The sequence below is a fragment of the Aegilops tauschii genome, chromosome 7 (assembly GCF_002575655.3).
Source record: "Aegilops tauschii subsp. strangulata cultivar AL8/78 chromosome 7, Aet v6.0, whole genome shotgun sequence".
In the NCBI taxonomy this organism is placed as follows: domain Eukaryota; kingdom Viridiplantae; phylum Streptophyta; class Magnoliopsida; order Poales; family Poaceae; genus Aegilops; species Aegilops tauschii.
The window spans coordinates 167117146-167405503 of NC_053041.3; the positions used below are offsets into that span (position 1 = coordinate 167117146).

General features: G+C 45.8%; 1 protein-coding gene across 1 annotated transcript; it reads right to left on the reverse strand.

Annotated features, from left to right (window-relative positions):
• Nucleotides 1-152967: 152967 nt before the first annotated feature.
• LOC109735914 (pyrophosphate--fructose 6-phosphate 1-phosphotransferase subunit beta) lies at nucleotides 152968-158514 on the reverse strand. Its single transcript, XM_020295114.4, has 16 exons — nucleotides 158170-158514; nucleotides 157889-158044; nucleotides 157484-157605; nucleotides 157188-157241; nucleotides 156947-157053; nucleotides 156338-156443; nucleotides 155721-155784; nucleotides 155141-155229; nucleotides 154782-154913; nucleotides 154531-154701; nucleotides 154309-154424; nucleotides 154120-154231; nucleotides 153765-153849; nucleotides 153474-153518; nucleotides 153318-153386; nucleotides 152968-153239 (listed from the first exon to the last, which is right to left on the reverse strand). The coding sequence occupies exons 1-16, from the start codon at nucleotides 158345-158347 to the stop codon at nucleotides 153163-153165; spliced, it is 1683 nt and encodes a 560-aa protein (XP_020150703.1). The 5' UTR covers nucleotides 158348-158514; the 3' UTR covers nucleotides 152968-153162.
• Between the last annotated feature and the right edge of the window lie 129844 nt (nucleotides 158515-288358).

A 288358-nucleotide genomic window follows, 5' to 3' on the forward strand; every position in this document is an offset into this window, starting at 1 on the left:
AAATTAGTTGAAACTGGATACGAACGATCACGCGGGCGGCAAAATCTCCCGCCTCCTTCTAAAATTTCCGCCACCTAGTCTTTAGCATTCGAAATTCCCCTTTTGTCCTTGGTGCATGGAGAACAATAGTAACAATACCGCCCTCATCTACATAATTGGTCGGGGCTGCTTTGGTAACTCCCGGTTCCCCCCACCACATGGCACCCCCATTTCCTCTCCCCCTCCCGCAAAAACGACTAACTCCACAACACCGGAACATCTTACATCACGTCGTCCGTACTTCATCGGCCTTTCTTCCCCTCCCCTCTCAAAACCCTAGACTGCTCATCCACCGGCATACTAGAGCCCATTCACTGCCAACGGCGTCCACCTCGCCGGATCTGCTTCTGCGGCCGCATCTACCCCTCCCAACTCCACTAGAAAGAAGTAGTCTGCTCATCCACCATTGTACCACAGCCCATTAAGTGCCGGCCTTGTCCACGGCGCCGGATCTGCTTCGCCGGTACTCTCGTCAACTGCAGCGCATCTACAACGGCTTATTCGTACTCCCCACCGGAGACGCTTCGTCCACACCCCTCGGAGCCGCCCCACCGATGCCCCCGTCGACGGCCTCTGATCCTCTTCGTCGACACCTTCCTCAACCCTACCGGAGCCGCTTCACTAACACCATCGTCAACTCTACCAGAGTAGCTTCGCCTATACCATTCTCAACCCTACCAGGGACGCTTTGCCAACTCAAAAGTCCACGGCCACAGGTCCGCTTCGTCGCACCCTCATCCAACCTACCGGAGCAGCTTCTGACGCCCCGTCCACGGCCGCAAATCTGCATCATCGACACCATCCTTAACCCAACCACCGGAGCAGCTTCACCGACGCCCTCGTCCACGGCCAGATCCGCTTCGCCCACACCGTAGTCCACCCTACCGGAGCCGCTCCACAAACACCCTACTCGACAGTTCTAGATCTCCTTACCGGACCCCGACAGCCAGTGCAGCATCATCACCCTTGACGTTTCTAACCTGATTCCCACCGTCTGGCAAGATGCCAAGCACCCGCCACAGCCTGGGTACTTGACCTTTAAACCCGTCCAGCATCACCTGCCCGATGTACTTCAAATATACTAACATGTCGTTGTTACCTATTATGCAGCTGGCAAAAACTACAAGGACGATGTTTCTTCTGGATCTAACAGCTTGGCCAACCAAGATCCTGGATTGAGGCATTGCTATGATCTTGTAAGTGTGTCTCTCTCTCTCTCTCTTGTATTGTTGTGTGCCTGCCAGCGTGCTTTGCTAGGATTTTCGACCAGTAATCCCTTTGCGCAGACAATGATTTCTACTACTGCCTGCTAAATTAGATATGTAGAGGTCATACATGATACTACCTTGTACCTTTGTTCCTAAATATAAGTCTTTCTAGAGATTCCACTATAGGCTACATACGAAGCAAAATGAGTGAATCTACACTCAAAAATGCGTCTATATACATCTGTATGTGGTCCATACTGGAATCTCTACAAAGACATATATTTAGGAACAGAGGTAGTACATTACACAAAATCGTAGGTGGCATGAAGGAATTCCAGTGCACTACATTAGGCCCACTTAGAGTGCCTGCTAGTCCAGCACACAGAGTCATGGCTAGTTTATGCTACGCACACAATCATTAATTGGTGGTTTAAATATGCGCAAGGGATATGCAACGTATTATCATGTAGAGATGTCTGAAATTAGCCGTGTCAACTTGCAGATAGGGTTACACAATGAAAAAGTACAAGATGTATGTGGCAATTTCATGGAACATCGCAAAAAAAAGGAGAGGCGGTGATGAGCCTATACAGTGTGCTATGGTAGGTCACTCCTCCATTGCAATCATCGTGACATGTTATTTGTATGTCAGTTCTATTGGCCAAGTTTCTTAGGGACAGTTATTACGAGTTATCCTAAGAAAATAAGCACATGTGAATATAAGCTCCAGGTAATAAGCCAACCAGTTCTTTTCATTGCCTTCCTTTTCAGCTTATCTTTGGTATGATCAGTGAAAAGTCTAGATTGCATTATATTTTGTCATTTTTTCCCATATGAAAATTAATTTGACTTGCAAACATCACAAATTGAACCCACTGCAGTAATTAATATGATAGGAAAATAGACCATCACTATTTGTTCAAAAAGAAAATATAAAGATACCATCTACTTGGCACAATCTACTTTGGTCAATGTCTTCCATAGAGATCCCATTGCCTAATTTAAATGAAGAACGCATGACCCACATTTAAATGAAGAACAATTATTTATTGAAATTCGATGGTCCAAGTGGCTGGTTATTATCATATAGCAGCACCACCTGAAAGCATCATATAGCAGCAGCAGCAGCTCATAGCAACTCATCATACAGCAGCAGCAGTGTTCAATTCATCATATACCAGCAGCAGCTCATAGCAATTCATCATATAGCAGCAGCAGGAGCAGCTCATAGCAATTCATCATATAGCAGCAGCAGAAGCAGCTGATAGCAATTCATCATATAGCAACAGGAGCAGCTTATAGCAACTCATCATATAGAAGCAGCAGCAGCTCATCGCAATTCATCATATAGCAGCAGCAGCTCATAGCAATTCATCATTTAGCAGCAGCAGGAGCAGCTCATAGCAATGCATGATATAGCAGCATCAGAAGCAGCTCATAGCAATTCATCGTATAGTGGATCAGAATGAAAATTTGGCAAAAAATCAGAGGAGATCCTCACCTTGTTGGATGAGCTCATCCTTCAACAACACCTCGAGGCCACTGCCTGGGAGGAGGGGAGGGGGAATAAGGTGCCTTCTGCCATAGTGTGGCATCAGCCGTAGTTGTGCGGCGCCCGCCGGAGTAGTGCGTTGGACGGACCACAGTGGAGCAGCTGCTGGAGACCATGAGAATGAGGGTCGGCGCCAGAGGGAGGAGCAGCCGGGGAGATTTGGCCCTACCCGCTGGCCATGTAGCCTAGCTGGATAGAGCATCATCAAGGACCAGGCCAGATGGGACCAGTGGCGATGGCTCGCTGGAGGAACCCTATCGCTGCAGGCAGGGGATCGAGGTAGAAGGAAAGGGGAGAGGAGATGCAAGCGGGCAGGGCAATTGCATTTTGAGTGTAATATAGGCAGACAACAGAGTCATTTCACTATTCCCCTTCACTTCAATTTTTAGTGAGCTTCTACCTGAAACACCCCCCTCCAAAGCAAAATAAGTTAAGCCCAAGCCAATAACTCAAAAATGACTTATTTACATCTTTTATGGCTTATTTTGACAATAAGATCTGAAAAGGCAGAATAAAACTGGTCCTTAACCTACAATTCAATTGTGCGTGCAATAATGAATCACTCCTGCCTGCCATAGTGCACATTTAGGCATCATCATACATGGCATAACCTAATACATGTGCATTCCATTGTAGAATCTGGAATATGCAATGTTTATGTTAGTTCACACGTTGCACATGATGTTTAAATGCCCCTTAAATCTGGTCAGTCAAGCGATGGTCTTTAAGCCTCCTTCTTTGCTTCTTTTCTTGATACATCTGTTTAATTGCTTGTTTGCATCAGCCAGCTATAACAGAACTGTTTGCTTTGATTACTTGTTGTTCTTGACCTAACACTCTAACAGAGCTTGTCAACGATTTAAACACTAAGGGCTGCTGTAGTGGGGGCTTGTCTAACTCATAGGTGACATAAAGGTTTGGTTGTACACTAAAGTAGGCTCTCCAAGAGTACCTGGAGATCCAGTTCGAAGGTATGCCTAGTGTTTACATAGTGCACACATATTAAATGCTCATTTCATTGTGTGCAAGTGCAAGAGATGTGGCATGTTTCATTATGTGGTGTTGTTCTGTTATAATCTCATCCTTTTGTGTTGTTCATAGACTGGAAAGTATGCATATTTATCTTCCAAGGAGACGAGTAACTAGTTTGTGTCACCTTGCAGAGGGGGTGCAATGAAGATAAGATTGAGGATTTCCAAGTACAAGATGTTAGGAAGGAGCCTTGCAAGAGAAGTAGGAGCAGCGCTGAGCCTGTTCAACCAGTTAAGGTAAGTCACTGTATCCAACTCAACAGTTCAATTCCTTGTTTGTTTCAGGCATAGTTAATTTGCTCTTTTCAATTGCTTTATTTGTCCTCAGTTAATGAGATGCCCAAACAATGATGCCTGATGTTGGGTACTTGTATAACTATTAGTTGACATAATTAAAGGCCTTACCATTTAATTACTCTGGCGAAGTGTGCCTGAAGCTTAGAAGTCTATTAACCAACTATTACTGCATGAGGCTCACAATCTAGTTTATACTAGGCTAATGATTGCATAGCTTTGCTTGCTGTAGTAGGTTTGTATGAATCCCTCTGCTGTTCATTATGCTCCCTAAGACTTTAATTGAGCTACAGAATGGCCAACTACTTGCTTACTTATACGCAATGTGCTGTCTAAATTTGTAACCTATCTGTGTTTTGGATTTGGCCCCAACATCATGCTCCTCTGGTGAGCTAAGAGAGATTTATGTATGCAGGCTACACAGACTACCGTTTTTATAATTTTTAAAATATCACCTGCTTATGCTTCATGACGTGTAACATTATTCTTAGTCCTGTTTTGCCATGTATAAAATAGTCTGTCTTGCTCGCTTCACTGTTGTAACTATATTTTTGCCCTAGTCATGTGTACTTACAGAAACATTCCAGGATGAAGTGACATCAACACAAAGATCTGCGAGCAGTGCGGCATGGCCGTTACCGAATGATTATGGATTGGAATTGGAATGTGCTGATGTTCTCGAGCATCAACTAGAGGTGGCAAGACAACATGTACATGATTCTCAACGTACAATCAACAAGTTGAGACTAGACATGCAGGTATTAGATGCAGGAGTCAAAAAATGAAACAAGACACTGAGGTAACAACGAAGGAATTGGAGATTTTGCAGACTGAAATTTGTGCTATCTGAATCCGGCCAATCCTATTTTCTAAAGAGATTATAGTTCGAATGGTAAGTTCAGTTGATGCGTGTCCATGATGTAAGAGCTTTATTTGTTGTAGGATCGAAAGTATGTCTAGAGGGGGGTGATTAGACTACTTGACCAAATAAAAATCTAGCCTTTTCCCAATTTTAAGTCTTGGCAGATTTTTAGCAACTTAGCACAAATCAAGCAATCAACCTACACATGCAATTCTAAGAGTATAGTAGCAGAAAGTAAAACAATTGCACATGAAGGTAAAGGGAGGAGTTTGAGGGAGCAAACGCAATGTAGACACGGAGATTTTTTATCCGTGGTTCCGATCGGTGGTGCTATCGTACATCCACGTTGATGGAGACTTCAACCCACGAAGGGTAACGGTTGCGCGAGTCCACGGAGGGCACCACCCACGAAGGGTCCACGAAGAAGCAACCTTGTCTATCCCACCATGGCCATCGCCCACGAAGGACTTGCCTCACTAGGGTAGATCTTCATGAAGTAGGCGATCTCCTTGCCCATACAAGCTCCTTGGTTCAACTCCACAATCTTGACGGAGGCTCCCAAGTGACACCTAACCAATCTAGGAGACACCACTCTCCAAAAGGTAATAGATGGTGTGTTGATGATGAACTCCTTGCTCTTGTGCTTCAAATGATAGTCTCCCCAACACTCAACTCTCTCTCATAGGATTGGATTTGGTAGAAAGATGATTTGAGTGGAAAGCAACTTGGGGAAGGCTAGAGATCAAGATTTATGTGGTTGGAATGGAATATCTTGACCTCAACACAAGTGTAGGTGGTTCTCTCTTAGAAAATGTATGTCCGAAGTGTAGGCATGTTCTGATGGCTCTCTCCACGAATGAAGAGTGGGTGGAGGGGTATATATAGCCTCCACACAAAATCTAACCGTGACACACAAAACACCAAACTCGATGGGACCGAATTACAAAACTCGGTCAGACCGATTTAGTTCAAAATGTGAACGTTAGGATTTTCGGTGGGACCGACATGTCAACTCGGTGGGACCGATGTCGTTAGGGTTAGGGCATAACGTAATATCGGTGAGACCGATTACACAAACTCGGTGGGACCGATTTTGGTAATAGACAAACAGAGAGTTGGTCAGGCAAACTCGGTGGGACCGATTCGGTCATCTCGGTTAGACCAAAATGTTACGAAGGGGAAACAGAGAGTTTGCGTTGCAATCTCGGTGGGACCGATCGCTCATCTCGGTTGGACCAAAACGTTACAAAGGGAAACAGAGAGGTTGCAATCCCATCTCGGTGAGATCGAGATCCCTATCGGTGAGACCGAAGTGACTAGGGTTTGTGGCAGTGGCTATGACAAGTGAACTCGGTGGCGCCGGATAGAAAGTTTTGGTGGGGCCTAGTTTGACTTTTGGTTTGGGACATATGTCGATGTGAGAAAGTAGTTGAGGGTTTTTGGAGCATATCACTAAGAATTTTGAGCAAGAAACTCATTAAGCAACACCTCACCCCCTTTTAATAGTATTGGCTTTTCCTATGGACTCAATGTGATCTTGGATCAGTAAAAGTAAAATGTAGAGTCTTGTGCTTTGAGCTTGAGCCAATCTTTTGTCCTTAGCATTTTGAGGGGTCCACATTCCTAATCCATGCCATGCCAATCATTGAGCTTTCCTGAAATATTTATCTTAAAATAGCATTAGCTCAGTGAGATATATGTTGTTAGGAATTACCAAAACCACCCAGGGATAGTTGAACTTTCAATCTCCCCCTTTTTGGTAATTGATGACAACATATAGATCAAAGCTTCGACAAATGATAGTAAGATTGAAATACATCCTCGCTTTGAGAAGTATGTGATAAGGAAGAGCTCCCCCTAAATTTGTGCATTATTTAAAATTTGCTTTTGAATGCAAATGCACAATCGATTAGGATCATGGGTTACTCTTCTATGTCACATACATCTTGATGGAGAGCTCAAAATGATGGAAATTAAAAGCATGCACTCATCACCAAGCAAGTGAATGATCATATATGAGATATAAAAGATAGTATCATCCAAACAAGCATTAAGGTAGCAAATGATCAACCACACGATCATACAAGTATCTCACAGAAGCACACAATCAAAAAGTTCAACCAAAGGCAAAGAAGCAAAACACTCTCTCGAAGCCTATGATCTATACATATTTCTCCCCCTTTGGCAACAAGTTACCAAAAAGTTCAAATATGCATAGTGCTATGCGTCTCTCAGGCTTGGTCTTCGGGAGGTGGTGTAGAGAGAACTCCAAGGACGAAGGCATCTGTGGATGTAGTTGGAGCTGGTGGAGTGGCTGCTGGAGGTGGCACTGGAGCTGTAGCTGCTGGTGCTGATGTTGTAGCTCTAGAATCTCTCACTGTCACTACAGCAGACCTCTGTCCTCTAGGCACTCGCTCAAATGCATCAGTAGTTGCCTTGCCTCTCTTATCTTTTGCTTCCTCCTGAAGCTGCTCAACTGCTGTTTGAATCTCAGTTACCTTCAGATCAAGATCATAAAATTTGGTTTCTATGATCCTCTCCAAGCTCTCCTGGTTTTGAGTCAGGGTGGCCAAGCCCTTCTCAATCCTCAGTGTAGACTGGATCAGATATGCAAGTTGATCTTGCTTGCTCTTCAGGAAAACTTAAGATGCCTCTTCAACACTTGGCATCTTGGCTGCTTTCTCAGCCTTTGCTTTGGCTCTCTTCTCCTGTGCTTGAGCAGATGTGGGGTCTTCCTCATTCATCACAACAGTATTATCTTCAAAATCAGGATGTAAGGGTAGATGCTCCTTATCCAACAGATATGTTCCTGTGCCCATCTTGGAGTTGATGAGCTCCTGAATGTGTGGAGCATACCCACAGCTTCTCTTCTGGTCAGCAGCAGTCCTCTTGATTGTCTCTACAATCAAATTCATAACCTTGAACTACTGAGGGACATCAAAAAGCTAGAGCAGGTTGATAGAAGGCCCTCTGATCATCTTGTGATCTCCTGACTTGGGTAGCAGAGTGTGCCTTAGGATCCAGTTGATGGTAGGCAGACCAGACAACAGATAGTGTACAGATCCAAGCTTATGAGTCTCCAAAGCCTTATTTGGGATCTCCTTGTACATGTTTGCCATAGAGTTGTGGCCTTTCTTCTTGGTGGCATACACATCCAAGTCATCTTCATGTTCTTCAGGGGCATTTATCAGCTTGGCCCACTCCTCAATTGTGGATTGGTACCTTGTACCCTTAGACATCCATACTATCCTTCCATCTGGGTAAAAGTGAGCAGTGGAGTAAAACTGCATGATCAGCTCGTCATTCCATTTTGTGAGCTTCTGAGCAACAAATTTGTCAACTCCACATGCTTTGAAGCTATCATGTACTCCTGGATAGTGATCTTCATTTTCCTTGATGAATTCCCAATCAACCCATCTCATGTCACAAACAATGGGCTTCTTGCCAAGCAAAATAGTTTCATAGAAGTCTTGTTGTTCCTTTGTGTGAAACCTGTAGTCAACTGTTGTCCTTATCCTTACATCATAAGGATCAGACTATCTCCACAATCTCAGTCCAGCATCTTTTCTGATGTGCATGTCTTCAGCTACTGGATGAGCATCATTATGGTCAGGAATCTTGGGCTTCAACTTCCTCAAAACAAGTGAATCATCTTCTTCTTCTTCAGCATCAGGCACTGGGGCCTTGTTCTTTTCCTCAGCAGGTATACTTCTGGTGTTCCTCTTGGGTTTTGGGGGCTTCTGAGCTGGAGCTTTGGGAGCAGACTTGGGCTTTGATGGAGCAGCCCCTGCCTTTATAGCATCTCCCATAAGCTTCTGAGCTTTGGGTGCTGGTGCAGCATCCTCTTCCTCTTCCTCTTCTTCTTCAGATGGATCTCTCATCATGGAGGGCTTGCCAATGACTCTGGCAATGGTCTTCTTAACCCCTTCCTTCCTCTTCTTGCCCTCACCACCTTCTTTGGGTTCAAGAGTGAACTCCATTGTCTCTTGAGTAGAGGCTCTGGCCTTAGACATAGGAATTCTTCTTGCTGGTGCCTTCTTATTCAGCCCTGGCTTATTTGCAGCAACTGTGCCATACTCCTTTTTCAGCACCTTCTTCTTGGAGCTTACTTCCTCCTCAGTGGCAACATAATCCTCATCCTCAGATTCTGAGGTTCTCTTCTTCCTAGATCTGGTGGCTGCCTTTGGCAAGTTGCTTGGAGTGCTCCTGCTGCCATCATCAGAAGTGCCTGAGGGATCTGAACCCTCACTCATCTGCACCTATTGTTCAGACCTGTTTTGACTGTCACTTTGATCAGATATCTCTGCAAACTTACTGACAGCAGACCCTGTGAATAGATATAGATGAGGTAGAGTGGATGAGCATCATAAAATGCAGAGTTTTTGCAAACCAGATGACTTAAAAACTTAGTTTTAGTTCTTCACAGAAAGCATTTCGGATCTACCGATTTGTAAACTCGGTGATACCGAAGCAGCTTTTGGAACCTAAACTAGTGAACTTGGTTAGACTGAGTCATAGTTCGGTGGCACCGAGACTGCTAGGGTTTCACAGAGAATCGAACTCGGTCACACCGATGCGCGGTTTTCGGTCAGACCGAAAGTGCAAGTGCAATGGCCTAAGCCAAATCAGTGAGACCGATTTCTACAACTCGGTCAGTCCGAGATGAGTTCTGCGGAGACCTAACCCTAAATTTTCAAATCAAACCTAACCTAAGGGATGTTTTCAGTGGATAAAGTGTTTGCATACATGGTGATGATCATGGCAGAACAATGTGCTACGAATCAGAGGAAAAAGAATAGCACAAAGGATCGAACTCGTACCCTAGTTCGACGGAGTTCGCTACGGCGACAACGGAGGGGCAGAATTCCGTTGACGGTGATGGAAACCAGCGGCGGGAGGTCGCTGGCGGCGAGAAGACGATCCGGAGACCCGAGGCGGCAGAGCAGGATACGCGCGGGCTGAGTGGTTTCAAAGAAATTTCCAAAGTCTCACACGTGGGTTTATATATCCCGACCCTATCGGTGTGACCGAGTGGAACGACTTGGTGGCACCGAGATGCAGAATTGCAAGCGGTTACTACAACTCGGTGTGACAGAAAAGTTCAAATCGGTTGCACCGAGATTGAAAACCTAGATAAACTTAGTGGTCTCGGTGTGACCGAAATGGATGATTCGGACAGACCGAAATGCACAAAGAGGTTTTGGAAGTTTAAGTCTATGACGAATCGGGGACTCCGAGTGCTCCTCACACAGAGTGGTTCGAATCTGACTTGATCAAACTTTGTGATGTAGCATGAATAGAGTTTGAGACGAGAAAAGCATAGATAGCTAGAGGGAGTTCTTAGGCATTCTTGTCCATCCATTTGGCAAAAGAGAAAAAGCCAAACAATCAAAGCAACAAATGGATGTCCCCGAATGAGTAAAATATGCATCCAACCTGCTCACACAATAAAATGAAAAATGAAATATGTGACAAAGCATGCACAATCACTCTATCATCTATCAAGCAATTTGGCAATGACTAGGTCATCCATATATGAGTATATTGACTTAGGAGTCAAATGAGAACATTTGATCATAGGTCATACTCATCGTTTAAGCACAAGTGGGGTTGCCACTTTTACATAAAGAATTGTTGTGCTCACATCATTAGAGTTGCTTTAGCTCAATTGATTAGAGTAAAGCTCCCCCTAGATGTGATATCCCCCCTAAGAGGGATGAACTAACCTTGGGTTTTGTCGATGATTACTTCATGTAGATGTTGAAGATGTGGGTGCTCAATGTTGATGTAGATCATTCGGAGCAATCCTTTGGAGTGAGTTGCACTTTCAATACCTACACGGGTTAGTCCCACAAGGAACAAACAAGGATATCCATAGACATAGAGTGATGTTCACATAGGATGATGTCCGTGAGAGCATTAGGTTACCTTGTCCCTTGTCTTACCAACAAGAGGGTTTGTGACTCCTTGAACTAGTGCAAGATATGGGAGTTGTTTGCACTTGTCCTTGCCAAAATGATAAGAGTAAATAATGTTGGCGGAGTCACCCTCAAGAACTCTCTAGTTCTTCTTCTTCGGGATCCACACCATCTTGATGGGAATCCTTGGAGTTGTAGTCGTACTTGATGAAGTGGAACTTGATGTAGTCTTGGGAACCCACTTGACCAAGGCGTTAGGTGCTTCTTCAAATGCATCAATCTCCTCTTGAAGCTTGTCCTTGCCTTTTAGCTTGTGGTCTTGTGGTGGAAGATCATCTTGAGCTTGTGTTCCTTGGAAAGAAGTAGGATCATACTTCTCTTGTTGAGGAACAAACTTCGTCTTGGGGTATTGATCTTCTTCCCACTCAACTCCATCGGCATTGAACTTTTGTTCAAACCCAACACCTTGATTCTTCTGGTGTCTTCCTTGCTTGCGTACAATTTCCTCAAATTGCTTACTTCTGGCAAGACTCTTGTAAACACCTTTCTCTATAATTCCCTTCAATAAGCTATTTTCTTGCTCAAGTGTAACTTGGCTAAGAGAAACATTAGTGGAATCAAGAGAACTACTGGAAGCAACAACATTGGATTTAGCATGATTGTTGTTACTACTAGATGAAGAATCTTTCTTGTTCTTGTTGCTACATTTAACTTGTGGCATGTAAGTAGACAAGAGTAAACGCTTGGCAATGTAAGAAGAACTTTTCTTGCGAAGATCATCATTGATTGCTTTTAAGAACTCATGCTCTTGCTCAAGGTTGAGCTTTTCAAGGCGTAGCTTCTCATGAGTCTTTAAAAGTTCTCGATGATCTTCCAAGGTAGTTTCATGAGCTAACTTAAGAGTGTTTAGTTCTTTAGTTAGACGCTCAATCTCCTTCTTATCATCGTCATTCGTTTTATCTTGATTATCATGATTAATATCAAGTTCATCATAGTTTTCATAACTAGAGTTGTCAACAAGTAAATCATCATCTCCTAGCAAATCATCTTCATCACTATTGAAATCAACATACTCGGGGTGTATTACCTTTGGACCTATAGCCATGAAGCATCTCCCAATTCCTTCATTTGGTGAGTCCAATATGTCGTAGGAGTTGGTTGACACAAGTTCTAGACCGGCAACACCTTCATCTTGAGTATATTCGGAGTCGGAGTGATAACTTCTTTCGGAGTGATGGTCGGAGTCGGAGCCAGATACCCATTCACCAACATGAGCTTGATGTCTTCTTTTTGTGTAGCTCTTTGATGATTTGTCCTTCCTCTCTGAATCCTTGCTTCTCCGAGAGGGTCTTCATTCATAACGATCATCTCTACTCCTTCTCTCTCTTGGCGGTGATTCTTCTCTTCTACTTCTTCTTTTGGGAGAATCTTCTCGTCTTTTGTAGGGAGCCGTACACTCATTGGAGTAGTGTCCGGGTCTTCCACAATTGTAGCAATTTCGTCCACGACTTGAAGATCTCTTGTCATTGTAGGACCTCGACTTGGAGCTTCTTTCCTTGCTTCTACTCTTGTAGAATTTGTTGAAGTTCTTCACCATTAGGCTCAATTCTTCATTGAAGGTTTGTTTCTCACTTGATGATGTGGGAGCTTCACATGAGGCTTTGTAAGCACCACTTGACTTGTTGTGGAGCTCTTCCTTATCCTTAAGTGACATCTCGTGAGCGACAATTCTTCCAATGACTTCCATTGGCTTGAGATCTTTGTAATTGGGCATCATTTGGATCAATGTGCACACGGTATCATATTTTCCATCCAAGGCTCTTAGGATCTTCTTGATGATGAATCTATCGGTCATCTCTTCACTTCCTAAGCCGGAAATCTCATTTGTGACGAGAGCAAGCCTAGAGTACATTTCAGCGACACCTTCACCATCCATCATTTTGAACTTGTCAATTTGACTTTGAAGCACATCCAATTTGGATTCCTTGACGGAGTCGGTACCTTCGTGCATGTCAATCAAAGTATCCCAAATTTCCTTTGCATTCTCAAGACGGCTGATTTTGTTGAATTCTTCGGGGCACAATCCGTTGAAGAGAATATCATAAGCTTGAGCATTGTATTGCATCATCTTCAACTCTTCCGCGATAGCTTCATGGTTCGGTTCTCTCCCATCAAAGAATTCACCTTGTAAGCCAATACACACAATGGCCCAAACGGCGGGGTTATGTCCACGAATATGCATTTTCATCTTATGCTTCGAACTAGCAAAATTAGTACCATCAAAGTAAGGACCTCTACGATGGTAATTTCCCTCGCTAGATGCCATACTCTCCTAGGTTGTGAAACCAAGGCTATGATCACCAAAAGCTATGGAAATCAAAGCAAATGGAGACCAAAGCTCTGATACCACTTGTAGGATCGAAAGTATGTCTAGAGGGGGGTGATTAGATTACTTGACGAAATAAAAATCTAGCCTTTTCCCAATTTTAAGTCTTGGCAGATTTTTAGCAACTTAGCACAAATCAAGTAATCAACCAACACATGCAATTCTAAGAGTATAGCAGCGGAAAGTAAAACAATTGCACATGAAGGTAAAGGGAGGAGTTTGAGGGAGCAAATTCAATGTATACACGGAGATTTTTTATCCGTGGTTCCGATAGGTGGTGCTATCGTACATCCACGTTGATGGAGACTTCAACCCACGAAGGGTAACGGTTGCGCGAGTCCACGAAGGGTCCACGAAGAAGCAACCTTGTCTATCCCACCATGGCCATCGCCCATGAAGGACTTGCCTCACTAGGGTAGATCTTCACAAAGTAGGCGATCTCCTTGCCCATACAAACTCCTTGGTTCAACTCCACAATCTTGACGGAGGCTCCCAAGTGACACCTAACCAATCTAGGAGACACCACTCTCCAAAAGGTAATAGATGGTGTGTTGATGATGAACTCCTTGCTCTTGTGCTTCAAATGATAGTCTCCCCAACACTCAACTCTCTCTCTCATAGGATTGGATTTGGTAGAAAGATGATTCAAGTGGAAAGCAACTTGGGGAAGGCTAGAGATCAAGATTTATGTGGTTGTAATGGAATATCTTGACCTCAACACAAGTGTAGGTGGTTCTCTCTCAGAAAATGTATGTTGGAAGTGTAGGCATGTTCTGATGGCTCTCTCCATGAATGAAGAGTGGGTGGAGGGGTATATATAGCCTCCACACAAAATCTAACCGTTACACACAAATCACCAAACTCAGTGGGACCGAATTAGAAAACCCGATCAGACCGATTTTGTTCAAAATGTGAACGTTAGGATTTTCGGTGGGACCGACATGTCAACTCGGTGGGACCGATGTCGTTAGGGTTAGGGCATAACGTAATCTCGGTGAGACCGATTACACAAACTCAGTGGGACCGATTTTGGTAATAGACAAATAGAGAGTTGGTCAGGCAAACTCGGCGGGACCGATTCGCTCATCTCGGTTAGACCGAAACGTTACGAAGGGGAAACAGAGAGTCTGCATTGCAATCTCGGTGGGACCGATCACTCATCTCGATTGGACCGAAACGTTACGAAGGGAAACAGAGAGGTTGCAATCCCATCTCGGTGAGACCGAGATCCCTATCGGTGAGACCGAAGTGACTAGGGTTTGTGGCAGTGGCTATGACAAGTGAACTCGATGGCGCCGGATAGAAAGTTTCGGTGGGGCCGAGTTTGACTTTTGGTTTGGGACATATGTGGATGTGAGAAAGTAGTTGAGGGTTTTTGGAGCATATGACTAAGCATTTTGAGCAAGAAACTCATTAAGCAACACCTCAGCCCCTTTTAATAGTATTGGCTTTTCCTATGGACTCAATGTGATCTTGGATCACTAAAAGTAAAATGTAGAGTCTTGTGCTTTGAGCTTGAGCCAATCTTTTGTCCTTAGCATTTTGAGGGGTCCACATTCCTAATTCATGCCATGCCAATCATTGAGCTTTCCTGAAATATTTATCTTAAAATAGCATTAGCTCAATGAGCTATATGTTGTTAGAAATTACCAAAACCACCCAGGGATAGTTGCACTTTCATTTGTCCAGTGTATGTAATTTGATGTCTGTGTACGCTTTATTATCACTGGTGCCGAACTATAATGCCCAATGGGTATATTCGGCTATAAGTTCTTTATTGTATTGTGTAGGATTATTGTACGTTTCTATGCCTGAGTCTTTTTATTGTATAGTGTATGTTTTTTAGAGGCGATAGTATAGAGTAGGATAATTCTTGAATATGCTATGTCGTTGAAACGGGGGCCCACATGTGCAAACATTTCCTGGACGCCATACAAACAAACAAACATGTCTAGTCGAAGCGGTCCTTAATTGGGCTGGTCAAAATAATATTAAGTGGAACCCAAATGATGTGGCCCACCGTAACAACGGCTCTTAGCAGGTCGTTAACCGGCCAAAAGCTCGATAGGGCCGTATAAATGGAAATGGCCCGTGGGCCACTAGCAGGCCAAATAGATGTCAATTTTGTCTCGCCCTTTTACTTTATGGGCCAGTAAGAGGCCGAAAGTGTTATGGGGCAGAGGAGGCCCAATTTGCAAACTAGGCTTTTAACAGGCCAAAAGTCGCGCTGGGCTGGAATGATGCCTGATACGTCTCCAACGTATCTATAATTTTTGATTATTCCATGCTATTATATTATCCATCTAGGATGTTTTATATGCTATTTTATATGATTTTTGGGACTACCCTATTAACCTAGAGCCTAGTGCCAGTTTCTGTTTTTTCCTTGTTTTTGAGTTTTACAGAAAAGGAATACCAAACGGAGTCCAATTGACGTGCCAATTTTTGATGATTTTTTATGGACCAAAAGAAGCCCCCGGAATAAAAGAGTTGGGCCAGAAGATTCCCGGGCCGTCCACGAGGGTGGGGGCGCGCCCTACCCCATGGGCGCATCCCCCTATCTCGTGGACGACTCGGAGACCCCCCCCCTGACGTGAGACCTACGCCAAAATATCCTATAAATACAGGAACCTCCAGAAAATAACCTAGATCGGGAGTTCCGCCGCCGCAAGCCTCTGTAGCCACCAAAAACCAATCGGGGACCCTATTCCGGCACCCTGCCAGAGGGGGGATCCCTCACCGGTGGCCATCTTCATCATCCCGACGCTCTCCATGACGAGGAGGGAGTAGTTCACCCTCGGGGCTGAGGGTATGTACCAGTAGCTATGTGTTTGATCTATCTCTCTCTCTTGTGTTCTTGATTCGTCACGATCTTGATGTATCGCAAACTTTGCTATTATAGTTGGATCTTATGATGTTTCTCCCCCTCTACTCTCTTGTAATGGATTGAGTTTTCCCTTTGAAGTTATCTTATCGGATTGAGTCTTTAAGGACTTGATGTATGTCTTGCGTGGGATACCCGTGGTGACAATGGGGTATTCTATTGATTCACTTGATGTATGTTTTGGTGATCAACTTGCGGGTTCCATGACCTTGGGAATTTATGCATAGGGGTTGGCACACGTTTTCATCTTGAGTCTCCGGTAGAAACTTTGGGGCACTCTTTGAAGTTCTTTGTGTTGGTTGAATAGATGAATCTGAGATTGTGTGATGCATATCGTATAATCATACCCACGGATACTTGAGGTGACATTGGAGTATCTAGGTGACATTAGTGTTTTGGTTGATTTGTGTCTTAAGGTGTTATTCTAGTACGAACTCTATGATAGATCGAACGGAAAGAATAGCTTTGTGTTATTTTACTACGGACTCTTGAATAGATCGATCAGAAAGGATAACTTTGAGGTGGTTTCGTACCCTACAATAATCTCTTCGTTTGTTCTCCGCTATCAGTGACTTTGGAGTGACTCTTTGTTGCATGTTGAGGGATAGTTATATGATCCAATTATGTTATTATTGTTGACACTAGTGAAAGTATGGACCCTAGGCCTTGTTTCCTAGCATTGCAATACCATTTTCGCTCACTTTTATCATTAGTTACCTTGCTGTTTTTATATTTTCATATTACAAAAACCTATATCTACCATCCATATTGCACTTGTATCACCATCTCTTCGCCGAACTAGTGCACCTATACAATTTACCATTGTATTGGGTGTGTTGGGGACACAAGAGACTCTTCGTTATTTGGTTGTAGGGTTGTTTGAGAGGGACCATCTTCATCCTAGGCCTCCCACGGATTGATAAACCTTAGGTCATCCACTTGAGGGAAATTTGCTACTGTCCTACAAACCTCTGCACTTGGAGGCCCAACAACGTCTACAAGAAGAAGGTTGCGTAGTAGACATCAAGCTTTTTTCTGGCGCCGTTACCGGGAAGGTTAGTGCTTGAAAGTATATCTTTAGATCTTGCAATCAAATCTTTTTGTTTCTTGTTTTATCACTAGTTTAGTCTATAAAATAAAACTACAAAAAATGGAATTGAGGGTGCCTCATATGCTTCATCTTTTTAATGTCTTTCATGAAAATGATGGAAAGGAAAATTGTGCTCAAGTGTTACAAGAAGAATGCATTAAAATGTTTGGCACTAAATATTTGAATGATGAGTATGATTGCAATGTTGTTAGTATGAATTCCTTGAATATCCATGATGCTAATGATATGCAAAGCCACAAGCTTGGGGATGCTATGTTTGATGAAGATGATATTTTTAGTCCCCCAAGTTTTGGTGAGCAAATTTATTATGATGAAAGCATGGCTCCTATTTATGATGATTATTGTGATGACACGTATGCTATAAAGAATAAAGATAACCATGAAACTTGTCATCATGATTTTAATTTTCAATTGGATTATGCTTCACATGGTAGTTATTTTGTTGAGTTTGCTCCCACTACTATTGATGAGAATAAATTTGCTTATGTGGAGAGTAGTAAAATTTCTATGCAAGTAGATCATGAAAAGAATGCTTTATGTGCTGGTTATATGGTTTAATTCATTCATGATGCTACTGAAAATTATTATGAGAGAGGATCATATGCTTCTAAATATTGCAATAATATCAGGTTTCCTCTCTATGTGTTGAAAATCTTGAAGTTATGCTTGTTTTGCCTTCCTATGCTACTTGATTATTGTTCCCATAAGTTGTTTGCTCACAAATTCCCTATGCATAGGAAGTGGGTTAGACTTAAATTTGTTAGTCATATTCTTCATGATGCTCTCTTTATGTTTGAATTCTTATCTTTTATGTGAGCATCATTTAAATCATCATGCCTAGCTAGGGGCGTTAAACAATAGCGCTTGTTGGGAGGCAACCCAATTTGATTTTTGTTCTTTGCTTTTAGCTCCTGATTAGTAATAAATAATTCATCTAGCCTCTGTTTAGATGTGGTTTTATGTTTTAGTTAGTGTTTGTGCCAAGTAGAACCTTTGGGAAGACTTGGGTGAAGTCTATGCGATCTTGCTGTAAAAAAACAGAAACTTTTGCGCTCACGAGATTAGCTTCCATTTTTACTGGAGTGTGCTTTTAGGTTGATTCTTTTTGCATATGATTAATAGACAAATTCCTCAGGTCCACCAATTTATTTCAGAATTTTTTGATTTACAGAAGTATTCAAATGATACAAATTACTACAGACTGTTCTGTTTTCGACAGATTCTGTTCTCATTGTGTTGTTTGCTTATTTTGATGAATCTATGAGTAGTATCGGAGGGTATGAACCATAGAGAGGTTGGAATACAGTAGATATTACACCAATATGAATTTAGAATGAGTTCACAACAGTACCTAAGTGGTGATTTATTTTCTTAGACTAACGGAGCTTACGAGTTTTCTGTTAAGTTTTGTGTTGTGAAGTTTTCAAGTTTTGGGTAAAGATTCGATGGACTATGGAATAAGGAGTGGCAAGAGCTAATCTTGGGGATTCCCAAGGCACCCCAAGGTATTATTCAAGGACAACCAAGAGCCTAAGCTTGGGGATGCCCCGGAAGGCATCCCCTCTTTCGTCTTCGTCCATCGGTAACTTTACTTGGAGCTATATTTTATTCACCACATGAAATGTGTTTTGCTTGGAGCGTCATTTTGTTTTATATTGTTTTGGTTGCTGTTTTAATAATATCCCAAGATCTGAAATTCTTAAATGTTAGAGAGTCTTCACATAGTTGCACAATTATTCGACTACTCATTGATCTTCACTTATATCTTTTGGAGTAGTTTGTCATTTGCTCTAGTGCTTCACTTATATCTTTTTAGAGCACGGCGGTGGTTTTATTTTGAAGAAATGGATGAACTCTCATTCTTCACTTATATTATTTTGAGAGTCTTTTAGAACAGGATGGTAATTTGCTTTGGCTATAAAATCTATACCTATACTAATTCTTGACTTCCTAGAAATTCTCCCGATAATTAGATTTTATGAGCCGTTAATCTGGTGGGGCCGAATTATTACGGTGCGGATATATCCGTCTAATTTCTAGCAGAAAAAAAGTGAAGTCCAAATTTTTTAAACACAGTACCGTGAATAGGAGATTTTACGTCCTCAAGAAAACTCCCATCATGCAGCACTCCCAATATCTCATCTATCTCTCAAAAGAGAAAAACAAATCTCACCGACAAAAAAAACCACACGTATATCTCCCCCACAAAAAAATTCTCAAAGACTGTCATGTACACAACTCTCTCTCGTGACTATTTTGAGGGGAAAAGGAGCCAACGACCTGACCTAACACACATGTGCCAAAGACCTTTTCAAGGTTATCTAGAAAAAAAGACCATTCCAAGGAGCCACGTTAATCATTCACAAAAAATAGGATCCACGTTAATCCTAGGTCTAAGTTCGTTTTGTTGGGAAAAAAGGGCGTGTCGGGCGCCGGCTCCATCCTCCATATGTGAAGAAATGGCGCCATGCAGGCTCGATCTATACAACTTTATACACGTGCTCATGCTAAAGCTTGGAGGGTCGGCTATTATTTTGCATGCGTGCTTCTATTTTAGTTGCTGCTTTTCAACTTGCTATTTCTGTATGATGCATGGTACGGCGATTTTCTTTAGAGCATGGGTTTTGTCCGATTCGCTCTGCTGTCTGTCTCAAGTCTCAACTCTTATCCGTGCATGCACTGGAACCACATATATAACCCCTGACAGGCACAAAAAACTGTTTGTGCCTTGACAGGAAGATATAAGCCCTTTCCCACCACGTGATAATCAAATAGCATGGAGTCATGCTGGCCGCGGTACGACATCGTGGCATCATCTGATTATATTAAGGCTAGACTTACTAACCATTGTGATACCATCAATGGTACCACCGACCGTCAAACACAAGGACGCATCAGACGTGGCAAGCAGAACAAGATGTCCTTGGATAATCTAACCTTTTTCACGGGCTGATTGAGACCACAAGAAAACAACCATTTGTCGACATGAAAAGTATGCAAGGAAAGTTTACATGTGTGCCCTTCGTTGTTCCTGAACTTTCTGCGTGCTTCACCATCCCCTATGCCCAGCCATTTTTCATACTCAAAGTGAAAAGGCGGTACAATACGAACCTGCTACACTAAATAGTAAATTCACATGGACATAGGGTTATCAATGCCGGAGACCGTCATCATGTTGTGTTGTGGTGTCAAGGTGAGGTTCAAAGAAGTAAATGCGGGAAGACCAAGAGTGTATGCATGTGATACTGTACTAATTTCTCCTCTTAACAACCTGTACATGTTCATCTAATACCTGCTTTTTCTTCGAAAAAGGAGTCACATGCAGATTGAAATTGTAGATCGTCGCCGAGATATATTACAAAAAATCATAATAGACCACTTCCACAAAACTCTCTCACAGAGCTACAATCATGGTCTTTGATACTTCTTAGTTGATCTATCTAATGTAGTTCCAGATCTTGCAGCCAAATGGTGAGAAGGGGAATAATCCAATGCCGAAGGCTACAACAACAGGAGCAGCCACGACATCGGTGTCATGAATGTTGAGATGAGTCGGATGGGCTCATGCACTCCAAAACAGTACTTGATCAAGCAATTTCTGGCAGGATGCCCCAGGCAATGATATAGCTAGCAGTTTATCAGCCGACGAGTAATTCTTGCTTTGTTCATCATTGTGCCTACTCATTACCTTTACAGGTAATTCTCAATCCAGTGTGATCCATGGTGAATTTTATATAATGCATAACATATATTGTGTATGTTCAATAATGCCCCTATGCCAGATATTTTTTTAAGCTTGCATATATAACCAGTGATGCTTTTAATTATGTGTCGTGTGTTCTGCTATTTTTGTAGAACGTTCATGGTATATTTTGCACATGACATTTTGAACCTATTGGAAAGCAAAGATATTGACTTACTAATCCATATATTTTCTATCTTCACTATATTAATTTATTATTTGAGAACGATTCATGGGTATATGAGTATGTATCAAGTTAGTCCAGTAGAGCAAATTTCTGAAGCAAAATTAGGTGTAAAAGCCAGATCTGATTTCTTATAGACTTTTGAGCATTCTATAGACTCTGGAGCATTATTTTCTATACTAAATATGTCGAAGTATCTCCACATACCCCAGACACAAGTTACAATGCCCTGGGTTATATGTAAATTTTAGTTTGCCTATTTGTGTCTACATCATCAAGTATTAACCTTTGTTATAATCTAAAACGATAATGCAGGAATTAACTTCAGAGGTTATGATGGTCTTAACAAACATGGTCCTATTAAAGGTGAGCGGATTAGTTGTAGGGCTATTCAACATATTTACTGCACGAAAATTGTTCAGCTAAACCATTCCTAGATGTATGTTATCCGGCATATACTTCATTACATGCTGTACTGTACAGTCTACATGCTTATTAGTAGTAAACAAGCACTATCTTTGACATATATTCGATTTCACTAGGTTCGAAGGAAGTTTACCTTACATACCATGATTTTTTTCTGTTCACAGATTACTGCACACTCAAAGCCATTCTTTTTTTCCTGACAAAACACAACATCATTGCATTTTCATTCAGAACAATACAAAGTATGGAGTAGGGAAACCGAGCTAGGCACGAGTGGAATAAAACAGGATTAAATCCTCTGGACATCCGTTAGATGAACAAGGCACATGGTTAAATCTTTATACTGTACATAATGTTTTTGCTGGATAATAGCTGACAAATATAGTTTCATAGGCCAGAATATCCAAATTGCCGACTATTGATTTGATTTATTATTTTTTGCATTTGAACATAATGTTTTGCTATTAGGTTTTCTGAAGATACCAACAAAGGTTGATTTTCTGTATCTCGATTGACAATACCATTTTCTGTTACAGCACATGCCAACAAGACAGTACCTAAGAAGAAATTAAAGTTGTTTTTGCAAAAGTTCCACTTGGAGTTATCCTTCAAGTTAACCAATAATTGTTTCGAAGTAGTTATCTTTCATATTCAACTAATAGGATTTAATGCAAATATTCTTTTATTGAAAAGAAATTTCAAGGAAGCGTGCATGTTCATGGACTAGCAAAAGACAATTCTGTAATTCACCCTTCAATGCCACTGTAACCGTAAGATTCTGCTCTTATGTTATTATGTTAAAATTAGTTTCAGATGTACATAATGATTGATTGATGGTAATTCTACAAATCGTTTAACGGTTTAAGTATTGAATGTTTGTAGCCTATTGTTTTACTACATAAATATCAGGTACACATACCTTTTACTGCATGTACTATATTTAGAATACATGTCAAGTAAGTATTAGAATATATCCAGCTCTGGTATGACTCTGTTAATCTTGACCGACTCAATGCATTATCTTTTTGTCCATGAGAGATCTCTGTCTTAGTTTATGTGTAAAAAATTTCAAATTTTGGCGCAGAATTCATCTCAAGCTTTTATGAATTAGTGATAGTTCATGTGTGGTTTTCAAATATAATACCCAGAGCATTCATTCGCTTCGGCCAGGTAAAATTTTGAATATGGACATGTTTTGAGGAACCAGAACCATTCTATCGTCATTTATATACATGAAGCTTAGATTGCCCGTCAAAAAAGCAATCGATATAACGCTTCTATTCACATAGACAACATGAATGGTAGAGTACTATTATTAATATAGCTGTCAAGCAAGAAAATATATTAGATTTCACCTTACCACCAAGGAAAATTAAACCATCTAAATACAGGATCTCATATACATGTTCTATGTACATAAATGCACATATACTGTATATCCAATCAAGCAAAGACTAGAAAATACAGATGTACCAGTTGGTGAGATATGCATATATTAATCGACATTTTCAATATTTAATGTTTTTAATTGCTAGCCCGTGCAGGTGCACGGGTTGATGACTAGTTAGTCTTAATATGATAGGCATCCAAGATGGTATAATAAAAACTTCCATATAGAGTGCATTGAATACTATGAGAAGTTTGATACTTGATGATTGTTTTGAGATATGAAGATGGTAATGTTAGAGTCATGCTAGTTGAGTAATGGTGAATTTGAGAAATACTTGTGTTGAAGTTTGCAAGTCCCATAGCATGCACGTATGGTAAACGTTGTGTGACAAATTTGAAGCATGAGGTGTTTCTTTGATTGTCCTCCTTATGAGTGGCGGTCGGGGACGAGCGATGGTCTTTTCCTACCAATCTATCCCCCTAGGAGCATGCGCGTAGTGCTCAGTTTTGATGACTTGTAGATTTTTGCAATAAGTATGTGAGTTCTTTATGACTAATGTTGAGTCCATGGATTATACGCACTCTGACCTTTCCATCATTGCTATCCTCTTCGGTACCGTGTATTGCCCTTTCTCACCTCGAGAGTTGGTGCAAACTTCGCCGGTGCATCCAAACCCCGTGATATGATACGCTCTATCACACATAAAACCCCTTATATCTTCCTGAAAACAGCCACCATACCTACCTATTATGGCATTTCCATAGCCATTCCGAGATATATTGCCATGCAACTTTCCACCGTTCCGTTCATTATGACACGCTTCGTCATTGTCATATTGCCTTGCATGATCATGTAGTTGACATCGTATTTGTGGCAAGGCCACCATGCATAATTTTTCATACATGTCACTCTTGATTCATTGCCCATCTCGGTACACCGCCGGAGGCATTCATATAGAGTCATATTTTGTTCTCGTATCGAGTTGTAATCATTGAGTTGTAGATAAATAGAAGTGTGATGATCATCATTAATAGAGCATTGTCCCAAAAAAGGCCAAAAAAAGGGAAAGGCCAAATAAAAAAGACAAAAAAAGAGAAAGGCCAAATAAAAAAAAGGAAGGCCCAAAAAATAAAAAAATAAAATAAAAGAAGGGAAAATTCTACTATCCTTTTTCCACACTTGTGCTTCAAAGTAGCACCATGACCTTTATGATAGAGAGTCTCTTATTTTGTCACTTTCATATACTAGTGGGAATTTTTCATTATAGAACTTGGCTTGTATATTCCAACAATGGGCTTCCTCAAATGCCCTAGGTCTTCGTGAGCAAGCAAGTTGGATGCACACCCACTTAGTTTCTTTTGTTGAGCTTTCATACATTTATAGCTCTAGTGCATCCGTTGCATGGCAATCCCTACTCCTCGCATTGACATCAATTAATGGGCATCTCCATAGCCCGTTGATTAGCCGCGTCGATGTGAGACTTTCTCCTTTTTTGTCTTCTCCACACAACCTCCATCATCATATTCTATTCCACCCATAGTGCTATGTCCATGGCTCGCGCTCATGTATTGTGTGAAAGTTGAAAAAGTTTGAGAATACTAAAGTATAAAACAATTGCTTGGCTTGTCATCGGGGTTGTGCATGATTTGAGAATTTTGTGTGATGAAGATGGAGCATGGCCAAACTATATGATTTTGTAGGGATGAGCTTTCTTTGGCTATGTTATTTTGAGAAGACATAATTGCTTGGTTAGTATGCTTGAAGTATTATTGTTTTTATGTCAATATTAAACTTTTGTCTTGGATCTTTCGGATCTGAACATTCATGCCAAAATAAGGAAAATTACATTGATAATTATGTTAGGTAGCATTCCACATCAAAAATTCTGTTTTTATCATTTACCTACTCGAGGACGAGCAGGAATTAAGCTTGGGGATGCTTGATACGTCTCCAACGTATCTATAATTTTTTATTGTTCCATGCTATTATATTATCCATTTAGCATGTTTTATATGCATTTATATGCTATTTTATATGATTTTTGGGACTAACCTATTAACCTAGAGCCCAGTGCCCGTTTCTGTTTTTTCCTTGTTTTTGAGTTTTTATAGAAAAGGAATACCAAACGGAGTCCAATTGACGTGCCAATTTTTGATGATTTTTTATGGACCAAAAGAAGCCCCCGGAGTAAAAGAGTTGGGCCAAAAGAGTCCCGAGCCATCCACGAGGGCGGGGGGCGCGCCCTACCCCCTGGGCGTGTCCCCCTATCTCGTGGACGACTCGGAGACCCCCCTGACGTGAGACCTACGCCAAAAATTCCTATAAATACAGAAACCTCCAGAAATAACCTAGATCGGGAGTTCCGCCGCCGCAAGCCTCTGTAGCCACAAAAAACCAATCGGGACCCTGTTCCGGCACCCTACCGGAGGGGGGATCCTTCACCGGTGGCCATCTTCATCATCCCGGCGCTGTCCATGACAAGGAGGGAGTAGTTCACCCTCGGGCCTGAGGGTATGTACTAGTAGCTATGTGTTTGATCTCTCTCTCTCTCGTGTTGTTGATTCGGCACGATCTTGATGTATCGCGAGCTTTGCTATGATAGTTGGATCTTATGATGTTTCTCCCCCTCTACTCTCTTGTAATGGAGTGAGTTTTCCCTTTGAAGTTATCTTATTGGATTGAGTCTTTAAGGATTTGAGAACACTTGATGTATGTCTTGTGTGGGATACCCGTGGTGACAATGGGGTATTCTATTGATTCACTTGATGTATGTTTTGGTGATCAACTTGCGGGTTCCATGACCTTGGGAATCTATGCATAGGGGTTGACACACGTTTTCGTCTTGACTCTCTGGTAGAAACTTTGGGGCACTCTTTGAAGTTCTTTGTGTTGGTTGAATAGATGAATATGAGATTGTGTGATGCATATCATATAATCATACCCACGAATCCTTGAGGTGACATTGGAGTATCTAGGTGACATTAGGGTTTTGGTTGATTTGTGTCTTAAGGTGTTATTCTAGTACGAACTCTATTATAGATCGAACGGAAAGAATAGCTTTGTGTTATTTTACTACGGACTCTTGAATAGATCGATCAGAAAGGATAACTTTGAGGTGGTTTCGTACCCTACAATAATCTCATCGTTTGTTCTCCGCTATTAGTGACTTTGGAGTGACTCTTTGTTGCATGTTGAGGGATAGTTATATGATCCAATTATGTTATTATTGTTGAGAGAACTTGCACTAGTGAAAGTATGAACCCTAGGCCTTGTTTCCTAGCATTGCAATACCGTTTTCGCTCACTTTTAGTTACCTTGCTGTTTTTATATTTTCAGATTACAAAAACCTATATCTACCATCCATATTGCACTTGTATCACCATCTCTCCGCCGAACTAGTGCACCTATACAATTTACCATTGTATTGGGTGTGTTGGGAACACAAGAGACTCTTTGTTATTTGGTTGTACGGTTGTTTGAGAGGGACCATCTTCATCCTACGCCTCCCATGGAATGATAAACCATAGGTCATCCACTTGAGGGAAATTTGCTACTGTCCTACAAACCTCTGCACTTGGAGGCCTAACAACGTCTACAAGAAGAAGGTTGCATAGTAGACATGAATGCCCTGCGGAACATGGGCCCCTAATGGACCTAAAGTCAAAGGCCCAACTGTTGTGCGGTCCGTTAACAGGCCGAGAGACAAAATGGGCTAGGAGATGGCCCATTTACCGAATGGCCGATTACAGGCCTAATGTCATGGCGGGCTAGAATTGGCCCAACTGCAGAATGGGCCGAGAAAAGGTCGAAAGACGTTCCGGGCCGTTAATGGGCTGGAACTGACGATGGCTCGCTAACAGGCCGAAAGAAGCTCGGGACGCAATTGGGCCCAAAGATGTAGCGGGCCGTTAACGGGCTAAAACTGACGATGGGCTGGAAATTGTCAAATGTAGAATGGGCCGATTCTGTGTAACTTGTATGGGTCATGCTTGTAAATGGGCCTGACTCAAGTAGGCCGCCAATGGGCCGGCCCGCTTATTTTGACAGGCCCGGCCTTTTAACCTGAATGGGCCACTGTTGGGCCGGTCCACGTGTCGACATATCACATGCGCATCTCGCCCATTGGATGAGTGATACCTGTGCCAACGCGGAGCTGACACGTGGTTCCATCGGCCAATGAGAATTTTACACGTGGAAAATCGTCATTGGTCGTCGCTGTTAGCAGGTTATCGGATCCAAAACCGGACCGATAGCTTAACGGCGACCCGTTACGGTGGATGCCACGTGTCGGTCACCCTTGACGAAAGCACTTCCATGACATGGCATTTATCGTCATGGAAGTGAACACTTCTGTGATCATAATTTTGGTAATGTCATGGAACACTTCTACGACAGCACGGGTATGACTATCTTGATTCTGTCATAAAATCGTCATGGATGTACATGCATGACAGAAAACGTGACCTACTGTGACAAACACGTATCATCACGGAAGTGTATTTTTTTGTAGTGGGGCGTCTAACTTGTTTTTTACAGGGTATGCTATGTGATGTGATATGGCCAAAAGGATGTGATGAATTATATATGTGATGTATGAGATTGATCATGTTCTTGTAATAGGAATCACGACTTGCATGTCGATGAGTATGACAACCGGCAGGAGCCATAGGAGTTGTCTTAATTTATTGTATGACCTGTGAGTCAATATAAATGCCATGTAATTACTTTACTTTATTGCTAACCGTTAGCCAGTAGTAGAAGTAATAGTTGGCGAGACAACTTCATGAAGACACGATGATGGAGATCATGGTGTCATGCCGGTGACGATGGTGATCATGCCGCGCTTCAAAGATGGAGATCAAAAGCGCAAGATGATATTGGCCATATCATGTCACTTTATGATTTGCATGTGATGTTTATCATGTTTACATCTTATTTGCTTAGAACGATGGTAGCATAAGTAAGATGATCCCTCACTAAAATATCAAGAAATGTGTTCCCCTAAAGGGTGCACCATTGAGAAGGTTCCTTGTTTCGAAGCACCACGTGATGATCGAGTGTGATAGATTCTAATGTTTGCATACAACGGGTGTAAGCCAGATTTATACATGTGAAACACTTAGGTTGACTTGACGAGCCTAGCATGTACAGACATGGCCTCAGAACACAAGAGACCGAAAGGTCGAACACGAGTTGTATAGTAGATGCGATCAACATGGAGATGTTCACCGTTAATGACTAGTCTGTCTCACGTGATGATCGGACACGGCCTAGTCGATTCGGATCATGTATCACTTAGATGACTAGAGGATGTCTATGTGAGTGGGAGTTCATTAAATAATTTGATTAGATGAACTTAATTATCATGAACTTAGTTTAAAATTGTCTTTACAATCTATCTTGTAGACCCAATGGCCCACGCTAATGTTGCCCCCAACTTCAACGCGTTCCTAGAGAAAACCAAGCTGAAAGACGATGGAAGCAACTATACGGACTGGGTCCGTAACTTGAGGATCATTCTCATAGCTGCCAAGAAAGCATATGTCCTTGAAGCACCGCTAGGTAATGCACCCGGTTTCCCAGCAACTCAAGACATTATGAACGTCTGGCAGTCGCGTAGTGATGATTACACCCTGGTTCAGTGCGGCATGCTTTACAGCTTAGAACTAGGGCTCCAAAAGCATTTTGGGCAACATAGAGCATATGAGATGTTCCAAGAGCTGAGAATGGTTTACCAAGCTCATGCCCGGGCTGAGAGATATGAAGTCTCCGACAAGTTCTTCAGTTGTTAGATGGAGGAAAATGTTGGGGAATGTAGTAATAATTTTTTTTAAATCCTACGTCTCACCAAGATCAATCTAGGAGATGCTAGCAACGAGTGAGAGGGAGTGCATCTTCATACCCTTGAAGATCGCTAAGCGGAAGTGTTACAAGGAACGCGGATGATGGAGTCGTACTCGTGGCGATTCAAATCGTGGAAGATCTGATCTAGCGCCGAACGGATGGCGCCTCTGCGGTCAACACACGTACAGCCTGGGGACGTCTCCTCCTTCTTGATCCAGCAAGGGGAGAGGAGAAGTTGAGGGAGAGCTCCGGCAGCACGACGGCGTCGTGGTGGAGCTTGCAGTTCTCCGACAGGGCTTCGCCAAGCACTACGGAGGAGGAGGTGTTGGAGAGGGGGAGGGCTGCGCCAGGGAAGGGGTGCTGCTGCCTTCCCACCCCCCTCTATTTATAGGGTGAAGGGGGCCGCCCCCCTTAGATCCCATCTACAAGGGGGGCGGCGGCCAGGGGGGAACTTGCCCCCAAGTTAGGTGGGAGGCGAACCACCCCCTAGGGTTTCTAACCCTAGGTGCCTTGGGCCCTTGGGGGCGCACCAGCCCACTAGGGGGCTAGTTCCCACCCTTGTTCAGCCCACTTGGCACTACTAGGAAAAGGCTAATTAGTGGCGCACCTGTTTTTGCCATTAATGGCGCACTACAGGTGCGCCACTATTATCACGCCATTAGTAACAAAATAGTAATTACTATCCCAGATAGTAATGGCGCACTATAGGTGCGCCATTACTATGCCTATCTGGTGCGCCATTACTATCTGACTTAGTAATGGCGCACCACATAGAAGTGCGCCATTACTAACAAAAAAAATTCAATTTTTTCAGAATTTTTTTTTAAAAAAATTCCAAATTTTTTTTCGTTTTTTTCTTAATCTCGGGTCACTATGGCTTAATCTCAAGTCAAATCACACTCTGTGGTCAAACTTCCCAAAAGGTCACCCATCCTCACACTACTCCAGCCTAAGCACGCTTAACTTTGCAGTTCTATCCAACCCCAACACCAGCTCACTTCACAGGCACTTGTTGATATATCTATCATATCAATCCTATTAAACCTTGTTGATGTCTAGGACTTTGTTCATGTTCATGAGTGTGATGAAATTTTGAAAAAATATTTCAAACTTCCCAGTCATATTACGTATCATATTTTGAAAAAAATCCAATTTTTTTTTAAAACCAATTTTTTTCTGTTACTAGTGGCGCACCTAGCAAATGGTGCGCCACTAGTAAGTTTGAATTTTTTTTTTCATTTCCCCCCCCCCTCTAGATCTTAAAAGCCCCATATCTTTCGTTCTGTTAGGTTTTTAATCCGAGTTCGTATGCAAAAGTTATGCCCATTTTACTAAATTCCAGAGAGATTTTGCAAATAAAGTCGAAATTCATATTTGTAAATTTTCCCAACAACTAGACCACATATCACATAGGAAACTTATTTTCTTTTATTTTTTGACATTTCCATCATTTTCTTTTATTTTTTTAACTGAAAAGGCGGTCCACGGGGGGGGGGGGTGCATTTAGCACCAGGGTTACTAATGGCGCACCTAGTGTGTGGTGCGCCATTAGTAGTTTTGAAAAAAATAAAAAAAATTGTTAGTAGTGGCGCACCATGGGATAGTGCGCCATTACTAGTTAAAACTAGTAATGGCGCACTGTCCACTGGTGCGCCACTACTAACAATTTTTTTTATTTTTTTCAAAACTTCTATACTAGTAATGGCGCACTATCCCATGGTGCGCCACTACTAACAAATTTTTTTATTTTTTTTCAAAACTACTAATGGCGCACGGTGGGTGTGGTGCGCCATTACTATGTCAACTAGTAATGGCGCACTATCCCCTGGTGCGCCACTGCTAACAATTTTTTTTATTTATTTTTTTTCAAAACTACTAATGGCGCACCACACACCAGGTGCGCCGTTAGTAATATGTCAATAATGGCGCACTGCTATATAGCAGTGGTGCACCACATACATGGTGCACCATTAATGTCCATATCATCTATAGCCCTTTCCTAGTAGTGTGGCCCACCGGGACAGGTGGCCCCACCCGGTGGACCCCCGGACACCTTTCGATGGTCCCGGTACAATACCGATAACACCCGAAATTATTCCGGCGACTGAAACTGGACTTCCCATATATAATTCTTCACCTCCGAACCATTCCGAAACTCCTCGTGACGTCCAGGATCTCATCCGGGACTCCAAACAACCTTCAGTAACCACATACAATTTCCCATAACAACTCTAGCGTCACTGAACCTTAAGTGTGTAGACCCTACGGGTTCGGGAACCATGCAGACATGACCGAGACATCTCTCCAGCCAATAACCAACAGCGGGATCTGGATACCCATGTTGGCTCCCACATGTTCCATGATGATCTCATCGGATGAACCACGATGTCAGGGATTCAATCAATCCCGTATACAATTCCCTTTGTCCATCGGTATGTTACTTGCCCGAGATTCGATCATCGGTATCCTCATACCTCGTTCAATCTCATTACCGACAAGTCTCTTTACTCGTTCCGTAACGCATGATCCCGTGGCTAACTCCTTAGTCACATTGAGCTCATTATGATGATGCATTACCGAGTGGGCCCAGAGATACCTCTCCGTCATATGGAGTGACAAATACGAGTCTCGATTCGTGTCAACCCAACAAACACTTTCGGAGATACCTGTAGTGCACCTTTATAGCCACCCAGTTACGTTGTGACGTTTGGTACACCCAAAGTGAAAGCACAAGTGCTCCCAGGGTGGTTTTGATAATTAATGTCAACATATCTCTTGTTGGACTAATATGTTTTTATTTAGAATATTTCAGACAAGTTCAACAGATGGAGTGGCGTGGACAAGAGGATGTGGAACCCCTTCTAGATGCTAAGGACAAGGGATTGGCTCAAGCTCAAAAGCTCAAGACTCTATATTTTCATTTTAGTGATCCAAGATCACATTGAGTCCATAGGAAAAGCCAATACTATTAAAAGGGGATGAGGTGTTGCTTAATGGCTTGCTTGCTCAAAGTGCTTAGTGATATGCTCCAAAGCCCTCAACTACTTTCTCATATCCACATTTGTCCCAGACCAAAAGTCAAACTCGGACCCACCGAAATATTCTATTCGGCGTCACCGAGTTCACTTGACATAGCCACTGCCAGAAACCCTAGTCAATTCGGTCTCACCGATGGGATCCCGGTCTCACCGAGATGGGCTTGCAAATTCCCTGTTGCCTGTTGCAATTATTTCGGTCCCACCGAGATAAGCAATCGGTCCCATCGAGTCTGCCTTCCACTCTCTGTCTTGCTTATTACCAAAAGCGGTCTCACCGAGTTTGTGTAATCGGTCAAACTGAGATGAGGTTTTACCCTAACCCTAGCACATCGGTCCCACCAAGTTGATCATATCGGTCCCACCGAGATGCCTAACAGTCACATTTTGAACTGAATCGGTCCGACCGAGTTTTGTGATTCGGTCCCACCGAGTTTGGTGAATTGTGCGTAACGGTTAGATTTCGTGTGGAGGCTATATATACCCCTCCACCCTTCCTTCAGTCGGGAGGAGATCCATCAGAACATGCCTACACTTCCAGCATACATTTTCTGAGACAGAACCACCTACTCATGTGTTGAGGTCAAGATATTCCATTCCAACCACATAAATCTTGATCTCTAGCCTTCTCCAACTTGCTTTCCACTCAAATCATCTTTCCACCAAATCCAAATCCATGAGAGAGAGTTGAGTGTTGGGGAGACTATCATTTGAAGCACAAGAGCAAGGAGTTCATCATCAACACACCATCTATTACCTTTTGGAGAGTGGTGTCTCCTAGATTGGTTAGGTGTCACTTGAGAGCCTCCGTCAAGATTGTGGAGTTGAACCAAGGAGTTTGTATGGGCAAGGAGATCGCCTACTCCGTGAAGATCTACCCTAGTGAGGAAAGTCCTTCGTGGGCGATGGCCATGGTGGGATAGACAAGGTTGCTTCTTCGTGGACCCTTCATGGGTGGAGCCCTCCGTGGACTCACGCAACCGTTACCCTTCGTGGGTTTAAGTCTCCGTCAACGTGGGTGTATGATAGCACCACCTATCGGAACCACGCAAAAAATCTCCGTGTCCCCAATTGTGTTTGCACACTCCAATCCCATCCCTTTACATTCTCGCAAATTGCATGCTTTACTTTCCACTGCTCATATACTCTTGTCATGCTTGCTTGAATGTATTGTGATGTTTAAACTTGTGCTAAAACTCTTCCTTAACTTGAAGAAAATAAAAACTGCAACTTTTCCTTGTTAAGGATCTATTCACCCCCCTCTAGACACCTCTTCTCGATCCTTTCAATTGGTATCAGAGCATTGGTCTCCATTGCTTTGGTTTAAACACCTTTGGAGGAAGATGGATGAGTCTACATTGGGGAGTCTTAGACGTAGAGTGCCTATTCTTGATGGAGAGTACTTTCATGAGTGGAAAATGAGATGATTGTGATTTTCAATGAATATCATTTGAGCAAGTATATTACTAGCCCTTGTGCTCCTCATGTTGATCCTTTGCATCCTACCCTTGATGAGTCCATTGACATGATTCGCAACCATAGAACTGTTAATCTTATCACTAGAGGTTTGCCTAGAAACTTGATTGGTTGCTTGCCTACTCTTGATTGTGCCTACACTATATGGAGATTTCTTGAGGAACGTTTTCCAAACTATTCCTTGAAAAACTTAGATGAGATCCTTCATAAGTCTATTGCCTTGACTAAGATGAGTCCTAATGATCCCAAGTATATATGGTGAATGCTTGTTTGAGCTTCGTGACCTTATGCGTGCCAAATGAGATGTTGGAATCATTAGCAATATCATCTCCGAAGTCATTAGAATCCATAAAGATGCACATTGTCATGATCATAAATCTAATGAATCACTCTCTCTAGGAATTGATCCATCACAAGACGATGTTGAACACGGATACTATGATGAGGATGATCATACTGACTTCGATCACGATGAGTCTATGAGACACTTTGGTCTTATGGCTAATCTTCGCGGCTACATGGCTGGAGGAAAGGAATGGGTCCTTGATAGTGGATGTACCGATCATATGACCGGAGATAAGGATATGTTTTGTGAGCTTGCTGAAAACGACGGCCCTCGAAAGTATGTCACTTTTGGTGATAACTCAAAGGTGGTTGGCCTTGGTGGTTGGCCTTGGTAAGGTGGCCATCTCACATGATAACTCCATACAAAATGTTATGCTCATTGAATCTCTTGGCTATAATCTACTTTCCGTATCTAGACTTGCTGACTTTGGTTTCAATGTCCTATTCACTGAAGTAGATTGCCAAGTGTTTTGTAGAGATAATCATAATATGGTCTTTACCAGTATACGTAGAGGTGATCTTTACATTGTCGATTTCTCTAAAAAGGCTCAACCTAGAACTTGCTTTACTGCTAAATCTTCTAAAGGCTGGTTGTGGCATAGAAGGTTAGGTCATGTGGGCATGCGAAATCTTGATAAGCTTATTAAAGATAATCATATTCTTGGAGTGAAAGATGTTATATTTGACAAGCATAGATTGTGTAGTGCTTGTCAAGTAGGAAAACAAGTAGGAGGAAGTCACCCCGTGAAGAACATCATGACCATGAGAAGACCGCTCGAGCTTCTTCATATGGATCTCTTTGGTCCCAATGCCTACAAAAGTCTCGGTGGTAACTCATTTGGTCCAGTCATAGTCGATGATTTTTTAAGATTTACGTGGGTGTTCTTTCTTGATGATAAATCGCGGGTCCAAAAGATCTTCAAGAACTTCGCTAGTGTCGGTGGGAACGACACCAATGGGATCACAAGAATCCCTACTACGGTTGCCGGGGCGCGGGGTCGTGAGGAGAGCAGGATTAACAGTCAACACAAGGATCGTTTACCCAGGTTCGGGCCGCGAGGATGCGTAATACCCTAGTCCTGCTTTGGTGGGTGTATTGAGTGTTCTTGAGCTAGCTACGAGGTGCAACTTGCCCAAAAGAGCCGAATCCCCCTCCAGTATGCTATGGGCCTCCTTTTATAGTCGAAAGGGGCTGCCACACTGGCACACAGGAGGTGGAAAGGTATACAGTGTTGCGAGCTTATTGCCCGTGTTACAGGACAAGACACAATTAATGCGTAGCTTAGGTGTCCCTTAGCTTTATCAGGGACGGGAACGAGGCCCGTCCCGTCCGTTGCCGCCTCGCCTTGCTTCGACACGCGCCCAGGCCAGTGATGCATGCAGCGCCATGTAGGCAGGCAGGCAGCTGAGGTGGCGCGGTGGTAGGGTCTTCACGAAGATCTGCATGCCACCACGCAAGTGCTTGCTGAGCTGGCGTAGAGGCCGCCCATCACCACGCAGGTGCCTGCCCAGCTGGTTGAGCTAGCTGCTGCTTGGGGATGATGGTGGAGTCTTGGTCGATGCGGGCCTGGCTATGGCCCCGCTGTCGCCCTCGGCAAGGGCCTTGCCGGGGGCCCAGCAAGAGTCTTGCTGGGGGTCTTGTGGATCTCCTTGGCAAGGATCCCGCCGAGGGCCGCCGTCTTCTGGTTCTCATCTGATCTCACATATCTATGGTCTTGACAAAGAGCTGCATGCCACCACGGAGGTGCCTCCCGAGCCCTAGTTCCAATGTAGTTGGTTGGGTCGGAGTCCGCGGGCTAAGGGTGCCTCACTCCGTTGGTGTCGGGCGTGCCGCCCCGGCAAGGCTCTTGCCGGGGCAGTCTGTTTCGCCCTTCTGTCCTTTGTGTTCTTGGTCTTGGCGTTGCCTTGGCCGTCTTGTGCTTCGGCTTCTCTCCGGCTTCCCTCCTTTGCCCTGCCATGTGCGGCCGTGGCGCGCGGCTCTGACTGCCCGTGCACAAGTAAAGGGGTCAAAAGGAGAGCCCCTACTTTTGTACACCGACAGGAGCCCCCGGGCCTGGGCCACACATAAGCGCGATGCGTTGTTGGGCCAGGCCCAAAACGGTGCGCGGGCAGGCGGGGCGGATTCCCACTTCAGTAACTGTTCTGTCCGCTGTGCATCCCCACGACCCGCGTTGAACGCGCGACGTGGAGGGGCGTCATGCGTGACGTGGGTGGCATGCGTGGGGCGGTTCTCGCACGCATGCGTCACATCGTAGTTAATGGGAAAGGAGGCGGCACGTGCCTTCCCCGTAAGAAGGAATAACCGCGGGCGTGCTGCTCACTTTACCCCCTCCCCTGCGTCTTCTCCAATCTCAGAGCCGCCGCCCCCTTTCTTCCTCCTTCTCGAGCTCTCGCCTTCGCCCGCCGCCGCTGCGCCTCCGCCGTCTTCTGTCTCTTGCTCCCCCCAGCCACCATGGCGCCCAAATCCACCAAGGGCAAGGGAGTGGCCAAGGATGCCGGAGCGACGGAGCCGCCGGAGAGTGTGTTGGCGGCGCAGCGGACGCAGCTCGCCTACTTCCCATCGAAGGTCGACGGTTCGAGCTTCGGGAGGCCTTCAAACCCCTGTGGGGGGTTAAAATGGGGGGAAAGACGACAGGGCATCCAGCCACGCGCGTCATCCCCGCAAATTGCGCTGAGGCCGCTTCAAATCGGTACCCTTTCTTTGTCGACTACTTCTCCTGCGGGCTCTGTCCCCCCTTCTCTGATTTCTTCAACGACGTCATGCACACCTACGGCTTCCATCTTTTGGATTTTACTCTGAATGATGTGGCGTGAATGGCTCTTTTCACGCACCTCTGCGAGGGCTTCGCCGGGGTGCATCCCAACACGGCGCTCTTCCGCCACTACTTCTTCCCTTGAATCCAACCGGGGGGCGCCATTTCCGGTTGTGTCGACTCGATCACACGGGCCAAGGGGGCATACCCGGAGGGCGCCATGAAGGAGAGGTGGGAAGAATGGCGGGGCCGGTGGTGCTGGATTGAAGAGAAGGACCCGCCGAACTTTTGCCGGGTCCGCGACGTGCTGCCGGTTCGCCGGGGCGACTGGAGCGACGTTGACGCTAACGATGCGAAGCTCACGGTCGCCACCACCAGGATCCTTTGCCTTACCGAGGCCGGGCTCACCCTTGAGATGATCGGGGCGGATTTCATTCGTCGCCGGATCGCTCCGCCGCATAACAAGGGGAGGTCAGCCTGGCTCTTCACAAACGCCGCCGACATCATGCGGCTTCGCCCCGGCCTCGACCACAACTTCACGGTGATGGGGCATGCCCACTTCTGCCAGCGGCTCTTCCAGCTCGACGTGAACCGCGACGGCGAGGTCGAGCGGACCGGCAAGGCTGCAAGGGCCGCCGCAAAGGCCGGCAAGGTCGCCAAGGGGCCCTTGTTCAAGTTGCCGGTAGGAGTGGTCCCACTGAGCAACAACTCGCGCCGGACCGACATCATCGCCATGATGCCGGACTTCAACGCGCATGGCCTTGACCCGAGCTGGGTCGAGCCGGAGGAAATTCAAGTGCAGGAGTTCTTCAACACCTTGCATGAGGGGTACGTCACCGCCGAGCCGCGGCTCGTCCAGAACACCACCCAGGCGGAGCTGGACTACATCGCCGCCAGGGCGATGGAGGCGAAGCTTGCCGAGGAGGCCGGCAGCGCCGGTGGTGTGGAGGACAAGGTCGCGGCGGAAGCGGAGGAGAAGGAGCTCGCCCAGTGGGCGGAGGCCGCTGGGGAGGTCAGCAGCGCCGGCACCGGGGCTCCTCTCATCGAGGAGGCGGTCGACGTGTCGTCGGAGGAGGAGGCCGAGGCTGTTGACCCTCCGGTCACGGGGAGAGGGCGAGTCCTGCGGCGGGCCACTTCCGGCGAGCCGGTACGGCCTGTCAAGGCCGCGCAACGGCCAAAGTCTCCGGAGGAGTCCGCGCGTCAGACGAGGGCCGTGGCGGCAAAGAAGGTGGTGAAGGCCGCGGTGGCAAAGAAGAAAGCATCCGCCTCCTCTTCATCCAAGCGCGCGCAGACTCCACCCCCCTCCCCTCCTCCGGCAGACATTGACGCGGATGTCACCTTTGACTTCGGGTCCCTCAGCCCAAGGAGGAAGAGGAAGGCAACAGAGGAGGAGGTGTATGACGAGTAAGTATCTTGCTCCTTTCTGTCATCTTCGTCTCCTCAATCTGTGCTGCTTGTCTTGACTTGTTCTCATCTTTGCAGGGATGCGGAGACGCTGGCCCAGAGGGTGAAGAGGGCCAAAGCCTCGGCGGGCGGCCAGCCCCCGGCGGGTACTTCGAGGGCACCACTGGTGGTGTTGAGCAGCCCGGATAACAGCCCCCGGCACAGCCCCCAGCGTAAGTTCATCACTCACCCGTCATCAACATGTGTTGGGGGCATGATCTCTTGGCGCTGACCTTGCCGTGGTCGTAGGAGGAGGATAGCAGCAGGAGGGGCCACAGAGGGCCACCCCCAACACGCTGCCCCCATCGACCACGCCGCCCCGAGGGGCGTCCCCGGCAAGGGCGCCAAGCACCGAGCCCACACACATGGAGGAGGAGGAGGAGGAGAACTCGGGCGTCGGTGGCTTTGCCTCGGCGCCAAATGTTGGCGAGGAGGGCATCTCTGCTCCCCAGCCCGGCGCTGGTAAGTCGTTCGCCTTTTGTCCCTGTTCTTTTTCTTTCCTTGCTGGCACTTGGTCTTGGCTTTGTCTCATCCCCTTCTTGGTATCCAGATCATCCGTCGGCAGACCAGGAGGACGTAGACGCCATCATCGAGGATGTCGCCAAGGACGCTGCGGCAGAGGCCGAAAAGATCGCTACCGAGGAGACCGCCAAGGGTGCTGCCGAAGACGCCGCCAAGGGGCCTGCCGGGGAGCCCGGCAAGGCCGCCACCGAGGAGGAGGTGGTCAATGACCAGGCTTCCTCCTCCGCTGCCTCCGGCTCTGGCAGGTATCTGAGGGTGACCGACGACCTCTTTGTCCACCTCCCAGGAGCGTCCAGCTCCAGGGCGCCCATCAAGGGAGAGGTGTTCGACAAAGAGGTGCTTGCCGCCGCCGGGCTCAAGGTCGTCGACGAGCCGACCGCCAGTGGCGATGGCTCTCAGGAGGAGCGGCTTCTCCAGGCCATGGGCTCCAACTTCCGAAAGCTCCAGGCGCTCCACCGCGCCCCCCTGGACAAGGCTAAGTCCAGGATGGCAACGGTGGACAAGGCGGAGGCGGACCTTAAGGTGCGCGTCGCCGAGGCGCAGACTTGGTTCCGCCAAGCTAGCAAAGAGCTGAAGGCCGCCCAGGGCGAGCTGGCCAAGCGCGATGTGGAGCTCACCATGAAGCTGGCCGACATCGAGAATGTCCAGGAGACGGCGGAGAGCTTGGCCGCCGCAGCCGAGGCCGCTCGGACTCAGCACCAGGCCGCGCTGAACTCCCAGGAGGAGGATCTTCCAAACGTGAGGCGGATATGGACGCCAAACTCTGCGCCAAGGACGAGGAGGTGGATAAACTTGTCATGCTGCAGACCCAAGAGCTGGAGCAGAGGCACAGGGAGGCGCTCCATGCCCAGGCTCTGGTTCACTCCGGCAAGGTGAAGGAGCTGGAGGTGGAGCGGGACGAGCTGAAGGGCCAGGCCCTGAAGCTGTCCCAGGAGAAGGACACGCTCAACGGCGCCCTGACGGAGGTGCAGGGCACGGCCGTCAGTAGGGTCGGGGAGCTCTCCGAGGCCAACAACTCCATCAAAGACCTCAAGCTGAAGCTGGAGGGTCTCAAGGGGATGCTGTCAGAGAGCAAGGCCCGGGAGGAGATCCTGGCCAAGGATCTGGAGGCCGAGAAGCTGCAGTGGAAGAATGAAGCCGCCAGCCACAAGGATTTTGTGGAGGGCGAGAATCGCTGGATCAGCCGCCTCGAGGACGTCGCCGGTAGGATCACCATGCAGCTGGCTACCATGGGGATGCCAAATGTGAGGTACGCCCCAGAGTGCAGCGGGACTACCAACGCCAAGCTGACCCTATTCTTCGAGGGTGTTCTCGGGGCCCTGGAGCAGTTCCACTCCTACAGGGCGGCTTTACTGGCCGACGAGAACCGAAGGCTCTGCCGGGGTGCCATGACCAAGGTCCTCACCAAGGTGGCGTACTGGAACCCCACCCTTGACTTCGACGCCACGCTGGAGAGCTTGCCGGAGGGTACTGACCTCGCGCCGCTCAAGGAGCGTATCGAGCCCATCATCAGCCTCATCGACGGAATTCAAAGGGTGGAGGCCCAGCGCCAGGATTAGGCACCCCGTTTCTTATCACCGTTGCAGGTTCATGACCAAGATAATTTCTATCCTTAGTTAGAACCGCGGCAACAATTTGATGTAATATAACTCTGCAGTACTTTTGATACAATGCATGTTATTTTACTGTTCGATTTTCCTTTGTATGTCCACCCTACATTAACCAGGTAGGCTTGCCGGCGCGTAAACCCAGGGCGGCGTCTTGAGGACGGATCCCCATTGGCCTGCCGGGCGTGCTTGCTGCCGGGCAAACCACCTTACCGCCCTTAACGCGGCCGCTCGAACTGTCGAGCTTGACTCGAGTCAGAATCAAGAGCGTTGCCAAGTGCGGAAGGCTACCCTGCCACTCTCGACGCGGCCGCTTGAGCTGTTGAGCGGACTCGAAACAGAACAAGGGCGTTGCCAATTGCAGGAGGGCCCCTTTGCGTGCAGGTTTTCCATACATAGGCAGGATCTCCGAGGACAATAACCTTATGTATAAAAGGAAATTGCCCAAGGCTCTAGATGACTTAGCTTTTCTGTTGCCGCACTGGCGTCCTTCGCGCTTGCAGGCGGCGCCGTTTTCTCCTGGTCGTCTTCTTCTTTAGAAGCCATGGCGATGACGAACTGCTAGGCTAACTGCTAGACCAGATTCTCACAACTATGCCCCCTCCCTGGCGCGCCAAGGATGTCGGTGGGAACGACACCTATGGGATCACAAGAATCCCTACTACGGTTGCCGGGGCGCGGGGTCGTGAGGAGAGCAGGATTAACAGTCAACACAAGGATCGTTTACCCAGGTTTGGGCCGCGAGGATGCGTAACACCCTAGTCCTGCTTTGGTGGGTGTATTGAGTGTTCTTGAGCTAGCTACGGGGTGCAAATTGCCCAAAAGAGCCGAATCCCCCTCCAGTATGCTATGGGCCTCCTTTTATAGTCGAAAGGGGCTGCCACAGTGGCACACAGGAGGTGGAAAGGTATACAGTGCTACGAGCTTATCGCCCGTGTTACAGGACAAGACGCATTTAATGCGTAGCTTAGGTTCCCTTAGCTTTATCGGGGACGGGAACGAGGCCCATCCCATCCGTTGCCGCCTCGCCTTGCTTCGACACGTGCCCAGGCCAGCGATGCATGCGGCTCCATGTAGGTAGGCAGGCAGCTGAGGTGGCGCGGTGGTAGGGTCTTCACGAAGATCTGCATGCCACCACGCAGGTGCTTGCTAAGCTGGCGTAGAGGCCGCCCATCGCCATGCAGGTGCCTGCCCAGCTGGTTGAGCTAGCAGCTACTTGGAGACGGTGGTGGAGTCTTGGTCGACGCGGGCCTGGCTGTGGCCCCGCTGACGCCCTCGGCAAGGGCCTTGCCGGGGGCCTGGCAAGAGTCTTGCTGTGGCGTTGCAGTCATCCCCGGCAAGGCGCTTTCCAGGGGTCTTGTGGATCTCCTCGGCAAGGATCCCGCCGAGGGCCGCCGTCTTCTGGTTCTCATCTGATCTCACATCTCTATGGTCTTGACAAAGATCTGCATACCACCACGGAGGTGCCTCCCAAGCCCTAGTTCCAGTGTATTTGGTTGGGTCGGAGTCCGCGGGCTAAGGGTGGCTCACTCCGTTGGCGTCGGGCGTGCCGCCCCGGCAAGGCTCTTGCCGGGGCTGCCGAGGCTGCCCCGGCAAGGGCCTTGCCGGGGCTGCCGAGGCTGCCCCGGCAAGGGCCTTGCCGGGGGAGACTGTTTCGCCCTTCTGTCCTTTGTGTTCTTGGTCTTGGCGTTGCCTTCGCCGTCTTGTGCTTCGGCTTCTCCCCGGCTTCCCTCCTTTGCCCTGCCACGTGCGGCCGTGGCGCGCGGCTCTGACTGCCCGTGCACAAGTAAAGGGGTCAAAAGGAGAGCCCCTATGTCGGTGTCAAAACTGGCGGATCTCGGGTAGGGGTCCCGAACTGTGCGTCTAAGGCGGATGGTAAGAGGAGGCGGGGGACACAATGTTTACCCAGGTTCGGGCCCTCTCGATGGAGGTAATACCCTACTTCCTGATTGATTTATCTTGATGATATGAGTATTACAAGAGTTGATCTACCACGATATCGTAGTGGCTAAACCCTAGAAGCTAGCCTATGATTATGATTGTTGTTGTCCTACAGACTAAACCCTCCGGTTTATATAGACACCAGAGGGGGCTAGGGTTACATAGAGTCGGTTACAAGGGAGGAGATCTACATATCTGTATTGCCAAGCTTGCCTTCCATGCAAAGGAGAGTCCTATCCAGACACGGGACGAAGTCTTGAGTCTTGTATCTTCATAGTCCAACAGTCCGGCAGAAGTATATAGTCCGGCTGTCTAAGGACCCCCTAATCCAGGACTCCCTCAGTAGCCCCTGAACCAGGCTTCAGTGACGATGAGTCCGGCGCGCAGATTGTCTTCGGCATTGCAAGGCGGGTTCCTCCTCCGAATACTCCATAGAAGATTTCGAACACAAGGATCGTGTCCGGCTCTGTAAAATAAATTCCACATACCACCGTAGAGAGTATAATATTTTCACAAATCTTAATCTGCTGACAACTTTCATAGCGTGACATCACGCCACGGCCCGGTCATTATTCGAACCATTTCTCCTAACCAGCTATTGCACATATTGCGAGGCGGTTTTCCTGGCACGTCTTGTCGAAGCAGAGATCGTGTCCCCCTATCACAGGATTCTCATCAATACGGGTGTGGGTAACCCAACCGCGCCATCAATTACGGCGCTTGGGGAATAAGCGAGTTTACCAGGCAAGTGAGGAGGCGCATAGTTTCTTCCGCCCTTATAAAGGGACAAGGATTCATCTTTTTCACCCACGCCTTCTTCTTCCTTGCTCATCCATTCTTGCGCACTCCAGCTCCAGCGCCCAAGATCGCATTTTCTCCTCAAAACCGCTCCAAGCATGTCCGGAGCGGGAGGCAAGTGGATGGTCTCCTCCGTTACGGAGGAGGACACCACAAAGCTCCGGGGAGCCGGATACCTGGCCGCAGATATCACGCACCGGCTACCAGATGCGGGGAAGATCGTCCCTACTCCAGAACCCCATGAGAGGGTGGTATTTCTTACCCACTTCATCCGTGGACTGGGATTTCCCCTCCACCCGTTTGTCCGTGGGCTCATGTTCTACTACGGGCTGGACTTTCACGATCTGGCCCCCAATTTCATCCTCAACATCTCGGCGTTTATCGTCGTGTGCGAGGCCTTCCTCCGCATCAAGCCCCACTTCGGCCTGTGGCTGAAGACCTTCAACGTTAAACCGAAGGTGGTGGTCGGCCAGCAAGCGGAGTGCGGAGGTGCCATGGTGGGCAAAATGCCCAACGTCACCTGGCTCGAAGGCTCCTATGTGGAGACCGTAAAGGGGTGGCAATCGGGGTGGTTCTACATCACCGGGCCGCGCGACACCAACTGGGTGGCGGCCCCCGAATTTCGATCCGAAATCCCCATGCGGCTCACCTCCTGGAAAGAGAAGGGCCTATCCTGGGGTTCATCGGTGGAGCTGACCGGACTCCAAACCTGCGTCAAAAACATGATAAGCAAGAAAATCAAGCTTGTCAACGTGGTCCAAGTCATGCTCTTCCGCCGGGTCCTCCCGTGTCAAAGACGGGCATTCAATTTGTGGGAGTTCGACCCGGCTAAGCACCAGACGCTGCGAGAGCTCTTCGACACGACGCACAAGGATGTCTGGAAGGTGTTGTTCAAGGGCGCCGAGGTACCTCCTCCCCTTACCGAGGACCGCGGACTCAGCGCAAAGCGCCCTGCCAATCCAGTAAGTCTTTTATATCTCACAAGATGTTCTTTTCCCCAGTATAACCATGCGCGGGACCTAAGCCTCCACGCCATTTAACAGGACTGGGTAGCGACAGCGGAGCAGATTGATTGTCCAGCCCCCTGCCCGAAGATCCAGCAGATGCTCTCCTAACGGAGATGCTGGTTCCGGCGCCTTATGAGGTGTCGGGGAAGAAGGCCACGGGGACCACGAAGGGTCTCCGGCGCAAGGTTATATCGGACTCATCGTCCGAAAACACCGAGGCGCACTCCTCCCACGAAAACGAGGAGGAGGAAGAGGAAATTCCCCCCCCCCTTAGCCGGGGGGACAGGAAAAGGAAGGCCGCCCCATCAGGGGAGGCCGAAGGGTCCAAGAAGGGAAGGACCCTCCTCCCGGACTGCTCCACGACGGCCGCTTTCAGCGACGAGGAGTGGTTACCCAGGGACAAGCCCCTAGCGAAGTCGTGAGTATATGGATACCATAATAATTCTTGGTATGTCTTATTGTACTGTTTCTTATCACACCGCGCATGATTATGCAGCCCATCCCGAGCCCACATCAACGTATCTTCGTCGGATGATTCTTTGGGCCCGTCAGATATGAACAGCGATTCACTCCCGATCGCCTCCTCCCCCCGCCCTACGGACGACGCTGAGGTGTTGTCTCGAAGGGAACTGAACCAAGGGGAGACAGTTCCGGAGGCGCCCCAAGGCGACATTCCGGGAGCTGGGCGCAGGAGGGGCAAGACTCCCCTGGGCCCTAACGCCGGGGGCAGCAAGTCTAGCCCCAAGCCGAATACGGCGCCGGAACCTCCAGTGGTTCTGGATTGTGTCAGGCAACCCCTCGCTAAGGGGGGCAAGCCGTCTGTGCCGATGGCCTTTGTCCATCCAAAGGCATCGGACAACTTGCTGGAAGTGCTTCGCGGCGCTTGCATTGACGAAGAGCACCGCACTATTATGAGTGCGGTAGTCAAGAAGGTTCAGTCCGCTAAGAGCGGACTGACTGAAGCCTGTGCCAGCCTCCTAACAGGCTTTGAGGTAAGTAATCAAATTATGAGAAAATGTTACAGCATAGACAGTAGCCCCTGATGCTCTTTTGGCATTCGCGGAGAAAGGCCGAATAGAGGATCAAATAATAATCGCATGAGTCTAATCAGAGTATGTCTATGTGCATACGCAGGCTTCACTGCTGGCCGCTGCCGCATATACTGCGGAGGTCTCCGTACTGAAGCAGGACCTTGAGCGGTCCAAGGAAGAGCTCGGCCTTACCAAGAGGCAGCTCGAAGAGAACAAAGGTAAGTGACACCCCGTCTGAATATTGATAAAGAAAAATTTGGTTTTGGAATAATAGGATCCTCATGAATTTTGCTAGGGGCCACGACCGAAGTGGCGGCCCTGAAGGAGGCGCTGTCCGAGGCCGAAGACAAAGCGGCCTAGGAGCGCATTGAGCGAGAGAAGCAAGAGGCCCGAGTAGGCGAGGTGCAGCAAGAGCTCCAGGCTCTCGTCAAGAAACACGAGTCCTTGGAGCTTGACTCTAAGACGCAAGCGTCCGAGCTCGCGAAGGCCCTCGAAAACGCACAACATGCCAAGGCCGAAGCCCAAAAGGCCCTACAGGAAATTGAGGCGGTTAAGAAGATAGCGGCGGGTAAGGCATTCATTATGCAAAGCAAGCATGTGAAGGAAACTTTCTTTTTACTTACCCGAGTTCGGAGCTCTCCAGGAGCGTTCGCAGATCTACCCCGCAGTGTGTCGGATGCCGCGGAGTTCTACCGGGCCGAGGAGGGGAGCTCGACGGAGAAGTTGTTCTGGTCTCAGTATACTGGGACCGAACACCCAATGCCCTTGAGCGACCAGTTAAAGCAACTGGTCGAGCTTCACAAGGCGGCCGAACAGGCCATGAAGGGTCTTATAGTCCGGATGTGGCCTGGCGAGCCCCTGCCTGGTAGCTACTTCGGTCTGGTGAGGCGGCTTGTGAATGCCTGCCCCCGGTTTGAAGTCATAAAGCGGTCTGTCTGTATCGAGGGTGCGCGCAGGGCTTTTGCCCGGGCGAAGGTGCACTGGGCGAAGCTGGATGCCGAAAAGCTGGTGAAGGAGGGGCCGCCGGAGGGCAAGGAGCATCGCCACCCCGAAAAGTATTATGACAGTGTCCTGAAGGGTGCTCGCCTTGTGGCGGAGGAATGTGCTAAGGATGTAATATTTGAATGAATGTACTCATGTCATCCTGTAATATGAAACGAGTTCATCTGCGCTATGCAACGCTTGTTAATTTAAAATATTACCTTCTGTGCGGCCGTTTATAAAATCTGAGAGTTGGCCAGTCGTCGGCTTCTGCCCCCATGTAACTAGTACTGAGGTGTTCGGGATAAACCTGAGCACTCTTTATCCCAATTTTGGGTCCTTCGAGGGAGGTGTTCAGAGCAGCGAACCAGGCAATCGGACTATAAAGCTTTATCACTCTCACTTAGCCATAGAAGTCGATAATTTTAAATTTTGGCGAAGCCCCTAGTATTCGGAAGGCCGAATTTGGGGCGCTATATACACCTAAGTCGGGCAAGGCCGACTCCTCGCCCGAAGCGGAAAAAGTCTTTAAGGACTTGAGACCTCTCGAACAGCGACCAGCTCTCGCCTCATCATGACAGTTAGTTTTCGGCTTTCTCTACTGAGGTGCTCGTCCGGAAGAACCGGGACACAATCGCAGTAGTTCTCCCAGTGCTACCTTAGCCGATATAGCGGAACGTAAGGTACCAAAACATGGGAGCCGGGCAAACCCAACTATTGACCCAAGACATGATTCGGAGCTGATGCATATAATGCTATAAGTTCGGGGTGCCGCACTGTCGAAAGTGTTCGGACTTGTCACGCCGTGTTATGGGGTATATTGAAGCCCCTGGTGCACTGGTCGTACCAGAATGTACGGGTGCAATTTGTCATAAAATAAGCAGACAAGGAAAAAGGAAATGCAATAATAGACTAACGCTATGCATTGTTATTTAAATAATACGTCAAAGCGTACGGATACAAGTAGTGCAATAAGCAAAAAATAGGACTATTTGACATGTCCTATCCAAGGGCAGGCTGCGTATTGGTATGTAAAACAGGTATTCGATCGTTATCAGAGACCACCTGGGGATTCCCTTGTACGTCAGAGCGTCTTGCTTCCTTGGTATTTCCTTCCCGCAATGAGTCAACAATCAGACTGTCGGAGAGGTCTTCCAAAGAGTAAGGTCCTGAAATAAAGGTATACGTGCCCTGGGGCGGTTGACCGCATTGTGGGCCGTGCCATAGTCGTGCCTCCGCCTATGCCCATGGTATCTTGAGTGCGTAGTTATGTACGCGCGGCACAAATTTTGCCGCTTGACTGGGACTATGGCGGAAGCCAAATTGCTATCCGAGCTCTGAACGTGCCTGGAGATCCTGTTGCAGGTAACTCCGGACTCGCTTGGAGGTGTCCGAGGGCCTTTTCGCCGAATTGGCGGTTGGCCTCCGAAGGCTGCTTTGTGCTTCCGCTGCGAGGGCTGTAGTGTGCTCCTCCGTGCGGAGCGAGCGTTCTGTGTTTCCATTAACTGTTATAACTCCGTGAGGTCCTGGCATTTTCAGCTTGAGGTACGCATAGTGTGGTACCGCATTGAATCTAGCAAATGCGGTTCGTCCGAGTAGTGCATGATAGCCACTACGGAAGGGGACGATATCGAAGATTAGTTCCTCGCTTCGGAAGTTGTTCGGAGATCTGAAGACCACTTCCAGTGTGATTGAGCCCGTGCAACAGGCCTCTACACCTGGTATGACACCCTTGAAGGTGGTTTTTGTGGGTTTGACCCTCGAGGGGTCTATACCCATTTTGCGCACTGTATCCTGATAGAGCAGGTTCAGGCTGCTTCCACCGTCCATAAGGACTCGAGTGAAGTGAAATCCGTCGATGATGGGATCAAGAACCAATGCTGCAGAACCGCCATGACGGATACTAGTGGGGTGGTCCCTACGATCAAAAGTGATCGGACAAGAAGACCATGGGTTGAACTTTGGGGCGACTGGCTCCATCGCATAGACGTCCCTTAGTGCACGCTTTCGTTCCCTCTTAGGAATATGGGTTGCGTATATCATGTTCACCGTTTTCACTTGGGGAGGAAATTTCTTCTGTCCTCCTGTGTTCGGCAGCTGGGGCTCCTCCTCATTGTCGCTATGCAGCCCATTTTCCTTGTTTTCGGTACTCAACTTGCCGGCCTGCTTGAACACCCAGCATTCTCTGTTGGTGTGATTGGCTGGCTTATCGGGGGTGCCGTGAATTTGACACGAGCGATTGAGTATGCGGTCCAAACTGGACGGGCCCGGATTGCTTCTTTTGAACGGCTTCTTCCGCCGACCGGATTTAGAGCCACTGAATCCGGCATTGACTGTCGTGTCTTCGGCGTTGTCACCGTTGTTGCGGTGCTTGTGTCTGTTGCGACGTGGTCTGCCGTTACTATCTTTGGCATCTAAATTGCCATGATTTCTTGATGTGTTGTTGCTGCGAGCCAGCCAGCTGTCCTCGCCTGCGCAAAAGCGGGTCATGAGTGTCGTGAGGGCTGCCATAGACTTCGGCTTCTCTTGGCCGAGGTGCCGGGCGAGCCACTCATCACGGATGTTATGTTTAAATGCCGCTAAGGCCTCTGCATCCGGACAGTCGACAATTTGGTCCTTTTTAGTTAGGAATCGGGTCCAGAATTTCCTGGCCGATTCCCCTAGCTGCTGAGTTATATGGCTCAAGTCATCAGCATCCGGTGGTCGCACATAAGTGCCCTGGAAGTTGTCAAGGAATGCATCTTCCAAATCCTCCCAACTGCCAATGGAGTTTGCTGGCAAGCTATTCAGCCAATGCCGAGCTGGTCCTTTGAGTTTTAGTGGGAGGTACTTGATGGCATGTAGATCGTCACCGCGGGCCATGTGGATGTGGAGGAGGAAATCCTCGATCCATACCGCGGGGTCTGTTGTACCATCATATGACTCAATGTTCACGGGTTTAAATCCTTCTGGGAATTCGTGATCCATTACTTCATCAGTGAAGCATAGGGGGTGTGCGGCGCCTCTGTGTCGGGCTATGTCACGACGTAGTTCATACGAGTCTTGTCTGCTGTATTCGGCCCGACCGGATTTGCTTTTAGTGTATCCGGCGTGACCATCATCGTCACGCGTTGGGGCGCGCCCCCGTGATCCGTAGATCGATCTTGTATGTCCTGCTTTGTTTTCCAATACGTCTCGCAGGTCCTGCGTGTTGCCCCGGGCCTTGGTGTGTTTGTTTGTCTGGCGACGGGGTGCGGGCTGGACTTCGGGCTGATATGCCCCTCTGTCTCGGCCACGAGGTGGCCGATTAGCTGCATCATACGCTGGTAATGCAGGTTTTAATGCTTCCTCCTCGAGTTGGGGTAGCAACCTGCGCCTTGGGTAACTCTTGGTTGGGCGCTCGAGTTCGTATTCCTCGGCCACCAGGACCTCAGTCCATCTATCCGCTAGCAGATCTTGATCAGCTCGAAGTTGTTGTTGCTTTTTCTTCAGGCTATTTGTTGTGGCTATAAGCCGGCGCTTGAAGCACTCCTGCTCGACGGGATCCTCAGGCACGATAAATTCTTCGTCGCCGAGGCTCAGCTCGTCTTTGGAGAGAGGCATGTAATTGTCATCCTCTGATTCTCCGTCTGCTGCCTGTTCCTGAGGGCTAGCTTGTTCATCCTCCTGCTCGAGGCCCGACTGGAGGGGATTGTCTTCGTCTTCGGCACTATCCGGAGCGTTATTGTCTCTTGTGCCGGTATCGCTGCTTTTGCTATGGCGGGACTTAGAGCGGCGTCGCTGACGCCGGTGCTTGGATTGCTTCTTGGAGGGATTATCCTCCGTTGCCTTATCGCCATCACCTCCTTTGGGGGTGTCCACCATGTATATATCATATGATGAGGTGGCAGTCCAGCGCCCTATGGGCGGTGGCTCCTGTTCGTCTCCTGCATCGCCGTCCATACCATCGATGTCTTCGGAGCCGAAATCGAGCATGTCGGTTAAATCGTCGATAGTGGCTACTAAGTGGGTGGAGGGTGGGCCGTGAATTTCTTCGTCGTCCGCATCCCACTCTAGTCGGATATAGTTCGGCCAATGGTCTCCTGACAAGTAGAGAGACCTCAATGAGTTTAGCACATCGCCCAGTGGTGAGTGCTGAAAGATATCCGTGGAGGAAAACTCCATGATCGGTGCCCAATCAGATTCGATAGGCACGGACGCAGGCGGTTCGGAGCCCGTGGCCGGGGACGAATCCAAGTGTCCGGCAACACGGGTCTCATAGGAAGTGAAGTCAGCATTAGGCTCTATCGCCGCTGAGCGTGCGGCCTTCGTGGTGGGGTCCATCCACCCGTCCTCGGACGGCGCAATTTGTTCCGGATTGAGGGCCGGAGTAATTGCAGGCACGATCTCCCAAGCACAGTCCGACGGCAGAGCTAAGTCATGCTCGTCGTGATTGTGCGGCGCACCTGACACGGGCTCGAATCCGTCGAAGATCAAGTCTCCGCGGATGTCGGCGGTATAGTTCAAGTTTCCAAACCTGACCTGATGGCCACGGGCGTAGCTCTCGATCTGCTCCAGATGGCCAAGCGAGTTGGCCCGCAGTACGAAGCCGCTGAAAACGAAGATCTATCCGGGGAGGAAAGCCTCGCCCTGGACCGCGTCGTTGTCAACGATCGAGGGAGCCATCAAGTCTTTATCGCGACGGCACAGTGGAACTCTCAATGAAAGCACCAATGTCGGTGTCAAAACCGGCGGATCTCGGGTAGGGGGTCCCGAACTGTGCGTCTAAGGCGGATGGTAACAGGAGGCGGGGGACACAATGTTTACCCAGGTTTGGGCCCTCTCGATGGAGGTAATACCCTACTTCCTGCTTGATTGATCTTGATGATATGAGTATTACAAGAGTTGATCTACCACGAGATCGTAGAGGCTAAACCCTAGAAGCTAGCCTATGATTATGATTGTTGTTGTCCTACGGACTAAACCCTCCGGTTTATATAGACACCGGCGGGGGCTAGGGTTACACAGAGTCGGTTACAAGGGAGGAGATCTACATATCCGTATTGCCAAGCTTTCCTTCCACGCAAAGGAGAGTCCCATCCAAACACGGGACGAAGTCTTGAGTCTTGTATCTTCATAGTCCAACAGTCCGGCAGAAGTATATAGTCCGGTTGTCCGAGGACCCCCTAATCCAGGACTCCCTCACCCTACTTTTGTACACCGACAGCTAGGAAGGCCCAAAATCAATTTGAACTGAAGATCAAAAAGGTTCGCAGCGACAATGGAACGGAGTTCAAGAACGCAAATGTGGATACCTTTCTTGACGAAGAGGGGATTTCACATGAGTTCTCGGCTACGTACACACCTCAACAAAATGGAGTTGTTGAGAGGAAGAACCGGACTCTTATCGAGATGGCAAGAACGATGCTTGATGAGTACAAGACTCCAAAACACTTTTGGGCGGAAGCGGTTGAGACGGCTTGTCATGCAAAAAATCGCTTGTATCTTCACAAGCTACTCGGCAAGACGGCATACGAGCTCCTCACCGGTAACAAATCCCAAGTTGGATACGTTCGAGTATTCGGCTCCAAGTGTTACATTCTTGATAAGCATCGTCGGTCTAAATTTGCTCCTAAATCTTATGAGGGTTTCCTACTTGGTTATGGCTCAAAGTCTCACACTTACCGTGTCTACAACAATTTCACCCGAAAGGTTGAAGAGACGGTAGATGTGAAGTTTGATGAATCTAACGGCTCGCAAGTAGAGCAATTTCCAATTGATGTAGGAGACAAAGACCCTTTGGAAGCAATCCAAGACTTGTCTATTGGCAAGATTCATCCAACGGAGGTGAAGGAGAGTACCTCGTCCATCCAAGTGGAAGCTTCTACCTCATGACAAGGTGAACCAAGAGTTGACATGGAAGCATCCACAAGTGGGACACACCAAGATGAAGAAAACGAGGAAGTGCACCAAGATGAACCTCATCAAGCTCCTTCTCCACCATGACAAGAGGACGACAACGTCAACAATGAAGAAGGCCAAGAAGAAGGACAAGATGATGAAGAAGATGTTCCACCCCGACCCAAGCAAAAGCTCTCACGAGTTCGAGCACGAGTCTCAAGAGACCACCCCGTCGAGCAAATCTTCAATGATATCCAAACCGGGAGAATCACTCGCTCTAAAACTCGTTTGGCTAATTTTTGTGAACATTATTCATTCATCTCTAGCATTGAACTTATGAAGGTTGAAGAAGCATTGGAAGATCCGGATTGGATAAATGTCATGCATGAAGAGCTACACAAATTTTAGAGAAACCAAGTGTGGACATTGGTCGAGAAGCCCGACAACAACCACAACATCATCAGTACCAAATGGGTGTTTTGCAACAAGCAAGACGAAGATGGACAAGTCGTTCGCAACAAAGCATGTCTCGTCGCCCAAGGCTACACTCAAGTCAAAGGTATGGACTATGGTGATACATATGCCCCCGTTGCTAGACTTGAGTCCATCCGCATCTTACTTGCCTATGCTAATCACCATGATATCACCTTGTACCAAATGGACATTAAAAGTGCTTTTCTAAATGGTGAAATAGAGGAGGAAGTTTATGTTAAACAACCTCCTGATTTTGTCAATCCTAAGAAACCCGATCATGTTTAAAAACTTCACAAAGCTCTTTATGATCTTAAACAAGCTCCTAGAGCGTGGTATAAATGCTTGACCAAGTTCCTTATTGAAAAAGGCTTTGAGATTGGAAAGATAGATTCTACTCTTTTTACTAAAAGGGTTAATGGTGAATTATTTGTGTGCCAAATTTATGTTGATGATATCATATTTGGTTCGACTAACCCTCATTTTAGTGAAAAGTTTGGGAAGCTAATGTCGAAGAAGTTTGAGATGTCTATGATGAGTGAACTCAAGTTCTTTCTTCGTTTGCAAATCAAGCAAACTAAGGAAGGCACCTTTTTTTCTCAAACAAAGTACACCAAGGACTTATTCAAGAAGTTCAACATGCAAGAAAGCAAAGGTATGAAAACCCCCATGCCTACTAGTGGACATCTTGACTTGACCAAGGATGGAAAATCGGTTGACCAAAAGGTTTACCGATCTATGATTGGTTCATTGTTATATCTATGTGCCTCCCGTCCCGATATTATGCTAAGTGTGTGCATGTGTGCACGATATCAAGCGGCCCCCAAAGAATGTCATCTTAAGGCTATGAAAAGGATAGTGAGATACTTAATTCACACACCAAATTTTGGCATTTGGTATCCTAAGAGGTCCTCTTTTGATCTTGTTGGCTATTCCGACTCGGACTATGCCGGTGACAAGGTTGATAGAAAGTCCACTTCGGGTACTTGTCAATTTCTTGGTAGATCTCTTGTGTCTTGGTCCTCCAAGAAACAAAACTCGGTATCCTTATCCACCGCCGAAGCGGAATACATTGCCGCCGGTTCTTGTTGTGCTCAATTACTTTGGATGACCCAAACTCTTAAGGATTATGGGATCAATGTGAAACATGTTCCATTGCTTTGTGACAATGAGAGTGCTATTAAGATTGCTCATAATCCCATGGAACACTCTCGAACTAAGCATATTGAAGTTCGTCATCGTTTCATTCGAGATCATGTTGCTAAAGGGGATATTGATCTTAAGCATGTTCGTACTGGTAAGCAATTGGCGGATATATTCACCAAACCGCTCGATGAGAAAGTATTTTGCCGTTTGAGAGGTGAATTGAACATCATTAATGCTTCAAACTTGGAGTAGGAACTCCATTTGGATACATGCAAGGCATGAGCCTATGACTAATCCTTGACTATTCTCTTATGATCAAGTGTCTTGGATACATTTGTACCCTTGCATGCTATCTAACCCTTGTAGGTACTTGGGTGAATCTAAATCCATGGTATATCAACTCACTCACATATTGAGCAATCTCTACATCACCAAGTCTCTACACCATGGTGGTTGAAGACAAGGAAGCATGAAACCCTTCAACATATCCTTTGACAAATTCTATATATCAAATTTCATTTGGTATCAAATTTCATGATTGTCATATTGGATACACAAGTGCTCCTCCTTGCAAAGACTAACCCATGTAGGTAGATGAACTCCAGTTACAAGTGGTGCTCCCAACTCTTGATGAGCTACATCAACCTTGAGCAACCCACACAAGTTCAACTACATGATCAAGTTCAACACCACCACCCAAGGTATGTTATTCCATCTTAGAGAAGCTCTACCCCAAGCCATGGGTCAAAGCAACTCAACAAGATGCGAATACATCAAAATGCTAAAACGAAAAATGGCAACCCCATTTTGAGCTTAAACGATGAGTATGACCTATGATCAAGTGTTCTCACTTGACTCCTAAGTCAATATACTCTAACATAGGTGACTTTGTCGCCGCCCTATTCTAGATGAAGTTCTCTAGTGTTTCTCTGCGATCTTGCATTTGTCTCCTGCATATTCGTTTCCCCTTCTTTATCATAAAAAAACTTCATCTAGATCCTTTTTGTTTCTTTTCTTTTCTCTATTTTGTTCTGCATTCCCTGCATCCAATTCATTGCAAATCCTTCTGTTAATTCCTTGCAAATATTTGTGAGATCTTATTTGCCTAAGTGAGCTGCGGTAAAAAATTGTCCTTTCTCTGTGTTGAACTCGGTCACACCGGTCTGTCACTCTCGGTCAAACTAAACTATTTCGGTGCAACCGAAAAATACAAATCGGTATCACTGATTTCACTGCAAAGAAGACAATTGCCACTTGTTCCTGCACTTTTGTTCCAGCTCCACTCGATGATTCTTGTCCTCTACTAGCATCACTTTCTATATGCTGCTTTGCTCTGTGACTCAAGGACCAAACCTATTTTGACTCACACTCCAGAAGATCCCTTCTTGGAAATTGATGTCAAAGGGGGAGAGAGAGATCACATCAAAGCTTAATTACTTCAAAAGGGGGAGAGAGTACTTCAACAGGGGGAGAGAGGTAATCACATCAAAGGCCCCAGATGCTTGGTACTCTAGAGGAGAGAAGTTACATGTCTTTGAGAGGGGAAAGACATGTTTATGTTTGTTTCTGTGATTTGATCTGTTTTTGCTCTGATTTTGTTTCCCTATTTTGTCCCAGTACCCAATATAAGTTTCAGGGGGAGAAAGACTGCTAGGGAAGGAAATCTTCAAATTCATTGCATATCTTTTACCTTTGGGGACATGTCTATATCCAATAGAGTACCTAGTACTCACTCTCTACATGTCATCCCAGTCTTGGTACTCTTGTGGCTCTTTTGTTTGCTCTACTAGTAGATGTATCTGTGTTATCTAACCTTGTTTGCTCAGGTTCATCTCTTCCTAAGCTAGCTCAAGACCACAAGGTAAGTATATGCATCACACTCATGTACATGAAGATCTCTTGCTAATGTACATATTGTTTGCAAGAAGGATTCATGAACATGTAGTTACAATTCATATATTCATATCATTTGCTCTGATGCATATAGCCAAGATACATGTAACACATTGCTTGCTCTATCATGTCTATGCATTCACATGCTCTTACATTCCTTATTTACATTGTAGGGGGGGCCTATGCATGTTACATGTCTTTCCAAAGCTTTACGTGATATTCTCTATGTATTTACCTAAAGCTTTGACGTATGTTGTCATCAATTACCAAAAAGGGGGAGATTTAAAGCACAAGTGCTCCCTGGGTGGTTTTGATAATTAATGTCAACATATCTCTTGTTGGACTAATGTTTTTATTTAGAATATTTCAGACAAGTTCAACAGATGGAGTGGCGTGGACAAGAGGATGTGGAACCCCTTCTAGATGCTAAGGACAAGGGATTGGCTCAAGCTCAAAAGATCAAGAATCTACATTTTCATTTTAGTGATCCAAGATCACATTGAGTCCATAGGAAAAGTCAATACTATTAAAAGGGGATGAGGTGTTGCTTAATGGCTTGCTTGCTCAAAGTGCTTAGTGATATGCTCCAAAGCCCTCAACTACTTTCTCATATCCACATTTGTCCCAAACCAAAAGTCAAACCCGGCCCCACCGAAATATTCTATCTGTCGTCACCGAGTTCACTTGACATAGCCACTGCCAGAAACCATAGTCAATTCGGTCTCACCGATGGGATCCCGGTCTCACCGAGATGGGCTTGCAAACTCTTTGTTGCATGTTGCAATTATTTCGGTCCCACCGAGTTTGCCTGACCAACTCTCTGTCTTGCTTATTACCAAAATCGGTCTCACCGAGTTTGTGTAATCGGTCAAACTGAGATGAGGTTTTACACTAAACCTAGCACATCGGTCCCACCGAGTTGATCATATCGGTCCCACCGAGATGCCTAACGGTCACATTTTGAACTGAATCGGTCCGACCGAGTTTTCTGATTCGGTCCCACCGAGTTTGGTGAATTGTGTGTAATGGTTAGATTTCGTGTGGAGGCTATATATACCCCTCCACACTTGCTTCATTCGTGAGGAGAGCCATCAGAACATGCCAACACTTCCAGCATACATTTTCTGAGAGAGAACCACCTACTCATGTGTTGAGGTCAAGATATTCCATTCCAACCACATAAATATTGATCTCTAGCCTTCTCCAACTTGATTTCCACTCAAATCATCTTTCCACCAAATCCAAATCCATGAGATAGAGTTGAGTGTTGGGGAGACTATCATTTGAAGCACAAGAGCAAGGAGTTCGTCATCAACACACCATCTATTACCTTTTGGAGAGTGGTGTCTCCTAGATTGGTAAGGTGTCACTTGGGAGCCTCCGTCAAGATTGTGGAGTTGAACCAAGGAGTTTGTACGGGCAAGGAGATTGCCTACTTCGTGAAGATCTACCCTAGTGAGGGAAGTCCTTCGTGGGCGATGGCCATGGTGGGATAGACAAGGCTGCTTCTTCGTGGACCCTTCATGGGTGGAGCCCTCCGTGGACTCGCGCAACTGTTACCCTTCGTGGGTTGAAGTCTCCATCAACGTGGATGTACGATAGCACCACCTATCGGAACCACGCCAAAAATCTCTGTGTCTCCAATTATGTTTGCACACTCCAATCCCATCCCTTTACATTCTCGCAAATTGCATGCTTTACTTTCAACTGCTCATAGACTCTTGTCATGCTTGCTTGAATGTATTGTGAATGTTTAAACTTGTGCTAAAACTCTACCTTAACTTGAAGAAAATAAAAACTACAACTTTTCCTTGTTAAGAGTCTATTAACCCCCCCTCTAGACACCTCTTCTCGATCCTTTCACAAAGCATTCCTATGGTATCCGGGAGTTGCACAATCTCATGGTCTAAGGAAACGATACTTGACATTAGAAAAGCTCTAGCAAAACGAACTACACGATCTTGTGCTATGCTTAGGATTGAGTCTTGTCCATCACATCATTCTCCTAATGATGTGATCCCGTTATCAACGACATCCAATGTCCATGGTCAGGAAACCACAACCATCTATTGATCGACAAGCTAGTCAACTAGAGGCTTACAAGGGACATATTACAGTCTATGTATTCACACATGTATTACGGTTTCCGGTTAATACAATTATAGCATGAACAATAGACAATTATCATGAACAAGGAAATATAATAATAACCACTTTATTATTGCCTCTAGGGCATATTTCCAACAGTCTCCCACTTGCACTAGAGTCAATAATCTAGTTACATTGTGATGAATCGAACACCCATAGAGTTCTGGTGTTGATCATGTTTTGCTCGTGGAAGAGGTTTAGTCAACGGATCTGCGACATTCAGATCCGTATGCACTTTACAAATATATGTGTCTCCATCTTGAATATATTCATGAATGGAGTTGAAGCGACGCTTGATATGGCTGGTCTTCTTGTGAAACCTGGGCTCCTTGGCAACGGCAATAGCTCCAGTGTTGTCACAGAAGAGAGTCATCGGGCCCGACGCATTGGGAATAACTCCTAGGTCGGTGATGAACTCCTTCACCCAGACTGCTTCCTGTGCTGCCTCCGAGGCTGCTATGTACTCCGCTTCCCATGTAGATCCTGCCACGATGCTTTGCTTGCAATTGCACCAGCTGACTACCCCACCATTCAAAATGTACACGTATCTGGTTTGTGACTTGGAGTCATCCAGATCTGTGTCAAAGCTAGCATCGACGTAACCCTTTACGACGAGCTCTTCGTCACCTCCATAAACGAGAAACATATCCTTAGTCTTTTTCTAGTACTTCAGGATATTCTTGACCGCTGTCCATTGTTCCATATCGGGATTACTTTGGTACCTCCCTACCAAACTTACAGCAAGGTTCACATCAGGTCTGGTACACAGCATGGCATACATAATAGACCCTATGGCTGAGGCATAGGGGATGACACTCATCTTTTCTCTATCTTCTGTCGAGGTCGGGCATTGAGCCATGCTCAATCTCACACCTTGCAATACAGGCAAGAACCCCTTCTTGGACTGATCCATATTGAACTTCCTCAATATCTTGTCAAGGTATGTGCTTTGTGAAGGACCAATGAGGCATCTCGATCTATCTCTATAGATCTTGATGCCTAATATGCAAGCAGCTTATCCAAGGTCCTCCATTGAAAAACATTTATTAGAGTAGGCCTTTACTCTTTCCAAAAGTTCTATATCGTTTCCCATCAATAGTATGTCATCCACATATAATATGAGAAATGCTACAGAGCTCCCACTCACTTTCTTGTAGACACAGGCTTCTCCATAAGTCTAAATAAACCCAAACGCTTTGATCATTTCATTAAAGTGAATGTTCCAACTCCGAGATGCTTGCACCAGCCCATAGATGGAGCGCTGGAGCTTGCATACCTTGTCAGCATTCTTAGGATCGACAAAACCTTCCGGCCGCATCATATACAATTCTTCCTTGAAACCATGAAGGAATGCCGTTTTGACGTCCATTTGCCATATCTCATAATCATAGAATGCAGCAATTCCTAACATGATTCGAACGGACTTCGGCTTTGCTACAGGTGAGAAGGTCTCATCGTAGTCAACCCCTTGAACTTGTCGATAACCCTTAGCGACAAGTCGAGCCTTATAGACGATCACATTACCATCCGCGTCTGTCTTCTTCTTAAAGATCCACTTATTTTCTATGGCTTGCCGATCATCGGGCAAGTCTGTCAAAGTCCATACTTTGTTTTCATACATGGATCCTATTATGGATTTCATGGCTTTAAGCCATTTGTTGGAATCCGGGCCCGCCATCGCTTCTTCATAGTTCGAAGGTTCACCGTTGTCTAACAACATGATTTCCAGGACAGGGTTGCCGTACCACTCTGGTGCGGAACATGTCCTTGTGGACCTACGAAGTTCAGTAGCAACTTGATCCGAAGTTTCATGATCATCATCATTAACTTCCTCTCTAGTCGGTGCAGGCGCCACAGAAACATTTTCCTAAGTAGCGCTACTCTCCGGTTCAAGAGGTAGTCCTTCATCAAGTTCTACTTTCCTCCCACTTACTTCTTTCGAGAGAAACTCTTTCTACAGAAAGGATCCATTCTTGGCAACAAAGATCTTTCCTTCGGATCTGAGGTAGATACCCAATAGTTTCCTTAGGGTATCCTATGAAGACGCATTTTTCCGACTTGGGTTCGAGCTTTTCAGGTTGAAGTTTCTTCACATAAGCATCGCATCCCCAAACTTTTAGAAACGACAGCTTAGGTTTCTTCCCAAACGATAATTCATACAGTGTCGTCTCAACGGATTTCGGCGAAGCCCTATTTAAAGTGAATACGGCAGTCTCTAAGGCATAGCCCCAAAATGATAGCAGTAGATCGGTAAGAGACATCATAGATCGCACCATATCCAATAGAGTGCGATTATGACGTTCAGACACACCATTACGCTGAGGTGTTCCAGGCGGCGTGAGTTGTGAAACAATTCAACATTTCCTTAAATGCGTGCCAAACTCGTGACTCAAGTATTCTCCTCCATGATCTGATCGTAAGAACTTTATTTTCCTGTCACGTTGATTCTCTACCTCGCTCTGAAATTCCTTGAACTTTTCAAAGATCTCAGACTTGTGTTTCATTAAGTAGACATACCCATATCTACTTAAGTCATCTGTGAGGGTGAGAACATAACGATAGCCACCGCAAGCCTCAACGCTCATTGGATCGCACACATCAGTATGTATGATTTCCAACAAGTTGGTTGCTCGCTCCATAGTTCCGGAGAACGGAGTCTTGGTCATTTTGCCCATGACGCATGGTTCGTACGTGTCAAATGATTCATAATCAAGAGACTCCAAAAGTCCATCTGCATGGAGTTTCTTCATGCGTTTGACACCAATGTGACCAAGGCGGAAGTGCCACAAGTATGTGGGACTATCATTATCAACCTTACATCTTTTGGCATTCACACTATGAATATGTGTAAGATCACGTTCAAGATTCAATAAAAATAAACCATTGACCAGCGGGGCATGACCATAAAACATATCTCTCATATAAATAGAACAACCATTATTCTCGGATTTAAATGAGTTGCCATCTCGCATTAAACGAGATCCAGATACAATGTTCATGCTCAAAGCTGGCACTAAATAACAATTATTGAGGTTTAAAACTAATCCCGAAGGTAGATGTAGAGGTAGCGTGCTGACGATGATCACATCGACCTTGGAACCATTCCCGACGCGCATTGTCACCTCGTCCTTCGCCAGTCTCCGCTTATTCCGCAGCTCCTGTTTTGAGTTACAAATATGAGCAACCGCACCGGTATCAAATACCCAGGAGCTACTACGAGTGCTGGTAAGGTACACATCAATAACATGTATATCATATATACCTTTGGCGTTGTGGGCCTTCTTATCCGTTAAGTACTTGGGGCAGTTCCGCTTCTAGTGACCATTTCCCTTGCAATAAAAGCACTGAGTCTCAGGCTTGGGTCCATTCTTTGGCTTCTTCCCGGCAACTGACTTACCGGGCGCGGCAACTCCCTTGCCGTCCTTCTTGAAGTTCTTTTTACCCTTGCCTTTCTTGAAACTAGTGGTCTTATTCACCATCAACACTTGATGTTCCTTTTTGATCTCCACCTCAGCTGATTTCAGCATTGAATATAACTCAGGAATGGTCTTTTCCATCCCTTGCATATTGTAGTTCATCACAAAGCTCTTGTAGCTAGGTGGAAGCGACTGGAGGATCCTGTCAATGACCGAATCATCTCGAAGATTAACTCCCAGCTGAGACAAGCGGTTGTGCAACCCAGACATCTTGAGTATATGCTCGCTGACAGAACTGTTTTCCTCCATCTTACAACTGTAGAACTTGTCGGAAACTTCATATCTCTTGACCCAGGCATGAGCTTGGAGAACCATTTTCAGCTCTTGGAACATCTCATATGCTCCGTGTTGTTCAAAACGCTTTTGGAGCCCCTGTTCTAAGCTGTAAAGCATGTCGCACTGAACCAGGGAGTAATCATCACTACGCGACTGCCAGGCGTTCATAACGTCTTGAGTTGCTGGGAAAATGGGTGCGTCACCTAGAGGTGCTTCAAGGACATATGCTTTCTTGGTAGCTATGAGGATGATCCTCAAGTTACGGACCCAGTCCGTATAGTTGCTACCATGTTCTTTCAGCTTGGTTTTCTCTAGGAACGCGTTGAATTTGAGGGCAACATTAGCATGGGCCATTTGATCTACAAGACATATTGTAAAGATATCTTAGACTAAGTTCATGACAATTAAGTTCATATAAAAAAATATTTAATGAACTCCCACTCAGACAGACATTCCTCTGATCATCACGTGAGACGGACTAGTCATCAACGGTTAACATCTCCATGTTGATCGTATCTACTATACAACTCATGTTCAACCTTTCGGTCTCTCGTGTTCCGAGGCCATGTTTGTACATGCTAGGCTCGTCAAGTCAACCTAAGTGTTTTGCATGTGTAAATCTGTCTTACACCCGTTGTATGCGAATGTTAGAATCTATCACACCCGATCATCACGTGGTGCTTCGAAACAACGAACCTTCGCAATGGTGCACAATTAGGGGGAACACATTTCTTGAAATTTTAGTGAGGGATCATCTTATATATGCTACCCTCGTTCTAAGCAAATAAGATGTAAACATGATAAACATCACATGCAAATCATAAAGTGACATGATATGGCCAATATCATCTTGCGCCTTTGATCTCCATCTTCGAGGCGCGGCATGATCACCTTCGTCACCAGCATGACCCCATGATCTCCATCATCATGATCTCCATCACCGTGTCTTCATAAAGTTGTCCCACCAACTATTACTTCTACTACTATGGCTAATGGTTAGCAATGAAGTAAAGTAATTACATGGCGTTTTCATTGACTCAAAGGTCATACAATAAATTTAGACAACTCCTATGGCTCCTGCCGGTTGTCATACTCATCGACATGCAAGTCGTGATTCCTATTACAAGAACATGATCAATCTCATACATCACATATATAATTCATCACATCCTTTTGGCCATATCACATCACATAGCATACCCTGCAAAAACAAATTAGACATCCTCTAATTCTTGTTGCATGTTTTACGTGGCTGCTATGGGTTTCTAGCAAGAACGTTTCTTACCTACGCAAAAACCACAACGGTGATATGCCAATTGCTATTTACCCGTCATAAGGACCCTCTTCATCGAATCCGATCCGACTAAAGTGGGAGAGACAGACACCTGCTAGCCACCTTATGCATCAAGTGCATGTTAGTCGGTGGAACCAGTCTCACATAAGCGTACATGTAAGGTCGGTCCGGGCCGCTTCATCCCACAGTGCCGCTGAACCAAGATAGGACTAGTAACAGTAAGCAAATTGAACAAACCATCGCCCACAACTACTTGTGCTCTACTCATGCATAGAATCTACGCATAGACCTAGCTCTGATACCACTATTGGGGAACATAGTAATAATTTAAAAAAATTCCTACGTGTCACCAAGATAAATCTAGGAGATGCTAGCAACGAGAGAGAGGGAGTGCATCTTCATACCCTTGAAGATCGCTAAGCGGAAGCGTTACAAGGAACGCAGATGATGGAGTCGTACTCACGGCGATTCAAATCGCGAAAGATCCGATCTAGAGCCGAAAGGACGGCGCCTCCGCGTTCAACACACGTACAGCCCGGGGATGTTTCCTCCTTCTTGATCCAGCAAGGGGAGAGGAGAAGTTGAGGCAGAGCTCCGGCAGCACGACGGCGTGGTGGTGGAGCTTGCAGTTCTCCGACAGGGCTTCGCCAAGCACTACGGAGGAGGAGGAGGTGTTGGAGAGGGGGAGGGCTGCACCAGGGAAGGGGTGCTGCTGCCCTCCCCCCCCCCCCCTCTATTTATAGGGTGAAGGGGGAAGGGGCCGGCCCCCTTAGATCCCATCTACAAGGGGGGCGGCCAGGGGGGAACTTGCCCCCCAAGTTAGGTGGGAGGCGCCCCACTCCCTAGGGTTTCTAACCCTAGGCACCTTGGGGCCTTGGGGGGCACCAGCCCACTAGGGGGCTGGTTCCCACCCTTGTTAAGCCCACTTGGCCCACCGGGGAAGGTGGCCCCACCCGATGGACCCCCGAACACCTTTCGGTGGTCCCGGTACAATACCGATAACACCCAAAATTATTCCGGCGACTGAAACTGGACTTCCCATATATAATTCTTCACCTCTGGACCATTCCGGAACTCCTCGCGATGTCCGGGATCTAATCCAGGACTCTGAACAACCTTCGGTAACCACATACAATTTCCCATAACAACTCTAGCGTCACCGAACCTTAAGTGTGTAGACCCTACGGGTTCGGGAACTGTTGAGGATATAGACCTTAGAGTCACCCGCCAGGAGGGACTGGGTTACTCATAATGGTCATCGCCAGAAGCCCGGCGTCAAGCAAGAAGACGGTGGGCCAAAGATGGGCTTAAGACCCGGATATGGCTTAAGGCCCGTAGTTACAATCATCATTATGGTAGAACTTGTAGTGTAAGGAAAGAATAGTTGAGAGTCTGAGCCGGACACTCTTATGAGCCGGCCGGGACTCTGATAGCTGCTGGACGTCTGCCTCCCTATATAAGGGGACGACCCGGCAGCGGTTTAGGGGGAAGAAAGATCTGATCGAGAGCCAGGCATAGCAGTTAAGCTCCTGGTCATCGAAACCCTAATCAATACCATCTTAACTGGACGTAGGCTTTTACCTTCACCGTAAGGGGCCGAACCAGTATAAACCCCCGTGTTCCTTGTCCCGTTTAACCCTTTCAAGCTTCCTAGCAGCGATGGCTCCACGACTAAGTCCTAGCTTGAGGACATCTGCCGTGACAATTCCACGACAGTTGGCGCCCACCGTGGGGCCAGCGCACGGTGGATTTGAGTTCTTGAAGGGCAGCTTCGAAGGGCTCAAGGGATACGCGGTGGGCCGGATGACCAAGAGTCGTCGCGGCAAGCTCTACATCGACGACGCAAACTGGGGCCCCGACGCCGGCTCAATTGAGTACGGGTACTGGGTCCCCTTCGGCGGAATTCATGTTTTCATTGGCAAGATTGGTGAGCCGGGCCCTGAGCCGGATCTCTGCGCTGATCTCATCGAGACGGCTCAGCGTGCACGACCCGCCCGGGCCCTGCCTGCCTTAAAGCATGCTTTTGTGGGATGTATCCATGGAGGGCTCTCTGATAGATCTGGTGATGAGACGGCCGCCGGCTCTGACGGCGAGTCGTCTACCGATGAGTCAAACTCGTTGTATCAACTTCAAGATGGCAGGCTCATGGGTTGTTCCGATGGTGACAGTATTCCGGACCCGTTTGAGCCGCCAAGCCGGGTGGGAATCTTCATGGCCGGCGCGCAGCCTGTTCAGAACCCTGCTGCTGGAGCGAGAAACCCGGTGCCCTCGCCGGCTCAGGTGCTGATGGATCTCACGGACAAGATGACGGCCCTGTTGACCGCCGCGGTAGACCCGGCGGATCAAGCTTAGCATGATGCGGAGGTGGCGCAGTTAAAGTTGGATCTAGTGAAAGCTAAGGAGGATCTGGCAGCGGAAGGGATCAGGATGGCTGCAGAGAGGGCGGCTCTCGACGCCCAGACTCAGTTGATTCAGGCGCAGTCCTTCCGGCTCACGATGGATCAGAACGCGTCCAATGAGGTCATGAGAAGGAGGCATCAAAAAGCCCAATCTCGACTCCCTCCGGTTTACGATCCTCGGAATCTCTTCAACACGCCAGGTGCAGGGTCTAGTAACCCGCCAGGGGTCATAGTGCCCGGGTCTGGGACCCCTGTTCAGCCACAAGTGATGCGGCCTCCCCGGGTAAACCCTGCCCCGCCTCAGTATGTGCCAATACCACCGGGTCATTACGCTAACCCGCTGGAGAACATGGTCGCCGCAGCAGTGCGGCTGGCAGCCCTCCCAATTGATGGTGACTCTCCGACGGCTATTGAAACCCGCCGGGTCAGGGAGCTCCTTCAGAGAGCACTGGCGCAGCAAGAGGCGTACTCTTACAGCCGGGACAGGATCCACTCGACCCCTCGTCCAGGCCGGAGCCCAAGTTACAGCAGACACATGGTTTCAGCGACCGGCTCAAGTAATGTCCGACGCCATGACCCGCCCCCTGGCCATGGCCCGGCTCATAATGGAGCCTTTTACGCAGCAGACCAAGACAGAGCACGGCAAGAGGCGGAGCAGGTGCCTCAGTTGACGGCTTACCAGACTCCCCCGGCTTATCCGATGGCTTCCGCTGATGCGGGTATCCCTACCAGAACTGGAGGTGTCCCTTGCTTGGTGTCGGCTCTCCGCAATGAGCGTCTACCCAAGGACTTCAAAGGCCCTAGGAAGGTGCCTAATTACACAGCTGACTTACAACCTGCAGCCTGGATCGAGAGTTACGAGATGGCCATGGAACTGCTGGAGGTCAGTGAAGCGGCAATGGCCAAGTACTTCACTATGATGTTAGATGGGACTGCCCGCACTTGGTTGAAAGGGCTACCACCGAATTCCATCGGGTCTTGGGCTGAGCTGAAAGCCCGGTTCATCCAAAACTTCAAGGATACCTGTAGGCAGTCTATGTCAATTGTGGATTTGACTAACTGTAAGCAGCAGGAGGGTGAGTCTACGACGCATTGGGTTCGCCGGGTTAAGGAAATAATACATTCATCTGATAAGATGGATGCCGGCTCTGCAGTCTTAATGTTGGAACAGAATTGTCGTTTCGTGCCCCTGAACATGAAACTCGGGCGGCTTAAGCGCGACTGCAATGATATGGGTACACTGATGGCGGCTCTCGTCAAGTACGCTGATTCTGATGGTACCAAGGACCCCGCTTCAGATGATGAAAGGACAGGGAAGGGAAAGAAGAACGGCAATGGCAAGGGTCATCAGCATAACCCGGGGAACCAAGGAGGTGGCAAGCGCAAGGCCGATGGCAGCCTAGAGTTCGTGGCCAACGCCAGTTCACAGGGTAATAGCCAGAGACGCAAGGGGAGGCCCCCTCCCCGAGGCGCCGGGTCAGGACCGACGCTGGAGCAACTATTGAATGAGCCTTGTCCAAGGCATGGCTCTAGAGAGAAGCCAGCAACTCATCTATGGAAGGATTGTGCAATCATGAAGGCCTTTAAGAATTCCAACGCCTTTAACGGCAATAATGGCCCGGGCGGTGGCTCAGGCGCCGGCGGCTTTCATGGCCCGGGCAGCGGCTCAAATTCTAATCCTCAGAACAGTCAAGGAGGCTTCAATCAGCAGTCTGGCCAGGGTCATCAACAGCAGCAGGGGGGTTATCAGACCAATCCAAAGCAGCTTAGCGGTGGGCAGTATCATGTGTTTACCACCAGTCTGTGTAAGCGAGATCAGAAGCTTCATAAGAGGGCCGTGAACGCTGTTGAGCCGGCGGTTCCACGCTACTTGCGGTGGTCTGAGCAGCCTATAGTGTGGAGTAGGGAGGATCACCCTCCCCGGGTGGATAATCCGGGTCACTTGGCTTTGGTGGTGGCTCCTCAGGTGGGAGGATATAAGTTCACTAAAGTGTTCATGGATGGAGGCAGCAGCATCAACATCCTCTATTATGAGACGTTCCGTTGTATGGGGTTGATTGATAAGAACCTCAGCCAGTCAAACACTATTTTCCATGGTGTGGTACCTGGTAAGTCGGCTTACCCAGTCGGCAAGATTGAGTTGGAAGTGGCCTTTGGAGACGAGCACAACTACAGGGTGAAAAAATTGACCTTTGAGGTGGTCAAGATAAGAAGTCCGTACCATGCCATATTTGGGCGGCCGGCTTACGCCAAGTTCATGGCACGGCAGTGTTACGTGTATTTACAGCTCAAGATGCCGGGTCACAATGGGACCATTACGGTTCACGGCAGCCGGAAGGTAGCCTTGGAGTGTGAGGAAGGTGATGCAGCTTATGCAGAGTCTGTTTGCGCAACAGAGGAGTTGAAGTTTTACAAAGACAACGTTGACCCAACAGATATGACCTCTCTGAAAAAGCCGACTACGGAGCATGAGCCGGCAATGAAATTTAAGTCGGCTGATGAGACTAAACTTGTTGATTTCGTTCCAGGAGATTCATCTCAGCAATTTAGCATCAGTGTCAATCTGGATCCAAAATAGGAAAGCGCGCTCATCGAGTTCATCCGTGAGAATAGGGACATTTTCGCATGGAAGCCGTCCGACATGCCAGGTGTACCTAGAGAACTCGCTGAGCACACTCTCAATGTTGATCCGAAATTTAAGCCGGTCAGGCAATTCCTTCGGCGGTTTAATGAAGAGAGGCGGAAAGCCATTGGAGAAGAGGTGGCCCGGCTCTTGGCGGCCGGGTTTATTGTTGAAGTCTTTCACCCGGAGTGGTTAGCTAACCCGGTGCTCGTGCTCAAGAAGAACGGCACCTGGCGGATGTGTGTGGACTACACGGACTTGAACAAAGCGTGTCCGGGTGATCCTTTTGCCCTTCCCCGTATTGATCAAATCATTGATGCTACGGCGGGTTGTGAGCGTTTAAGTTTCTTGGATGCTTATTCTGGATATCATCAGATTAAGATGGCAGTTAAGGACTAGGAGAAGACGGCGTTCATCACTCCCTTTGGAGCCTTCTGCTATGTGTCTATGCCCTTTGGACTCAAGGCTGCGCAGGCGACTTATCAGCGCTGCGTGCAGAACTGTCTTCATAACCAGATTGGGCGCAACGTTCATGCTTATGTGGATGATATTGTGGTTAAATCCAGGAAAGAGGAAACCTTGATAGATGATCTAAGGGAAACTTTTGATAATCTCCGGGTTTACAAGATGATGCTTAACCCGGCCAAGTGCGTTTTTGGTGTTCCTGCAGGCAAGCTCTTGGGTTTCTTGGTTTCTAACAGGGGCATTGAAGCTAACCCGGAGAAGATCAAGGCCATCACCTCCCTGGCTAAGCCGGCGTGTATAAACGACGTCCAGCGCCTGGCGGGTCGTATCGCTGCTTTAAGCTGTTTTATAAGCCGTTTGGGGGAGAAGGCCATGCCATTATATCAGTTGATGAAGAAAACTGATAATTTTGTCTGGAATGATGCAGCCAATACTGCTTTTGAGGATTTGAAGAGGCAGCTGGCCGAGCCCCCAGTCCTTGCTGCTCCGGTTGACAAGGAGCCCTTATTACTGTATGTGGCTGCTAACACACGAGCCGTCAGTGTGGCCGTGGTGGTGGAGCGCAAGGAAGAGGGTAAGGAGCATCCGGTTCAACGGCCGGTTTATTATGTCAGTGAAGTACTCATTGAGTCGAAACAGCGGTATCCGCATTGGCAGAAGCTTGTTTATGGTGTATTCATGGCAAGCCGGAAGCTTAAGCATTATTTTCAGGGTCATCCCATCACTGTGGTCAGTTCTGCCCCCCTTGGAGATATCATTCAAAACAGAGAGGCCACGGGGAGAGTGGCTAAGTGGGCTATAGAGCTCGGACCTCATGGTCTGAAATATGTGCCACGCACTGCTGTTAAGTCTCAGGCTTTGGTGGATTTCATCAATGATTGGACAGAGTTACAAGTGCCCGAACAAAAGCCGGATAACACATATTGGACTATTCACTTCGATGGGTCTAGGCAGTTGGAGGGCTCGGGGGCTGGAGTCGTATTGGCTTCCCCTAAGGGTGACAAGTTCCATTATGTGCTACAATTGATGTTTCCTTGTACCAACAATGCAGCGGAGTACGAGGCCTTCCTTCACGGTCTTCGGATGGCTAAAGAGATGAGCTTGAGCCGGGTAAGGTGCTTCGGCGACTCGGACTTGGTGACTCAACAAGTATTAGGAAAATGGGACTCCAAGGATCCTCTCATGGCGGCTTATCGCCGCGAAGTTGATGCCATTGCGGGGCACTTTCAGGGTTACCAAGTAGAGCACATCGATCGCAGGAAGAACGAGGCGACTGATGCTTTAAGCCGGCTGGGCTCTCAGCGAAAGCCGGTGCCGCCTAATACTTTCTTGGATGTCTTGCATAACCCTTCTGTTAAGTTGCCTACAGAGGAAGATTTGGCTGTCCCTGACCCGGAGGCACAATTGGTGGCGGCTCTCCACATCATCCCGGACTGGACAGTGCCTTATCTGGCTTACATGACCCGGGGAGAGTTGCCTGAGGATGAAACTTTGGCCAGACAAATAACCCGGCGGTCTAAGTCAATGGTGGTTATCAATGGTGAGCTGCATCATCGCAGTGTTACGGGAGCGTTCCAGCATTGTGTCTCCCCTGGGGAAGGTCAAGAGATCTTGCGTGAGATTCACGAAGGGGATTGTGGTCATCATGCCGGCTCAAAGTCCCTTGTGGCCAAAGCTTTTCGTCATGGTTTTTATTGGCTGACGGCTCATGCTGATGCGGAGGACTTGGTCAGTAAATGTGATGGCTGCCAAAGGTTCTCGCGACGGGCTCATGTGCCGGCTCAAGAGCTGAGGATGATCCCAATTACTTGGCCCTTTGCGGTCTGGGGGCTTGATATGGTTGGGCCTTTTAAAAGGTCCAAGGATAAGAAGACCCACCTCTTGGTGGCAGTTGACAAATTTACCAAGTGGGTTGAAGCGGAGCCAGTTAGTAAGTGTGATGCAGCCACGGCAGTTCAGTTTATGAAAAAGGTGATCTTTCGCTTTGGCTTTCCACACAGCATTATAACTGACAATGGTACCAATCTATCCAAAGGCGCCATGGAGGAGTTCTGTCAACGAGAGCGTATTAGACTTGATGTTTCATCGGTGGCTCACCCTCAATCCAATGGTCAAGCTGAGAGAGCTAATCAGGAGATTCTGAAAGGCATCAAACCCCGGCTTTTGGTCCCTTTGCAACGGACGCCGGGTTGTTGGGTGGAGGAGTTACCCTCCGTACTGTGGAGCATCAACACTACTCCTAACAGGTCTACAGGTTTTACGCCTTTCTTCATGGTTTATGGAGCGGAAGCAGTCCTCCCCAGTGACATCCGTCATGACTCGCCTCGAGTAGCGGCTTATGTTGAGGTGGATAATGAACAGGCGCGCCAAGATGCTCTTGACTTGTTGGACGAGCAGCGTGATGTGGCAGCAGCTCGCTCAGCGATTTACCAACAAGACCTGCGCCGTTATCATAGTCGCCGGGTTAAATCCCGGGTCTTCCAGGAAGGTGATCTGGTGCTCCGGCTCATCCAAGATCAAACAGATGCGCACAAGCTATCCCCGCCTTGGGAAGGGCCCTTTGTGGTCAGCAAGAATTTGCACAACGGGTCATATTATCTCATTGACATTCGGGAGCACAAAGATTCACGTAAGTCGGAAGAAGAGACCTGTCGGCCGTGGAACATAGCTCAGCTTCGGCCTTATTACACTTGAGCCACCGGCTCTCATAATGTACATATATCCCTAAGCCATGTACATATTATGATAAGCAATAAAGCAGGACCTCTGTCCTTTTTTCTCCTCCAAAGATAAAACGTGTTGTTTTCATTATAAAATCATATGATAATTTGAAGGAGGGTCCGGCTTATGATCGTATCCGAATCTATCCATACACAATATAGTCACTTGGGGGCTTCCTGTTCAAACATAGGTCGTATTCGAACCAAAGAGAACATAGCTATTGATACCCATTTGATTGGCAAGGTGCCGAGCTCATTGGGGAGTTTTCTGTGATCATATTTGAATCATAGTTTAACCCCTTTGGGAACCGACGTGGATCGTATCCGAATCAGCGTCGTAAAACAATTCCTAAGTCATTTGGGGGCTTCCTGTTCAAACATGGGTCGTATTCGAACCAAAGAGAACATAGCTGTCGGTACCCTCTTGATTGGCATCGCCACACCTACTGGGGGCTATGTGATCGTATTCGAATCTTAGCGTAACCCCTTTGGGACGGGTCTCTGGTCGTATTCGAACCGGAGGCCTCTAAGTTTTTCTGATTTATAGCAAGTTCTTCTGATTATTTAAAGTATGCATGGCGGGTCTCACCTTGCCGGCTTAAACTTTGATCTACAGTACTAGTTGAATACAATCGGCGTTCTTAAGACTGGTAAACCGGAGTTGAGGTACCAACCTTATTACCCGGGTTATATAAGCCGGAGTGTGCTTGCAGGCCGGTAAGTGTGTTATTACGAGTATGTCAAGGACATGATTGAGGACCAGTCTTTTTCGATTCATCTTCCGGGTTATATGTCTAAAACTACGATTCTCTGTACGGTAAGCCGCCTAGAGACTTGTGATTCGTCTTTCTATGCAGAATAGTTAAAGACAATTATTTGAGACTAAGGAAAATGAATGACCCGGGGAAATTTAAAGGAGACAACTTCAATGGACTTTAGCATTCAACGCATGCACGATGGCACGGAAAGTTAAAGTATTGGTCCTACTCTATTACAAAGAACTCATTGAGTCCAAAAGGGTGGAGCATTGTTTAGTAAGCCGCTGGCAGAGTTACGATGCTTGCTGAGCTGAAGCCTCCGGCTCATCCCTCTCCTCTCCTCCGGCTGTTCCCAAGACCTGGAAGGTTGATGACTTCCAGTCAATGCCGCTCAGAGCTTCAAATTGATCTTCCTCGTCAATTAACCCGGCCGGGTCAACTTCCGGGGCAAATGTGTGCTTACGCGCCGGCGGGATTAAGTTGATGGCTTCGTAGCGCGGAGTGGGGATCCTTTGATTTTCTGCATCATAACCCGGCTGGTACTTGGTCAGATCCGTGTCATTTCCAATGAGGGTGGCCACTGGACGCACGATCTTCACGCAGGCGGCAAAGTCCTTCTGGTCGAAGGGCGTGCCGTCTTCCTTCAAACTAGGATAGCCGAGGGCAATGTCCGCCGGGTCTAACTCTGGAAGGAACGCCTTGGCCCGGCTCAGAGCGGCGATCGCTCCGGCTCTTGCGGAGGCTCGTCGCAGCTCCTGGACACGTTGAGGAAGAACGGCGAGCCGGCGAAGAACTTCCGCCAGGTGAGTCGGCACCTCATTGGATAGGGCCACCACAGCCAAAGCACGCTGTGACCCGGTGTAGAGCTGCTCCACCAGGGTGTACACGGCCTTCAGCTTGGTTACCACACTTTGGTTGAGGTTGGCGCTTCTGGGACCTGTTTCACAGAATAGGATAAGCCGCCGACAAGGGTGAGTTATGAGATATAAAGATTACAAACTTGATGAAAGCCGGTGAAATGACTTACCGAAGATTGCGGCAACCATCTGGGACACTTGGAGCTTTAAGCCGGAGAGTTCGGCGGTCTTCTCTGTCAAAGCCTTCTCCGCCTGTTCAGCCCGGTTCACCAGCGTGGCCTTTTCTTCGGCCCAAGCCTTCCGTTCAGCGTCAAACTCCGTCTTCAGCTTTTCTTGCGCAGCAATACTGGACACAAATTTGGCATTTGCTTTCCGGGTCTCCATTTCTTGCGTCCTCAGCTGGTTCTTCAGATCGGAGATGTCAGCTTCAAACTTTTTACAAGCAGCCTGCATAATTTCCGGGTTATAGGATGAACAGTTATTGCGCACTTTTAAAGTCCCAAGCACTTTCCAAGCAAAGACACTTGGCACTTGGGGGCTAATGCATATCGAACGTTTCTATCTACAAATTGCCGGTTCAAGTGAGTAAGCCGGAACTTAAAGTCTACAGCATATTCTATCATAAGTCGTAGACTTGGGGGCTAGAGCATGGTAAGAATGACAAGGTAACTATACAGTAAGCAAGAAGAAAGACGAGTGGTACCTCAGACTTCTGCTGAATCTGGTTTACCATGCCGATCTCTGCATCCCGGCTCTTGTGCACTTGGCTGACGAAGCCGGAGACGATCTCTCCGATGTTCAAATTGGCGTAGTCGGTGAGGTCCAGGTTAACCCGGCGGGACTGTAGCAGCTCCCCTTTGGCGGAGCACTTGGCCAGCGCCGTAGGTCTCCCCGGCTCAACAAATTCCGTCCGGGTGATTACCACGTCCGGGTCATCTGCTGGTTGAGCCGAGCTGGAGGCCTCCGGGTTAGCAGAAGCTTCCGCTATTGGCTTGTCGGTTGGAGCAGTGGCTTTAGGAGCAGAGGCAGCTGGCGGCTCTTGAGCGGCTACCTCTGGTTCAGGCAAGTCCGGCTCTTCGACCGGCTTGTTCTTCTTCGCCTTCTTGGTGAGTTTTGCCTGGGCACTGAAAACACAAAAAGATTAAGCACAAAAGTGTAAGTAAAGACAAGTATAACATGATATGGTCATCATTACCCGGGCACGGTCTTGAAAGCCGGCAGGTTCGACTGCATAGAGTCTCCAGAAGAGGGGGACGTTTCCTGATAATTTGAGTCAGAAGAATTGAGTGGTTGACGTATAACACCTGCCAAAGGATGAAAAGGGTACAAGTTGGAGATAACCTCAGTTCGGCGTTTCCTCGATGCGTCAGGTAACCCGGAGGAGAGGTCAGTGTCCTTGTTGGTCCGGGTGTGACGCCGGCTCTCATGAACCTGTCGCTTCAAAATAAATTGAGGGTCTTGATAAGCTAAAGGATGTGAAAAGCTTACTTTCCGGGTTACCCTTCGGATTTTCAGCCATGGCAAGGGCTCCGAGTCGGAGGAAAGTATCATTACCTCTTCAACCACCGAGTTACTGGCTCCAGTGTCATCCTGTTGATGAACAAGTATTGATAAGGCGGACAGAAATAAACAATAAACACAACAAAAGATTACAGGTTCAGGGGTTACCTCTGACTCGGAGCTGTCACTTAGTTGCATCAGCTCTAAAGCAGTAGGCCTACTTCCCTTCTTATGGGGAGCGGCTCTCTTGGCGGCTTTCTTCGCCTTCCTGGCCTTCTTGGCCGCCTCATGGTCATATTTGACCTTCCAGAATTTGTCATCAGCCTGAAAAATACAATGATGATTTCTTAAAGATTCAGATGAAAGTTATCTATAGAAGAAGATAAGATGTTCAGATCAGCGGCTTACTGCTGGGGCTGGATTGGTCTTGGAGAAGGGGGCTAACCCGGTCCTCCCGCGGTCTGCCAAGCTCTCGTTCAAGAGAGCCTTGGTCATGTCCTCGGCGACATCTTCGGGGAGGTCGCTGCGGCTGTGTCGCAGGGGGTCATCTTTCCGGCCTGTGTATTCACACATTAAGCCGGGGCGGCGGCTCAAGGGGATCACCCGCCACGAGATCCAGACCCGGACCAGATCAATTCCATTGAGACCATTGCCCAGGAGAGCCTTGATCATATTAATAGTGGGGAGGAGAGGTTGGCGCTCCGCTTGAGTCAGCTTGTCTGACAGTGGGTGTGTTGGTTCCAGACGCGAGGGGCGAAAGCCGGGCAGCGGACTCTCATCAGCCGGCAACGTGTCTTGGCAATAGAACCACATCTGGTTCCAGTCTTTGGGGTGGCTTGGCGGCTCTGCGTAAGGGAAAAGGCAGTCCCTCCGCCGCTGAATGGAGATGCCACCAAGCTCCAAACTTGGCCCATTGGCGCGCTCATTCTGATGGTTCAGGTAGAAGAGCTCTCTGAAGAGCAGCAGGCTGGGCTCCTCTCCAAGGTAGACCTCGCAGAACACTTGGAAGTTGCAGATATTGGACACTGAGTTGGGTCCTATGTCTTGAGGCCGCAGGTCGAAGAAATTCAGCACGTCTCTGAAGAACTTTGAGCCGGGCGGTGCGAAGCCCCAGCTCATGTGATCCGCAAAAATCACTACCTCCCTGTCCTTTGGCTGTGGTCTCTCCTCTGACGGGTCAGGGGCACGGTAGGACATGACATCCTTCTTGGGCAGATAACCCGACTTCATAAAGTCCGTTAAGGTCTCGTCGGTGACGTTGGACCTCATCCAGTTGCAAGTGATGGGTGCTTTGGGAGCTTTGGGAGGCATGGTGAATGTTGGAAGCCTATGACACAGGGAAAAATGTCCGGTTTAATAATGAGCCGGAGGAGACTTACAAGTCAAGGTTTAAGGTGGCGGCTCATGGAGGGGCCTAATGATATATATCTGAGTACATTGGGTTATTTAAGCCACTGAAAAGATGTCAAGAGTAATTCAATTCCTCTACAGCCTTGTTGTAAGTAAGCCAGAAATTTTTACGACGTGTGGCTTCTTTTGAGCCGGAAGATCCTGTGGCGCGTGGTTTCTTTAACCCGGAAATGTAAATCGCCATGGCTCAACGAGTGCAGTTTTTTACTAAGTGTGGTGAAAACAAGTTTCACACATTGCGGTAAATAATTTGGATCAAGTGGTCGGCTGAAAAAGAAAATTTCTAGACCTAAAAACAGACGCGAGGGAAGTTCTTGGACTCGAACGGGGCCTTTATGCAGTCAAAAAAGGTATACTTGCAATTGAAATGAGTGCCAAACAGCCGCCGCATTGATTCTATGCTATCTTAAGATCAAGGAGAGGCAGTAAAAATGAAACTACCGAAGAACTCGTGGGTGACGGCGAAGAACACGGAAGAACAACAGGAGCTGACGCAGATCTGTCCTACGGGGAGGAAGGAACTTACGGATGCAGGAGTTTCGCCGCGTTTCTCTGGACGGTTCAGGGTGATGCAGCGGCCAAGGACGACGACGACGCGAAGCTCTGTTGCGGCGGCGGCTGCGGCGGAGCTCGAGCAGCACGGGGGTAGTGACAGGAAGGAGACGACAGAAGAGGGAGAATGAGGAAGACCCGAGGGTTGGGCTATTTATAAGGCCAGTCTCATAAGTGGGCGCGAGAAACAAGGAGGTCACGGCGCGGTTATCTCGCTCGAGAGGCGCCTCGATTTTCGGGATGGCAGTAAAGATAAGATCCGTTGCGGATCTGGTGGAGTAAAAAACGGACTTAATGGAAGATGACGTCACGGCGGATCACCCGGAGTCCAGAGAATGACGTCACGCCGGGTTATGGCCTTCACATAATTGCAAGCCGGAGGTTTTCTGTCGAAAGAATTGAAGATTGACATGAGCCGGCTCAAATCAATCTGGGGCCTAATGTTGAGGATATAGACCTTAGAGTCACCCGCCAGGAGGGGCTGGGTTACTCATAATGGTCATCGCCAGAAGCCCGGCATCAAGCAAGAAGACGGTGGGCCAAAGATGGGCTTAAGACCCGGATATGGCTTAAGGCCCGTAGTTACAATCATCATTATGGTAGAACTTGTAGTGTAAGGAAAGAATAGTTGAGAGTCCGAGCCGGACACTCTTATGAGCCGGCCGGGACTCTGATAGCTGCTGGACGTCTGCCTCCCTATATAAGGGGATGACCCGGCAGCGGTTTAGGGGGAAGAAAGATCTGATCGAGAGCCAGGCATAGCAGTTAAGCTCCTGGTCATCGAAACCCTAATCAATACCATCTTAACTGGACGTAGGCTTTTACCTTCACCGTAAGGGGCCGAACCAGTATAAACCCCCGTGTTCCTTGTCCCGTTTAACCCTTTCAAGCTTCCTAGCGGCGATGGCTCCACGACTAAGTCCTAGCTTGAGGACATCTGCTGTGACAATTCCACGACAGGAACCATGCAGACATGACCGAGACATCTCTCCGGCCAATAACCAATAGCAGGATCTGATACCCATGTTGGCTCCCACATGTTCCACGATGATCTCATCGGATGAACCACGATGTCAGGGGTTCAATCAATCCCGTATACAATTCCCTTTGTCCATCGGTATGTTACTTGCCCGAGATTCGATCGTCAGTATCCTCATACCTCATTCAATCTCGTTACCGACAAGTCTCTTTACTCGTTCCATAACGCATGAGCCCGTGGCTAACTCCTTAGTCACATTGAGCTCATTATGATGATGCATTACCGAGTGGGCCCAGAGATACCTCTCCGTCATACGGAGTGACAAATCCCAGTCTCGATTTGTGCCAACCCAACAGACACTTTCGGAGATACCTGTAGTGCACCTTTATAGCCACCCAGTTACGTTGTGACGTTTGGTACGCCCAAAGCATTCCTACGGTATCCGGGAGTTGCACAATCTCATGGTCTAAGGAAATGATACTTGACATTAGAAAAGCTCTAGCAAAACGAACTGCACGATCTTGTGCTATGCTTAGGATTGGGTCTTGTCCATCACATCATTCTCCTAATGATGTGATCCCATTATCAACGACATCCAGTGTCCATGGTCAGGAAACCACAACCATCTATTGATCAACGAGCTAGTCAACTAGAGGCTTACTAGGGACATATTATGGTCTATGTATTCACACATGTATTACGGTTTCCGGTTAATACAATTATAGCATGAACAACAGACAATTATCATGAACAAGGAAATATAATAATAACCACTTTATTATTGCCTCTAGGGCATATTTCCAACAGAAAATAGCTCTGTCGGCGAGCATATACTCAAGATATCTGGGTTGCACAACCGCTTGTCTCAGTTGGGAGTTAATCTTCGAGATGACTTGGTCATTGACAGAATCCTCCAGTCGCTTCCACCTAGCTACAAGAGCTTTGTGATGAACTTCAATATGCAAGGGATGGAAAAGACCATTCTTGAGTTATATTTCGATGCTGAAATCAGCGGAGGTGGAGATCAAAAAGGAACATCAAGTGTTGATGGTGAATAAGACCACTAGTTTCAAGAAAGGCAAGCGTAAGAAGAGCTTAAAGAAGGACGGCAAGGGAGTTGCCGCGCCCGGTAAGTCAGTTGCCGGGAAGAAGCCAAAGAATGAACCCAAGCCTGAGACTGAGTGCTTTTATTGCAAGGGAAATGGACACTGGAAGCGGAACTGCCCCAAGTACTTAGCGGAAAAGAAGGTCGGCAACGTCAAAGGTATATATGATATACATGTTATTGATGTGTACCTTACCAGCGCTCGTAGTAGCTCCTGGGTATTTGATACCGGTGCGGTTGCTCATATTTGTAACTCAAAACAGGAGCTGCGGAATAAGCGGGACTGGCGAAGGACGAGGTGACGATGCGCGTCAGGAATGGTTCCAAGGTCGATGTGATCGCCGTCAGCACGCTACCTCTACATCTACCTTTAGGATTAGTTTTAAACCTCAATAATTGTTATTTAATACCAGCTTTGAGCATGAACATTGTATCAGGATCTCATTTGATGCGGATGGTTACTCATTGAAATCCGAGAATAATGGTTGTTCTATTTATGTGAGAGGTATGTTTTATGGTCATGCCACGCTGGTCAATGGTTTATTTTTATTTAATCTCGAACACGATGTTACACATATTCATAGTGTGAATGCCAAAAGATGTAAGGTTGATAATGATAGTCCCACATACTTGTGGCACTGCCGCCTTGGTCATATTGGTGTCAAACGCATGAAGAAACTTCATGTGGATGGACTTTTGGAGAATCTTGATTATGAATCATTTGGCACGTGCGAACCATGCCTCCTGGGCAAGATGACCAAGACTCTGTTCTCCGGAACAATGGAGCGAGCAACCAACTTGCTGGAAATAATACATACTGATGTATGCGGTCCAATGAGCGTTGAGGCTCGCGGAGGCTATCGTATGTTCTCACCCTCGCGGATGACTTAAGTAGATATGGGTATGTCTACTTAATGAAACACAAGTCTGAGACCTTTGAAAACTTCAAGGAATTTCAGAGCGAGGTACATAATCAACGTGACAGGAAAATAAAGTTCTTACGATCAGATCGTGGAGGAGAATATTTGATTCACGAGTTTGGCACGCACTTAAGGAAATGTGGAATTGTTTCACAACTCACGCCGCCTGGAACACCTCAGCGTAATGGTGTGTCTGAACGTCATAATCGCACTCTATTGGATATGGTGCGATCTATGATGTCTCTTCCCGATCTACCGCTATCATTTTGGGGTTATGCTTTAGAGACTGCCGCATTCACTTTAAATAGGGCATCGTCTAAATCCTTTGAGACGACACCGTATGAATTATGGTTTGGGAAGAAACCTAAGTTGTCGTTTCTGAAAGTTCGGGGATGCGATGCTTATGTCCAGAAACTTCAACCTGAAAAGCTCGAACCCAAATCGAAAAAGTGTGTCTTCATAGGATACCCTAAGGAAACTACTGGGTATACCTTCTACCTCAGATCCGAAGGCAAGATCTTTGTTGCCAAGAACGGTTCCTTTCTGGAGAAAGAGTTTCTCTCGAAAGAAGTAAGTGGGAGGAAAGTAGAACTTGATGAGGTACCACCTCTTGAACCGGAGTGTAGTGCAGCTCAGGAAGATGTTTCTGTGGTGCCTGCACCGACTAGGGAGGAAGATAATGATGATGATCATGAAACTTTGGATCAAGTTGGTACTGAACTTCGTAGGTCCATGAGGACACGTTCCGCACCAGAGTGGTACGGCAACCCTGTCCTGGAAATCATGTTGTTAGACAATGGTGAACCTTCGAACTATGAAGAAGCAATGGCGGGCCCGGATTCCAACAAATGGCTTGAAGCCATGAAAACCAAGATAGGATCCATGTATGAAACCAAAGTATGGACTTTCGTGGACTTTCCCGATGATCAGCAAGCCATAGAGAATAAGTGGATCTTTAAGAAGAAGACTGGCGCGGATGGTAATGTGATTGTCTATAAGGCTCGGCTTGTCGCTAAGGGTTATTAACAAGTTCAAGGGGTTGACTATGATGAGACGTTCACCCGTAGCGAAGCTGAAGTCCGTCCGAATCATGTTAGCAATTGCAGCATTCTATGATTATGAGATCTGGCAAATGGACGTCAAAACGGCATTCCTTAACGGTTTCCTTAAGGAAGAATTGTATATGATGCAGCCGGAAGGTTTTGTCGATCCTAAGAATGCTGACAAGGTATGCAAGCTCCAGCGCTCCATCTATGGGCTGGTGCAAGCATCTCGGAGTTGGAACATTCGCTTTGATCAAATTATCAAAGCGTTTGGGTTTATACAGACCTATGGAGAAGCCTGTATTTACAAGAAAGTGAGTGCGAGCTCTGTAGCATTTCTCATATTATATGTGGATGACATACTGTTGATGGGAAATGATATAGAACTTTTGGAAAGCATAAAGGCCTACTTGAATAAGTGTTTTTCAATGAAGGACCTTGGAGAAGCTGCTTACATATTAGGCATCAAGACCTATAGAGATAGATCGAGACGCCTCATTGGTCTTTCACAAAGCACATATCTTGACAAGATATTGAAGAAGTTCAATATGGATCAGTCCAAGAAGGGGTTCTTGCCTGTATTGCAAGGTGTGAGATTGAGCGCATCTCAATGCACGACCTCGGCAGAAGATAGAGAAAAGATGAGTGCCATCCCCTATGCCTCAGCCATAGGCTCTATTATGTATGCCATGCTGTGTACCAGACCTGATGTGAACCTTGCCATAAGTTTGGTAGGGAGGTACCAAAGTGATCCCGGTATGGAACACTGGACAGAGGTCAAGAATATCCTGAAGTACCTGAGGAGGACTAAGGATATGTTTCTCGTTTATGGAGGTGCCGAAAAGCTCATCGTAAAGGGTTACGTCGATGCTAGCTTCGACACAGATCCAGATGACTCCAAGTCACAAACCAGATACGTGTATATTTTGAATGGTAGGGCAGTCATCTTGTGCAGTTGTAAAGTGCATCTAAATGTCGTAGATCCGTTGACTAAACCTCTTCGACGAGCAAAACATGATAAGCACCAGAACTCTATGGGTGTTCGCTTCATCACAATGTAACTAGATTATTGACTCTAGTGCAAGTGGGACAATGTTGGAAATATGCCCTAGAGGCAATAATAAAATAGTTATTATTATAACTCCTTGTTCATGATAATTGTCTATTGTTCATGCTATAATTGTATTAACCGGAAACCGTAATACATGTGTGAATACATAGACCACAGCATGTCCCTAGTAAGCCTCTAGTTGACTAGCTCGTTGATCAATAGATGGTTGTGGTTTCCTGACCATGAACATTGGATGTCGTTGATAACGGGATCACATCATTAGGAGAATGATGTGATGGACAAGACCCAATCCTAAGCATAGCACAAGATCGTGTAATTCGTTTGCTAGAGCTTTTCTAATGTCAAGTATCATTTCCTTAGACCATGAGATTGTGCAACTCCCGGATACCGTAGGTATGCTTTGGGTGTATCAAATGTCACAACGTAACTGGGTGACTATAAAGGTGCACTACAGGTATCTTCGAAAGTGTCTGTTGGGTTGGCATGAATCGAGACTGGGATTTGTCACTCCGTATGACGGAGAGGTATCTCTGGGCCCACTCGGTAATGCATCATCATAATGAGCTCAGTGTGACTAAGGAGTTAGCCACGAGATCATGCATTACGGAATGAGTAAATAGACTTGCCGGTAACAAGATTGAACGAGGTATGGGGATACTGACGATCGAATCTCGGGCAAGTAACATACCGATGGACAAAGGGAATTGTATACGGGATTGATTGAATCCCTGACATCGTGGTTCATCCGATGAGATCATCGTGGAACATGTGGGAGCCAATATAGGTATCCAGATCCCGCTATTGGTTATTGGATGGAGAGGTGTCTTGGTCATGTCTGCATGGTTCCCGAACCCGTAGGGTCTACACACTTAAGGTTCGGTGAAGCTAGAGTTGTAATGGGAAATTGTATGTGGTTACCGAAGGTAGTTCGAAGTCCTGGATGAGATCCCAGACGTCACGAGGAGTTCCGGAATGGTCCGGAGGTGAAGATTGATATATTGGACGAAGGGTATTGGAGTCCGGAAGTGTTCCGGGGGTACCAGGCTATGGCCAGCATGACCGAAAGGTGTTTCGGGGGCCTCGGCAAGTGTTGCCGGGCTTCGTGGGCCAAGGGGAGGGACCAAACCAGCCCACTAAGGGGTTGTGCGCCCCCCCCCCCCACACACACACCCTTTCCCATGTTGCTTGGGGAGGTGGGGCGCCTCCACCTGACTTGGGAGGCAAGCCTCTACCTGACTTGGCTTGGGGGGCAAGTCTCCCTAGGGTTTCCCTTGGGAGATCCAATCTGCCTTGGCCGCCGCCCCTAGGGGAAACCCTAGGGCGCCTCCCCCTCTCCCCTTCCACCTATATATAGTGAGGGGGTGGGAGGGCAGCCGCACCCTTCCGTGGCGCAGCCCTTCCCCCCTCCAACACCTCCTCCTCCGTAGTACTTGGCGAAGCCCTGCCGGAGAACCGCAAGCTCCACCACCACGCCATCGTGCTGCCGGAGCTCTCCCTCAACTTCTCCTCTGCCCTTGCTGGATCAAGAAGGAGGAGACATCCCCGGGCTATATGTGTGTTGAACGTGGAGGTGCCCTCCGTTCGGCGCTTGGATCGGATCTTCCGCGATTTGAATCGCCGGGAGTACGACTCCATCAACCGCGTTCTTGTAACGCTTCCGCTTAGCGAACTTCAAGGGTATGAAGGTGCTCTACCTCTCTCTCGTTGCTAGCATCTTCTAGATTGATCTTGGTGACACGTAGGAAAATTTTCAAATTATTACTACGTTCCCCAACACAAACTGTGTTTGGCGTGTAGTTCATGCATAGAGGGGTCCAGGGAAATAAATGGCATACTGCCAGGCCGACCGAGACGAACATGGGAGAGGGAGCAAGTTTCTGGACAGAAACTTTGGAGCTTAATAGAGAAGAATCTAGAGAGAGTTAAGAGCTGATTTTTGGTGGTTAAGGGTTACTTAGGAGGGTAATGGAGCCCTAAAAATTTCAGCTCCATTGGATCAAGAAAAATTGCACTTCCTTCACAACATGCATTTTCTGCCCAGAATAGAAAAGATTTTCTGTAGCAAAAATATTTCGAATAACCATGAAATATTTTTGCACAGGGAGGTGTGCCAAGGGCTAAAGAATATTCAGGAATTTTCTCAGATTTTGGTGGGCAAGAAAAATGAGGAGACATCCCCGGGCACCAAAATGAGGGTGGACATCCCAGATTTTGGTGGGCAAGGAGCAGAAGTGTCTGAAGTGTGATTTCAGAGAGAAAATGAATATTTTTCTTTTAAGAAAAATATTCCCAAGGTTATATCTGGGTATATCAGAGGGTAAGGAAAGGGTTTAGGGGTGAGATGAGTCACTTGGGTGAAAATCAAAGAAATGCCCAAGTGATGAAGTCCAAATGAGTTGATTCAAAAACTCAAATTCAATTCAAAAAGTAATAAATCTCAGAAAAAGAAAAAGAGCAAAACCAGGGTGTCACACCCTACGAGTTAGCCGAAGAAAGAAAACATAGCACATCGCCACACTTGTTGTCCCGCCGGTGATCTTTCCGCAAGAAGACGAAGGCACTGAGGACCCGATGAGGTGATGTGCACGGGGCCGGCCGCGAGCGAGAGCTCGGTCTCTCAGGCTTATAAGCGCCGCAGGGACGGACCCGAGCACAGGTGTCGTGCCAGCAGCCCCCGTTGCGGGATGAGCAAGAGGCGGGTTAGCAACGTGCAGAGGCCGCGAGGGACGACTCCATAGGTAACGAGACAGCGGGGGTAACATGAATAACCATGATAACACAGGCATGCATACTGGTCCGGAATACATGAATCAAAATGGTGCGGCTGCGGGACTGGCCCCAACAGCTTGAGGATAATGCAACCCGAGGGGCGCCCTCAATTGAACAAACCAAAAAGTCACCTGGCACCCTCGTTGAAGAAGCATTGAGGCAGCTGAAGATGTGCGCCGAAGAAGTCGTTTTTCACGAGTCGTCTGACTCCTGAACCGCGGGGGCCCCCGGAGGTCCAGGAGGCTCGTGAGGGTTCGGGGCCTCCTCCGTCAGGACTGCCTGGCCCTGGCCTCGTGAGCCTCCAGGATGCCCTGCATGTGGCACTGGTGCATGGCAACCATGTTCAGCAGGCCGAACGGCATGCGGACATAGCTGCGGGGGCAGCCCCCACTCTGGCCGATGCAGGATGGCCAGAAGCGCTCCGGAGAAGCGGCCGTGTTGAGCCCTGGGATGTTGACGCAGACGCGCAGCTTGCCACCCATGTCTGGGGCTGCAGCCACACTGAGCGATGCAGGGCGGCGCTCGCCGCGCATGTCTAGCGCCTCCTGAAGTTCTCCGATCGCCTTTGTGATGAACTCCTGAGTGCCTGGCGCCTCGCACCCTGCTCGCGGAAGCGTGCATTGAAGCACGCCTCCACATGGTGCCCGAACGCCTCCCTCGTGACGCTGGCCAGGTCAGAGGCCCTCCAGAGGAGAGCCCCCGAGCCCAACTTGAGAGGGGTGCCAGGCGCGCCTTCCTATGCGAGAGGGAAGGGCGCCCCATCGGTGGGCGCGGGTCCTGAGGTACGGTCACTGGACGCCCCAGCCCCCTGAGGACCTCGAAGGATTACCTGCTTCTTCTTCTTGGGGACGGCCTCAAGAGGATGGATGGCACCCTCGTCATCTGAGTTCTCGACCGCTCCGGCCTGGTAGGCGCACTCGAGGGAGCACACTGCATCCTTCTCATCGCAGGCGTCCGTGATGATGTTGTAGCTTCCCGGCATCTTGGGGACGTTGTAGCCGTGGTGAGTCACCGCCATGAACTTGGTGAGGGCCGGGTACCCGAGGATGGCGTTGTACGGGAGGCGAATGTGGGCGACATCGAAGTTGATGAGCTCGGTGCGGTAGTTGTCGCGCTTGCCGAAGGTGACAGGGAGACGAACCTGCCCCAGGGGGCCATGGAGCCATCGGTCACTCCTGAGAAGGGTTTGGTGGGGAGGAGCTGGTCGTAGGGCACCTGGAGCCTTTTGAATGTCTTAGCAGAGAGGACATTCAGTCCGGCGCCACCGTCGATGAGTGTCTTGGTGACAAGGACGTTGCTGATGGTCGGCGAGCAGAGCATTGGGAGCGCACTAGTGGTGGCTGCGCACTTGAGCTGATCTGTAGAGTCGAAGGTGATGGTGTACTTTGACCACCTGAGGGGACGTGATGCCTCGAGCTTGGGGAGGATCGTGTTCACCTCAGGATCGAACTGCTTGAAGATGCGATGGGAGGCGGGGACCTGAGTGCCACCCAGGATACAGGCAATAATTCGAGGCTCTTGAAAGCCCCCGGCCCCATCGTCTTGGCGGTGGTCATCGTTCCTCCTTGCCGGCGGCAACAGAGGAAGGCCGGCGTTGCCCTAAGGATGGTCCTCACGAGGTTGGTCCCTCTAGGGGTCATCACGAGGCTGGCCCTACCAGCGGTCCTCACGAGGTTGATCACGCCAGTCCTGGTGGGGGTCGCGGTTGTCCCAGCGGCCTCCACCTCGGCCTCCTCTGCGGCCGTAGCCACGGTCGTTGCGCTCAGGGCAACGGCCAGGGCGCCCGTCGCGGATGGCCCTGAGCTCTTGGCAGTCGTTGGTGTTGTGGATGTGAACGTTGTGGAAGGCGCAGAACGGGGGGCTGCCCTTGGAGGATTCGGGGTGGTCGCAGCCGCGATTCATCTCAGGCTCGGCCGGGAGCATAGTCGGGCCCTTGCGCTCCACGTCCTTGGCCTTGGCCTTCTTGTCTTCAGGATCGGCCTTCGGGAGCTCAAGGAGGGAGAGGCGACCTTCCTCAGCCTTCGCGCATCTGGTTGCCATGTTGAACATCTCCAGAGCCGAGCACAGATCCTCGTGTATGGTGAGTTCTCCTTCATCTTGACATCCCGGACGCCATCAATGAATGCTGAAATGATGGCCTCGTCCGACACCTTGGGGATCTTGAGGCAAACGTTGGTGAAGCATTGTATGTATTTGTGCAAGGTCTCCCTGGCTGATGCTTGATGCGCCGCAGGTCGCCTGCAGCGGGGGCGCGGTCGCGAGTACCATGGAAGTTGGCGATGAAGCGCTCGCGCAGCTCATCCCAGGAGGAGATCGATCCCACCAGGAGGTTCAGGAGCCACGAGCACGCGCCGTCCTTGAGGGCCATGGGAAACCAGTTCGCCATGACCTTCTCGTCGCCGTTCGCCATCTCGATGCTTAGCTCGTAGATCTAGAGGAACTCAGCAGGGTCGGGCGTGCCGTCGTAGCGTGGAGGTTGATCCGGTTTGAACTTGTCGGGCCAGACGATGCGGCGCAGCTCCAGAGTGAACGCACGGCACCCTGCCGCGCTCGCAGGGGCCTGCCGCGGAGGGGGAGCCTGGTCTTGACATGGTGGTGCTCGGAGCGCACGTGCCTCTCCTTGAGGCCGCTGCACCACATGGCAGCTTTCTTCGTCACGCACCGACACCCTGCGCGGCAGGTCATGCTAGGGGGCTCACGCCTTGGCTCGGGGACGACATCGCGCCGAGGAGGAGGAGGAGGTGCGCCGTGGGCCATGTCGCCTGCCTGAGATGGCGGGGGGCAACGAGCGAGATGGTGCAGGGGCTTCTCCAGCGACGCTGACGAGCTCGGCGATGCAGCCCAGCCAATCCTCATAGAGGTCGTTGGTCAGACGATAGCGCAGAAGCTCGCGCGCCATGAGCAGCGTAAACTGCGCGTTCGCCAGCCCACGAAGAAGATGGGAAGATGACGTCGTGGCCGGAGTGGGAGAAGGGGTCGCGGTGCAGCCATCATGACGCGCGGATGGCGGCAGCGACGAGTCCTGCTGCTTGTGGGCAGCAGGGCGCTGGCGGCGTTAGCCACCGGGGAGGCAGAGCGGTGAGGTGGGCCATTGCCCATGGTGCCGTCTAAGCGACACGAGCAGCCCGTCGCTTGGAACGAACACGGCGAGCGTCAGCCATGGGAACGGTGGAACGGCGGCGGAACGATCGACGGAAGAGAGGCTTTGACAGGCCTCTACCTGGCGCGCCAAATATCGGGTTCAGGGCTCTGCAGACCCAAGAAAGGTTCGAACTCTGGGGCGTGTGCGAAGAACTCAACCTCTCCAGCCAACCAGTTCGTCGTCCCCATGGCCTAGCTCGATGAACAAGAAAGGAAAGGGACACGGCCGTTTACCCAGGTTCGGGCCACCTTGCGGTATAAGACCCTACTCCTGCTTTGGGGTGGATTAGCCTCGCGTGGGGCTGAGGATGAACTAGTACAAAGGAAGAAAAAACTCAGGAGATCTGTTCTTGTGTGAGTGTCAGCTAGTGAGGGTTTGGATCCCATCCCCTCTATAGTGGTGGCTGAGCTATATTTATAGTGGCCTTTGTCCTCTTTCTCCAATCGAAGGCGGGAAGGGATCCCACAGTGGCCAATTTTGAAGGGGGCAAATAGTACATCCTATCCTGACGAAAGGTGGTCTTCGCCTGCAAAGATTCTGGTCGTGATGCTGTGGTGGGCTCGGCGATGACATTCGTCCTGGCGGTCTTGGTCTCGTTGCACGGGAATGGAAACCTTTGGTTGATTCCTCGGGACCCCGCGCCTGCGCTTGCCTCCTTAGCACCAAAGAGGAAACCTGCTGCTCTGCGCCAGCTGGCGCCCGCCTGGCCTTGGTCGTCATGGCTTGCGTCACCTCAACCTCACGAGGTGTCCGCCTGCATAGGAATCTCCGTTCCTCGGGAGCCAGCCTGGGGAGGCCGCTCCTTCCGGAGGTCTTGGTGTCATCCGCCTCGCGAGGCTAGGCCCCTCGCGAGGATCTTGTCTTGCTGGTGCTGAAGATGGGTCGTACCAGGCCGTTGATGGAACCATGTCGTGGGCCGCAGGCAGGCAAGTCTGGGAACCCTGGTTCCTAGAACGCCGACAGGTTGCCATACTAACTACTAATATGATGATAAGCACTCTAGTAGAGTTGTCATGCCTCAGGATCATCGTATATTATGGAGCTCACTTGAAAAATCATGTGTACTTTTTAAATAGGTTGTGGAAGGGAAATTTTATCTTCTTCCTCGCTCCATGACCAGGACTTAAAGATTGATGCCACATCTATATGCACCATTGCGTATATTGATAATCACAGACGAGGTGCCGATGTGACTGCCAACCACCTGGCCATTAAATGGCACCCACTCCCTCGGATTCCCATGGCTTCCCATTGGATAGCTGCCACACCACATCACTGTCGTCGAGCCTTCCGGCGCTCTATCTATAAAAGCCCGACGACAACGTGTTCCCATTACCCTATACCTACCCCCCTCTAGTCGCCTCCTCAAAAACCTTATCCTTCCCTCGCCATGACAATACCACCGTGATATTTCAACACGTACTGACTAAACCTGCTCGTGGATGACAATATGCCGACGCGGACATCACACGTAGGCTCATAGATGCCAATCTACTGTGCCACACTAGCCGCACCAGCCGGAGTATCATCCTCCCGTTGCGGGTGCCGGGATGGCACCTCCCACGGCAGTGGTCGTGCGGGATATGGCGCCTTGGGTGCCATCGTCCCCTTCACTGACGCCATCCTGTCGAAGTTGTCCCTATGGCGACTGCTATCGATGGAGCCCCGCGTTCGTGTCTTGCCACTGGTATGACCCCAACACAGGCTCGGAGGAGGAGGAGCCCCCCTTGTCCCCGGCCCCTGCGAGGCAGCGGCCGAGCCTGATCCTGAGGACCTAGTCGATGCCGTGGTCGAGCTCTCCGCCCTCGAAGCGACCCACCACCGGAGTCTCCTCCACCACCATGGCTATCTCTCGGGTGAGCTCATGTCGCCATGGTCTTTCACCTCTGGGTCCTTAATTAGAGTGACAGTTCTTTCTGTGCATAGACGGGGTCCCTGACCCTCGAGTCCCTGGGCCTTTAAACCTGGGCCCATGGGGTTCCCTGGGTCCCAATGGTCACTTTGACTGTGAGGAGTACAAATACCCACCATTCTTCCTCCTCCAACCTCAATCTTTGACTTGAGCTTCTCCACCATTCTCAAACTCTAAAAGCTCAATTGCTCTTCATCCCTCAACTTAAACTCCACCAAACTCTTAGGATTGAAAGAGAATCACCTGATCTACACTTTGACTAAACCAATTTGTGATCCACATACTTTATCTTCACCAACACTTTATACCCACCATGTTTCTATGGTGCCTGCACCGACTAGAGAGGAAGTTAATGATGATGATCATGAATTTTCAGATCAAGTTGCTACTGAACTTCGTAGGTCCACGAGGACACGTTCCGCACCAGAGTGGGACGGCAACCCTATCCTGGAAATCATGTTGTTAGACAATGGTGAACCTTCGAACTATGAAGAAGCAATGGCGGGCCCGGATTCCAACAAATGGTTTGAAGCCATGAAATCCGAGATAGGATCCATGTATGAGAACAAAGTATGGACTCTGGTGGACTTGCCCGATGATCGGCAAGCCATAGAAAATAAGTGGATCTTTAAGAAGAAGACTGACGCGGATGGTAATGTGACCGTCTATAAGAGCCGGCTTGTCGCTAAGGGTTATCGACAAGTTCAAGGAGTTGACTATGATGAGACCTTCTCACCCGTAGCGATGCTGAAGTCTGTCCGAATCATGTTAGCGATTGCCGCATTCTATGATTATGAGATCTGGCAAATGGATGTCAAAACGGCATTCCTTAACATTTTCCTTAAGGAAGAATTGCATATGATGCAACTGAAAGGTTTTGTCGATCCTAAGAATGCTGACAAGGTATGCAAGATGCAGCGCTCCATCTATGGGCTGGTGCAAGTATCTCGGAGTTGGAACATTCGCTTTAATGAAGTGATCAAAGCGTTTGGGTTTATACAGACTTATGGAGAAGTCTGTATTTACAAGAAAGTGAGTGCAAGCTCTGTAGCATTTCTCATATTATATGTGGATGACATACTATTGATGGGAAATGATATAGAACTTTTGGAAAGCATAAAGGCCTACTTGAATAAGTGTTTTTCAATGAAGGACCTTGGAGAAGCTGCTTATATATTAGGCATCAAGATCTATAGAGATAGATCGAGACGCCTCATTGGTCTTTCACAAAGCACATACCTTGATAAGATATTGAAGAAGTTTAATATGGATCAGTCCGAGAAGGGGTTCTTGCCTGTATTGCAAGGTGTGAGATTGAGCACAGCTCAATGCCCAACCTCGGCAGAAGATAGAGAAAAGATGAGTGTCATCCCCTATGCCTCAGCCATAGGCTCTATTATGTATGCCATGCAGTGTACCAGACCTGATGTGAACCTTGCCATAAGTTTGGTAGGGAGGTACCAAAGTCATCCCGGAATGGAACACTAGACAGCGGTCAAGAATATCCTGAAGTACCTGAAAAGGACTAAGGATATGTTTCTCGTTTAAGGAGGTGCCGAAGAGCTCGTCGCAAAGGGTTACGTTGATGCTAGCTTTGACACAGATCCGGATGACTCCAAGTCACAAACCGGATACGTGTATATTTTGAATGGTAGGGCAGTCAGCTGGTGCAGTTGCAAGCAAAGCGTCATGGCGGGATCTACATGTGAAGCGGAGTACATAGCTGCTTCGGAAGCAGCACAGGAAGCAGTCTGGATGAAGGAGTTTATCACCGACCTAGGAGTGATTCCCAATGCGTCGGGCCCGATGACTCTCTTCTGTGACAACTCTGGAGCTATTGCCCTTGCCAAGGAGCCCAGGTTTCACAAGAAGACCAGGCACATCAAGCGCCGCTTCAACTCCATTCATGAATATATTTAAGATGGAGACATAGATATTTGTAAAGTACATATGGATCTGAATGTCGCAGATCCGTTGACTAAACCTCTTCCACGAGCAAAACATGATTATTGACTCTAGTGCAAGTGGGAGACTGTTGGAAATATGCCCTAGAGGCAATAATAAATTGGTTATTATTATATTTCCTTTTTCATGATAATTGTCTATTGTTCATGCTATAATTGTATTAACCGGAAACCGTAATACATGTGTGAATACATAGACCACAACATGTCCCTAGTAAGCCACTAGTTGACTAGCTCGTTGATCAATAGATGGTTGTGGTTTCCTGACCATGGACATTGGATGTCGTTGATAATGGGTTCACATCATTAGGAGGATGATGTGATGGACAAGACCCAATCCTAAGCATAGCACAAGATCATGTAGTTCGTTCGCTAGAGCTTTTCTAATGTCAAGTATCATTTCCTTAGACCATGAGATTGTGCAACTCCCAGATACCGTAGGAATGCTTTGGGTGTATCAAACGTCACAACGTAACTTGGTGACTATAAAGGTGCACTACAGGTATCTCCGAAGGTGTCTGTTGGGTTGGCACGAATCGAGACTGGGATTTGTCGCTCCGTATGACAGAGAGGTATCTCTGGGCCCACTCGATAATGTATCATCATAATGAGCTCAATGTGACTAAGGAATTAGCCAAGGGATCATGTGTTATGGAACGAGTAAAGAGACTTGCCGGTAACGAGATTGAACAAGGTATGGGGATACCGACGATCGAATCTCGGGCAAGTAACATACCGATAGACAAAGGGAATTGTATACGTGGTTGATTGAATCCCCGGCACCGTGGTTCATCCGATGAGATCATCATGGAACATGTGGGAGCCAATATGGGTATCCAGATCCCGCTATTGGTTATTGGCCGGAGAGGTGTCTCGATCATGTCTGCATGGTTCCCGAACCCGTAGGGTCTACACACTTGAGGTTCGATGACGCTAGAGTTGTAACGGGAAATTGTATGTGGTTACCGAAGGTTGTTCGCAGTCCCGGATGAGATCCCGGACGTCACGAGGAGTTCTGGAATGGTCCGGAGGTGAAGATGTATATATGGGAAGTCCAGTTTCAGTCACCGGAAAGTTTCGGGGGTTATCGGTATTGTACCGGGACCACCGAAAGGTGTCCGGTGGTCCACCGGGTGGGGCCACCTACCACGGGGGACCAAATGGACTGAACATGGGTGGGAACCAGCCCCCTAGTGGTCTGGTGCGCCCCCCCCCCCCACCCCAAGGGCCCAAGGCGCCTAGGGTTGGAAACCCTAGGGGTGGGGGCGCCTCCCACCTGCTTAGGGGGCAAGTCTCCCCCCTTGCCCCCCCCTCTAGATGCATCTAAGGGGGCCGGCCCCCTCTTCCCTTCACCCTATAAATAGAGAGGGGGTGGGAGGGCAGCCGCACCCTTCCCTGGCGCAGCCCTTTCCCCTCCAACACCTCCTCCTCCGTAGTGCTTGGCGAAGCCCTGCCGGAGAAGCACGAGCTCCACCACCACCATGCCGTCGTGCAGCCAGAGGTCTCCCTCAACTTCTCCTTCCCCCTTGCTGGATCAAGAAGGAGGAGACGTCCCCGGACTGTACGTGTGTTGAACGCGGAGGCGCCGTCCGTTCGACGCTTGGATCGGATCTTCCACGATTTGAATCGCCGCGAGTACGACTCCATCAACCGCGTTCTTGTAACGCTTCCGCTTAGTGTGACACCCAAATTTTTATTTGGATTTTTCAAGAGCTTTTATTTGACTTGAGGGGAGTGATTTAAAATTTTTCTTCAAGAGAACTCTCCCTCTCATATATTTTCTTTATGGCAAAAGTTTTGTTTGGATTCACCCAAGATCTGCCTTTGGCCTTGGGAGTTCTTGTTCTTCATTTGGGCTCAAGACAAAATGTTTTTCATTTGAGAGAATAACCTTTGAAAATCCTTTTGAGAATGCACTATGGCTTTTGGAAAGTCCTTTGCCACTTTCAACTATTCCTTCTTGCCATGGCATTAGTGCAAATCCTCTCTCCTAACCCTTCCCTCACCTTTGGATCATGATTTGCATCAAATCCAGCAAGTTGAACCTCCTCATGTGATCATCTCCATTCAAATTTTATTCAAATAAATTTCTGTCTTCTCTTATAGCACTTGGAGATTTACAAAGGAACTCCTTTTTCTGTTTTGATTTTTGCCACCAAACCTTTTCCCCTCCTAGTCCTTTGAACCCTCAACCTAGAACCATGAAGATCCACTGGTCTCCAGTTCAAAATTTTCAAACTACATCTGCTGCAAGTTTGGACCAGATTTGCCAAATTTGGTGAAATTCATTCAAAACCTTCTCCAAAAATTCCAAGTAAATTCATGCAGCCTCTGGGTGCATTGAGTGGTCATCTCACCAAGTTACAGCTCCAGAAAAATTTATCTCATAGCCAAAACCTTCTGTCGAACACCTGCAGTGCACTGTCTCTGTCAAGTTTCAGTAAGTTCAGAGAACACTGCAGTGCTCACTGTCGTTTTCTTCAGAGATGGGCATCGATCTCGCCAGTGCCACCGCGTCGCCTTGCTCCTCGTCCCCGCCCTCTTGTTCCTGCACCGCACGAGCGCCTGTCACCTTGCGGGAGTCGGCGACGAGCAGCAGAAGGTGCGCCGCCCCGTGACCGACGCCGGCGGCGGCTTTGCGGACGCCAGCGGGAGACACGGCGCCGACGACTCCACCCAGCGCCGCCCAAACCACCGGAGCCCGCCGCGTGGCCTTCCACTCCCCCGAATGCACTGCCGCTCTCGTCGTGAACCGCAGGGCGCGGAGCGCGCTCTCTGCCGCCGTTGAGCCCGTGCGGTCACCTCACCGTGGACAGACGCCATTACGCCGGGGCCAGCTCCGTTTAGAAGTGGAACAACTCCAGTAATCTCCACTGATGCTGCCCGACCGCTCAGACCACCTTCCAATCCACTGCTCCGCCGTAATCGCTCGCCGGAGATTCTCCGTTCACGGCCACCCCGTCGATCTGCCTATAAATAGAGACCCCGAGCTTCAACTCGAGCACCCACCAGCCCTGCACTTCCCCTAGAGCACGCCTAGCCACTGGAAGAGCCCCGAGGAGGTCTCCTTCCTCGGCTCCGGCCGCCGCGACCCGCCACGGGATCCAGCCCGATTCGCCCCCGTGTGTGCTCCTCCGCCTCCATTCTCTTGCCAGTAGCTTCACCATGCATCTCTCGTTCTGACCCGCACTTCAATTTGAAGCTTGCAGCCCTCCACCGGAGTTCCCCATCCTCACCCGAACCGCCGTCCGCCGGAGATAGTGTCGCCGTCAACGTGGTGCTCCCCGTTGGACGAGTCCACCACCCACCGACGCGGAAGAAGACACTGAAGCTCTTGGTACCCTCCGTTTCTCCTAACTCGCCGTGGTTCGACGCCGGCGTCCACCGCCGTCTTCGGGCGCCGGCGAGCCTTTTCAAACCTGACATGCGGACCCCGCGTGTCAGCCTCTGTTTTATTTTCCCCGAACCGTTTTCTGTTGGCGCCTTCGGGCGAAATACGCTTTCTCTCTTGCGCTTGCGCATTTCCAAACGAACCGTTTTCTGTTTTCTCAGTTAAAACCCTGGAACTTTTCTGTTTCATTACAGAAAGGTCCCTGGACAGAAACCTTTATAACTTTTTAATAAAAAGGTATTTTTTGAGTGATTCTTTTTCTAACATTCTTAAAATTTTGTCTAGTTTTTTATGGGATTTATTTGGAAAATATTTGGCAAAGTTTCTGTGCATGTGTTGGTTTTCACGTTAGTACCCGTTTCGTGATTGCCGTAGGTTCCGGGAGAGGTGACGGGGCCGCGAACTTCGCCGAGCTAGACTCCGACTTCTCCGAACCAGGCAAGCATGTTTTGAACATTTGATATGACAGGTGTTTTGCATGTTTGCGTGAAAGTTGGTGCGTGGCATATGAGTGTCGGTAAATACCCTGTTGCTTGTGAGGCAACTACCCGGTTGTTCCAAAGTTGTGATGATCTCTGATGAGAGATGGCCTAATCATGTGGTGACATGAAGGGCAGCAAGGTGGTACTGTTGTAGCATGCCAGCCTTGCGTCATCCGACTTTTTCCGACGTTAACGTGGTTGGAGCCACGTTATCGTTTCTTTTCCGCATGTTCCAAAGTTGTGATGATCTCTGATGAGAGATGGCCTAATCATGTGGTGACATGAAGGGCAGCAAGGTGGTACTGTTGTAGCATGCCAGCCTCGCGACATCCGACTTTTCCCCGACGTTAACGTGGTTGGAGCCGCGTTACCGTTCATTCCTCTTTCCGTGCTACCACATGTCTCATTGCCAGGGATGCGGTTTAGTAAGTTGGTAACCTCTTTCCGTGTACACACCAAACAGAGAGGCCGAGATGATGGTACCTTGGCCCAGGATTAAAGCCAGTCATCCGGTCAGGGGGCATGGGTGTTTCCGGTTGGGACCGAGAGGGGGGGCACCCCCTTATAGCGCGCGTATAGAAATTTGATCCCATGCTACGCGAGGTTGTAGCCTCCCCGTCTCAAGGTTTTTCTTGAACGATGCCGAGGGTGATCCCTGGCCTCGGATGGTTAAATTGGGTGTGTACTGGTTAGACGTGTTTCTTCCAAAACACCGCAGACGGAACTAGTCCCCGTGACTACTGAAATCCGTTGGCTGTGGTTAAGTACAAACTCTACAGAGTCAATTCCTTCCAAATCATCGTACCCTTAATCAAGTAGTGTAAACTTTGTATCCATATCTATCCGTGTGGAAGAACCCGTCCCCGGTGAGCAAGCTCAAGTGGTAATCCAGATTTATTGTTTTTCCTGTGGAAGGACTAACTTTATATTTGTTTCATGCTCGTGATAAATTACGTTCTCAAACTATTGTATTATTGAGCTGTGATATAAGCCCTTTATGTGACGTCGCGCAGACGTCCGACTGTGGCGTGTTTTTACTTCTTACATTATATATAAGCCCTTTATGCGATGTCACTCAGACGTCCGACTGTGGCAAGCACTATCTTTATTTTCTGTTATAAGCCCTTTATGTGGTGTCGCCTCGACGCCCGACTGTGGCATTATTATTCCGCATTTTCCGCTCGAGGAGTCTTTCAGACACTCGTTTGGTACCAGTATTATTATTCCGCATTTTCCGCTCGAGGAGTCTTTCAGACACTCGTTTGGCACCAGTATTATTATTCCGCATTTTCCGCTCGAGGAGTCATTCAGACCCTCGCTTGGCACCCAGTATTTATTACCTCTATGTCTGATCGTACTGGTTAACTTTTTCATGTATTTCATGTTCGCATTTGTTATACCTTATGTCCGAACTGTCTTGCGAGTACTTTTATAGTACTCACCTGGCTTGTTGATTTGGCCAGATGTTGACGAAGGCGATCTCTTGGAGGAAGAGTTCGATAGCGCGTCCGATGCCTAGAGGAGTCCCAGTCAGTCCTGCGCGATCCCGGATTTTGGTCACTTGCTTTGTTTACGCTTCCGCCACCTGCAATAAGTCTTCTCGAGCCTCACTCCGACGCTCGAAGAGCTGTAGTCTTCTGGAGTCATATCACTCGCCTCGCGGTGATATCTCCACCATCGTTATTATCGTGAGTTAGTAGTTTGCCACCCTATCCGCCGTATTGTTTTATCGGCGTGCATGTAATAAATTGTTGGGCAGTCTCTGCTCAACCTTGTATTATACTTAGTACTCCTGGTATTTTTCTTCTGTGACCAACATATTGTCTATCAGTGAGAAGGAATTCTTCCTCGCTGGTCCGTAACAGGGATTGGTTTCTCAATAATTATTTTATTGAAAAACCGGTCGTGGCACGTAGCGATCTTCAAAGGTATGAAGATGCACTCCCTCTCTCTCGTTGCTAGCATCTCCTAGATTGATCTTGGTGACACGTAGGAAATTTTTTAAATATCACTACGTTCCTCAACACAAGCCTCGTTGCATGTGGTATGCTCTTGAAAGTTAGGTCTGGTGGTCGCCTTCAATACCATGATCTCGTATGTAGTGACATAGTATTCAAACTACCATGATCATGGGCCATAGCGGGTGTTGTCGGCAAGCGTTGTCGTGTCGTTTAGGATTTTGCGATTCAAGTCCTTCACTGGGTGGCTACAATGACCCAGTTGATTTTGACGGGTGTGCATTTGGAGCCTATGATGGGGATGTTGGTGCACTCGTGTAAGATTAAATCTTTTCAAAAAGTCATGTTCGCGGTTATGGACGACTTGAAGCTTTGTAACAGTTCATAGAACAACTTCAACCTAATAATTAAAACTTTTCAATGTGTGAGTGCCTTGACTGCCTCTTCTTTGTGGGGTTATGCGAAAGGGAGGACAAGGCACGAAAATTAGCAATGGTGCCCGTTTAAAAAAAGCATTTTCTAGAACGTAAAAAAAGTTGATTTTTCTGTGAATACACACACACATATTTATGTTACCTATGTGCAAATTTTCATAATATTTTACTTTCACATGTGGCGTACCAAAAAAGGATAAATATCTATTTTTAAATGGGCCATTTTTTTTTGGGCCAGGTTTTTGTTTTGTACGGCTTACAAATTACATTTTTTTCAAAACAAAATTTCATGAATCCGTAGTGAACACACACAAGTTTTTTTTTTAAATAAACATGGTCTTTGTATTTTTCAAAAAAAACGAGCACCATAACTTCTTACTTGGACAAGGTAGTCTTATGTTTGCATAGGTGGGGGGAAAGGGCATTTAGGTCATGAGTTGCTTCTTCAGTCACACTTCTCATCTTTTTCTATTGGACATAAGTTATAGTGTGTTGCTTAGGTGCTTGCAGCTTCACCACTTATTCCTTCCATACCTATTTGTATTGTTAGTGCTAGTAGCCTTTGTAATGAAACTTGCGGTGTACACCATATGCACTCATCTTACTATAACAAACACTTACATGTGTGGTGATGGATGGCATTAGCTAGTTATACCACAGACAACGGACTGGGTGGGGATATGGACGTCATTTGCTTTATTTTGAGCCTTCTTGAGGCAATTTGTATTCTTAATTGTCTAAGCTTCATTCCTTTTCGTTATATGAGTTGGAATTTTGTCGTATGTCCCTGATTGTATGAGTTGTTGTCTATGTAATTATTGTAATTGTGGATTATTTCATTATTTGTGTCATGATATCAACTTTTCAACATGGAAGGCATGTTTTGACGTTATGTGAAGCTTTGGTGTCCTTGGGATTAATTCTATATGGAGCCCAGTGGAACATGGCTAAATCTGCATAGTGCCGATCCTGGAGTGCTACAGATGGTGACACAACCCGTCCTTCGTGATTAGAATCCTCTTGTACATCTCATAGCTCACGTAGGCGCCCTTTGCTTCATAAATCAGGTGCAACCATGCAAGGGAGTAATAAATGACTTCCACTCCCCGTAGTCCTAGAAATATTTGATTTTTCTGATATTTTTTACTACTAATTTATTGCATTGTTCATTCGGATGCATGTGTATCTAGGATTACAAACTCCATGTCGCTACTTTAGTTTCGAAACTTTAGACCTATGCCGATCGACGAGATCTACAACGTAGCATAACAAGTCTAGGGTCTTTTGCCTTCTGCCAGTTATCATGTGCGCACGTGTGATTTCGCTTTCTTCTATTAAGGGCAACTTCGACGCGGATCACCAAATCGCCCGCAAATGTTTGGATCGTACTGGACGGCCCGAACACCTTTGGTCATCCAAACGCAGCAATCAAATACTCGCTGACTCGTTTAGACGTACAAAATACCCTAAATTAAAACCAAATTCAAAATAGGTTTGGGGGCAGACCTCCTATTCCTCACGTTGTGCGGTGGAAAGCACGGAATCGCGCACCCTACTTTCGTCCTTTCGGACGGTCCAAGTGCAGAGAGTGTGCCCTTTTTTTCCTTTGTTACTTTGGTTTTGTTTTGTTTTTATTTTTTGCTTTTTAACTAAAATGTTCACGAATCGTAGATTCAAAAAAAAGTTTGGGATTTCAATTTGTTTCAAAAATTTAGAAAATGTATGCAGATACAAAAATATATTTGCCAATACAATTCTCTTTGCAAATTTAAAATTTGTTCATGATTTTGAAAAATGTTCTTGAAATCAAAAAATGTTCATGAATTCAAAAAGTGTTTGTGAATTCAAAAACGTTCCTGCATTCCTAAAAATCATGAAGTCATATAATATATTCATGAATTTAAAAAATGTTCGGGAATTCAAAACATCTTTGCGTTGAAATAATTATAATGTTTTCAAAAGTTTCGAATTTGAAAAATGTGCGTGAAATACAAAAAATATTCACGACTTCAAAAAATATTCACAAATTCAAAAATGTACATGAAGTTTCAGAAATGTTCTTGAATTTAAAAAAATGTTCATGTATTCAAAAATAAATCATGAATTGAAAAAAAATTAGCGAATTTTAAAATACATGCATGATTTTCAAAAAAGTTAATAAACTTGGAAAATATTTCTGAAACTCGGAACCAGTTCATCGCAAGCCCTCAGCTCTTGCCACTACGCCACCGCTATTAGATATGATTAGTTCCATCGTCTTCTCTTCTTATCTTATATTTCGTTTCCTGTTGTTTTCGTTTTCCTTTTTCCTGTTTTCTTTTTTCTTTTTTCTTTTTCCTGTTTTCGTTTTTTGCTTCCTGTTATCGCTTTTTTCTTTTATATTTTCCTCTTCTTCCTGGTTTGATGAACTTTTTTTCAAAATTGATGAACTTTTTTAAAATTCGACGATTTTTCTTTCATATTCGACGATATTTTCTCAAATCGGTGAACTATTATTTCAAATTTGTGAACTTTTTTCAATATCAATGAACTTTTTTTCAAATTCGATGAACTTTTTTCTAAATCAATTTATTTTTTTGTTCAATTCAGATGAACTTTTCTAAAATTTGGATGAACTTTTTTCAAATTGATGAACTTTTTCTCAAAATTGATGAACTTATTTTCAAAATTAATGAACTTTTTTCAAAATCAATGAACTCTTTTCCAAATTTGTGATTTTTTTTTAATCTGTCAACTTTTTTTCAAATTTGTGAACTTTTTCTGGAGACGACGATTTTTTTTCAAATTCGTGAATTTTTTTCTGAAACCGATGAACTCTTTCCATTTCCACGAACTCTTTTGAATTTCTATGAACCTGTTTTTTTAACTTTGTACCTGTTTTCAGTATATTTTAGAATTCTGTTTCGAATTTATACTTTCTTTTTAAAATACTTTACTGGATATATATAATATATGTTAACAAGAGGAAGGGTCAAATAGAGGTTTTTCCTATTTGTGGTCAACGGAATGAGCGTGACCTGGTGGTTACGAGCGACTGCTCTTGACCCTTGCGCTTGGAGTTCAAAACCCGGTATTTACGAATCTCTACAGGAATAAGCTTTTTTTTCTGCTGTATTTTAGAGCAGATTGTTAGCAATGTTGTAACTGGACCGCGGCCCACTGCTGGTCGCTGTAGGCGCCACTTGTCCAACGGGCGCCTACAGACCTCTCAAAAAAAAAGGAGTTCCCTGATCACCATGATTCTCAAAAAACAAAAATCTGCCCTAACCAAGTAGAGCCTGGACCGAAAATGTTTTTTTTTAGAGTACCGAAAAGGTTTGTTGCACAAAAAAAAAGGTTAACAATACCGAGTGGGTCTGGACTTGGGTCTCGCCTCTGGCTTTATAGATCGAGAGACGACACCCCCGCCGCCGGTATATATTACCACAACCCCTAAATCCATCGCACGACCAATCCACCAGGCGCGGGCGCAGGCAGGGGCGACGCGCAACCGACCCACGGCCCGGCTGGGAGGGTGATTTTTCGCTTCGGCGGGTGCACCACTACCAAACATATGTCGGCGGAGGCGGCGGCGACCGGCGAGGAGGTTCCACGGAAGGGCAAAAGGAAGCTGGCGGCGTTCGAGGAGAAGCCGCGCTGGCATTGGGCGGACCCACTCCCGATGCCCGGTACCACGACTGAAGACGCAGAGCTGCGGAGGAGGATCAAGGCGGCGCTGCTGGGCTTCCCGGGGTCTGGGGCGTTGAGCGCGGAGCAGATGGAGCTAGCCATTGACAGGATCATGAAGGAGTCCAAGCCCGAGACCAAGTCTGTGGCGGCCCCAGGCATGGTTCGGTTACGGAATGAACAGATCCGTCTCTGGTTGATGTTGAAGAACCCCACCACCGTCTTAAGTCGCAAAAAAAAAGAACCCCGCCGTCGACGATATCCTCGGAGTTGAAGCCGGCGGGGTGTTCCCGCCAGGTTGGATCCAGCAGAGAGCTCTCGTACTAGACGCGCAATGCCAGCGGAAGACGAAGGACGACGAACTAATCTTGGTGGACAAGATCCGCATCGATTTGATCACGAAGGGCTACGCTGAGTTCCGGGAGGAGTACGTGAGCCCTGACTCGGACCCGGACGATGATTGCTACGAATCTGAGGAGGAGGTGACTTCTGTCCTCCGGGAGGAGTAATAAATGAGAAGATGTTGTGCCGTTGTTCTGAGAAGATTTGGCTCGATGAGTCCAACCAAGGGGACCGTTGTGTCAACAAATCTGTTTTTATTCGTTGTTACCTCAAAGAACCATTTGTTTAAGCTTAATTCGTTTGCCCTAGTCTAAAAAAACTAGACAGAAGGACGAGAGGCCGCCAAGGTCTTCAATCATTAATGCGTCATACATGTCCAATCGTCATAACAACTACTACTATGACGATCAAAACATGGAAAGGCACTCTAGCAGAGTTGTTATACGCGTTGTGTTCGTCATATATTATGAAGATCACATCAAAAATGGCTTGTACTCTTCAAATAGATTGTGGAGGCTTCATTTGGAACTCGCTCCAAAGCAAAGCGCACACATGAAAATCCTCGCGCCATGACCAGGTCTTAAAGACTGATGCCACATCTACACGCACCACTGCGTATAGATAATCATATACGAGGTGACGATGTCACTATCAACCACCCGGCCATTAAATGGCACGCGCTCCCTCGTGGCTTCCCATCGAATAGCCGCCCCGCCACATCACTGTCGTCGAGCCTTCCGTCACCTTGGCTATAAAAGCCCAACGGCGAGGCTATCCCATTACCTTCTCCCTTCGTCACGATAATACCACCGCGACATTTCGGCGCGTACTAGCTAAACCTACTCGTGGATGCCAATCAACGCAGACATCACACAGAGGAGGTGCGATTTCTCCATATGGCGCACTAGTTGCACCAGCCGGAGCATCATCCTCCCATCGCGGCTGCGGGGGTGGCGCTGTCGGCGCCCTGGGAACGGGGGTGCCCAGGCTTGCCTGCCTGCGGCCTACAGCGTGGCTCCATCAATGGCCCGGTACGGCCCAGCTTAGGCAGCAACTACTCAAGACCCTCGCGAGGGGCACAGCCTCGCGAGGCGGATGATACCAAGACCTTCCTGGGGGTGGCCTCGCTAGGCTGGCTCCCGAGGAGCGGAGATATCTATGCAGGGGGCACCTCGCGAGGTTCACATGACGTGAGCCATGACGACCAAGGCCAGGCGGGCGCCAGCGGGCGCAGTGTACCAGTTTCCTCTTTGGTGTTAAGGAGGCAAGCGCACGCGAGGAGTCCTGAGGCATCACGCAAAGGTTTCCATATCGGTGCAACAAGACCAAGACCAGCAGGACGGCAGGACGGAGGTCATCGCGGAGCCAAGTGGCGGCGCCACGGTAGGGGCGACTATGGTCGGCCGCCCCGGGTCGCCGAAATCCCTGTATATGAAAAATTACGATTCGTTTGCTACATGGGCTGATACATGTGGGGACTTGCACTGAACTGCACGATGAAACACAAGCCCAGTAGAAGCCCATAGCCCCAATCTATTTGCGACCATGCCCCAATCCACCGAACACATACAGGCAATCCCAGTAAATCCCCAAATCGAGCCATGCAGCCAGCGCCCAGCGAGGCCAACCTAGCCGCCGTTGGCTCGCCGCCACAGAGCTCCGCCTCGCCGGACCGCCAGCCACCATCCGCCAGCCGCCGGGCACCTGATCTTGATCTGGGTCCGCGGATGGGGCGAACCAAAAGAAGATGTCCCGGGTCTGGGAGGAGGCAACGGCGGCAGAGCATCTAACTCGTGCAAACGCGCAGCTACATGTTGCAAAATCAGCAAGCGCAATCAGCAGGTAGTCCAACTCCAATCCATTTCCTTCTGATGTTGATCTTCAATATGTACCCAACTACAAATTGTTGCTTATTTTGGAACCAATTGCTACAATCCAGTGCTATACATGATTATGTTGTAATGTAGGATTTTGTAAGAAAATGAAACCAATTGCTGCTTATTTTGGAAATAACCTAACTACTGAATCTCAAGCTCCTGTTCCTGTTCATGAAACTGATGCAAACATGTCATCCAATGAAACCTCGGATGCAAACATTGTAGAAGATCTTGTTCATGAACCTGAAGTATCTTATCAGGGTTCTCATGATAACACTTTGCAAACTTCTATTCTAATTCAACCTGATCTGGGACTCCGAAAACAAATTTGTGATTATTCTGGTCCAGAATTCAAAGATGCAGTGAGGAGGGAATATTTGAAGAAAGGCCCATATCAGCAGTATGGTTACGATTTCCCTCGCAGCATGTTCATGTTAGATTTTGTGATTTTTGGTGGTTACATCACCTAGTTGTCGAGAATCTTGAACTGTTCTACATCATTGGTTATGTTAATTTTACGGTGCATCTAGCTTCATATTTGAATTTTATGAGATTTGGTTCAACGGACTTGCATTTGTCAATGAAAATTTGCACCTCAAATATTCCGCCCCGGCTATGTTCAATTAATGGATCCGCCACTGGCGGAGCCCACAGCAGCGTCACCACCAGAGCCTTTGGCAGGCGAATACCACTTTTGTCAGGATAGCTTGTACTAGTTGTCTCCCTGATACGTCTCCAACGTATCTATAATTTTTGATTGTTTCATGCTATATTATATTCTGTTTTGGACATTAATGGGCTTTATTATACACTTTTATATTATTTTTGGGACAAACCTATTAACCGGAGGCCCAGCCCAGAATTGTTGTTTTTTGCCTATTTCAGAGTTTCGCGGAAAAAGAATATCAAACGGAGTCCAAACGGAATGAAACCTTCGGGAATGTGATTTTCGAAACGAAGGTGATCCAAAGGACTTGGACCCTACGTCAAGACATCAACCAGGAGGGCACGAGGTAGGGGGGCGCGCCTACCCCCCTGGGCGCGCCCTCCACCCTCGTGGGCCCCACGTTGCTCCACCGACGTACTTCTTCCTCCTATATATACCTACGTACCCCCAAACTACCAGATACGGAGCCAAAAACCTAATTCCACCGCCGCAACGTTCTGTACCTGTGAGATCCCATCTTGGGGCCTTTCCCGGAGCTCCGCCGGAGGGGGCATCGATCACGGAGGGCTTCTACATCAACACCATAGCCTCTCCGATGATGTGTGAGTAGTTTACCTCAGACCTTCGGGTCCATAGTTATTATCTAGATGGCTTCTTCTCTCTTTTTGGATCTCAATACAATGTTCTCCCCCTCTCTTGTGGAGATCTATTCGATGTAATCTTTTTTTGCGGTGTGTTTGTTGAGACCGATGAATTGTGGGTTTATGATCAAGTTTATCTATGAACAATATTTGAATCTTCTCTGAATTCTTTTATGTATGATTGGTTATCTTTGAAAGTCTGTTCGAATTATCAGTTTGGTTTGGCCTACTAGATTGATCTTTCTTGCAATGGGAGAAGTGCTTAGCTTTGGGTTAAATCTTGTGGTGTCCTTTCCCAGTGACAGTAGGGGCAGCAAGGCACGTATTGTATTGTTGCCATCGAGGATAACAAGATGGGGTTTATATCATATTGCATGAGTTTATCCCTCTACATCATGTCATCTTACATAAAGCGTTACTCTGTTCTTTTGAACTTAATACTCTAGATGCATGCTGGATAGCGGTCGATGTGTGGAGTAATAGTAGTAGATGCAGGCACGAGTCGGTCTACTTGTCTCGGACGTGATGCCTATATACATGATCATACCTAGATATTCTCATAACTATGCTCAATTTTGTCAATTGCTCAACAGTAATTTGTACACCCACCGTAATAATTATGCTCTTGAGAGAAGCCACTAGTGAAACCTATGGCCCCCGGTTCTATTTTCCATCATATTAATCTCCCGAAAACAAGTTATTTCTAGCGTCGTCTTTATTTTGCTTTCTTTACTTTGCATCTTTATCATAAAAATACCAAAAATATTATCTTATCATATCTATCAGATCTCACTCTCGTAAGTGACCGTGAAGGGATTGACAACCCCTTTATTGCGTTGGTTGCGAGGATTTATTTGTTTGTGTAGGTGCGAGGGACTCGTGTGTGGCCTCCAACTGGATTGATACCTTGGTTCTCAAAAACTGAGGGAAATACTTACGCTACTTTGCTGCATCACCCTTTCCTCTTCAAGGGAAAACCAACGCAGTGCTCAAGAGGTAGCAAGAAGGATTTCTGGCGCCGTTGCCGGGGAGTCTACGCAAAAGTCAACATACCAAGTACCCATCACAAACCCTTATCTCCCACATTACATTATTTGCCATTTTCCTCTCGTTTTCCTCTCCCCCACTTCACCCTTGCAGTTTTATTCGCCCTCTCTTTTCCGCTCGCCTTCCTTTCGCCATGCCAGAATCAAAAAGGGTTGGGGTTTCTCTCCCGAGTTTTAGCACTTTAGACAATCCTGCTATTTTATCTAAACTCATAAATAGAGATACTATGGAAAAAACTGCCGGAGTTTTCAATGAGAATCTTAATAATTTTGATGAAGATGATTCTGGAATTTTTCGTTATTTACTCGATGAATCTTTAAAAGATGCTTGGGAAAGGCTGTTAAGGATCCGGGCTAGCTATGTACCCCAATATCAAATTGAGGTTTACTTAAAAAGCTTTTATGTTGGGTTGCCCGCTTCGTTCAAACAAGTTTTAGATTCTATTTTTGAAGAGGGTTTTCTTGAAGGGGACCCCATAGATACCTATGAAAAGATGAAAACTATATTTGGGCACCCCATGAATGAGAAAGTTGAATCCACATCTCTTTTGCTCTCTTACCAAAACGAATCTATCAAAGAAATAAAAGCTAGCCTAGATGCCAATTTCCGCAATGTGTTTAATCTTTCTTCTACCATTAATAGCCACGTGCTTTATCAAAATAGAAAGATTAATTCCATAGATAATAGGTTTTATCTTTTCTTCCCTAAAACCAAAGATGGCAATACCTAGATCTATCCGTGCTTTTATGCCTAGCTAGGGGCGTTAAACGATAGCGCTTGTTGGGAGGCAACCCAATTTTATTTTTAGTTTTTTGCTTTTTTTCTTATGTTTAGGAATACATATTTGATCTAGCCTCTGGTTATATGTGTTTTTATGTTTTAATTAGTGTTTGTGCCAAGTTAAACCTATAGGATCTTCTTGGATGATAGTTATTTGATCTTGCTGAAAATTGCAGAAAATTTCTGTTCACGAAAATAATTGTTAAAAATCACCAGAACGTGATTAAATATTGATTCCAATTGCTTCTGATCAATAAACAAATTGTCTAGGTATTCCTATTTTGTCTGAATTTTTGGATTTCCAAAAGTTTGCATTAGTTACAGATTACTACAGACTGTTCTGTTTTTGACAGATTCTGTTTTTGTGTGTTGTTTGCTTATTTTGATGAATCTATGGCTAGTAAAATAGTTTATAAACCATAGAGAAGTTGGAATACATTAGGTTTAACACCAATATAAATAAATAATGAGTTCATTACAGTACCTTGAAGTGGTGTTTTGTTTTCTTTCGCTAACGGAGCTCACGAGATTTTCTGTTAAGTTTTGTGTTGTGAAGTTTTCAAGTTTTGGGTGAAAGATTTGATGGATTATGGAACAAGGAGTGGAAAGAGCCTAAGCTTTGGGATGCCCATGGCACCCCAAGATAATCTAAGGACACCAAAAAGCCAAAGCTTGGGGATGCCCCGGAAGGCATCCCCTCTTTCGTCTACTTCCATCGATAACTTTACTTGGAGCTATATTTTTATTCACCACATAATATGTGTTTTGCTTGGAGCGTCTTGTATTATTTGAGTCTTTGCTTTTTAGTTTACCACAATCATCTTTGTTGTACACACCTTTTGAGAGAGACACACATGATTCGGAATTTATTAGAATACTCTATGTGCTTCACTTATATCTTTTGAGCTATATAGTTTTTGCTCTAGTGCTTCACTTATATCTTTTAGAGCACGGTGGTGATTTTGTTTTATAGAAACTATTTTTCTCTCATGATTCACTTATATTATTTTAATAGTCCTACAGAACAGCATGGTAGTTGGCTTTGACAATGATAGGCATTCAAGATTAGTAATAAAAAATTATGAGTGTGTTTAATATTATGAGAACTTTGATACTAGATAATTGTTTTGAGATATGAAGATGGTGATATTAGAGTCATGCTAGTTGAGTAGTTTTGAATTTGAGAAATACTTATGTTAAAGTTTGTGATTCCCGTAGCATGCACGTATGGTGAACCATTATGTGATGAAGTCGGAGCATGATTTATTTATTGATTGTCTTCCTTATGAGTGGCGGTCGGGGACGAGCGATGGTCTTTTCCTACCAATCTATCCCCCTAGGAGCATGCGCGTAATACTTTGCTTTGATAACTTGTAGATTTTTGCAAGAAGTATATGAGTTCTTTATGACTAATGTTGAGTCCATGGATTATACGCACTTTTCCTCCTTCCACCATTGCTAGCCTCTCTAATACCGCGCACGTTTCGCCGGTATCATACACCCACCATATACCTTCCTCAAAACAGCCACCATACCTACCTATCATGGCATTTCCATAGCCATTCCGAGATATATTGGCATGCAACTTACCACCGTTCCATTTATTATGACACGCTCCATCATTGTCATATTGCTTCGCATGATCATGTAGTTGACATCGTATTTGTGCCAAAGCCGCCGTTCATAATTCTTTCATACATGTCACTCTTGATTCATTGCACATCCCGGTACACCGCCGGAGGCATTCACATAGAGTCATATTTTGTTTTAAGTATTGAGTTGTAAGTAAATAAAAGTGTGATGAGCATCATCTTTTAGAGCATTGTCCCAAGTGAGGAAAGGATGATGGAGACTATGATTCCCCCACAAGTTGGGATGAGACTCCGGACGAAATAAAAAAGGGGGGCATAAAAAAAAGGCCCAAATAAAAAAAATTAGAGAAAAAGAGAGAAGGGACAATGTTACTATCCTTTTACCACACTTGTGCTTCAAAGTAGCACCATGATCTTCATGATAGAAAGTCTCCTATGATATCACTTTCATATACTAGTGGAAAAAATTTCATTATAGAACTTGGCTTGTATATTCCAATGATGGGCTTCCTCAAAATGCCCTAGGTCTTCGTGAGCAAGCGAGTTGGATGCACACCCACTTAGTTCCTTTTGTTGAGCTTTCATATCCTTAGCTCTAGTGCATCCGTTGCATGGCAATCCCTACTCACTCACATTGATATCTATTAATGGGCATCTCCATAGCCCGTTGATACGCCTAGTTGATGTGAGACTATCTTCTCCCTTTTTTGTCTTCTCCACAACCACCATTTTATTCCACATATAGTGCTATGTCCATGGCTCACGCTCATGTATTGCGTGAAGATTGAAAATTTTTGAGAACACTAAAAGTATGAAACAATTGCTTGGCTTGTCATCGGGGTTGTGCATGATTTAAATATTTTGTGTGGTGAAGATAGAGCATAGCCAGAGTATATGATTTTGTAGGGATAACTATCTTTGGCCATGTTATTTTGAGAAGACATAATTGCTTAGTTAGTATGCTTGAAGTATTATTATTTTTATGTCAATATTAAACTTGTGTCTTGAATCTTTCGGATCTGAATATTCATACCACAATTAAGAGAATTACATTGAAATTATGCCAAGTAGCATTCCACATCAAAAATTCTGTTTTTATCATTTACCTACTCGAGGACGAGCAGGAATTAAGCTTGGGGATGCTTGATACGTCTCCAACGTATCTATAATTTTAGTTGTTCCATGCTATATTATATTCTGTTTTGGACATTAATGGGCTTTATTATACACTTTTATATTATTTTTGGGACTAACCTATTAATCGGAGGCCCAGCCCAGAATTGTTGTTTTTTGCCTATTTCAGAGTTTCGCAGAAAAAGAATATCAAACGGAGTCCAAACGGAATGAAACCTTCGGGAACGTGATTTTCAGAACGAACATGATCCAGAGGACTTGGACCCTACGTCAAGACATCAACCAGGAGGGCACGAGGTAGGGGGGCGCGACTACCCCCCTGGGCGCGCCCTCCACCCTCGTGGGTCCCATGTTGCTCCACCGACGTACTTCTTCCTCCTATATATACCTACGTACCCCCAAACTACCAGATACGGAGCCAAAAACCTAATTCCACCACCGCAACCTTCTGTACCCGTGAGATCCCATCTTGGGGCCTTTTCCGGAGCTCCGCCGGAGGGGGCATCGATCACGGAGGGCTTCTACATCAACACCATAGCCTCTCCGATGATGTGTGAGTAGTTTACCTCAGACCTTCGGGTCCATAGTTATTATCTAGATGGCTTCTTCTCTCTTTTTGTATCTCAATACAATGTTCTCCCCCTCTCTTGTGGAGATCTATTCGATGTAATCTTTTTTTGCGGTGTGTTTGTTGAGACCGATGAATTGTGGGTTTATGATCAAGTTTATCTATGAACAATATTTGAATCTTCTCTGAATTCTTTTATGTATGATTGGTTATCTTTGCAAGTCTGTTCGAATTATCAGTTTGGTTTGGCCTACTAGATTGATCTTTCTTGCAATGGGAGAAGTGCTTAGCTTTGGGTTAAATCTTGTGGTGTCCTTTCCCAGTGACAGTAGGGGCAGCAAGGCACGTATTGTATTGTTGCCATCGAGGATAACAAGATGGGGTTTATATCGTATTGCATGAGTTTATCCCTCGACATCATGTCATCTTACATAAAGCGTTACTCTGTTCTTTTGAACTTAATACTCTAGATGCATGCTGGATAGCGGTCGATGTGTGGAGTAATAGTAGTAGATGCAGGCACGAGTCGGTCTACTTATCTCGGACGTGATGCCTATATACATGATCATACCTAGATATTCTCATAACTATGCTCAATTCTGTCAATTGCTCAACAGTAATTTGTACACCCACCGTAATAATTATGCTCTTGAGAGAAGCCACTAGTGAAACCTATGGCCCCCGGTTCTATTTTCCATCATATTAATCTCCCGACAACAAGTTATTTCTAGCATCGTCTTTATTTTGCTTTCTTTACTTTGCATCTTTATCATAAAAATACCAAAAATATTATCTTATCATATCTATCAGATCTCACTCTCGTAAGTGACCGCGAAGGGATTGACAACCCCTTTATTGCGTTGGTTGCGAGGATTTATTTGTTTGTGTAGGTGCGAGGGACTCGTGTGTGGCCTCCAACTGGATTGATACCTTGGTTCTTAAAAACTGAGGGAAATACTTACGCTACTTTGCTGCATCACCCTTTCCTCTTCAAGGGAAAACCAACGCAGTGCTCAAGAGGTAGCAAGAAGGATTTCTGGCGCCGTTGCCGGGGAGTCTACGCAAAAGTCAACATACCAAGTACCCATCACAAACCCTTATCTCCCGCATTACATTATTTGCCATTTGCCTCTCGTTTTCCACTCCCCCACTTCACCCTTGCAGTTTTATTCGCCCTCTCTTTTCCGCTCGCCTTCCTTTTGCCATGTCAGAATCAAAAAGGGTTGGGGTTTCTCTCCCGAGTTTTAGCACTTTAGACAATCCTGCTATTTTATCTAAACTCATAAATAGAGATACTATGGAAAAAACTGCCGGAGTTATCAATGAGAATCTTAATAATTTTGATGAAGATGATTCTGGATTTTTTCGTTATTTACTCGATGAATCTTTAAAAGATGCTTGGGATAGGCTGTTAAGGATCCGGGCTAGCTATGTACCCCAATATCAAATTGAGGTTTACTTAAAAAGCTTTTATGTTGGGTTGCCCGCTTCGTTCAAACAAGTTTTAGATTCTATTTTTGAAGAGGGTTTTCTTGAAGGGGGCCCCATAGATACCTATGAAAAGATGAAAACTATATTTGGGCACCCCATGAATGAGAAAGTTGAATCCACATCTCTTTTGCTCTCTTACCAAAACGAATCTATCAAAGAAATAAAAGCTAGCCTAGATGCCAATTTCCGCAACGTGCTTAATCTTTCTTCTACCATTAACAGCCACATGCTTTATCAAAATAGAAAGATTAATTCCATAGATAACAAGTTTGCTCTTTTCTTCCCTAAAACCAAAGATGGCAATACCTAGATCTATCCTTGCTTTTATGCCTAGCTAGGGGCGTCAAAACGATAGCGCTTGTTGGGAGGCAACCCAATTTTATTTTTAGTTTTTTGCTTTTTGCTTCTGTTTAGGAAAAAATATTTGATCTAGCCTCTGGTTAGATGTGTTTTTATGTTTTAATTAGTGTTCGTGCCAAGTTAAACCTATAGGATCTTCTTGGATGATAGTTATTTGATCTTGCTGAAAATTGCAGAAACTTTCTGTTCACAAAAATAATTGTTAAAAATCACCAGAACGTGATAAAATATTGATTCCAATTGCTGCTGATCAATAAACAAATTGTCTAGGTATTCCTATTTTCGCTGAATTTTTGGATTTCAGTAGTTTGCGTTAGTTACAGATTACTACAGACTGTTCTGTTTTTGACAGATTCTGTTTTTCGTGTGTTGTTTGCTTATTTCGATGAATCTATGGCTAGTAAAATAGTTTATAAACCATAGAGAAGTTGGAATACAGTAGGTTTAACACCAATATAAATAAATAATGAGTTCATTACAGTACCTTGAAGCGGTGTTTTGTTTTCTTTCGCTAACGGAGCTCACGAGATTTTCTGTTAAGTTTTGTGTTGTGAAGTTTTCAAGTTTTGGGTGAAAGATTTGATGGATTATGGAACAAGGAGTGGCAAGAGCCTAAGCTTGGGGATGCCCATGGCACCCCAAGATAATCTAAGGACACCAAAAAGCCAAAGCTTGGGGATGCCCCGGAAGGCATCCCCTCTTTCGTCTACTTCCATCGATAACTTTACTTGGAGCTATATTTTTATTCACCACATAATATGTGTTTTGCTTGGAGCGTCTTGTATTATTTGAGTCTTTTCTTTTTAGTTTACCACAATCATATTTTCTGTACACACCTTTTGAGAGAGACACACATGATTCGGAATTTATTAGAATACTCTATGTGCTTCACTTATATCTTTTGAGCTATATAGTTTTTGCTCTAGTGCTTCACTTATATCTTTTAGAGCACGGTGGTGATTTTGTTTTATAGAAACTATTGTTCTCTCATGCTTCAGTTAGATTATGTTGAGAATCCTACAGAACAGCATGGTAGTTGGATTTGACAATGATAGGCATTCAAGATTAGTAAAAAAATATGAGTGTGTTGAATATAATGAGAAGTTCGATACTAGATAATTGTTTTGAGATATGAAGATGGTGATATTAGAGTCATGATAGTTGAGTAGTTTTGAATTTGAGAAATACTTGTGTTAAAGTTTGTGATTCCCGTAGCATGCACGTATGGTGAACCGTTATGTGACGAAGTCGGAGCATGATTTATTTATTGATTGCCTTCCTTATGAGTGGCGGTCGGGGACGAGCGATGGTCTTTTCCTACCAATCTATCCCCCTAGGAGCATGCGTGTAATACTTTGCTTTGATAACTTGTAGATTTTTGCAATAAGTATATGAGTTCTTTATTACTAATGTTGAGTCCATGGATTATACGCACTTTTCCTCCTTCCACCATTGCTAGCCTCTCTAATACCGCGCACGTTTCGCCGATATCATACACCCACCATATACCTTCCTCAAAACAGCCACCATACCTACCTATCATGGCATTTCCATAGCCATTCCGAGATATATTGCCATGCAACTTACCACCGTTCCGTTTATTATGACACGCTCCATCATTGTGATATTGCTTCGCATGATCATGTAGTTCACATCGTATTTGTGGCAAAGCCACCGTTCATAATTCTTTCATACATGTCACTCTTGATTCATTGCACATCCCGGTACACCGTCGTAGGCATTCACATAGAGTCATATTTTGTTCTAAGTATTGAGTTGTAAGTAAATAAAAGTGTGATGAGCATCATCTTTTAGAGCATTGTCCCAAGTGAGGAAAGGATGATGGAGACTATGATTCCCCCACAAGTCGGGATGAGACTCCGGACGAAAAAAAAGGGGGCCATAAAAAAGAAGAAGAAAAGGCCCAAATAAAAAAATGAGAGAAAAAGAGAGAAGGGACAATGTTACTATCCTTTTACCACACTTGTGCTTCAAAGTAGCACCATGATCTTCATGATAGAAAGTCTCCTATGATATCACTTTCATATACTAGTGGGAAATTTTTCATTATAGAACTTGGCTTGTATATTCCAATGATGGGCTTCCTCAAAATGCCTAGGTCTTCGTGAGCAAGCGAGTTGGATGCACACCCACTTAGTTCCTTTTGTTGAGCTTTCATATCCTTATAGCTCTAGTGCATCCGTTGCATGGCAATCCCTACTCACTCACATTGATATCTATTAATGGGCATCTCCATAGCCCGTTGATACGCCTAGTTGATGTGAGACTATCTTCTCCCTTTCTTGTCTTCTCCACAACCACCATTCTATTACACATATAGTGTTATGTCCATGGCTCACGCTCATGTATTGCGTGAAGATTGAAAAAGTTTGAAAACACTAAAAGTATGAAACAATTGCTTGGCTTGTCATTGGGGTTGTGCATGATTTAAATATTTTGTGTGGTGAAGATAGAGCATAGCCAGACTATATGATTTTGTAGGGATAACTATCTTTGGCCATGTTATTTTGAGAAGACATAATTGCTTAGTTAGTATGCTTGAAGTATTATTATTTTTATGTCAATATTAAACTTTTGTCTTGAATCTTTCGGATCTGAATATTCATACCACAATTAAGAGAATTACATTGAAATTATGCCAAGTAGCTTCCACATCAAAAATTCTGTTTTTATCATTTACCTACTCGAGAACAAGCAGGAATTAAGCTTGGGGATGCTTGATACGTCTCCAACGTATCTATAATTTTTTATTGTTCCATGCTATATTATATTCTGTTTTGGACATTACTGGGCTTTATTATACACTTTTATATTATTTTTGGGACTAACCTATTAACCGGAGGCCCAACCCAGAATTGCTGTTTTTTGCCTATTTCAGAGTTTCGCAGAAAAAGAATATCAAACGGAGTCCAAACGGAATGAAACCTTCGGGAACGTGATTTTCAGAACAAACGTGATCCAGAGGACTTGGACCCTACGTCAAGACATCAACCAGGAGGGCACGAGGTAGGGGGCGCGCCCTCCACCCTCGTGGGCCCCATGTTGCTCCACCGACGTACTTCTTCCTCCTATATATACCTACGTACCGCCAAACTACCAGATACGGAGCCAAAAACCTAATTCCACCGCCGCAACCTTCTGTACCCGTGAGATCCCATCTTGGGGCCTTTTCCGGAGCTCCGCCGGAGGGGGCATCGATCACGGAGGGCTTCTACATCAACATCATAGCCTCTCCGACGATGTGTGAGTAGTTTACCTCAGACCTTCGGGTCCATAGTTATTAGCTAGATGGCTTCTTCTCTCTTTTTGGATCTCAATACAATGTTCTCCCCCTCTCTTGTGGAGATCTATTCGATGTAATCTTCTTTTGCGGTGTGTTTGTTGAGACCGATGAATTGTGGGTTTATGATCAAGTTTATCTATGAAAAATAGTTGAATCTTCTCTGAATTCTTTTATGTATGATTGGTTATCTTTGCAAGTCTCTTCGAATTATCAGTTTGGTTTGGCCTACTAGATTGATCTTTCTTGCAATGGGAGAAGTGCTTAGCTTTGGGTTCAATCTTGCGGTGTCCTTTCCCAGTAACAGTAGGGGCAGCAAGGCACGTATTGTATTGTTGCCATCGAGGATAACAAGATGGGGTTTATATCATATTGCATGAGTTTATCCCTCTACATCATGTCATCTTACTTAAAGCGTTACTCTGTTCTTTTGAACTTAATACTCTAGATGCATGCTGGATAGCGGTCGATGTGTGGAGTAATTGTAGTAGATGCAGGCAGGAGTCGGTCTACTTGTCTCGGACGTGATGCCTATATACATGATCATACCTAGATATTCTCATAACTATGCTCAATTCTGTCAATTGCTCAACAGTAATTTGTTCACCCACCGTAATACTTATGCTCTTGAGAGAAGCCACTAGTGAAACCTATGGCCCCCGGGTCTATTTCCATCATATTAATCTCCCGACAACAAGTTATTTCTAGTGTTGTATTTATTTTGCTTTCTTTACTTTGCATCTTTATCATAAAAATACCAAAAATATTATCTTATCATATCTATCAGATCTCACTCTCGTAAGTGACCGTGAAGGGATTGACAACCCCTTTATTGTGTTGGTTGCGAGGATTTATTTGTTTGTGTAGGTGCGAGGGACTCGTGCGTGGCCTCCTACTGGATTGATACCTTGGTTCTCAAAAACTGAGGGAAATACTTACGCTACTTTGCTGCATCACCCTTTCCTCTTCAAGGGAAAACCAACACAGTGCTCAAGAGGTAGCACTCCCTTCAAAATTTCCCGTTGTGGGATCCCTTTCCGCCTACATTTGGGAAGAGGACCAGGGCCTCTATAAATAGGACTAGCCACCACCATATGACGCATCTCATCTGGGACCGGATCCACTCCATCCTCACAACCACCAGCTCATCGAGCCTAAGAACACCTCTCCTCCTGAGCCTGTTCATCCACTGTACTAGTTCATCTTCAGCCCTCGTGAGGCAATCCACCACCACACTGGAGTAGGGTATTACACCACACGGTGGCCCGAACCAGTACAAACCTCTGTGTCTCTTGTTCTTTGGGTTCGTCGAGCTAGGCCTTGGAATCGTTGGTAGGCAGGCTGGGAAAAAAGAGTCCTTCGTGCGCACCCCTGAGTTCGAACCTCTCAAGGGTCTGCGGAACCCTGAATCCGACATTTGGCGCGCCAGGTAGGGGTGCGCCGAAGCCTTCTCCTCCATCGATCGACCCGCCACCACTCCGGGGTTCCGTTGTCTGACGATCCAAGGACCCATGCCGACCACTGGGCTGCCTGGCCCGCCCAGCGGCGCCGTCCGCTCAAGAAGACATCAACTCCGCACTCCAGGCGGCCCGTGCACCGCCCAACACCCCCGGGCGCGGGCGGCACGGACCGGCGCCCTCCGCCCTCACGCCGCCGCGCGATCTTCAGGCTACGCTGCAGCAACGGCACCACACACCCGACGGGAGCAGGCGAACATGCGAGCCGCGCTCATCGTGGTGCGGGAGCTGCTGTGATGCAGGCTGGCGGAGAGCGGCCGCGATGCGCTGCTGGAGCGTGTCGCCGAGCTGCTGGACGCTGCCTGCAGAGGTACGCCGCCTTTCTGCTCCTTGACCACGCCTCAGGTTGTGGCAGAAGCACGTGCGAGGCCCTAGCGAGCTCGCGCGCCCCCTGGGGCGCCAGGGGGATCCGACAACATCAACATAGACCTTGGCGCGGGCCGTCCTACCTTGATAGCACCACCACCAGGAGGGACTAGTGCTGGCGGTCCGCCACAAGGACGCGCTGGAATGCCACCCAGCGGCCACTGGGGCCAAATGCCACGACTAGCGGCTCAAGGTGCGGGGCACCTAGGTGACGGTTCCGGCGGGGCGATCGCGGACGCCTATGTGCCATGCATGATGAACCTGGAGTACTTGCCGGGGGAATGCCCCAATCCGTTCCCCGAACCAGGATGGGTGGGTGGAACGCCCGAGGCGCGGGCCTTCCATGAGTCGCCCGGAGGCTTCGCCGACCCCTTCAGCGACGACGACGGCGGGGTACAGCCAATATCGCAGGAGCAAGCTTACGCTAACCATGAGCTGCAGGTGAGCCAGGCCGCGGTAGCAGTTGGAGACCCCAGGGCGGTGGCTCCACCCCCGGCAGGAGTAGTGCTCTGGGGGCTGTGCGGGAGAGCCCTGGAGCTAGGCCCTCCCCCGTGCCGCATGGAGCAAGGCGCTGCACGGAGGTAGGTCCTCTGCCGGGGGAAGCGCCGGTGAGCCTTTCCCCCCGGCAGAGGGCCCGTGGTCGCTGAGGGCGCCACTAGCGTCCTCCTTGCCCCTTGGTCTCGTCCTGGTTTCCGGACGCCCCAATGGTGGTCGCGGGTGGCACAGGGCGGGGCCCTCGTCTGGCGATATGAAGTAAGGCTCGCGCATGTGAAGGTCTCCGCTCGTGACACTCTCACGTAATAATGAGTGGGGCTGTACACGCCCCGGAGTCCCCGGAGTGCCGCCCTCGGGCCTCGGGGGCTCCCGCCCACGTCCTAGTGGAAGCACCATGCTCCGTGCTGGCCGTCGACATTGTCCCCCAATGACTATGTTCACAGCCAGTGAAAGCACTTAGCTCCGCGCTGGTAGGAAGACAAGAAGACTAGCTAGGGCCGGACGCGGCCATTTGCTTTCATCCCTTTTTCTGTAACTCGATTCCCCGCCCTTTTGAGCTGAAATTGAAGTCGTATTTTTGTTGTCAAGCATGGGGGGAGTCTTTTCTTGTTCGTGTTGATTTCTTGCGTTTTGGTTGCGTGCTTTATTTCGAGGCTCGCGCCTGCTACCCCTCCCTTTGCGAGTGCCTCGCGAGCGGGGGCTGGGCGTGGTATGCGCACATCGACCGCGCTCAGGCAAGCCTGAGTGGCGGCAAACCCCCCAGGACCAAGAGTGCAATCGCCACAGGACCACCGCGCGCACACCCTGCCATAGTCTGGCATTCGCTCCTCGCGAGGCCCTCTCGCGCGGACCAGCAGGCTCCTCGGGAAATCTAAAACCTCGCGAGCCCCTGGAGGGCTCCCCTCAGGAGAAAAGCACATCAACAACCACAAAACTAGTTCAAGGCCTGCTTGGATCGAGGTAAGTTACAGCAACAAGCCTGCTGAGGAGCTCGTGAGCTTGCAAAAGCGCGTTTCAAGTCCGGCCTAAAAAATAGAACGTTAATTTACATACACGAGGGGCTCCCCCTCCAAAATGCTCTTACGCCCTGCGGGGCCGTGTCCAAGTCTTTGCGTGCAGGTTCAAGCGAAGGAATGCGAGCTCAATTGGACATGCCGCTCGCAGCATCGTCCTGGTCGCTCTCGTACGCGCTGCTGGCGCTGTCGCTGGCGTCGTCTTCGCCGTCATCAACCGCACCGTCTTCGTCCGCCACGACCACCACCGCGTCATCCTCGGTGGCGAACGCCCTGACCAGAGAGTCCACGTGATCGTCCACCCAATGCGACAGGTTGTCCCGGATAGCCCCGGGCACTGGGGCAATAGCGGCGTCGAAGTCGATGTCAGGGTCGAGGTTCTGGAGATGACTGAAGACGCGTGAGAACGCGCGCCCAAGGAGGCCTCGGCTCCTCTCCTCAACAAGCTCGTGAGCCCTCGCAGCCTGGTCCTCCAGGCGCGTCACGAATTTGGTGAAGAATCAGAGATGGCTGGCATAATCTTCCACTCGGGGATGAGGGACGTGCTCTTCACAGATGGCTCCCAGTGCTCGGTTGGCCCTCACCCTAAGGGCCTGGAGCATGGGGGCGTGCTCACGCTGCAGCGTCTGCCGACGACACGCCTCCTCCCTGTTCTGCTGCGCGAGGGATGCGGCGTCATCAATTTGCTGCTAGAGCAAGAGCAGATCAGCACGGGCGGAGGCCAGGTCGGCCTGGGCAGAGGTCAGGGCCGCCGCGGCGGTCCTCTCACGCTGCTCCGTCTCATCCAGCCTTGACCTGAGGGCGGTGGTCCTGCCCTCAGCTTCGGCCTCCAGGAGCTTCAACTTCAGGTTGTACTCATTGGCAAGGTCCGCACGAGCCTTCGCCACCCTACAGTCAACCTCCTCCCGGATCTCAGCTTCGCGCGCGCTGACGGCATCCTCAGCCAGGGCCACCTAGCGCTCCCTCGTATCCAACCGTTCAAGCTCGAGGCTGCGCTCCGAGGCCTCCAACATCAATGCCTCCTCACGCTTCAGGATCTCCTTCTCTTCAGAAGGCGCCCCCCTCATTGATGCCAAGATGGCACTGCGCGCCTCGACCTGCTTCTCAAGGATAGCGTTCAAGGCCTGGAGCTCCCGTTCGCACTCCTCGGCGACCTCGCGGCGGCGATCAGCCTCCCTGGCCTCCTCCAAGGCCCGGGCGCTGGCCTCGCGTGAGGTCGCAAGGGATGACTCGGCCTTCGCACTGGCGCGCTGGCGCTGAAGACGCCCGAGGTTGATGGCCACCTTCAATTGATGCCATTCGTCCGCCAGCCGAAGGCCCTCTATCTCAAGGCAAGCGTCAACATCGACAAGCTCTTCCCCGAGCCGGCTCAGTGCACCCATCGCCTCCCGGAAGAGCTCGTGGCGGACAGCGTCGTGCCCGCGCGCAAGCTCAAACGCGCAGTCGGGTCCGTCCTCCGCACCAGGAATCGTTGGGGAAGCTTGAAGCGGCTCGTCTGCTCCTAGTAGGGGGTTGTAGGCCGGCGCCTTCCCTGCCGCCTTTCGGGCCTCGACGGAGGCGCTGCAGGGTGAGGCCTCGTTGCTCAAGGACGAGGCCAAGGCTGAGGTCGCCCAGCTGCGGACGATGACCAATGGAGGGGCCCTCGGCACGCCTTCAGCACCCCAGACAGGACCGTAAAGGAGGGACGACGAGAACGCAGGGTCAAGACACCTGGTCGGCACGTCCACCTCCTCAACAGGCCTCGTGCCATGCGCAGCAGTCTGGCAGGGAGTGTTCAAGGCCAGTAGAGAGCCTGGAGCGGGTGGAGGTCGCTTCTCAGGAGATTTCGCTGCCCTAGCCGAAGGGATCCTAAAAGAGTTGTGGTCAGGAGGGGATGCACCACTCAGGAAATTACGAAGATGAGGTACTTACTCGTCTATGGCGATGTACTTCCTCTGCTTCAACAGGCGGAAGGTGTCACCGCTGCAGCTTGGAGACCCCTTCCTCCCGCGGAGTGCTTTGAAATTCAGGCAAAGCTGGCCAAAGCCCTAGGCACGATCGCCAGCGCCAGGGGCGGTTGGCGGGGCCCCTGAAGGGCCGACCTCAGGAGCGTCGGGTAGTTTCGACTCCACAGCCTCCACCTCAGGGCGGCACGCACAAGCCCCGGGGGTCGTCGCCTCGGGAGCCCCGACCAGCGCCGCTCTTCAGCAACCACGTCGCTGGCGTTCGATGGCGCTCGCTCCCCTGCATCCACTTCTGGGGTGAGAGCCGTGGTGGCGGCAGGAAGAGGAACCATGAGGACGGGGCTGTCGCGGGACCCTTCAAGGCCGACCGGGCGCAGCCCCCATTCGTCGAAGGGGAGCATCTGCCTCGCAAACTCCACCTTGTTCGAGCAGCAGTACAAGAGGCATGTGGCACCCAAGTTTTTATTTGGATTTTTTTTGAAAAGATTTTATTTGACTTGAGGGGAGTGATTTAAAAAAAATTCTTCAAGAGAACTCTCCCTCTCATATATTTTCTTTATGGCAAAAATTTTATTTGGATTCACCCAAGATCTGCCTTTGACCTTGGGAGTTCTTGCTCTTCATTTGGACTCAAGACAAAATGTTTTTTTTTCATTTGGGAAAAGAACTTTTGAAAACCTTTTTCTGAATTTGCACTATGGCTTTTGGAAGGTACTTTGCCACTTTCAACTATTCCTTCTTGCCATGGCATAAGTGCAAATCCTCTCTCCTAAACACTCCCTCACCTCTGGATCATGATTTACATCAAATCCAGCAAGTTGAACCTCCCCATGTATTTATTTTCCATTCAAATTCTATTCAAATATTTTCTGCCTTCGATTCTACCTCTTGGAGATTTACAAAGGAACTCCATTTTCTGTTTGGACTTCTACCACCAAACTTCTTTCCCCTCCTAGTCCTTTGAACCCTCAACCTAGAACCATGAAGATCCACTGGTCTCCAGTTCAAAATTTTCAAACTACATCAGCTGCAAGTTTGGACCAGATTTGGCAAATTTGGTGAAATTCATTCAAAACCTTCTCCAAAAATTCCAAATAAATTCATGCAGCCCCTGGGTGCTTTGAGTGGTCATCTCACCAAGTTACAGCTCCAGCAAAATTTACCTCTTTACCAAAACCTACTGTCGAACACCTGCAATGCATGGTCACTGTCAAGTTTCAGTAACTTCAGAGTTTCAGTTCAGTGCTTGCTGTCGTTTTCTTCAGAAACGGGCATCGATCTCGCCAGTACCGCCGCGTCGCCTTGCTCCTCGTCCTCGCCCACTTGTTCCTGCACCGCACGAGTGCCTGGCACCTTGCGGGCGTCGGCGACGGGCAGCAGGAGGTGCGCCGCCCCGTGACCGACGCCGGCGGCGGCTTTGCGGACGCCAGCGGGAGACATGGCGCCGACGACTCCACCCAGCGCCGCCCAAACCACCGGAGCCCGCCGCGTGGCCGTCCACTCCCCCGAATGCGCTGCCGCTCTCGTCGTGAACCGCAGGGCGCGGAGCGCGCTCTCTGCCGCCGTTGAGCCCGTGCGGTCACCTCACCGTGGGCAGACGCCATTACGCCAGGGCCAGCTCCGTTTAGCTGCAAAACGAGTCCCGTAACATCCACCGATGCTGCCCGACCGCTCAAACCCTCTGCCAACCCAGTGCTCCGCCGTAATCGCTCGCCGGAGATTCTCCGTTCACGGCCACCCCGTCGATCTGTCTATAAATAGAGGTCCCGAGCTTCAACTCGAGCACCCACCAGCCCTGCACTTCCTCTAGAGCACGCCTAGCCACTGGAAGAGCCCCGAGGAGGTCTCCTTCCTCGACTCCGGCCGCTGCGACCCGCCACGGGATCCAGCCCGATTCGCCCCCGTGTGTGCTCCGCAGCCTCCATTCTCTTGCCAGTAACTTCACCATGCATCTCTCGTTCTGACCCGCACTTCAATTTGAAGCTTGCAGCCCTCCACCGGAGTTCCCCATCCTCACCCGAGCCGCCGTCCGCCGGAGATAGTGTCGCCGTCGACGTGGTGCTCCCCGTTGGACGAGTCCACCACCCACCGACGCGGAAGAAGACACTGAAGCTCTTGGTACCCTCCGTTTCTCCTAACTCGCCGTGGTTCGACGCCGGCGTCCACCGCCGTCTTCGGGCGCCGGCGAGCCTTTTCAAACCTAACATGCGGGCCCCGCGTGTCAGCCTCTGTTCTATTTCCCCGAACCGTTTTCTGTTGACGCCTTCGGGCAAAATACGTCTTCTCTCTTGCGCTTGCGCATTTCCAAACGAACCGTTTTCTGTTTTCTCAATTAAAACCCTGGAACTTTTCTGTTTCATTACAGAAAGGTCCCTGGACAGAAACCTTTACAACTTTTTAATAAAAAGGTATTTTTGAGTGATTCTTTTTCTGACATTCTTAAAATTTTGTCTAGTTTTTTATGGGATTTATTTGGTAAATATTTGGCAAAGTTTCTGTGCATGTGTTGGTTTTCACGTTAGTACCCGTTTCGTGATTGCCGTAGGTTCCGGGAGAGGTGACGGAGCCGCGAACTTCACCGAGCTAGATTCCGACTTCTCCGAACCAGGCAAGCATGTTTGGACATTTGATATGGCAGAAGTTTTGCATGTTCATGTGAAAGTTTGTGTGTGGCATATGAGTGTCGGTAAATATCTCGTGCTCGTAAGGCAACGACCCGGTTGTTCCGAAGTTGCGATGACCTCTGATGAGAGGTGGCCTAATCATGTAGTGACATGAAGGGCAGCAAGGTGGTACTGTTGTAGCATGCCAGCCTTGCGTCATCCGACTTTCTTCGACGTTAACATGGTTGGAGCCACGTTATCGATCTTTTGCCGCATGTTCCAAAGTTGCGATGACCTCTGATGAGAGGTGGCCTAATCATGTGGTGACATGAAGGGCAGCAAGGTGGTACTGTTGTAGCATGCCAGCCTTGTGTCATCCGACTTTTCCGACGTTAACATGGTTGGAGCCGTGTTATCGTCCCTTCCCCTTTCCGTGCTACCACATGTCTCATTGCCAGGATACGGTTTAGTAAGTTGGTAACCTCTTTCCGTGTACACACCAAACAGAGAGGCCGGGATGATGGTACCTTGGCCCAGGATTAAAGCCAGTCATTCGGTCAGGGGGCATGGGTGTTTCCGGTTAGGACCGAGAGGGGGGCACCCCCTTATAGCGCGCGTATAGAAATTTGATCCCATGCTACGCGAGGTTGTAGCCTCCCCGACTCAAGGTTTTTCTTGAATGTTGCCGAGGGTGATCCCTGGCTTCGGATGGTTGAATTGGGTGTGTACTGGTTAGACGTGTTCCTTCCAGAACACCGTAGACGGAACTAGTCCCCGTGACTACTGAAATCCGTTGGCTGTGGTTAAGTACAAACTCTGCAGAGTCAATTCTTTCCAAATCATCGTATCCATGATCAGTAGTGTATACATTATATCCATATCTATCCATGTGAAAAACTTGTCCCCGGTGAACAAGCTCAAGTGGTAAAATCTCAGGTTTTATTGTTATTCCAGTGGATGGACAAGCTTTATTTTGTGTCTCATGCTTGTGATAATTTATGTCTCCGAGCTGTTGTAATAATGAAATGTGATATAAGCCCTTTAGGTGATGTCACGCAGACGTCCGACTGTGGCGTGTACTCGTTTCTCACTTTTGATATAAGCCCTTTATGTGATGTCGCTCAGACGTCCGACTGCGGCATGCACTGCCTTTACTTTCTGTTATAAGCCCTTTATGTGGTGTCGCCCCGACGCCCGACTGTGGCATTATCATTCCGCATTTTCCGCTCGAGGAGTCTTTCAGACACTCGTTTGGCACCTGTATTATTATTCCGCATTTTCCGCTCGAGGAGTCTTTCAGACACTCGTTTGGCACCTGCATTATTATTCCGCATTTTCCGCTCGAGGAGTCTTTCAGACACTCGTTTGGCACCCGTATTACTATTCGGCAGTTTCCGCTCGAGGCGTCATTCAGACCCTCGCTTGGCACCCAGTATTTATTATCTCTATGTCTGATCGCACTGGTTAACTTATTCATGTGTTTCATGTTTGCTTTTGTTATACCTTATGTCCGAACTGTCTTGCGAGTACTTTCATAGTACTCACCTGGCTTGTTGATTTGGCCAGATGTTGACGAGGGCGATCTCTTGGATGAAGAGTTTGATAGCGCGTCCGATGCCTAGAGGAGTCCCAGTCAGTCCTGCGCGATCCCGGATTTTGGTCACTTGTATTGTATACGCTTCCGCCACCCGCAATAAGTCTTCTCGAGTCTCACTCCGACGCTCGAAGAGCTGTAGTCTTCTGGAGACATATCACTCGCCTCGCGGTGATATCTCCACCATCGTCATTATCGTGAGTTAGTAGTCTGCCACCCTATCCGCCGTATTGTTTTATCGGCGTGCATGTAATAAATTGTTGGGCAGTCTCTGCTCAACTTTGTATTATATTTAGTACTCCTGGTATTTTTTTCTTCTGTGACCAATGTATTGTCTATCAGTGAGAAGGAATTCTTCCTCGCTGGTCCGTAACAGGGATTGGTTTCTCAATAATTATTTTATTGAAAAACCGGTCGTGACAAGCTTGGTATCAGAGCCAGGCTGACTGTAGGAAGCCACTAGGTGCGACCGCTAATCAGTGATTAGCGTCTTTTGTGCTTCTTCAGCATTTTGCAATTGTAGCTATTTTCTGTTGGTCATCATAAAATTTATGACATGACTACTCAGAATTTTTGCCTACTTTTGTAGATGGCTGGCAACAGCTGTGAGAATCGAGTGTTCACCAACGTGCCCGAGGGGTTTGTCAAGCTCCTCGTCTCCATCACCAAGCTCGCGATCGGGCCAGCAGCTCGCCCGGAGTTCACCCTCTATCAGCACAAGCTCAGTGACGACGTGTCTATGCACCAGGCTGTGGTGCAGTTCAAGGGAGGACGTTCAGCTGCACGCCACTTCCGTTTTGTGGGAAGGGCCATGCCTACGGAGAGGCATGCCATGCAGATGGCTGCCCGGGAGGCGATAGCTCGCCTTCGGGACATCCTTCCTACGATGAAGACTCGTCGCTACCGCTACCTCCCATGCCATGTGCCTTACACCAGCCACTATGCGTTCGCCTGCCATCGGGGAGAGCGAGATGAAGCCATCGAGATGGTTGTGGACTATCTCAAGGCTCTGGAGGAGTCTTTCGACAACCTCGTAGATGATCTTGTGGCTGCCCGCATGGACTTAGTCCGGGGCGGTCCTGCCAGCAGGAAGGAGCTTCTCCACACGGCGCCGCCTCTGACATTCGTCTCGTCTTCAGCTTCGTATGCACCGGCCGTTTTGGCCACTGCTCGCCGTCTGCCTACCACTGAGGAGTTCGACCGAGTCATCGCTCCTACTCCAGTCAGAGCCGCACCGCCTGCCGCACGCGCTCTACCGCCAGTCGCCCCCGCACCATCACCGCAGCGCAGCGTCGCACGCCAGGAGCCAGCTAGAGAGGAGGAGGTTGATTCTCCTGGACCGCTGAGCCTTGCCCTCGGCAAGGGGAAGGAGATCTTCACCATCTCCGACTGAGAGCACCGAGTAGCCGCGTGTTATGCCTGCTTGTTTGATGTGTTGTTTTTATCTGTACGCTAGTTTGTGTTGGTGTGTTTGCTGCCTTCCGGAGTAGTACGCTAGCTTTTAATAACATGTCAGGATTGTGTACGCACAACCTGAGTGATGTATCTTGTGTTTGCTTTCGCATGTAAGATTTGTGTTAAGCACTTCTTCTCCGTGAAAATCATTTGTGTTTCTTGAAAACCTTGAAGCCTTTTTGATTATTGCCTTTGCAAGGGTTTTCCTGCGCTACACGGTTTTTCTCATGGGTTTTGCAAATGATACCCCAGACTGGAAAAATGTCTCGCCCTTGGACTCGCTCTATGCCCAATCAGCCAGAAGAGGTTTACGGAACACAGACCAGCAGCAATTTCACTCAGGGTCAGTCCAGCCAACAGGACAGCGAAGCGGCACTATCTCAAGTATGCCGTCTCTTCGAGCAAAGCCAGCAACAGCACCAGGAGATGATGAACCATGTCATCAATATGGGAAACCACCGTGAACCCTATCAACCACATTCCAAGTTATCTGAGTTACAGAAGACTCGCCCCTCAACTTTTGCTCACACCGACAGGCCACTGGAAGCCGATGATTGGCTTCGCGAGATTGAAAGGAAACTGATTATCGCTCAATGCTCAGATCATGAGAAGGTGCTTTATGCACCGCACTACCTTACTGGAGCAGCCGCAGCATGGTGGGAAAACTTCCTACACATGCACCCCAGGGAACACAACATCACCTGGGAAGAATTCAAGGAAGGCTTCCGTGGGGCACACATTCCTAGGAGCATCCTAAAGATCAAGAAGAGAGAGTTTGATGACCTAAAGCAAAGAGGCATAACCGTCACAGAATACAACGGCCAGTTTACCCAACTGTCTCGTTATGCCTACGACGAGCACATGACAGAAAACAAGAAGATGGAAAAATTCCTGGACGGCCTGGCACCAGCATTAAGATGCCAACTGATTGTACACACCTTTCCGGATTTTAAGACGCTGGTGGACAAGGCCATCACCCTGGAGAATGAGCGCCGTAGTCTGGAAGATATCCGCAAGCGAAAGAGGGACAAGACGACTCTTGCCCGCAGCAACCGAGGCAAGACTGAGATCCCAAGGACAGACACGAGGAGATCCACGACTACTGAGCCAAGACCCGTCGGACAATTTCATGCCAGAGACAAGGAGTTCACATACCGTCCAGGGGTCACCTGCTATGCTTGTGGTCAACAAGGGCATTATGCTAAACAGTGCCCGAAGCCAAGAGACTCGGCACCCAAGCCGAACAATGGTGGAAACAATCCAGCCCCCAAGCGCAACAACTTCAATCCCAGCAACAACCACAGGAAGGGTCACTTGAACCATGTGACCAGGGAAGAAGCGCAGAATGCCCCAGACATCGTGCTCGGTACGTTCCCTGTCAACACAGTACCTGCCACGGTTTTGTTTGATTCTGGAGCTTCCCATTCGTTCGTTTCGAAGAGTTTTGTTTCGCAACATGGTTTTCCGATACTCCCCTTGGAAAAATCTATGATCATCAAGTCCCCCGGAAATAAGCAAATTGCTCAGGGTTACTGCCAAGGAGTGGTCATTGAGTTCGAAGGACTACCATTCCACGCGAATCTCATCGTGTTGGAAAGTAAAGGACTGGATGTCATTTTAGGAATGGACTGGTTGACCACCAACAAAGGATTCATCGACTGTTTCAATCGGACAGTGATTCTCACTCACCATCACGGCAAGACTATAAGAGTTTCCGCTCAAGAAAGGCCACGATCACAGAAACCAAAACTGAACAAGATGGACATCGCAGAATTAAGAAAAGTGCCAGTGGTATGCGAGGTCCCTGATGTGTTCCCGGAAGAACTACCAGGCATGACACCAGACCGAGAGATCGAATTCAGCATCGAACTAGCACCTGGCACCGCTCCCATTTATAAGAAGCCATATAGAATGGCACCCTCAGAATTGGTGGAGTTAAAGAAGCAGATAAAAGAATTATTGGACAAGGGATTTATTCGAGCCAGCTCCTCACCTTGGGGTTCGCCTGTGTTGTTCGCCAAAAAAAAGGATGGGACTTTAAGGCTGTGCATAGACTATCGAGCCCTCAATATGGTCACCATCAAAAACAAATATCCGATGCCACGAATAAATGATTTGTTTGACCAGCTCGCACAGGCCAAGGTATTCTCGAAAATTGATTTGCGATCGGGATATCACCAATTGAAGGTACGGACGGAAGATATTCCCAAGACAGCTTTCACTTCCAGATATGGGTTATACGAGTTTACGGTGATGCCGTTTGGACTAACAAACGCCCCCGCATATTTCGTCCACCTCATGAACAAAGTATTCATGAAATTCATGGACAAGTTTGTGGTGGTATTCATTGACGACATTCTGGTTTACTCAAGGACACCAGAAGAACATGCTGAGCACCTCAGAATTGTTTTGGGAGAATTGAGGAAACATCAGTTGTACGCCAAATTTAGCAAATGCGAATTTTGGCTAAGAAAAGTTGGTTTCTTGGGCCATATATTGAACCAAGAAGGCGTGGCCGTAGACCCAGAAAAGGTCAAGGCCATACTGGACTGGAAGCCACCCGCGAATGTTACAGATGTACGGAGTTTCCTAGGAATGGCCGGATATTACAGGAGATTTATTGAAGGATTCTCCACTGTGGCAAAACCTATAACACAGTTACTCAAGAAGGACAAGAAATTCGTATGGACGGAAGCATGTGAGCAGAGCTTCCAAGAACTCAAGAAGAAGCTAACAACCGCACCAGTCTTAACCGTACTAGACATACACAAGAGCTTTGAGGTGTATTGTGACGCGTCCCAAAAAGGTCTCGGATGTGTGCTAATGCAGGATGGCAAAGTTGTCGCATATGCCTCCAGACAGCTGCGAAAACATGAGGAAAATTACCCAACACATGACTTGGAACTAGCAGCAGTTATACATGCACTCAAGGAGTGGAGGCACTTTCTGTTGGGAAATCGCTGTGAAATATATACAGACCATAAGAGCCTCAAATATATTTTCACACAGCCAGAGCTGAATTTACGCCAACGACGCTGGTTGGAACTGGTCAAGGACCATGACGTCGGTATTCACTACCACCCAGGGAAGGCAAATGTAGTGGCCGATGCCCTTAGTCGAAACCCCAGCCCGGACAGTGACGGTCAGCAAAGTTTGAGGCCTGAGTTTCAGCGAGAGTTCACTCGGCTCAACATGATGTTAGTCTCTGAGGGCACCATATCGAACCTGGAGATACAACCCACCCTAGTGGAACAAATCAAGAAGGCCCAACAGGGACACCCCAGTATCGAAGGCATAAAGAAGAAAATGAACCGTAGTAAGACTTCAGAATTCGTCACGGACAGTGAAGGAACATTATGGTACCGGGACAGGCTTTGCGTACCTAACATTGAGGAACTCAAGCAACAGATCTTGACGGAAAGCCACACCGCCCCATACTCGATCCATCCTGGAGGAACCAAAATGTACAAGGACATCCAGGAAAGATTTTGGTGGCACGGTATGAAAAGAGATATAGCCACATTCATTGCTTGTTGCGATTCATGTCAGCGCATCAAGGCCGAGCACCAAAAGCCAGCAGGGCTACTCCAGCTTAACAGGATACCGGAGTGGAAATGGGATGAAATCGGAATGGACTTCATTGTCGGATTACCCCGATCGCAACGCGGAAATTACGCCATATGGGTCATCACAGACCGACTAACCAAGGTTGCACACTTCATTCCCGTGAAGACTACCTACTCCACACAAAGACTGGCAAAACTCTATCTCTCCCGTATAGTTTGCTTGCACGGAGTCCCAAAGACTATAATATCTGACCGAGGCACCCAATTCATCTCCAAATTTTGGGAACACCTACAACAAGCTCTGGGCACACAACTGGCTTTCAGTACAGCATACCACCCTCAGACAGATGGACAAACAGAGCGTGTAAACCAAATCCTAGAGGATATGCTAAGAGCCTGTGTACTCACCTATGGATCCAGTTGGGAAGAGAGTTTGCCCTATGCCGAATTTGCGTACAACAACAGTTACCAAGCCAGCTTGCAAATGGCACCCTTTGAAGCATTGTACGGACGGAGGTGTCATACCCCATTGAATTGGTCAGAAACAGGTGACAGCCGTATCTTCGGCCCAGATATGCTTAAGGAGGCCGAGGAAAAAGTTAAACAAATCAGGGACAGACTCAAGACAGCACAGAGCCGACAAAAGAGCTACTATGATCAGAAGCATCGTGAGGTCAGCTTTGAACCTGGTGATTCCGTATACCTCCGAGTATCTCCTATGAGGGGTCTGCAACGGTTCAAAATAAAGGGGAAACTAGCCCCAAGATTTATTGGACCATTTTGTGTGAAGGCACGAAGAGGCACGGTAGCCTACCAGCTAGACCTACCCAAGGAGCTGTCAGACGTCCATGACGTATTCCACGTCTCGCAGTTGAGGAAATGTGTAAGCAACCTAGAAATACATGTACCTCATGAGGACACTGATATACAACCAGATCTCACCTACAGAGAAAGGCCAGTAAAGATTTTAGAAGAGTCTGAACGGAGGACCCGTCAGAAAACGACAAAGTTTTTCAGGGTTCAGTGGAGCAACCACACTGAGGATGAACCTACATGGGAAAGGGAGGATTTCCTTCGAGTAGAGTATCCTTATCTATTTGAGGATCAGCAGAAATCTCGAGGACGAGATTTTTCCTAAGGGGGTAGGTGTTGTGGCACCCAAGTTTTTATTTGGATTTTTTTTGAAAAGATTTTATTTGACTTGAGGGGAGTGATTTAAAAAAATTTCTTCAAGAGAACTCTCCCTCTCATATATTTTCTTTATGGCAAAAATTTTATTTGGATTCACCCAAGATCTGCCTTTGACCTTGGGAGTTCTTGCTCTTCATTTGGACTCAAGACAAAATGTTTTTTTTTTCATTAGGGAAAAGAACTTTTGAAAACCTTTTTCTGAATTTGCACTATGGCTTTTGGAAGGTACTTTGCCACTTTCAACTATTCCTTCTTGCCATGGCATAAGTGCAAATCCTCTCTCCTAAACACTCCCTCACCTCTGGATCATGATTTACATCAAATCCAGCAAGTTGAACCTCCCCATGTATTTATTTTCCATTCAAATTCTATTCAAATATTTTCTGCCTTCTATTCTACCTCTTGGAGATTTACAAAGGAACTCCATTTTCTGTTTGGACTTTTACCACCAAACTTCTTTCCCCTCCTAGTCCTTTGAACCCTCAACCTAGAACCATGAAGATCCACTGGTCTCCAGTTCAAAATTTTCAAACTACATCAGCTGCAAGTTTGGACCAGATTTGGCAAATTTGGTGAAATTCATTCAAAACCTTCTCCAAAAATTCCAAATAAATTCATGCAGCCCCTGGGTGCTTTGAGTGGTCATCTCACCAAGTTACAGCTCCAGCAAAATTTACCTCTTTACCAAAACCTACTGTCGAACACCTGCAATGCATGGTCACTGTCAAGTTTCAGTAACTTCAGAGTTTCAGTTCAGTGCTTGCTGTCGTTTTCTTCAGAAACGGGCATCGATCTCGCCAGTACCGCCGCGTCGCCTTGCTCCTCGTCCTCGCCCACTTGTTCCTGCACCGCACGAGCGCCTGGCACCTTGCGGGCGTCGGCGACGGGCAGCAGGAGGTGCGCCGCCCCGTGACCGACGCCGGCGGCGGCTTTGCGGACGCCAGCGGGAGACACGGCGCCGACGACTCCACCCAGCGCCGCCCAAACCACCGGAGCCCGCCGCGTGGCCGTCCACTCCCCCGAATGCGCTGCCGCTCTCGTCGTGAACCGCAGGGCGCGGAGCGCACTCTCTGCCGCCGTTGAGCCCGTGCGGTCACCTCACCGTGGGCAGACGCCATTACGCCAGGGCCAGCTCCGTTTAGCTGCAAAATGAGTCCCGTAACATCCACCGATGCTGCCCGACCGCTCAAACCCTCTGCCAACCCACTGCTCCGCCGTAATCGCTCGCCGGAGATTCTCCGTTCACGGCCACCCCATCGATCTGCCTATAAATAGAGGTCCCGAGCTTCAACTCGAGCACCCACCAGCCCTGCACTTCCTCTAGAGCACGCCTAGCCACTGGAAGAGCCCCGAGGAGGTCTCCTTCCTCGACTCCGGCCGCCGCGACCCGCCACGGGATCCAGCCCGATTCGCCCCCGTGTGTGCTCCGCAGCCTCCATTCTCTTGCCAGTAACTTCACCATGCATCTCTCGTTCTGACCCGCACTTCAATTTGAAGCTTGCAGCCCTCCACCAGAGTTCCCCATCCTCACCCGAGCCGCCGTCCGCCGGAGATAGTGTCGCCGTCGACGTGGTGCTCCCCGTTGGACGAGTCCACCACCCACCGACGCGGAAGAAGACACTGAAGCTCTTGGTACCCTCCGTTTCTCCTAACTCGCCGTGGTTCGACGCCGGCGTCCACCGCCGTCTTCGGGCGCCGGCGAGCCTTTTCAAACCTAACATGCGGGCCCCGCGTGTCAGCCTCTGTTCTATTTCCCCGAACCGTTTTCTGTTGACGCCTTCGGGCAAAATACGTCTTCTCTCTTGCGCTTGCGCATTTCCAAACGAACCGTTTTCTGTTTTCTCAGTTAAAACCCTGGAACTTTTCTGTTTCATTATAGAAAGGTCCCTGGACAGAAACCTTTACAACTTTTTAATAAAAAGGTATTTTTGAGTGATTCTTTTTCTGACATTCTTAAAATTTTGTCTAGTTTTTTATGGGATTTATTTGGTAAATATTTGGCAAAGTTTCTGTGCATGTGTTGGTTTTCACGTTAGTACCCGTTTCGTGATTGCCGTAGGTTCCGGGAGAGGTGACGGAGCCGCGAACTTCGCCGAGCTAGATTCCGACTTCTCCGAACCAGGCAAGCATGTTTGGACATTTGATATGGCAGAAGTTTTGCATGTTCATGTGAAAGTTTGTGTGTGGCATATGAGTGTCGGTAAATATCTCGTGCTCGTAAGGCAACGACCCGGTTGTTCCGAAGTTGCGATGACCTCTGATGAGAGGTGGCCTAATCATGTAGTGACATGAAGGGCAGCAAGGTGGTACTGTTGTAGCATGCCAGCCTTGCGTCATCCGACTTTCTTCGACGTTAACATGGTTGGAGCCACGTTATCGATCTTTTGCCGCATGTTCCAAAGTTGCGATGACCTCTGATGAGAGGTGGCCTAATCATGTGGTGACATGAAGGGCAGCAAGGTGGTACTGTTGTAGCATGCCAGCCTTGTGTCATCCGACTTTTCCGACGTTAACATGGTTGGAGCCGTGTTATCGTCCCTTCCCCTTTCCGTGCTACCACATGTCTCATTGCCAGGATACGGTTTAGTAAGTTGGTAACCTCTTTCCGTGTACACACCAAACAGAGAGGCCGGGATGATGGTACCTTGGCCCAGGATTAAAGCCAGTCATTCGGTCAGGGGGCATGGGTGTTTCCGGTTGGGACCGAGAGGGGGGGCACCCCCTTATAGCGCGCGTATAGAAATTTGATCCCATGCTACGCGAGGTTGTAGCCTCCCCGACTCAAGGTTTTTCTTGAATGTTGCCGAGGGTGATCCCTGGCTTCGGATGGTTGAATTGGGTGTGTACTGGTTAGACGTGTTCCTTCCAGAACACCGTAGACGGAACTAGTCCCCGTGACTACTGAAATCTGTTGGCTGTGGTTAAGTACAAACTCTGCAGAGTCAATTCTTTCCAAATCATCGTATCCATGATCAGTAGTGTATACATTATATCCATATCTATCCATGTGAAAAACTTGTCCCCGGTGAACAAGCTCAAGTGGTAAAATCTCAGGTTTTATTGTTATTCCAGTGGATGGACAAGCTTTATTTTGTGTCTCATGCTTGTGATAATTTATGTCTCCGAGCTGTTGTAATAATGAAATGTGATATAAGCCCTTTAGGTGACGTCACGCAGACGTCCGACTGTGGCGTGTACTCGTTTCTCACTTTTGATATAAGCCCTTTATGTGATGTCGCTCAGACGTCCGACTGCGGCATGCACTGCCTTTACTTTCTGTTATAAGCCCTTTATGTGGTGTCACCCCGACGCCCGACTGTGGCATTATCATTCCGCATTTTCCGCTCGAGGAGTCTTTCAGACACTCGTTTGGCACCTGTATTATTATTCCGCATTTTCCGCTCGAGGAGTCTTTCAGACACTCGTTTGGCACCTGCATTATTATTCCGCATTTTCCGCTCGAGGAGTCTTTCAGACACTCGTTTGGCACCCGTATTACTATTCGGCAGTTTCCGCTCGAGGCGTCATTCAGACCCTCGCTTGGCACCCAGTATTTATTATCTCTATGTCTGATCGCACTGGTTAACTTATTCATGTGTTTCATGTTTGCTTTTGTTATACCTTATGTCCGAACTGTCTTGCGAGTACTTTCATAGTACTCACCTGGCTTGTTGATTTGGCCAGATGTTGACGAGGGCGATCTCTTGGATGAAGAGTTTGATAGCGCGTCCGATGCCTAGAGGAGTCCCAGTCAGTCCTGCGCGATCCCGGATTTTGGTCACTTGTATTGTATACGCTTCCGCCACCCGCAATAAGTCTTCTCGAGTCTCACTCCGACGCTCGAAGAGCTGTAGTCTTCTGGAGACATATCACTCGCCTCGCGGTGATATCTCCACCATCGTCATTATCGTGAGTTAGTAGTCTGCCACCCTATCCGCCGTATTGTTTTATCGGCGTGCATGTAATAAATTGTTGGGCAGTCTCTGCTCAACTTTGTATTATATTTAGTACTCCTGGTATTTTTTTGTTTTGTGACCAATGTATTGTCTATCAGTGAGAAGGAATTCTTCCTCGCTGGTCCGTAACAGGGATTGGTTTCTCAATAATTATTTTATTGAAAAACCGGTCGTGACAAGGCAACACCCCCCCAGGCAGAACAGCCGGTGCCGGGTCGCCCGTCAAGAGCTCAAGCACCGTCCGTAGCGCTTCGGGAGGAAGCGCAGGCTCGTGAAGCCTTATGGGGTCACTGCTGCCGGAGAAGGTCCACATCGGTCGGGAGTGGCGCTGGAGCGGAGCAATGCGGCACCGGGTGAACTCCTTCACCACCATGGGCACAGTCACCCCGAGATCCTTCAACCTGGCCAGCCGGCGCCAGACGTGGGCGAGCCGCTGATCGGCAAGCCTCGCCTGCCCCCAACCGGAGCTCGGGATGGCCGGTGCCCGCGGGAGCAAGAGCAGGGGGCTGAGCACGCCCACATCGACGAACACCCACCGCCTCCGAAATCCATCCACAACTGGCGAAAGCTCAAAGTCGATCCCCGAGCCGGCCGTCGCTGCCACAGCCTGGAAGGACACGCACCCTGAGCGCTGACGGGCGTCAGTCAGATGCAGCGAGAAGAAATGGCGAAGCAAAGCCACGGAGGGAGCAATGCCCACCATGGCCTCGCAGACGAAGGCGAAGACGGCGAGGAGAATGATGGACTGGGGATCCAGGTGCAGCGCATTGACTTAATAATGTGAGAGCACGGCGTTGAAGAAATTGGAGAAGGGGGGAATCAGGCCCGCCCAGAGGGCGTGAAGGTGGAGGGGGACCTCAGTGGTTGTCCTATCAATCGCGGCGCGGGAAGCAGGCCAGGCCACCATCACCTTCCATTCATTGGAATTGGCGGCGAGCACTGGGCGAACCTTGTCCATCCCTTCTTGGTTGACCACCGCCGACCGCTCGATGGCGGGCTCGAAGACCGGCGGCGCAGGGGCTAAGGTATGGGCCTTCTTCTTTCCCTTCTTCTTCTGGCTCGGCGCCATGGCGACGGAGAGGATTGGTGCCGGGTCAGGCCAGGGGAGGGAACCGTTGCTTTCTGGAAGAAGGAGGAGCTGTGTAAGCGCGCTGCCAGCAATGGAGGCGAAGCTGTGTTGACAACGGCGGCCGCCTAGCCTGGCGGATATCAAGTCTGCGTGGGGGAGTGGAGGCGCCCATGTACCATCAGTCGCCACGCGTCGACCGAGGCCGTGATACGTCTCCAACGTATCTATAATTTATGAAGTATTCATGCTATTATATTATCCATCTTGGATGTTTAATGGGCTTTACTATGCACTTTTATATTATTTTTGGGACTAACCTATTAACCCAGAGCCCAGTGCCAGTTTTTGTTTTTTCCCTTGTTTCAGTGTTTCGCAGAAAAGGAATATCAAACGGGGTCCAAACGGAATGAAACCTTCGGGAGCGTGATTTTTGGAACGAACGTGATCCAGGAGACTTGGAGTTGAAGTCAGGGAAGCTTCGAGGTGGCCACGAGGCAGGGAGGCGCGCCTGCCCCCAGGGCACGCCCCCCCCCCCCCCACCCTCGTGGGCCCCTCGTGGCTCCCCTGGCCGACTTCTTTCGCCTATATATGTCCATATACCCTAAAACATCAGGGAGCAGAATAGATCGGGAGTTCCGCCGTCGCAAGCCTCTGTAGCCACCAAAAACCAATCGGGACCCTGTTCCGGCACCCTGCCGGAGGGGGATCCCTCACCGGTGGCCATCTTCATCATCCCGGCGGTCTCCATGACGAGAGGGTGTAGTTCACCCTCGGGGCTGAGGGTATGTACCAGTAGCTATGTGTTTGATCTCTCTCTCTCGTGTTCTTGAGGTGGTAAGATCTTGATGTATCGCGAGCTTTGCTATTATAGTTGGATCTTATGATGTTTCTCCCCCCTCTCTTGTAATGGATTGAGTTTTCCCTTTGAAGTTATCTTATCGGATTGAGTATTTAAGGATTTGAGAACACTTGATGTATGTCTTGCCGTGCTTATCTGTGGTGACAATGGGATATTCACGTGATCCACTTGATGTATGTTTTGGTGATCAACTTGCGGGTTCTGCTCGTGAACTTATGCACAGGGGTTGGCACACGTTTTCGTCTTGACTCTCCGGTAGAAACTTTGGGGCACTCTTTGAAGTTCTTTGCGTTGGTTGAATAGATGAATCTGAGATTGTGTGATGCATATCGTATAATCATACCCATGGATACTTGAGGTGACATTGGAGTATCTAGGTGACATTAGGGTTTTGGTTGATTTGTGTCTTAAGGTGTTACTCTAGTATGAACTCTATGATAGATCGAACGGAAAGAATAGCTTCGTGTTATTTTACTACGGACTCTTGAATAGATTGATCAGAAAGGATAACTTTGAGGTGGTTTCGTACCCTACAATAATCTCTTCATTTGTTCTCCGCTATTAGTGCTCTGGGGTGACTCTTTGTTGCATGTTGAGGTATAGTTATATGATCCAGTTATGTTATTATTGTTGAGAGAACTTGCACTAGTGAAAGTATGAACCTTAGGCCTTGTTTCCTAGCATTGCAATACCGTTTACGCTCACTTTTATCATTAGTTACCTTGCTGTTTTTATATTTTCAGATTACAAAAACCTATATCTACCATCCATATTGCACTTGTATCACCATCTCTTCGCCGAACTAGTGCACCTATACAATTTACCATTGTATTGGGTGTGTTGGGGACACAAGAGACTCTTTGTTATTTGGTTGCAGGGTTGTTTGAGAGAGACCATCTTCATCCTACACCTCCAACGGATTGATAAACCTTAGGTCATCCACTTGAGGGAAATTTGCTACTATCCTACAAACCTTTGCACTTGGAGGCCCAACAACGTCTACAAGAAGAAGGTTGTGTAGTAGACATCAAGCTATTTTCTGGCGCCGTTGCCGGGGAGGTGAGTGCTTGAAGGTATATCTTTAGATCTTGCAATCGAATCTTTTAGTGTCTTGTTTTATCACTAGTTTAGTCTATAAAAGAAAACTAAAAAAATGGAATTAAGGGTGCCTCATATGCTTCATCTTTTTAATGTCTTCCGTGAAAATAAGGATTCCGATAATTGTGCTCAATTGCTAGAGGAAGAATGCATTAAAATGTTTGGCACTAAATCTTTGAATGATGAGCATGATTGCAATGTTGTTAGTATGAATTCTTTGAACATCCATGATGCTAATGATATGCAAAGCCACAAGCTTGGGGATGCTATGTTTGATGAAGATGATATGTTTAGTCCCCCAAGTTTTGATGAGCAAATTTATTATGATGAAAGCATGCCTCCTATTTATGATGATTATTGTGATGACACGTATGCTATAAAGAATAATGATAACCATGAAACTTGTCATCTCGATCTTAATTTTCAATCACATGATAGTTATTTTGTTGAGTTTGCTCCCACTTTTATTCATGAGAAGAATTTTCCTTATGTGGAGAGTAGTAAAATTTCTATGCAAGTAGACCATGAAAAGAATGCTTTAGGTGCTGGTTATATTGTTGAATTAATTCATGATGCTACTGAAAATTATTATGAGAGAGGATCATATGCTTCTACATATTGCAATAATATCAAGTTTCCTCTCTATGTGTTGAAAATCTTGAAGATTTGCTTGTTTTGCCTTCCTATGCTAGTTGATTATTGTTCCCATAAGTTGTTTGCTCACAAAATCCCTATGCATAGGAAGTGGGTTAGACTTAAATGTGCTAGTAATATGCTTCATGATGCTCTCTTTGCGTTTCAATTCTTATCTTTATGTGAGCATCATTGAAATCATCATGCCTAGCTAGGGGCGTTAAACGATAGCGCTTGTTGGGAGGCAACCCAATTTTTATTTTTGTTCTTTGCTTTTTGCTTCTGTTTAGTAATAAATAATTCATCTATCCTGTTGGGGAACGTAGTAATTTCAAAAAAATTCCTACGCACACGCAAGATCATGGTGATGCATAGCAACGAGAGGGGAGAGTGTTGTCTACGTACCCTCGTAGACCGACAGCGGAAGCGTTATCACAACGTGGTTGATGTAGTCGTACGTCTTCACGGTACGACCGATCAAGTACCGAACGTACGGCACCTCCGAGTTCTACACACGTTCAGCTCGATGACGTCCCTCGAACTCCGATCCAGCCGAGCGTTGAGGGAGAGTTTCGTCAGCACGACGGCGTGGTGACGATGATGATGTTCCACCGACGCAGGGCTTCGCCTAAGCTCCGCAACGGTATTATCGAGGTGTAATATGGTGGAGGGGGGCACCGCATACGGCTAAGAGATCTCAAGGATCAATTGTTGTGTCTCTGGGGTGCCCCCCTGCCCCCGTATATGAAGGAGCAAGGGAGGAGGAGGCCGGCCCCTAGGAGGGGGCGCACCAAGTGTGGAGTCCTACTAGGACTCCCTAGTCCTAGTAGGATTCCACCTCCCATATGGAATAGGAAAAGAGGAAGGGAAAAAGAGAAGGAAGGAAGGGGGCGCCCCCCTTCCCTAGTCCAATTCGGACCAGACCAAGGGAAGGGGTGCGGCCACCCTTGAGGCCCTTTTCCTTCTTTCCCGTATGGCCCAATAAGGCCCAATACGTATTCCCGTAACTCTCCTGTACTCCGAAAAATACCCGAATCACTCGGAACCTTTCCGAAGTCCGAATATAGTCGTCCAATATATCGATCTTTACGTCTCGACCATTTCGAGACTCCTCGTCATGTCCCCGATCTCATCCGGGACTCCTAACTCCTTCGTTACATCAACATACATAAACTCATAATAAAACTGTCATCGTAACTTTAAGCGTGCGGACCCTACGGGTTCGAGAACTATGTAGACATGACCGAGACACGTCTCCGGTCAATAACCAATAGCGGGACCTGGATGCCCATATTGGCTCCCACATATTCTACGAAGATCTTTATCGGTCAGACCGCATAACAACATACGTTGTTCCCTTTGTCATCGGTATGTTACTTGCCCGAGATTTGATCGTCGGTATCTCGATACCTAGTTCAATCTCGTTACCGGCAAGTCTCTTTACTCGTTCCGTAACACATCATCCCGCAACTAACTCATTAGTCACAATGCTTGCAAGGCTTATAGTGATGTGCATTACCGAGTGGGCCCAAAGATACCCCTCCGACAATCGGAGTGACAAATCCTAATCTCGAAATACGCCAACCCAACAAGTACCTTTGGAGACACCTGTAGAGCACCTTTATAATCACCCATTTACGTTGTGACGTTTGGTAGCACACAAAGTGTTCCTCCGGTAAACGGGAGTTGCATAATCTCATAGTCAGAGGAACATGTATAAGTCATGAAGAAAGCAATAGCAACATACTAAACGATCGGGTGCTAAGCTAACGGAATGGGTCAAGTCAATCACGTCATTCTCCTAATGAGGTGATCTCGTTAATCAAATGACAACTTATGTCTATGGCTAGGAAACATAACCATCTTTGATTAACGAGCTAGTCAAGTAGAGGCATACTAGTGACACTCTGTTTGTCTATGTATTCACACATGTATTATGTTTCCGGTTAATACAATTCTAGCATGAATAATAAACATTTATCATGATATAAGGAAATAAATAATAACTTTATTATTGCCTCTAGGGCATATTTCCTTCAGTCTCCCACTTGCACTAGAGTCAATAATCTAGTTCACATCGCCATGTGATTTAACATGAATAGTTCACATCACCATGTGATTAACACCCATAGTTCACATCGTCATGTGACCATCACCCAAAGGGTTTACTAGAGTCAGTAATCTAGTTCACATCGCTATGTGCTTAACACCCAAAGAGTACTAAGGTGGGATCATGTTTTGCTTGTGAGATACTTTTAGTCAACGGGTTTGTCACATTCAGATCCGTAAGTATTTTGCAGATTTCTATGTCTACAATGCTTTGCATGGAGCTACTCTAGCTAATTGCTCCCACTTTCAATATGTATCTAGACCGAGACTTAGAGTCATCTAGATTAGTGTCAAAACTTGCATCGACGTAACCTTTTACGACGAGCCTTTTGTCACTTCCATAATCGAGAAACATATCCTTATTCCAGTAAGGATAATTTTGACCGCTGTCCAGTGATCTACTCCTAGATCACTATTGTACTCCCTTGCCAAAATCAGTGTAGGGTATACAATAGATCTGGTACACAGCATGGCATACTTTATAGAACCTATGGCCGAGGCATAGGGAATGACTTTCATTCTTTTTCTATCTTCTGCCGTGGTCGGGTTTTGAGTCTTACTCAATTTCACACCTTGTAACACAGGCAAGAAACTCTTTCTTTGACTGTTCCATTTTGAACCACTTCAAAATCTTGTTAAGGTATGTACTCATTGAAAAAACTTATCAAGCGTCTTGATCTATCTCTATAGATCTTGATGCTCAATATGTAAGCAGCTTCACCGAGGTCTTTCTTTGAAAAACTCCTTTATGCTTTGCAGAATAATTCTACATTATTTCCGGTCAACAATATGTCACTTACATATACTTATCAGAAATGTTGTAGTGCTCCCACTCACTTTCTTGTAAATACAGGCTTCACCGCAAGTCTGTATAAAACTATATCCTTTGATCAACTTATCAAAGCGTATATTCCTACTCCGAGATGCTTGCACCAGTCCATAGATGGATCGCTGGAGCTTGCATATTTTGTTAGCACCTTTAGGATTGACAAAACCTTCTGGTTGCATCATATACAACTCTTCTTTAATAAATCCATTAAGGAATGCAGTTTTGTTTATCCATTTGCCAGATTTCATAAAATGCGACAATTGCTGACATGGTTCGGACAGACTTAAGCATCGCTGCGAGTGAGAAAATCTCATCGTAGTCAACACCTTGAACTTTGTCAAAAACCTTTTTCCGACAAGTCTAGCTTTGTAGATAGTAACACTACTATCAGCGTCCGTCTTCCTCTTGAAGATCCATTTATTTTCTATGGCTTGCCGATCATCGGGCAAGTCAACCAAAGTCCACACTTTGTTCTCATACATGGATCCCATCTCAGATTTCATGGCCTCAAGCCATTTTGCGGAATTTGGGCTCACCATCGCTTCTTCATAGTTCGTAGGTTCGTCATGGTCTAGTAACATAACCTCCAGAACAGGATTACCGTACCACTCTGGTGCGGATCTTACTCTGGTTTACCTACGAGGTTTGGTAGTAACTTGATCTGAAGTTACATGATCATCATCATTAACTTCCTCACTAATTGGTGTAGGAGTCATAGGAACAGATTTCTGTGATGAACTACTTTCCAATAAGGGAGCAGGTACAGTTACCTCATCAAGTTCTACTTTCCTCCCACTCACTTCTTTCGAGAGAAACTCCTTCTCTAGAAAGGATCCATACTAAGCAACGAATGTCTTGCCTTCGGATCTGTGATAGAAGGTGTACCCAACTATCTCCTTTGGGTATCCTATGAAGACACATTTCTCCGATTTGGGTTTGAGCTTATCAGGATGAAACTTTTTCACATAAGCATCGCAACCCCAAACTTTTAAAAAATGTCAACTTTGGTTTCTTGCCAAACCATAGTTCATAAGGCGTCGTCTCAACGGATTTTGATGGTGTCCTATTTAACGTGAATGTAGCTGTCTCTAATGCATAACCCCAAAACGATAGTGGTAAATTGGTAAGAGACATCATAGATTGCACTATATCCAATAAAGTACGGTTATGACGTTCGGACACACCATTATGCTGTGGTGTTCCAGGTGGCGTGAGTAGTGAAACTATTTCACTTTGTTTTAACTGAAGGCCAAACTCGTAACTCAAATATTTTACCTCTGCGATCATATCGTAGAAACTTTTATTTTCTTGTTACGATGATTCTCCACTTCACTCTGAAATTCTTTGAACTTTTCAAATGTTTCAGACTTGTGTTTCATCAAGTAGATATACCTATATCTGCTCAAATCATCTGTGAAGGTCAGAAAATAATGATACCTGTTACGAGCCTCAATATTCATCGGGCCACATACATCTGTACGTATGATTTCCAACAAATCTGTTGCTCTCTCCATAGTTCCGGAGAACGGCGTTTTAGTCATCTTGCCCATGAGGCACGGTTCGCAAGCATCAAGTGATTCATAATCAAGTGATTCCAAAATCCCATCAGTATGGAGTTTCTTCATGCGCTTTACACCAATATGACCTAAACGGCAGTGCCACAAATAAGTTGCACTATCATTATTAACTTTGCATCTTTTAGCTTCAATATTATGAATATGTGTATCACTACGATCGAGATCCAACAAACCATTTTCGTTGGTGTGTATGACCATAGAAGGTTTTTATTCATGTAAACAGAACAACAATTGTTCTCTAACTTAAATGAATAACCGTATTGCAATAAACATGATCAAATCATATGCATGCTCAATGCAAACACCAAATAACACTTATTTAGTTTCAACACTAATCCCGAAAGAATAGGGAGTGTGCGATGATGATCATATCAATCTTGGAACTACTTCCAACACGCATCGTCACCTCGCCTTTTACTAGTCTCTGTTTATTCTGCTACTCCCGTTTTCGAGTTACTACTCTTTAGCAACTGAACCAGTATCAAATACTGAGGGGTTGCTATAAACACTAGTAAGTACACATCAATAACATGTATATCCAATATACCTTTGTTCACTTTGCCATCTTTCTTATCCACCAAATAAAGGTAGTTCCGCTTCCAGTGACCAGTCCCTTTGCAGTAGAAGCACTTAGTCTCAGGCTTAGGTACAGATTTGGGCTTCTTCACTTGAGTAGCAACTTGCTTGCCATTCTTTTGAAGTTCCCCTTCTTCCCTTTGCCCTTTTCTTGAAACTAGTGGTCTTGCAACCATCAACACTTGAAGTGGTCTTGTCAACCATCAACACTTGATGTTTTTCTTGATTTCTACCTTCGTCGATTTTAGCATCACGAAGAGCTCGGGAATTACTTTCGTCATCCCTTGCATACTATAGTTCATCACAAAGTTCTACTAACTTGGTGATGGTGACTAGAGAATTCTGTCAATCACTATTTTATCTGGAAGATTAACTCCCACTTGATTCAAGCGATTGTAGTACCCAGACAATCTGAGCACATGCTCACTAGTTGAGCGATTCTCCTCCATCTTTTAGCTATAGAACTTGTTGGAGACTTCATATCTCTCAACTCGGGTATTTGCTTGAAATATTAACTTCAACTCCTGGAACATCTTATATGGTCCATGACGTTCAAAACGTCTTTGAAGTCCCAATTCTAAGCCGTTAAGCATGGTGCACTAAACTATCAAGTAGTCATCATATTGAGCTAGCCAAACGTTCATAACGTCTGCATCTGCTCCTGCAATAGGTCTGTCACCTAGCGGTGCATCAAGGACATAATTTTTCTGTGCAGCAATGAGGATAATCCTCAGATCACGGATCCAATCCGCATCTTTGCTACTAACATCTTTCAACATAATTTTCTCTAGGAACATATCAAAATAATCATAGGGAAGCAACAACGCGAGCTATTGATCTACAACATAATTTGCAAAATACTATCAGGACTAAGTTCATGATAAATTCAAGTTCAATTAATCATATTACTTAAGAACTCCCACTTAGATAGACATCCCTCTAATCCTCTAAGTGATCACGTGATCCATATCAACTAAACCATGTCCGATCATCACGTGAGATGGAGTAGTTTCAATGGTGAACATCACTATGTTGATCATATCTACTATATGATTCACGCTCGACCTTTCGGTCTCCGTGTTCCAAGGCCATATCTATTATATGCTAGGCTCGTCAAGTTTAACCTGAGTATTCCGCGTGTGCAACTGTTTTGCACCCGTTGTATTTGAACGTAGAGCTTATCACACCCGATCATCATGTGGTGTCTCAGCACGAAGAACTTTTGCAACGGTGCATACTCAGGGAGAACACTTATACTTTGATAATTTAGTGAAGGATCATCTTATAATACTACCGTCAAACAAAGCAAGATAAGATGCATAAAGGATTAACATCACATGCAATCAATATAAGTGATATGATATGGCCATCATGATCTTGTGCTTGTGATCTCCATATCCGAAGCACCGTGCTTGTGATCTCCATCTCCGAAGCACCGTCATGATCACCATCGTCACCGGCGCGACACCTTGATCTCCATCGTAGCATCGTTGTCGTCTCGCCAACTTATTGCTTTTACGACTATCGCTACCGCTTAGTGATAAAGTAAAACTATTACATGGCGATTGCATCTCATACAATAAAGCGACAACCATATGGCTCCTGCCAGTTGCCGATAACTCGGTTACAAAACATGATCATCTCATACAACACATTATATCACATCATGTCTTGACCATATCACATCACAACATGCCCTGCAAAAACAAGTTAGACGTCCTCTACTTTGTTGTTGCATATTTTACGTGGCTGCTACGGGCTTAGCAAGAACCGTTCTTACCTACGCATCAAAACCACAACGATAGTTTGTCAAGTTGGTGCTGTTTTAACCTTCGCAAGGACCGGGCGTAGCCACACTCGGTTCAACTAAAGTGAGAGAGACAGACACCCGCCAGTCACCTTTAAGCAACGAGTGCTCCGAACGGTGAAACCAGTCTCGCGTAAGCGTACGCGTAATGTCGGTCCGGGCCGCTTCATCTCACAATACCGCTGAACCAAAGTATGACATGCTGGTAAGCAGTATGACTTATATCGCCCACAACTCACTTGTGTTCTACTCGTGCATAGCATCAACGCATAAAACCAGGCTCGGATGCCACTGTTGGGGAACGTAGTAATTTCAAAAAAATTCCTACGCACACGCAAGATCATGGTGATGCATAGCAACGAGAGGGGAGAGTGTTGTCTACGTACCCTCGTAGACCGACAGCGGAAGCGTTATCACAACGCGGTTGATGTAGTCGTACGTCTTCACGGTCCGACCGATCAAGTACCGAACATACGGCACCTCTGAGTTCTACACACGTTCAGCTCGATGACGTCCCTCGAACTCCGATCCAGCCGAGTGTTGAGGGAGAGTTTCGTCAGCACGACGGCGTGGTGACGATGATGATGTTCCACCGACGCAGGGCTTCGCCTAAGCTCCGCAACGGTATTATCGAGGTGTAATATGGTGGAGGGGGGCACCGCACACGGCTAAGAGATCTCAAGGATCAATTGTTGTGTCTCTGGGGTGCCCCCCTGCCCCCGTATATAAAGGAGCAAGGGAGGAGGAGGCCGGCCCTAGGAGGGGGCGCACCAAGTGTGGAGTCCTACTAGGACTCCCTAGTCCTAGTAGGATTCCACCTCCCATATGGAATAGGAAAAGAGGAAGGGAAAAAGAGAAGGAAGGAAGGGGGCGCCCCCCTTCCCTAGTCCAATTCGGACCAGACCAAGGGAAGGGGTGCGGCCACCCTTGAGGCCCTTTTCCTTCTTTCCCGTATGGCCCAATAAGGCCCAATACGTATTCCCGTAACTCTCCTGTACTCCGAAAAATACCCGAATCACTCAGAACCTTTCCGAAGTCCGAATATAGTCGTCCAATATATCGATCTTTACGTCTCGACCATTTCGAGACTCCTCGTCATGTCCCCGATCTCATCCGGGACTCCGAACTCCTTCGATACATCAACATACATAAACTCATAATAAAATTGTCATCGTAACTTTAAGCGTGCGGACCCTACGGGTTCGAGAACTATGTAGACATGACCGAGACACGTCTCCGGTCAATAACCAATAGCGGGACCTGGATGCCCATATTGGCTCCCACATATTCTACGAAGATCTTTATCGGTCAGACCGCATAACAACATACGTTGTTCCCTTTGTCATCGGTATGTTACTTGCCCGAGATTTGATCGTCGGTATCTCGATACCTAGTTCAATCTCGTTACCGGCAAGTCTCTTTACTCGTTCCGTAACACATCATCCCGCAACTAACTCATTAGTCACAATGCTTGCAAGGCTTATAGTGATGTGCATTACCGAGTGGGCCCAGAGATACCTCTCCGACAATCGGAGTGACAAATCCTAATCTCGAAATACGCCAACCCAACAAGTACCTTTGGAGACACCTGTAGAGCACCTTTATAATCACCCATTTACGTTGTGACGTTTGGTAGCACACAAAGTGTTCCTCCGGTAAACGGGAGTTGCATAATCTCATAGTCAGAGGAACATGTATAAGTCATGAAGAAAGCAATAGCAACATACTAAACGATCGGGTGCTAAGCTAACGGAATGGGTCAAGTCAATCACGTCATTCTCCTAATGAGGTGATCTCGTTAATCAAATGACAACTTATGTCTATGGCTAGGAAACATAACCATCTTTGATTAACGAGCTAGTCAAGTAGAGGCATACTAGTGACACTCTGTTTGTCTATGTATTCACACATGCATTATGTTTCCGGTTAATACAATTCTAGCATGAATAAGAAACATTTATCATGATATAAGAAAATAAATAATAACTTTATTATTGCCTCTAGGGCATATTTCCTTCATATCCTCTGTTTAAATGTGGTTTTATGTTTTAATTAGTGTTTGTGCCAAGTAAGACCTATAGGATCTTCTTGGATGATAGTTATTTGATCTTGCTGAAAATGTCAGAAACTTTCTGTTCACGAAAACAATTGTTTAAAATCACCAGAACGTGATAAAATACCGATTCCAATTGCAGCAGATCGATAATCAAATTATCTAGGTCGTCCTATTTTGGCAGATTTTTCTGAGTTCCAGAAGTTTGTGTTTGATGCAGATTACTACAGACTGTTCTGTTTTTGACAGATTCTGTTTTCTATGTGTTGTTTGCTTATTTTGATGAATCTATGAGTAGTATCGGAGGGTATGAACCATAGAGAAGTTGGAATACAGTATATATTACACCAATATGAATTTAGAATGAGTTCACAACAGTATCTAAGTGGTGATTTATTTTCTTATACTAACGGAGCTTACGAGTTTTGTGTTGTGAAGTTTTCAAGTTTTGGGTAAAGATTCGATGGACTACGGAATAAGGAGTGGAAAGAGCCTAAGCTTGGGGATGCCCAAGGCACCCCAAGGTAATATTCAAGGACAACCAAGAGCCTAAGCTTGGGGATGCCCCGGATGGCATCCCCTCTTTCGTCTTCATTCATCGGTAACTTTACTTGGAGCTATATTTTTATTCACCACATGATATGTGTTTTGCTTGGAGCGTCATTTTATTTTGTTGGTATTTTCTTGTTTTTATTTATAATAATGTTTTGCAACTCTATTTTCAATAAAAATGTCAAGGATAGCTTTTACCATGCTTATTTTGCAAGTATACATGTTGCTGTTTCAAAACAGAAAGTTTACCGCTGTTGCAAAAATTCCCTAGAAAAGTCAGAATGTGATAAAATGTTGAAACCTTTTGCATAATAAGCTCTGATAAATTTACTACAGTGGGAATTTTCTTTCATAATTTTTGGAGCTAGGGAAGTATGGATCTTGTTGTATTCTTTACAGACTGTCCTTTTTAGGCAGATTGCTGTTATGTTTGCATTGTTTGCATATGTTTGCTTGTTTAATGATTCTATTTGAGGATAAGACTATTAAATATGCAGAGGCATTTAGTATGCAATGTTGAATAATAATTTTTGTGATTTGCTACAGTAGAGAATGATAAGGTTTCTGCATTGGTTTATACTAACTTATCTCACGAGTTCTTGTTGAGTTTGGTGTGGATGAAGCTTTCGAGATTTAGGAAACCGTGATATAAAAGGAATTAAGGAGACGCACAAGTTCAAGCTTAGGGATGCCCAAGGCACCCCAAGATAATATTTCAAGAAGTCTCAAGCATCTAAGCTTGGGGATGCCCCGGTAGGCATCCCACCTTTCTTCTTCAACATTTATCGGTTAGTATCGGTTGAGCCTAAGTTTTTGCTTCTTCACATGATGAGTGCTATCCTTGAAATGTCGTTTTATTTTGTTTTGCTCGCTGTTTGAATAATATCCCAAGATCTGAAATTCTTAAATGAGAGAGAGTCTTCACATAGCTACATAATTATTTAACTACTCATTGATCTTCACTTATATCTTTTTGGAGTAGTTTGTCATTTACTCGTGTGCTTCACTTATATCCTATGAGTAAATGGTTGAATGATTTGAATGTCATAAATCTGAAATTATATATGTTTCATATGCCTTTCCCATGGGGAGTAATGCCTTCACATATAAGAAGTAGAGGTGGTAAATTTATTAAAGGTTAGCAAACATTGTATTGGTCACTTGAACAATTCATGAAAGAATATTGAAGGAAGAGAGATTTCACATATAAATATACTATCTTGGACATCTTCTATGATTGTGATCCCCATTAATTATTTTCAAACCTGAGCAAATTAGTTGAAATTGGACAAGGAAAACAACATAATGAGTTATGCTTGGGTATATTTGTATAGAAGTTATATTGTTATGGATCCTCTAACATGTGGTGCTTGCTATTTAGAATCCTTTGCTAGCCAAAATATCTGTACTAAGCGGGAATACTGCTTGTGCATCCAAATTCCTTGAACCAAGTTTCTTCCATGAGGGTCCATCATATCTACCTATATGCGGTATTTACCTGTCGTTCCAAGTAAATTTGCATGTGCCAAACTCTAAACCTTCAAATAATAATCTGTTTTGTATGCCCGAATCTCTCATGTAGCGACTAGGGGCTGTCAATATCTTCCATGCTAGGTGGGTTATTCTCACGATGAGACTTGGAGTTGAAGTCAGGGAAGCTTCAAGGTGGCCACGAGGAAGGGAGGCGCGCCTGCCCCCTGGGCGCGCCCCCCACCCTCATGGGCCCCTCGTGGCTCCCTTGGCCGACTTCTTTCGCCTATATATGTCCATATACCCTAAAAACATCAGGGAGCAGAATAGATCAGGAGTTCCGCCGCCGCAAGCCTCTGTAGCCACCAAAAACCAATCGGGACCCTGTTCCGGCACCCTGCCGGAGGGGGATCCCTCACCGGTGGCCATCTTCATCATGTCTGCGCTCTCCATGACGAGGAGGGAGTAGTTCACCCTCGGGGCTGAGGGTATGTACCAGTAGCTATGTGTTTGATCTCTCTCTCTCGTGTTCTTGAGGTGGTACGATCTTGATGTATCGCGAGCTTTGATATTATAGTTGGATCTTATGATGTTTCTCCCCCTCTACTCTCTTGTAATGGATTGAGTTTTCCCTTTGAAGTTATCTTATCGGATTGAGTCTTTAAGGATTTGAGAACACTTGATGTATGTCTTGCCGTGCTTATCTGTGGTGACAATGAGATATTCACGTGATCCACTTGATGTATGTTTTGGTGATCAACTTGCGGGTTCCGCTCGTGAACTTATGCATAGGGATTGGCACACGTTTTCGTCTTGACTCTCTGGTAGAAACTTTGGGGCACTCTTTGAAGTTCTTTGTGTTGGTTGAATAGATGAATCTGAGATTGTGTGATGCATATCGTATAATCATACCCACGGATACTTGAGGTGACATTGGAGTATCTAGGTGACATTAGGGTTTTGGTTGATTTGTGTCTTAAGGTGTTACTCTAGTACGAACTCTATGATAGATCGAATGGAAAGAATAGCTTCGTTTTATTTTACTACGGACTCTTGAATAGATTGATCAGAAAGGATAACTTTGAGGTGGTTTCGTACCCTACCATAATCTCTTCGTTTGTTCTCCGCTATTAGTGACTTTGGAGTGACTCTTTATTGCATGTTGAGGGATAGTTATATGATCCAGTTATGTTATTATTGTTGAGAGAACTTGCACTAGTGAAAGTATGAACCTTAGGCCTTGTTTCCTAGCATTGCAATACCGTTTACGCTCACTTTTATCATTAGTTACCTTGCTGTTTTTATATTTTCAGATTACAAAAACCTATATCTACCATCCATATTGCACTTTTATCACCATCTCTTCGCCGAACTAGTGCACCTATACAATTTACCATTGTATTGGGTGTGTTGGGGACACAAGAGACTCTTTGTTATTTGGTTGCAGGGTTGTTTGAGAGAGACCATCTTCATCCTACGCCTCCCACGGATTGATAAACCTTAGGTCATCCACTTAAGGGAAATTTGCTACTATCGTACCAACCTCTGCACTTGCAGGCCCAACAACGTCTACAAGAAGAAGGTTGTGTAGTAGACATCAGGCCGCAGGCGGTTGGGGCCCGCGGCGCTTCGCACTTGCCCCTTGACTTCGCCTCGAAGCCAAGTCCGAGCGCGCCTTGGGCCCGGGGGCTACTGTCGGCGCCCTGAGAATGGGGGTGCCCAGATTTCCCTGCCTGCGGCCCACGGCGTGGCTCCACCAATGGCCCAGCTTCGGCAGCAACTACTCAAGACCCTCGCGAGGGGCCAAGCCTCGCGAGGGGCCAAGCCTCGCGAGGCGGATGATACCAAGACCTCCCTGGGGGCGGACTCGCTAGGCTGGCTCTCGAGAAGCGGAGATATCTATGCAGGGGCACCTCGCGAGGTTCACATGACGTGAGCCATGACGACCAAGGCCAGGCGGGCGCCAGCGGGCACAGTGTACCGGTTTCCTCTTTGGTGCTAAGGAGGCAAGCGCAGGCGAGGAGTCCTGAGGCATCAGGCAAAGGTTTCCATATCGGTGCAACAAGACCAAGACCAGCAGGACGGCAAGACGGAGGTCATCGAGGAGCCCACAGCAGCGTCACCACCAGAGCCTTTGGCAGGCAAAGACCACTTTTGTCAGGATAGCTTATACTAGTTGTCTCCCTTTAAAATTGGCCATTGTGGGATCCCTTCCCGCCTACATTTGGGAAGAGGACCAGGGCCTCTATAAATAGGACTAGCCACCACCATAGGAGGCGTCTCATCTGGGACCGGATCCACTCCATCCTCACACCCACTAGCTCGTCGAGCCCAAGAACACCTCTCCTCCTGAGGCTGTTCATCCACTGTACTAGTTCATCTTCAGCCCTCGTGAGGCAATCCACCACCACACTGGAGTAGGGTATTACACCACACGGTGGCCCGAACCAGTATAAACCTCTATGTCTCTTGTTCTTTGGGTTCGTCGAGCTAGGCCTTGGAATCGTTGGTAGGCAGGCTGGGGAGAAAGAGTCCTTCGTGCGCACCCCAGAGTTCGAACCTCTCAAGGGTCTGCGGAACCCTGAATCCGACAGGCGCCTCTGGTACCATCGTCCCCATCACCGTCATCTCGTCGAAGTAGTCCCCATGGTGGCTCCTGTCAATGGAGTCCCCGCATTCATGTCACGCCACTGGTATGACCCCAACATGGACTCGGAGGAGGATGATTCCCCCTATCCTCGAGCCTGAGCCTGTGCTCGAGCTCTCCGTCCTCGAAGCGACCCACCCCGGGAGTCCCCCTCCACCACCACGGCTATCTCTCGGGTGAGCCTGGGTCCTGGGGGTCTTTGACCGTCGGGTCCTCGGAGTGAGAGTTCTCTCTGGATAGACGGGGTCCCTGACGCCCGAGTCCCCGGACCTTTAAACCTGGGTCCCTAGAATCCCCTGAGTGGCAACGGTCACATTGACTGTGGAGGTATAAGTACCCACATTCTTCTTCCTCCAACCCCAATCCTTGACTTGAGCTTCTCCACCATTGTCAAACTCTAAAAGCTCGATTGCTCTTCATCCCTCCACTCAAACTCTACCAAACTTTGAGGATTGAAAAAGAATCACCCGATGTACACTTCCACTAAACCAATTTGTGATTCACATACTTGTTCTTCACCGATACTTGTTACTCTTGGAGATTTGTAACTCCTGGCCAATAGGAGTGAAGGACCGAAAGCCTCATTGCATGTGGTATGCTCTCGGAAGTCAGGTCCGATGGTCGGCTTGAAGACCATCCACCAGTGGTGAGGCTCATCCATTGGGGTGAGTCAAAGAGAGACTATGTGAGACACCTGGTGGCGTTATGGAACTTTAGCTTTGGCACCTGGAGATTAACACTCCTGAAAGAGTACGAACTTCGAGATACACCCGCGTCTATGACTTGTGTGGTTTATCTTTCCATACATTTACTTGCGTCTGCTTCTAGTTAGCTTGTTATTTGCTTACAATGGTTACTAGCTTGCTTGTTATACACGTTGTTCTCGTCGCCGATTGCATACCTAAAGAAAACTTATTTCATCCACGCTATTTCTAAATTTGGTAATTAAGCTTAAAATTGTCACGTTCCAAGGGCTGATTCAAGAGCTTCCATAAGGGCCCCTACTTTTGTGACACCATTCGCGACCTCCTTAGCGACGACAATTTTGACTCTTATCACCATCATGGCCACGAGGAGCACCGTTGAATGCCCCTACAACATGGACACTATCACACCACACACCCCATCCCACATCCAGGGGCACAACACCTTTAGCACGGAGCAGCAGCGACACAGTTGGAGTTGGCCGACCCCCAATGGCCACCCTATGAGAGATGCGGGAAGACTAAGAGGCCGGCGAGCGCCTACACGGCAAAGCACCGTTGCCGCTAGCCGGAGCGCGTGGCCGTCTCATCGGGCTCACCGAATCAAAGTGAGAGAGGATCAAGAAGACCACCGATGGTATCTTAGTCTAAATTTCATTTAATTTGTATCAAGTTGTAAATTTAGATCAAATTTGTGTTGAATTTCTTTACCCATAAGATCGGTTAGAAATGACATCTTTGTATCCTTTAAACTTCTACGTGACCTGCGAAAAGCAAATTGCATAGTGGCGTTGAACTAGACAAACATGCCAAGAATTTGAGGGTATTTTAGACATGCTCAGCTTACAGATAGGCAAGTCATCTTTCAGCTCAAGCACATGTAAAACGAAAATTACTCAAAAGTCAAACCGCTAATGATAGCCGCAACTTCAATAGCCTATGGTTCAGACAGTTGGAAAAAAAAACTTCAGGGGTAGGCGGGGGTTCGATATATGGGGAGCAATCGGGTCATAGAAAAGCTAAAATTAGTTATTACGACATCCACTGAACCCACTCCAACTCAACCTCTTATTAAACATTCCACAATGCGGAGACTGCCGCTCCGCTATGGGAGTTTGTTCTCCACTCTCAAAACTGCAAGGAAGAAGTAGAAAATTTGAAAGAAATACACTCTACACCGCCGCCTCTATATCTCAGCGCCAAGCTCCAACATCAAGGTGTGGTTCGACGCATCGCTTCCAGGGCCGCTGAACTGGATGGGACCTGCCATGACAAGAATGACAAGTAAGTTTATTTCTCTCGTAGATGTCAGTCGTTGCTGGCAATTTTCCTACTACATACCAGGGCTGATGTATCGGTTCTTGCTGGCCCATTCATCTCGCAGCGAGGCAAACTTCTTAAATGGCGCAGCTGAAAAATGGCATTGCAAGAGATCAGGTTTCATAGGAGTACATAAACCTCTTAGCTGTTAGTAACAGATTTGAAAGGTCTTCATACCATCAAGTTCCACCATAGCCTTCTTGATCACTGGCTTGTTCTTGCCTGGTTGCCAAGAATGATAAAGTTAGAATTTGGCACTAATTGTCCAAAATATGATTATTAATTGTCCAAAATATGATTATTAATGTTCCAAAACATGATTAAAATGGATTTTATTATCATATTTACTAACAGTCAAAAGAACTCGACTGGAACATAATTGGGTCAAAAGAACGAGTACATCTTTGGGTAACCTTCAGGTCGAAAGTAGAAAAAATGCCTTGAAAATGAGGTATTGTAGAAAATTACCATGCCTTCTCTCAACATCCATCAACGCAGTCAGTGCAGTTCCTCCAACAGTCCATTCTTCCACAGGAGCAGCCAGGTTACCAACCTGAGTCAGCAGAAAAAAAAACAAGGACACTCAATCCACTTTAGTACATATAAAATAGTTTTAAAAAGTTCCTCCAACATATTATGTTTGTTTTGTGAAATTTAATGTTCTATCCAATAATGAATATGGCGTGGAAACTGGAAGAGAACATATGACAATGTTCGCATGATGGAGAACTGGTCAGAAGTTAGGAGGTAAACAGAGTAAATATGACTCCGATGGTTAAGCAATGCCAAACATCTATCAAGTAGGAAAATATAGTGAGCATACCGACGAAATAAGTCCTGTCTTGCCAAATTGGAGAAGAGCACCAGCACCATAGCCTAATGCATAGCAATAGCTGGAATCAAAATTGGTAGGGAGGCCGCATCTTCCTTCATATCTGCAAATTATGAAGCAAAAGCATGAGAGCATGTTTGTTAATTTGGAAAATGTGAAAATGCAACAATATATACTTACCCGAAGAAGTGAGACTGGCCTCTGAAATGTGCAGAGTACTTCCCCGCCGCTCTTCTCTTCTCCAATTCAGTTTCAACCATGGCAATAAGCATTTTCTCAGTTTCAATTTTTGCAACCTACAACAGAATTTCACACCACAGTAAGCTAACTTTTTGATATAAATGGCCAATTTCAGAGAAATAAACAAATTTAAGGTGGTTCAACAAATTTCCCTGTTTTTACCTGAACATTGCCATGGGGATCTCTTTCAAGCAAAAGCTGCTCCTGAATGGTTTTGGGCAAGAAGTCAAACAACTCCCTAGATGCTGGTTCAAGCTTGCTTTTCCAAGCCCCTGCCTCGTCAACAACATCATGTGCCAAAATTTCATTCAATTCTGCAATGAGTTTTTGAATCTGGAGAAGAGAAAGAATGGTATCAGTAACGCAGTTGGTCACAGTATATAAAATTGGAGAAAGCACAAAGATTGTCAAACCTCTGGGATGAAATCAATCAGGCCTTCCGGTATTAGGACAACTCCATAGTTGTAACCAAGTTCTGCACGTTTGCAAACAACATCGGTAATGTAGTCTGTGACATTCTTGAGTGTTTCCTTCTTCTCAGCAACCTTCACGAATGAAGACATTAAGAAAATAAACAAAATGTGTCTTGTACTTCTAGACACTTAATCTTAGAACATATAACATGTGCAACATATAAGGGTTAATGTTCGGTGTGAAAAGATAAAACTGGACTGTGAATTAACATAAATTATGTGTACATATGACTAGAAGAAGGCTGGAATGGTATAGTTTTATTTCAACTTCAGATGTACTTCATATACGAGTTCCTAACCTCTTCACCGATGAGTGCAACATTAGGGTGTGTCTGTAGAGCACACTCTAGTGTAATGTGAGAAGCAGCACGACCCATAAGCCTCACAACTGCATTACCATAGAGAGTACATGTTAGTGAGTGGATAAAGAAAAAAGATTAAAAAAAATGTATCATGGATTATATATGTTTGCACTTGCAGTATGCCGAACAACAACTGCTATGAGAATTCTGGCATTATATGTATGCATGTATAGAAAAAATCAATAAAATTTAGAACATTTAACGAGTTCCTTCTCCAAAAGTAATCACTTAAGATTAAAAATAAATTTGCATAAGGTGTGGTTACTATGTTGCAGAGGTTTGCTGGGCCCTTTTGTAAACACTAAGACCAAGAAACTAGCTAAGAAATCTGCCAACAAATTTTTAATACTCTCTATGTGTACATAATAATTCAATTAATGAAGATCTGAATAGCAGTCTGATACAGGAGTTATCTGCTGTAGCAAACAGTATTGGTAAAACCTTTTGACTATTGGGCTCTTTGTTAAGTGTAAAGTACATGGTTCAGCATGCTGAAACAATGGGTGGACAAACTTACAGTGGTAGTATTTGCCTGTTGACCGTGCATCAGTCATGACATTGCCAATCATTTCGGAATATATCTGGAAGGAGCACAAACTCATGTCATGACATGACACTAAAGCTTCATATGCATGAAATGTCCTGATTCCACATTAGACTAAGCAAATGATCTAAGCATGCAGACCTATGCTAGCCCGGTAGTTCACGAAGCGCAATACATGCATTCGACAAATGCTGAGCATGGGATGCAAAATCAGGAAGCATCGAGATATTTCGATTTTCAAACCACGCAGTTCTAGGTCAACCCCCCTTTAACTGAAGATGACACAACTGATTTGTTCAAATGTTATCGTAGAAAGTAGTTTACTGATTGAGTGACTTCTGATTTAGTCAATTCTCTTTCACTATTTAGTCATGCCCCCAAGATGTTAAGAATAGTATGTGCTTGACATTTAGTCATTTATATCTTCCCATTCTCAAATAGTCAATGCAGTGTGCTTTATATCTAATCCATACACACTTTATCGCTGTATCGGTGCAATATGAGTGTTTCCGTACAAGCTAAATCCCTGCAAACTAGACTACGCTAGCAGACAACTAGGGAATTGATTCCTAAGGGCAAAAACCCAATACCTTGCAAGCAGTGTCAAACCCAAAGCTTGTTGGGACCTCCTTGCATTTCAGATCTCCATCAATAGTCTTTGGGCAACCAATAACGCGAGTCTTCAAGTTCCTTCCCCTGGGATGCAAAAAACATGACTTAGAATCATCTTTATTAACATTTCAAGTAGCAGATGTTCCATTTCATATCACAAGATGTGCAATCTTTGCCCTTATTTATCACACAGCTTCTCTCTCCTGCATTTATATGTACTACTCTCACAAACAAATACTTAATATGTTTCCAGTGTATTTAAGTATAATAGGTACCATTGCCATTTGCTCTTATATGTCTCTTGGTTTTATAAGCTTCTTAATCTTTGTGGCCACTCAGAATATGGCTTAAAATTTACAGAAGGCGGGAGTAACTATCAATATGGCACAGAAAGGGTGAAATCTGGATTGAGCATTTACTTGTGATAAAATAATTCCAAGACAGAATACATAAATAATCTAAATTAGAAGCTATACCATTGTAGAACGAAAATAAAAGGATTTAACAGTGTAAATCTTCAGACATTAACAGCAACCAAAAAGTCCTTTAGGTGAGCAAAAGAGTGAGTTGTCATTTTAGCAGCCAACCTGAAGTATTCACCGAGGAGGCATGCGTTAGTGTTTGAATCATCACCACCGATGACAACAAGTCCATCCAAATCAAGTCTGTTGACTGTGTCTTCAGCTTGCTGGAACTGCAAAAATATCAAACAGAGTTACAAATAAAGATAAAACTAGTGAAGTACTGGTTAGTCAACGCAGCACCAAATCCAGAAAGGGGATGGAAAGATCCAGCACGCATTTGCGTAAAGGCACTCAAAAGACACACCTGCTCTGGTGTTTCGATCTTGTCCCTTCCACTGCAGATCATATCAAATCCGCCCTATTGAAAAGGTTATACATACTTGATTATAATGCATCATCAGGGTAATAACAGAAACAGCGTTAAGGGGTCTTATAATCAACAGTAAATTCCACCTAGCATCATAATAATTCAGATGATAGGTGTATCAGATATCTTATGATCTTCACCTGAACCTTAGCTAGGTGTAGGAAGGCTTGCATAAAAGTCATGACACTTTGAAATTTCTATAAGCGTGCTCAGTAAAGGTTATGCCGACATACCTGGTTTCTGTAGGGGTACACGAAATCAGTGGTCAGCTCGACGTACTTGCCCTTCATGACCCCAGCTGGGCCTCCCTTGAATCCATACATGGTGCTGCCTTTGGCACGCTCCTGCAGGTAATCTGATCCAACAGAAACCATGGCAAGTCAACGACAAGAAAATTTCAGAAAAAACATAGCACAACCTAGCAAGATCTACAATTGTGCAAGTTCAGTGTCGAAACTGACTGAAAATATCAAAGTTAACTAAAGAATATCATAGTCGTCCTCAGATCTTCCACCAAGACCGGCACAGTGGCAATAACATCACTCTAATTTAATTTAATTATAAAGTGCAAATTTCAATTCCAGGGCTCATACGGATTCCATCACGCGAAGGTACAGATGGAGAACACTCGCACTCACCAAAGATGCCGCAGATCACATTGTGCCCGCCTGGCGCCTGGCCACCGGAGAGCACGACGCCGATCTTGAGTGGCTTCGTCTCGACCGGCTCGGCGGACGGCACCACGGCGGCCGACGGCTGGCCGTACAGGCAGGGGAACAGCTTGGCGATCTCATCTGCAGCAGATCGAATCACAGCCGTCAAATCCCAAATTCAAACCCGCCCAGCCCGCGATCCGGCAGGCCGAGATCCGGGAGTCGACGCGTATCCCGGGGAACGGAAGAGGGCGTCCATTACTCACCGGGGCTCCCCGCGGCGGTGCTGGCGGGCCCGTCGGCGAGGGTGAAGTGGGAGCGGAGGACGGAGGGGAGGGGCAGCGCGTGCGCGATGCGGCTCGTCTGCACCTCGCTGTAGACGGACGCGAGGCGCCCGGGCACGGGCGCCGCGCCCCCGTTGGAGGCCACCGCCGCAGCCGCCATGCGATGCGATGCGATGCGCCGGTGAGGTGGCGTTGGTGGGGTGGTGGCGAGATTTGGAGGAATATGCCGTGGGCGGAGGGAGGGAGGGGGGCAGGGAGCGGTCAGTTGGGTGGGTCGTGTCGCCGCGGGGTTTTATGATGCGATCGATCGGTCTCGTGCTCCTTTTGCGGGTGAGCCCCTGGGTTCGTGGCCGCCTGACCTAAATTTAGCAGACGGTATTGGAGTGCTTTCCAAGAAGAACTCTCGCCGTCAAAAGGGCCCTTTTTGGTTTGCCAGGATTCTGAAGATGTATGGGCAGGGTAATGTAGGATTTGCATGTCATGTTTTATTGAAACCTACATACAGAAATTAATCATCTCAAGAAAAAAACATACAGAAATTAAAAAAAAGGGATAACAAGAAACCCTGCTATATGCAATTGTCGACGTTAAAACAAAAGAAAATCCTATGATTTTAGGCTCACCGAAAAATTTACTTTCAAGTTGCACGTAAGGTAAACCATAGTAAATATTCCCACCATTTTTTTACAAATAGATCAAGTTTTATAGGGGAGATTGGGTAGTTTGTACAATGGCCTACTATATAATCCAACATGCGGAACGGAATGCCATTGAAGAACTCTCACACATCCAACTACAAAATGGAAACTCTCCCGCGCGCGCGTGCACGCACACACACCTGTGCATTACAAAATTAGCGACTTCATGAGCAAGTCTTTGCATTTTTCACCATTTTATCATCTTCGTGCCAACGCATCATGCCAACATCCCCAATTTTAATTCAATGAAAAGAGACATGTCCGAACACACCTATGAGAAGTTACAATGCACTTCTATCATTAGTCACGTAACAACAATTGCATTATGTTGATTTTGATATAGTCAACCAAGGTAGGTTCCCACCTCGCGATCTTTGTACCTCGCTCGACTCCAATATTTGAAGCACCTGCACATAGCAAAAGAAATATTCATATTTTGTTTACACATCCCCATTGGTAGCACTATGAGCAAAACATCCAACAAGAGAAGGGGACTAATTGTCTAAACAATAATCCTAATACGCACCAATCTTTACGGGCATTTCACAGACTCCTTCCAACTAATCTTTCTCTCCCTCTCGAGTTTTACGCTACGATGAAGTTGTGGCTTCTACAATTTCAGCTTCCAAAAAAACCTTTGGTTAGCTTTTAGCTTTGAAAAGCTAGAAGTTGGCTACAAAAGTCTAACCAAACACGGGCTAAGTTTTACTGGTTTTCTATATGTTTCATTTAAACGGTCATTGAGTTTATATTTGTGAGAACCGACACAGTTCATATTTGAATCTACTGATTTTCGTTAATATTCATCATTTTGTTTTTCCAAATGACAAGCACGGGACAGAAACCAATCAAACGCAGCTTAAAACATGTGAATATTTTATACTATATCCATTAGGGCATCTTCAATGGCAACCCGCAAATTTTCTCCCGCATCCGTCCGCGGACAGGGGGCTAATCTGCGGACACAAATGCGGGAGGATGACATCCAACCCTAGCCGCATACGTTTCAAACTCTTTTTCAACAAACCGGATGAAATTCGTGCGAACAAGGCCGGATTTCATACAAACCAGACAAAAACTGTTACATTTTGGACATATTTTCAACTAAAAACCAAACATGGCTAGTCTACGGCCGGCACGGCGGGTCTCCAACGTCGTCCCCATGACCGGTAGCGGTGAGCCTCGGAGGTATATGCTCGTAGGTATATGCTTCATTGCAAAGGACCGCTCGCTTCCCACCGCTCATCAGTGTGGAACTGCCGCTTGATGCTTCAGCCGGATGGGAAGGGTCCCTACGCTTCACGGACCAAAGTTGGTTCTTGGATAAGGGAACGACGGTGGCCGGTGAGAGGGCAAGACACCGGCTGTGTATGTTGGTGGTGCCTCAGCGGTGGCCTTCATGGGACCCAAGCGGCGGCGACCTCCCATGTTCTACTTCTCGATGATGGTGACGGACACGGACGCGATGGCCACCGACTCGTCGACCTCAGCGCACCTAGCTTATGTCTTCGCCTGCATGGTGCGATCGCATGCGCGGGAGGTACAGTCGCAAACACGGGACAACACGGCATAGACAGAAGCGTTGATGCCCGAGCCGCCGTGTTCCCCGTCGTGCCGGCGTGGAGCAACTCACCACTCCTCCTCGAGCTGGCCTGGAGCGATGAGTTGCTGAGCCAGTTGCCACTAAACCACGCGACGGCTTGGGGCGTCAACTAGCTCCGTCGAGCTAGGCGAGGGAGGTGGAGCAGCGAGCTTCCTGCCTCGTATCCGATCGGCTCGGCGGGTCACCCAGTCGGCTTTTATGCCGGGGAACCGTTCTTCCAGCTCGTCGGATGGCATCGAAAGATTGGAAAAATGGTGAAAGGAGGCGAGGGGGGCAGTGGAGTGGTGCGATTCTGGCCTGGTTTATTAGAGGGCGGACAAGAGGAGCATGTTCGTGAACGGACGTGTGGCCGAAGTAGGTTTCTAGGTTTCCACGTGGGGTTAATGGAGGCGTTTGAATGAGGCGAGGAGGCGTGTTCAGCCGGGCTTGCAGCGGATGGCGCCCTCGGCCGGCGCGCCGCTTCAATGACGGAGTCAGTGAGAGGTCGCTTCCACCCTGAGCTGTCTTCAAATGAGTGGCGCACTCTACATCGGCATGAATACGATAGCTAGCGCCGGACGGAACGCGCGTGGGTGAGGGAGGAGGGGTTTGGGTGGGTTAGGGCGATCAGAAGCAAGCGTGACAGCGGTCCGGACTTCCGCAAACCTCCCCACGTTTGTCTTCGGTTTGCGGGAGAAAACGCGTCTGAACCGCCTCGCGGATCGATACAGGCCCGTGTTGGATGGCTTCTGCAGTCCGGACAACGCGGTCCGGAGGTTTGAGGTCGGCGTTGGAGATGCTCTTAGAGCACTAGCGGGAGTACTTGGTTATAAATATTGGAGCTTTAAGGGCCTTTATGCATTTGTCAAACCATTTTTGGGTTCGTCTCTTTGGCATGTCTCTTGCAACCTCGGCCGGCCGTGGTATTTCGGCTGCATGTCGCTGCCGTTCAGCTGCTGCTGGTTTTGTACGTGCGGTAGTTGGGCCCGACCTAACATGCGTGGGAGAGTAAGGTACTACATGTCTACATGTACTAGTAAAATGCCCGCGCGTTGCTACGGGTAGAAGACAAAAATGCCACAAGCACGTTACAACAAACACTAAAATTTCTCTTCCTGCATCACACCTTTTCACCTCTATAATTCTCAAACATTGTCCAAATCAAAATGGGCATAGAACATTAGTACAAATGTTTGGAAGCTAAAAGTATACTACATAATTTTTCACTTATAACACCTTTGTCCCTATTTTTAACAGTGACTCGCTACTGCAGCATTAAACTAATTCACTCTTGAAATATTCAAAAGAAAACATATTGACCATGCACGTCTTAACAATATTGTCCGTATGATTATAGGAAAACCCCTAAAAGAAGGATTATAGGAAAAGAAAAGAAAAGTTATATGATAATATATTTTTTGAAACATAAGTTATACTATAATACTTTGCAATGTATTCAGAGAAAAAGAAATATATCCTTTTAACACAGTACAGACGCAATCGCTCATATACACACATACACTTACCTTATGGACGCACACACGTAAATCCAGAATAAATGCAAGCATCAGGAATCCTGATGAGTTGGGATACCAATGTCCATCTAGCCATCTAACCACAGGTTGGTTCGCATAAAAAATATTGATATGATACAACTCCTAGCACCTAGTGACACTCAGAAATGTCCAAAGATTTTTTTGGAAGATGTATGTGATGAAGACCACAAATTGTTTACTTTCGTTTCTCCTCTTATACCATACATCTCTCGTACTTGGATTTCAGCCTGACATGCTGACATATGCAGCACGACAAAGAAGGCTGGAGGTAGAGGCGATGGTTCCAGAACCCAGCAGATGCAGCTGCCGGCTACTGTCACCGCGAATCCTTAAAGTCTCGGCCGTTAGATTTAGAAAACCAACGGCTAGGATTGATGCTCTAACTGCAATTCGAAACTCATACACTATATAGTAGTAAAGATCTAGGAGGTGCTACATGTATCTAGGATGTATCACAACGTATTTAGTCAGTTTAAATAAAAGACTTTTACGCTTCATCTATATGAAGATCAATAATCCGATGTAACCATGTCGTACACAAGTGGTTTCATCAGTCTTCTCAAGATGTTTAGCTTTAATATTATAGACTTCAAGATTTATCATGAATAAACCATCTCAAAATAAAGGTTTAGTAAAAAACATATTCTCATAATAAGCCGAACAACTATTGTTTAAAACTTATAAGAATATCCACCCCATTATCCATAGGATAATGCATTGCATAACTCCGAAGTAAAATAACTATTATTTTAGTTCTAAGATAAATCTTGATGATAAACTAAAGACATGACTTGGACGGTCTCTGAGTAGCGACCCCATCTCATTCCCGACTTGTGTCACGACTTCACTTCTTCTCTCCTTGTGAGCTTTCTATAGTCCCTCTATCGGTTTGCAAAATAAGAGCAACCGATCAGTATCAAATACTTATGACATACATAAATTCACAAGTAGAATAACATTAACTCTGTATAACTATTGTACCTTTACGAAAGAACCATTCTTCTTATCCGCCAAATACTTCTTGCAGTTGTGTAGGATCGAAAGTAGGTCTAGAGGGGGGGTGATTAGACTACTTGACCAAATAAAAATCTAGCATTTTCCCAATTTTAAGTCTTGACAGATTTTAACAACTTAGCACAAGTCAAGCAATCAACCTACACATGCAATTCTAAGAGTATAGCAGCGGAATATAAATCATTGCATATGAAGGTAAAGGGAGGGGTTTGGAGTGGCAAACGCAATGTAGACACGGAGATTTTTGGCGTGGTTCCGATAGGTGATGCTATCGTACATCCACGTTGATGGAGACTTCAACCCACGAAGGGTAATGGTTGCGCGAGTCCACGGAGGGCTCCACCCACGAAGGGTCCACGAAGAAGCAACCTTGTCTATCCCACCATGGCCATCGTCCACGAAAGACTTGCCTCACTTGGGTAGATCTTCACGAAGTAGGCGATCTCCTTGCCCTTACAAACTCCTTGCACTGGTACAACGACGTCCTAAACAAACGGTTTAAAACCCCTTTCCGCGATGGCATTTGGAACCGTCGCCAAGTGAGTGTGGGCGATAGGGGAGTCCTTCCCACACGACCCAGAAATCGTCGGGGATAGGCCCTCGTGGGACCCAGGCTGGGGTCGTGTGCGATCGGGCGAGGCATGGAAACCCAATCATTTCCGTAGGTATGTACATCCCACACGGCGAATCCCAGAAATCATTTCCGTAGGTATGTACATCCCACACGGTGAATCCCAGAAATCATTTCCGTAGGTATGTACATCCCACACGGTGAATCCCAGAAATCATTTCCGTAGGTATGTACAACCCACACGGTGAATTCCAGAAAATCATTTCCGTAGGTATGTACATCCCACACAGTTCTTTGTGTGAAAACATTTGTGCAAGGTGGCCTAACGCAAACAGTTCGCTGCCAGAAGCCGTGTGTGATTGTTAGTTGATCGAACACGCCTACTTTCTAGAAACCGTGCGGGTTGTTTGAGTTCATCGCCCACGGTGCTGTCTTAGTAACCATTTGCAATAGAAAACCCCAATAAGCAGGGTAATTAGCCTATTATTGATAATCCATGTACTAATCAAATTGATATTTCTTATAAAACACGCTAGATATTTCATATCCGTATAAAAGCAACCAGGATTTCATAATCGAATTACATCAGATAGCTTCGGCACTCAGTTACGCCATTACACAACAGCACCAAGTTTCACATGCAGCATCAAAAACCTTTGGAAAGTAGCATCATACACGGTAAATAGACAGATGAATCTCATCTGGGAAACTGCAGAAGCGGAAGGCAAATATTGAGCCTTCAGTGATGTTGAATGTCCTTGCAACTTTAGGCCAGTGGCTATGGATAATTGCCCGCCCAACCTTCGTCCTCTTCATCAAGACTTCAATATTGTACCGTGGGTGTTGAATGAATACCTTCCTCGCCTCTTGACCATGCAGGTGGTTTGAGAGGTAATCATCGGTGAACTGCTTTGAAAAGTACTGAAAACAAAGCTATGCATAAATCGCTGTTGTAAATTTTGAAATGGCGCAAGGGGTAAAAACAAGGTAAAAGAGTTGGTACCATCCTATAGTTGACCGATGTCTTCTTCATTGTGCAAACAAAGATCTTGCTGTTATTCGTCGCAAGTTTCTTCATCCTAACAATCTTTGTTTCTTGACTTGACTGATATTCATGGACATCTCATTTTCCCATATGCAAAATGGGTCAAACAGTGGGTCTAAGCCTCTGACAACAGGACCTACATGTGCAAGACCAAATTGTAAGAAACCTAAATATTAGAATGATTCCTGCAACTGCACAATAATGTGCTATTAGCCAAAGGACCCTGCTTGAACAAACCTCGATGGTAAACCGCAGTTGAAAGAACATGCGGTGCCCCCATGTTTGGTTTTGGTAATTGATGACAATCTCTATGGACTAATGGTTGCCTTGAGTTATATTTGAAGGATTTGTCCATAGGCATTTCTTGAAGTTCATGTGTTGGCTTCAAGGAGTTTATGTGGTGACCAAGGTGTTATTAAGGAATTATCCAAAGATTGGTCATGTGAGAGTTGAGCTTATTGCAAGCATGTCTTGGAGAAGAAGATTGTGTGATCATTCCTGTATATCTTCAAGACATCATCCAAATGAAGAGAGTTGAAAAGATTCATGGTTGATCAAGACTAAGTCAAGAGTGAATCAACTTGATCAACTCACAAAGCGTAGAAGATGTACCGAGAGGGATCAAGTGATCCCATGGTGTGGTGAGCATTGTCAATTACGCTTTGTGTACTAACCCATGATCTTCGTGAGAGTTCTTTGTGGGGTTAGGTTGCGGTGTGCAAGTTCAAGTGAAGCATCATGAAGAGATCAAATGCTTGAAGCTTGCCGTCCATTGTGGCGACAATGGACTTGTGAAGATGTTGCGGTGTGCAAGTTCAAGTGAAGCATCATGAAGAGATCAAATGCTTGAAGCTTGCTGTCCATTGTGGTGACAATGGACTTGTGAAGATGTGCGGAAGAGTGGCTCACCCATAGTGGAGTATGGGGGAGCAATCAACTAGTCTTAATCGAGCCAACGCAACCAAGAAAGGTGGTCCAAACTTGAGGGAGTCAAGATCGTCATCATCTAGCTCAAGTGGACCATGTGCAAGGCAAAGGTTTGCCCTTGATAGGTTTTCTATTTTACCGGTCTCATGATGGTAGTTGGGAGACCGGGTTATAGGATCGATTGCCGTACTATCAAGGGGGGCTCTCGATGAGTAGCTTGATCGTATCATTCGTAGAGAGCTCAAACCATTGCATCCTTGCATCATCTTTATTGGTTCTTGTTTGGTTCTTCTCTTTGTGAGTTTTGGAGCTTATGGTCATCTTGATGACAAGCTCGAGTTCATAAAAAACGGAGTTCACTCACATCTTCTATGATGTTTTCGATGTTGGAGGTTATGCCGGTTCTTCTTGGTTGGAGGTTTCACTCCTCTATTTGTTGGCATACCTCCCCTGCCTCTTCTTACTATAACCTCCTCTATCCAACAAGCTTGAGTTTGCTCAATTCGGAGCTCATATGCAGAAGTTATGGCAGTTTTGGTTTCCTAGCGGTAGTACCGCGGGCCGGAGCGGTAGTACCGCTTGGGTGCTACAAGCGGTAGTACCGCTCTAGAGCGGTAGTACCGCTGGTAGCCCCCAGCCGTAGTACCGCTGCGGTCTCGTGCTAGTACCGCCTCGATTCGAGGGGTCTTTTTTCATGTCGGGTTTTACGGTTCTAGCCGCGGCAGTGGGGGTCGTAGTACCTCTCGTTTGCGGTAGTACCGCCCTGCCACCGCGGTAGTACCGCTCTGGGCCCAGCGGCAGTACCGCGAGGGGGAGCGGTAGTACCGCTTATAGGGGCAAGCGGTAGTACCGCTCTCTGCGGGGCTGAAGTGGGGGTAACGGTTGGATTGTTCCCCCCACTATATAAGGAGGTCGTCTTCCCCAATGAACCTTATCCTTTGAGCTCGTGTTCTTCCCCCATTGTTGACCTTCTTCGAGCTTGCTAACTCTCAATCCCTCCATGGATTATTGCTAGTTTTTTAGGGCAAAGAGAGAGGAGATCTAGATCCACATTTCCACCTATCACTTTCTCCTCTTTGTGAGGGGAACCCCTTGGATCTAGATCTTGGAGTTCTTGGTGTTCTCCTTCTTGTTCTTCCTCTCTTTTTCCTCCCTAGCATTAGTTGCTTCGGTGGGATTTGAGAGAGAAGGACTTGGGCACTCCGTGTGCCCTTGCCATTGCATTTGGTGCATCGGTTTGAGTTCTCCACGTGATACGTGGAAGTTACAAGTTGAGAAGCTTATTACTCTTGGGTGCTTGGTGCCCTTGAGCTTGTTCCTCTTGGGTGCTTGGGCGCCCTAGACGGTTGGTGGTGTTCGGAGCTCAATCATTGTGGTGTAAAGCTCCGGGCAAGCGTCGGGGTCTCCAATTAGGTTGTGGAGATCGCCCCGAGCAATTTGACGGGTTCCGGTGACCGCCCCCAAGGGTTGCCAAAGTGTACGGGTTCGGTGACCGCCCCCAAGGGTTGCCATTTGTACGGGTTCGGTGACCGCCCTCAAGGTCCCTTAGTGGAATCATGGCATCTTGCATTGTGCGAGGGCGTGAGGAGATTACGGTGGCCCTAGTGGCTTCTTGGGTAGCATTGTGCCTCCACACCGCTCCAAACGGAGATTAGCATCCGCAAGGGTGTGAACTTCGGGATACATCGTCGTCTCCGCGTGCCTCGGTTATCTCTTACCCGAACCCTTTACTTATGCACTTTACTTTGTGATAGCCATATTGTTTCTTGTCATATATCTTGCTATCACTTAGTTGTTTATCTTGCTTAGCATAAGTTGTTGGTGCACATAGGTGAGCCTAGTTGTTGTAGGTTTTGTGCTTGTCAAATTAACCGCTAGGTTTATTCCGCATTTGTTCAAGCCTAAACCGTAATTATTTTAAAGCGCCTATTCATCCCCCCTCTAGGCGACATCCACGATCTTTCAGCAGTGTCTCCCATTATTTCCCTGCAACACACATAAGGAAGATCTTGATCAGGTTAACTGAGAGTTGCCATACTATCAGTAGAATATGTATTGAGTAGAGCCAAATTTGATTGGTGTCACATGCATAACAATATAAAATTGTGCCCACAGCAAATGAAAATCAAATTGCAGAACTGAACCAAACAGTTAAATGGACAGCAGACCAAATGAACCAAAGTAGTTAACTGAGCACGACATTGCAGAATAGAAACATGTACTAGAAGATAAGACAGTTAACAAAACAAAGAATGCTTGAGAACAGTACTATGAAATGTAGCAATTGTTGGACCAAAGTGTTAACTGAACATTACATTTCAGAGGACCAAACTGTTAACTGAATATCAGATTGCATATTAACATTACAGAGGACAAATCACTAGAAGGCACTGGCGGTGGCCTCGAGAAAACATCATGAACTGTATTTTAAAGTAGACAACCGCGCGGCGGTGTCGACGGTGGCCTCGAAGACGAGGTGCTCCTCCAAGATCTGGCGGTCGACACGCATGTCAGCCATAGAGACCTCGTTCGCGCGTGCGGTCGTATGCTACTCAGCTCCACATTATACTGCGTGTAAAATGGCTGTGGGCGGCGCTTAATTGGGGAGGGGGCAGTGATTTCGGTGGAAGGTGTCGCTCCGTCAGTCGGGGCATGTGGGACGGGAAAGGAGGAGGATGGTGTGGGTGGGGTGTGGATTACCTGACCATATCGACGAGGCCGCGCAGCAAGAAGAAGGGTCGGCGGCGAGGAGGCCGCGCAGCAAGAAGATGGGTCGCTGGCGAGGAGGCGGCGCTGCAAGAAGAAGGGTCGCCGGCGAGGAGGCGGCGCTACAAGAAGAAGGGTCGTCGGCGAGGAGGCTGAGCTGCCAGTAAGCAGCAGTGAATGTTTGAACTTGGAAAGCAAGGAGGAACAGTGGAAATGTGGCTTTTGGTAGGAGGGAGGGGCGGGGAGATAGATATTTCCGCGGTGGCAAAAAAATTTCGCTCGGTGCCGCAAGAAACTGGCGCGCAAGTGTGGTTCAAGCGGGGGCGGTGGACTGTAGACAACGAAGCTTCCTGCGTAAGCCAGACAAGACGGTGCGCCAATATATTTTATATCGCATCCCACACGATTCTTTCTAGTAAACCATTTGTGGTATACCTAATTTTTTCATTATGTTTTGAAAGACAAAATGGTGTTACGGAGGGAAAGGAGGGTGTTTGAATTGCTATAACATTTACGTACAGTGAACATGCAACTAGTACAGGAGTGTCGTGTTTAAATTTGGAATTATTCCGGGTTTGTTTGGCATTTTTATGCATTAATTAAGTTTCTAGGCATTTAATGTGCATAATTCAAATTTGAACTACAAGCACATGCTCCAATGCATCAAAGTTTGCTGAAAAATCACATGTGTGTCTTTGGGTGAATTTATAGATCCCATGCAAGAAATGGGAAAAAAAATTCAAACATCTGGGTGTCGTGGCTCGGCCGGAATGATTGAAAAACTTGGTTTTTTAATTCCTGTAAATCCAAAACTCGGCTGAAAATCATGAAACTTGGCATGGTGTCATGACATGGCACCAACATGCTGCAGTAATTTTTTGGCCGAATTGGGACAAGATTTGGCGTAATCTTCTTGCAAACCGGAGCTTCCCTCAAGAAGGCTCCTCGTTCCGAGAGGGAACGTGTCACCTCCGTGTGCAAAACGACATACGTACACTGCCTTCTCCCGTCTTAATTTTTTTACACAGGCAGATTAGACCAAATAGAAGTTTGTGCTAAATTTTGGAATTATTCCGTGTTCTTTTGGCTTTTTATACATTAATTGAGTTTCTGGGCATTTAATGTGCATAATTCAAATTTGAACTACAAGCACGTGCTCCAGTGCACCAAAGTTATTTAAAAAATCACATGTGTGTCCTTGGGTGAATTTCTAGGTCTCATGCAAGACATGGGAGTGAAATTCAAACATCTGGGCGTCGTGGCTCGACGGGAAAGATTGAGAAACTTGGTTTTTTAATTCCTGTAATTCCAAAACACGGCTAAAAATCATGAAACTTGGCATGGTCTCATCATATGGCACCAACATGCCGTAGTAATTTTTTTGGCCGAATTGGGACAAGCTTTGGTGTAGGCTTCTTGCAAATCGGAGCTTCCCTCAAAAAGGCTCCTGGTTCCGAGAGGGAACGTGTCACCTCCGTGTGCGAAACGACATACGTACACTGCCTTCTCCCGCCTTAATTTTTTTACACAGGAAGATTAGACCAAATAGAAGTATTGTGCTAAATTTTGGAATTATTCCGGGATCGTTTCGCCTTTTTTATACATTAATTGAGTTTCTGCGCATTTAATGTGTACAATTCAAATTTGAACTACAAGCACGTGCTCCAGTGCACCAAAGTTGTTTGAAAAATCACATGTGTGTCCTTGGGTGAATTTCTAGGTCCCATGCAAGAGATGAGAGTGAAATTCAAACATTTGGGCGTCGTGGCTCGGCCGAAAAGGTTGAGAAACTTGGTTTTTAATTCCTGTAATTCCAAAACACGCCTGAAAATCATGAAGCTTGGCATGGTCTCATGACATGGCACCAACATGCTGCGGTAATTTTTTGGCCGAATTGGGACAATCTTTGGTGTAGTCTTGTTGCAAACCGGGGCTTCCCTCAAGAAGGCTCGTGGTTCCGAGAGGAAACGTGTCGCCTCCGTGTCGAAACGACATACGTACACTGCCTTCTCCCGCCTTAATTTTTTTACACAGGCAGATTAGACCAAATAGAAGTACCGTGCTAAATTTTTGAATTATCCGGGTTCGTTTGGCCTTTTTTATACATTAATTGAGTTTCTGGGCAGTTAATGTCCATAATTCAAATTTGAACTACAAGCACAGGCTCCAGTGCACCAAAGTTGTTTGAAAAATCACATGTGTGTCCTTGGGTGAATTTCTAGGTCCCATGCAAGAGATGAGAGTGAAATTCAAACATCTGGGCGTCGTGGCTCGGCCGGAACGATTGAGAAACATGGTTTTTTAATTCCTGTAATTCCAAAACACGCCTGAAAATCATGAAACTTGGCATGGTCTCATGACATGGCACCACATGCCGCGGTAATTTTTTTGATCGAATTGGGACAAGCTTTGGTGTAGGCTTCTTGCAAACCGGAGCTTTCCTCATGAAGGCTTGTGGTTCCGAGAGGGAACGTGTCACCTCCATGTGCGAAACGACATACGTACACTGCCTTCTCCCGCCTTAATTTTTTTACACAGCCAGATTAGACCAAATGGAAGTACCGTAGTAAATTTTGGAATTATTCCGGGCCCGTTTCGCCTTTTTTATACATTAATTGAGTTTCTGGGCATTTAATGTGCATAATTCAAATTTGAACTACAAGCACAGGCTCCAGTGCACCAAAGTTATTTGAAAAATCACATATGTGTTCTTGGGTGAATTTCTAGGTCCCATGCAAGAGATGAGAGTGAAATTCAAACATCTGGGCATTGTGGCTCGCCCGGAAAGATTGAGAAACTTGGTTTTAATTCTTGTAATTCCAAAACACGCCTAAAAATCATGAAACTTGGCATGGTGTCATGACATGGCACGAACATGCTGCGGTAATTTTTTTGGTCGAATTGGGACAAGCTTTGGTGTAAGCTTCTTGCAAACCGGAGATTCCCTCAGGAAGGCTCGTGGTTCCGAGAGGGAACATGTCACCTCCGCGTGCGAAACGACATACGTACACTGCCTTCTCCCGCCTTAATTTTTTTACACAGCCAGATTAGACCAAATAGAAATGTTGTGCTAAATTTTGGAATTATTCCGGGATCGTTTCGCCTTTTTTATACATTAATTGAGTTTCTGAGCATTTAATGTGCATAATTCAAATTTGAACTACAAGCACATGCTCCACTGCACCAAAGTTATTTGAAAAATCACATTGTCCTTGGGTAAATTTGTAGGTCCCATGCAAGAGATGAGAGTGAAATTCAAACATCTAGGCGTCGTCGCTCGGCCGGAAAGATTGAGAAACTTGGTTTTTTAATTCCTGTTATTCCAAAACACGCGTGAAAATCATGAAACTTGGCACAGTGTCATGACATGGCACCAACATGCTGCGGTAATTTTTTTGGCCGAATTGGGACAAGCTTTGGTGTAAGCTTCTTGCAAACCGGAGCTTCCCTCAAGAAGGCTCGTGGTTCCGAGAGGGAACGTGTCACCTCCGTGTGCGAAACGACATCGTACACTGCCTTCTCCCGCCTTAATTTTTTTAAACAACCAGATTAGACCAAATAGAAGTACCGTGCTAAATTTTGGAATTATTCCGGGTTCGTTTGGCCTTTTTTATACATTAATTGAGTTTCTGGGCATTTAATGTGCATAATTCGAATTTGAACTACAAGCACATGCTCCAGTGCACCAAAGTTTTTAAAAAAATCACATGTGTGTCCTTGGGTGAATTTCTAGGTCCCATGCAAGAGATGGGAGTGAAATTCAAACATCTGGGCATCGTGGCTCGGCCGAAAAGATTGAGAAACTTGGTTTTTTAATTCCTGTAATTCCAAAACACGCATGAAAATCATGAAACTTGGCATGGTCTCATGACATGGCACCAACATGTTGTGGTAATTTTTCTGTCCGATTTGCAAAGGCCCACACATTAACAATCAACAAAGTCATTTTGGAACAAGTGATGTCACGTTACAAATCGAAAACACAAGTATTATTGAAACCGTGGGCGTTCGACTTACCAATTACGTGCGGCCACGCGTCCCCTTTTTTTATTGTCTAGGAGGTGTCGTGCGGGGTAGCTATTTGAGTACGGGAGGCGTGCGATCAGACCCCTGCGCGTGCTCATCGGGAGGAGAGCCCTTTGACCGCTACCCGCCGCGCACCTCCCTCCCAACGTCTCCATTAATGGCGCCCGAGCACCTGTTCTACGGCGTGGCTATATGTCTCACTGGACTGAGATTTAAGAGAGAAAAATGAAAATCTGAAAAGAAAGTTTTGCACGGATCTTGATGTAAGATCTGACGGACCTATATAGCATCGACTGCAACTTATAACAAGCATGATGAATATAAGGACGATGACAGTGGATAATAATTCTCTTACATATTTAGAAACATAATTAAAAAAAGCCACATGCGGCAACACCCGAAATACACAAGGGCAAAAGAAGAAGGAAGACAACGATCTGGCTCACTGATCTCTACTTTCTTGATGCGTTGCTGCAGGCCGCGGGAACTAGTGTCCGCGGCGAGCGGCGACGAGCTCTTTCTTGTCCTCAAGATGCTACTTGAGAGCATTCACGGATTCCTTCACCAGCCTTCTGCGTTCGATGCGCAGCTTGTTATTCTCGTCCATAAGTTTCTCGACGATGACGCCGGTCCTCTTCAACAAGGCAGTGGTCTGCTCCTGCTGCTCCGCACTTCCGACGATCTTCGCCCTCAGCAGGTCGTGCTCGGCCCGGAGCTTCGCATTGCTCTCATTTAGTTGCTGGATGACGTCGGTAGACTGTTCAAATGAGGCTTTCAGGTCATCCTGCAACCTCTCCCACCTGAAGATCTGATCCATCTGCCTAAGGACGAGGGCACGCATGCGCCTGTAAGAGTCCTCGCCTGCCCGCGAGGCATTTTCCCAGGCCGCCGCGGCGCCGGAGGACATCTCTGCTGCATTCACGGCGCGGCGGGACATCTCTTCTGCTTCCGCGGTGCGGCGGGACCAGTCTGCTGCATCGACGGTGCGGCGGGTCCTCCGTGCTACTTCGGCGACGCGGCGGGACCTCTCTGTTGCTACGGCCGTGCGGCGGGACATGTTGGCTGCTTTCGCGGCGAGGCGGGACATCTCTCGTGCTCCCGCTTCCAGGCTTGCCTCTCCCTGGTGGCAATCTCTCGACCCAAAACTCACGCTGGCCATGGCGGAAGCAAGGGAACGATGATGAATGACTTGTTTGTTTTTGACTTTTTGTGGATGAGGAGTTGAGGAGGAATGTGCAGTCATCTTGGAGTAGTAGTATTTATAACCGCATAGTAATACGCTCCTAAGTGGGAAACCGTTTAGGTTTTGATCGGTGTGAACAGGTTTGCAATTTGGAATGTGACGGGACGCGGCCTCCCTGTTCTTCTAAAAAAAATTGTGACGGGACGCATGCTCAAACTTTACTGATGGTTATAAGTGCGGCACTATTCCCGGAAGGCGTAACATGGGCACGTACGCCTTCTTGGCCGCGTACGTGGCGTTTGCACCAGAGGGTGCACCGGCAATAGGCAATGTCAGCACACGTCTTGTTCCAACAACCGTGCGCGCTCGTTCGCGCACGCTTCTTTTAATTAGAATGGGTGTGCCCGTCTAGCACACACACGTTGATCTATCTAACTGTTTCAGTTTGTTGTGGCTAATTGCAAACAGTTCATCCATGTGAAGTGTATGCCATCAATCACAGACACTTTGATCTGGCTTACCCGTTTCTGTTCTGTTGCCTAATCGCAAACAGTTAATCCTTCTGAAGCGTATGCCCTCAATCACACACACCTTGATCTGGCTGACCGTTTTTGTGTTTCCTAATCACAAATAGTTCATCTGAGTGAACCGTATGCTGTATATCGCACACACCTTCATCTGGCTGTCCGTTTCTTTTGTGTTGCCTAATCACAAATAGTTCATCCAAGTGAACCGTATGCTCTATATCACACACGCCTTCATCTGGCAGCCCGTTTCTTTTGTTCCTCCTCATCGCAAACAGTTAATTGAACTGAACCGTATGCCCTTCATCGCACACGCAACTAAAACCTGAACCGTGTTTGATGCATACGTCATCGCAAACGTTTTATACATTTCTGACGGTCTTCATACACCACCGTTTGCGATTATGGCATCGCACACAATTTCTCGAAGGGTCTCTGATTGTAGTGTCGCATTGGCAGCATCCTGCAGTAGTGTTGGTTCAACTCCACAATCTTGACGGAGGCTCCCAAGTGACACCTAACCACTCTAGGAGACACCACTCTCCAAAAGGTAATAGATGGTGTGTTGATGATGAACTCCTTGCTCTTGTGCTTCAAATGATAGTCTCCCCAACACTCAACTCTCTCTCACAGATTTGGCTATGGTGGAAAGATGATTTGAGTGGAAAGCAACTTGGGGAAGGCTAGAGATCAAGATTCTTGTGGTTGGATTGGAATGTCTTGGTCTCAACACATGAGTAGGTGGTTCTCTCTCAGAAAATGAATGTTGGAAGTGTAGGCACGTTCTGATGGCGCTCTCTCTCTCTCTATGAAGAGGAGGGTGGAGGGGTATATATAGCCTCCACACAAAATCTAACCGTTACACACAAAAGAGCCAACTCAGTCAGACCGAATAGATGAACTCGGTGGGACTGATTCAGTTCAAAATGTGAATGTTAGGATTTTCGGTGGGACCGACATGATCAACTCGGTGGGACCAATGAGCTAGGGTTAGGGCAAAACTTGATCTCGGTTTGACCGATTACTTCAACTCGGTGAGACCGATTTCAGTAACAAGCAAACAGAGAGTTGGTCAGGCAAACTCGGTGGGACCGATCGCTCCTTTCGGTAAGACAGAAATGTTATGAAAGGGAAACAGAGAGTTTGCATTGCGAACTCGGTGGGACCGATCACTCATTTCGGTGAGACCGAAACATTACGAAGGGAAACAGAGAGTTTGCAATCCCATCTCGGTGAGACCGAGATCCCTATCGGTGAGATCAAACTGATTAGGGTTTGTGGCTATGGCTATGTCAAGTGAACTCGATGGCGCCGGATGAATCAAATCGGTGGGGCCGAGTTTGACTTTAGGTTTGGGACATATTTGGATATGAGAAAGTGGTTGAGGGCTTTGGAGCATATCACTAAGCACTTTGAGCAAGTAGACCATAAAGCAACATCTCGTTCCCTTTTAATAGTATTGACTTTCCTATGGACTCAATGTGATCTTGGATCACTAAAATAGAAATGAAGAGTCTTGAGCTTTTGCCAATATTTGTCCTTATCATTTTGAGGGGTCCACATCTCTAGTCCATGCCATGCCAATCATTGAACTTTCTGCAATAATCATCTTGAAAGAATATTAGTTCAATGAGCTATATGTTGTTAAGAATTACCAAAACCACCCAGGGATTAGTTGCACTTTCAATCTCCCCCTTTTTGGTAATTGATGACAACATATAGATCAAAGCTTCAACAAATGATAGTAAGAATGAAATACATTGTCGCTTTGAGAAGTATGTGATAAGCAAGAGCTCCCCCTAAATTTGTGCATTATTTATGATTTGCTTTTGAATGCAAATGCATAATCGATTAGGCTCATGGGTTACTCTTCCATGTCACATACATCTTGGTGGAGCGCTCAAAATGATAGAACATACATAACATGCACTCATCACCAAGACAAATATGATTAATCATACACAATAGATAAGATAGCATCATTCAAGCACATAGCATAATAAAGCATAGTATGATCAACCACATGATCATAGAAGTATCTCACACACAAGCACAAATATTGTACCAAAGCACGGGCAAAGCAAGCAGATAAGTAGCAAGAGAGACCAATAAGAAGCAAAACACACACTCTCTCTCTCTCTTTAAGCCTATGATCTATACACTTTCTCCCCCTTTGGCAACAAGTCACCAAAAAGCTCAAAAATGCATAGTGCTATACGACACTCTAAGCATGATCTCCGGGAGCTCCGGAGGGCGAAGATGGCGTGGAGAGAACATCATCTGCGAAGACTTCGGCTGACGTCTGAGGAACTGGAGGGGTTACCATTGGAGGGGCAACTGAGGCTGTGGCTGCAGGAGCTAAGGTTGTGGCCCTAGTGTCAATGACTGGCACTGCTGCAGACCTCTGTGCTCTAGGCACCCTTCGATAAGCATTTGTGGTTGTCCTGTCACTCCTATCCTCAAGGTCTTCCTGTATCTTCTCAACTGAAGTCTGAATCTCAATGACTTTGACATCCAAGTCATGCAGCTTTGTCTCAAAGATCCTCTCAAGGCTCTCTTGATTTCGAGTCAGGGTAGCTAGTCTTCTCTATTCTTGTTGTGGCTTCAAGCAGATAGCTGAGCTAGTCCTGCTTGGTCTTGAGATTGACTGTCGAGAGATCTGGAATCTTTGAAGCTTTGTCGGCCTTAGCCTTTTCTCTCTTCTCTTGAGCCTCAACAGAAGTTGGATGTGAAGCATCCATGACAACTATGTTATCCTCAAAGTCAGGCCTCAAGGGAAGGTGTTCTCTGTCTAATAAGTAAGTGCTTGTGCCCACCTTGGAATTTATGAGCATATGAATTTGTCGAGCATAGCCACATGATCTCTTCTGGTCAGCTGCAGTCCTCTTGACTGTCTCAACTATCAGGGTCATCACTTTGAATTTCTCCAGCACATCAAACATATGCAGCAAGTTGATTGAATTCCCTCTAATCATCCTATCATCTCCAGACTTGGTTAACAAAGTGTGCCTGAGGATAGTGTTGATAGTTGGCAGCCCTGACAGAAGATAATAAACAGAGCCAAACTTGTGAGTTTCCAAGGCATCATCTGGAATTTCCTTGTACATGTGTGCCATGGAGTTGTGGTCTTTTCTAGGCTTGGCATACACATCTGTATCACCGTCTGCCTCTTCAGGAGCATGGATTAGCTCAGCCCACTCAGCAATGGAAGATTGGTACCTTGTACCCTCTGTCATCCAGACAATCTTGCCATCTGGGTAGAAGTGAGCTGTGGAGTAGAATTGCATCACCATCTCATCATTCCACTTTGTTAGTTTCTGACCCACAAACTTGTCAACTCCATTCATTCTGAAGCTCTCATGAACTCCAGGAAAATGGTCTTCATTGTTGTCAATGAACTTCCAATCGACCCATCTCATGTCACTGATAATGGGCTTCTTGTCCAGGAGGACAGTCTCATAGAAATCTTGTTGTTCCTTAGTGTGAAACATGTAGTCTACAGCAGTTCTTCTTCTTGTAGCATAGGGGTCTGTCTGTCTCCACAATCTAAGACCTGCATCTTTCCTTATCTTCATGTTCTCAGCAACAGGATGAGTGTCATTATGGTCAGGAATCTTGGGCTTGATCTTTCTAAGCACTTGGGCCTCTTCATCTTGTTCAACTTCAGGCACTGGGGCCTTGTTCTTCTCTACAGCAGGAATGTTTCCTGTACTTCTCTTTGGTGCAGATTTCTTGGGAGCTGTGCTTGGATGGGGCAGCCCCTGAGTTGATTGCATCTCCCATGAGCTTCTGAGCTTTGGGAGCTGGTGCAGCATCCTCTTCTTCATCATCCTCTTCCTCATCAGATGAATGCTTCTCAAATTCAGCCATAGGATCTACAAGCTTGCACCATCTTCCCCTTTTCCTTTCCTTCTTTTCTTTTCCAGCAGCCTCTTCTTCTGTTGACTTGGAGGTTTTAAGAGTGGAGGCTCTGGCTTTGGACATAGGTTTCCTTTGAGCCGGAGCCTTCTTCTTCATGCCTGGCTTAATGCCAGCAGCATCAGCCACTTGTTCTTTCTTGGTCAACTTCTTGGAAGTGACTTCTTCATCAACAACAAAATCTTCATCCTCAGAATCAGAGTTTCTCTTTCTCCTTGTCCTTGTTGCTGCCTTGGGCAGGTTGCTTGGGGTGCTTTTGCTACCCTCATCATAACTGCTATTGGAGGGACTAGTGCCCTCACTGAGATTTGGGTGCTCCTCAGACTTGTTCTGGCTGTCACTCTGGTCTGACATCTCTGACACTGAAAGCTGACCCTGTGAATAGATAGGTTGAGATGGAGAAGATGAGTATCACAAAGCACATCCATTTTGCAAAACAAATGAGTCAAAAACTTAGTTTTAGTTTTCTACAGAAAGCATTTTAGAGCTATCGATATTACAAATTCGGTGACACCGAAGCAGCTTTAGAGTCTAAACTGGTGAAATCGGTCAGACCGAGACATAATTCGGTGACTACGAGATGCTAGGGTTTCATAGAGAAAGTAAATTCGGTCACACCAATTCGTACACTTCGGTCAGACCAAGTAGTACATGTGCAATGGCCTGAGCCAAATCGGTGAGACCGAAATCCTAATATCGGTCGGTCCGAGATGAGTTCGGCGGAAACATAAACCTAAATTTTTGCATCTAAGCTAATCTAACGGAGTTTTGCAGTGGATGGAGTCGTTTCAATTGTGGCAAGAATATAGGCATTGATCTTTGTGCTAAGAATCGGAGTTGGGAGAGCAAAAGGGTCGAGTTCATACCCTAGCTTGGCGATGAACCCGCTGCAGCGACAACGGCGGCGAAGATTCCCGTTGACGATGGAGGACACCAGCGGCAAGAGGTCGCGGGCGACGAGGCGACGATCCGGAGACCACGAGACGGCAGAGCTGGACAGGCGCAGGCAAAGGGGTTTGGAGAAATTTCCAAATTTTCATCTTATGCTTCCAACTAGCAAAATTAGTACCATCAATGTAAGGACCTCTATGGTGGTAATTTCCCTCGCTAGACGCCATACTCTCCTAGGTTGTGAAACCAAGGCTATGATCACCAAAGCTATGGAAATCAAGGCAAATAGAGACCACAACTCTGATACCACTTGTAGGATCGAAAGTAGGTCTAGAGGGGGGGGGGGTGATTAGACTACTTGACCAAATAAAAATCTAGCCTTTTCCCAGCTTTAAGTCACAGTCTTTAACAACTTAGCACAAGTCAAGCAATAAACCTACACATGCAATTCTAAGAGTATAGCAGCGGAATATAAATCATTGCATATGAAGGTAAAGGGAGGGGTTTGGAGTGGCAAACGCAATGTAGCCTCAGAGATTTTTGGCGTGGTTCTGATAGGTGGTGCTATTGTACATCCACATTGATGGAGACTTCAACCCACGAAGGGTAACGGTTGTGCGAGTCCACGGAGGGCTCCACCCACGAAGGGTCCATGAAGAAGCAACCTTGTCTATCCCACCATGGCCATCGCCCACGAAGGACTTGCCTCACTTGGGTAGATCTTCACGAAGTAGGCGATCTCCTTTCCCTTACAAACTCCTTGGTTCAACTCCACAATCTTGATGGAGGCTCCCAAGTGACACCTAACCAATCTAGGAGACACCACTCTCCAAAAGGTAATAGATGGTGTGTTGATGATGAATGATAATCCCCAAGTGCAGGGAATCATCGTAGCAATTCCCAAAGGTGGAAGTGATAAGTATGGAGTGTCGAACCCACAAGGAGCTGAAGGTAAGATCAATATTCTCTCAAGTCCTATCTGCCACTGATACGACTCTACGTACACCGAACGTTTGCTTCCAACTAGAAAAGAGAAATAAAACTATGTTGTGGGTATGAAGAGGATAACTTTGCATGGTATCGGGAGCTAAAATATAAAAGTAGGTGCTGTTATCATAAAGTTAGAATATATTACTAAGTATTATAAATAGCGAGTGTGGAATAATGGTGGATCGGTGTGCGGAATTGTCCTAGCAATTGTTAACAAGATCGGTAGTCGTCATTGGAATTTCATATGAGGGAGAGGCATAAGATAACATACTTTCTCTACTTGGATCATATGCACTTATGATTGGAACTCTAGCAAGCATCCGCAACTACTAAAGATCATTAAGGTAAAACCCAACCATAGCATTAAAGCATCAAGTCCTCTTTATTCCCATACGCAACAACCCCCTTACTCGGGTTTGTGTTTCAGTCACTCACCAACCCACTATAAGCGAATCATGAACGTATTGCAACACCCTACAGCGGGAATCCCTCACGCTTGCGCGACATGGAGGGCACCATAGGACAGCACCAAAATAAAACATACAACTCGTACCAATCTAGATCATCAATCAACCCAAAGAAAAAGGATATCTACTCAAAACATCATAGGATGGCAACACATCATTGGATCATAATATGTGGCATAAAGCACCATGTTCAAGTAGGGATTACAGCGGGGTGCGGGAGAGTGGACCACGTAAAAGAGATGAGGATGGTGATGATGGTGGTGATGTTGATGAAGACGATCACCACGGTGATGATTCCCCTCTCGATGGCACTCCGGTGCCACCAAGAGAGAGGAGGAGAGGTTCTCCCCCTTCCGCTTCCACCTCCATGGCCTCCCCCCTAGATGGGGAAAGGTTCTCCCTCTGGTCCTTGGCCTTCATGGCGATGATGGCCTCTCCGGGATACTCCATGGCCACCGGTGATGATGGCCCCCTCCGGCAGAGTGCCGGAGAGGGCCTAGATTGATTTCTCGTGGCTACAGAGGCTTGCGGCGGCGGAACTTCCGATCTAGGTTATTTTCTGAGGGTTTCTGTATTTATAGGAATTTTTGGCATTGGTTTCACGTCAAGGAGGTTCCCGAGTCGTCCACGAGGCAGGCCCACACGCCCAGGGGGTGGGCGCGCCCCCACCCTCGTGGACGGCCCGGGACTCTTCTGGCCCAACTCTTTTACTCCGGGGTCTTCTTTTGGTCCATAAAAAATCATCAAAAAATGGCACGTTAATTGGATTCCGTTTGGTATTCCTTTTCTGTAAAACTCAAAAACAAGGAAAAAACAGAAACTGGCACTGGGCTCTAGGTTAATAGGTTAGTCCCAAAAATCATATAAAATAGCATATAAATGCATATAAAACATCTAAGATGGATAATATAATAGCATGAATACTTCATAAATTATAGATACATTGGAGACGTATCAATGAACCCCTTGCTCTTGTGCTTCAAATGATAGTCTCCCCAACACTCAACTCTCTCACACAGATTTGGCTATGGTGGAAAGATGATTTGAGTGGAAAGCAACTTGGGGAAGGCTAGAGATCAAGATTCTTGTGGTTGGATTGGAATGTCTTGGTCTGAACACATGAGTAGGTTGTTCTCTCTCAGAAAATGAATGCTGGAAGTGTAGGCACATTCTGATGGATCTCTCTCTTATGAAGAGGTGGGTGGAGGGGTATATATAGCCTCCACACAAAATCTAACCGTTACACACAAAAGAGCCAACTCGGTCAGACAGAATAGATGAACTCGGTGGGACTGATTCAGTTCAAAATGTGAACGTTAGGATTTTCGGTGGGACCGACATGATCAACTCGGTGGCACCGATGAGCTAGGGTTAGGGCAAAAACTTGATCTCGGTTTGATCGATTACTTCAACTTAGTGAGACCGGTTTCAGTAACAAGCAAACAGAGAGTTGGTCAGGCAAACTCAGTGGGACCGATCGCTCCTTTCGGTAAGACCGAAACCTTACGAAAGGGAAACAGAGAATTTGCATTGCGAACTCAGTGTGACCGATCGCTCATTTCGGTGAGACTGAAACGTTATGAAGAGAAACAAAGAGTTTGCAATCCCATCTCGGTGAGACCGAACTGATTAGGGTTTGTGGCTATGGCTATGTCAAGTGAACTCGGTGGCGCTGGATGAATCAAATCGGTGGGGCCAAGTTTGACTTTAGGTTTGGGACATATTTGGATACGATAAAGTGGTTGAGGGCTTTGGAGCATATCACTAAGCACTTTGAGCAAGTAGACCATAAAGCAACATCTCATCCCCTTTTAATAGTATTGGCTTTCCTATGGACTCAATGTGATCTTGGATCACTAAAATAGAAATGTAGAGTCTTGAGCTTTTGCCAATATTTGTCCTTAGCATTCTGAGGGGTCCACATCTCTAGTCCATGCCATGCCAATCATTGAACTTTCTGAAATAATCATCTTGAAAGAATATTAGTTCAATGAACTATATGTTGTTAAGAATTACCAAAATCACCCAGGGATTAGTTGCACTCTCAAGTTGCGCTTCCAGTGTCCCTTCTGCTTGCACTAGAAACATCTAGTCTCTTTAGAGGCTCCGCCCTTGTTCTTCTTCTGAGACTCGGTCTTATCGGCTTTACACTACAAAAAAATACACTTCCGTGATGATACGTGTTTGTCACAGTAGGTCACGTTTTCTGTCATGCATGTACATCCATGACGATTTTATGACAGAATCAAGATAGTCATACCTGTGCTGTCGTAGAAGTGTTCCATGACATTACCAAAATTATCATCACGGAAGTGTCCACTTCCATGATGATAAATCGCGCGTCATAGTAGTGCTTTCGTCAAGGGTGACCGACACGTGGCATCCATCGTAACAGGTCGCCGTTAAGCTATCGAGTTCCGGTTTGGATCCGATAACCCGTAACAGCCCGGACCAATGGGCATTTTCCACGTGTAAAACCATCATTGGCTGGAGGAAACACGTGTCTGCTCCTCGGTGGGCCAGATGTCATCTGTCCATTGGAGGAGACATGCCTATGATACGTTGACACATGGCAGGGCCCAACAGAGGCCCATATAGGTTAAAAAGGCCAGCCCAGTCAAAGGCCCGTAGTACTTACTCAGGTACTAGTGGGCCAGCCCAATAACGGCATGTTTAAACATGGACCATTTGCGACCCGAAGCCAGATCTGGCCCGTTAATTGTTCGCCGAATATTTGGGCCCAATTACGGCCCAGTGACTTTCGGCCTATTAGAGGCCCGATGTAGACATGGCCCCATTTCAGCCCGGTGTGACTTTCGGCCCGGGAATGGCCCGTCCCGCCCATGGGCCATATATGGTCTGACGCGACATCCGACCCACTAACGGCCCGTGATAAAGGTGGCAACAGTTCAGCCCAACAGGACAAAATGTACTGACAAGAGCAATGGGCTACACTTTTGCACTGGCATTGTCTGTGTATTCAACTTTTTGGTAAGATTAAATATATATCTGATATTTTTTAGTAAATGGTGGGCGAGGGAGATAAGATGCAGAATGCTACACAATGAACCAACCCCTCTTCCCATAATACAAGAGTGTTTTGAACACTGGTGTACTATACAAAACGTTCTTATATTATGGGACGGAGGGAGTAGTTGTTAATGTAAGTACAGTGATAGACGACGTTCAGTCCTTACAAGAGGATTGCAGAGCTAAACCTATTCAAAAGTATTGGGTTGATTCTAAATTTATGTAAGAGTCCATACGGATCTTATAATGTCCACTAAACGGACGATAACGAGGCTAACATGTGCAGTGATGCTACATAATCAAACAGATATGAATGTAAGTATGGTCATACAGGGTAAGAGGAACTCACAAGAGCAATGCAGTGTGCAGTATAGTTGCGAGATTCTGTGGTCCCTTGAGAATGAATGTTCTTCTGCTAACAGTTTTTGTACAAGTGAGACGTTAAGGAAAATGCAGAAATGTAGTTCAAATTGTGATGTGATATCATAGACAGTACCTTACGCTGCAGACGAGACCAATGTGTAACAAGATTATTCCAGTCACTGTCTGATAAATGTAGCACCGGAGACTTTACAGAAATTTCGTTTAGGGGCTTGCCATCGAAGTGCGCTTGCCTCAGGTAGGAACGACACTTCATCAACGAGTGCTTGAAGAGCACAACCAACCCTTGTTCGTCCTGACAATCCAGTTTGGTCCTCACCTATTTAAAAGAATGAAATCTTGTGTCTTCTGTCAGCAGAAACATATGCAGTAATTACCATGAATAACATTAGTACATTACTTACGCGTAAGTTGCAGACGAAGACTGGAAATTGTTCTGTGTTTGCGTTATAATCTTTCCATGAAGGAAAGATGCGCACAAAGTTCTTGACAACAATATAAGCTTCGTCTTCTAAACTGGGAAAAAATGGAACATGGGGTCCTATTTGCTGCAATTGGGGCTCTCTCCGGTTCGAAAAGGGATTTGGCAACTGGATTTGGTGTACTCTTTGCTGGAATGGGGGTTTTGCGTCGTAGAGCTGGTGCTATGTCAACTGGCATCATCATACTGTTTGCTGTAGTTGGGGTCTGCTGAGTTGGGGCATCAGAAATGACCGGTGTAGTAGGGCCAGAGTCTGCTAGAGTTGGGGCCATGTTTTGTGGGCCAGGTGATATTGCAACTACACCTAATGGGCTATTTGATTTATCAGGTGTCACTACCTCTTCCAAATACTTTGCTCGTGCTCCTCCGCGATTATCAATCGCCCTCTTCCTTTTGAACGTCTGATACACAAGAACAACATTTGAATGGATGAATATGGTATGATGACAGATGGAATATGTACTGAAAATGGATAGGCAGGGCGTATTCACATACACGATGTGTAAACTAAGCTAATGGCAGTGCAACAAAGTAGAAGCAATGCAAAGCATCAGTTGCAAGATATGTGCAATCAATATAACCTTGAAAAGTTAGAGCAAGCACCTTGATGGATGAATAAGATAGGACATCTGCCTCTGACTCCTCCACTAGGGAGCTACATTGACTTAGGTCTCCCTCTAGCTCAGAATCACTGTTAGGATCATATTCTGAGCATGAATCTGTAGGTGGAGAGCGTTTGCATTGCATTGCATCCAGACTTGATTTCAGTCCCTTAATGCCAAGTTTGACAGCCATGGCATTGTTCTGCTTTATTCTTTTCATGCGCGCAAGCTCATAATCATTATGATGCTGTTCAGAATCTGAGATTCATGAAAACATAAAAAGTAGTCGGATTATCTATGGAATGCATTGCGGATTCAACTCGAAGAGTGTCTCCCTATAAACCCCTGCATATGCAAAGTTCACCCCCCAACCGTGCTGACCAGACCACACACAGAAATACAAACCTCTTATGTCTCTATAACAGGCAGACGCACATTTCAAAACTGAAGTAGGAACATTAGAATCATATCAAATTCGTATTTGAACAAATAAACTAAGGAATTACGAGTGGCATAATGTTTAGCTTCAAGGGTGGAGTGTTGGTAGTGCGACATAAAGCAAGTAGGCAGATTGTATTCCATGTAAAAGATCGTAGTCTATGTAAAAGCTGGAAATGACACTTTCTTTCTATACAATGTAGTGTTCGTTGCCCACACATGATGGAAGAGATCACACAGAGAAATACTATTCACTCATGTCTGTGGTCCAGTATTTTGAAACAGGGTGGTCCACCCGAATATTGACAACAAATATGACAAGGCAAGCATAGATGTAGTGAATCAATCATTTACTTGTGAGCTTACTAGGACAAGTATGCATAATTGTAACTACAGTAAGTGACCGTCCAAAATTTGAATCAAGAAGTTTGTCTAGCACTTATTGTTTGCAACTAATCGACGAGAATAATTGGATATCATATCGAATGAGTAAGAAAGACAAGTAAAATTGTCAACAAACCTGGCCCGCAGTAGTAATCTGGGTCAATATCACTACGACCAACAATCCAAAATGACTAGTGTCTGTTCTTAGGGCCAGAATTTTGAAACCCTATGAACTTTACAGGTACTAAAGATTACTGAAATACATCTGAACCATTAAGTGTAGGTAGCACTCAGCACACAACAAACCTAATGACAGTCCTACCTAATGAGTAATGAATCAATTAGAAAATGGGTGATGAGGAGTGGCTGCTGAGTGTTGAGGACGTATCTTAGGATAAATCGGGTTGGCTTAGTGGGTGCTACACGCCTGAGCCCTGAACGGACTGGGAAGGTAGGCACAGTGGCGCGCCCGGGCAGCGGTGACGCTGTTGGGTGAGCGGCTCCTGACCTCTTGTTAGTCCGGCGTGTCCTCCTAGAGTCATGCCGTCCGGGGACGGCAAGTCGCCGGCGAGGCAGGCGGCTGGGGGCGAGTAGAGATCGGAAGCGCGCAATAGAACATAGGGGAATCGGGGCCTGGGCCGACCCAAAATCCCAGGGTGGGCCGCATCCCACCGTGGGCACCCTGTAGAGATACACACCCGAGCGGCAAACACGCATTTTCGAAACTAAATTAGGAACATTTAGCTGACTAATTAAATGACTCTGTTTTAATAATATCAGATTCGTATTTGAACAACTAAGCTTGTTTAGCTTGATGGGTGGAGCAGTGCTATTATGACACGAAGCACGTATGCTGATTGTATAGTGATCATAAAAGGGGGAAACCCTAAGCATTTTTTTGAGCAAAAGAGGGTTTCCCCTTCGATTTCTATTAAATAAACCACCATGGAACCAACATGATCAATTAAACCCTAAGCATGATCAATTAAACCCTATTATGACTGTGCCATGGCAGATTTAAAGCTGCAAACCGGAGAAATGCTATTTAGCATCCATTGTTTGCTTCGAACTAAGAACTAAATTCTAAGAGCTGAAAAGAAAGTACAGTAACCAAGTTACCATCTATTTTCTGGTTGAGATCAAAAAGTTGAGGAGATATGAAGTACCACCTCTCTTGCGGCACCGTGTAGGCATCGGGGGTACGATGGCTGTCGGTGGCGTTGAAGCAGATCTGCGACGGTAGACGGGTGCATCGAGGGATTAGTCCCGTTGCGGTGGAAGAGAAGGTCATGTGAGCGGCCCCAGCAAAGAGGACGACGGCGCCGATGAAGCGAGAGGACGCGATGCAAGGCTCTTGGTCCGTCGCCATGGATGAGAAACGTCCATCTCTAGCAGTGGACGACGCGGTCTTAGTAGGCGCTCCGGCATGGTGGAGGACGGTGGCGATGGATGAGGTGGCGGACGGAGGAGGCTGGTGTGGGGATGGTGTTCTAGCGCGGACGGCGTATGAATGGGACAATGGAGGGAGAGGTACAGGGAACCATGTTTTTGGGACGCACCTGTCTGAAATATTGGAAAGTTACGAACTTAACCCTCGTTTAAAATTTGGGCGTCTTGTCGATTGGGGATAGGACAATAATCTCGCATCTCGCCAATATTTTCCTAGAGCGATTTCGGGCGAGGAGAGGGTGTTTTGGCGCCCATGGTTGGTGCCCATGGTGTATGAACGGGGCTGACAGGTAGGGCGGTTGTGTCACGTCTGAGTGAAGTTACAAACCTGCCCCTATTGAAAATATTTGCCTACATTGATTTCGGCCGAATCGAGTTTGTTTTGCCGCCCACCGTGTATGAATGGGGAAATGGAGGGAGTGACAGAGGTCTTTCGGACGAGCTTGAATCAAATGTGTTTTGCCGCCCATGTTTGGTGCCTACCGTGTCGGAATGGGCTCAGAGGCGGTCGTGTCACGTCTAATTGAAGTTACTAACCTACCCCTATTGAGAGCAGTGGAAATCGGGCAGATGGATTGTCCGTGTAAGGGGTAGACAGTAATTTCCATCACCCAAACACTTGGCTTCGGGCAGCCGACGTGGGAGTAGACATTTTGCTGCTTCTTTCGAATTTTGGGACAATAAGCATCCACGTTTACCCTGGCAACTAAATTCGAATCCATTTTGTATTCCTATACAAATCTTTATAAATCATTCGATGTGTTTTTATATATCTTCAAAAGCACGACAAAGATGTATTCCACTGTCATATATGAATATGATTTACAAATGTCGATACTCGAATTCAGAAGATTGGTTTAGGGGAGCTGTGGTTAACTGGGCTTATGTGGGCTGGTAACATTATCTGGCCCGTTTAGCTCGCACGCGAAAGTGGGCGTGACATGATGGCGGCGGCTCCTGCGTGAGGAGCTTATCGACAACCCCATCGTGCGCCAGTCCGATGACCCCTCTGCCAACAGCAACGGCGCTACGACAACCAACGTGCATCACGCTAATTTTTCTTTCGCCACTATTTTTTTTGAAACGCGGTCCCTTAGGGTTCGATTCATTAAAAAAGGTCAAAGAGAGGTGTCCAGTTAATTAAAGGAAAACTGGGCGAAAACCGTCACAACATGCCCGCAAAAATAAGGCACACAGAACGACCTGGCAACCCACACAAGAACGCACACACGCCGTCGAAGTGAAAACCGCGAACAAGCGTCGAGGCCTGCGTCGGTCGATGCCAAATAGTCCACTGCACACGTCGACGACCAGGCAGCTCCGACTCTGTCGACGAGCATTGCAGGGGAAAGCGATGTGCCTGTGTTGAGCCGGCACCGGAACCGACCACCTGTCTCGTGTCATCGTCGCCGCGGAAGCACCTCCTCTGCAGCTTCGACTTCAGGAAAACAAATGATACCGACTACCAAAGCTTAGCAGCCGCCCAAAGCCGCCATCGTTGCCACACTAGAAGTCGCGCAACATCCACATTGCCGGACAGACAGCCGCCAACCGCAATGCCGCGAGCGTCCAGCCCAAGGAAAGTGCAAACGGGATCCAATGCTCTTCAAGGCGACACCCCAAAGGAGGAAGCGATGATGCCGACGCTGTTGCTACTTCTTGAGCACTGCGTTGGTTTTCCCTTGAAGAGGAAAGGGTGATGCAGCAAAGTAGCGTAAGTATTTCCCTCAGTTTTTGAGAACCAAGGTATTAATCCAGTAGGAGACCACGCGCGAGTCCCTCGTACCTACGAAAACAAATAAGAACCTTGCAACCAACGGGATAAAGGGGTTGTCAATCCCTTCACGACCACTTGCAAAAGTGAGATATGATAGAGAAGATAAGATAATATTTTTGGTATTTTTATGATAAAGATTGAAAAGTAAAGATTGCAAAATAAACGGCAACAGAAATAGCTAGTTGACGGGAGATTAATATGATGGAAAATAGACCCAGGGGCCATAGGTTTCACTAGTGGCTTCTCTCAAGATAGCATAAATATTACGGTGGGTGAACAAATTACTATCGAGCAACTGATAGAAAAGCGCATAGTTATGAGAATATCTAGGCATGATCATGTATATAGGCATCACATCCACGACAAGTAGATCAAAACGATTCTGCATCTACTACTATTACTCCACACACCGACCGCTATCTAGCATGCATCTAGAGTATTAAGTTCATAAGAATAGAGTAACGCATTAGGCAAGATGACATGATGTAGAGGGATAAACTCAAGCAATATGACATAAACCCCATCTTTTTATCCTCGGTGGCAACAATACAATACGTGTCGTTTCCCCTTCTGTCACTGGGATCGAGCACCGCATGATTGAACCCAAAGCTAAGCACTTCTCCCATTGCAAGAAAGATCAATCTAGTAGGCCAAACCAAACTAATAATTCGAAGAGACTTGCAAATATATCAAATCATACATAAAAGAATTCAGAGGAGATTCAAATATTGTTCATAGATAATCTTGATCATAAACCCACAATTCATCGGATCTCGACAAACACACCGCAAAAAAGAGTTACATCGAATAGATCTCCAAGAAGATCGAGGAGAACTTTGTATTGAGATCCAAAGAGATAGAAGAAGCCATCTAGCTAACAACTATGGACCCGAAGGTCTGAGGTAAACTACTCACACATCATCAGAGAGGCTATGGTGTTGATGTAGAAGCCCTCCGTGATCGATACCCCCTCCGGCGGAGCGCCGGAAAAGGCCCCAAGATGGGATCTCACAGGTACAGAAGGTTGCGGCGGTGGAAATAGGGTTTCGTCGTGCTCTTGGATGTTTTGGGGGTATAAGAGTATATATAGGCGAAGGAAGTCGGTCAGGAGAGCCACGAGGGGCCCACGAGGGTGGGGGCGCTCCGGGGGGGGGGGGGGGCAGGCGCGCCCCCTGCCTCGTGGCCTCCTTGTTCGTTTCTTGACGTCCACTCCAAGTCCTCTGGATCACGTTTGTTCCAAAAATCACGCTCCCGAAGGTTTCATTCCGTTTGGATTCCGTTTGATATTCCTTTTCTGCGAAACACTGAAATAGGCAAAAAAAACAGCAATTTGCACTAGGCCTTGGGTTAGTAGGTTAGTCCCAAAAATAATATAAAAGTGTATAATAAAGCCCATTAAACATCCAAAATAGAATATATAATAGCATGGAACAATCAAAAATTATAGATACGTTGGAGACGTATCAAGCATCCCCAAGCTTAATTCCTGCTCGTCCTCGAGTAGGTAAATGATAAAAACAGAATTTTTGATGTGGAATACTTCCTTGCATATTCTTCAATGTAATTTTCTTTATTGTGGCATGAATGTTCAGATCCGAAAGATTCAAGAAAAAAGTTTAATATTGACATAAAAATAATAATACTTCAAGCATACTAACTAAGCAATTATGTCTTCTCAAAATAACATGGCCAAAGAAAGTTCATCCCTACAAAATCATATAGTTTGTTCATGCTCCATTTTCGTCACACAAGAATGCTCTCATCATGCACAACCCTGATGACAAGCCAAGGAATTGTTTCATACTTTAGTAATCTCAAACTTTTTCAACTTTCACGCAATACATGAGCGTGAGCCATGGATATAGCACTATGGGTGGAATAGATTATGATGATGGGGATTATGTGGAGAAGACAAAAAAGGAGAAAGTCTCACATTGACGCGGCTAATCAACGGGCTAGGGAGATGCCCATCAATTGATGTCAATGCAAGGAGTAGGGATTTCCATGCAACGGATGCACTAGAGCTATAAATGTATGAAAGCTCAACAAAAGAAACTAAGTGGGTGTGCATCCAACTTGCTTGCTCACGAAGACCTAGGGCATTTGAGGAAGCCCATTGTTGGAATATACAAGCCAAGTTCTATAATGAAAAATTCCCACTAGTATATGAAAGTGACAAAACAAGAGACCCTCTATCATAAAGATCATGGTGCTACTTTAAAGCACAAGTGTGGAAAAAAGGATAGTAGCATTGTCCCTTTTTTCTTTTTTTTCTTTGGGCCTTTCTTTTTTTGGCCTTTTTTTTTGAGACAACGCTCTATTAATGATCATCATCACACTTCTATTTATTTATAACTCAATGATTACAACTCGATACTAGAACAAAGTATGACTCTATATGAATGCCTCCGGCGGTGTACGGGGATGGGCAATGAATCAAGAGTGACATGTATGAAATAATATGCATGGTGGCTTTGCCACAAATACGATGTCAACTACTTGATCATGCAAGGCAATATGACAATGATGGAGCGTGTCATAATAAACGGAACGGTGGAAAGTTGCATGGCAATATATCTTGGAATGGCTATGGAAATGCCAAGGAAGATATAAGGAGGTTTATGTGTGATAGAGCGTATCATATCACGGGGTTTGGATGCACTGGCGAAGTTTGCACCAACTCTCAAGGTGAGAAAGGGCAATGCACGGTACCGAAGGGGCTAGCAATGATGGAAGGGTGAGAGTGCGTATAATCCATGGACTCAACATTAGCCATAGAGAACTCACATACTTATTGCAAAAATCTACAAGTCATCAAAAACCAAGCACTACGCGCATGCTCCTAGGGGGATAGATTGGTAGGAAAAGACCATCGCTCGTCCCCGACTGCCACTCATAAGGATGACAATCAAAGAACACCTCATGTTTCAAATTTGTTACACAACGGTTACCATACGTGCATGCTACGGGACTAGCAAACTTCAACATAAGTATTTCTCAAATTCACAACTACTCAACTAGCACAACTTTAATATCACTACCTCCATATCTCAAAACAATCATCAAGTATCAAACTTCTCTTAGTATTCAATGCACTTTATGTGAACGCTTTTATTATACTAATCTTGGATGCCTATCATATTAGGACTAATTTTATAACCAAAGCAAATTACCATGCTGTTCTAAGGAACTCTCAAAATAATATAAGTGAAGCATGAGAGATCAATAATTTCTATAAAATAAAACCACCACCGTGCTCTAAAAGATATAAGTGAAGCACTAGAGCAAAACTATCTAGCTCAAAAAATATAAGAGAAGCACATAGAGTATTCTAATAAATTCCGAATCATGTGTGTCTCTCCCAAAAGGTGTGTACAGCAAGGATGATTGTGGTAAACTAAAAATCAAATACTCAAATCATACAAGACGCTCCAAGCAAAACACATATCATGTGGTGAAAAAAAAATAGCATCATGTAAAGTTACCGATGGACGAAGACGAAAGAGGGGATGCCTTCCGGGGCATCCCCAAGCTTAGGCTTTTGGTTGTCCTTGGATTTTACCTTGGGGTTCCTTGGGCATCCCCAAGCTTAGGCTTTTGGTTGTCCTTGGATTTTACCTTGGGGTTCCTTGTGCATCCCCAAGCTTAGGCTCTTGCCACTCCTGGTTCCATAATCCATCAAATCTTTACCCAAAAACTTGAAAACTTCACAACACAAAACTCAACAGAAAATCTCATGAGCTCCGTTAGCAAAAGAAAACAAACCACCACTTCAAGGTACTGTAATGAACTCATTCTTTATTTATATTGGTGTTAAACCTACTTTATTACAACTTCTTTATGGTTCATAACCTCCATTACTAGCCATAGATTCATCAAAATAAGCAAACAACACACGAAAAAATAGAATCTGTCAAAAACAGAACAGTCTATAGTAATCTGTATCTAACGCAAACTTCCTGTAACTCAAAAATTCTACCAAAATAGGAAAACCTAGATAATTTGTTTATTGATCTACTGCAATTTGAATCAGTATTTTATCACGTTCTGGTGATTTTTAACAATTGTCTTCGTGAACAGAATGTTTCTGACTTTTTCAGCAAGATCAAATAACTATCATCTAAGAATATCCTATAGGTTTTACTTGGCACAAACACTAATTAAAACATAAAACCACATCTAACTAGATGCTAGATCAAATATTTATTGCTAAACAGGAACAAAAAGGAAGGAACAAAAATAAAATTGGGTTGCCTCCCAACAAGCGCTATTGTTTAACGCCCCTAGCTAGGCATAAAAGCAAGGATAGATCTTGGTATTATCATCTTTGGTATGCAACCCATAAGTGGCTCTCATAATAGATTCATAAGGTAATTTAATTTTCTTTCTAGGTAAGTGTTCCATGCCTTTCCTTAACGGAAATTGGAATATAATATTCCCTTCCTTCATATCAATAATTGCACCAATCGTTCTAAGGAAGGGTCTGCGAAGAATAATAAGACATGAAGGATTGCAATCTATATCAAGAACAATGAAATCTACGGGCACATAATTCCTATTTGCAACAATAAGAACATCATTAATTCTTCCCATAGGTTTCTTAATGGTGGAATCCGCAAGATGCAAGTTTAAGGAACAATCATCAAATTCACGGAAACCTAACACACCACACAAAGTTTTTGGGATCGTGGAAACACTAGCACCCAAATCACACAAAGCATAGCATTCATGATCTTTAATTTTAATTTTAATAGTAGGTTCCCACACATCATAAAGTTTTCTAGGGATATAAACATCTAATTCAAGCTTTTCTTCATAAGATTGCATCAAAGCATCAACGATATGTTTGGTAAAAGCTTTATTTTGACTATAAGCATGAGGAGAATTTAGCACGGATTGCAACAAGGAAATACAATCTACTAAATAACAATTATCATAATTAAATTCCTTGAAATCCAAAATAGTGGGTTCATTGCTATCTAAAGTTTTGACCTCTTCAATCCCACTTTTACCAATTTTTGCATCAAGATCTAAAAACTCCGAATCATTGGGACGCCTTTTAACTAAAGTTGACTCATCTCCAGTCCCATCATTATCAAGATTGATATTGGAAAACAAAGATTTAATAGGAGACACATTAATCACTTTTAGATATTCATCATTATTATCATGAAAACTAGAACTTGCTTTCACAAAGCAATCTTTTTTAGCACGCATCATAGCGATTCTTTCTTTGCACTCATCAATGGAAATTCTCATGGTTTTGAGAGACTCATTGATATCATCCTTAGGTGGAATAGATCTAAGTTTCAAAGAATCAACATCAAGAGAAATTCTATCCACGTTCCTAGCCAACTCATCAACTTTAAGCAATTTTTCTTCAAGCAAAGCATTGAAATTCTTTTGTGAATTCATAAACTCTTTAACACTAGTTTCAAAATCAGAGGGCAACTTATTTAAATTTCCATAAGAATTGTTGTAGGAATTACCATAATTATTAGAGGGATTACTAGGGAACGACCTAGGATTAAAGTTTCCTCTATACGCGTTGTTACCAAAATTGTTCCTACCAACAAAATTTACATCCATAGATTCATTATTATTCTTAATAAAAGTGGAAAAAGGCATATCATTAGGATCGGAAGAAACACTCTTATTAGCGAACAATTTCATGAGTTCATCCATCTTTCCACTCAAAACATTAATTTCTTCAATTGCATGAACCTTTTTACTAGTAGATCTTTCGGTGTGCCATTGAGAATAATTAACCATAATATTATCTAGGAGTTTAGTAGCTTCTCCTAAAGTGATTTCCATAAAAGTGCCTCCCGCGGCCGAATCTAAAAGATTTCTAGAAGCAAAATTCAATCTGGCATAATTTTTTTGTATAATCATCCATAAATTCAAACCATGTGTAGGGCAATTACGTATCATTAATTTCATCCTCTCCCAAGCTTGTGCAACATGTTCATGATCAAGTTGCTTAAAATTCATAATATCGTTTCTAAGAGAGATGATCTTAGCGGGAGGAAAATACTTAGAGATAAAAGCATCTTTGCACTTATTCCAAGAATCAATACTATTTTTAGGCAAAGACGAAAACCAAGTTTTAGCACGATCTCTAAGCAAAAACGGAAATAGCTTCAACTTAACAATATCATTATCCACATCTTTCTTCTTTTGCATATCACACAAATCAACAAAGTTGTTTAGATGTGTAGCGGCATCTTCACTAGGAAGGCCAGAAAATTGATCTTTCATGACAAGATTCAGCAAGACATCATTAATTTCACAAGATTCAGCATCGGTAATAGGAGCAATCGGAGTGCTAAGAAAATCATTGTTGTTGGTATTGGAAAAGTCACACAATTTGGTATTATCTTGAGCCATCGTGACAAGCAAGCAATCCAACACACAAGCACACAAGAAGCAAGCGAAAAAGAGGCGAACGGAAAGAGAGGGCGAATAAAACGGCAAGGGTGATGTGGGGGAGAGGAAAACGAGAGGCAAATGGCAAATAATGTAATGCGAGGGATAAGAGTTTGTGATGGGTACTTGGTATGTCTTGACTTCCGCGTAGACTCCCCGGCAACGGCGCCAGAAATGGCTAGTTGCTGGGAGATGAAATCTTGACTTGACTTGGCGTAAGCCTCCCCGACAATGGCGCCAGAAATCCTTCTTGCTACCTCTTGAGCACTGCATTGGTTTTCCCTTGAAGAGGAAAGGGTGATGCAGCAAAGTAGCGTAAGTATTTCCCTCAGTTTTTGAGAACCAAGGTATCACTCCAGTAGGAGACCACGCGCGAGTCCCTCGTACCTACACAAACAAATAAGAACCTTGCAACCAATGCGATAAAGGGGTTGTCAATCCCATCACGGCCACTTGCAAAAGTGAGATCTGATAGAGATGATAAGATAATATTTTTGGTATTTTTATGATAAAGATTGAAAAGTAAAGATTGCAAAATAAACGGCAACAAAAATAGCTAGTTGAAGGGAGATTAATATGATGGAAAATAGACCCCGGGGCCATAGGTTTCACTAGTGGCTTCACTCAAGATAGCATAAATATTACGGTGGGTGAACAAATTACTGTCGAGCAATTGATAGAAAAGCGCATAGTTATAGGAATATCTAGGCATGATCATGTATATAGGCATCACGTCCGCGACAAGTAGATCGAAACGATTATGCATCTACTACTATTACTCCACACATCGACCGCTATCCACCATGCATCTAGAGTATTAAGTTCATAAGAAATGAGTAATGCATTAGGCAAGATGACATGATGTAGAGGGATAAACTCAATCAATATGACATAAACCCCATCTTTTTATCCTCGATGGCAACAATACAATACGTGTCATTTCCCCTTCTGTCACTGGGATCGAGCACCGCATGATTGAACGCAAAGCTAAGCAGTTCTCCCATTGCAAGAAAGATCAATCTAGTAGGCCAAACCAAACTGATAATTCGAAGAGACTTGCAAAGATATCAAATCATACATAAAAGAATTCAGAGGAGATTCAAATATTGTTCATAGATAATCTTGACCATAAACCCACAATTCATCGGATCTCGACAAACACACCGCAAAAAAGAGTTACATCGAATAGATCTCCAAGAAGATCGAGGAGAACTTTGTATTGAGATCCAAAGAGAGAGAAGAAGCCATCTAGCTAATAACTATGGACCCGAAGGTCTGAGGTAAACTACTCACACATCATCGGAGAGGCTATGGTGTTGATGTAGAAGCCCTCCATGATCGATGCCCCCTCCGGCGGAGCGCCGGAAAAGGCCCCTAGATGGGATCTCATGGGTACAGAAGGTTGCGGCAGTGGAAATAGGGTTTTGTCGTGCTCTTGGATGTTTTTAGGGTATAAGAGTATATATAGGCGAAGGAAGTCGGTCAGGAGAGCCATGAGGGTCCCACGAGGGTGGGGGGCGCGCCTCCCTGCCTCGTGGCCTCCTCGTTCGTTTCTTGATGTGCACTCCAAGTCCTCTGGATCACGTTTGTTCCAAAAATCACGCTCCCGAAGGTTTCATTCCGTTTGGATTCCGTTTGATATTCCTTTTCTGCAAAACACTGAAATAGGCAAAAAAACAGCAATTTGCACTGGGCCTTGGGTTAGTAGGTTAGTCCCAAAAATAATATAAAAGTGTATAATAAAGCCCATTAAACATCCAAAACAGAATATATAATAGCATGGAACAATCAAAAATTATAGATACGTTGGAGACGTATCAGCCGTCGCCCAACCCGACTGGGCCTTAGGCTTTCACCCGAAGAGCTAGAACCGAGGATGTGCAGGGGGGTGGACTCCACGGCGGCACCTCCAAGGAGGTGACACGATGCCCGCGGACGCCGACGCCGTTGGCCACTATTTCAAAGCCTATCTCTTCCTGAAGCCTAAATGAGGGAGCAATTGTGGATGTCGCCCACACAAAGACATCCGAAGGGGATGTGCAGATGACGCCGAATAGCTTGGCATCAGAGAAGCAAGGTGCAAGATGGAGCACGTGTGTAGAAGGGTGAGAAGGGTAACACCTGCTTCTCTCGTTGGGCCCCGTTTCACAACTCGCCGATGACGCCAGCCGTCCACTGTTGTTCTCTGTCTCTCCTCACTCATCACCCCTGAATCCCTGATAGACACCACACACACGAAGGAGACTACAAATTTCTGTCCTGTTCTCTGTGACCCACCTCCTCATCAGCCTAACCATGCAGCCGATTAGTGGAACACTTTCTGAGTACGTTTTGTAGTGAAGCATGAAGGCGCACCACAACAGAGTTGAAAACTGTTGGCACCAGATTTGAACCTTACATTGTTTTTGTTAGAACTTGGGAAACAAAAACCCGTCAGGTCACTTTTGTTCTAAAGATAGCTCCCAAGTAAAGAAAGAACGTGTGTCTATCTTCCTGAAAGAAAACTGTACATATCACTTAGAAATTTTTGTGTGTCCTTTTCATTATAATATTCCGGTTGCCGAGTAAGGATCCGTATGACCGTATGATACTTCTCAAATTATTGAAAGTTTTACTCACATTATTCAAAGCTTTATTTACTATCACAATGCTCTGGCAAGAGTTCAACTGTCAAGTCTTCTCTTCTCTTTTTATGGTTATACATAGGTTTATTTTTTTTCAACCTCATATGTAAGACATGAACGAATGTTGGACTTCCATAAAAATTAATCCGTCCACATATCATATATTTATAGCATTCGTCCATTAAGATGGATGAGTGTGGCATGACAATGTGAGCCCAGTTTTCCTTTCCACAGTGCTTCACCGCAAACTGCTTTAATTTCTCCTATTCGATAACTTTCCAATATATGAGTTAAGTTGTGCAAATTTAACATTCATGTTTGATACCTTCATGTATTTCCAGATATTTTTTTCAATACTACAAAAAATGGACGGGCGCGGCAACGCACGCAATCATGGTCTAGTACTACTATTATTGCTGAATGCACATTCAGCCCGATTGGCATATTTGTAGGTCTGCACAACAATCAAAATGAAATGTCTTCGAGTATTATCAATTAATACAGACTTGTGCTAAAAAAAATTATAAACCAAAAAACAAAAACAATTATTACATGATCTCTAAAACAAATGGTTTGATCGATTACATGAACAAACAACACAAAGGTTATTCAACGATGGAAAGAACATTTCACCTATGATTTACCAAGTGGGAATTTAATTTCCTTTTTTCCTTCAGGACCTTAACAATGCGGTCAGTCTCAGCTTGCTTCGTTTTGAAGTCCACCAAATATTTAATGGTTATCTTGAGTACTGCTTGTGATTGTGCTGTTTTCTTCCTCAACATGTCAACTTCATCTCTAAGTGCAGAAGCAGAATCTCTTTCTACAAATAGTTTAGCCTCTAGAGCATCAGCAGTTGGCAATTCATGATGCACGATTGGGCCGGTGCCACTGCTGTGGGATGATACAACGTCCATGGGGACTTCGCTCTTTGATCTTGGGCTAACCTATTTTGCCATTAAAGTTCCGATTGGATTCTGAAAAGTTGAAGTTAGCAAAACATCTCAACTGGGAGTTATAACAGCAAACCAGATAAACAAACAAGGAATTAAAGAGTTTCAATTGGATGCTGAAAAGTAGTTATGAACATCATTGTAACCGGTTGTTGCAGCAAGGAAGCAGTTAAACAAACAAGTTTTGCAAAAGGTACCTGTTGTGGCATTGGAGTTTCTCTTGGATCCTAAGCCAGTAACGTGATTAGAGCAACCGGTTGCAGCAACAAAGCAGTTAAACAAACAAGTTTTTGCAAAAGGAACCTGTTGTGGCATTGGAGTTTCTCTTGGATCCTGAAAAGTTGAGTAGTCAGTAACTTGATTAGAGCAACAAGTTACAGCAGCAAACTTGTTACACAAATATATTTTTGAAAATGTACCTGCTGTGCAATTGGACTTCCAATTGGACCCTGAAAACTTGAAGTTGGTAAGATGATTACAACAACAAGTTACAACAGCAAACCAGGTAAACAAGGAAGTTTCTGAAAACATACATGTTGTGCCAACGGAGTTTCAGTTGGATCCTGCAAACTTGAATGTTAGCAATCATAAATAAAGTGTTGCAAGAGCCATAAGAAACCAACATCAAACTAGTAAAACTAACCAGTTTTGGCAACGTATTTAATTACACATGAACTAGTAAAACTAACGAGTTCTTGGCAACATATTAAAGTAACAAGTCGGTACCGTTTACCAGCAACACAGACATCTGTAAATTTCTTTGATGTAAGCAAAATGATTCCAACACATATATAAGTTAAAAAGACGGTGTCCCTCATATAAACCTGACAGTTGTCTATCTATGAACATGCAAACATTACTAGTGCTACAAGTGATAACAGCAAACCATTTAAACAAACAGGGTATCAGAACGTAAATTACACGTGAATTCTGCTGCACCCTAGAAGTACATATGACCAGCTATCTACGTGTTTAAGTAGCTATTTAAGTTCATGCAAATAGGTAATTATTAACAGTAAGTATCAAACACATAGATAGGCGCAGTTTATAATAGGATTAACAGGCTATGGCATTATGTAATCAGTAGCAAACTAAATTAAGCCAAGCACTGTAATTGAACAATTTGGCAATAAGTGGCTAACTAAAATTCCGAGAAGCAGGTAACTGAACTTATGCTAGCTCTTTGTACAGGCACACTGCAACTTCTTTTTTGCTTACAAAGTTCACAAAGTTCTACAAAGGAGTCCATGGCATTAATTGCTTGGATATGCAGTCCCAATACTTCTTTCTTCCTACACTGCATTGGTAAGTCGAATGGTTAATCTGGTACGATGGTGCGTCCTTGATATGTTATATGAGGACGGATAGTCAGACTAGTTGTAGCCACACACATCACACTGGCTTTTACTGTATATTTCATGCGATTGCATTTGACATATCAAGATCTAAGCAATCTACAATAGGGTGAAAAGACCGGCGTCCTTCACATTATTGGCGAACGCAGTTCATAGAAACAAGCAATTCAACCATTTTGTGGGTAAATCAAAAGCGCCACTGGAATATTTTTCACTACCCCAATCATACATGCAAAAAGGGGCGACGCCATCGTAGGGGCTGGTATGGGCGGCCGCCTCGGGTGGCTGGAAAGTGTGCACCTAGTTTGCGTCGTCCAGGTTGGCCCAGGCTAGTTTTGTTCGTCCTAACGCACGAGCAGGCAATGTAAAAAATGAAGAAAAATGTTTCAATTTGGATGGGCCAATAACGTAAGTGCAAGGCAAGCCCTATAGCAGGCTCGCGGCCCAAACGAGCGCCTCCCATATCGATCAACAGCAGGAAAAATCCCAATTCGTTCGCTCCAGCCTCCAGTTTGGTTCGCTCCTAACCTAGCCACCGCTGGATAGACCGACATAGCACTTCCTCGCGCCCTCGTTTGAGGGCGGTCGCCGGGCTTCAAGCGAATGGAAGGACAAGAAGATGAAGATCCAACCCTGGGTGTAGCCTGCGTGGGAGGCAGCGACGGCAGCACGGGCATGGCATCGAGCTTGCGCAAACGGACAGTCGCAGCTTGCAAGAGCAGCATGCGCAACAAGCAGGTACATCACATCCCTGATTATATCTAATTCAACTGTTCAATTTCTGGCCAATAGTTAAACCTGACGGTGTTGTAAAACTGCTTGTATGTAGTGAATCTATGAGAAAATGAAACCAACTTCTGCTTATTTTATAACTCCCCCAATCAATACTGAACTGATTGAATCTGATGTATCTAATCAAGTTTCCGATGCAAACATACAAGCTGATGTTGTTCTTGACCCTGAAGTGTCTAATGAACAGACTGCTAATGAAGGATTTGATGCAAACATTTTACATGCTCCTAGTGATGAACATATAGTGTCTAATGAGGGATCTAATGCAAGCATTTTGCAAGCTCCCATTGAAGGATTTAGTGTCTAATAATGATCTGCTATGTTGAGAGAGACATAGAGATTTGCAGGCATTGATGACAAGCAAATTATAGTACATTTTCATGGCTTGAGGAAACGTCGAGGCCATCTACCAGAAAGTCCCCGTATCATGACAATGTAGCATAAATACTTTTCTAATATATTGTTTGAAACTATTGACATACTTGTGCAGGATAGATATATTGATATGCAGTTTGCGCACTGGTTATAGGTGCAATTACACTTCGATATTTTCAGCCAGAGAATGAATAATTCAAGCAGGTACAGACCATGTTAGTAGTCCTTGTACACCATGTTGCATTTTGTATTTTTTGGTGCTTACATCATTTAGTGTTTTATAATCTGCACTACTTTGGATCATTAGCTGGTTTTCAAAGTGCATGTAGCTTCACATTTCTCAAGTTATGTTGATTTCCGGAGTGCAGGTGCCTTCATATTTTTAAGTTAAATGTTCGCCCCTGGTAACTTGAATTCATGGATCCGCCACTGCACACAAATCATACACGCAGGCCAGTACGAATTAAATGAAATGCAGCGACTTATGCTAGCTTGTTGTACAGGCTCACTTCAGCTCTGCTTGCGCTTGGGATGTTCCATGTACAAGTCCATGTTACCACTTGCTTGGATGTGCAGGCCTTATGCTCCTTGCATCCCCCTCTGCATTTTTGACACGATGAATGGTTGATCAAATAAGAGGAATCGACCTTGCTGTTGTACTGGAGGACATATACTTACAAGGTTATACGGGTGTGCAGGATGTGTACCAGATCCCGTAGCACCGTCATGCTTCGCTAAAAAATGGTTTTGCTTGTTTCAGATGATATCTCCAGAAGAAATAAGAGTTAAAGTCAGAGTTGCATAGGCGTGTAAGCTAAGAGAGCAGTGAAAGGATATCCAAACATCACCGGAACAGTGCACAAGGGAGTGGTGTGTGGATACCTTGTTCGGGCCAGCGTTTGGGCATGCTCGCCTAGCTAGAGTGCGGGTCACTTCAGAGCCGTTGAGGATGATGCGCTGGCGTTGGCTGGCTGCACACGGATGCAGATCTTGAGTGGCAGCGGAGCGCTACGATGCGGTGGACGAGACCGTTGGTGAAGCCCAAACGGCCTCGGGGGGGGGGGGCGGAGGTGCGATGATGTGCTCGATGAAGTAGCCCCGGTGAGGTGGGAGACAGCGTCGGTGAAGCACACCTGATGTGGTGGAAGTCGGTGTGTGTGAGGCACGTCAGTTGCGGCGGCCGACGTTGTCGGTGGACCACCCAGTGCGGTGGACGAGGGCGTAGATGAGGAAGCTCCAGTGCGGTGGTGAAGCGCGACCGTCGTCTTCGTCGTCGTCATCCGGCACATAGGTGGGGAAAGAGACAATACGAGGGGCGATTCAAACTTTGCTTGGGTTGGCGGCGAATTAGGGATTTGAGCAATCTGGCCCCGAAGGGGACGATGGAGAACGCAGATTTTGCAGGGATGTAATTGGGGCCGCCGGATATTTCGATCCGAAACGTGGAAGCGCGAAGTTATTTTATTGTCGTTCTATTTTTTGTGGGGGGGGGGGGGGGAGGGAGGGAGGGGGTGGGTGGCTGGGTGCTAAGCGTGCGTACGACACACGTGACCACCACGACACGACCCTGGTCTGCCTGGTGCGCCTACATTAGAATGCAAACGAATCTTCTTTTATTTGCAAACGAATCTGTATGTATTACCATGCCCGTGTTTTCCTTGCAAATAATTAGTCATTCGAAACAAGATACTATAATTTAATTAATGAGGAGTTATTTGAAAAAAAATCAAAACAGTATCCACACTAACGTGGATTAGAGTGTGTGTCACATAATTAGTTATTTGAGTTAGAGTGTGTGTCACATAGCGATCTCCAATTCTAACGTGGATTTTGCATTTCACGGTATCCATGCTACTTTTTGAATGCAAATTCATATGTATACGATGAACACCATGGTAGTGAGAAAACTTTGGATGGATTCAAACATATGACCTACAAAATAGCACAACAATCGAGTCAATGTCAACTTTTCCAAACCTAGTATGGCATGAATTCGAAATAATTACCCATATGCATGGTCCGCAGTTCAAATCTTACAATGTATGCCAAATTGAAACATCGGTATTAAGTCTCGTGCTATCTACATTCAAATGTTGTTTTTAGCCCCCCCCTCGGCACACACGCTACATACTTCCTGTATCGGTCAATCTTCCTCTCCTAACCACCTTAGGAAGCTATCGGTTTCCGACAAACGTTCATTCTTTCTCTCCATGTTTCGATCTCTAACTCTCTCAAGTACACAACCCCCCTTTTCCACTCTGTTACCAAATGTATTTACCTCACACACCCGCCATTGCACCCCATGCCGAGCTTTCTCTCTCTCTCCCTCCCTCCCTCCCACCCTCTCTCGCTAGATACATGCATTGCCTATCTAGCCCCCATCCTCTCGTGTGCACGCACGCACATTGTCTATCTAGGTCACTCCCTCGTGACTATCTCACTCTTTCTTCCGCACGGCGGGCCACACTCGCTCAATCTCGCTCTCTTTATCTGAGTCTCGATTAACCTCATTTTCTTTCACACACAAATGATACATCTCCCTGTTTGAGCCTCGATCGACACACTCTATACTCTCTCACGTAGATTGTCTATCTAGGTCAGTCCATCCAAGCCGCCCCCACTCTTTCGACCTCATGGCGGGCCACGCTCGCTCAATCTCTCTCTCTCTCCCCCTCTCTCTCTCTCTCTCTCTCTCTCTCTTTGTATGTCTCGATTGACCTCGCTCTTTCTCGGACACAAACGATATATCTCCATGTTTGAGCCTAATTCGACATATTCATATTGTATACTCTCTCACGCACATTGTCTATCTAGGTCACTCTCTCCAACCCGTCTCACTCTTTCGATCGCACGACGACCCACACTCGTTCAATCTCTCTCCCTTTACATATGTAATCGATTGACCTTGCTTCCTCCCACGCACAAAATATATCTACATGTCTGTGACTGGATCATCTCTCAAGCTCCATCTTACAGCCCTCACCCTTCCCAAAAGCTCAATCGGACAATATCTCTCCAGAGCATATATATCTTTTCAATGAATGTCGGACCACACTCACTTTGTCTCTCTATCTATATGTGTCTCGATTGACCTCGCTTTCTCACGTCGTATCTTCCACACATTGAAGCTACCTCTCCATCCCTCGCAAAGCCAAAGCTATTTACATTGTGAGGGGGACTCCAACCTTGGATTAATTTGTGTAGGCATTTATTCCGGTGGGTTTAGATTATATTTTCGTAGCATTCGGCCCACAACTAATCCAAACACCGTTGCAACCCCCGCACCTCTCCCAATTGATTTCCCTCTGGCTCGGTCATCGCTCTCTCGCACGTCCTTTCTCGCCTTCAACGTTGCACCATGGTATTATTGCAAAAACCACTGTTGTTCTCTTTAGTTATTACAAATAAGCTACAAAACTACACACCGATAGTCCACCTGTAATGGAACAAATTTCGACCCACAAATTAAAGTGCTACAAACTACACACCGAGGGGCCCACTGCTACCTCTTGAGCATGTGTTGGTTTTCCCTTGAAGAGGAAAGGGTGATGCAGCAAAGTAGCGTAAGTATTACCCTCAGTTTTTGAGAACCAAGGTATCAATCAAGTAGGAGACTACATGCAAATCCCTAGTACCTGCAAAAACAATCAAGAACCTTGCAACCAACGTGTTAAAGGGGTTGTCAATCCCTTCACGGCCACTTGCAAAAGTTAGATCTGATAAAGATAATAAGACAAATATTTTTGGTATTTTTGTTGTATAGATTGAAAAGTAAAGATTGCAAAATAAACGGCGACAGAAATAGCTAGTTAGCGGGAGATTAATATGATGGAAGATAGACCCGGGGGCCATAGGTTTCACTAGTGGCTTCTCTCAAGATAGCAAATTCTACGGTGGTGAACAAATTACTGTCGAGCAATTGATAGAAAAGCGCATAGTTATGAGAATATCTAGGCATGATCATGAACATAGGCATCACGTCCGTGACAAGTAGACCGAAACAATTCTGCATCTACTACTATTACTCCACACATCGACCGCTATCCAACATGCATCTAGAGTATTAAGTTCATAAGAACAGAGTGACGCATTAGGCAAGATGACATGATGTTGAGGGATAAACTCAAGCAATATGATATAAACCCCATCTTTTTATCCTCGATGGCAACAATACAATACGTGCCTTGCTGCCCCTGCTGTCACTGGGAAAGGACACCGCAAGATTGAACCCAAAGCTAAGCACTTCTCCCATTGCAAGAAAGATCAATCTAGTAGGCCAAACCAAACTGATAATTCGAAGAGACTTGCAAAGATATCAAATCATGCATATAAGAATTCATGGAAGAATCAAATATTGTTTATAGATAATCTTGATCATAAACCCACAATTCATCGGATCTCGATAAACACACCGCAAAAAGTATTACATCAAATAGATCTCCAAGAGAATCGAGGAGAACTTTGTATTGAGATCCAAAGAGAGAGAAGAAGCCATCTAGCTAATAACTATGGACCCGAAGGTCTGTGGTAAACTACTCACACATCATCGGAGAGGCTATGGTGTTGATGTAGAAGCCCTCCGTGATCGATTCCCCCTACGGCGGAGCGCCGGAAAAGGCCCCAAGATGGGATCTCACGGGTACAGAAGGTTGCGGCGGTGGAAATAGGGTTTCGCGGTGCTCCTGGATGTTTTTAGGGTATATGAGTATATATAGGCGAAAGAAGTAGGTCGGTGGAGCTACGAGGGGCCCACGAGGGTGGGGGCGTGCCTACCCCTCCTGGGCGTGCCCTCCTACCTCGTGGCCACCTCGTGGCTTCCTTTACGTCCACTCCAAGTCTCCTGGATTGCGTTTGTTTCAAAAACGATCCTCGCGAAGGTTTCATTCTGTTTGGATTCCGTTTGATATTCTTTTTCTGCGAAACACTGAAATAGGCAAAAAAACAACAATTTGCACTGGGCCTTCGGTTAGTAGGTTAGTCCCAAAAATAATATAAAAGTGCATAATAAAGCCCATTAAACATCCAAAACAAATGATATAATAGCATGGAACAATAAAAAATTATATATACGTTGGAGACGTATCACCCACCTGTCATGAAACAAATTTGGACCCATATATAAATTAAAAATTAAAAAGGACGAGGTTCGAACATGCGACCAAGGCCTTCAAGCCGCACGTCAATAGGCAACATACGTAGAACAACAATGTTTGTTGTAACCCCCTTTGTTCATATAATCTTTTTATATTACCACAACCTATTTAATGGATAACATGTACTAGTATTTTTAGTACATTAGTGGGACCGGCTCGTTAGCATGTACTATTCGCCTTCACTTACTCGTGGGTTCCATGTGTGCTCTCTCTCTCCTCCCCTTCTACGTTTAGACGCACGGGCAAACACGAAGAACTCGCGGGCGATGTTGCCGTTGGCCATATCATGGATGCGTTCACAAGTTACGGCACCAGTTTCACGTACTAGTAGTACTAGTCAATGTGTACGTCAGTGCACGTTAATTTGGAAGTATATTAAGTGCATGCGGATATTAAGTAGGATATTATTTGTGTGTTATTATGTGATTAGTTCTATTTTTGGCATGAAATTAATTGCACGCTAAACGTGTTAAGCGCTCGACATTGAAGCAGTCTAGGTCGTTGGATGAGAAGGAATACATGTGGCTTGATGACATTTTATATTTAATTTGATACGGCTCTAGCAGAACATTCAATCGATCAAACCATAGATTTTATTCAGTCTGACTCCGACTTTACATTCATACGACGATCGATCTAAAATGAACGGAAATGATAAACGTTCGGATTTTAAGCATGGCAATCCGAACGTTTTTCATGGCAAATTTAGATTGCACGGTGGCGGCGGGGGCTTCTTGCGGTGGGAAGCGGCTCCTCTGCCATGCGCTGTGTGTCGTTGGGCCACTGACCGACGGCGACGGCGGTGTCTTGCACCATTGTTGGCGTACTCCTGGACATTGGCCCTAGCTTCAAGGAAGGCCGCAATGTTCTGGACTTCGGTCTCCAGGAGAGAGTCAACTGGCGGGATGAGGCGACTGGCGTTGGTGCAAGGAAGCGGTCGACGGCGGCCATCCATGCCGCTGAGGGGGCACTAACACCCGCGTGGGGACAGGTGCTGGCAATGGCGCGGCAGAGACATTCGTGTGCACGGGAACCGGCACGGGCGCGCATGTCAGTGCACGCGCAGGCAGGTGCACGGGCACCGGCACGGACGCGCGCATCTGTGCACGCACATGCGCATGCGCTGGCAGGTGCACGGGCGCGTGAAAGTCGGCGGGGACCTCGTGGAACCCCGTGGCATCAAGCTCGGCGACAATGTGCGGCTCCCAACACATCAATGCCACGGGGATGGGCGCTGGTGCAGTCAGGGCGACGGGAGCCGGAACGAGAGCGGGGACAGGCGCGACGTCTTCCCGCAAGGCCGGTTCAAGCTCGTCCCAAAGCTCCTTATGTTCTTGAGACTCCGGCGGGTGTCTTCCTCAGGAAACTAGAAGACTAAGGGCAGACCATCGTGATGCGGCATGGCGTACGGTTAGGTCAGGATGGTTGGAGGTAGATGACAGGAGAATCGGAGAGGAAGAGAGAAGATTGTAGCGATACCGGGTAGTGCGGGGTTGATTTTAAACTGCGGCGCCGGCAACATTAAAAGTGGGAGCAGTTGGGACGAAGGTGGGCGGCAGAGCCTGGTCAAAGGGCTCGCCTCCCGGTGAGCTTGCGCAGCGGTCTGCTCGCACGCCTCCCGGTCAGCCGGCGCAGCGGTCTACTCGCACGCCTCCCGTTGACTCACACGCTTGCTCGGACGGCATGTAAACGCCCACGGTTTCAATAGTGAAAGCGTTCGCCTTAACGTGACAGGTCTTTGTTCCAAAATACCTTGGCTCTTCATTTGTGCAACTTCTCATAAGCAGCTTGTCTCAAATTGAAGAAAAAATTATGTAGGAATATTTGTGCCATATCACGTGACCATGCTCAGTTTCATGAATTTCCGGTCACTTTTGGGTTTTCTGAAATTTAAAATCCAGGATTCGAAACAATATCATAACCTACATCATGCAATAAATTCTCAAGCGATACATCTTTCATGTTGTATTTCTTAAGAAAGGATTTGGTCAAACATTTTGCTTAGTTAGACTTCAGACAAGTTATATATGCAGAGTAAAAGGATAATCCCTCCGTACCAGTGCATTGCCTGATATATTAGCTCAAGTGCTAGGCACGAACAAACGGGCTCAATTCTGTGCTCATCCTGGTGTAGTACTCCTATTAGTACCAGCCAATGGAGTTGACGGGTGACCTTGGGTAGCGACGACCGAGGGAATTGAACCGTGCTCGACACGGTAGGTAACATTGTCTAGTTACTAAAGCATCCCTCCATTGTTCATCGGTAGTCATTATGGACCAGGGACATGAGGGGAATTTCCTAGGGCTAGAATTCTAGCCGCCAGATATTTCGACTCAAAACGCGGAGGCTTGATTGGTTGGGGTTGGCTAATGTGCGTACCACGCATGCCACCAGAAGGACACGCGCCCGTTTTTTTGAGGTCAACACGAGCCAGGGTCTGGCTGGTACGCCGTTGGGTCCTACCATTTAAGAATACGAAAGGAATCTTTTAAATTGCCGAACGAATCTATGTGTATTACAATGCCCGTATTTTCGTTGCAAATAGTAATCTACACATGGTAATTGATTTATGACGAGTTCTTGAATTAGATTGAGTTTGTGATCTTTTGCAAAAAAATAAAAAAGAGTGAGTTTGTGATATAGTGATCTCAACGTGGATTTCACATTTCATGGTATCCCTAGTAAGGTTTTCATTGCAAATTCAAATCTAAAAGATGAACGATATGATGGCGAGGAAACTTTTTATGTATCAAGTATATGACCACACACACACACACGAACACAACAACAATCCAATAAGTATAGTGCATCTATTTTTCCAAACCATGCATGTATGACACGAATTCAAAAATACTCCTTCTGTTCCTAAATATTTGTCTTTTAGAGATTTCAACAAGTGACTACATACGGAGAAAAATGAGTGAATCTACACTCTAAAATATGTCTATATACATCCGTATGTGGCAGTCCATTTGAAATCTCTAAAAAGACTAATATTTAGGAACCAAGGGAGCAAAATGTAAGACATGTATGGTCCTCAATTCAATATTTAAAATGAACATGAAACTGAAACATGAATATTAAGTCTAGTACTACATACTCCCTCCGGTCCTTTTTACTCCGCGTATAAGAATTGTCTGAAGTCAAGCTTCATAAAGTTTGACCATATTTATACGAAAAAAATATTAATATCTACAATACTAAATTTATACAATATGAAAACTAAAGGCATGACGCATCTAATTTGTTGATTTTCACGTTCTGAATGTTGGTATTTTTCTCTATAAATTCGGTCAAAGTTTACGAGGTTTGACTTCAGATAAACCTTATATGCGAACTAAAAAGGACTGGAGGGAGTACATGCAAATGTTGTGTTTAGACGGAGCTATGTAGATTGTCGGGGGTTAACCCCTCGACCTTAGATAAAATTGTGAAGCTCTGTTTAGGATTGTTTAGATTATATTTGTCCCCACCCTCCCAAACACCGATTGGTTGTGCACCCCCTCCTCCCCGGGAGAATATCATGTGCCCCCACACCTTAGATGCTATATGCTGATACGAGTTGCTTGGAGCTTGTAGATCTGAGATATAGCAGCTCACAGGATGTCTTAATATTTTCTATAGGAAACCTTAATGAGTTTGAGAATTGCACACAATTTGTACAAAAAACTACTCAGATGCCCTTGGATCCCATATCCAACAACCTTGAAGCTCATATCACTGTAGCATCTAAGATGAAGGAGGACCTCATATTCTCCTGTATGTAAGAATATCATGTGCTACCACACCTTAGATGCTTTGGTGATACAAGCTCTTCGGAGCCGTTGGATTTGTGATCCAACAACTCCTCGGTGGTTCAAATGTTTTTTTGCAGAAAATCCCCCAAAGAGTTCGGCCACTGCTTACAAGCACAAAGACTGCTCAGATGCCATTGGATCTCAGATCAAATGACCTCGAAGCTCGTATCACTGTAGCATCCAAGCTGCGAGAGCACCTGATGTTTTCTCGCACGGGAGAATATGAGGTGCTCCCGCACCATAGATTCTATGGTGATACGAGTTCACGGAGATCTAACGGCTCACTGTAGGAGGTTTGAATGTTTTTGCAATATACGCCTAAGAGAGTTTGGGAATTGCATAGAAAGTACAAGTACTACGCATGTGGCATCTGATCACAGATCATACGACCTAGATGCTCGTATCACCGTAGCGGCTAATTAAGCTATGGGGAACACCTAATATGAGCAACAGGGAGCCGTTGGATCCAAGATGCAGCGGCACACACGAGGCCTGAATGTTTTATTTGCAAAAAAACCTTGGAGAGTTTGGAAATTGCGCATAATTACAAAGACTACTCCCAAGCCGAGGGAGTCCTGGATTAGTGGGTCCTCGGACAGCCGGACTATATGCTTTGGCCGGACTGTTGGACTATGAAGATACAAGATTGAAGACTTCGTCCCGTGTCCGGATGGGACTCTCCTTTGCGTGGAAGGCAAGCTTGGCAATTCAGATATGTAGATCTCCTCCCTTGTAACCGACTCTGTGTAACCCTAGCCCCCTCCGGTGTCTATATAAACCAGAGGGTTTAGTCCGTAGGACAACAACAATCATAATCATAGGCTAGCTTCTAGGGTTTAACCTCTACGATCTCGTGGTAGATCAACTCTTGTAATACTCATATCATCAAGATCAATCAAGCAGGAAGTAGGGTATTACCTCCATCGAGAGGGCCCGAACCTAGGTAAACATTGTGTCCCTCGCCTCCTGTTACCATCCGCCTTAGACGCACAGTTCGGGACTGCCTACCCGAGATCCGCCGGTTTTGACACCGACATTGGTGCTTTCATTGAGAGTTCCACTCTGCCGTCACCATAAGGCTTGATGGCTCCTTCGATCATCGACAACGATGCGATCCAGGGTGAGGTTTTTCTCCTCGGACAGATCTTCGTATTCGGCGGCTTCGTACTGCGAGCCAACTCACTTGGCCATCTAGAGCAGATCGAGAGCTACGCCCCTGGCCGTCAGGTCAGGTTTGGAAACTTAAACTATACTGCCGACATGCGCGGAGACTTGATCTTTGACGGATTCAAGCCTATGTCAAGTGCGCCGCACAGTCAGGACAAGCATGACTTAGCTCTGTTGTCGGAGGGTGTTCGGGAGATCACACCTGTGGCTACTCCGGCCCTCAATCCGGAGCAGATTGCGCCATCCGAGGACGGGTGGATGGACCCCGCCACGGAGGCCGCACACTCAGCGGCGATAGAGCCGAATACTGACTTCACCTCCTACGAGACCTGTGTTGCCGGACTCTTGGATTCTTCCCCGACCACGGGCTCCGAACCGCCTGCGTCAGTGCCTATCGAATCTGATTGGGCACCGATCATGGAGTTTTCCTTCGCGGATATCTTTCAGCACTCGCCCCTGGGCGATGTGCTAAATTCATTAAGGTCTCTCTCTTTGTCAGGAGGCCCTTGGCCGAACTGTGTCCGGCTTGAGTGGGAAGCGGACGACGAAGAAATTCGTTCCCCACCCACCACCCACTTAATAGCCACTGTCGACGACTTATCCGACATGCTCGATTTCGGCTCTGAAGACATCGACGGTATGGACGACGATGCAGGAGAAGAACAGGAACCACCGCCCACAGGGCGCTGGACTGCCACCTCATCATATGATATATACATGGTGGACACCCCTGTGATGCCCCCGATTCAATCGTACACTAATCATGCACGCAAATGTGTACGATCAAGATCAGGGACTCACGGGAAGATATCACAACACAACTCCACAACATAAATAAGTCATACAAGCATCATAATACAAGCCAGGGGCCTCGAGGGCTCGAATACAATTGCTCGATCATAGATGAGTCAGCGGAAGCAACAATATCTGAGTACAGACATAAGTTAAACAAGTTTGCCTTAAGAAGGCTAGCACCAAAGTAGCAACAATCGAAAAGGCAAGGCCTCCTGCCTGGGACCTCCTAACTACTCCTCGAAGCCGAACTCCATGTAGAATCATCCTCGGGATCTCTAGCTCCTGGACTCCAGCATCTGGTTGCGACAACCAGGTATAGAAAGGGGAAAAGAGGGAGAAAAGCAACCGTGAGTACTCATCCAAAGTACTCGCAAGCAAGGAGCTACACTACATATGCATGGGTATATGTGTAAAGGACCATATCGGTGGACTGAACTGCAGAATGCCAGAATAAGGGGGGATAGCTAGTCCTGTCGAAGACTACGCTTCTGGCCACCTCCATCTTGCAACATGTAGAAGAGAGTAGATGGTAAGTTCACCAAGTAGCATCGCATAGCATAATCCTACCCGGCGATCCCCTCCTCGTCGCCCTGTTAGAGAGCGATCACCGGGTTATATCTGGCACTTGGAAGGGTGTGTTTTATTAAGTATCTAGTTCTAGTAGTCATAAGGTCAAGGTACAACTCCGGGTCGTCCTTTTACCGAGGGACACGGCTATTCGAATAGATAAACTTCCCTGTAGGGGTGCACCACATAACCCAACACGCTCGATCCCATTTGGCCGGACACACTTTTCTGAGTCATGCCCGGCCACGGAAGATCAACACGTCGCAGCCCCACCTAGGCTCAACAGAGAGGTCAGCACACCGGTCTAAATCCTATGCGCACAGGGGTTTGGGCCCATCGCCCATTGCACACCTGCATGTTGCGTACGCGGCTGGAAGCAGACCTAGCCTAGCAGGCGTTCCAGTCCAATCCGGCGCGCGCCGCTCCGTCGCTGACGTCAAGAAGAGCTTCGGCTGATACCACGACGTCGAGTGCCCATAACTGTTCCCGCGTAGTTGGTTAGTGCGTATAGACCAAATGGCCAGACTCAGATCAAATACCAAGATCTCGTTAAGCGTGTTAATTATCCGCGAACGCTGACCAGGGCCAGGCCCACCTCTCTCCTAGGTGGTCTCAACCTGCCATGTCGCTCCGCCACAAAGCAACAGTCGGGGGCCGTCAGGAACCCAGGCCCACCTCTACCGGGATGGAGCCACCTGTCCTTTCAGCCCCCTCATTAGAATCACTTGCGGGTACTCAACGAGCCGACCCGACTTTAGTCACCACATGTGTCATGTATATAAAGTATATAGTATATACCCGTGATCACCTCCCGCAGTGATCACGGCCCAATAGTAGCATGGCAGACGGACAAGAATGTAGGGCCACTGATGGAAAAAACTAGCATCCTATTCTAAGCAGTAGGATAGCAGGTAAGGGTAACAACTGTAGCAACAATGGCTATGCAGCAGAATAGGATTAACCGAAAGCAGTAACATGCTACACTCTTCTAATGCAAGCAGTATAGAGAAGAATAGGCGATATCTGGTGATCAAGGGGGGGGGGCTTGCCTGATTGCTCTGGCAAGAAGGAGGGGTCGTCAACTCCGTAGTCGAACTGGGCAGCAGCAGCGTCGGTCTCGTAGTCTACCGGAGAAGGAGAGGGGGGAAGAAACAGTAAATACGGAGCAAACAAAGCATCACAAAACATAAGGAGGCAAAACGCGGTGCTAGGTATGCCCTAACGCGGTAGGAGGTGATACCGACGAAGGGGGGAAACATCCGGGAAAGTATCCCCGGTGTTTCGCGTTTTCGGACAGATGAACCGGAGGTGAAATGTTACAGGTTTGCTATGCTACGGATGTGTGGCGGGCGAACGGGCTGCGTATCCAGATTCGTCTCGTCATTCTGAGCAACTTTCATGTAGAAAGTATTTTCATCTGAGCTACGGTTTATTTTATATGATTTTCTAAAGATTTAATCATTTTCTGATTTTAATTATTTATTTAAATCCAACATTATCTAGAACAGTGCACGCTGACGTCAGCATGACATCAGCAGTCAACAGGGGAGTTGACTGGTCAACTGACGTGTGGGTCCTGTTCGTCATTGACTGTTTAGTCTAATTAGGGTTTAACTAATCTAATTGCTATTTAATTAAACTAACTAGTTAATTAGATTAATTAAATAGGATTAATTAATTATTTTAATTATTATTTATTTATTTATTTTTAGTAATAATTTTTTTACTTTATTATTATTATTAAAACGTTCTGCGGGTGGGCCCGAATGGCAGTGGCCCTAGGGGCCTTAGCGGGCGTCAGCGTTAGCGGGTTCGAGCGCAACGGGCGCCCAGCACCCGTTCGTTCGGGCGCACGCCCAGGGGCGCGCGGGGCGGCGGACCTGGCAGGGCACCGGTGCAGGGGAAGGCCGGTGGCCTGGGGCCGGCGGTGAGGGGCGAAGCGGGAGGGGTGGCGCGGCCAGTGCAGGGTCGGGACAACGGCAGGGAAGCGGCGACGAGCACGGTAGCCAAGGCGAGCCGCACGGCGTGGGACGGTGATGACTGGCGGTGTAAGCGGACAGGGGAGACCGAAGGAGGCCACGGCGGGTGCGGGCCTCGACGGCCAGAGCGGGGAAGGCGCGCCGGCGCACGCGATGCAGTGGCCGCGCGGGGCGAACGGGGCACGGGCAGCGCGACGCGGCCATATGCGGCGAGAGCGGAGTGAGGGGGGCACGGGGCAGAGAGATGGGCGTGAGAGAGCGGCGGGCAGTGCGTGTGACAAGCCGCAACGGTGAGCGGCAGCGCAGCGAAGAAGCAGCAGCTGCTGCATGGCGACGCGGGCGCGGAGCTCGTCGGAGCAGAGCACAGTAGGAGCGGGCGGGCGGAGTCGGCAGAGTTGTGCGGTGGTAGGGGCGCAGCGTGGTCGTGGTGAGCGCGGGGCGAGGGGGAGAGGAGGCCGGGGGCCTCACCCGCGTTTGCTGAGAAGAGGGCGGTGAGGCTCGGGGGCGACCCATGGGGAGGAGGACGTGGAAGCAACGACGACGGTGATGGCGAAGAGGACGGCGACGGGGTGACCGAGGCGGAGGCGTTACGGGCGGCATCGAGGTCCAGCGGCGGGGCGACGTGCGTGGTCGGGCCCCGATCCGATCTGGATCGGGGGATAGAGGGAGAAAGCGAATGGGGAGGGGGAGTGGCTGCATGGGGGGTTAGGGTTTCACCGGTGTGGGGGAGTGGGTTAGTAGGCAGGGGGTGGGCCGGATGGGCCAGTGGGTTGGCCGGCTGGGCTGGTTGGCCCTGTTAGCCGGGGGTCTTTCTCTCACTCTCACCTCTTCTTTTTCTTTTGTTTTCTGTTTTATTTTTGTTCCTTTTTATTTCAGTTTTATAAAAATTAACACTAGCACCTAAATTTGTATTTATAAATATACCACTGCCACATTAACTTTGGCACCTAAATAAAATAGTTTTGTAATTATTTATCATTTAAAAGTATTTATTAAATAACAGTTTTGCCGCTGTTTTAATTACTATGGTGCATTTAAATACTTTAGAGGAGTGTGGTTTCTACACCAATATTTAGTATGGATTATTTGGCTCACTCCGAACATTTTAGTTTTAATATTTGTAAACTTTTATTATTTGCTTTTATTTAAATTTTGAATTTGTTTCGGTTCTGAACTATCGAGAGTTTATCTTCGGTAAACGGGGTGACGTGGCATCGTTAACGTGGGATTAATGTAGCTTAATTATCCGGGCGTTACAATTCTCCTCCACTACAAGAAATCTCGTCCCAAGATTTAAGAGGTAGAGTAAGGGGAAAAGTTCTGGTTACGGAATTCTAACGAATCTTCTCGGTCTTGGTTGCTCTTCTCGAAGAAGTTGATCCGTTACATTGATGTCTTCATTTTTCCTGCTTAAGGTAATCATGATGAAGCTGGCATCCTTTTTTCGGGAACTCCATCGTACTTACGAAGGATAAGGGGGCATTACGGAAAAACGGGCCGCTAAAATGTTTGCTTATCTAGTAGATATCATCAGGGAGGGTGGTGGGAGGTAACCCTCGAATTAAAACTTAAGACATTATCGAGCAAGTAAGAAGGTGCAAAATAGAAGTTTCAAGCGCATAGACAATCGTTCGTTGCCTGATACGAAATGTGACAGGGGTTCAGAGCAAATGGGAAAGTATTGCGTCTGGTACCAGAATAGATCACTAGGCAGGTGGCCCGTGAATCACATACGAAGTCAAGCTCGAGGAATAACTTCGACAACAGGGTGTATAGGAGAGTCAGGTTTCGATCCTGTGGAACTGTGGGTTATGGGCCCACCATGTGGGTTAAAAGTATGAAGGGCGATGACATCTTGCACGATCATGTGAGCAAGGTATGTCAGAGGATAGTCTGTCGGTTATGTCGGCAACAACATCGGTACCAAGGGCGAGGGACGAAGAGAACCATTCTCCTGCTCGTTGAACGAGGCAGACCAATAGGCAAAGTTCACGTCCATCGGTGGTTACCGGAATGCTATCAACAATAGTAACAGGGTCTTACTGACAGAGTTATACACTGAGGTGTTGACATAAGCAGGGAATTAATGCTGCTTAGATCAAAGTGATCACCAGAAAGGTTAAAGAAAACAATGGAAAGGAAAAGGTGTTTATTAGATTAACAGAACAATGGAAAGGAAAATATGTTTAAACACATATTTCAGGGGTATATCCTTCCCAAGGGTAAGCAGAGCATGATATCCATGATTGGATAGAAGTAAAAAAAACTCTTTAGGTAAGGGGAGAGAAATTTCATGACATTACCCATACAACGGTGTTTGGATAATGGACAAAGAAAATTTAGCTTTGTTCTTCAAATGCTCTTATTGGAAATCAGAGTACCACAGACATGCTTCGAGATAGCATTGACATGGTCTTCAAGCAAAGATGAGACTTTGGATATAGGAAGGATCCATCAGGACAAACTTGTAGAATAAGTCTTACAATTTTCTCATGGAAGAATGGATAACCTTGCTGAAAGGAAGAACTATAACAACAGGTCCTCCCGCCAGGTGTGCTGGGTATCATCACCTTACTGGGCCATAATAGACCAGTGTTATAACTCTTGGAATAATGTTCCAACCATCATATATGACTGAGATTCAGATATGATCGGTGTTTGGATACCTCAGACTCAGGGTGCCTGAGAAGAAAAGGTGCAAAACAAATTGACGAGACGACATTGTAATATTCTCGGGAAATGAACTATGGAAGCGAGTTCCGAACAAGGGTTCATCATTAAATCAAGGGGAGGTGAGGAGGTGACTGATTGACTCAGCGACAATCCATTGAGATTTCCAAAAGATGGATTTCCACAACTATGTGACCAAGGAGATAACATTAGCTAGATCGAATGATATAATGAGGTATGCTCGAGGAAAACATACCCAATTAAACATTGGTGGAAAGCTGCACCCAAAATATGGGCTTAGGTAGCATGATCAATGTTGGAACGATGATTCGATAACCAATAGTCTAAGAATGAACTATCGACCATTAACTTACAAGCAATAGGGTTGCTAGAAGTTTTGACTTCACACATCATAGTTAAATGGCTGGTATCCCGGTTAGAAACAACACGGGGACCAAAATATGAACGGAGATGGCGAGAAGTATTACTATATCAAGAATTCTTAAGAGGTGGTGAAATTCTCACGACATTCTTGACATAAAAGGTGGTAATACTCCAAGGTAAGGAACAAATGCTGGATAGCAAGGATCCTAAGGTATAACACGAAACACGAACAAGTTTGTGTTGGAGGGAAGGCAGTAAAGTGGCCGATGATAACACAAATCATCGAGGAAAAGGATGGTATTTCTCATCCTGAATTTCGACACACAACTTGGAAGAAGTCAAATTGTTGACAATGATCACGACAAATTTGTCGAGAGGTTTTCAAGAAGATGTAATTGATCGACGATGACATCAAGTCAAAGGAATGATGAAAGCGAAAGGTTATTGGAACCACGGGTAGGACACAAACTCGAAATCAAGTTTGCTGTTCAAGGAGAAGTGATATGGCGAGGAAGATCGACGCAAGATTAGCTCACTGTCGAAATTTGTGCGCTGGGAAGGTCCAGGTAGCACAGTTAAAATCGGCACGATAATGACATAGCCGAGCAGGCTAGGAATGACTTGAAGGATTATTAAACTCATAAGCAACAAAAATTACTTAGAGTTATTGAATCGGAGTGCGGAATTGATTCACTTATCGGTGTCCTTGAGGGGTTCTAACAACTCAGAACCCGTTGGAAAAATGGAATCGGCAAGAATATTAGTTGATGAAGAACTCATAAGAAGTTAAGTAGTTCCTTGGCATTCTCGAGATACCACGGGGGTAATACTCGACGACAGACCAAAGTGGAGGTTGGACGGGGGTATTGCTTTGCAGAGGACAAGTGCTTAAACTTGCACGAGAAATGGTATTTAAAGGAGAACATGGTCGGAACCACGATTGCAAAAGGATCAATACACAGATACTAGACAATATCATATCAAGGAAATAGTTATTATTACAAGAAGCTTCTAAGATAGGATCTACATCGTGTCCATGGGCATGAACACAAAGTTCAAGGTCGACTCCCACTTCTCCAATGCATAACCTTTCATTCACTTCTCGCATTCGATAAAGGCATTAGTGTTGAAAGTTTTACCTGGTGAAATACCAGATGAGTATGGCCCGTGAAATCTTTCGGGCTCACATAGATTAGGTAAGGCATTGGTTCAACCCATCGAGGCATCTTAGGAACATATACCACAAATTTTTTGGAGTAATTAACACAAGCTCGAAAGTAGAGCATGGTTCACAAAGCAGAGGATACAATTTACCAAAGGCATCATGTATCCGAGGAAAAGCTCACAAGCTTATTTAATATGAAGGACATTGTCGGATAAAATCCGACAAAAGGGTCTGGTGGTCCACAAGGGATCTGATGTGAGCATCAGTACTCAACCAGAGGAAGAAAGAACGCCAGGAGATCAGATTATAGAAACAACTGACTAACTCAAAGCTCAATGCAAAGGAATTATAATTTCAAATTCAAGGGATCAGAAGCAAACGCTCTGATTAGGGATGGATAAGTTGAGTAGACTTAGGGGTACAATCGATGGCAAATTTGATTGGTCGAGATCCAGCTCACGTTTAAAATGACGTCTGAGCCGGAAGGATGAATACTAGGATCTGATTGAGGATTGCGAGCATTCGCAACAAATTGAATCAATGGACTCAAAATGATAATGACAAGAGATGCCAATAAGATTACGAGACTTATGGGATTAACCATAATGCAAGCAAACAAGAATTTCAAGAGCAATAGGTTGCTGAGGATTTTCGGAAGATCGAATGGTATTTCGAAGACTTTGTGTAATACATGAATCATTTGGGGATGAGCGGATACTCGATAAGTGCGAGAAATTATTCATAGGGGTATTCAGGTGGCAAAGAACTGCAAGGCAGTAGGCACAAAGTATTCTCGGGGTATTTTGTATTAACAAGATCGACTGGGAATAAAAGTAAGAATGACAGGTGTAAGTATTTATCCATAGGGATATTTTGGTGGTAGGGAATTGCAAAGGCAACGGGCAGAAGGTCTCGAGAGAATATCGGAGAGTATCTTCGAAGTCTTCTGATGCAGTCGGCGATCATCTGGACTGAAGGGGCTCTCCGGGAGAAAGTATTTTCGAGAACCTAAAGTTAGTTTTGTTTTTAGCAAAATCAATTTACCCAAATAGAAGAGAGCTCAGAGTCCCAGAGTATAGACGAGGAATAAAAGATCCTAATACCACCCAATGGCGACGTGGGCCCGTAAGACACACAACCATGTTAGTAAAAACTTTTCCAATGACTAGACTCGACTTCGGCCAAGGAGTTGGAAAGTGGGATTCCAACAGGCAGTTGGCTCTGATACCAACTTGTGACGCCCCCGATTCAATCGTACACTAATCATGCACACAAATGTGTAGGATCAAGATCAGGGACTCACGGGAAGATATCACAACACAACTCTACAACATAAATAAGTCATACAAGCATCATAATACAAGCCAGGGGCCTCGAGGGCTCGAATACAATTGCTCGATCATAGACGAGTCAGCGGAAGCAACAATATCTGAGTACAGACATAAGTTAAACAAGTTTGCCTTAAGAAGGCTAGCACAAAAGTAGCAACTATCGAAAAGGCAAGGCCTCCTGCCTGGGACCTCCTAACTACTCCTCGAAGCCGAACTCCATGTAGAATCATCCTCGGGATCTCTAGCTCCTGGACTCCAGCATCTGGTTGCGACAACCAGGTATAGAAAGGGGAAAAGAGGGAGAAAAGCAACCATGAGTACTCATCCAAAGTACTCGCAAGCAAGGAGCTACACTACATATGCATGGGTATATGTGTAAAGGACCATATCGGTGGACTGAACTGCAGAATGCCAGAATAAGGGGGGGATAGCTAGTCCTGTCGAAGACTACGCTTCTGGCCACCTCCATCTTGCAGCATGTAGAAGAGAGTAGATGGTAAGTTCACCAAGTAGCATCGCATAACATAATCCTACCCGGCGATCCCCTCCTCGTCGCCCTGTTAGAGAGCGATCACCGGGTTATATCTGGCACTTGGAAGGGTGTGTTTTATTAAGTATCCAGTTCTAGTAGTCATAAGGTCAAGGTACAACTCCGGGTCATCCTTTTACCGAGGGACACGGCTATTCGAATAGATAAACTTCCCTGCAGGGGTGCACCACATAACCCAACACGCTCGATCCCATTTGGCCGGACACACTTTTCTGAGTCATGCCCGGCCGCGGAAGATCAACACGTCGCAGCCCCACCTAGGCTCAACAGAGAGGTCAGCACGCCGGTATAAATCCTATGCGCACAGGGGTCTGGGCCCATCGCCCATTGCACACCTGCACGTTGCGTACGCGGCCGGAATCAGACCTAGCCTAGCAGGCGTTCCAGTCCAATCCGGCGCGCGCCGCTCCGTCGCTGACGTCAAGAAGAGCTTCGGCTGATACCACGACGTCGAGTGCCCATAATTGTTCCCGCGTAGTTGGTTAGTGCGTATAGACCAAATGGCCAGACTCAGATCAAATACCAAGATCTCGTTAAGCGTGTTAATTATCCGCGAATGCCAACCAGGGACAGGCCCACCTCTTTCCTAGGTGGTCTCAACCTGCCCTGTCGCTCCGCCACAAAGCAACAGTCGGGGGCCGTCAGGAACCCATGCCCACCTCTACCGGGATGGAGCCACCTATCCTTTCAGCCCCCTCATCAGAATCACTTGCGGGTACTCAACGAGCCGACCCGACTTTAGTCACCACATGTGTCATGTATATAAAGTATATAGTATATACCCTTGATCACCTCCCGCAGTGATCACGGCCCAGTAGTAGCATGGCAGACGGACAAGAATGTAGGGCCACTGATGGAAAAAATTAGCATCCTATTCTAAGCAGTAGGATAGCAGGTAAGGGTAACAACTGTAGCAACAATGACAGGCTATGCAGCAGAATAGGATTAACCGAAAGCAGTAACATGCTACACTCTTCTAATGCAAGCAGTATAGAGAAGAATAGGCGATATCTGGTGATCAAGGGGGGGGCTTGCCTGATGGCTCTGGCAAGAAGGAGGGGTCGTCAACTCCGTAGTCGAACTGGGCAGCAGCAGCGTCGGTCTCGTAGTCTACCGGAGAAGGAGAGGGGGAAGAAACAGTAAATACGGAGCAAACAAAGCATCACAAAACATAAGGAGGCAAAACGCGGTGCTAGGTATGCCCTAACGCGGTAGGAGGTGATACCGACGAAGGGGGGAAACATCCGGGAAAGTATCCCCGGTGTTTCGCGTTTTCGGACAGATGAGCCGGAGGTGAAATGTTACAGGTTTGCTATGCTACGGATGTGTGGCGGGCGAACGGGTTGCGTATCCGGATTTGTCTCGTCGTTCTGAGCAACTTTCATGTAGAAAGTATTTTCATCTGAGCTACGGTTTATTTTATATGATTTTCTAAAGATTTAATCATTTTCTGATTTTAATTATTTATTTAAATCCAACATTATCCAGAACAGTGCACACTGATATCAGCATGACGTCAGCATGACATCAGCAGTCAACAGGGGAGTTGACTGTTCAACTGACGTGTGGGTCTCGTTCGTCATTGACTGTTTAGTCTAATTAGGGTTTAACTAATCTAATTGCTATTTAATTAAACTAACTAGTTAATTAGATTAATCAAATAGGATTAATTAATTAATTAATCTATTAATTAATTATTTTAATTATTATTTATTTATTTATTTTTAATAATAATTTTTTTACTTTATTATTATTATTAAAACGTTCTGCGGGTGGGCCCGAATGGCAGTGGCCCTAGGGGCCTTAGCGGGCGCCAGCGTTAGCGGGTTCGAGCGCAACGGGCGCCCAGCACCCGTTCGTTCGGGCGCGCGCCCAGGGGCGCGCGGGGCGGCGGACCCAGCAGGGCACCGGAGCAGGGGAAGGCCGGTGGCCTGGGGCCGGCGGTGAGGGGCGAAGCGGGAGGGGTGGCGCGGCCAGTGCAGGGTCGGGACAACGGCAAGGAAGCGGTGACGAGCACGGTAGCCAAGGCGAGCCGCACGGCGTGGGACGGTGATGACTGGCGGCGTAAGCGGACAGGGGAGACCGAAGGAGGCCACGACGGGTGAGGGCCTCGACGGCCAGAGCGGGGAAGGCGCGCCGGCGAACGCGATGCAGTGGCCGCGCGGGGCGAACGGGGCACGGGCAGTGCGACGCGACCGTATGCGGCGAGAGCGGAGTGAGGGGGGCACGGGGCAGAGACAGGGGCGTGAGAGAGCGGCGGGCAGTGCGTGCGACAAGCCGCAACGGTGAGCGGCAGCGCAGCTGCTGCTGCGTGGCGACGCGGGCGCGGAGCTCGTCGGAGCAGAGCACAGCAGGAGCGGGCGGGCGGAGTCGGCAGAGCTGTGCGGTGGTAGGGGCGCGGCGTGGTCATGGTGAGCGCGGGGCGAGGGGGAGAGGAGGCCGGGGGCCTCACCCGCGTTTGCTGAGAAGAGGGCGGCGAGGCTCGGGGGCGACCCGTGGGGAGGAGGACGTGGAAGCAACGACGACGGTGATGGCAAAGAGGACGGCTGCGCGGCGATCCGAGCGGCGACGGGGTGACCGAGGCGGAGGCGTTACGGGCGGCGTCGAGGTCCAGCGGCGGGGCGACGTGCGTGGTCGGGCCCCAATCCGATCTGGATCGGGGAAGAGAGGGAGAAAGCAAATGGGGAGGGGGAGTGGCTGCGTGGGGGGTTAGGGTTTCACCGGTGTGGGGGAGTGGGTTAGTAGGCAGGGGGTGGGACGGATGGGCCAGTGGGCTGGCCGGCTGGGCTGGTTGGCCCAGTTAGCCGGGGGTCTTTCTCTCACTCTCACCTCTTCTTTTTCTTTTGTTTTTTGTTTTATTTTTGTTCCTTTTTATTTCAGTTTTATAAAAATTAACACTAGCACCTAAATTTGTATTTATAAATATACCACTGCCACATTAACTTTGGCACCTAAATAAAATAGTTTTGTAATTATTTATCATTTAAAAGTATTTATTAAATAACAGTTTTGCCGCTGTTTTAATTACTATGGTGCATTTAAATACTTTAGAGGAGTGTGGTTTCTACACCAATATTTAGTATGGATTATTTGGCTCACTCCGAACATTTTAGTTTTAATATTTGTAAACTTTTATTATTTGCTTTTATTTAAATTTTGAATTTGTTTCGGTTCTGAACTATCGAGAGTTTATCTTCGGTAAATGGGGTGACGTGGCATCGTTAACGTGGGATTACTGTAGCTTAATTATCCGGGCGTTACAACCCCCAAAGAAAGCGATGACAATAAGGCAACGGAGGATAATCCCCTCGAGAAGCAATCTAAGCACCGACGTCATCGGCGCCGCTCTAAGCCCCGCCATAGCAAAAGCAGTGATACCGGCACAAGAGACAATAACGCTGCGGATAGTGCCGAAGACAAAGACAAACCCCTCCATCCAAGCTTCGAGCAGGATGATGGGCAAGCTAGCCCTAAGAAACAGGCGACAGACAGAGAATCAGAAGATGACACTTACATGTCCCTCTTCGAAGACAAGGTGAGCCTCGACGACGAAGAATTTATCGTGCCTGAGGATCCCGTCGAGCAGGAGCGCTTCAAGCGCCGTCTTATAGCCATAGCAAATAGCCTGAAGAAAAAGCAACAACAGCTTCAAGCTGACCAAGATCGGCTAGCGGATAGATGGACTGAGGTCCTGGCGGCCGAGGAATACGAACTCGAGCACCCAAACAAAAGTTACCCAAAGCGCAGGTTGCTACCCCAACTCGAGGAGGAAGCATTAAAGCCTACGCTTCCAGCGTATGAAGCGGCCGACCGGCCACCTCGTGGCCGAGACAAAGTGGCATCTCAGGCCGAAGTCCAGCCCGCACCCCGTCGCCAGTTAAACAAAAATACTAAGGCCCGGGGTAATACGCAGGACCTGCAAGACATATTGGAAAACAAAGCAGGACACGCAAGATCGATCTACGGATCACGGGGGCGCGCCTCAACGCGTGACGACAACCGTCACGCCGGATATACTAAAAGCAAATCCGGCCGCGCCGAACACAACAGACAAGACTCGTATGAACTGCGTCGTGATATAGCCCGGCACAGAGGCGCCGCACACCCCCTATGCTTCACTGATGAAGTAATGGATCATGAATTCCCAGAAGGGTTTAAACCCGTGAACATTGAATCATATGACGGCACTACAGACCTTGTGGTATGGATAGAGGATTTCTTCCTCCACATTCACATGGCCCGCGGGGATGATCTACACGCCATCAAGTATCTCCCGCTAAAACTCAAAGGGCCGGCTCGACATTGGCTAAATAGCTTGCCGGCAAACTCCATCGGAAGTTGGGAGAACCTGGCAGACGCATTCCTGGACAACTTCCAGGGCACTTATGTGCGGCCACCGGATGCTGACGATTTAAGTCACATAACACAACAGCCCGGAGAGTCAGCCAGGAAATTCTGGACTCGGTTCCTAACTAAAAAGAACCAAATTGTCGACTGTCCGGATGCCGAAGCCCTAGCGGCCTTTAAACATAACATCCGCGACGAGTGGCTCGCCCGACATCTTGGCCAAGAGAAGCCCAAATCCATGGCAGCCCTCACGACACTCATGACCCGCTTTTGCGCGGGCGAAGATAGCTGGTTGGCCCGTAGCAACAACACAGCAAGCAACCCTGGCACATCAGAGGCCAGAGATAGCAACGGCAAACCACGACGCAACAAACACAAGCGCCGCAAACATGGTGAAAACACTGAAGATACGGCAGTCAATGCCGGATTTAGTGGCTCTAAGTCCAGTCAGCGGAAGGGGCCACTCAGAAATGACAATTCGGGTCCGTCTAGTCTGGACCGCATACTAGACCGCCCATGCCAAATTCTTGGCACCCCAGGAACACCAGCCAATCATACCAACAGAGAATGCTGGGTCTTCAAACAAGCCGGCAGGTCAGGCGCCAAAAACAAAGATAAGGGGTCTCAAAGCGATGATGGCGACGAGGAGCCCAGACCACCGAGTACAGGAGGGTAAAAGAAATTTCCCCCGCAAATCCAAATGGTGAACGTGGTAAACGACACCCACACTCCCAACCCGGACCGGATGCGCACCCTTAGGGATATCGACTTAACGGAACCAGTCGTCCCACAATATAAACTCAAGCCGATCACCTTCAACCGCACGGATCGTCCATTTAACACCAATCAGGGCAATCCAGCCACACTAGTCCTCGACCCAATAATTGACGGGTTCCACCTCACACGAGTCCTTATGGACGGAGGCAGCAGTCTAAACCTGCTTTACCAGGACACAGTGCGCAAGATGGGCATCGATCATTCAGTGATCAAACCCACTAAAACCACCTTCAGAGGTATTATACCAGGTGTGGAGACCAGCTGTACAGGCTCCATCGCCCTTAAGGTAGTCTTCGGATCACCAGACAATTACCGTGCCGAAGAGTTAATCTTCGACATCGTCCCCTTTCGCAGTGATTATCAGGCACTGCTCGGACGAACCGCGTTCGCTCGATTCAACGCGGTGCCACATTATGCCTACCATAAGCTCAAGATGCCTGGTCCGCGCGGTGTCATCACGGTCAATGGCAAGGCCGAACTTTCCCTTGGTACCAAAGAGTATACCGCTGCTTTAACAGCAGAAGCAACGAGTGGCACCTTTCAATCGAACCTCGAGTCAACGGCCAGGCTCTCGGACACCGCCAAAGGACTCCGAACTGCTTCGCGGCAGAATAAAAAGGCTCGTCCAGAGCTCAATTAAAAACACCCCGGTGAAGGCCAGGACATGCCACATACCGCGGCTCAACCGCTCTGTGGCGCACAAGCATTTCTTACATTTTCCTTGCAGGTTCAACTTTGCGCAGACCAGGACTGGCGATATGGAAGCAGCTCGAACGCGCAGGGGAATTCTTAGATATTCCCCGCGATGACCATCCGACTATACTCCGGATCCGCACACAGCTTCTTCCCCCTGGTCTCAGCAGGTTCCACAGTCATATTTCTTTTTTATCACATTACCTGTACTCATACGCATCGACGTACTATTCAAATACAATATGTGGATTTATACGACGCTTATCTTCTAATATTTCTTATTGAAATTCTTTTGGCAAGTGGCATCCATACACAGTGATATGCCTTAAATATGCCAGGTGCTTCGTTTTACCCATAATACGGCAATAAAGTCCGAACACCTTCATGGAAGTTCGGCACCCCGAACTTATAGCATTATATGCATCAGCTCCGAATCATGTCTTGGGTCAAATGCTGGGTTTGCTCGGCTCCCATGTTTTGCTGCCTTACGTTCCTCTATATCGGCTAAGGCGGCACAGGGAGAACTACTACGATTGTGTCCCGGTTCTTCCGGACGAGCACCTTAGTAGAGAAAGCCGAAAATTGACTGTCATGATATGGCGAGAGCTGGTCAGCTGTTCGAGAGGTTGTAAAATCTTTAAGGATTTCTCCCGCATAATGCCATAACCAATGCAGCGTGCGATGGATCGGTTTTTCTTCCGATCAGGTGCTTATAAGAGCCCCTCGTGCGGTCTTCCAAACACCAGGGGCTGCGCCTACCTTCCTTTCCTAAATCTCCTATGGCTAAGTGAGAGTGATAAAGCCCTATAGTCCGATTGCCTGGTTCGTTGTGCTGAACACCTCCTTCGAAGGACCCAAAACTGGGATAAAGAGTGATCAGGTTTATCCCGAACACCCCCGTACTTCCTACATGGGGGCAGAAGCCGATGACTGGCCAACTCTCAGGATTAATATATAAAACGGCCGCGCAGGAGGATAAAATTTTATATAACAGGCAATAAATAATTGAAATGACTTCGTTCAACATTACAAAGGACATCATGATTGTATTCATGGAAATATAATGTCCTTGGTGCATTGCTCCGCCGCAAGGCAGGATCCTTTCAGGACACTTTCATAATATAATTCAGGCTTGCGGTGCTCCTTCCCCTCTGGCGGTCCCTCGGTCATCAGCTTTTCAGCATCCATCTTCCCCCAGTGCACCTTTGCGCGGGCGAAGGCCATTTGTGCACCCTCTATACAGACCGACCGCTTGATGATGTCAAGTCGAGGGCAGGCACTCACAAGCCGCTTCACGAGCCCGAAGTAGCTGCTTGGAATCGGCTCGGTGGGCCATAGCCGGATAATCAAATCCTTCATGGCTAGTTCAGCCGCCCTATGCAGTTCGATCAGCTGTTTCAGTTGGTCGACGAAAGGCACCGGATAATTCGGTGGCAGATACTGCGACCAGAAGAGCTTATCCGCAGTGTTCCTTTCTTCGGCTCGGTAGAATTGGGCGGCATCCGATATGTTGCGGGGCAGTTCCGTAAACACCCCTGGAGAAATCCGAACTCAAAATTAGAAACATGATTTTCTCCTCAGATATTTGATTTACATGGAAAAGAGCCTTACCCGTTACGATCTTCCTCACCTCTTGGATCTCCTACAGGGCGCCTTGGGTTTCCCCCTGGGCATCGCGCGCGGCCTGATGAGCCCTGGTGAGTTCGGATTCTTTCTCCGTTAAACTCTGCTCCAAGGTCTCGCATTTCTTAATGGCCTCTTGAAGCTTCTGCTCAGCTTCAATAACCCTGGCCTCGTGCTTCTCACGAAGAGCCTGCTCTGCGGCTGCCTTTTCCTCGGCCTCGGCCACAGCCTTCTTAAGAGCCTCGACTTCAGTCATCGTCCCTAGAGAAAATCATGGAACATATTTTATCATACTGGAAATTCGTTTGCACCAAACGCGAACAAGGCTTGCGCATACCTTGCTTATCTTCCAACTGCCTTTTCAACTGGCCAAGTTCTTCTTTGGTCCGCTCCAGACTTTGATTCAGTCCGGAGACCTCCGCAGTTTGAGAGGCAGCTACCGCTGCAGACGCCTGCTTATAAAAGAGAGATATATGTCACCAAATGAGTCTTCCTGCGAGCACAAAATTTGATCCTCTGTCCGTTTCTTTCTTTCACCGAACAGTGTATCAGGGGCTACTATCCATACTATGACATTCTTCAAAACCTCATAAAACATACCTCAAAGCCTCTTATAAGGCTGATGCAGGCTTCATTCAGTCCACTCTCAGCAGACTGAATCTTCTCAATCACCGCACCCATAAGGGCACGGTGTTCATCGACGATGGAGGCGCTCTTCAGCGCCGCCAACAAAGCATCCGGCACCTCTGGTTGGACAGAGATTGCCGGTGGAATAGGCATGCCCGCTCCAGCCGAGGGAGGCCGCCTGCTTGATTCTGGAGCCGTATTGGTCTCCGGAATTGCGTCCGGCTGGGAGCCGAATTCAAGATGGCTCATGCCGACGACTCCCATGGGAATCTTCTCCCCCATGTCTCCGGCCCCTGAAGTTTGACCTCCAGGCGCCGCTTTCACGATCTCTTCCTCCCCTCCTTGGCCGGGGTCCTTCTGGGACGAAGCCTCGGTGTTATCCACATGTTTTGGGAAAGGGGCCTTCGGGGGCGTCCCGCTCTCCATAGCATCCGAGCTCAGCAAATCCTCTGATGAGGATTCTTCGGTGCGGGACCTCACCGGACTACAAAAATATGGCTCAGGTCAAAATATTACGCCATGATGAGACTGGACGCATAAATGTGTTCGGATTTTATACTCACGAGTTCACCAGGGGCTGGGCCCTAGGATCCCACGCCGGGCTGTTGTCGGCGGCGGCAGTGGACCCTTCCGGAAGAGGAGCTTTTCCCCTTTTAGGCGACTCGGCCTCCAAGTGTATGGAGGCCGCCCTCTTCTTTCTTCCTCCCGCTGGGGATTCGTCTTCCTCCTCCTCCTCGTCCTCTTCGGAGGCAGAACAGGTGTTGGAACCTTCGGATATTGTGTCTGAAATGCTGCGGCGACGAAGGCCACCCCGGGTCTTTTTGGCCTCCTTCTTCGGCGCCTTGTATGGCGCCGGGACCAGCATCTTCGTCAGAAGTGGGTCGGCCGGTCCTTCGGGCAGCGGCGCCGGACAGTGGATCCACTCCGGCTTCTTCGTCCAGCCCTAGGGGAGTTGAGGAAAACACACTAAGCATTTCCCTTGGGTTATGCGGATAAAACGTATAATAACTTACCGAGCTTGCAGGGCGGGACAGTTGGTACCCGCGGTCCTCGGCCGAGTCCGGCCATGATTTGCCGGACTTGAAAAGCACCTTCCAAATGTCTTTGTGCGAGGAGCCAAGGAGCTCTCGCAGGGTCTGGTGCTTGGCCGGATCGAATTCCCATAGATTGCAAGTCCAGTGTTGACAAGGCAGGATCCTGCGAACTAACATCACCTGGACTACATTGACAAGTTCGATGTTCTTGTCTTCCATATCCTTAACGCGCGTCTGGAGCACCGACAGTTTGTCGGATGAAGACCAGTTCAGGCCCTTCTTAGGCCAGGACGTAAGCCGCAGAGGGGCTCCGGATCAGAACTCGGGAGCGGCGGCCCATTCCGTGCCGCGCGGCTCAGTGATGTAAAACCACTGCTGTTGCCACTCTTTGACGGAATCATTAAAAGTACCTATCGGCCATGTGACGTTGGGCATCCTGCTCACCATAGCGCCCCTGCACTCGGCGTGCTTGCCGCTCACTACCTTGGGCTTCACATTAAAGATCTTCAGCCATAAGCCGAAGTGTGGCGAGATGCGGAGAAAAGCCTCGCACACGACGATGAATGTCGAGATGTCGAGGAAGGAATTGGGGGATATATCATGAAAATCGATCCCGTAATAATACATGATGCCATGAACAAACGGGTGGAGGGGAAACCCTAGCTCGCGGACAAAATGAGGGAGGAATACAACCGTCTCGTGGGGTTCCGGAGTAGGGACGATCTATCCCGCTGTCGGGAGACGGTGGCTGATTTTCTTGGCCAGGTACCCGGCCTCCCGAAGCTTTTTGATATCCTTCTCCCGGACGGTAGAGGCCATCCACTTGCCTCCTGCTCCGGATCAGGACATTTTTGGAAGGCCTTTGTGGTGGAGAAGATGAATGCTCGGGCGCTGGAGCTCGAGCGAAGGGGAATGGATCGGGAAGAAGAAAGCGTGGGTGCGAAAGGGAGTCCTTATCCCCTTATAAAGGCAGCAGGGATTCTGCGCCTCCCCACTTGCCTGATGAAACTCGCTTAGTCCCCAAGCGCCGTGATTGATGGCGCGGTTGGGTTACCCACACCCGTATTGATGAGAATCCCGTGATAAGGGGACACGATCTCTGCTTCGACAAGACGTGCCAAGAAAACCGCCTCGCGATATGTTCAGTAGCTGGTTGAGAAAACGGTGCGAATAATGACCGGGCCATGGCGTGATGTCACGTTATGAAAGTTGTCAGCAGATTAGATTTGTGGAAATATTATACTGTCTACGGTGGTATGTGGAATTTGTTTTGCAGAGCCGGACACTATCCTTGTGTTCGAAATCTTCTACGGAGTATTCGGAGGAAGAACCCGCCTTGCAATGCCGAAGACAATCTGCGCGCCAGACTCATCGTCATTGAAGCCTGGTTCAGGGGCTACTGAGGGAGTCCTGGATTAGGGGATCCTCGGACAGCCGAACTATATGCTTTGGCCGGACTGTTGGACTACGAAGATACAAGATTGAAGACTTCGTCCCGTGTCCGGATGGGACTCTCCTTTGCATAGAAGGCAAGCTTGGCAATTCGGATATGTAGATCTCCTCCCTTGTAACCGACTCTGTGTAACCCTAGCCTCCTCCGGTGTCTATATAAACCGGAGAGTTTAGTCCGTAGGACAACAACAATCATAATCATAGGCTAGCTTCTAGGGTTTAGCCTCTAGGATCTCGTGGTAGATCAACTCTTGTAATACTCATATCATCAAGATCAATCAAGCAGGAAGTAGGGTATTACCTCCATCGAGAGGGCCCGAACCTGGGTAAACATTGTGTCCCCCGCCTCCTGTTACCATCCGCCTTAGACGCACAGTTCGGGACCCCCTACCCAAGATCCACCGGTTTTGACACCGACACAAGCCATTGGATCTCAGTTCCAATGATGTAAAAACTCATATCACCATAGCATCTAAGCTGCGGGGTGGATGTGCTATTCTATGCCGCTGTCATTTTTTGTTCTTAAACTTGCAAAATACGTGTAACTCATGCCGTTACTTGTCTAACCGCGCAAAGTGTTTGTTCAAAAAAACCATCCTACACTGAAATATCGGAACAACACACGGGGGTCTCACTTGTAATTGATCAAATTTGGACCTAAAACTAACAAATCTGAAAGACGAGATTCGAATTGGCAACCTGGACTACAAAGCGTAAGTCGATAGCCTGAAACAACAACGGTTGTTGGCTTTGTCCCATAACTTGATTTTATACAGTATTGCGTTGAGTAGAGGGAGTGCCTCGTCAACACGTGCATGACCGTTGACTCACTTACTGGTGGGTCCCAGGTCTGCGATCTCTCTCTCCTCTCCATCGTCTAACCATTAGACGCACGGGCACACATGAAGAGCGGCGCTTGCTTGCCGTGGTGTTATTATAACTAAAAAAATCTTGGAAAATAGAAGAATCGCCTAGAACAAGAGACGTTGTGGCTGGTCGAGACGGAGCTAACCACACCTATCCTCCGTGCCATGTTAGCATGATGAAGTTGTGTGGCTAGTGGGGTGTTTTCGACCGACTGGTTGGGTCCCGAGGTCGAACCATAGGTAGTATGTCTAATACAGTATATTTTTACACGCACATTTTTCCTCCATACCGAGACGTGGCACACCCTACCGCGCGGTTTTGGGGTCCTCCCGGGTGGTGCACGCATATATTCTTCCTTGCCGAGACGTGGGATGCCCTACCGCGCATTTTCTGGGTCCTCCTCGGTCATAGCGCCGAAGCAAGTAAATGAGTCATCAAATCACGAAAGACCACCTTTCCCGCCGAGTACATCAGTGAAGCACGGTGGCTAGCTAGTTGGCCCAGTGCGACCGATTAGCTAGGCCACGGCCACATTTGTTTTTTCACCCTTTTTCTTATCTCCTTGCCGGTAGGTAAATTTAAATATCCACCACGGTGTTGCTCTGGTCTTTGGGTGCGGAAAGCGCGACAGGATTTTTAATTTTTTGATTGACGGGAGCAGGCGCAACAGGATTTTTAATTTTTTGATTGACGGGAGCAGGCGCGGCAACAATTAGTCACGATGACTCCGCCTCTAAAACCCACTACTCCCTGATGTGAAAAGTCGTCGACTGGTGTTTTCCCATGGTGAAAACCAAAATATTCACCCCGTTCCTCGGCTGGCTCCCTCCGCCTTCCCGTAGATTGCATTGCCTTTCAGCCGTTTCACCCCCTTTGCTTCCTCTCCCCATTGCTTCTACCTGGTGCCATGGTGGCGCAGCAGATCATGGAGTCTGAGGTGAGGCGCCTGACACAGGAGCTCCAGGCCGAGGATGCGGAGCTCAGGGCCAAGGACGTGGAGCTCTGTGAGCTCAAGGAGGAGAGGAGGGCCATGCTCGTCCATTATGTGCGGGAGTTCACGGAGCTTCAAAAGCGGCAGGCGTCCACCACAAAGATGCTCGAGGCGTCGGCGGCGTTGCTGCAGAAAGCGGGAGATACGATAGGCCGTCAGGGGGGCCCGCTGGAGCGCGAGCGGGCCGATCGTGACGAGGTCCAGGATCGCCTCAGCCACTTGGTGGACCAAGTTGCCACACACGTGTTGCGGCTGCGCGATGCTTACCATCGTGCCAGCACGACCATGCCGGACGTCGGTCTAAACCCGTTCGACCACGCCATCGACTTCAACGAGCAACGGCTTCCTGACCTGGTCTCCTTCTTCACCTATATCTCCGAGGAGCTGAGCCGTCTCCGCGCGATGGTGGGTGCGGAGCTGGACAAGGAGGAGTTGCAGGCTGCCGTCACTGTTGCCGGGCAAATCCTCTCAGGGCTCCGTCACCGGAATCCATTCGTGCCATTGGACGCCGTCTTTGACGAGCTGCCTCCCGTCGACCGGGAGCGGGCTGTGCGGGCGGTTGCACCCTGCATCACCAACGTCGTGCGCCTCGAGAAGCAGAGGGACTTCGGTGGTGTTTAGGCGTCCTCTGCATGGGCATGTCCATGTCTCGGCTCAACATGACCGTTGGATCAAACTCAGATGGTGCAGATCAGTCACTGTAGCACAAAGCGTGTGGGTGTGTTTGGTTGCATTCTCATCTCAATATAGTTGTTCCCTCTTCGTGTATTTGTGTTAACCTACTAGTGTGGACTCATGCACCCTTCATGCACTTTGCCAAACACCCAAAAGTGGGTCGAGAAGGGAACTTTTGCTCCCATCCCGTGCACCCTTCATACACCCTGCCTAACACTGATTCGTGCTTCATATGGTTCATGTTTCATGGAGTACTGTAGCACCGTACTCTCCATGCGCTGTAGACCTAGTTCTGTTAACATTGATCTCACCGTTCATTCTCGACCGGACAGTCGAAAAAGTGGTACTATGTTACATTACTGTTCATATAGTTGACATGCACACAACATCATTTGTTATCGTCATATGTTACTACACTAGCAACAAGATTATGTAGTACTGACGTATGAACCACTGCACATGCCTAGTAGTAGGAGCGCTGTGTATGTTCAAGTGGCTGCCGTGTTTCGCACTCCTCCGTCGTAAGAGTGGAAACGCTTGCTGTAATCATTTTTTCATCAGAAAAACAGTGGACACGCTCTACCGTGCAGATCCTCCTCGACGGTCATTGGGAACCTTGCTACTCACTTTCACCGACGTGTGGGACAACCAACATCGGGGTCCACTAGCCATGCACTAAATTACTCCGTATTAGAGTGCCCAACTGCATGGTAGACTACCCCGATCGAAGCGCCGCAGTAATGCCCAATGAGCCGTCAAATCACAAAACCCCCTCCTTTCCAGCAGTAAGTTGGACGGACGAAGCAACCATCATTTCACTCTTCTCTCTCAGCTTCCTCTATTAAAAAAAACCACTCGCTTCTCCCTCATCTTGTTCCTCATTTCTTCAAGAAAACCCCGACCTACTTCTGCCATTGTTCTTCTCTCCCAAAGAAGGAAAGGTAAGCGCATCAATGGTGTTGATTCTGGCAAAGGCCCGGTCTTGCAACCCCGAGACTGATCCTATAACTCCCTCTATGTTCTTCTTTTTGGTTTGTGATTATGGTTTCTTTTCTTTTATTTCTATTTGACAGTTTCTTGATGGGCGCTGGAGCACCTGCCAAAGTGATGTCTATGGCTCTGGCCAAAACCGTCGAGGCTCATGGTACGAAGAAGCGCAAGCACCCTGCCGAGACTACCGCATACAAGCTCAAAGCCATCGCACTGTCCAAACCCCCCTCTCCGGGATCCCTCATTAAGCAAATCCAGGTAATATCTCTTCTTGACGATATTTTTCTCGATCTTGATCGTGTTTTTCCATCTAACACGCAGTACTAGTACTAGTAGTACAACTTTCTGGGTGATCTTGCATGTGATTTTTGTGTGCCAAATGACGGTTCTAAATTCCTCTTTTGACCAAAAGATGCTTGAGCTTGACACTGATTTCTTATAGATTACTTTCAACTACTTTATGAACATCAATGCTACCTTTGAAGAGGGTATATTTGCCTCAGTAACTTGTGTTATGGATATTGCAAGTAATCCCTCTGCTCTCATGCCTTCGAAGACATGTTCTAATGTCTTTGTTCACTCATTTCTGTGCATATATGTAGTCATATATGGAGTAAAATATCGAAAATCATCTTATATTTCTGAACGGAGGTAGTAATAAAATATTTGGTTTCTGTTTGAATTAGAACTAGGTCCATGGTGGATATGAAGTTCTCAAAGTCATGCCATGTGACCTGGAACACCTGAGGATGAGTTCTACTGCTAAACTATCCAGCTGCTGTGTCCTTGTTGCCACGTGTCCTGAACTAGTGTTTTCCTGTAGCATTGTTGTCATGCGTGTTCTCGAGGCTGTACTTGACCACAACAATTTCCTCGTTGTGCCTTCGGTTATGAAGGGTGTGGTTCTTGTAAAGCTTCCCGACAAATCTGATGCGGCATGTCTTCATCGTCATGTTTATCAGTGCAAAGGCCACTCTGTTAGGTTCTCCAAGGTTGACGAGATGGTCATGGTGCAGGTAGACATCTCTCACGAAGTCCATGGCCTAGTCAGTTATGCAGGGTTCATCCCGTAGGTCGGTGGCAACAAATAGTCTGCAGAGTTTAATTAGTGCAACTTTGCTTGTCTGTAGTAAGTACTATTGTTCAGTACTTGATTTGTGTTTGTGAACCGTGTATTGTTTAGTACTACTGCTTTTGGTGTGTGGTGAGTCCTGAGAACAGTCTATGTTAATGTCTGTCCACTCAATTTAGTCTGTATATTTTGAAGTATCCAGATCATCTTTTTTGTGAGGAAGGTTTATCAATTATGGTTACACTCCAATATATGTATGCATTGCAGGGTTTATCGCACCATACAATTATGGTTCGGTCCATATGATTTGTCACAACCTTTGGACTGTCCTGCTTGTGGGATTAGGCGGGGGCCCTGCATGCCACGCATAGTTGGACGATCAATCTTCTGTTTAGTACTTCAACATAGTGATTTCCTGGTAAGGATTCACTCGTGTCACATCAAGTAAATCTTATTGATTTACTGACTAAATCTTATTGATGTAATGTCATGTTTTCTTTCTTTTGCTGCAATTTTACGATGCAGGTTTTGCCATGTGACATTCATCACAGTATAAACCGTTTGGTTTGCTCTACGATGGCTATTTTTGCAGGTTTCACTTCTTATGTCGTGTCAGTAACGAAGGCACTATCCATCACTTATATTACTGGAAAAAATTGGATCAGTCTGTTGTCTGAGTACAAGCTGAATCCCTATGATGAACTGCAGTTTGGTTTAAAAGAAATGAAGAAAAAGACTGGATCACGGTCACGGAGCCTAGTCAAGTTAGAAAGCTGATCATAGCAGATCAGACACGACGCCGCTGCATCGCACATCGGTACCACCTTCAGCAACGGCAGTTGCTCTAGCACTAACAGTGGCATTAGCTCAGTCTGATCCAACTGAGGATTGGGCACCGACCGCGTCAACGGATCAGGCTGATCTATCGGAGGATCGGGCATCGACACCGACACCTGCTCCGACACCGGCACCAGCTCTACAAGGAGCACCATCTCCGGCAGCAGCAGAGGCACTACCAGTCGCACCGGCACGGGCACTAGCAACGGCTTCGGCACCTGCCCCAACACTTGCACTTGCATATGCTCCGGCCCGTGCAGCAGCAATGGAACCAGCAGTTGCGCCGGCAACATACTGGCCTGTAGTTCGCACTTCATATACCAAAGTCCTTACAAAAACTGACATGTCCACCTTCTTGGTAAGCATTGGCCGTCCAAGTGCTTCGTTCTTTTTTCTTTCCATGTTGTTTCACATGATTCACTGTGTTGATCTAACTGTTTGTGTATGTCTTCTTGTTTGCAAACAGAGAATTCCTAGAGCAACGAGGGAGTCGTTCAACAATCCTGGCGACCGTGGCCAAGTTTCTCTTACCATGCGCAGCCTTGGTGTGAATGAACCTGCTCAATATACCGTAAGTACAAAGGATGGTCGCATGATGATTGATGCTAAATGATGGTCAAGGTTCAAATCTAAATCATATCTTGCGGTAGGGGATGATGTCAAAATCAAACTTTCGACAAGGAGAGCTGGTCCAAATCAACTTTGAAATTCTTCAGTAGCAGCACGCAACTGCCGAACTGATCTATCCTCTGAGAGATTTTGATGTAATAATTTGGCATGGTGAAACAAGTGTCCTGTGTGTATAAGTAGTATGACAATATTATTTATCACGTGGTATATCGTTGATAGAATTGCAACTCTGATTGTTGGTTAGGAACTATTGTTCGATTTCATTCTAACAGCTGCCATGCTTTATTCAATTTTGTGTATTCGCCTTGCGAGAGCATCTAAAACCAGCGCCGTGCCGATCGCTTGCAATATGAAAAGCGCTGAGGTAGAACACATGGGCCCCCAAACATGCAGGCCCACCGGCCTGTGGCCCAAAGTCCAGAACCATGAGCCTGTCTAAGTATTATATTCTCAACTGAACCCCCATAATGCCCGTGCGTTGCACGTAACATCAATATGCATTTGTATGAGTATTTTATCTTGTGAGAGAAAAGGATGAATGAGGGAAGGCCTTATTTGCAAATGTGGAGAGGTGTGATAACCCACAAGTATAGGGGATCACAACCGTTTCGAGGGTAGAGTATTCAACCCAAATTTATTGATTCGACACAAGGGGAACCAAAGAATATTCTCAAGTATTAGCAGCTGAGTTGTCAATTCAACCACACCTGGAAACTTAATATCTGCAGCGAAGTATTTAGTAGCAAAGTAATATGATAGTAATAGTAACGGTAGCAAAAGTAATATTTTTGGGTTTTGTAGTGATTGTAACAGTAGCAACGGAAAAGTAAATAAGCGAAGAACAATATGTGAAAAGCTCGTAGGCATTGGATCGGTGATGGAGAATTATGCCGGATGCGGTTCATCATGTAACAGTCATAACATAGGGTGATACAGAACTAGCTCCAATTCATCAATGTAATGTAGGCATTTATTCCGAATATAGTCATATGTGCTTATGGAAAAGAACTTGCATGTCACTTCGGGGTTGCCGGATCATAACACATAGTAGGTGACTATAGACTTGCAAGATAGGATCAAGAACTCACATATATTCATGAAAACATAATAGGTTCAGATCTGAAATCATGGCACTCGGGCCCTAGTGACAAGCATTAAGCATAGCAAAGTCATAGCAACATCAATCTCAAAACATAGTGGATACTAGGGATCAAACCCTAACAAAACTAACTCGATTACATGATAGATCTCATCCAACCCATCACCGTCCAGCAAGCCTACGATGGAATTACTCACGCACGGCGGTAAACATCATGAAATTGGTGATGGAGGATGGTTGATGATGACGACAGCGACGGATTCCCCTCTCCGGAGCCCCGAACGGACTCCAGATCAGCCCTCCTGAGAGGTTTTAGGGCTTGGCGGCGGCTCCGTATCGTAAAACGCGATGAATCCTTCTCCTTGATTTTTTTCTCCCCGAAAGTGAATATATGGAGTTGGAGTTGAGGTCGGTGGAGCGTCAGGGGGCCCACGAGGTAGGGGCGCGCCCTCCACCCTCGTGGACAGGGTGTGGGCCCCCTGACGTGGATTTTTCTTCCAGTATTTTTCTTATTTTCCAAATAGATGTTCCATGGAGTTTCAGGTCATTCCGAGAACTTTTGTTTCTGCACATAAATAACACCATGGAAAGTCTGCTGAAAACAGCGTCAGTCCGGGTTAGTTCCATTCAAATCATGCAAGTTAGAGTCCAAAACAAGGGCAAAAGTGTTTGGAGAAGTAGATACGACGGAGACGTATCAACTCCCCCAAGCTTAAACCTTTGCTTGTCCTCAAGCAATTCAGTTGATAAACTGAAAGTGATAAAGAAAGACTTTTACAAACTCTGTTTGCTCTTGTTGTTGTAAATATGTAAAGCCAACATTCAAGTTTTCAGCAAAGATTATGACTAACCACATTTGCAATAACTCTTAGGTCTCATGTTTACTCATATCAATGGCATAATCAACTAGCGAGCAATAATAATAAATCTCGGATGACAACACTTTCTCAAAACAATCATGATATGATATAATAGGATGGTATCTCACTAGCCCTTTCTGAGACCGCAAAACATAAATGCAGAGCACCTTTAAAGATCAAGGACTGACTAGACATTGTAATTCATGGTAAAAGAGATCCAGTCATAGTCATACCCAATATAAATTAATAGTAATGGATGCAAATGACAGCAGTGCTCTCCAGCTAGTGCTTTTTAATAAGAGGGTGATGACTCAACATGAAAGTAAATAGATAGGCCCTTCGCAGAGGGAAGCAGGGATTTGTAGAGGTGCCAGAGCTCGGTTTTGAAATAGAGATAAATAATATTTTGAGCGTCATACTTTCATTGTCAACATAACAACCAAGAGATGGCGATATCTTCCATGCTACACACATTACAGGCAGTTCCCAAACAGAATGGTAAAGCTTATACTCCCCCTCCACCAACAAGCATCAATCCATGGCTTGCTCGAAACAACGAGTGCCTCCAACTAGCAGCAGTCCCAGGGGGAGTTTTGTTTGCAATTATTTTGATTTAGTTTGCATAAAGCATGGGACTGGGCATCCCGGTGACCAGCCATTTTCTCGTGAGTGAGGAACGGAGTCCACTCCTCTTGAGAATAACCCGCCTAGCATGGAAGATACGGACAGCCCTAGTTGATACATGAGCTATTCGAGCATACAAAACAGAATTTCATTTGAAGGTTTAGAGTTTGGCACATACAAATTTACTTGGAACGGCAGGTAGATACCGCATATAGGAAGGTATAGTGGACTCATATGGAATAACTTTGGGGTTTAAGGGATTAGATGCACAAGCAGTATTCCCGCTTAGTACAAGTGAAGGCTAGCAAAAGACTGGGAAGCGACCAACTAGAGAGCGACAACAGTCATGAACATGCATTAAAATTAATAGACATTGAGTACGAGCATGAGTAGGATATAATCCACCATGAACATAAAATCGTGAAGGCTATGTGGATTTGTTTCAACTACATGTGTGAACATGTGCCAAGTCGAGTCACTTAAATCATTCAAAGGAGGATACCACCCCACTATACCACATCAAAACCATTTTAATAGCATGTTGGCACGCAAGGTAAACCATTATAACTCATAGCTAATCAAGCATGGCACAAGCAACTATGATCTCTAATTGTCATTGCAAACATGTTTATTCATAATAGGCTGAATCAGGAACGATGAACTAATCATATTTACAAAAACAAGAGAGGTCGAGTTCATACCAGCTTTTCTCATCTCAGTCAGTCCATCATATATCGTCATAATTTCCTTTCACTTGCACGACCGAACGATGTGAAAATAATAGGAGTGCATGTGCATTGGACTAAGCTGGAATCTGCGAGCATTCAATAAATAGGAGAAGACAAGGCAATATGGGCTCTTGGTTAAATCAACAATAATGCATATAAGAGCCACTTCAACAATTTAATCATGGTCTTCTCCTATCGACCCCCAAAGAAAACAAAAGAAATAAAACTATTTACACGGGAAAGCTCCCAACAAGCAAAAGAAGAACAAGAAATATTTTTGGGTTTTCTTTTTAATTATTACTACTACAGCAAGAAAAGTTAACTAGCTTAAAGCTACACTATTTTTTTTGTTTTTCTTAAGGTTTAACAAACACACAAGAAGAAAGCAAGAAAATAAAATAAACTAGCATGGATATTACAATGAAAAAGTATGAGCACCGATATCTAGCAATGAGTGTGTGAACATAAATGTAATGTCGATGAGAGATATGTACTCCCCCAAGCTTAGGCTTTTAGCCTAAGTTGGTTTATTGCCACGGATGGCCTGGCGGATATCCATAGTTGTAGCCGGGGTTGTACTGAGATGCAGCAGCAATCGCCTCCTGAGCTGCAGCGTGGTGGCGAGCTGCCTCCGCACTCCTCTCGTACTCATCTGCCTCCTCTCTGGTAATAACATATCTTCCTTTTGCCTGATAATCAAAGAAGGCAGAAGCAGGGAGAGGAATACGGACAACACGACGTCTGTCAAAGATTAAGCGATACCGGAGAGGTGATTCATTCCTCTCGACAAACTGGTGGTGGACCATAGCATTATAGTCTAAATAAGTAGGAGGCAACTCAATATCATCCTCACGAATGTCCACACCAAGAAAACCAGCTAAGCGGGTTGCATAAATTCCTCCAAAGAAATCTCCATTAAATCTATTATGATGCAACCTACGTGCAACAGTGGCTCCCAAATTATAAGATTTGTCTCCTAACACAGCACTCCTAAGAATACTGAGATCAGGGACACACATGTGACATGCTTCATCTTTACCATTTATGCACCTACCTATGAAGAGAGCAAAATAATGTATAGCAGGAAAATGAATGCTCCGTATGGTAGCTTGTGCTATGTCTCTAGATTCCCCCACAGTTATACTAGCAAGAAAATTTCTAAATTCAGATTTGCGAGGTTCACTAGCACTACCCCATTGTGGAAGTTTGCAAGCAGTGGTAAAAATCCTCTAAGTCCATCGTATAAGATTTTTCATAAAGATCAAACAGGACAGTTGGAGAATTACGTGAAGATGAAAATTCGAACCTCCTCACAAAGGAACTAGTGAGATAGTGGTATTGGCGGCACTTCTCTGCCTCGAAGCTCACAAGATCAGCGTTACGCAAATATGCGTTAAATTCTTCCTTGATTCCCGCTCGATCCAAAAAGTTTTCTGAAGGCCATTCACAAGGCCGCACTGGAGCGTCCCTTGGTGGCTCATCGTCAGCATCACGCATTGCAAGCCTGGGTCCTTGCTTCCTTGAAGAACCACCTTGGTACATTTTCCTAAGCATATTTCTTCCTCTGAAAAATTTCTGAAATTTTTAGTAACTTCAAATAAAAGTGAACCAAGCTCAACAAAATTGATAGCAACTACTCCTACAAGTGCCTAGAGCCTTTATCAAGCATTAGAACTACTTGGAACCATATAAATTTGACATGCAAGCTCAAGAACATGGTCACCTAGGCAGCACAAATTTGCAATGAATAAAGCACTAGAACAAAAACTAATTGGACCAATGGAGGAGTCACATACCAAGAAACAATCTCCCCAAGCAGTTTTGTGAGAGGTGCTTTGAGCAAGGAGATCGAAAATCGCAGCAGAATGAGCTAGAGCTCGTGCTTGAGCTGGATGGTGATTTTTTTGGGAGGAAGAAGGAGTGTGTGGGTGCAGGAATAAGTGGAGGGGAGCCACCATGGGCCCATGAGGCAGGGGGCGCGCCCTCCACCCTCGTGGCCAGGTGCTTGCCCCTCCTGCTATGTTCTCAGTGCCAGATATTCTCAAATATTCTAGAAAAAATCATATTTCATTTTCAGGGCATTTGGAGAACTTTTATTTTCGGGGTATTTTTATATTGCACGGATATATCAGAAAACGGACAGAAAATACTATTTTTACTTTATTTCAACTAAATAACAGAAAGTAGAAAGAGGGTACAGAAGGTTGTGCCTTCTAGTTCCATCCATCTCATGCTCATCAAAAGGAATCCACTAACAAGGTTGATCAAGTCTTGTTAACAAACTCATTCCGAATAACATGGAACCGGAGAAATTTCGAATAACACTATATTATCTCAACGGGGATATGCACATCCCCAATAATAAGAATATCATATTTCTTCTCGACAGTAGGAAGAGGAAATTCAAAACCTACAAAAATAATTGATGGAACTTTTCCAATAGAATTTATACTGTGGACTTGAGCTTGTTTCCTCGAAAAGTGTACCGTATGCTCATTACCATTAACATGAAAAGTGACATTGCCTTTGTTGCAATCAATAACAGCCCCTGCAGTATTCAAAAAAGGTCTTCCAAGAATAATAGACATACTATCGTCCTCGGGAATATCAAGAATAACAAAGTCCGTTAAAATAGTAATGTTTGCAACCACAACAGGCACATCCTCACAAATACCAATAGGTATAGCAGTTGATTTATCGGCCATTTATAAAGATATTTCAGTAGCTGTCAACTTATTCAAATCAAGTCTACGATATAAAGAGAGAGGCATAACACTAACACCGGCTCCAAGATCACATAAAGCAGTTTTAACATAGTTTCTTTTAATGGAGCATGGTATAGTTGGTACTCCTGGATCTCCTAGTTTCTTAGGTATTCCACCCTTAAAAGTATAATTAGCAAGCATGGTGGAAATTTAAGCTTCCAGTATCTTTCTTTTATTAGTAACAATATCTTTCATGTACTTAGCATAAGGATTCATTTTGAGCATATCAGTCAAACGCATACGCAAAAAGATAGGTCTAATCATTTCAGCAAAGCGCTCAAAATCCTCATCATCCTTTTTCTTGGATGGTTTGGGAGGAAAAGGCATGGGTTTCTGAACCCATGGTTCTCTTTCTTTACCATGTTTCCTAGCAACAAAGTCTCTCTTATCATAACGTTGAGTCTTTGATTGTGGGTTATCAAGATCAACAGCAGGTTCAATTTCTACATCATTATCATTACTAGGTTGAGCATCATCATGAACATCATCATTAATATTTTCACTAGGTTCATGTTCATTACCAGATTGTGTTTCAGCATCAGAAATAGAAATATCATTTGGATTCTCAGGTGGTTCAGCAATAGGTTCACTAGAAGCATGCAAAGTCCTATCATTTTTCTTTTTCTTCTTTTTAGAAGAACTAGGTGCATCTATATTATTTCTCTGAGAATCTTGCTGAATTCTCTTAGGGTGGCCTTCAGGATACAAAGGTTCCTGAGTCATTTTTCCAGTTCTAGTAGCCACTCTAACAGCATAGTCATTTTTCTTACTATTCAATTCATTGAGCAAATCATTTTGAGCTTTAAGTACTTGGTCTACTTGAGTGGTAACCATAGAAGCATGTTTGCTAATGAGTTTAAGTTCACCTTTAACATTAGCCATATAATCACCCAAGTGTTCAATCATATAAGCATTTTGTTTTAATTGTCTACCAAAATAAGCATTAAAGTTTTCTTGTTTGATAATAAAATTATCAAACTCTTCTAAGCATTGTCTAGCAGACTTCTAGTGAGGAATATCACCTTCATCAAATCTATAGAGAGAATTTACCTTTACTACCTGTGTCGGGTTATCAAGACCATGAGTTTCCTCAATAGGTGATGAATTAAGATCATATGTTTCTTCAATAGGCGGTACATTTAGACCATGTATTTCTTCAATAGGAGGTAGATTCTTAACATCTTCAGCTTTAATACCCTTTTCTTTCATAGATTTCTTTGCCTCTTGCATATCTTCAGGACTGAGAAATAGAACACCTCTCTTCTTTGGAGTTGGTTTAGGAATAGGCTCAGGAGCTGGCTCAGGAAGTGTCCAGTTATTTTCATTTGTCAACATATTCAATAAAATTTCAGCTTCATCCGGTGTTCTTTCCCTGAAAACAGAACCAGGCCAATTATCCAGGTAATCTCTGGAAGCATCGGTTAGTCCATTATAAAAGATATCAAGTATTTCATTTTTATTAAGAGGATGATCAGGCAAAGCATTAAGTAATCGGAGAGGCCTCCCCCAAGCTTGTGGGAGACTCTCTTCTTCAATTTGCACAAAATTATATATATCCTTAAAGCAGCTTGTTTCTTATGAGCAGGGAAATATTTAGCAGAGAAGTAATAAATCATATCCTGGGGACTACGCACACAATCAGGATCAAGAGAATTGAACCATATCTTAGCATCACCCTTTAATGAGAACGGAAATATTTTAAGGATATAAAGGTAGCGAGATTTCTCATCATTAGTGAACAGGGTGGCTATATCATTTAACTTAGTAAGATGTGCCACAACAGTTTCAGATTCATAGCCATGAAAAGGATCAGATTCAACCAAAGTAATTATATCAGGATCAACAGAGAATTCATAATCCTTATCAGTAACACATATAGGTGAAGTAGAAAAAGCTGAGTCAGGTTTCATTCTAGCATTAAGAGATTGCTGCTTCCATTTAGCTAATAACCTCTTGAGCTCGTATCTATCTTTGCAAGCTAAAATAGCTAAAGCATCTTCTTTTTCAAAAACATAACCCTCAGGAATAACAGGCGATTCATATTTATTAGGGGGAGAGTCCTCATCATCACTTTCATCAATATTATTAGTTTCAATAATTTCTTTCTCTCTAACCCTAGCAAGTTGTTCTTCAAGAAATTCACCAAGTGGCATAGTAGTATCAAGCATAGTAGTAGTTTCATCATAAGTATCATGCATAGCAGAAGTGGCATCATCAATAACATGCGACATATCAGAATGAATAGCAGAAGCAGGTTTAGGTGTCGCAAGCTTACTCAAAACAGAAGGTGAATCAAGTGCAGAGCTAGATGGCAGTTCCTTACCTCCCCTCGTAGTTGAGGTATAAATTGTTGTCTTAGCGTCTTTCAAGTTCTTCATAGTGACCAGCAGATATAAATCCCAAGTGACTCAAAGAATAGAGCTATGCTTCCCGACAACGGCGCCAGAAAATAGTCTTGATAACCCACAAGTATAGGGTATCGCAACAGCTTTCGAGGGTAGAGTATTCAACCCAAATTTATTGATTCGACACAAGGGGAGACAAAGAATATTCTCAAGTATTAGCAGCTGAGTTGTCAATTCAACCACACCTGGAAACTTAATATCTGCAGCGAAGTATTTAGTAGCAAAGTACTATGATAGTAACAGTAACGGTAGCAAAAGTAATATTTTTGGGTTTTGTAGTGATTGTAGCAGTAGCAACGGAAAAGTAAATAAGCGAAGAACAATATGTGAAAAGCTCGTAGGCATTGGATCGGTGATGGAGAATTATGCCGGATGTGGTTCATCATGTAACAGTCATAACATAGGGTGATACAGAACTAGCTCCAATTCATCAATGTAATGTAGGCATGTATTCCGAATATAGTCATACGTGCTTATGGAAAAGAACTTGCATGACATCTTTTATCCTACCCTCCCGTGGCAGCGGGGTCCTAACGGAAACTAAGGAATATTAAGGCCTCCTTTTAATAGAGTACCGGAACAAAGCATTAACACATAGTGAATACATGAACTCCTCAAACTACGGTCATCACCGGGAGTGGTCCCGATTATTGTCACTTCGGGGTTGCCGGATCATAACACATAGTAGGTGACTATAGACTTGCAAGATAGGATCAAGAACTCACATATATTCATGAAAACATAATAGGTTCAGATCTGAAATCATGGCACTCGGGCCCTAGTGACAAGCATTAAGCATAGCAAAGTCATAGCAACATCAATCTCAGAACATAGTGGATACTAGGGATCAAACCCTAACAAAACTAACTCGATTACATGATAGATCTCATCCAACCCATCACCGTCCAGCAAGCCTACGATGGAATTACTCACGCACGACGGTGAGCATCATGAAATTGGTGATGGAGGATGGTTGATGATGACGACGGCGACGGATTCCCCTCTCCGGAGCCCCGAACGGACTCCAGATCAGCCCTCCCGAGTGGTTTTAGGGCTTGGCGGTGGCTCCGTATCGTAAAACGCGATGAATCCTTCTCCTTGATTTTTTTCTCCCCGAAAGTGGATATATGGAGTTGGAGTTGAGGTCGGTGGAGCGTCAGGGGGCCCACGAGGTAGGGGGCGCGCCCTAGGGGGGCAGGCGCGCCCTCCACCCTCGTGGACAGGGTGTGGGCCCCCTGACGTGGATTTTTCTTCCAGTATTTTTCTTATTTTCCAAATAGATGTTCCATGGAGTTTCAGGTCATTCCGAGAACTTTTGTTTCTGCACATAAATAACACCATGGAAAGTGTGCTGAAAACAGTGTCAGTCCGGGTTAGTTCCATTCAAATCATGCAAGTTAGAGTCCAAAACAAGGGCAAAAGTGTTTGGAAAAGTAGATATGACGGAGACGTATCAAGGTGTGTGGGTACCTTTCTGCAAAATTGCCATAGTTTCCTTCCTATTCGTCAGATATAAATCGGACGGCCTATATTGCAGGATGGCAGGCACACCATCATCACCAACTCATCTATACTGTGTTAAAAAACTCTGTTTTTTTATAATTATATATGTTATATATATTCCCCTTGATTTTTATTATGTATAAAGTTATGATATAAAAGATTTTTATATTTCTTTACAGAGGGAGTATCTCTCTGTCAAAAATATATTATGTGTAACTAGCTACTCCTGTCTTTCTACTTCCTTTCGCTGATATGTGGGGCATCCGGCAACAGGGTCCACGTGCCGTATGCACACAACTGCACGGTAGACACACCCCGGTCGTAGCGCCGCAATAATGCCCAATGAGCCATCAAATCACAAAAAACTCCACCTTTCCAGCTTTAGCAGTAAGCTGGACGGACGAAGCGACAATATTTCACTGGGCCTGAATCCTCTTCTCCCTCGTCTGCTTGTTCAGAGAAAACCCCCTCTCGGCGATTGCATAGGGTTTTCTCATGGAGAACCAGGTACGAATTCTTCATCCATCCCCGATAAATCCAAGTCCCTTGGTCGCGGGTAATCCTAGGATGGCAACCGCCGCCGTTGATGCATTTTTCTTCCTACTGAATCTAGTGTGTTTCATTTGCAGTGCCCAAAGTACGAGGAGCCTATAGGTTTCTATGCCCTCGGCGAGACGCCACACTTGTTCCTCCTAACACAGGATTTTAAAACGCGCACAGTATGTTCCTAGAATCCTCTTTTCTATCTAGGAGGGTGGGGTTTTTTGAACATGCTATCGACTAATTTGGAAATTTGGATTGCTATATTTGGATAAAAGGTACTAGTACCATGGTCAACACTGACGTGAAGGAGGAAATTATTTCTAGATTTGGATAGGGAATACATTGTGTTCTCATATTATTTTTCGTGCAGTGCATTCCTTGCTCTGCCAGAACACTAGTACTCAAGATGCTCGGCCTTGCCATAACTGAATACACCAGTTTAATGGTCATAGTGAAGAAAAGCCATGGATATAAGTTCCGAGTTGGGTTCATGAACCAAGAAGATCGTTGTTTTTTATGGCCGAACTTGGATAAACTTTCTCAAGTGTTACGGACTGAAATTTGGCGCACGAATGTTGATGGAAATAGCAGAACCTAATCTCATCTTCACTACGATCTTCCACCCCGATGTTGTTCCAATTGTTCATCCATGTTAGTTTTGTATCTGGTTCTTGCTTGTTGCCTCGATTACTTCTTAATCCACCTATTTTGTCTAAGTAATCACAATTTAACTTTAGAAGTAGCAACGAATCTCTCACGAAGATGCTACTTCTAACTAATATTTTCTTATAATTGGTGGCACGTGTAGGTTTTTTCAGAGTTAAGCAGGCTACTTGTTTGTTATTCTATAAGAACTCGGCTATTACTAATGGCACTGAAGTTAAATGGGACGACATCCACAAGTTCCTACACTTTATTGATCATCTTGAGGTCCTTGTGGGTCGTTTCAATGGTGGAAGGCCACATGGGATATGTGTGTGATACGTCTCCAACGTATCTATAATTTTTGATTGTTCCATGCTATATTATATTCTGTTTTGGACATTAATGGGCTTTATTATACACTTTTATATTATTTTTGGGACTAACCTATTAACCGGAGGCCCAGCCCAGAATTGCTGTTTTTTGCCTGTTTCAGAGTTTCGCAGAAAAAGAATATCAAACGGAGTCCAAACAGAATGAAACCTTGAGGAACGTGATTTTCGGAACGAACGTGATCCAGAGGACTTGGACCCTACGTCAAGACATCAACCAGGAAGGCACGAGGTAGGGGGCGCGCCCTCCACCCCCATGGGCCCCACGTTGCTCCACCGACATACTTCTTCCTCCTATATATACCTACGTACCCCCAAACTACCAGATATGGAGCCAAAAACCTAATTCCACCGCCGCAACCTTCTGTACCCGTGAGATCCCATCTTGGGGCCTTTTCTGGAGCTCCGCCAGAGGGGGCATCGATCACAGAGGGCTTCTACACCAACACCATAGCCTCTCCGATGACGTGTCAGTAGTTTACCTCAGACCTTCGGGTCCATAGTTATTAGCTAGATGGCTTCTTCTCTCTTTTTGGATCTCAATACAATGTTCTCCCCCTCTCTCGTGGAGATCTATTCGATGTAATCTTCTTTTGCGGTGTGTTTGTTGAGACCGATGAATTGTGGGTTTATGATCAAGTTTATCTATGAACAATATTTGAATCTTCTCTGAATTCTTTTATGTATGATTGGTTATCTTTGCAAGTCTCTTCGAATTATCAGTTTGGTTTGGCCTACTAGATTGATCTTTCTTGCAATGGGAGAAGTGCTTAGCTTTGGGTTCAATCTTGCGGTGTCATTTCGCAGTGACAGTAGGGGCAGCAAGGCACATATTGTATTGTTGCCATCGAGGATAACAAGATGGGGTTTATATCATATTGCATGAGTTTATCCCTCTACATCATGTCCTCTTACTTAAAGCGTTACTCTGTTCTTATGAACTTAATACTCTAGATGCATGCTGGATAGCGGTCGATGTGTGGAGTAATAGTAGTAGATGCAGGCAGGAGTCGGCCTACTTGTCTCGGACGTGATGCCTATATACATGATCATACCTAGATATTCTCATAACTATGCTCAATTCTATCAATTGCTCAACAGTAATTTGTTCACCCACCATAATACTTATGCTCATGAGAGAAGCCACTAGTGAAACCTATGGCCCCCGGGTCTATTTTCCATCATATTAATCTTCCAACAACAAGCTATTTCCATTGCCTTTTATTTTACTTTGCATCTTTATCATAAAAATACCAAAAATATTATCTTATCATATCTATCAGATCTCACTCTCGTAAGTGACCGTGAAGGGATTGACAACCCCTTTATTGCGTTGGTTGTGAGGATTTATTTGTTTGTGTAGGTACGAGGGACTTGTGCCTGGCCTCCTACTGGATTGATACCTTGGTTCTCAAAAACTGAGGGAAATACTTACGCTACTTTGCTGCATCACCCTTTCCTCTTCAAGGGAAAACCAACGCAGTGCTCAAGAGGTAGCAGTGTGTCACTGCTGCACTTGTTGAACAGGTCCAACTATGTCGAGAAACTTATGGTACGAGCTGTTTTTTGTTATATATGTTCTCCATAAACTCTTGCTTATGCACAGTTTTACAGCTGTGATCTTCTTGAAACAGAAACTGCCTAGTTCTATTGTTCCCATACAGATGTGTGACCATGGTCGGGTTAGACTTGCGCTTGGTCACAACATGATGTTTATGTCGACCTAATCCATTCCCCTTAAAGGTGAAAAGATACTTATTCATGGGTGGTCTCAAATAATGAAGGCCCGTCCATCTTGGAGAATAGGGCAGAAGGTTATGTTCCTGCTTTTCCATGGCTCTAAAGCGAATATCCTGTTTATTGACCACATTGTGAGATGAAGCTGCTTTTAGAAGGTTGTGAATGCGCGGGGTGGCGCCTGGGGCTTGGTAGCCTCACCCTTGGTTAACTGTAGGCAAAGTAGCACTGTTCGAGGCGTGCTTTGTACGGTTGAACCTGTATAAGTACTCATACTGCTTTCAGCTATGGTTGTTAAGTGCCCCTGCTGGTTTCAGTTAAGGTTGTTAAGTACTCCTTCTGCTTTCACAGTCTGTCGTGTTTCTTCAGTCTTGTCTTCCTCCAGCCGCCAAAACCAAACCAGCGCCGGCGGGGCCGCCTGTTTCCGCCTCCCACGTCTGGCTGCGCCTCAGCGCACGCATCGCCGCCCCACCATCTCCTAAATCATTAACGCCGACGCCCGAGGCCTTGCTGTCGTCCTTCATGCGTTTTGGTGCGCTCGCCGCGGCGCCGCCCTCTCGTGTTGTCAACATGGTCAACAAACAAGAGGAATCGACAGAGGACTGTACGTGCAGAGGATGATAGTAGGGGTCCACCATGTCCATGGCCGGACACAAGGAAGTTCCACATTTTTTGTTTTATCTACTCCATTGTGAGCGTATGGAAAAATAAAATGCTTCCCCCTAGTGGTTTCCTGACATCTGGGACCCACGACATTGTCAGCGTATATAGTCAATAGACAAGAGAACAACACAAGATCGGCTGACACCTGGGACGTAGCTGCTCGAGCAGTTTTTTTTGTTATTGTTGAGACGGAGCAGGGTTTCAACTGGGCTGTGGCCCGTCTAGCCCAGGTTTATATTTTATGTTCACCTCATGACCAGCCCAACTATTTTTTCTTTCTGAAAAAGAGCCTAGTTTATTTTTTCTGAAGAATACCCAATCCAAGCTTACTTATTTTTCTACGCCCTGATGGGCTACAACTCTTTCAAGGCGCCTGCAAATCTTGAAAGTAATATGAAATGAGCTGTAAATATAAAAATAGATGACAAATTGGCAATTACTTTATAATTTCTGATTTTTTTCACATTTCAGATTCCAATTTCACTGGGCTTTAACCTAATTTAATATATCTTCAAAGTACTTTAAATCTGGCTCGACATTTCGGTATTAAAAATAGTTTGGAACCCACAGAAATATGCGAAATTTCATTTAAATTTTTAACCCTGGCCCTGGCCAACAAAAAAACCGGACTGCAATAAATTGCATAAGAAGTTGCAATGAGCTATATATAAATTATTAAAAAAATAGGGAATGGTCTGACTTGTGGGACTATTAAGTTGACGCGTATGCAAGATTTTTTTACTTATTATATACGTCAACAAACGATTCTAGCAGACGTAACCGTTGGATGTCAATCCAACGACCGTCGTGTTTCTTCAATCTCTGGAGGTTGGACTGCCTGCTCCCGCCTCCCGTGGCCGGCTGTGCTACCGCGGAGGCCTCACCGCCCCCAACTACTCCCACTGCTGGCCAGGCCATCCCTCTACTCACCCACACCCCCTGTTATTCTGCGGTGACGACAGCCTCACACCGCAGCCGAACCAGTGAACCCTCGTACTCCTCTCGCGTGGGCATCCACTGCCGCATCTTCCCCGGCTCCGCGTCGTCCCTTCCTAGGCCTCGCTGTCGTCCACCGCCCTGGTGCTCTCGGCGCAGCGTGGTCGACGTGGTCAATGAACGACTTCCATCAGAAAAGTATTGTACGTGGAGAGGCTGACAGCTGGGTCCACAGCCACAGCAAGGAAGTGTAACCTTATTACTCGCAAAATAATGATTCCTCCACCTGACAGCAGGGACCCACGGACGGGCCACCGTATTTCATGAAAAAAACGTTTCCCCCCTGACTGTTGGGACCGACCAGCTACATCTTCGCACGCAAGGAAGTTCCTGACAGTCGGGACCCACCTGGTTGAAGCGTACGTAGCGTTGTCATTCTGGTCGCGAACGTGTACGTACATACGGGTCGATCGGTCTGTCTACAGGCTATAATGATGAACCGTGGGCGAGTAAGGAAGGGCACCTGTCGTAGTAGTGGCGCGCACGTAGCATGTACACGTACGTATAGTCAGGGTGCAAGAAAGTAAATACGGCCACGTATGTACATACGGGTGGGGTCTCGAACGCCTACTCGCGCATACGTACGGCCATGGCTCGTGTACATGGCTAGGTCAGAACGGAGAAACTGCGTCGTCGTCATGTTCATCGGGAGCCAACCGGCTTGGACGGAATAGCCGATCAAAACGAGGCCTGGCGTACCGCAGAACGGAGGAAACGGCCTTGTGTTCGACCGGCCACGGTCGAAACGGGAGCCTGTTCATCGGGAGGGGTCTGGCGTACTGCAAAACGGAGGAAACGGACTTCTCTTGGACCTCCTATGGTCGAAACGGGGTCCTGTTGATGGGGAGGGGTGTGGCGTACCGCAAAACGGAGGAAACGGACTTGTGTTGGAGCGCTACGGTCGAAACGGGGGGGGGGGGTCCTATTCATCGGGTGGGGTGTGGCGTACCGCAAAACGGGACTCCACGGGACACCATTCATCTCCACCGTCGACCTCCTCCAACCTCCACCTGCGACTGTTCATCGACGGCGTATCCCCTCCTGCCTCCACCATCCACTGTTCATCCACGGGCTCCTGTTCATCCAGCCTCCACCGGCTACTGTTCAACCTGCCCTCTCCACGAGGTCCTGTTCAACCACCCCTCCATGGGCTAATGTTCATCCAGCCCTCCACCGGCTACTGTTCAACCAGCCCTCCACGGGGTCCTGTTCATCCAGCCCTCCATGGTGTCCTATTCATCAACCCCCAACCGGCTTGATCGGGGTCCTGTTCATCCAGCGGCAATGACCTCTACTACCACGGGGTCCTGTTCATCCAACCCCCCACCGGGAACTGTTCATCCAAACCCCCCACAACGCTCATTGTTCATCAAGGGAAGGAGGCAGCAGGGTTTGATCGGCTTCAGTTAGCACCAGTAGCGAAGGAATCGCTCGATCGGGTTCAATTAACAGCCAGATCGATCGATCACTTGGGTTCAGTAACGCGTAGCCTGTAGTGCAAACGCCTCGCTCGGGTTCAATTAGAGCCCAACGCCTCGCACCCACGCGCGTACGTGTACAAGAGAAACGCACATCGCTCGGCCCCCGACCACCCATCGTAACCGGGAACTCCCCGATATTTTCCTCGCCCTCGCTTCTACCACAGTTTTTTCCGTCATGGACGGCCCAAAGAATGTCATGCAGCTGCGTCTCCGGCCCGCGCAGGACGAAAAGCCCATTTTCTGTCATGATTTTTTGTCATAGAAGTAGGAGCCCACCACATCTATCATGATACCGGGTTTTGTCACAATTATCATCATAGAAGTGTCATAAGCATGACAATTTTTTTTCGTTCGGCCCAAAATGTCACGGATGTGTTTTTTGTAGTGTTAGTAGATTTCTTCTTCCTGGACTTTCCCTTCTTCTTAAAACTAGTGGTCTTGTTGACCATCAACACTATTTTATTCTTCTGCATTCCAAGTTTCGTAGTTTTGAGCATAGCAAACAACTCGTTTGCACTTTTTTCCATCCCATTCATGTTGTAATTCATGATAAAGCCATCGTAAGATGGTGGGAGTAAAGCAAGCACAATATCTGTACTGAGTGTCGATGAAATTTCAAATTCCAGAGAAGTCAGCCTATCAGCATAGCCACCAAGCTTCACTATATGCTCACTCATTAAGGAACCCTCTTTCATCTTGCATTCAGTTAAGGATGGCACCCGCAGGGTTTGGGTATAGGTGGGGCCCTTCCCATAGCCTTACCCGTCCTATTTGAGCTTACCCATCACCCGTACCCATACTCGCTAGTAGGTACAATTTTTTCTTATACCCGTCACCCGACAGGGTAAATGGGTACCCGCGGGTAATAATACCCATGTTTTAATAACATTAATTTGATCATCACATCAACATACAATCATGTTTTATAAACAACAACACATAATGACATCAATACATACTTATAAACAACAACAAATTCTATAAAATACACTTTCTTGTGAACAAGCACACATCAAAACATCAACACATAGTCATAAATTTTAAGCTGGCAAACTCACGACAAAATGTAGAGGTAACTTGTCCATATTTGTTAGATTTTATAAGGGTACATGGGTACGCGGGTATGGGTTATGTGATCCCATACCCGTACCCACTCTACCTGATGGGTTTGAGATTTTCCTATTTATATACCCATGGGTAACATTTTGTCCCATACCCTTACCCTAATAGGGGTTTTACCCGCAGGTACGTGGGTAATGGGTACCCATTGCCATCCCTACATTCAATCAAGGCCTTGGTTAATTAAAAACGTTCGGTCATTACCTGCTTCTTGTATAGAACTTCCGGTGACCCAATTATGAATTGAGTAGTGGATCATTCAAAACGCTTCTGCAGTTTAGGATCATGCAAGTTAACATGAGGCACTGGACTGAATCATAGTCATCACTACGAGCAGCGTAAGTAGCAACTTCTTCTGGTGGTGCATCCTTTCTGGGAGCATCACCTAGGGGTTGATCCAGCACATACTCCTTTCTTGGAACTCCTAAGAACAAATCTCAGATTCCGGATCCAATCCGCATAGTTTCCACAATTAGCAACCAACTTTTCTTGTTCTAACATAGGGGCTAAGTTGAACTTACTGCGAGCCATTGATCTACAACAATAGACACAAAAACATTTAGACATTATCAAATTAAAACTTGCACTAAGTTGTCTTTAATTTAACAATATGATGTGCACTCCCACTCAAATTAATATCTCTCATAATTAATAGTGAGTGATTCAAGACCCAAATCTAGTTCCCAGCCATTGATGTGGACATCAATGATGACGAGATTTTTGACCGGTGGGCAATCCATTGCCGATCATATCACCATATGACTCTTATTCATCTTTGGATGTTTTGTGCTCCGAGCTCTTAACGATGCTGCTAGAACTTCAAGATAACCGAGTGTTTTCCGCACATACGGTCTGACCATCTCCATCTTACACCTCTCATCTCGTTTGAACTCATGTGGACATGACGAACTCCGAGATGTTAGAATGTCGTAGACGGTTGCAACACTGGGAAGAGCACCTTTTAACTTGATATTTACTGTGAGAGATCACCCTAATAATTGACTACTGTGCAATCAAAGGGTGAAAACAACAAAGGGATAAACATCTCAGGCAGTTCATAAAAGCATGATATGGTATAGCCCTCGGCGCCGGGAATCTCCGTGATCATCTTCAATCCTCTGTTGAAGCGTCATGACGGACAATATTTCATTGCCGTCGCAACCGTTTCAAAAATGTTGTCGTGTCAGAAATTTCAGAAAATGTTGCTGTGGCAACCATTTCAAAAAACGCCGTCGTGGCACCAAATTCAGAATTCCGCCGTGGCACCAAGTTATAGCTCCTCGTCCTGCGCCAAGTACACCTTCTCCTCGCCGGGGGTCCTCCGTGTACAGTTGCCATCGTCACCTGTAACCTGTAAGGCATCTCTACGAATTTTACATTAATGAGGCAATCTCATGGCTCCAACCATCATGTCGTGACGCGTAGGCAACTTAACATTAGAACATATAACCATCTCATACATAGACTCATTATCATGGCGAAGGCTATACCACATCATATGTTTACTCTGCAAAACCAAGTTAGAAGTCCTCTAATCAGTTTTAGCAAAATTGTGGTTACGTGGTTGACCAGTTTTAACAAGTAACCTAGCTACCTACGTCCACAATTTAGGCGATGATTCTTGATGCTAGATCAAGTTTAGGGGTGTGTGAAACAAGGGACTTAATTAAAAATCTCTAGCCCCACACTAAACTTCGTCAATACACGTGCCCCCTAGAAGATCATCCATCTTCGGCACCCTTTTGTGTACGTGGCGGTTCACTATTCTCAACTATGGTGAACCCCAAGGAACTGTTAGCAGATCATCGACAGCCAGAGCCGATCGATTGTCAGAACCTTGTAGGAAGCGACACCATGTAGACGATGAATTGAACCAAAGCAACACTTGAGGGAAGCATAGCAAGAACATCAACCCTCACAATCACATGTGATCTAGATTGCAACCTGCATCTACTCATAAAACCGCTCATGATGCCACTATTGGGAAACATAGTAGAAAACCAAAAAAATTGCACCTACAATCACCCAAGATCAATATGAAGATGCATTACGGGTTGAGATCACGATCGTTACCATCACCGAGTTGCAGCAGAAGAAGAATGTGTCGGTGTAGATCGTACTTGGAGTCCCTCCAACCGTCGATGATCGATCCATTGTACCGCCCACAAACGGTCCCTTGAACGAAAGACCGAAAGCACAACCTCTCTACTTGGTTGCAAGCGTGCAACCTTCACGATCCGGCAGCGCTTCGCCGTCTAGAGCTAATCATCACCGGAGAATTAGAGGGAGGAGATTAGAATCACACTGGGCTTCTACTTATGAGGATAAGAGGATTAGCCAAGCTCTATTTAGTCAACTATTACCAACTAGAACATGAACTAGAAGAACTAGGGGAGGCTCCAAAATTGTGTATTCAATAGAGCAAAAAACCCTAGTATATATAGGTTGGAGGAGGATGGGCAGACACCAAGGGGGAAATCCCCCCTTGTCCAATTCGCCCCCACCCCCCCCCCCCCCACACACAAGGAAAGGGGGCGCCTTCCTAGCTACTTGGGCCTTTGTGGCCTAAGTTGCCTTCCACCTCTTGGCCTTTTTAGGCCCGTTGATATTTAAATTAAATATAAAATGTTCTAAATACATCTAGACCATTATATATATTTTTAACATCTCCGAAAACATTTTCCACATATATATAATTTATAGGTAATACCCGGTATTACCCGATACTCTCTGAAACCCTTCTGGTGACCCCGAAACGCTTCTGGATCCTCTCGGAACTATTCCAAATATTCATGAAATAATTCCACAAATATATTCTCATGACTCCCACACTACTAACACTCATTAGATCATGATTTCCTTAATCTTGTGACCCCGTAGGTTCGGTAACTCATAGACATCAACAAAATCGTTCATTCAATGACCGACAGCGGGATCTTGACGTCCGTATTCGTCCCTATGAGTACACGAATGATATTCGAGTGAACCTTTGGTTATCATGTGATGTTCGCTTTGCTCGATATTTCACAAAACCCGGGATGCATAGGTATCTTCCTGAATCATGACCATGCTCACTATACCGAAATCCTAGTTACCCGTTTTGTTCTTCTTTCTCGTTATTGTGTTCCAGCATCCCCGTGATGAAGTCACATGTGTCTGGCCAAACGATGATCGATGTCGTCACACCAAGGGGGCCCTAAGAATATCTCATCCATCCTCGGAGGAGAAAATCCCACTCTTGAGCTATCCGGCTACTTGTCAAACTTTCTGATGAACCCGTAAGTCATCGTTATGACCATCGTGTTACAGGTGACGTTTGAGCAACCCCAAAGCTCACCGTACAGTAAGAAGTGACCATGATAATCTCATGGTCAAAGGAGCAATTCACATGTTAACACTCTGTGTTATTACAATTGAATGCAGACGATATAAACTCAATTCATAACAAACAAGGTTGGGTCGATTCAATATGATCGTTCTTCTAACGTCATAATATCAATGTTGTTTTAGGATCATCGTTACACTTAACGATATCCTAAGATCCGGAAAGCATGATCACGAAAAACACTTGAGCTAGTATTGGAGGCGAGACTAGGAACCTTTAATTTTACCGTTTATCAATCCACACGTGCATATGAGTTTTCCACCTAATCACATATTCCAGGATCATAATAGTTATAGCATGAAATATAAACTCTATAATTATGAATATGGAAACATAATAATACAAATAGTATTGCCTCTAGGGCATATTTCCAACATCCTTGCATAACTTCAAGTATCAATATCTTCAGCAAGATGCATACATTTAGGGGGAGCGTGTTTTATCTTTGAATTATCTCTCCTCATTTAATTCCTTTCGCATTACATTTAGTTACCCTTCATCTATCCGTCAATATGCTCTATTTTGTCAACAATCGTCCAAAAGGGGGGAGATTGTTGATGGAATGGTTTGCCTCCTTGTGTTTTGGAGATTGTTGTCAGAAACAAGAATGGACTGATTTGTTTGCTAGTGCACACTGATATGTCTCCGTCATATCTATATTTTTTGATTGTTCCATGCCAATATTATACAAATTTCACATACTTTTGGCAACAATTTATATGATTTATTGGACTAACATATTGATCCAGTGCCCAGTGTCAGTTCCTGTTTGTTGCATGTTTTTTGTTTTGCAGAATACCCATATCAAACAAAGTCTAAATGCGATAAAAATTTACAGAGAATTATTTTGGAATATATGTGATTTTTTACAAGCGAAATCAACGTGAGACGATGCCCGAGGGGCCCACAAGCTCAAGAGGCGCGCCCCCTACCTAGGGCACGGCTGGCAAGCTTGTGGGCCCCTGTAAGATGGTTGGTGCCCTTCATTCTCCTCAAGAAAGCTAATATCCGGATAAAAATCATGTTAAAATTTTAGCCCAATCGGAGTTACAGATCTCCGGGAATTTAAGAAATGGTGAAAGGAAAGAAAACAGAACGAAGAAACAGAGAGAGAGATCCAATCTTGGAGGGGCTCCCGCCCCTTCGCCGCCATGGAGGCCATGGACCAGAGGGGAAACCCTCCACCCATCTAGGGGGGAGGTCAAGGAAGAAGAAGAATGAGGGGGCTCTCTCCCCCTTTCTCCTGGTGGCACCGGAACGCCACCGGGGCCATCATCGTGACGGCGATCTACACCAACAACTTCACCGCCGTCATCACCAACTCTCTCCCCCTTTATGCAGTGGTGTAACACCTCTTCTCCCCGTGGTAATCTCTACTTAATCATGGTGCTCAACGCTATATATTATTTTGCAATGATTTATGGCTATCCTATGATGTTTGAGTAGACCCGTTTTGTCCTATGGGTTGATTGATGATCATGATTGGTTTGAGTTGTATGTTTTATTATTGGTGCCTGTCCTATGGGGCTTGATACGTCTCCAACGTATCTATAATTTTTGGTTGTTCCATGCTATTATATTATCTATCGTGGATGTTTTATATGCATTTATATGCTATTTTATATGATTTTTGGGACTAACCTATTAACCTAGAGCCCAGTGTCGGTTTTTGTTGTTTCCTTGTTTTTGAGTTTCTCATAAAATGAATATCAAACGGAGTCCAAATGAGCTGAAAATTTACGGTGATCTTTTATGGACCAGAAGAAGCCCCCGAAGCAAAAAAGTTGGGCCAGAAGAGCCACGACGCCTCCACAAGGGTGGAGGGCGCGCATTACCCCCCTGAGCGCGCCCCCATCCTTGTGGGCCCCTCGTGGACCCCCCTGACGTGAAACCGACGCCAAAAAATCTTATAGATACAGAAACCCCTAAAAATAAACCTAGACCGGGAGTTCCCCCACCGCAAGCCTTTGAGTTCACGAAAAACCAATCTAACCCCGTTCTGGCCCCCTGCCGGAGGGGGGAACCATCACCGGAGGCTATCTTCGTCATCCTGGCGCTCTCCATGACGAGGAGGGAGTAGTTCACCCTCGGGGCTGAGGGTATGTACCGGTAGCTATGTGTTTGATATATCTCTCTCGTGTTCTTGATTTGGCACGATCTTGATGTACCGTGAGCTTTGCTATTATAGTTGAATCATATGGTGTTTCTTTCTCTCTACCTTCTTGTAATGGATTGAGTTTTCCTTTTGAAGTTATCTTATCGGATTGAGTCTTTAAGGATTTGAGAACACTTGATGTATGTCTTGCATGTGCTTATCTGTGGTGACAATGGGAAATTCACGTGATCTACTTGATGTATGTTTTGGTGATCAACTTGCGGGTTCTGTGACCTTGTGAACTTATGCATAGGGGTTGGCACGTGTTTTCGTCTTGACTCTCCGGTAGAAACTTTGGGGCACTCTTTGAAGTTCTTTGTGTTGGTTTGAATAGATGAATCTGAGATTGTGTGATGCATATCATATAATCAAACCCGTAGATACTTGTGATGACATTGGAGTATCTAGGTGACATTAGGGTTTTGCTTGATGTGTTTCTTAAGGTGTTATTTTAGTACGAACTCTAGGGCTGTTTGTGACACTTATAAGAATAGCCCAATAGATTGATCAGAAAGAATAACTTTGACGTGGTTTCGTACCCTACAATAATCTCTTCATTTGTTCTCCGCTATTAGTGACTTTGGAGTAACTCTTTGTTGCATATTGAGGGATTGTCATATGATCTAATTATGTTATCATTGTTGAGAGAACTTGCACTAGTGAAAGTATGAACCCTAGGCCTTGTTTCCAAGCATTGCAATACCGTTTTTGCTCACTTTTATTACTACTTACCTCGCTATTTTTATTATTCAGATTATAAAAATATATTTCTACCATCCATATTACACTTGTATCACCATCTCTTCGCCGAACTAGTGCACCTATACAATTTACCATTGTATTGGGTGTGTTGGGGACACAAGAGACTCTTTGTTAATTGGTTGCAGGGTTGCTTGAGAGAGACCATCTTCATCCTACGCCTCCCACGGATGGATAAACCTTAGGTCATCCACTTGAGGGAAATTTGCTGCTGTCCTACAAAACTCTGCGCTTGGAGGCCCAACACGAGTCTACAAGAAGAAGGTTGCGTAGTAGAAATCAGTGCTCTCCGCGTCACGCAAGCGTGAGGGATCCCCGCTGTAGGGTGTTGCAATATGTTCATGATTCGCTTATCGTGGGTGGCGTGAGTGACAGAAGCACAGACCTGAGTAAGTGGGTTGTTGCGTATGGGAGTAAAGATGACTTGATACTTTAATGCCATGGCTGGGTTTTACCTTAATAATCTTTAGTAGTTGCGGATGCTTGCTAGAGTTCCAATCATAAGTGCATGATCGAAGTAGAGAAATTATGTTAGCTTATGTCTCTCCCTCATATAAAATTGTAATAATGATTACCGGTCTAGTTATCGATTGCCTAGGGACAAATAACTTTCTTGTGACAAAACTCTCTCTACTAAACCTAACTTATTTTTTTATCTAAACAACCCCTAGCTTTTATTTACGTGTTCTTTATTATCTTGCAAACCTATCCCTTTACACCTACAAAGTACTTCTAGTTTCATACTTGTTCTAGGTAAAGCGGACATTAAGCGTGCGTAGAGTTGTATCGGTGGTCGATAGAACTTGAAGGGAATATAAATTCTACCTTTAGCTCCTCATTGGGTTTGACACTCTTACTTATCGAGAAAGGCTACAATTGATCCCCTATACTTGTGGGTTATCACACACAGAGAGAAATAGTCCATGCAAGCCTGAGGAGAATGTTTTATTCGCTGTGAAGTTCGATGAACTTCACCAAAGATTATCTGCGTGGCAGAGAAGGATGAGCTACATTTCTAGAAGACGTGAAAGCGAGAAGATTGTGTTGACAAAATTGCCCTCTTAAAAATATTGCTGACATAAAGCAATATTTGTTCGATTCGTCTGAGGATGAATGACTGCAGTTGAGAAGATTGAAGGCAAAATGAAGATGTAGCAGTCCTTTCGTTCTTCTTCTTTCTCTTATTTGAGCCGTACGACCTCCATACCATTAAGAGGGGTATAGGTTCTTGAAGCTTAGGTCTGTTGTGAAGCTTACCAGAAACCTATGAAAGACTGAGAGAAATCAATGATTACCTGTCAGCAGAAGACGTTGTTCTTCGGAGTTGTAGGAGATATCTTTCGGACTGAGGAGTTAGCATTTCTTACTTCGCAAGAAATGTTACCATTGTGCTCAAAATCCGACAGTTGGAAACATGTCGTTCGGTCATTGGCTGATCCGCGTGTCCAATTTGGTCATTTCCCATCAGCGAAGGTTGCGGCAATAAATAGCCACCCCGCTCCAACGTTGTCAGTTGGCTGCTCCACTTAAGATTTCTGAGAAGATTGATTGAGCATCTCCTCTCGAGAGATTTGAGTTTAGGTCTTGCAAGAGAAAACCAAGAGCCAAAACTTAGACAATGGTTGAGCATCACAGTAGATTTGAGTTAGAGTTCTTGTACCTATTACTCTTGAGAGCTATGCACTCTCTATACAGACAGGTGTCGGCTTGAGTGACGAATAGTAATTCTCCTCACCAAGCGAAGTCTTCAGAAACCAAGAGTAGTTGTGGTTCACGAAGAAGTCTGTCGAAGGTTTAGAGATCACTGACAAGTATCTACCACGAGTGAAATCAATCAAAATCTAATCAGCTTCAAGTTGAAGGAGAATAGGACGAAGAGAGCTTTGCTCCTGTGTTCAATCACAAGTCCCTCCAACTAGACGTAGTCCTTTGGCAGAAGGGCGAATTGGTCTACCAAATCCATCTGTCCCCATCGAGCACCACCGGTCCATTCTACTTTACTGCATTTCCTTCAGCAGTTTACTTTTCAGTGCTTCGTTTCGATAGACATATTTGATATGTCATATATGTCTTCTATCTTTCATCTGTATCATTTATGTTGCTTAGTATCTTTTAGTTAGTCATTCTCAGGGTTGTATGTTTGTATATGTGTCTCCTTGTTCTGTGGTGTTACTTTGTGTAGGATCAAAAGTAGGTCTAGAGGGGGGGGATGATTAGACTACTTGACCAAATAAAAATCTAACCTCTTCCCAATTTTAGTTGTGGGCAGATTTTAGCAATTTAGCACAAGTCAAGCAATCAACCTACGCATGGAATTCTAAGAGTGTAGCAGCGGAAAGTAAAACATTGCATATGAAGGTAAAGGGAAGGGTTTGGCGAACGCAAACGCAATGTAGACACGGAGATTTTTGGCGTGGTTCCAATAGGTGGTGCTATCGTGCATCCACGTTGATGGAGACTACAACCCACGAAGGGTAACGGTTGCACGAGTCCACGAAGGGCTCCACCCACGAAGAGTCCACGACGAAGCAACCTTGTCTATCGCACCATGGACATCGCCCATGAAGGACTTGCCTCACTCGGGTAGATCTTTGCTACTTCTTGAGCTTGCGTTGGTTTTTCCCTTGAAGAGGAAAGGGTGATGCAGCAAAGTAGAGATAAGTATTTCCCTCAGTTAGAGAACCAAGGTATCAATCCATGTCTACATTGCATATAAGAATTCAGAGGAGATTCAAATAATATTCATAGATAATCTGATCATAAATCAACAATTCATCGGATCTCGACAAACACACCGCAAAAGAATATTACATCAGATAGATCTCCGAGAACATCGAGGAGAACATGGTATTGATAATCAAAGAGAGAGAAGAAGCCATCTAGCTACTAGCTATGGACCCATAGGTCTGAGGTAAACTACTCATGCTTCATCGGAAGGGCAATAGGGTTCATGTAGATGCCGTCCGTGATCGAATCCCCCTCCGGCAGATCGCCGGAAAAGGCCCGAAGATGGGATCTCACGGGAACAGAATGTTGCGGTGGTGGAAAAGTATTTTCTTGGCTCTCTCTGAGGGTTTGGGAATATATCTGAATTTATAGGACGAAGAAGTAGGTCGGTGGACTCCCGAGGGGGCCACAACCCAGGGGGCGCGCCCCTACGGCCTGTCGTCGCCTCGTGGGTCTTCTAACTTCAACTCCAAGTCTCGTAGGTCTCTTCTGGTCCAAGAAAAATCATGACGAAAGTTTTATTCCGTTTGGACTCCGTTTGATATTCCTTTTCTGTGAAACTCAAAAACAAGGAAAAAACAGAAACTGGGCTCTAGATTAATAGGTTAGTCCCAAAAATAATATAAAATAGCATATTAATGCATATAAAACATCCAAAACAGACAATATAATACTATGGAACAATCAAAAATTATAGATACGTTAGAGACGTATCAAGCATCCCCAAGCTTAATTCATGCTCGTCCTCGAGTAGCTAAATGATAAAAATAGAATTTTTTATGTGGAATTCTACCTAACATATTTATCCATGTAATTTTCTTTATTGTGGCATGAATATTCAGATCCACAGGATTCAAAACAAAAGTTTAATATTGACATAAAAACAATAATACTTCAAGCATACTAATAAAGCAATCATGTCTTCTCAAAAGAACATGACCAAAGAAAGTTATCCCTACAAAATCATATAGTCTGGCTATGCTCACTCTTCATGACACAAAGTATTAAATCATGCACAACCCCGATGACAAGCCAAGCAATTGTTTCATACTTTTGATGTTCTCAAAAATTTCAACTTTCACACAATACATGAGCGTGAGCCATGGATATAGCACTATAGGTGGAATAGAATATGGTGGTTGTGGAGAAGACAAAAAGAAGGAGATAGTCTCACATCAACTAGGCGTATCAACGGGCTATGGAGATGCCCATCAATACATATCAATGTGAGTGAGTAGGGATTGCCATGCACTAGTAGAAAACAGGGCTTTGGTCCAAGCTCAATCTACACATTAGTCCCCGCGCCGGGAAGGCATTAGTCCCGGTTCAAATGGGACTTTAGTCCCGGTTGGAGCCACCAACCAGGACTAAAGGGGTTGAGGCTTTAGTCCCGGTTGCACTACTAGATATCCCCTTATTTCCAACGGTGAAATTACCGTCGGATATTTTAGTTCACCCTCAAATAATATAATAACCGACGGTGAACCGTCGGCCATCCCCCGTCGGTTATGCTTCGTCGGCCATTACAGTATTAGCCGACGGTACCGTCTGCCAATATATTTGCCAACGGTAATAAACCGACGGTGTGACGTCGGACATATGTGGCACACCAGCCATCTAGACGATGCTCATAGCCGACGGTTCCCCTTTGAATATTTATTTTTCTTACAGTTATCGTTTCCCGTCGACAATTGTAATACTTGACGGTATATTTGACCGTCGGCAGTTGTAATAGTTGATGGTATATTTGACCCATCGGCAATTGTTATAACCGAGAGGAGAACTAAGCCGTCGGCTATTATGTTTGCCAACTGTGCATACGCCCCTTCAGAGATTCTATTAGTCAAGAGGGGCACCAACAACATCAATTTGTTAATTTGCCGACAGCCTAAAGTCCACATCAACGTATGATGTACCCGAAAGTGTAGTGTACAGTGCCTAGCACAAACATACTAGTTTTCCATGCAGTACATAACTTAACTCAATTTTACCACCTAATGCTGATTTCTATGATATCACTTTTTTTAGTTCACACTCCTCCAAGACTTGTTTCAAGATTCTATTGAATTGAGATAATTATTCCAAATCCAACAGATAACACAAAGAAAATAGAAAAATGCATTAATACATTGGAAATTCGGAGACAATGGAACAAGTAAAATGAGAATATAACTAGCTTCTAGTTACATTGTATATATTATCTAGAGAAACAAAATAAGATTGTGAAGTCTTCAGACTAAGCTTTAGAAATACGCTTCTGCAAAAGACATCAACTTGCTACAATTTCACCATACTTCGTGATCTGCATTAGGGAACAACACAAACATAACAACAAAATAATAAAAGTTGAAGAGGTCAGCATGCACAGGTGAATATTAATATGATTAATAAGCTATGGCAAAACCTGCAGTAAAAAAATCGTATGTATATGCATTAAAAATGAGCTAGTACGGTAGAGAAGTGAATTGATATGTGAGTTTCTAAACTCATCGTACTTTCATACAAGCACAGACTTCAACAAAAGTGCACAATAGTTTGAAATCATGTCAGAGAAAATGTGCATGCGTTCATCTCACTTCAGAAAATAATCCTAGTTTTATCTCAAAGGTAACCATTAACATCTTTCAAACTATATTGTGATGATATAGTTCCAAAAGGCACAACTTAGGAAATAAACATATAAAGTTAATATATTTATGATATAGGAATTGATGCCCGGTCATTTGCCTCCATGAGTTGCTAATCTGGTAACACATCTATTCAAATTTGCAAGTACGAACAATGAAATTGCTCAACTACTAGATATAAATATCAAAATATCTGCCATAAGTGCTATTACATGGATACTGCCTGCCAATAATATATAGCACACATAGACATATTTGCTTGATCAAAACCTCACAAAAACTCCTATAGAATTTTGGTGAAAGTCGGCACTGTATTTCCTTCTTTTTAAGAGTGTAAATAACATCCGATCATAACTGCGTTGAGCCGTTGATCAAACACGGAAAAAGTAATAACCACTTAGTGCAAACCTCCAAAACATTCAGGTTTTCAGAAGTTGTTTTATGGAATAAGTTGATAAGCTCAATTATAAAAAGTATTTTTATATAAGTTGATTGCAATCTAATATAATGAATGAGTTTTAATTCTAGATGCGTGCATTATTTCATATCATGTAAAAAAGGGTTACTACTTGATTATAGGTTCTTCCAGCAACAATGGTCAAATTTGGATGTAAAAATGTTGATATATAGGATGCAAAGTAATTGAGTATATGGGAGCAAGATGTCACATGAACAAGTAGATGACAATTGGGAGCAAATGAAAGAAATGTTCTCCCTAGGAGGAATACAGAATGTGAAACGGAACCCTATTGACTTAGGGAACAGAGATGCCAGATGCCCCACAAGAAAAATGGCACCTATGCACAAGTTCCCTTACTACAACATGGACGTTCAGAGTATAGTTCTTGCAGTATGGACGTTCAAGTACAGTTCTTATAATCGAAGGATATTTGGCATTAGTATACAAAGTACGCTTCAACTCATGCATCTGCAGGTCAAGGATTCCCCCCTTCCTCACTAAATCATAGATAATGTCATATTGAGCAACAGTTTCAGGCTACATAAAATATTTTGATGGTGGCTGAAAGACACCAGAAATGCTTATCCAGTAGCACCTTTCAAACGTGAGTACACCTGAATGCTCATTACAAATCTAAGCACAAAGAATACGGGCTCAATGTCAAACGTGAGCAAACAAAGTGAGACACGTTCTTGTATTTTTCGAACTCAGAGGACAAAAATCAACAAGTGGCATTCACACAAACCGCTACGAGAGAATGTAGGCCAACTATGCACATCAAAGAGTTTCTTACCAGTTACCATGATGGCTCCGTCGATGAGGCCACTGTTGGCAGGTGTGCAGTCGACATCGTCTAGCTCAACACACAGGAAGATGAAGTCAGCTGGAGCTCGACGACGACGGACGTCCAAGTCGTCAATGCAGGGATGCCGACTTTGCGCAGTCCAACTCCGCTCACTAGTCAAGCTCGAGGTCAGCTACCATGTGAGCTGCGAGCAGTTCGTACAACCTGAACAAAGATGTAGAAAACGAGAAAGAAATGAGGAGAGCAACCAGCCGGGGTTCCAAGAGAGGGATCAACCGAATCTGCGTGGCTGCCGGCCAGAGATGAGCCTACACCGGATCTGATGGCCGAGCTCTACTGATGGTACCATTGTGCTCAGGCCACCAGATCCCGTCAGCCCTCCGTCATTGCCGCCCCTATTGGTGACGGTGGAGCTCAAGGCCACCGGACCTACGGTAGGCGCGCGCCGGCTCTGCCCACACGTGAGGTAGGGGTGGGCTAGTTAGGTGCCGGCTCTGCGACGACGGTCGAGAGATTATTGAAGAGAGGCGGGGGAGGTGATAGGGACAGATGGGAGAGGAAAACGTGCAGGCGCCGGCTCAGGAGAGATGGGGGGTATGAGGAGGGTGTGGACTACACGATCAGGAGAGGTGGAGCAAATTGCGAGGTAGTTAGGATTTTGCTCGGTCGTGTGGCCCGACCTGGGCTGACTTCGTCTGCTGAAGCTACGTTTGTGTGTCCATTGTTGAGCCAATGAACTTTTTTTTGAGATGTGCCAATTATTCGTGTACAAGGAACGTACATGAAGAAAGTGTCAGACAAATCCTAAAAAAAATTGCTAGACAATGATCATACGTAAAGAATCATACGCATAGATGGGTCTTTGTTTAATTTTGAAATAGAAAACTCATCCCTGTTCTAATTCAGGATATTAATTAGTACTTGACGACACATCTATATTTAATAAAAACGTGGAGGCTAGGGTCCCTTAGTAGGAATAATGTCTACCACGTTCTATACCCGCCCCGAGTGTGCGTCTAGCGTCATCGGAGGGCGTGTAGAGGTGTGTCTCCGTCCGATCTTGCGAGATTCGGCCGGTGCGGGTCTTCAGTTGATTTGCTTGGATCCGGTCTTTGTTCGTCTTTGTTTGGGTGTTTATAGGTTTGATCCTTACAATCTACGAGTTTTTGCTGTTCTGATAAGCTGGTCCTGTAAGGCCTTAGCACGATGACTTGCCGACTGTTTACTACAACAAGGTTTGCCCGGCTCCAACGGTGGAGGGGCGTCGCGCACCTTCGGCTCGCTCCATTGCTTCTGGTCATCGCTGGGTGGTCGGTGAACCTGATTCTACTTTTTTTTTATCGTCGAGGTTCTTTGCACTGCCATAATTGAAGATGAATAGATTGGAAGTTTCTCATGGAAAAAAAGTTACTAAGTTATAGAAGGAACCCAAAAATAAAAATAAGAAAATATCAAGCTGGTCCCTCGCTTCTACAAGAGGACCCTAGAATTCCTGCAAAAAAGAGGACCCTAAATAGAAAACACGGTCCTATACAAGCATAGCCTCACCGTAGTCAAGGACGACACCACTGGGATATCAAGACCTCTATGACTCCATGCCGCAGACTATGTGGAGAAGGAGTGATGCCTCCTTTTACCTCCTTGGCCGGCAAGAAGAAAACCGGTCATCCTTGGGCTAGCAGACATGGTGATGTGGTGGAACTGGACAATAGCCGATCACCGTAGCAGATGTTGAGTCGCTTCAAAGCAGCCACCATGGATGAACTCTATCCCAATGTAGAACTTCATATTTTCACTAATTTTTGTTGCCACCGGAGCGACCTTGCATGGGAAGGAGCATGGAGAACCTCCTGAGCAGGAACCAATCTAGCTTATTGAAGGAGCTTCCAGCGATGTGCTCCACAGAAGATGGCCAGTCACTAGTACCACCCGGATCACGAGTAACGTGAGCAACCAGCCACTGCTCAGACGCCTCGGCAACACACTTCCCTTAGGCAAGACGCCATGCGCCCACATGGTGATGACCCAACCTCAACCTATATATACAAGCCTATGCTGAGCACCTCTTTAATCCGGTCGGCCACACCATCAGAGATGATAGGGAATTGGGCCCGGGACGAAGATCTCTTCTTGACACTCAACATTGTGTTTGCTCGTGATACCTTGTGTAAGTGCACATTTTTTCAAACATGTCAGTTTTTTAAACCATCCTTTTGTATTGTTTTCGACCTATTTTTTTAACCATCCTATTAAAGAAAAATAAAATATAATGCAATTACAATAGCAATGCTAGAACCTGATTTTTTAAATTTACTTATACGGAAATTATCTGGAATACAACCATTAATCGTTCCACAGGTTTAGAGCCACCCTCTATTGAAACATATCACCGAGGGTGGAAGTCAACCGTCGGTTATTGCTATCCCCCGTCGGGTATTTAATCTAATAACCGACAGTGGCATATGGACCGTCGGTCATTTCCACTCATAGCCAAGAGTTTTATTTTGACCTTCGGCTATTAAATTTCACTGTCGGTTATTACATGTAATCCCCGAGGGTATAACAAAAACTGTCGGGTATTACAACGACCCGTCGGGCATTACATTCGATAACCGAGAGTTGGGTTTTTCCCGTCAGGAAATTCAGTATACCGTCGGTTATTAGTGGTCAAACCTATGGGTTGACAATAACCGTCGGACACTACCACCACCGTCGGTTATTACAGTAATGGCCGACGGCCCGTCAGCTATTAGATTTCACCATCGGAAATGTGAGGATTTCTAGTAGTCTTGGTGGCTCCCACCGGGACTAAAGGGGTTCTGAAATTTGTTTTTTGTTTTTCCATTTGTTTTTTGTTTTTAGTTTCTGTTTTAAATTGCTTATATCTTTTAGGATATTTGATGTTTTTGAGTGATTCTTTTTGCATTAGATTCAAAATTTTGTCTAGTTTCTGTTTGTGCCATTAGTTTACAAATTTGAATGATTTAAATATTAATTTGTTCACATGTTAGATTGTTGTCACAGTAAGATTTATTTGGTTATTTTTATAATAATTTAAATTAGGATTTTAATTAAAACAGTACTGTTTTGCTTATATAGTTGTTTTAGTCCTTTAATTGTTGTTTTCAATTATTTTTAGTTAGTTCTTTCCGTAGATTTTAACATGTTGTAGTATGCTTCTGTTAGACAACAGTAGATAAATTTTTATAATTAATTAATATTAATTTTGCTACTGTTTTGTATTAATAGTTGTTTAGCCTTAATAATAGTTGATAGAATTAGTTTTGCTATATTAAAAAGTAATTCTTTTTGCCACTTTAATAGAACGTGACTCTGGCTTGGTTAACCTTAGTTGTTACTCTGGCTGGGACGGTGCTAGCAGATGTAGTCGACGGTAGGATTGGATGGACACCATCCCGGACAAACGGGGTTCTGCAATTTTCAAACTCTACCCCCCTGTATCGCCATTTCATTTTTGAAAAAAAAAACAAAAGAAAATGATAAAAACTTCAAAAATTAAAATCCTTCGAGATGTAGTTATGTTACTACATCTACTAGTTAGGAAAATTAAAAAACATGAAGTTCGACATGTTTTGCAAAAAAGTGTTATGAAAAAGTAGAATGGCTATAACTTTTGCATATGATGTCAAAAAACGTATAATATATCAAAATGTTCAGCACGAAAAGCCAGTTCCGATTTCGACTGCCATAGGCTGTTTTGCAAATTTTTAGAATCCTCAAATTCTAAAAGGAAAAAATTTATCCTCAAATTTAAGTTTTTTTTTGAATTTTTGGTCAAACTCTGGTTAAACTATGGTCAAACTACTTATTCAAGAAATATTAGTGTTACTAAATAATTATTGTTTTTTAGAATAATAGTTTCAAACTCAAAGGGTGAAACGTGTGACTTCATGCTCAAGTTCAACTCCTAAGGGTTAATAGGATTGGCAGCTTACGATTGTTAGGAAAACAACAAGTGCACACTTGGAAACTAAGGGGAATAGAACTCGGAAGTTAAGCGTGCTTAGGCTGGAGTAGTGAGAGGATGGGTGACCAGCCGGGAAGTTAGACGATTTAGAATGAGTGCTCCACACTTGAGCAGTGATGAGGGGTGATTAGAGATTAAATTGTCAAATAATTTAGAAATTTGAAAATTGGAAAAAAAATTCAATTTTTTTATAAAATAAATCAAATTTTTTTCCAAAAAATTCCTTTAGTCCCGGTTGGCGGTTGGTGTTACCAACCGGGACTAAAGGTGGAGTTCCAGACAACGGCCACGTGGAGCTCCTTTAGTCCCGTTCCTAAGCCAACCGGGACTAAAGGTTTTGGGCACTAGTCCCGTTTGTTTTATCCCGGTTACAGAACCGAGACTAAAGGCCCTTTGGAACCGGGACTAAAGGCGCGTTTTCTACTAGTGATGCAATGGATGCACTAGAGCTATAAGTGTATGAAAGCTCAAAAAGAAACTAAGTGGGTGTGCATCCAACTCGCTTGCTCACGAAGACCTAGGGCAATTTGAGGAAGCCCATCATTGGAATATACAAGCCAAGTTCTATAATGAAAAATTCCCACTAGTATATGAAAGTGACAAAATAGGAGACTCTCTATCATGAAGATCATGGTGCTACTTTGAAGCACAAGTGTGGAAAAAGGATAGTAGCATTGCCCCTTCTCTCTTTCCTCTCATTTTTTTATTTTGGGCTCTTTGGCCTCTCTTTTTTTTCTCTTTTTTTTTTAATTTTTCGTCCGGAGCCTCATCCCAACTTGTGGGGGAATCATAGTCTCCATCATCCTTTCCTCACATGGGACAATGCTCTAATAATGATGATCATCACACTTTTATTTACTTACAACTCGATACTTAGAACAAAATATGATTATATTAATGCCTCTGGCGGTGAACCGGGATGTGCAATGACTCAAGAGTGACATGTATAAATACGATGTCAACTACATGATCATGCAAAGCAATATGACAATGATGAAGCGTGTCATAATAAATGGAATAGTGGAAGTTGCATGGCAATATATCTCAGAATGGCTATGGAAATGCCATAATAGGTAAGTATGGTGGCTGTTTTGAGGAAGGTAATGGTGGGTGTAATGCACCGATGAAAGTTGCGCGGTACTAGAGAGGCTAGCAATGGTGGAAGGATGAGAGTGCGTATAATCCATGGACTCAACATTAGTCATAAAGAACTCAGATACTTATTGCAAAAGTCTATTAGCTATCGAAACAAAGTACTACACGCATGCTCCTAGGGGGATAGATTGGTAGGAAAAGACCATCGCTCGTCCCCGACCGCCACCCATAAGGAAGACAATAAATAAATAAATCATGCTCCGACTTCATCACATAATGGTTCACCATACGTGCATGCTACGGGAATCACAAACTTTAACAAAAGTATTTCTACCAATCCAAAATTACTCACTAGCATGACTCTAATATCACCATCTTTATATCTCAAAACAATCATAAGGAATCAAACTTCTCATAGTATTCAATGCACTTAATATGAAAGTTTTTATTACATCCCTCTTAGATGCCCATCATATTAGGACTAAATTCATAACCCAAGCAAATTACAATGCTATTTAGAGACTCTCAAAATAATATAAGTGAAGCAATAGAGTTCATCAATTTCTATAAAATAAAGCCACTGCCGTGCTCTAAAAAGATATAAGTGAAGCACTAGAGCAAAATTGTCTAGCTCAAAAGATATAAGTGAAGCACATAGAGTATTCTAATAAATCACGATTCATGTGTGTCCCTCTCAAAAGGTGTGTACAGCAAGGATGATTGTGGCAAACAAAAAAGAAAAGACTCATATCATGTGGTGAATAAAAATATAGCCTGAAGTAAATTTACCGATAGACGAAGACGAAAGAGGGGATGCCTTCTGGGGCATCCCCAAGCTTAGGCTCTTGGTTTTCCTTGAATATTACCTTGGGGGTGCCTTGGGCATCCCCAAGCTTAGGCTCTTGCCTCTCCTTATTCCATAGTCCATCAAATCTTTACCCAAAACTTGGAAACTTCACAACACAAAACTCAACATAAAACTCATGAGATCCGTTAGTATAAGAAAATAAATCACCACTTTTTGGTACTGTTGTGAACTCATTCTTTATTTATATTGGTGTAATATCTACTGTATTCCAACTTCTCCATGGTTCATACCCCCCGATACTACCCATAGATTCATGAAAATAAGCAAACAACACATAGAAAACAGAATCTGTCAAAAACAAAACAAAAAAGTCTGTAGCAATCTGTAAACTTCGAATACTTCTGTAACTCTAAACATTCTGAAAAAATAGGACATCAGAGGCAATTTGTATATCAATCTTGTGCAAAAGGAATCAGTATTCTATCGCGCTTCTGTGAATTATGAATATTATTTTACTGGGTGCAAAAGTTTCTGTTTTTCAGCAAGATCAAATCAACTATCACCATAAGCCATCCCGAAGGTCATACTTGGCACAAATACTAATTCAAACACCAAAACACAATTACTACAGAGGTAATAATGTGTATTTTGTTCAAGAACAGTAGTAAAACAAAAAACACAAAAAATAAAATTGGGTTGCCTCCCAACAAGCGCTATTGTTTAACGCCCCTAGCTAGGCATATTGCAATAGATCTAGGTATTGTCATCTTTGGTATGCAATTCCTTCTTAACCAAATCTTCCAAAACCCTTTTTAATAAATCATTTATTTCTTTTCTTTCCTTTCTAGTAGGATAACTTAGTTCATGAAAAGGACTTTGATTAGTGAGTTTGACATTCATAAACTTATAGTCTGGATCATCACCATAAATATCATCATATAAAACACGTATCTCATTTTTAATGGGTTCCCTAATTTTTTCTTCTAACCAATCATCATTGAATCCTACATAAATTCCCCTAGTTATCCAATCAAATTCATCATAGGTTTCAAGGTAGAGAGTTTGGGTAATTTCTGAATAGGGAACTCTTCTCCTAAGATTGTCACCATAAGATTGATAATCTCTAGATTCCATGCTACGCAAGGTTTCTTTATCATGTTGGATTTCTTCAATCGGAGGATGTTCGATATCCTTTTTATAGAAAGCAAAAAATTTCCTAGCCTCATGTACTATAAAATCAAATTCACGCATAAGGATGATAGTGGCAATCTTTTTAGCCTTAGGATGATTAATATTGGGACGTTCATAAAACACCTTTTGCAAAGCGGGATGAATGTGCACAAATTTTCTTTCCAATTTTTCAACGAGCATGACAATAGCATCCGCATAACAATTCGTATTAACAAGAATAGATATCTTATTCATAGCCATTGCTCCTGTACAATCAAAGAATCTTGAATAACACTCTTCCCAATAATATTACCGTCTACCACATGTAAAGTTTTTGCTTTATAATTAGGAGGGTTTTCTGTTTTGTGATCCAAAGAGCAAGAATCAAACTTTTCCTCAAGATTTAGGGTAGAAATATTCTCGAAATTTTCAACGATAACATCCCCTGATTCAGACATAGTGGCAACAAACCGATCTAACAAACGAGCAAACAAGAGGCAAACAAAAAGACAAACGGAAGAAGGGAAAATCAAAAGGCAAATCTTTTTGTATTTTTTGAAAATCGTTTTAGAAGTGGGGGAGAGGAAAACGAGAGGCAAATGGCGAATAATGTAATGCAAGAGATGAGAGTTTATGATAGGTACTTGGTAGGCTTGATGTAGACTTCCCCCGCAACGGCGCCAGAAATTCTTCCTGCTACTTCTTGAGCTTGCGTTGGTTTCTCCCTTGAAGAGGAAAGGGTGATGCAGCAAAGTAGAGATAAGTATTTCCCTCAGTTAGAGAACCAAGGTATCAATCCAGTAGGAGGTACAGGCAAGTCCCCAATCTATGCACCTGCACAAACAATCAAACACTTGCACCCAACATGATAAAGGGGTTGTCAATCCCTTCACGGTCAATTGCAAAGGTGAGATCTGATCGAGATAGGTATAAAAGATTGCTAGAATGTAAAACAAAGTAAAAGTAAATAAATTGCAGCAAGGTATTTTTGGTATTTTTGGTTTATAGATCTAAAAATATATGATAGAAAATAGACTCGGGGCCATAGGTTTCACTAGAGGCTTCTCTCTTGAAGGCAAATAATACGGTGGGTGAACAAATTACTGTCGAGCAATTGATAGAAAAGCGCAAAGTTATGACGATATCCAAGGCAATGAGTATGCATATAGGCATCACGTCCGTGTCAAGTAGACTGAAATGATTCTGCATCTACTACTATTACTCCACACATCGACCGCTATCCAGCATGCATCTAGAGTATTAAGTTCATAAAGAACGGAGTAACACCTTAATTAAGATGACATGATGCAGAGGGATAAACTCAATCAATATGATGAAAACCCCAGCTTTTTATCCTTGATGGCAACAATACAATACGTGCCTTGCCACCCCTACTTTGTCACTGGGTGAGGACACCACAAGATTGAACCCAAAACTAAGCACCTCTCCCATTGCAAGAAATACCAATCTAGTTGCCAAACCAAACCGATAATTCGAAGAGAAATACAAAGATATCAAATCATGCATAAAATAATTTAGAGGAGATTCAAATAATATTCACAGATAATCTGATCATAAATCCACAACATCGAACCTCGAAAACACACCGCAAAAGAATATTACATCAGATAGATCTCTAAGAACATCGAGGAGAACATGGTATTGAGAATCAAAGAGAGAGAAGAAGCCATATAGCTACTAGCTATGGACCCGTAGGTCTGAGGTAAACTACTCACGCTTCATCGGAAGGGCAATAGAGTTGATATAGATGCCCTCCGTGATCGAATCCCCCTCCGACAGATCGCCGGAAAAGGACCCAAGATGGGATCTCATGGGAACAGAAGGTTGCGGTGGTGGAAAAGTATTTTCGTGGGTCTCTCTGAGGGTTTGGGAATATATCTGAATTTATAGGACGAAGAAGTAGGTCGGTGGACTCCTGAGGGGGCCACAAGCCAGGGTCGCGCCCCTACGGCTTGCCGTTGGCTCGTGGGTCTTATGACTTCAACTCCAAGTCTCGTAGGTGTCTTCTGGTCCAAGAAAAATCATCGCGAAAGTTTTATTCCGTTTGGACTCCGTTTGATATTCCTTTTCTGTGAAACTCAAAAACAAGGAAAAAACAGAAACTAGCACTGGGCTCTAGGTTAATAGGTTAGTCCCAAAAATAATATAAAATAGCATATTAAGCATATAAAACATCCAAAGCAGATAATATAATAGCATGGAACAATCAAAAATTATAGATACGTTGGAGACGTATCAATCTTCACGAAGTAGGCGATCTCATTGCCCTTACAAACTTCTTGGTTCAACTCAACAATCATGTCGGAGGCTCCCAAGCAACACCTAACCAATCTAGGAGACACCACTCTCCAAAAGGTAATAGATGGTGTGTTGATGATGAACTCCTTGCTCTTGTGCTTCAAATGATAGTCTCCCCAACACTCAACTCTCTCTCACAGATTTGGATATGGTGGAAAGATGATTCGAGTGGAAAGCAACTTGGGGAAGCCTAGAGATCAATATTCTTGTTGTAGGATTGGTATATCTTGGTCACAACACATGAGTAGGTGGTTCTCTCTCAGAAAATGTATGCTGGAAGTGTAGGCACGTTCTGATGGCTCTCTCTCAAATGGAGAAGGGGCTGGAGGGGTATATATATCCTCCACACAAAATCCAACTGTTACACACATTTGACCCAACTCGGTTAGACCGAATATAAGAACTCGGTGAGACCGATTTAGTTCAAAATGTGAACATTAGGAATCTCGGTGGGACTGACTGGAACAACTCAGTGGGACCGATGTGCTAGGGCTGGGGCAACACCTCATCTCGGTGGCGCCGATTGTGTGAACTCGGTGAGACCGATTTCAGCAAAGAGCAAACAGAGAGTTGGTCAAGCAAACTCGGTGGGACCAATTGCTCATTTTGGTGAGACCGAAACGTTACAAAGGGAAACAGAGAGTTTGTAGGGCCATCTCGGTGAGACCGAGATCCGTATCGGTGTGACCGAGGTGTTAGGGTTCCTAGCAGTTGATGTCTACTATGCAACTTTATTCTTGTAGACTCGTGTTGGGCGTCCAAGCGCAGAGTTCTGTAGGATAGTAGCAATTTTCCCTCAAGTGGATGACCTAACATTTATCAATCCGTGGGAGGCGTAGGATGAAGATGGTCTCTCTCAAACAACCTTGCAACCAAATGCAAGAAATCTCTTGTGTCCCCAACACACCCAATACAATGGCAAATTGTATAGGTGCACTAGTTCGGCGAAGAGATGTTGATAAAAGTGTCATATTGATGGTAGAAATATATTTTTATAATCTGAATAAATAAAAACAACAAGGTAGAAATTGGTAAAACAGAGTAAAAAGGGTATTGCAATGCTTGAAAATGAGGCCTAGGGTCCGTACTTTCACTAGTGCAATCTCTCAACAATGCTAATATAATTGGATCATATAACCATCCCTCAACATGCAATGAAGAATCACACCAAAGTTCCGATCTAGTGGAGAACATAAGACGAAATTGTTTGTAGGGTACGAAACCACCTCAAAGCTATTCTTTTCGTTCGATCTATTCAAGAGTTCATACTAAAATAACACAAAGCTATTCTTTCCGTTCGATCTATCCTAGAGTTCGTACTAAAATAATACCAAAGCAAATTCAGATTGGTAATATTCAATCCAACACAAAGAACTTCAAAGAGTGCCCCAAGATTTCTACCGGAGAAACAAAGAGAAGAGCGTGCATCAACCCCTGTGCGTTGATTACGCCAATGTCACCTCGGGAATCCGCGAGTGTAGTGCCAAAACATATATCAAGTGAATCAATATGATACCCCATTGTCACCATGAGTATTCATATGCAATACATACATCAAGTGTTCTCAAATCCATAAAAAGTATTAAATACGATAAAACGAAATCTGAAAGGGAAAACTCAATTCATCACAACAAGATAGAGAGGGGAAAACAGCATATGATCCAACTATATTAATAAAGCCCGCGATACATCAACATCATGCCATCTCAAGAACACGAGAGATAGAGATTAAACACATAGCTACTGGTACAAACCCTCAGCCCCGAGGGTGGACTACTCCCTCCTCATCATCGTGGCCGCCGGGATGATGAAGATGGCCACCGGTGATGATCTCCCCCTCCGGCAGGGTGCCGGAACGGGGTCTAGATTGGTTTTTGTGGATACAGAGGCTTGCGGTGGCGGAACTTCCTATCTAGGGTTACCCCGAGGGTTTTTGGAATATTTGGTGATTTATAGGGCAAAGAGGGGGTGCGGGAGGCCACCAAGGTGGGCACAACCCACCTGGGCGCGCCTAGGCCCCCAGGCGCCCTGGTGGGTTGTGCCCTCCTCGGGGCACCCCCAGGTGCTTCTTTGGCCCACTGGATGTCTTCTGGTCCATAAAAAATCCACAAAAAGTTTCCGGTGTTTGGACTCCATTTGATATTGATTTCCAGTGATCTAAAAAACAAGCAAAAAACAACAGCTGGCACTGCGCACTGGGTCAATAGGTTAGTCCCAAAAAATGATATAAAGTTTCTATAAAATGATTGTAAAACATCCAAGAATGATAATATAACAACATGAATACTTCATAAATTATAGATACGTTGGAGACGCGTCAGCAGTGGCTATGTCAAATGAACTCAATGGCGCCGGATAGAAGATTTTTGTGGGGCCTAGTTTGACTTTGGGTTTTGGACATATCTGGAAATGACAAAGTGGTCGAGGGATTTGGAGCAATATCACTAAGCATTTTGAGCAAGTAGACCATTAAGCAACACCTCATCGCCTTTTAATAATATTGGCTTTCCTATGGACTCAATGTGATCTTGGATCACCAAAATATAAATGAAGAGTCATGAGCTTTTGCCAATATGTATCCTTGCCATTTTGAGGGGTCCACATCTCTAGTCCATGCCATGCCATTCACTGAACTATCTGAAATATTAAACTTGAATGGATATTAGTTCAATGAGCTATATGTTGTTATGAATTACCAAAACCACCCGGGGATTAGTTGCACTTTCAATCTCCCCCTTGATGTCTACTACACAAATTTATTCTTTTAGACTCGTGTTGGGCCTCCAAGCGCAGAGTTTTGTAGGACAGTAGCAATTTTCCCTCATGTGGATGACCTAAGGTTTATCAATCCGTGGGAGGTGTAGGACGAAGATGGTCTCGCTCAAACAACCCTGCAACCAAATACAGGAAATCTCTTGTGTCCCCAACACACCCGATACAATGGCAAATTGTATAGGTGCACTAGTTCGGCGAAGAGATGGTGATAAAAGTGTAATGTGAATGGTAGAAATATATTTTTATAATCTGAATAAATAAAAACAGCAAGGTAGCAAACGATAAAAGTGAGCACAAACGGTATTGCAATGCTTGAAAATGAGGCCTAGGGTCCATACTTTCGCTAGTGCAATCTCTCAATAATGCTAATCTAATTGGATCATATAACCATCCCTCAACGTGTGATGAAGAATCAATCCTACGTTCTTATCTAGCGGAATCATAAGAATAAATTGTTTGTAGGGTACGAAACCACCTCAAAGTTATTCATTAGGAGAATATGCCCTAGAGGCAGTAACAAAGTTGTTATTTTATATGTCCTTATATCATGATACATTTTTATTATTCATGCTAGAATTTTATTAACCGGAAACTTGATACATGTGTGAATACATAGACAAAACACTGTGTCCCTAGTAAGCCTCTACTAGACTAGCTCGTTAATCAAAGATGGTTAAGTTTCCTAACCATAGACATGTGTTGTCATTTGATGAACTGGATCACATCATTAGGAGAATGATGTGATGGACAAGACCCATCCGTTAGCTTAGCATGTTGATCGTTCAGTTTTATTGCTATTGTTTTCTTCATGTCAAAAACACATTCCTTCGACTATGAGATTATGCAACTCCCAGATACCGGAGGAATACCTTGTGTGCTATCAAACGTCACAACGTAACTTGGTAATTATAAAGATGCTCTACAGGTATCTCCGAAGGTGTTTGTTGGGTTGGCATAGATCGAGATTAGGATTTGTCACTCCGAGTATCGGAGAGGTGTCTCTAGGCCCTCTCGGTAATACACATCACAAGAAGACTTGCAAGCAAAGTGACTAATGAGTTAGTTACGAGATGATGTACTACGGAACGAGTAAAGAGACTTGCCGGTAACGAGATTGAACTAGGTATGAAGATACCGACGATCGAATCTCGCGCAAGTAACATACCGATGACAAAGGGAATAACGTATGTTGTCATTACAGTTCTTCCAATAAAGATCTTCGTAGAATATGTAGGAGCCAATAAGAGCATCTAGGTTCCGCTATTGTTTATTGACCGGAGAGGTGTCTCGGTCATGTCTACATAGTTCTCGGACCCGTAGGGTCCGCACGCTTAACATTTGATGACGATTTGTATTATATGAGTTATGTGATTTGGTGACCGAATGTTGTTCGGAGTCCCGGATGAGATCACGGACATGACGAGTAGTCTCGAAATGGTCGAGTGGTAAAGATTGATATATAGGACGACAGTATTCGGACACCGGAAGTGTTCCGGGGGTACCGGGTACATATCGGGTCACCGGAAGGGGTTCCGGGCACCCCCGGCAAAAGATATGGGCCTTATGGGCCAAGAGGGGAAACACACCAGCCACAAAGGGGCTGGTGCGCCCCCCCATATGGGCTGGCCAAATTGGAGAAGGAAATGGGAAGGAGGAAAGGAAAAAGGGAATAGGATTCCCCCTTCCCCCTCTTCCCTTCCTACTCCGCATAGGAATATGAAAGGGGGGAGGCCGAATTGGGAGGACCCCAAGTAGGATTCCTCCTACTTGGGGCCCCCCCTTGGCTGCCTCTCCTCCCCTCCAACCTATATATATGTGGGGGGCACCGTTAGAACATACACCAACAATTGTTAGCCGTGTGCGGCGCCCCCTCCACAGTTTACGCCTCCGGTCATATCTTCGTAGTGCTTAGGCGAAGCCCTGCGTGGATCACTTCATCATCATTGTCACCACGCCATCGTGCTGACGGAACTCATCTACTACCTCGACACTTTGCTGGATCAAGAGTTTGAGGGACGTCATCGAGCTGAACGTGTGCAGAACTCGGAGGTGTCATACGTTCGGTGCTTGATCAGTCGGAACGAGAAGAAGTTCGACTACATCAACTGCATTGTCAAACGCTTCCGCTTTCGGTCTACAAGGGTACCTAGACACACTCTCCCCCTCTTGTTGCTATGCATCACCTAGATAGATCTTGCATGAGCGTAGGATTTTTTTTTGAAATTGCATGCTCCGTTTCCCAACAGTGGCATCCGAGCCAGGTCTATGCGTAGATGATATGCACGAGTAGAACACAAAGATTTATGGGCGGTGATCGTCATACTGCTTACCACCAATGTCTTATTTTGATTTGGCGGTATTGTTGGATTAAGCGGCCCGGACCAACCTTACATGACCATGTTCATGAGACCGGTTCCACCGACAGACATGCAACTAGTTTTGCATAAAGGTGGCTAGCGGGTGTCTGTTTCTCCAACTTTAGTTGAATCGAATTTGACTGCGGCCGGTCCTTGTTGAAGGTTAAAACAGCAAACTTGATAAATCACCATTGTGGTTTTGATGCGTAGGTAAAAACGGTTCTTACTAGAAGCCCGTAGCAGCCACGTAAAACTTGCAACAACAAAGTAGAGGACGTCTAACTTGTTTTTGCAGGGCATGTTGTGATATACATTGTTGTATGAGATGATCATGTTTTGTAAAATTTATCGGCAACTGGAAGGAGCCTTATGGTTGTCGCTTTATTGTATGAAATGCAATCGCCATGTAATTGCTTTACTTTATCACTATGCGTTAGCTATAGTTGTAGAAGCAATAGTTGGCGAGACGACAACGACGCTGCGATGGAGATCAAGGTGTCAAGCCAGTGACGATGAAGATCATGACGGTGCTTTGGAGTTGGAGATCAAAGGCACAAGGTGATGATGGCCATATCATGTCACATATTTTGATTGCATGTCATGTTTATCTTTTATGCATCTTATTTTGCTTAGTACGGCGGTAGCATTATAAGATGATCCCTTACTAAAATTTCAAGATATAAGTGTTCCCCCTGAGTATGCACCGTTGTGACAGTTCGTCGTGCTGAGACACCACGTGATGATCGGGTGTCATAAGCTCTACTCTCACATACAACGGGTGCAAGATAGTTTTGAACATGTGGAATACTCGGGTTAAACTTGACGAGCCTAGCATGTACAGACATGGCCTCGGAACACGGGAGATCGAAAGTTCGAACGTGAATCATATAGTAGATATGATCAACATAGAGATATTCACCATTGAAGACTACTCCATCTCACGTGATGATCGGACATGGTTTAGTTGATTTGGATCACGTGATCATTTAGATGACTCGAGGGATGTCTATCTAAGTGGGAGTTCTTAAGTAATATGATTAATCGAACTTGATTTATCATGAACTTAGTCCTGATAGTATTAGCATATCTATGTCGTAGATGAATAGTTCGCGTATAGCTCCCCTGTTTTATTTTTGATATGTTCCTAGAGAACACTAAGTTGTAAGATGATAGTAGCAATGATGCGGATTGGGTCCACGATCTGAGGATTATCCTCATTGCTGCACAGAAGAATTATGTCCTTGATGCACCGGCGCTAGGTGACAGACCTATTGGAGGAGCAGATGCAGATGTTATGAACGTTTGACAAGCTCTATATGATGACTACTTGATAGTTTAGTGCGCCATGATTTACGGCTTAGAACCGGGAGTTCAAAAACGTTTTGAACGCCACGGAGCATATGAGATGTTCCAAGAGCTGAAATCGGTATTTCAGACTCATGCCCGTGCCGAGAGGTATGAGACCTCTGACAAGTACTTTACCTATAAGATGGAGGAGAATAGCTCAACCAGTGAGCATGTGCTCAGAATCTCTGGGTACTACAATCGCTTGAATCAAGTGGGAGTTAATCTTCCAGATAAGATAGTGATTGACGGAATTCTCTAGTCACTATCACCAAGCTACTAGAACTTCGTGATGAACTATAATATGCAAGGGACGACAAAAACAATTCTCGAGCTCTTCGCGATACTGAAATCGGCGAAGGTAGAAAACAAGAAAGAGCATCAAGTGTTGATGGTTAACAAGACCACTAGCTTCATGAAAAGGGCAAAGGGAAAGAAAGGGAACTTCAAGAAGAATGGCAAGCAAGTTTTCACTCTCGGGAAGAAGCCCAAAGCTGGACCAAAGCCTAAAATTGAGTGCTTCCAATGCAAAGGAAATGGTCAATGGAAGTAGAACTGCCCCAGATACTTGGCGGATAAGAAGGATGGCAAAGTGAACAAAGGTATATTTGATATACATGTTATTGATATGTACTTTACTAGTGTTCATAGTAACCCAGGGTATTTGATACCGGTTCAGTTGCTAAGATTAGTAACTCAAAACAGGAGTTGCAAAATGAACAGATACTAGTTAAGGGCAAGGTGACGATGTATGTTGGAAGTGATTCCAAAGGTTGGTAAGATCACCATCGCACACTCCATTTACCATCGGGATTAGTGTTAAACCTAAAATAAATGTTATTTGGTGTTTGCGTTAAGCATGAATATGATTGGATCATGTTTATTGCAATATGGTTATTCATTTAATTAAAAGAATAATTATTGTTCTGTTTACATGAATAAAACCTTCTATGGTCATACACTCAATATAAGTGGTTTATTGAATCTCGATTGTGGTGATACACATATTCATAATATTGATGCCAAAAGATGCAAAGTTGATAATGATAGTGCAACATATTTGTGGCATTGCCGTTTAGGTCATATTGGTGTAAAGCGCATGAAGAAACTCCATGCGGATGGACTTTTGGAATCACTTGATTATGAATCATTTGATGCTTGCAAACCATGCCTCATAGGAAAGATGACTAAAACTCCGTTCTCCGGAACAATGGAGCGAGCAACTCACTTATTGGAAATAATACATAGCGATGTATGCGGTCTGATGAGTGTTGAGGCTCGCGGCGGGTATCGTTATTTTTTGACCTTCACAGATGATTTAAGAAGATATGGGTATATCTACATGATGAAACACAAGTCTGAAACATTTGAAAAGTTCAAAGAATTTCAGAGTGAAGTGGAGAATCATTGTAACAAGAAAATAAAGTTTCTACGATCTGATCGCGGAGGCGAATATTTGAGTTACGAGTTTGGCCTTCATTTAAAACAGTGTGGAATAGTTTCACAGCTCACACCACCTAGAACACCACAGCGTAATGGTGTGTCCGAACGTTGTAACCGTACTCTATTGGATATGGTGTGTTCTATGATATATCTTACCAATTTACCACAATCATTTTGGGGTTATGCATTAGAGACAGCTACATTCACATTAAATAGGGCACCGTCTAAATCCATTGAGATGACACCGTATGAACTGTGGTTTGGCAAGAAACCTAAGCTATTGTTTCTTAAAGTTTGGGCTTGCGATGCTTATGTGAAAAAGCTTCAGCCTAATCGGAGAAGTGCGTCTTCATAGGATACCCAAAAGAAATTGTTGGGTACACCTTCTACCACAGATCCGAAGGCAAGATCTTTGTTGCTAAGAATGGATTCTTTCTAGAGAAGGAGTTTCTCTCGAAAGAAGTGAGTGGGAGGAAAGTAGAACTTGATGAGGTAATTGTACCTTCTCTTGAATTGGAAAGTAGCTCATCGCAGAAAACCATTCCTGTGATGCCTAATGATAATGATCATGAAACTTCATATCAAGTTACTACTGAACCTCGTAGGTCGACCAGAGCACGTTTCGCACCAGAGTGGTACGGTAATCCTGTCCTGGAAGTCATGTTATTAGACCATGGCGAACCCTACAAACTATGAAGAAGCTATGATGAGCCCAAATTCCGACAGATAGCTTGTGACCATGAAAGCTAAGATAGGATCCATGTATGAGAACAAAGTGTGGACTTGCCCGATGATCGGCAAGCCATTGAGAATAAATGGATCTTCAAGAGGAAGACGGGCGCTGATGGTAGTGTCACTATCTACAAAGCTCGACTTGTCGCAAAAGGTTTTTTGACAAGTTCAAGGTGTTGACTACGATGAGATTTTCTCACTCATAGCGATGCTTAAGTCTGTCCGAATCATGATAGCAATTGCCACATTTTATGAAATCTGGCAAATGGATGTCAAAACTGCATTCCTTAAATGGATTTCTTAAAGAAGAGTTGTATATGATGCAACCAAAAGGTTCTATCGATCCTAAAGGTGCTAACAAAGTGTGCAAACTCCAGTGATCCACCTATGGACTGGTGCAAGCATCTTGGAGTTGGAATATACGCTTTCATAAGGTGATCAAAGCATATGGTTTTATACAGACTTATGGTGAAGCCTGTATTTACAAGAAAGTGAGTGGGAGCTCTGTAGCATTTCTAATATTATATGTGGATGACATATTATTGATTGGAAATGATGTAGAATTTCTGGATAGCATAAAAGGATACTTGAATAAAAGTTTTTTAATGAAAGACCTCGGTGAAGTTGCTTATATATTAGGCATCAAGATCTATAGAGATAGATCAAAATGCTTGATAAGACTTTCGATGAGTACATACCTTGATAAGATTTTGAAGGAGTTCAAAATGGATCAGTCAAAGAATTAGTTCTTGCCTGGGTTGTAAGGTGGGAAGTTGAGTAATTAAGACTCAAAAGCCTGACCACGGCAGAAGATAGAGAGAGAATGTAAGTCATTCCCTATGCCTCAGCCATAAGTTCTATAAAGTATGACATGCTGTGTACCAGACCTATTGTGTACCTTGCCAAGAGTTTGACAAGGGGGTACAATACTGATCTAGGAGTAGATCACTGGACAGCGGTCAAAGTTATCCTTAGTTACCTAAGAGGACTAAGGAAATATTTCTCAGATATGGAGGTGATAAAGAGTTCATCGTAAAGAGTTACGTCGATGCAAGCTTTGAAACTGATCCGGATGACTCTGAGTCTCAATCTGGATTATTGAAAGTGGGAGCAGTTAGCTAGAGTAGCTCCATGCAGAGCATTGTAGACATAGAAATTTGCAAAATACATACGGATCTGAATGTGGCAGACCCGTTGACTAAACTTCTCTCACAAGCAAAACATGATCACACCTTAGTACTCTTGGGTGTTAATCACATGGCGATGTGAACTAGATTATTGACTCTAGTAAACCCTTTGGGTGTTCGTCACATGGCGATGTGAACTATGGGTGTTAATCACATGACGATGTGAACTATTAATGTTTAATCACATGGCGATGTGAACTAGATTATTGACTCTAGTGCAAGTGGGAGACTGAAGGAAATATGCCCTAGAGGCAACAATAAAGTTGTTATTTTATATTTCCTTATATCATGATAAATGTTTATTATTCATGCTAGAATTCTATTAACCGGAAACTTGATACATGTGTGAATACATAGACAAAACACCGTGTCCCTAGTAAGCATCTAATAGACTAGCTCGTTAATCAAAGATGGTTAAGTTTCCTAACCATAGACATGTGTTGTCATTTGATGAACGGGATCACATCATTAGGAGAATGATGTGATGGACAAGATCCATCCGTTAGCTTAGCATGTTGATCGTTCAGTTTTATTGCTATTGCTTTCTTCATGTCAAATACATATTCCTTCGACTATGAGATTATGAAACTCCAAGATACCGAAGGAATACCTTGTGTGCTATCAAACGTCACAACGTAACTGGGTGATTATAAAGATGCTCTACATGTATCTCCGAAGGTGTTTGTTGGGTTGGCATAGATCGAGATTAGGATTTGTCACTCCGAGTATCGGAGAGGTATCTCTGGGCCCTCTCAGTAATACACATCATAAGAAGCCTTGCAAGCAAAGTGACTAATGAGTTAGTTGCGGGATGATGTATTATGTAATGAGTAAAGAGACTTACCGGTAACGAGATTGAACTAGGTATGAAGATACCGATGATCGAATCTCGGGCAAGTAACATACTGATGACAAAGGGAATAACGTATGTTGTCATTACGGTTCGACCGATAAAGATGCATCGAATATGTAGGATCCAATATGAGCATCCAGGTTCCGCTATTGGTTATTGACCGCAGAGGTGTCTCGTTCATGTCTACATAGTTCTCGAACCCGTAGGGTCCGCAAGCTTAACGTTTGATGACGATTTGTATTATATGAGTTATGTGATTTGGTGACCGAATTTTGTTCGGAGT

What these genes read in the sequence shown, in the direction of transcription:
- LOC109735914 (XM_020295114.4), bottom strand. Translation starts at nt 158,347, where the DNA reads ATGGCGGCTGCGGCGGTGGCCTCCAACGGGGGCGCGGCGCCCGTGCCC. An exon ending in ATCCCCATGGCAATGTTCAG is followed by an intron (nt 154,425 to 154,530) that starts GTAAAAACAGGG and finishes ATTCTGTTGTAG; the next exon opens with GTTGCAAAAATTGAAACTGA. An exon ending in GGCTATGGTGGAACTTGATG is followed by an intron (nt 153,387 to 153,473) that starts GTATGAAGACCT and finishes GCCATTTTTCAG; the next exon opens with CTGCGCCATTTAAGAAGTTT.